This window comes from Toxotes jaculatrix, chromosome 8, assembly GCF_017976425.1.
Source record: "Toxotes jaculatrix isolate fToxJac2 chromosome 8, fToxJac2.pri, whole genome shotgun sequence".
Taxonomy (NCBI): Eukaryota; Metazoa; Chordata; class Actinopteri; family Toxotidae; genus Toxotes; species Toxotes jaculatrix.
Window position 1 is genome coordinate 28,212,993 of NC_054401.1, and position 215,126 is coordinate 28,428,118.

General features: G+C 40.0%; 5 protein-coding genes across 6 annotated transcripts; 2 read left to right on the forward strand and 3 right to left on the reverse strand.

Moving 5' to 3' along the window:
- The first annotated feature begins 1,831 nt into the window (after window positions 1-1,831).
- Window positions 1,832-32,523, forward strand: znrf2b (zinc and ring finger 2b). Of its 2 annotated transcripts, XR_005894358.1 has the most exons (6): window positions 1,832-2,724; window positions 21,454-21,549; window positions 27,486-27,591; window positions 28,143-28,215; window positions 28,321-29,821; window positions 29,855-32,523. XR_005894358.1 is itself a non-coding variant. In XM_041043380.1 (5 exons), exons 1-4 carry the CDS (start codon window positions 2,304-2,306, stop codon window positions 28,198-28,200), a joined length of 681 nt encoding a protein of 226 aa, XP_040899314.1. In that variant the 5' UTR covers window positions 1,832-2,303; the 3' UTR covers window positions 28,201-28,215; window positions 28,321-32,523. The 2 variants fall into 2 exon arrangements, 1 of the variants encoding a protein (XP_040899314.1); XM_041043380.1 differs by having other exon boundaries at window positions 28,321-32,523.
- Window positions 32,524-32,864: 341 nt separating this feature from the next.
- nod1 (nucleotide-binding oligomerization domain containing 1) lies at window positions 32,865-85,842 on the reverse strand. The gene is made up of 12 exons (XM_041043378.1): window positions 85,702-85,842; window positions 84,936-85,161; window positions 84,554-84,728; window positions 81,033-82,845; window positions 80,834-80,917; window positions 36,319-36,402; window positions 36,115-36,198; window positions 35,850-35,933; window positions 35,675-35,758; window positions 35,510-35,593; window positions 35,302-35,385; window positions 32,865-34,202 (listed from the first exon to the last, which is right to left on the reverse strand). The coding sequence occupies exons 2-12, from the start codon at window positions 85,104-85,106 to the stop codon at window positions 34,130-34,132; spliced, it is 2,820 nt and encodes a 939-aa protein (XP_040899312.1). The 5' UTR covers window positions 85,107-85,161; window positions 85,702-85,842; the 3' UTR covers window positions 32,865-34,129.
- Window positions 85,843-86,499: 657 nt separating this feature from the next.
- enpp2 (ectonucleotide pyrophosphatase/phosphodiesterase 2) lies at window positions 86,500-107,214 on the reverse strand. Its single transcript, XM_041043379.1, has 25 exons — window positions 107,098-107,214; window positions 106,351-106,456; window positions 102,768-102,923; window positions 101,845-101,970; window positions 101,497-101,557; window positions 101,098-101,195; window positions 100,833-100,912; window positions 100,544-100,663; window positions 99,974-100,029; window positions 98,169-98,234; window positions 97,843-97,915; window positions 97,526-97,634; window positions 97,291-97,416; window positions 96,752-96,783; window positions 96,495-96,622; window positions 93,789-93,864; window positions 93,533-93,620; window positions 93,204-93,373; window positions 90,758-90,803; window positions 90,367-90,506; window positions 89,490-89,625; window positions 89,034-89,111; window positions 88,768-88,900; window positions 88,508-88,661; window positions 86,500-88,260 (listed from the first exon to the last, which is right to left on the reverse strand). The coding sequence occupies exons 1-25, from the start codon at window positions 107,113-107,115 to the stop codon at window positions 88,090-88,092; spliced, it is 2,547 nt and encodes an 848-aa protein (XP_040899313.1). The 5' UTR covers window positions 107,116-107,214; the 3' UTR covers window positions 86,500-88,089.
- Window positions 107,215-107,867: 653 nt separating this feature from the next.
- On the reverse strand, window positions 107,868-127,920 carry taf2 (TAF2 RNA polymerase II, TATA box binding protein (TBP)-associated factor). Its single transcript, XM_041045045.1, has 27 exons — window positions 127,395-127,920; window positions 127,081-127,135; window positions 126,440-126,600; window positions 126,100-126,218; window positions 125,658-125,799; window positions 125,137-125,368; window positions 124,447-124,631; window positions 124,142-124,255; window positions 121,634-121,733; window positions 121,175-121,260; window positions 120,934-121,069; window positions 120,662-120,816; window positions 120,300-120,414; window positions 119,876-119,985; window positions 119,525-119,590; window positions 119,203-119,329; window positions 118,604-118,729; window positions 116,232-116,372; window positions 115,947-116,057; window positions 115,504-115,697; window positions 115,197-115,336; window positions 114,610-114,679; window positions 113,890-113,999; window positions 110,269-110,498; window positions 109,708-109,872; window positions 109,413-109,515; window positions 107,868-109,309 (listed from the first exon to the last, which is right to left on the reverse strand). The coding sequence occupies exons 1-27, from the start codon at window positions 127,442-127,444 to the stop codon at window positions 109,011-109,013; spliced, it is 3,642 nt and encodes a 1,213-aa protein (XP_040900979.1). The 5' UTR covers window positions 127,445-127,920; the 3' UTR covers window positions 107,868-109,010.
- Window positions 127,921-131,803: 3,883 nt separating this feature from the next.
- Window positions 131,804-139,182, forward strand: zgc:114181 (uncharacterized protein LOC619255 homolog). The gene is made up of 12 exons (XM_041044804.1): window positions 131,804-131,822; window positions 132,485-132,595; window positions 133,809-133,952; window positions 134,679-134,841; window positions 135,712-135,800; window positions 136,500-136,697; window positions 136,843-136,927; window positions 137,173-137,333; window positions 137,426-137,590; window positions 137,713-137,854; window positions 138,199-138,346; window positions 138,966-139,182. Exons 2-12 carry the CDS (start codon window positions 132,485-132,487, stop codon window positions 139,042-139,044), a joined length of 1,485 nt encoding a protein of 494 aa, XP_040900738.1. The 5' UTR covers window positions 131,804-131,822; the 3' UTR covers window positions 139,045-139,182.
- Window positions 139,183-215,126: the final 75,944 nt, after the last annotated feature.

The following is a 215,126-nucleotide window of genomic DNA, read 5'->3' on the forward strand; positions in this document are numbered from 1 at the left end:
TTAGTCATTAACTTGACTTTAATATTTAGAACAAAAACGATCAATAAAATAGGTGCCAGCAACATGAATGTAGATTTTGTAGATTTTTTCCAAACACTGACATGTTTATCTTTAAAATGTAAAAAAAAAAAAGAAAAAAGAAAAAAAAAAGAACATAATTCAAATCAAGTTGAAATGGCACAGTTTTAAATTGGCTTCTGGAAATTTAATAATTCAGATAAAAGGTTTTCAAAGTAAAAATACACACGTCCTGGACTGAATGAACTACTCCACTGTATGACTCCTAAACACAGCTTGTAGCCTGCATGTTGTTTATTACTTGGAAACATCTGAATGAGGAGTTCACCGGGAACACCGTGTGGCGTGAGACTCTCTGGTTGTTGTTGACGCTGTTGTTGACGTTGATGCGCCGCAGCTAACGTCACCCGACGCGGTAGTTCAAAATTTGTCAAGTTTCCGTGTGTATACACCATCAGACCAGGAATGCTTCCTGTGGATTTCAAAATAATAACTTCCGTTCTGGAACATTATTTTACAGCTTGGTATGAACAAAACAAACATTGTGTGGATTTTTCAATGGATTTTTCCCCCCATAAAACAGGCAGTGACATGACTTGTGACACACATTACAAAAAGTTCTTTTGGAGCACAGACCTTATTCAACTGTACAACATGGAAGATGAGTGTTTAGAAACTTCAGGGGTTGAACAGTGTGCATGAACAAAAAGTAAGTTCATGCAAAAAAAAAAAAAGTAAGTAACAATAAATAAATGTGGAGTTCAGTCTCAAGCAAAGTGGGTCATTAGATTGCTGTGTGGTTGAAATGAATCTTGTGCAAACACTGTAAACACTGATATCAGCAGATTCAACTTCAGCCAGTTTGACCTTTCTGTGACAGCTGTGTAGGTCGTCTACCTGTTCTGAAGGTGTTTTTCTAGGTGAAGCATGTTCTGAAGTTCCTCCAGTGCAACAGAAACCTTTACAGTCAACTGCACTCAATTTCATATTCAACACACCAGATAACAAAGAGATGGTGTAGAATAGTATCTGTGGCCAGTATCCAAGTTCTGAAGGGTCTGATATCTTTTCTGATATAGTGCATGTGAACAAATACTTGAAAAAAGCAGCTCAGCACAAACCATGTCGTCATTTAATATAACCATAGAGATGTGTCAGCTGTCTGTCCAGGGTGCAACCTCACCTCTGGCCCAAAGTCGGCTGGGATTGGCTCCACCACCCCCAATGACCTTTAAGAGCATGAGTGGTATAGCTAATGGATGGATGGACAGACACAGTGTTGCTGTTATATAGTTTGTCCCCCTGGGGAGCATTCATAAGTGCACTAACAAGCTTAAGCATTTAGCCACATTAGCAGTGCGGCCTGAGAGATGTTTGGTTTGCTGGTCTAACCCAGACTGAAATGTCTCAGAGTACTGAACACTGTACTTTGTGTTAAGTGGTGATTAGCCATGCTAACACACTGGACCTGTGACAGTAACCGTGGTAATTACCTGATTAACATGAGCATGTTAACTTAGTGTGAGTGTTAGCATGCTGACATTTACACAGAGACCTACTCGAAGAACTGTGGTACCGCCACAGGAGTACAGTCTCACAGAGTCACCAGTGAAGTCTTGTTAAACGACAATGTCCTGCTCAATAAATTGTAATAAAAATTGTATCAGCCTATCAGTAACTCAAATTATCACTTTAAAAAAAAGCCTTTATTGTGAAACTTCTGGGCGGAAATCCTTGTGGGCTGAGGTAGCTTCGCAGCTAGCCTGCGCAGCGAGTCTCCTTGCGGCCGCTGATTAAACGGTTTTATGCAGGACATTCTCCTCCATCACTTCCTCCTCATAAGCAATGTGTTGGCAGGCAGGGAGGTGTGAGGAGCTCGGCTCTCCGCTCCTTCACGCTGCTCAGGAGCCATGGCGGAACGGACACTGAGGAGGAACCAGCGGCCGGAGCACAGCGGGTCCACGGCGGCGGCTCAGACGAGGAACGGTCCACGTTACCTGCAAGCACGATCACAACTGTTACTGACGGATTACAATGGTGACGGCGAGTAAAGTTTTACAGGCGTATTTAGCTGCTGTCACAGATGTCCGGTTCAACTTTTCACTGACTGGCATTTTGCTAATCTCGATGGGATCGTAGCGACGCAGAGTTTGTTTTGCTTTTCTTTTCTTCCTGGACGTGTGTCCCGTAAAGCCATCTGCCTCAGGCGGAAATCTGGCGCACTGTCCCGCAGCGGCTCATAGAGCGCCTCTTTAATATTTCAGAGCCGAGCAGCGGAGGTTAACATGGGGGCAAAGCAGAGCAGCACGACTGCTAATCCAGCTGCCAACGGTCGGACCAGAGCTTACTCCGGCTCGGACCTGCCCTCCAGCACGTCCAGCAGCAACGGCAGTAACGTTAGCAGGACTGCCGCCGGGGGTGTGAGGTACCATGCGTACGGCGCGTCCGGAGCCTCCGGAGCCGCGTCCAGCACTAGCCAGCACCTCGGAGCGAGAGCCAGGTCGGTGGGGGGCTCCGGAGGGTCTGGGACTAGACCCCAGTCCAGCATCAACATTCCAAACAGCAGCGGAGCCTACAGCTCCCCGGAGTCCGGGGGCAGCAGCCCGGAGGAGGCGGCGGACCAGGAACGCTCAGGCAGAGGGCACGAAGGTCCCCGGCTGCTGATAGGATCGCTACCAGCACACCTCTCTCCTAACCTGTTCGGAGGTAAGAGGGTCAGGGACTCACTGAACTGTACTGACACCGACAGATGATGGTCCAGGATGGGGGCCAGTGTCACCAACACCTTAATGTAAACACATGACACCAAATAATGTGGGACCGAGTTTTTAATGAGTCTGTAAAACCTTTACAGCGTTTATTCAACTTTATCCAGCATTTAAATTCACTGCAGGACAGCTGGTTTCAGATACTTATAATGATGCTTTTAACAAACCAAACTTGACCTCAGCTGAATAAAGTGTTACTCTGATTAGTGTACATATGAAGTTAACAAAAAACTGCCCCAATATCCAATAAAGAAACAAATAACAACTTTAAAGGAACAGTCAGGAAAAGAGTTGAATTCTGGCCTGGAGATACTTTATTTATTTATTTTTTCTCTTAAAAGTAGTCCTAGTCTGATTTAAATATCAACTGAAAATAATGGATTTAACCAGTAAGATATCTACTTTTACAAAACTGTCAAATCTAACCTCCTCTCATGTTAAAAAACCCCCCGCCAAAACAGTCAGAGTGAACACTGAGGACATGTCCTCAGTGTCCTCTGTCGTACAGCTCTGGAGCCAAGTTGTGGGGATAAGTAATGGTGAAACTATTAGTAGATTAATTCATTAGGCACTAGACAGAAACTTAATCAAACCCAGTTTTGATAATGCGTTTGATTAAGCTTTTGATAATTGATGATCTGTTCGTCATTTATAAGGCAAACATGTTGGACTGTTGAGCATAACTTTGGTTTTGATAGTTTATTCACTGAACAGTATAACCAATGCTCATACCATTATCGTAGAGTTATAAAAATCCAATAATGGCATGTTGACTGATGCTACTTGTTTTTAACATAACCTGAACAAACAATCTTAATTTGGATCCTTTAGATCAGTTCCGTATAAAAACTGTGATCGAGATACTGAGCAGAACATTTTATAGTGTAAACATCAGTTTGTCAGAGCTCTGTGGAGACTCTGACCTCAGACTTAGTTTGGTTTCTCTGTAGTGTCATTTCTTGCTACTTATCACCAGCAGCATATACACTGATAGTGACAGAGTCAACATATCTGCAGCAAGCTCGTCCTGGCTGATGTGTCGTCTGTAGAAGCTCAGCTGTCTTTTGAAATGTGAGTTTGGGGAGTATAATCATGTTTCGACCCTTTTTTCATTTAATCTTCAAGTTTCAGGGTTTAAAAAATAAATTCTGCTTAGTTAAAATACACTAAGATCCGAAAGTTAAAGCTTCAGTCCAAAACCAGAGCCACGAGAAAGCACAGTTGTGTTGCCATAACGTTCCCAGGCAGTGATGGAGGTAGTGTCCAGTGAGAGAGTGGAGCCTGCTGGGTTGTAATGACATTCATGTGTGAGGATGATGACTCATGTGTGTGAGTGGAGCCAAACTTTGTTAAGATAAACATCGTGAGCCTCCGTGTGAGCGTCTTCTCTCCGTTTTCATTGATGCACCAATGACAGCTGCACTGACTGTTTGAAGTCACCTGATCGCAGAGCGTCAGTCAGTTCAGGTCCTGAGATTGATCAGGTGACTCGGTCAGCTGCTCTGATGTCATCAACAAACTCCACAGCAGCAGTGGCAGCAGCAGCATCAACAGGTGGGACGCAGCTCTCCTCACGCCACGCCCAGCTAATCCGAGTCAGCATCTCCGCTCAGGGTTGTGGGAGAGCAGTGGATAGAGTTTGTGAGGCTGTGCAGGGAAGTGGAGGTTTTTAGATGCAGAGATTTTTTTTTTCTGTGCCTGATAGTTCCTGGTTAAACGGACTCAAATGGGGGGAACATGTTTGCTCGTGGACGAAACTCAAAAACTCAATAAATCCTTAGAAACATTTGAAGAAGACCGCAGACTCCTCTGACAGGAATTTACATCCATGTTGGACAGTTCACAGCAGAATAAAGAATATACAGGAAGTCACCTGAACATTTAGTCAGGAATAATTAACACAAGGAATGATCAACAAAATAAATATATAAACAGGAATGAAATCATAGGAAAGTGGCTGAAATGGAAACTGTGAGACATTTGGTTCAGGATGAGGTATGTCAGAGAAACCAGATGAGGAGATGCCTTTGTAATCTAAATGTTATAGTTGTTGTTATTTTTCTTATTACAGTCATTATCAGCCATGCTCGGTTCTGTTTCTGTGCTGATATCATTAAGGATCTACTGTGATCCAGTTTAGGGGCCATCTGCAGCTGTGGGCCCCTGTGCCTGTGCTGCCCACTGATGTTCCTGGACGTTCCAGTTCATTTCTCTCTACCTTCAGAGCTAATGCTGTGTATAGTCTCAGTTAGCAGTATCACTGCGGCTAGCTGCTGTTTCTCATTAGAGTTCCACGTGTCATGTTTAGCTAATGGAGCTAACAGAGCTAAGACACGGCGTGTTTTGGGGAAAAAAAAATCCTGCATGGTCTGTGACTGTGAAACCTGTCTGTGTCCACTCACTTCAGTGATGAGTCCATGTGAGATGTTGATCACTCCACAGTCCCTTTAGTCTTACTGTTCATTTTAGATTGTATTGGTTTTAGCACTTAAAAGAACAGTGGGAGGTGATTGTGCATACAAGACGGTGTGTTTACTAAAACCAATGCACAGTACACATACGTGGCAGGTTATGTACACAGGTCGTTAATGTGAGTGTGAGTCAGCAGACAGGCGCCTAATAATTAACTCAACTCGTTAAGTTTCCTTTGTCTATAATGGCTGCATGCATGAATCAATTGCACACACAGACACTGTGCGTGTGCTGGCTGTGTTAGTGGGTTGTGTGGTCAGTTAATGGTGTTGGATCTCAATTTAAAGACGCCTTTAGATTTGACAGCGTGGTGAAAATACAGCAGAGCAGCTTTGGAACGTTTAACTGACTGTTCAGTTTGTTCACTGAAGTGTGCTGACCGCTGATGGAGCATTAACAACAAGACAAATACACTTTTATGTTAACTGATCCTGATTAATTCTACACAACATCCTAATGAGTGGCATTACGAGGCCTGTATTTCAATGTGTGTGTGTGTGTGTGTGTGTGTGTGTGTGTGTGTGTGTGTGTGTGTGTGTGTGTGTGTGTGTGAAGCTGAAAACATCAGCTATGGTCTCAACTCAGAACAGTCATGGACATCGAAAACTCAGCAGAGCTGAAGACAAAGATAAGGGAGCATTGTGGATTTTTGCACACACCAGGAAGTCAGGCGTCGGACATGAGTCATTTATGCAAAATAAAACTCTGCAGCAACACGACCAACCTGTCATCACATGACAGGACACTATGCTGATCAGCCACTGACAACAGGTACTAGACAGAGCCAGCGTGTGCCATATCAGCTGACCTTGAATTAACTCAGACTTTCCCTCAACATCTCAGTGAGCTCAGATCACTAATGCATTTATATACTTTACCTCTAACGACTTGCTCCCATACAACATTATTGTTAACAAAGGCTTCAGACAACTGCTTAGCTAGCTGCTTCGTGTGAGTGATGCTACCACCCACCTTGTCAGTTGGTCAAGTACACCAGGTCAAATATTGCAGATGTGCTACAGGATGTGGTGGATGAACGGGAGCTTGTTGACATGTGTGTTGGTGACAGAGAAGTCTTCAGATGTGACTATCACAGCACAGCTGGTGAAGTTGTTGCATCTGAAATGCTTTGTGCTCAGTTTGAGTCTGTTAGACTTTTTTTTTTTTTTAACAAAAAGCAGAATTGTGAGCGATGTCCTGAATCAAAAGCAGAAGCTATTTCATCTCCCTGAGCACAAGCTCATGATAGACATAGCTTCGGGATGGATCAGTGCCATGTTGGAGCGTTATGTTGGATCACTTCTTAGAGCAGCAGCCCACAGTTTGTGCAGCATTACTCTCCAGTGAGGTGTGGAAGACCTGTGCCGAACATGTGGCCAAAGCCCAAAGAGGCAGTGCAGGTATCTGAGGTGAGGATTAATTAAACTTAAAGATAAAACATATTTACATTTAGCTGACGACATGTGTTTTTGACCTTGGTACGGCAGGCCGTGCAGTAAAACTTAATGATATAACTGTACAGCTGTGACTCAGCTTGTATATTGACAAATGTTATGCAGGCTTGGGTATGATTTCAGAAGAACCAGAAGATAGAAAAAGAATAGAGAAACTGGATGACACTGGATGAAATCAAGAAATACAAAGAGGCAGAGCCACTGGCTCCTACAGCGATCTGCTCAGCTGGTGGAGTCAACACAAGGCTGCTTTCCCCTCATTGTCTGACTTAGTTAGAAAAACCCTCTGTGTCCCAGGTACAAGTGTAGCTGCAGGGACGTAGTTACAGCTCAGAGAGGTTCTCTGAAACCTGAGCATACAGGATGGACCAGCTGTTGTTTCTGCACAAAAATCTTATCTGAGAGTACAAGGACACTTTTAAGTTTGTTAAAACTGTTTTATTTATTGTTTTTTATTATTTTTTTTAATGTAAGAACTGAAATGTCAGGCTGCGTCACATAACTAAAAGCATAAGAAATAACAGAAAAGGCCAAGTATAAAAGTGAAAGAATATTTTATTTGCATTTATTAATAACTCTGAGATTAGAAACAGAATATTTGATTTGACTTTTAAGATCTATGTGGGCCTGAATTTGAAGTGTTTTAAGTTGCTTGATCCTTAAGGCTTTGCCTTCAATCTTATACAGAATGATAAAGATCAAGTGTAAAGATCAGGACACAAATTTTAAAGTGGTAGCATTAAATTTTGTTATATCGCTTGTTAGTAAACCAAAGTTGAAAATTGTACACCCAGCTCACTGTTTAAGTTTGAATTGAAGCACTATTCACAGTAAGTTAGTTTCAAGACATCAACAGTGATCTGGGCTTTCATTTTGGGATCACATGGTGCTGATAAGCATCAAAATAAGGGAATGCATGTATGGTCAATGGGCCAAACTGAGGATGCAGTTGAAAACTGTTGTGGAACTGGTGCTGGAGAAGTCAGCCCGAGAAATCACTAAATATCGCTAGATGACATAATACACTGATTAGCATATTCCTTGACATCATCAGGTTGTATTTGCATTCAGCCTAAGCAGCCCTTTATCTGTTTGCTTCTCTCCTCTATATTTGCTCACTTCCAAGCTATTTCCAAGCTGCTGATGACTGAACGTCTGACGAAATCATCACACACATAAGTTCAAGAAAATGGCCGCGCTTTGGTTTCAGCTATATTCACTTGTAAAATGATCAGTCAGAGAGAAATTTAGAAGCAATGTCAGCTACTGGGCGATTAACTGAATATGACTCATAGAGAGGTGTGTCTGCAGCCACTGACCACGGTCTCCTGTGGAAAGTAGCTAAGGTTTGTTCAGAAAGTTGCCAGATTTGTCGCTTTGTGATTTGCTGATTTGATAAAGGTCGCTAAAGGGTCTGAAAGGTCAGTAAATCTAGCAACAAAGGCCCTAAAATGGCGACATTTCCTGTAAAGGCACCATGATGTCCTAATAGAAACTGTGCCAATTCATTTTGAAAGTGTCATACACCACGTCACTGATATTAGCTGTGTCACAGCGAAACTGAAAACACTTTGAATTCATCAGTCTGTTGTGCGTAACAGTTTCGCGTTATAGATAGAAGAAGATAGAAGATAGAAGATAACCGAAAAGACACAGACATCACAAGTCTTAACCGGGAGTTTCAAGATGACACCAACAACATGCACCATCATGTACACACACAAAAAACATTTTCCTGGGAAGATAGACCATGGCTTCAGGCTGCCACAAAAGGATCCAGGCTTAACTCTGAATGTATTCAAGTCCTGGAATCAAACCTAATCATAGAATTTAAAAACCCTGGGAAAGGTTACACACTGGCTGAATACTTCATTTCCTGCACAAGAAGTCTGTGTGCACAGGAAGATAAATGTCGTAGTCCAAAGTCTGCCATTATGTGAGAGGTGTCTTTAGAATGTGTGTTTGTCAGATTGTAAGCTGTAAAGTCATAATGGAAATGCTTTGTTGTTGTCAGCGTGATTTGAATGAATGCAGCTCCCAGTCACAGAGCCTGATAACATCTAGGCAGCCTGGTTTGAACCAGTTTGAACCAGTTTGAACCAGCTTCAAGTTCTAGCGAACTTTTAATTCCTTGGATGTGCTCGTAGTGGACTGGGTTCAGCCTCAGAAACTGGGTTTAGGGACCTTTCAGAGACTTTTTATGAGATTAGATTTAGATTTTCTCAGGTGTATTCTGTACATGTCCCTCTACAACAACAGCAACACCAGCTATAAAATTTAATTTGCAATAAACTGTTATCTGTTGCTGCTGTACATTTGTACGACCACAAAATTCCATGGAGTGAAACACAATGTGTCTGTCAGACCTCTGAATCAGACAACAGCAGTTAGTGAGCTTTCCAGACATAACACTGCATTGTCCAACGGGCAGATATTCATTCACTTACTGAGCACATTCGTGCTCCCAAGATGATACACCATTGGTATGCTTCTACTGATCTACTAGCAAATGGCTGACCATTTCTGTTACTTAAAAAACCGGTAGTTTCAACATTCATGCCCACTTTACGGCATGATTCGTTAGCTGTGTGGAGCTAACAAGCTCTCTTTTTATGTCTCTGCACCAGAGACAGCCGTGGCCAGAGGTGTTATGATTTCAGGTTGTTCGTCCATTCGTTCTGTGCGTCCGTATGCACATCCATCCATCCATCCATCCATGGGACGTGAACTGTGAGTCAAGCCATAGAAAAATGAGGCAGTAATTCTAGTTTCGTTCTTGACACAACTATTTCTGTCACCTTTCATGTGACCACCTGAATGCAGGACTATGAATGTCTTCCTGGACAGAATGAAAATGTGCAGTTATTGTTTTGAATAACGTCTCCCTCTGTTAAACAATGACTGGCTTTTCATCCTGCCTTCAAATGTGGCCACTGGGGTTTGAGCCCATTGGATTTTAGATGTGATCGGCTCTTATCGAGTATACCCTGGTTCCTGGCCAGAGCCTGCCTTTCCTGCCTTCTCCTTGCTGCCTTCCATTGCCTCCCTTTAAAGACAGTGAAATAAAAATCAGTTTGCTAGCCATGGGGCAGCTGTGGCGCAGCAAGTTAAGAGTGCGGCTTTGGACGGGCCTGAGATCGGAGGGTCGTGGGTTTGGTCCCTCAACCAAGCGCAAAAAATGGATGCGGTGGTGGTGAAGGAGACACGCCTCCCCTGCCCCTGCAACCATGGCCAATCCACCACAGCTCCCTGGCCTCACTAGGCAGCCCCCTGCCCCAGCATCTCTAGTGCATGTGCAAGTGCATGCTTGTGTGTATTTCGTTCACTTGGTGGGGGTAAAATGCAGAGAGTAATTTCCCCAGGAGGGATCAATAAAATAATTAAAAAAAAACAAAACAACATAAGCTAGTGACATTCAACTCGTTGCATGATACATTGGTTGCATTTATATGACATGTTGGCGTTAGCTAGCTAGCCAGCTATACCGATAGCTGTTTGTATAGCTTTCATTGAGAGGCTCAGGACTGTCAGCATAGCTAGATTTGCTGGGTTTTAACACTGAACTAGACAATATTAAAAATAAGATGTGTTGCCACGCTTCATTACTGACATTTTTCATTTTTGAAGTTACGTTACAGTGCGTTCACACATTGGCAATTAAAGGAGTTGAGTGATAAACACGTACATTTCTTTGCATTTTTACGTATGGTACCTTTAATTGAGAACTGTTTCTTTTGTTTCATAATACAAAATGAAGGCTGAGAAGTATGTGTCTTTTAAGACACGTAATACAGTATTTTTTTTAGGAATGAGTCACTTTAATTACAAAACAGAAATAGGTGGGCCATGACAGACAGGCCAACCTGCAAATAGCATATGCAGCATCTTTCCCTGTTTGACCTGTGGTTAAACAGTACCAGGTGTCTGCTCGTGTAGAGTACTGTAACTCACCTGCGACAAGGTCTGATGGGTAAGTTGCCACACCAGACAGTATCACTGAACACTACAGTTAAATTAGAGGTTAACCATTTGTGAAATGATCTACAGAATGTTATTTTTGATTAGGTTGTAGTAAGGTAATTAAGAGTCAATCAGACAAAACACTCCAGAAGCGGTAAGAGGCTGAATCTACCACAGTGAGAAGGGCTCAGCCCCTTTCAGCAAATTCAAGGTTTAGTATCATTTGTGTAAATCATGTTCTGATGATTCCTAATCAAAAATATATACAGCAGGTCAGTTACTGCACTGTTTCTTTATGTGTGCCATATTATAAATCATCTGTATCAACGGTAGTGATACTATCAATTTGCTGTTGTGAAGATTTTATGAAGATTTAGCTCCATTTATTTATGATCTGGCTTACGTATAGTCTTATGTACTGACTATACTGTTGAGCTTTTTTATTTTACAGTGGGTTCCTGCAGAAAACCTTTTAAAAGGAGCAGCTTAGTTACAGTTTCTACTCAGTTTATGAGCAGATGAGATCAACATTTAAATGGAAAATCCCCACTAAACTTTCATTCACATACAGTATTACACCCCTATGCTGTTGTAGAGCTCAGTTGTAATTTATGACCTTGAACAAGTCCATAAATCACAACAGACTGAGACTGACTGTAGTCATAACGTCATCTGGAAACAAACCCTGGAGCTGCTCCACAGACAGTGAATAGTGAGATAACGCACTCAGAGCACGGTGATTTTACTGCCATTCACAGCTTTAGGTTTCAGAGCAAAATCAGATACACACTGCACAATCAGTAGACTCACTGCAGTTTGCATATTCGCAGGGGCCAAGGTCAGCTTTGGTGAACTCTGGCAACTTTGACTGATAGAAAATTGTCTTTTCAGTGCTGACTTTAAGGGAATGGACTAGCTTATCATGCAATATTAGCTCTGTTTCATTATCCACATTTACATAATTCTGCTAGAGTTCACACTGCTTCAGAAAAGAGACAGGAGTGGATGGTATAGATACAGTGTGTCTCTTGAATAAGCTGTTAGGTAAACTAGTTAGCTAGGAGCTAACTAGTTTTGAAAGTTACTGTGACTGACTAATGCTAGCATGTTCCCATCTGGCTGGTGTGTTACCTTACTAGCTACGGTACTTTGCCAGCAAATCCTGTGTGTAATCACTGTGCCACCAAGATTATATCACTCTGCACAGTATTTCATAGGGAAACAGGAATGACCTTAGCTGTTTCACATGACCTGCAAACAAACAAATGTTAGCTAAGTGTGCACGCTACAAAAAGGAACAAAGGTCAAACCAAACCTAATAAACAAACTACAGGGGTGATAAAAACAACAAAAGTATTGTGTCATTATTTTAGTTTACTGATGAGCAGTGTGCACGTGATGTGCATGAGTTCAAGTCAATTCAGTTTTATTTGGATTTAGCACCAAATCATAACAGAAGTTATCCCTCGGGGCTTTTTTCATATAGAGCAGGTGTAGACCGTACTCTGTACAAAAAGGTCAACAGAATCTAAATGAGAAAGTGAACCATTGAATATAAATCATAAAGAAAACTAATGTGTGTGAGTGCTGGAGAGTTACCATCTGTGTGGCTGCAGGTGTGACCATCAAGAGGTTTGAGCTCGGTGGAAGCATAACACATTTCACATTTTCGTATTTACTCTGACAAAAAAGGTGGCATTTATTTTTTGTATAAATGAGTTTGAATTTGTCTTGAGATCACACTGTGACAGTTACATCCTGTGGCTGATGAAGGTTATTGTACAAAGAAAAAAAAAAACATTTGGTAATTTTGTCTTTGTGCATTTCTCTCGACAGTGGCATTGTTATTTCACTCCTTTTGATGAAAATGAGCAGGAGGCAGTTTTTTACGCTGAGCTTGTTCAGAGAAGCTGGCTGATGGAGTCCATCTGCAAAGCCAGCATTTGCTGTTCATCTGTTTTCTGCAAAGAGCCAAAGCCGGACTGGAGCTGGCCAAGAGGCTTCTGAGGAGACAGAGCACTGTCTGACAGTTTTCACTGTTGCTAACAGTATTCTCGAACAAGGACGCAGTGATCTGCGGCCTGCACACTCTCTTCTACTGAGAATTATATTATTGTCTTATTGGAGGACTGTCCACAGGTCAGTGTGAGGTTTCAAGAGATCATTTACTGCAGAGCTGAGCATAGTGGGTGTTAGTGGCTGAGTCAGTCCAGGTTAGCTGAAATCTACCTTGATGAGATAAGCCAGTGGCTACCTAACCTGCTCTCCTAATCTCCACCCTTCATTGGAATAGCGCAGCAGATGTTTGCTGCTGTCTGACTGCGTGAATGTAGCAGCTGCGACAGCACACAGGTTTTTGAAGAGATGTTGTGAGGCTTGGCTTTAGGTTTACTGCTTTGTAAAGGCCGGTTTGATGTGCTGATGTGACTGACACTAGCAACTGCTCAGTCCACTTGCTATAGTGGATCATTTTCAAAACTTCAGGAAGGAAATACAAATGACACCAAGAGGCGGAGGTGACAGGGGCTTTGTGCAGTTTCCACGAACAAACGTCTAAAATAAAGTGACTCTACTAGTTTAACCACATTTCACAGTAGTGTGTGGATAATGTAGCCATTTCCTGTATCATGTAAATTTTCAGGGAGCAGGCTGTTACCTACCACTAAGTAGTAGCAGTTGGTGTGACCATTCACTACATATTCAAGCTCGGAAACAAGGTCTGTGGCTCCAATTCCCACACACATTCTGAACATCCCTTGTTATCTTATTCAAACAAGCAGGCAGAGAGGAGGATATCTGTGTGAGAGCTGGTCAGGTGCCAGTCTCACTCTCTCTTCCCCATTCTGTCAGCCTCCTACTGCCAAGGTGGGCCAACCAGTCAGACACTGACAGCCGAAAAACAGCTACATCATCCACATACACTTTTTAATTAATTACATTTGATTAATAGTTATATTGATGGTTGAAAGTGGGAACATGCATACAGAGGACAAAATGAAACTGCTTTATTTGGTAACTGTGTAATATAATTTGATTCAGTAATCAGTTATTAGTGATGTGTGTGAAACTGCATTGCACAGTAAAGTGCTTCTATGACAACTAGAATATTTTTTTTACCTGTAAAAAGTGAAAGCACAATGAGTGAATGAGTAGTAATGAGTGCATTAAATACTATACTGTACTTTTTCACCATAGCAACAGAACAAGTAGTGAACACAAAGTTGACATATTATATTATCATGAATCATGTTGATAGGGCTAATGTGTTAGCAAAAGGTTGCCTGTTTACACATCCAGTAGGCAGACAGGTCTGAAAACCAAAACAGTGAGCTGAAAGATGCTAAACTGCAGTGTCAGGTGATAATTCTCTTCGAGTTCAGCACAAGCACATTACATTACAAAGCAGCTTGATCCATTGTCAGTGTTGCTTTAAACCAACTTTTTTCTTAGTGACTTGCTTTAAACTAAATGTATTGTTGTTGTAGTGAACTCCTTCCAGTGAGTCGTGGTTTGTAGCTCCTTCATCAGATGCATTTTCAAAGTAGCTGTATGATTTATGACCCTTATGGCTTTTCATAGTATGTGATTATCACACAGCCACTTTCCGCTGTAGGAGAAAAACTAGACAGATACCCCCACCCACCCCCACCAAGCACACACACACATACACACACAGGACAGGACAGGTAGTGTGCTGCCAGTCAGCAGGGACTTAAAGTCTTTGTTGTGTTTACAATTTTTTTTAATTCCCTTCCCCCTCACTGTTTTTCTGGTGTTGTCCCATCTGCTGAGTCTCAGATGGCAGATGATTAACGGAACACACCACCCGGTGGAACCTTTACTGTCACTGTTACTGACCGCAACGGTGGAAGTGAAAACAGTGGAAATCCCCCTGAAGCCCATTCCTTTTTTTTTTTTTTAGGTGGTTGTAATATCTTTCTCATTACTGACTAAAAAAAGTGTGCAAGGTTTGAATGGTTGAAACAATCCTGGTACAAGTTGGTGCAGTCTATGTATTGGGTAATACAAATGTGGGCGCCAAGTCACAATTTAAAAAAACTGTACACGTGTTGGCCTTAAAATAATCAAGTTGTACTCAACAATTTGAGGAAAAAGTCTTATGTACTTGCAATCACAAAATATCAGCAGAACAGGGAAGAAGGGGAAACCCTCTTGTTATCCCAAGTTTGGTTCGATCATGCTCATTCCAAGATGGCTACGCCCACTTTGAACCTTCTAGTCACACCAGATGAAAATTCTTTGCAGCCATGTTGGCAGCGGTTTTCTGACATTGAAATAGTTCTTTCTGCCAACTGTGAGTTATTGTCATCGTCAGAAATTCCTGATACTACCAACTCTGAACTACAGGTTGGAGGCGTGAACGGTTTTTCCCCCTTAGCTGCTTGTAGTCATGGTCTGAACTAAGGAGGTATCGTTAGAGCGCTAGGAACAGGAAGTGCCTGTTCTAGCTTTGCATAAAGAAACAGCTGGCTCCAAAGCCTGGCTCCACACTGTAAAACATCTTAAAGGAATTCTGTGGAAATGTTAACAGACTTCCCAGCATGCATTGTTCCAGAGTTAAAAGACTCCCCCCCGTACACTTAGACTTTAACAAAGTCACTGGGAGCAGCCTCGGGTCGTCTTTGTACTGATACAAATTAAGAACAACAAATCTGTGGTTTTAGGGGGAGCTCTGAGCTGTATCACTTCTCTGAATTGTTTCCAACCACAGCTCAGGATGCTGTATATGGTTCGTTTAATTATAGGTCTTCATACAGGCCACTACCATCACAATGGTGCCAAACCTATTAACTTCAATGACAGCACTATGTGAACCTGCACACACGCTCCAACCAAATATTCTTTACCAGAAACATAGTGACAGCTTATAAAACCTTCGAAAACAAGTTGTTGTGTTACATGTGTGTTTGTGTACAGGTCATATAAATGAGATGCAGCAATGCAGATTGGAATTGGTTGTTTCTGAAACTGAAATCTTGTACAGTCTCGTGTTGGACTGTGATCACCTTAGATCACCTTGGACCAGAGTAGGATATTTTGGTCTTTTCGCCGTTGCCTCCTGGTGCTCTCTGTTTGTGTGTGATGCTAATATTTACTGATGGAGAGATGGAGACACACAGACTGACGCAGGTAGAAGGCAGAGTTATATTAGCCTGACAGGAGGAAGGCCTCTCATCATTTTCCATACTTAAACCTATTTTCCCAGCAGCTGAAAAGCACATTTATTTACAGTCCTCCTGCCACTGGCCTCTCCAGTCCCCCTCCTTCCTATTCCTTTCTCACTCAGATGCCAGTAATATGAATTTCACAAGCACCAACAGGATAACTGTTTCTCTGCTCAGCTATCAATAGGATGACCTTCAGTCGCCTCCAGCATTGACGTAGCTCTGCTGCTTCCCAGCTTTTTGCTAGCTCTTTGTAACACAGACCTCAGGATGGGGTTTCATAGCATTTTGTCAAATCTGAATCCAGTTTGGAATCGACTTATTGAATCAGAATCGTTTAGATTTCCTTATCGAAACTCTTTAGACTGTATCTGTTTAACTTTTTACATTTCAAAGTAATTAAAGTTATAAATAAATAACAAATGAGAATGACATTAGGGCTGCAACTGGTGAATATTTAGATTTTTAATTTATCTGCCAGTTTAATTTCTCAGTTAATATAAAATGTCAGGCAGTGTCCATCAAAAATGATTAAAGCCTAAGTTAAGTTAAACTTTTTGTTGCTGTCCAGAAGCCAAAGATATTTGGTTTCTTATCATATAGAATAGAATAGAATAGAATGCCTTTTATTGTCATAATACATCTTTTACGTGTACAACGAGATGGAAAATGTAAGACAAAGGAAATCACACTCTGTCCTTGCAGTTGAGAAGCTGAAGCTGCAGAATGTTTGGCATTTTTGCTTTAATTAACAATCAATTTTCAGAATAGTGGCAGATGGATTTTTATCAGATTTTTTTTTTTTATTAACCATTTTACCACTGGTTCTCCTGATACCTCAAAAACAACCTGCCCAACCACAGACAGTGGCTTACAGAGAACAAGAAACTAGACATAGCCAAGTTTTATTTTACGTAAATTACTTGCAGAATTAATGTTAATTACCTTACCTTACTTATAGTCACAAAGGACACCAAAATAAGAATTCAGTGGGACGACCGAAAAATATTCATGGTGTTGACATTTTTGATCTTGTCTTGAGACTGCGATCTTCCTGGAATCTCAGTTTCCTCTTTGGCAAAGAGCCTGAATGTTGCCCATCAGATAAAATGACAAACTGTCGGCACAGACGTGGTAGAGATGAGCACTGCAGGGAGAGAGAGAGAGCGGGAGCAGGTGATTTGGTCAGTCATGACTGATGCCTGTCCTCTGAAACACATACCTTTTCCTCATCCCAGCCAGTTTTCCACTTAAGAATTTTCCCACATTTGTAAAAAAAAAAAAAAAAAAAAAAAGCAAAGATTAAAGTCACTCCAGGTGCATGTGCTGGTATGTGTGTGTGTGTGTGTGTGTGATATAGTGAGTCTGAGGGGGTGGTGTGCAGCCAAGCCGGTCAGTGATCAGTGAGCTAATCGATAAAATGATGATTCATAAATCCCATTATATAGCATGGAGTCCAGGATGTGCTGATTCAGGGGTTGCAGCAGAGCTGAGTTAAGTACAATAATGAACAAAATACCGTGGGATGCTCTCCAAGCAGCAGAGCTGATGGGGAGCAGTGATATGGTGCATACACAGGGAATTCTGGTTAATAGTGTGTAAAGATTTTAGGCTTTGGCCAAGTAACTGCTGCTGAGGTTTCAGCTCTTCAAGGAGAACTTTAACTTTATGTGCCACATTGGTCTTTGTCAGCACGATCCATACAATGAAGGAGAAAAGAACTGATTGGAGCTTTGAGTTTTGTCCACATGGTTTTGCTTTAACCTGCTCTCTTGGCTAAATATAAAAAGGTATTGAATATGAACAAGATTACCAAAATGAATAGCATAATGAAAGTATGTGAGTTGATAGCCTGTGTGTTGTGGCCCCAGCAAGACAAAATGGCATTCTGGGGATTTAGCTTAAAAATGCTGAGCAAGCCTTGGTTCAGTTTGTAATTCCCTGAGTCCAGCTGGTAAATAAGTGTCCATCTATCACACAGCATACTGTATATGTTCGAGCTGCTTGTCCTATTTGGGGTGGGCCATCATCCAAATGTCCTGTTAACCAACTACTTACTCCAGCTCCTGCGTCCTCTGTGTGGGAATTCCCAAGCACTCCCAGGCCGCCTGAGTGATGTAATCCCTCTGGTGTATCCTGGGTTGATACCTGGAATTTGCTCCAGCGTCAGATTAATAAATTTGCTTTTGGCATCCAATATCCCATCCGCCCTGGCAGTTGGACTTCAGTAGATGGACCTTTTCTGCCTCCAACTGTCTCCTCCTGTCCATACCTCACCGATAAAAGCTGTTCATTATCAGGAACCAGCAGCTGATGTCCCCTAAATCTTTGTGCCACTCTCTCTGTCACACTGTGACTCTGTGACACCAGCCACCATGTGGAGAAACCCATTTCATCCATTTTTGATCTGCAGTCTTAATGTTTTGGACATTAAGTCGGTGTCCGTCCAGTCTTTTAGAAGAATGAAATGGAATTATTTCATTTATTTCGTCATTATTTGTCCATAGCACATGACATTTGATATCGGTGACAACTACCCTGACAGGCCCGGGGCCTCCACATTTAAAAGTCAGAACTAAGGTTTTAGTAACCAGTCCCATCTCCCACAGTGCAGCTTATAATGATCAGGACATTTAATAAAATCTGCAGCTTTAATCACAGTTTCACCTTGGGGGACCATTAATGTGTTGGAATTTCCACAAGTTTAAGTCTTGTGGAAACGAGACACATCTTCCGAAAATATTTTTACTGCCTTTACCAAATGAATGAAGAGATTCATACACCTCGTCACCACGGAGCACCACAAGTTATTACAGAGCACATCAGTAGACAATTATATAATTAAAATAATTACGTGGCCTAATGTTGACACTTAACTTAGTCACTTAATTCTTCATTCCCTGTGACAGATATACTCACAGTGAGCTTCCTCCATTCATCCTTATCCTTGGCAACATGTTGAGTGTCATCCCAGGTCAAGTTCGTCTTGGCTGCTTCATCCATCACAGTTCAGTGTCAGGTCATCTTTGGTCTTCCAGGTTTTTTTTTTTTTTACCTCAAGGACAGCAGGTCCATCACTCACTACCCGGGGTCCTGAGCCAGTCCACTCACTTTCTCTTATTCTCTGGATGTCAAGTCGGTATTTCATTATCTTGCTGAGACCCTGTGATGCCTCACATATCTCATACATGTGGTTACACACTCATACGTTGGGTTCCAGGTTTGAACCCCGGTCTGGGCTCTTCTGAGAGGAGTTTGCATGTTCTCCCAGTGTCTTTGTGGGTTTTCATTGTCCCTAGGTGTGAGTGTGTGAGTGGTTGTCTGTCTTTGTATGTCAGCCCCTGTGATTGACAGGCGGCCAGTCCAGGGTGTACCCTGTCTCTCACCCATAGTCAGCTGGGATAGGCTCCAGCTCCCCCGCAACCCTGACGGATCAAGCAGTATAGAAAATGGATGGATAGATGGATGGATTCTCATTTCCACCCCTGGCCTCCAGCAGGCTTTCACCACAGGGGGTCATTCAGTTACTTGAGAGTTATCTCGAGGGGTGTCTGTGCTTGTTAGGGAGCTGTTTTTAGTCTCTGTAACAGAATGTCTTTTTTACTGAAGTGTATACATACGCTAGTAAGTGGTTTTATTAATTGTTGTGAACACTACATATGTAGCCACAGAGCAGACGATGCACGGTTTTAGCGCAGGGTCCATTTTAAGTCCTTAATCTGGAGGGCTATTTCACTGTCTTTCATCTTAGAACAATACTAGCTCTCATCGGCCGAGCTGTCAGGGTCTTTGAGAACCGTAATGCTTCTCCACCACTACAAGGTAACTGCAGAAGGAGAACAATGTCCATGTGATGTACTGAGATGTGGCAGCAGACGTTTCATGCTGCTGTGTTGTCTTCATTCATAATTCTGTGGGTATAAATCCCTCCACAGCAGCAGTTTGCTGCTGGGCAGTACAAATAGAAGGAAACTGAAGGGAATTCATTCCCCCAAGGTTATAAATAACACATACGTCATATTGTTTACATAGTCCAGCTTGTGTGAGTGATGATGGGAGAAATATGCTATGGAGGGCTGTGCTTTTATGCTACCGAGAGCAGGTACGACCTCAGACACGCATGAGGACACACACACACACACAGCAGTTTAATTTCCTGGAGAGAGCATCCCATACAGCTGACGGGATGAGTCATCACAGCCTCACAGGGAGTGCTCAGCTTTGGGTTTCAGCATTTTTCAGAATGACTTGTGGAGTCGTGCAGAGCTGGAATTCATCCTCTTCTCTCTTTCAAACAAATACACCTAGACTACATGCTCCTAATTGTCAACAGATGGTCAGGAGATCTTGAGAGATGGCATCCTGTGTGTGTGCATGTGTGTGGTGTGATTCTCTAAAAGAGGTCAGACAAGGATTGGAAAGCCTGCTTCTGGCTGCGCTAATCTATTTATTCCATCAGTATCACGGCATATGGACATATTTTCCCATATTAGGAAGCTCCACACACACACGTTTACAGTCCTCCTCTAATGTCACCTGCCAATGATATGTGACATCCTCTCCCCCCTGCCCCGCTGCACAACTGATGTGCGAACAGATGATGGATGAGGGTTGCTATGAAGGTAATCTGTCAGAAAGGGCACTGTGATGTCAGGGGAAGCTGCAGGATTTGCTCTCATGTCTGAGACTGTGTCAACACTGGTGTCATTCCTGTCCATTGCACAGGCTCCCTCTGGTATTTCATGTCATGTCTGTTTAGTTTTAGTGGTCAATGTGGCTTTAAATCATTTTAGTTGCCTTCTAATTTTGAGAAATTTAGTAGCTAAACAATTCAATTAAACTGTTTGCTAAAGGTGATAATATATAATTGTTAATAAATGTTAATGCCCCCAATAATGCTTTGATTAACACTGTTAAACAAGTAGTAATTTAACTACAACGTTTATTATTGATATACTTTGCAGAGGCCATAGTCTGGCAGAGCTGTTGAATTGGATTGCATCAGATTGTACAGGTGTACCTACAGTAATAACATGTCCAGGGATTATATGTCCCAGGAGGGACTGAAGGACAGATGATCTGTGGTGAGAGATGAGGAGAGAGCTGATTGAACGCTGGCAGCAGGTGACAGCTGCAGGTGGTGAGGGAAGGGTTGCTGACAGGAAGAAGTTGGTAGAGTGATTTCATGAAGTTTCTCAATAGATAACGCCACATAAGCAGAAATCACAGAGCAGTGATTGACTTGATGAACTGACAGGTAGGACCAGGAGGGACTGCCTTAAATACTGTGGCCAACAAGTTGCAGCCAGAAATGGAACGATCTGAGGCAGGTGGAGCTGAGAGTGTGCGCAGGATTTGGCGGTGCAGATCAGCCATGACAGTATGTGTGAAGTCCTTGAGGTCTGGTTATAAAGACACTGTTGTGAATACCATGTGTCAGTCCTCCACTGGCAGTGACTGGTTTGCTGGGACTAAATCAATGTTTTACATTATTGGATACAGTGATTGCACATGTGTTTTCCACATATTCAACTCCTCCACAGATGATCTTATTCACTTATTGATTATATTATGTGTTACGTGTCTTTCTTCCAGGCTTCAAGTGCCCTGTGTGCTCCAAGTTTGTGTCCTCGGACGAGATGGATCTTCACCTGGTCTTGTGTTTAACCAAACCCAGAGTGACATACAATGGTAGGACTGACTGTTCCTTTTCAACTCTCTTTACCAATAGCAATATAAAGAAGGCAAGATCATGCTGGTTATTACTATTGTATGAGTGTATTATGAGCGTGTGTTAAACAAAAACGGTGCTGTCATATCTGTGAATATCTCACCAAAACCAATACATAGAGGATGACATCTTAACAATGACAACCTTCCTCTACCATCATATTACAAAAGTGACTAACTTTCTGATGGAACTGCACGATCACACCTCTCTAGGTTATGTAAGCTGATCCTCTGTTTGCAGTCTGCTTCCCTGTGAAATCTTGTGTAATCATCTGTAATTTTTCCAAAACACTGTGGCCCGCCGCTTCTTTTATTTATCAATGATCTGCTTTACTCTTATGTATTTAATGACATCACATCCACGGTTAACGTGACTGTGGGAAAAATTTTCATCTCTGTGTTGTTTGTTGTTTTTGTTGTTGTTTCATCCACTAAAGTCTTGGAGACCAAATGTAAATGTATCCATTTTGCAGAGATGATTTTTAAAGAATCCTGTCCCTGAAGCTACACGCAGCCTGATACCATCAGGTTTTTATTGCAAATTCTTACAGACTGCTGAGTCAGCTCTTCCCACAGCTGCAGAATGATTCCTGCAGTGTACAGTCTCTTGGTTTGGTCCCCTTTTTTTGTTGCATGTTGGTGGCATGTCGGTTTCTATCATTGATAGCATTCAAATATTACATTTGTTATTAAAGAATTGTGACCTTGTCACATACAGAGAAACTTGTCACTGCTCTCTGGAGGACAAACTGTGTTATGGAATCACAAGCTTCCCAAATTAGCATACCTCATATCTGATCACCTGATATATTCCAATATCACTCTGTCTGTGATAAGCTCAAATCTGCAGATAATATTGGCCGTGCTGATGTAGCAGATGTGTAGGTCGAGCTCCAGCTGTCTCACAGCAGTAATCAGCAGTGTACAGTTTAATCTTTGGTCATCTCATGGATTTATTGAAAGATGGCATCGTATTTTTTAATTCGGATAGGTAATAATAATATGTTTGTTTGGTTTGATATTTAGGCTTAGAAACATTTATATATACATATTTGAATAACAAACATGTGGAGGTAGTAAATCAGGACTCGAAAACAACAATAACAGTTGCATAAAGTTGTGAAGAGGAAGTGAAAATGTATCTGTGCTTCTGCTTTATAATATATTTACAATCAGATGTTTTCACTGTTTCCTGTAAAAAAAAAAAAAACAAAAAAAAAAAACAGGAGACTTTTGTTTCCTGTTTCAAATTAGTAGTCACTATTCTTTCCTTTGTCCATGACCTTTCCACAAGCTTAACTGTGAGTTTGTGAGTTACTGTAACCCTCAATGAACTACTTATTTTAGTTAGGTTTTCCTAAACTTAACCAAACCTTGACAGTCCCATGACCTTATCTTCACATTTATTGTGCATGTTTATTATGGTAAGCAAAGTCCAGCGAGCTTGCTGCTGGTACACTCCTATAGGTTTTATTCTTGTTACCGTGACAACAAAGGTCTGGTAAGCTTGCCACTGGTGCACCCCTATGGGCTGTACCTGAGGGTGGGGGACAAATAACGTACTGTACGTTCTCTGACGGGGGATGACTCAGTCCTGATCTGACTTCTGGTGGAGTTTCTTTGTCCAGGTGCACACAAAGCACAGTTGCGTGTCTGTGCATACGTGTCTAACTCCTTCAATCTGAATGGACTTGTGGGGATTGTATCTGTTTTAAGATCATTCATTACAAATGACCTCATCCTGTATTTCTTTCTCAGCATGGATGACCTACTTTTCCTCCCTGTGTCTGTATAGATGTTTCACAATCTTTTTTCTTGACTGGAAACCATGGAGGAAATGAACACAGAGTACAGCAGACACCTGCATCTCTGCTGTGTTCATCTCATGTCTTTGAGTGAATGAAAAATGAATTGGATTTATTATCCTTCATCTCCAAAACGAGACTCAAGACATTACAACTTGAACACAAAACAAACGAACACCCGTTCCTCCACATTTCCCTTTCAGCTGAATGTTTCTGGGGGAAGTTTAGTTCCTCTTTGAGTTAGGTGACTTCCTGTTCAGCTGGGGCAGATTCCTCTCTGTCTTCCTGTCCATTGCTCATGTGATGATCATGGTCTGAACGGTTCCCTACAGTGTGGAGACTGACTGATCTCTCAACTGGACAGAGTGCCATTAGGTTTTGGGTCAGACATTTTTGGACTTCAAAGGAAGAATTCTAATCTATTTGCTGAGCCTCTGACCTTTTGTCTTGTGCTAACAAACTCCAAAGCGAATAGCTGGTTGGATGGCTATTAACACACACCATGACATGTCTTGAGGACACACAAATCCCCAGGTGAAAGTGAGAGGAGGTGCATGTTAGCAGTGGTTCTGTTCGCAAACAAACCTGAACATGTGGCGCATAGAATGTGGATCCAGGAGGACAGCGATGGGAAGGAGTGGTGCACACATTCATGGTGCAGAGAGGATGAACCCTGTGACTTTGGTGATGTCCTGAGGTTTAATGTAGGGCCACCTGGAGGCCAAAGTTTTCACTTCGCTAGTGAAATATCGCCACATGTCCTTGAAGGGTTGGGCACTAAAATTTAGTGCAGACATTCATGGTTCTCAGAGGATGGATTGTCTAGTACAGACATTCATTTGCCCCTTGGGAAGAAGAGCGTCAAAGCAACAGCTTTAGTCCAGTTTATGACCAAATCTCTGGTCATTCTAACTGGATAATCAGCCTCAGGCCTTCCCAGTGAAGGTCTACAGTCAGCATATTTATGTTCCTCTCAGTTGTTTGCTTGTAGCCTTCCAAGGACAGTCCTCCACCATAACACACACTCACTCACCAGCATGTGCAGTATATCAATAGTCTAATCAGTTGCAAACAACAACACACTGAGCAGTGTTTCTTCTTGATAAGTCTGATTTCATGTTAGTCAGGTATTAACTGTGTCATTGTACTTTATCAGAAGAGATACAGCAGACAAAGACGTTTGGTTTTCACTCTTGACTTCATACGAGGGGCCATCTGTCACTGATAATTCAATGACTGGCACAACCAATCAGAATGACACTGCACAGCAGAAAGAGGAAATGCTATAAGGTGAAAATTCTCCCTGTGGAACCACACACACACACACACACAAAAAAAAAACCTGTGTTCTCAATATTTATCCAGCACTGGTTCATGATACAGACACACACAAACAGCACAGTTGTGTACAGAACATCACAGCTCCTCCTGTGTGTGTGTGTGTGTGTGTGTGTTTCAACAGAAGTGAATTATAGAGCCTGAGATTCTTCACGGCCTTGTTTCTGATTTCTAACCTGCTGTGAAACAGACCGATGACACTGTCAGTCTGTTTCAAGTTGTTCATTTTAGTAAACAGGCAGAGAACATAGAGGTCAGCCTGCTGCAGTAAAAGCCTGATCTCGATTCTTCCCGCTGCAGTGTTTACAGAGGTCAAAGGTCAGGAAAGCGTTTTTTTTTTTTTTTTTTTTTTAATGTTGACTTTTTTTCATCAGGGCTGCCAGAATGTTTTCTTTTTTTTTTTTTTGTAAGGAACCAGTGTCAGTGTTTTTAGACTGAATGCATAAGAACACAACACAAGAAGCAAAAATCTATTAGGAAAGCAAAGTGTCTACTAGATTGTATCTAATACTTGATCCCTTCTTCCCTCTGCTGTCTGTGCTGTGTTTCCTGAGTCAGTAGCGGCCTCAGAATATTTCCACCCCCATGCTGAACAACTGAAAAGGTGTTCTGCTGCTTTTTTTTTTTTTCTCCAAACACACCTCACTTTGAGCTTCATCTGTCCACAGCACCTGTTTCCAAAACAACTCTGGCTTTTCAGATGTTGCTTTGTAGACGTGAGACACTGACTTTTGTAATGAGGTCACGGCCGAGGTTTCCTCCGATCACTCTTCCACGTTAGCTCGGCTAACCACCTCCTGACCCCTGCTCTGTGCTTACCATACACATGATAGAAATACAAATCCTCTAAACTCTAACATCTCTGAAAGAAAGCAAATAAACATATGAACCGTTCCTTTAAAGTAGAGGTTTCAACCCCTGGGTCTTAGAGCCGTCTCATTATAGGGTGATTTATATGAGGAAAACAATATGATGCAAAATATGCAAAAAAAAAAAAGTGAATAATAATTACAACTTCATATGTGGATACTTCTTCTTTATATTATTGCTTATTATTTGAACTTGGCTCAGTCTTTGTGTGTTTCCTCATCATTAGTTCACAGCTACCTCTTTGTGATGATTTGTGTTGCAGAGAGCTCTTTTGTTCTTTAATAAGTAACAAGGATCAAGTGCAGATAATTAAAGTTAAGTTTTGGTTTCTCCAGCTTTGTTTCTCTGCTCATTCACCCTCTCTCTCTCTCTCTCTCTCTCTCTCTCTCTCTCTCTCTCTCTCTCCCTCCCTTTCTCTCCCTGGTGCTGGGAGGATAAAGAGAGTGATCACAGCTGAACCAGACTTACATGAGCTGTGAACATCCATGTGAACCCACAGACAAATGAGAGCTCCTTTCTCTCTGCATTGTCTCGTGTGCATACTGATAGAGAACAGTGATCTTTGGCCACCAAAACAAACAGGCAAATATCTGCACCACAGTTTTTATCCTCTGTCCTTTTTGACTGTGTGTTTGACTGTGTGAATGACTGGCCAGCACTGTCAGTGCAGAAGAGATGTTTCCCCTCTGCTGAGCTGGATGCCATGTGCTGCAGCCCATAATAACTGGCTTTTCCAGGCCTATGTGGGTTAATCCACGGTTACATAAGGCCAGTCCTAATGACTCTGTGTGTTTTGCTGCAGGTGATGGGTTTAATGGTGCACAAGCTGACTTCCACTTCCCAGTCCAATGCTATGCATAGCACAGCAAGATGAACACACACACACACACACACACACACACACACACACACACACACACACACACACACACACACACACACACACACTTTTTCTTCACTTATAACCATCTACCTGCAGCTTCTTTACATATACTACTTTTACTATTACTGTGGAAGTAGTAGCATAAATTGCAGTGACATATCTAACTCATACATGCTGCTTTATATGGTTTATACCATAAACAATACTATAATACTTACATTTATTATGATATTTTTATATTATTTGATATTACATTATATGCTAGATAATGTATCATAGTAATCACTTTCTAGTATCTGTTTCATAATACTGCATTATTATTAATATATGTATAGTATATATAATATACATTATGCACTTTTAAATAACATATACTGCTTCATTCATTTATTCATGTATTCATTTCTCAGTATATAGTACATGCTTCACAGCTGGTGGAGTTGCACTAGTGGATTTCGGGGGTTTATTTTGCACAATTATTTGTTTATTTGTTATCTGTTTTCTTACCTCAGCTTGTCTCCCTGCTGCTGTAACATGAATTTCTTATCTTAATTTATCAGGCTGTGTTATTAAAAAATCGGATTTACGGTGTGTGTATCTGCAGTAATGGAAATTCAGCTGTAGATCCCTCAGTTTTATTCAGCTTTGGTGTAGATATTCATGGTCACCAGAGGAAAGAGGGCCTTTCGTGTTTTCTAAACTTTCCTCTTGCGCCACCCTCAGTATAATTGTGAACTTTGACATTCATGTTCTAGTGAGATGGTTACATTGGACTTTACAGCATACATGAATACTTTCAGGTAAACCGCTTTTGTTTGTAGTGACCTTGAGGGCTTTCATCAGGCTCGGCGCTTAAAGCAAATTTTATTTAAGTAGAAAAAAGCAGAGCCCAATCGACATTAGGCGTTACGCATCTTTGTTTTCTCAGAAGCTCTGCGTTGTGAGGGCTCATAGATTCTCACTTTGAGCTGTGCTGTGATTTGTGTGTGTGTGTCTCACAGAGGACGTCCTCACTAAGGATGCAGGAGAATGTACGATCTGCCTGGAGGAGCTGACACAGGGAGACACCATCGCCCGCCTGCCCTGCCTCTGCATCTACCACAAAGGGTAGGAAGCTTCACTTTATTCCTTTTTATGACGAACAACTGCCTGAGCTGAGGTGGTTCTCTGCAGAACCTCCACCACAGTTTTACTATAATATATTTAGAGTTCTTATGTTTGGTTATAAGACTAAAAATGATTATATTATGGTAGAAATTCTTATGTTTGAGGAGGTTGTTTGATGTGTTTAAGTTCCTCTGATTGGCTCATCGTGCTCAGCTCAGACATGGATAAGCTCCATACTGGTTTCTCTGATTGGTGCAGATGAACAGATGATTTCCTCTACAATGCACTGTCATCTAACAACTCACTGTGCAGTGGCAAGCACCAAACACTTAAAATAACATTTAAAAAAAATCTGAACAGCCATAAAAAACCTTACAGAGTTACTTGAGTATATACTTCAAATTAGGTCAAACCTAAAACAGAGGGGTTCACACTTTGTTTCAAATGTAACAGCACACATGATGTGACCAGCAGTCAGTACGAGGCGTCACCAGATGAAACCAAAGCAGATTTAATGAGGATTAACGTCTGATGTTGGTTATCTGTTCCAGCTGTATCGATGAGTGGTTTGAGGTGAACAGATCGTGTCCAGAGCATCCGTCAGATTAAAGCTCTTTTGCACAGGTAAAGTGTTTCCGTACGTCCTCAGATGATGGATTGTTTTGTTGATAGTTGTTGTTATTTATGAATTTTAAAACAATGTATTTTCTGTTGGCTGTTTGGTGGCAGGTACCGAACAGTGAGAGTGATCTGCTAAACTAAAGTGTGGATCCTGGGAGACTGCTGAACACTGTGACCACTGTGATCAGTTCACCACCCCACGCCCCCCCCCCCCCCAGAAAAATAATGTAGTACCATGGTGTGCCAAATCTCATTTAAGCAATCTTCAGGGATATCTTCAGACTTTGTGTTTATGTTTGAGTTGCACATCTACACTCAGTCTCAGACTGGACCCACTGATCCTCCACCTCACATCCTCTGCAGCCCTGACACTCAGAGCCACATGGGGCATAATGACGGACAGGACTCTTGTTCCTGAGTGGCCACTGGACAGCACACGTCAGCTGATTGTACACCAGGACACTGGAGGAGGTGGACGTGGTCCTGGAGGTGGACGGGGGGTTAGTGGTGTCAGGGTGACGGTGGATTATCCCTCCCCCCGTCCTACTCTGTCCCTCCCCTCCTCCTTCAGCATCAGTGTCTACCAGTGCCTTGTTGTACTGATGCAAGGGCAGCAAGAGGAGTCCAGACTGAGCAGAGGCCAGCTGGACCAACTGGACGGACCCGCAGGACCATCTCACCACTACTGCCATTCTACCAGTCCAGGAGAAACAAGCCAGAGACAGGACAGCAGCAGAAATATGTCTGCATCTGCAGCATGGACATTTTCAGAACAGAAGCTGCAGCAAAAATGGTGCCAACACACACACACACACACACACACACGCAATCATCAGTGCTCTTTAATAATATGCCATAGAGTGGAGGTCTTCAGGTACAAAAACTGATCCCCAGCCCTGAAACCGATGCCTGACTTATCATTTTCTTGTTTTCACCTGATCCTTTTCACCTTATGACAACGTATTTTTCATGTTACAGTAACATATAACAGCATATGGACATTTCATGACTTGAAAAATATTTTGTTATAAAATGAACAGGATCTCATAACGAGTTTTCATCACTGATTTTTTTTTTTTTTTTGGGTCAAATTTGTCTATCAAAGGCAGATATAATCTGAACATATCTGTAATATATCTGTTGACTAGTCTCTGTTAATTATAACATTTGATCATTTTTGTAGCGACTGAAGATAAACTGGTTTCCTCTCAGAGGAAAAAAACTTTAGAGGCACCAGTTGTTGCCACCTGCATGTGAACCCACTCTGGCAAAGGGAGAACCCCAGCTGGTGGGATTCAAACCCAGAACCTCGTTGCTATGAGGCGACAGTGCTAACTACTGCACCCCTGCGCCGCACAGAAAACACGATCCTTTTTTAAAATTGTGTTCTGTTCCTATGACAGTGCTCGATATGTTCTAATGCTGAGCACCTGACGCTGCTTACTGAGCCTGATTAAAGGAGGCTGGCCTGTAATCTGAGTCTGCTCACTGAGGAACACATCAGCGTTATTACTGATATTTTTCTGCATTACAGAAAAATAATCATTTAATCATCTTAACCCTTAGACCACCACCGCACCAGTTTACCTTCACTTGGAGCTGTTTCCTGGTCGACTGAACAGCCGCTCTCACGTCCTGGCAGCTGCAATCAGAACTCCAATCAAAGTGCTTGCACTTATTCAGGCCGAGTAACGTCGGCCCGAGAACACAGGACTGAGGCACACTGGAATCACTGGACCTGACTCCAGTGATCCAGTCTGTTTCTGGGGCTGGGTTTGCCTGAAGACCTCTACCATGGAGGAAGAGTAGTGTACAGATTTTAAATCCAATGGAAAACTATCACAGTTGATTTCACTGACAAGCTCATCAGCCTGAGAGGGTGAACTCATCATTGGAATCAGTAGGTGTGGATACCAAAGCTCCAAATGTTTTCCATGACTCAGAATCCAGTGCTTGTCCCACCACCCTGACCCTGGAGATCTTTTTTTTTTATATACTGGAAAAAAAACAAATAAGCTGCTTCATGATTTCCTTAATGGAAAGTTTAAAATCAGTCTTGTGTAATCCCCTCTCTGTGTGGAGGGTTTTTTTTATGATCACAATGAGACGAAGTATCCCACGTGGCCTCCAGCTCCTGTTTCTTGTTTCCCATCACCCCTTTCCTCTCACCGTCGCTTAAACTTCAGTCCAGGTAGTAGAAGCCTGGTTGTTATTAAGCCTGGTTATTTTTTTATCACCACCATTTTTGTGACGCTCCAATCCGGAAAATGTTTGAGGCATCATGTGCTGCATGTGCTGTACACGTGTCGGCGGTGTCTCGCCGCCCAGATGCATGTGTGTGTACAGGTTTTCTTCTAAACCAGTCAACAAAGCAGCTGATTTTCCAGGTCAGTGCCCCTTGAACCAGAGAGGAGGAATTAATCTGCTGCTAAATCCCAAATCCACTTCTCCTCCTCTCCTCCCGTCCCCCTCAACCACACCTCTCCAATCAGACAGTGACCTGGGCTGGATCCAGGTTTCAGACAGTGCTCACACTCTGAAGGCCACCTGGACTTGTTCACTGAGAACTCTGTATGTTTCTGTAGTCTAAGCACTGTCAGACTGTCTCCTGTGGCTCTGGAGGAGCTTTCTAAAGTTTGAATTACTCAACTGACATCACTTGAGAATCACTTGAGAAAAACAAACTTTGGAATGGAGCATTCTTTTACCATCCTAGATGTAATCCCACCTTAAACTCTTTATTTTTAGGGTTGGGATAGCAGTGGTAGGGGATCCCCCGCTGGGTTGCTGGAGAAAACAGTGGAGTACACTGTGAACTTTGGAGTTTTGGGATCCACCACAACACACTCATGACTACTGCTTCATCACACTGTATAAACCTGACAGCCACACAAGAGATTAGCTGAGCCCTGTAATACCCTGTCCCACCACACGGTGGTGCTACAGAGTCATGTAGTTTCTCTGTGTCTGCCTATGGAGGTGGGAGCAGTGTGTGGACTCTCCTCATCGTGTCTTCTCTATTTCTAGCAATAGTCTGAACATTTGGCTGAGTGACTGACGTTTCACAGGGCTCATACTGTACCTCCATCTTCAATCTGACTGAATCCACAACCAATCATTATTTATCATTTTGCTGATTACACACCCGGTTTCTGCGAGCAGAACAGGGTGATGTCTTTTCATTTCTGTCCTGAATTTTAGAGGAAAAGTGCAACAGATCAGGCCTTAATAGATGCGATAACCTTCAATTATCTGTCCTCATGGTTTTATATTGTTTGCTACCTCCAATAGCACAATGACTCATCCACCCAGCCTTTAGCTGATGATGGAAAAGAAGAAGAGGTACACAGGAAAAGGCCAGTGTTGAATTTATACCATTAGCAGAGGTGGAATTTGATAAAAGCTCAAAGAATATTTTGGGTGAGAATTATGAAGCTAACAACCAAAAGATACAAGCTTCTGAAAGAAGTCAAAAAAAAAAATCCCTGTCTGCTTATGTGGAATTTGTGAAGTTTTCTGGGCTTTCACATGCTCTCATCGCCTTCCTTTAGTAGGTGGAACGGCTCAGTTGTTGATCACATGACCTGAATATGGAATTTTATTCACTCAATCTTTCTGTCTGGCCATCAACTGACTCACGGTCGACGACTGTGATCAGCTATGTGTAAACACTGGACCAAAACCACCAAATATTCCATCTCCATGACAACTGGGCCACAACTGGGAGATAAGATGAAGCCCAAAGCTTCAAAAACACCCAGTAACTCAACCTTCTGAACAGTTTTTTTTTTTTTTTTTTTTGTTAATAACCCTTTTTTCAATCAGTTCTGAACTAATGAGACAGACATACTGAAGGTTTACTGCTTAAATAGCCAATTATATTGTCTGCATAAAATGAAAGCAATGGCAATACTGTGTAAAGGATATCATGATGACTTTATGCTGAATATCCTGTGGGAGCAAACAGATTTCACCTCTGGCTTCTACTTGTTTCTTCTACTTGTCTCCCCAGGTTTGGGTGATCCTGTGTTCTACATTGTGGTGACACAATTCTATGTGTCGTATTTTATGTTGCAACTGCCATCACACCCAGCCGGGGGCTTCCCCATTTGCACATGCATTGAGAAATCCCCAGCATGCACTCTGATTGGTGTCTGTCTGAGCCATAGCTCCCTGACTTCAAACCAACACAGTGGAGCATTGGCTCAAGTTTGATAGTTCTGTGTATCGAGTGTGAGGCACTGAAGATACAGCCCCAAACTAAGCCTTATATGAGCTACTATAGAATCAGTCCAGCACTTTTTAGCATTTTTTTTTTTTATAATTTATTTCTTGCCAGTTCTGAGCCCCAACAAGAATTACCTAATGAATTGTAACAGAGAATGTGTGCTGTTTAATATGTAACTGACACAAACAGATAATCACGACAAACAGAAACAGAAAATATATTCAAATATTTGTTTTATGTAAAAATGATGTACAAAATGCAATTAAGAGTGAATCCTTTGGATACCAATCATTCTCTTTTAGTCATTGCATTTTTATGCCATGTTATTTTGTGTTTGATGCTAATCAGAATTTTTAAGTAAAGATCCAGAGTTTGAATCAGCCTGATGAGCGTCACATTCTGTCTCATTTTCCCAAATCTGTCAGACACGGAGCTCCATGATCAGTGAGTCAGGTTTACTTTCTGTAGAGATGAACACTTTATTTTAGTCAAAGACTTGTTGGTTCACACAGACCATGAGTCTGAGGCCTGAGGTCAGTGACTGATGATGATGATTGTGGGGATGGACCACGTATTCAGCCAATAGATATTCATCAGTTTTACATGTCAAAGTCAGTTTATTATTGATGGTTAGTTGCTACCCAACCTGTGAACACATGGACCAGGTATGAGGGTGTAGTGAAAGAGGCTACTGAATTGCATTATGGGAAGTGTGGGATTTACTTATTTTTGGGGCTTGACCTATTTATGGGACTAAAAATCAGGAGTGATTTGCCCCGGTATGAAAGGAGTGGTAGCTCTGGATGATGCAGGCAATGAAGGAGTTGCCTGGTATGTTTTATCAAGGCAGAATAAAACAGCAGACATTTCCAAAAACATTTTTTTTGGAAATCCTTGTCATTTACAACATGACTAACAGCAGCCTTCCATTTGGGTGTATCAGTCTCAGGCCCTGCTGTTGTCCAGGCTGGCTCACTGTCAGGGCTTACAGGAACACTTCAATGGAACGCAGCCATAAAACATTTTTAGTAATTACACCGCTGCTTTTCCTGCTCTGAGTGGTTCAAATGTCTGCTGTGGAGGGAAACACATCACAGTAATGAACAGTATCCTCAGTCACCTGAGGCCATAAGCCTCTCCACCAGCAGGGTGTCTGTACATCTCTGTACACAGATCAGTCACACCAGTAAACAACAGTACAACAGTAAACATTATCACAAGGTTGTCATCTGTCACTCACTGTCTTCACTGAGGTACACCTTAAAGAGGTTCCAATAGCTGAGTGGAAAATGAACATCATCATGTTTAACAGTCAAATAATAAATAAAGTTACTGTTTACAGGATACATTCATACAGAACAAAGCATGGACTTCAAATCTATACATAAGGTTCATGAAGAAGGAAGTCATTAGTTGGTTTCTTCCTGTTCATCAGTGCTTCCACTTCCTTTTTTTCCCCCCAACAGTTGTGAAACTGTCAAATATTTTGTCAGAACTTCAGGTAAACATCCCCTGTTTGAAATATGAAACATGAAACTTCATCAGCACGGGATGAACACAGGGTGTTTCAGTTCCAGTTCCAGTCCAAACATCCGCAACAACAACAACTGTGCACGCATCCAGCGAACACACACTACGTCTTTACTGCCATACAGACGTTACTCAGCAGGTCTTCACGTGAGCGCCCAGTTAGTGGAACCGCAGCCTTTTCTCTTCCAAAAACTCTCTCTCTTCCTCTTCAGAAAGCTGGTTTCCTTTCACACTGCAGGAACATGAACAGAAACCATCAGACTGTCGTTCACATCCGCATTCATCAGCACAGAGGGGCGATACAGGGGAAGGCCCTGATGCTGAGGACGGTTCGTTTCCCTAATTACTTCTACAACTGCTACGGTGAGTAAGTCATTTTCACTAAACAGAGACATTAAAATATGAGGCACTTGAGGCTCACAGAGCTGCACCATAATCACTATAGTATATTAAGTTGAGCATTTATGTTAATTAATTCAAACCTAATTCTTTCACTTTAATTCAGTGCACTAAAGTTAAACACTGACACCTAAACACTGAGGGAAGCTGTGTTTAGGTCCTCCCTCTCTTCCCTTTCACAGTGTAACACTGGTTTTCATTGTCATCCCATACATAGCTGTTATAAAAATATAAAGATTATCACCGCTTAACATCTATCAACCAATAAAATTCAGAGAATTTTGATCATTTGGCGCTCCTATCAAATCTCCACCAAAACCATTTTTCATTGACTTTGACTTTCATTGACAGTTTACAGTGAGACTTTGATGTGTCACGACCCATCTAAAAACTTTTCAATCTTTTTCAACAGGATGTTCATCACATAAGGGAGGAAACAGGACCTACTCTTAATCTTAAAGCCTTCAGAAGTTTTACATGCTGTGACGCCACACCCTGTGGACACCATTGGGAAAAAAAGACAGTGCCTTAAAGGGGACCTATTATGCTCCTTTCCAGTTCTTGTAAGCTCTTATTCAGGGACTCCACTGGATTTACTTTGTGTGATTCACAGTTTAAAAAGTCCTTGTTCATCTCTTACTGTCTGTCATACAGCCCCTCAGTTGAGCCTCTGACTGAAACAGGTAACATTAGCTCCTTTAAGGCCTATGTCCCTAAAAGCCCGCTTCCTTCTGATTGGTCAATTTACAGACATAAACCAATGTTAGGCTTTACATATGGGAAATGTCTTAAATTCCTGACTGAAGAGGGAAACGTCTGCTGTCTAGTAAATCTGCACCTATAGTAGTTAACTGGAGAAAACGAGCTGTGCTTAGAATCACAGGGATTACTTTCACATACAGGATAAGCATAACAGATGAACTGTTCCTCACCATATCTCTTTGAGTGCTGTGTTGTGAGCCAGGGCCTCAGCGAGATGTCTGATCCCATGCACGGTGAAATGGTTGCTGATTAACCTGCAGACAAATGTACCAAGAAGGTGAGCTTCTGACAATCAATAACCTGACCAGGGTATCGCCGCATCACAGGCTTCGTCCCTGGCGACATCGTGTGAGTAAATACAAAGTGCGTTTTCCGTACCAGAGGTGGGTTAAACCTGTGTTCGCTTTAATCAGCTCAGCCAGTTGTGGAGCTGCATCATCAGTCATCTCGTTCTGCACCAACCTACAAAAGCACAGACGTGTACATAGAGGGTTTCATTCAGAACAGCAAAAAATCAGAAGGATAGGTATGTGATGTGCCTACCAGAAGATCCTGAGGACGCTGTTCTCTTTCAACGCTTCTGTCAGGAACTTCCCGCCTTTTGATGTGATGCCATTGGCCGAGAGACTACGACACAGAAACACAGAAATGACTCAGCTTAATCAATGAGTTTAAATCAGTTGTTTTTTTTAATTGTCTTTGTGGGTTACCCTCTGACCTGAGGTTAGTAAGCCTGGGGTGGTGCTTCAAAGCCTCTGCGAATGCTTCTGCTCCTTCATCACCAATGGTGTTGCCCCACATTCTGAAAACAAGAGCATCCAATCCTTCATCTGAGCTGCATCAGTAAGCGTTCAGTACAAACACAAGGGGCCTGGCTTAAGCCAAGTCTCCTCAGGGAGAAAATGAATTTGAAATGTCTTCACACATATCCTGGATAATCCAATCTTAAACTGCAAAGAGCTTTTACAGCGGTGAAGTCTTACCCCACATCAAATATAGAAGAGCTCTTCTGAATGGCACTGGCCAGATACCTCCCACCAACACTGGTGATCTTGTTCTTACCAATCCTAAGGACAAGGTAACGACAATATCATTTTAACAGATATAAGACCACGACATATTAATTTTATAGTTGCTGTAATTAGTATTATATTATAATTTATCTCTGGTATAAGTTAGAAACATACTTGACAACTCGCAACTTTGGGCATTCCTCAATTATCTGAGCCACTAGCTTGGCTCCAACATCTGTGATGTGATTGCTGTAAAGCCTGAGGAAAAAAATATACATTCAAGTTCCAGTTTCACTCTCAGAAAAACATCAGATGGTTTTGTTCTTTACAGAGTATTAACACACTAATCTTTATACCTCTACCATTTAAAAGTGTAACTGTGAACCCTAAATATGTAGCTTTGAACAAAACATGTCATATCAGGTCATATTTACTCTGAGTACATGACCTTTTTCCTCACTGGTTTTTATATCTTCCAACTATTTGCTCCAACTCTCATTCACTTGAAAACTATGTGACTAATATATACAAATGAATAGAAAGAAATTAGATAAAGCAGTGGCCTATTTTGAAGCCTTACTATACTATGACAATTTTTATGACATTTTGAGGCCTTACTATACTATGACTTTTTTTGGCCTATTTCGAAGCCCTACTATACTATGACCATTTCTATGACATTTTGAGGCCATACTATACTATGACATTTTATGGCCTATTTTGAAGCCTTACTATACTATGACCATTTTTATGACATTTTGAGGCCATAGTATACTGTGACCTTTTTAGCCTATTTTGAAGCCTTACTATACTATTACCATTTTTATGACATTTTGAGGCCATACTATACTGTGACCTTTTTTGACCTATTTTGAAGCCTTACTATACTATGACCATTTTTATGACATTTTGAGGCCATACTATACTATGAACTCTTTTACCTATTTTGAAGCCTTACTATACTATGACCTTTTTTGGCCTATTTTGAAGCCTTACTATACTATGATGTTTTTTGGCACATTTTGCGGCCATACTATACTATGAACTTTTTTGGCCTATTTTGAAGCCTTACTATACTATGACCATTTTTATGACATTTTGAGGCCATACTAAAGTATGACTTTTTTTTTGGCCTATTTTGAAGCCTTACTATACTATGATCATTTTTATGACATTTTGAGGACATAGTATACTGTGACCTTTTTTGCCTATTTTGAAGCCTTACTATACTATGACCATTTTTATGACATTTTGAGGCCATACTATACTATGACCTTTTTTGGCCTATTTTGAAGCCTTACTATACTATGATGTTTTTTGGCACATTTTGAGGCCATACTATACTATGATGTTTTTTGGCCTATTTTGAAGCCTTACTATACTATGACCATTTTTATGACATTTTGAGGCCATACTATACTATGACCTTTTTTGGCCCATTGTGAAGCCTTACTATACTATGACCATTTTTATGACATTTTGAGGCCATACTATACTATGACCTTTTTTGGCCTATTTTGAAGCCTTACTATAGTGTGATGTTTTTTGGCACATTTTGAGGCCATACTATACTATGATGTTTTTTGGCCTATTTTGAAGCCTTACTATACTATGACCATTTTTATGACATTTTGAGGCCATACTATACTATGACCTTTTTTGGCCCATTGTGAAGCCTTACTATACTATGACCATTTTTATGACATTTTGAGGCCATACTATACTATGACCTTTTTTGGCCTATTTTGAAGCCTTACTATAGTGTGATGTTTTTTGGCACATTTTGAGGCCATACTATACTATGATGTTTTTTGGCCTATTTTGAAGCCTTACTATACTATGACCATTTTTATGACATTTTGAGGCCATACTATACTATGACCTTTTTTGGCCTATTTCGAAGCCTTACTATACTATGACCATTTTTATGACATTTTGAGGTCATACTATACTATGACCTTTTTGGCCTATTTTGAAGCCTTACTATACTATGATGTTTTTTGGCACATTTTGAGGCCATACTATACTATGATATTTTTTGGCCTATTTTGAAGCCTTACTATACTATGACCATTTTTATGACATTTTGAGGCCATACTATACTATGACCTTTTTTGGCATATTTTGAAGCCTTACTATACTATGACCTTTTTTGGCCTATTTTGAAGCCTTACTATACTATGACCATTTTTATGACATTTTGAGGCCATACTATACTATGACCTTTTTTGGCCTATTTCGAAGCCTTACTATACTATGACCATTTTTATGACATTTTGAGGCCATACTATACTATGACCTTTTTTGGCCTATTTCGAAGCCTTCCTATACTATGACCATTTTTATGATATTTTGAGGCCATACTATACTATGACCTTTTTTGGCCTATTTTGAAGCCTTATTAAACTATGATGTTTTTTGGCACATTTTGAGGCCATACTATACTATGACCATTTTTATGAAATTTTGAGGCCATACTATACTATGACCTTTTTTGGCGTATTTTGAAGCCTTACTATACTATGACCATTTTTATGACATTTTGAGGCCATACTATACTATGACCTTTTTTGGCATATTTTGAAGCCTTACTATACTATGACCATTTTTATGACATTTTGAGGCCATACTATACTATGACCTTTTTTGGCCTATTTTGAAGCCTTACTATACTATGACCATTTTTATGACATTTTGAGGCCATACTATACTATGACCTTTTTTTGGAATATTTTGAAGCCTTACTATAGTGTGATGTTTTTTGGCACATTTTGAGGCCATACTATACTATGACCTTATTTTGCCTATTTTGAAACCTTACTATACTATGACCATTTTTATGACATTTTGAGGCCATACTATACTATGACCTTTTTTGGCCTATTTTGAAGCTTTACTATACTATGATGTTTTTTGGCACATTTTGAGGCCATACTATACTATGATGTTTTTTGGCCTATTTTGAAGCCTTACTATACTATGACCATTTTTATGACATTTTGAGGCCATACTATACTATGACCCTTTTTGGCCTATTTTGAAGCCTTACTATACTATGACCATTTTCATGACATTTTGAGGCCATACTATACTATGACCTTTTTTGGCATATTTTGAAGCCTTACTATACTATGACCATTTTTATGACATTTTGAGGCCATACTATACTATGACCATTTTTATGACATTTTGAGGCCATACTATACTATGACCTTTGTTGGCGTATTTTGAAGCCTTATTATACTATGACCATTTTTATGACATTTTGAGGCCATACTATACTATGACCTTTTTTGGCATATTTTGAAGCCTTACTATACTATGACCATTTTTATGACATTTTGAGGCCATACTATACTATGACCTTTTTTGGCATATTTTGAAGCCTTACTATACTATGACCTTTTTTGGCGTATTTTGAAGCCTTACTATACTATGACCATTTTTATGACATTTTGAGGCCATACTATACTATGACCTTTTTTGGCATATTTTGAAGCCTTACTATACTATGACCATTTTTATGACATTTTGAGGCCATACTATACTATGACCTTTTTTGGCCTATTTTGAAGCCTTACTATACTATGACCATTTTTATGACATTTTGAGGCCATACTATACTATGACCATTTTTATGACATTTTGAGGCCATACTATACTATGACCTTTTTTGGCGTATTTTGAAGCCTTATTATACTATGACCATTTTTATGACATTTTGAGGCCATACTATACTATGACCTTTTTTGGCATATTTTGAAGCCTTACTATACTATGACCATTTTTATGACATTTTGAGGCCATACTATACTATGACCTTTTTTGGCATATTTTGAAGCCTTACTATACTATGACCTTTTTTGGCGTATTTTGAAGCCTTACTATACTATGACCATTTTTATGACATTTTGAGGCCATACTATACTATGACCTTTTTTGGCATATTTTGAAGCCTTACTATACTATGACCATTTTTATGACATTTTGAGGCCATACTATACTATGACCTTTTTTGGCCTATTTTGAAGCCTTACTATACTATGACCATTTTTATGACATTTTGAGGCCATACTATACTATGACCATTTTTATGACATTTTGAGGCCATACTATACTATGACCTTTTTTGGCGTATTTTGAAGCCTTATTATACTATGACCATTTTTATGACATTTTGAGGCCATACTATACTATGACCTTTTTTGGCATATTTTGAAGCCTTACTATACTATGACCATTTTTATGACATTTTGAGGCCATACTATACTATGACCTTTTTTGGCATATTTTGAAGCCTTACTATACTATGACCTTTTTTGGCGTATTTTGAAGCCTTACTATACTATGACCATTTTTATGACATTTTGAGGCCATACTATACTATGACCTTTTTTGGCATATTTTGAAGCCTTACTATACTATGACCATTTTTATGACATTTTGAGGCCATACTATACTATGACCTTTTTTGGCCTATTTTGAAGCCTTACTATACTATGACCATTTTTATGACATTTTGAGGCCATACTATACTATGACCTTTTTTTGGAATATTTTGAAGCCTTACTATAGTGTGATGTTTTTTGGCACATTTTGAGGCCATACTATACTATGACCTTATTTTGGAATATTTTGAAGCCTTACTATACTATGATGTTTTTTGGCACATTTTGAGGCCATACTATACTATAATGTTTTTTGGCCTATTTTGAAGCCTTACTATACTATGACCTTTTTTATGACATTTTGAGGCCATACTATACTATGACCATTTTTATGATATTTTGAGGCCATACTATACTATGACCTTTTTGGCCTATTTCGAAGCCTTCCTATACTATGACCATTTTTATGATATTTTGAGGCCATACTATACTATGACCTTTTTTGGCATATTTTGAAGCCTTATTATACTATGATGATTTTTGGCACATTTTGAGGCCTTACTATACTATGACCATTTTTATGACATTTTGAGGCCATACTATACTATGACCATTTTTATGATATTTTGAGGCCATACTATGCTATGACCTTTTTTGGCCTATTTTGAAGCCTTACTATACTATGACTATTTTTATGACATTTTGAGGCCATACTATACTATGACCTTTTTTGGCATATTTTGAAGCCTTACAATACTATGAACATTTTTATGACAGTTTGAGGCCATACTATACTATGACCTTTTTTGGCATATTTTGAAGCCTTACTATAGTGTGATGTTTTTTGGCACATTTTGAGGCCATACTATACTATGACCTTTTTTGGCATATTTGGAAGCCTTACTATACTATGACCATTTTTATGACATTTTGAGGCCATACAATACTATGACCTTTTTTGGCATATTTGAAGCCTTACTATAGTGTGATGTTTTTTGGCACATTTGAGGCCATACTATACTATGATGTTTTTTGGCCTACTTTGAAGCCTTACTATACTATGACCATTTTTATGACATTTTGAGGCCATACTATACTATGACTATTTTTATGATATTTTGAGGCCATACTATACTATGATGTTTTTTGGCCTACTTTGAAGCCTTACTATACTATGACCATTTTTATGACATTTTGAGGCCATACTATAATATGACCATTTTTATGATATTTTGAGGCCATACTATACTATGACCTTTTTTGGCCTATTTCGAGGCCTTCCTATACTATGACCATTTTTATGATATTTTGAGGCCATACTATACTATGACTTTTTTTGGCATATTTTGAAGCCTTATTATACTATGATGTTTTTTGGCACATTTTGAGGCCTTACTATACTATGACCATTTTTATGACACTTTGAGGCCATACTATACTATGACCATTTTTATGATATTTTGAGGCCATACTATACTATGACCTTTTTTGGCCTATTTTGAAGCCTTACTATACTATGACCATTTTATGACATTTTGAGGCCATACTATACTATGACCTTTTTTGGCATATTTTGAAGCCTTACTATACTATGACCATTTTTATGACATTTTGAGGCCATACTATACTATGATGTTTTTTGGCCTATTTTGAAGCCTTACTATACTATGACCATTTTTATGACATTTTGAGGCCATACTATACTATGACCATTTTTATAATATTTTGAGGCCATACTATACTATGACCTTTTTTTGCCTATTTCGAAGCCTTCCTATACTATGACCATTTTTATGATATTTTGAGGCCATACTATACTATGACCTTTTTTGGCATATTTTGAAGCCTTATTATACTATGATGTTTTTTGGCACATTTTGAGGCCTTACTATACTATGACTATTTTTATGACATTTTGAGGCCATACTATACTATGACCATTTTTATGACATTTTGAGGCCATACTATACTATGACCTTTTTTGGCCTATTTTGAAGCCTTACTATACTATGACCTTTTTTGGCCTACTTTGAAGCCTTACTATACTATGACAATTTTTATGACATTTTGAGGCCATACTATACTATGACCTTTTTTGGCCTATTTTGAAGCCTTACTATACTATGACCTTTTTTGGCCTACTTTGAAGCCTTACTATACTATGACCATTTTTATGACATTTTGAGGCCATACTATACTATGACCTTTTTTGGCCTATTTTGAAGCTTTACTATACTATGATGTTTTTTGGCACATTTTGAGGCCATACTATACTATGATGTTTTTTGGCCTATTTTGAAGCCTTACTATACTATGACCATTTTTATGACATTTTGAGGCCATACTATACTATGACCCTTTTTGGCCTATTTTGAAGCCTTACTATACTATGACCATTTTCATGACATTTTGAGGCCATACTATACTATGACCTTTTTTGGCATATTTTGAAGCCTTACTATACTATGACCATTTTTATGACATTTTGAGGCCATACTATACTATGACCATTTTTATGACATTTTGAGGCCATACTATACTATGACCTTTGTTGGCGTATTTTGAAGCCTTATTATACTATGACCATTTTTATGACATTTTGAGGCCATACTATACTATGACCTTTTTTGGCATATTTTGAAGCCTTACTATACTATGACCATTTTTATGACATTTTGAGGCCATACTATACTATGACCTTTTTTGGCATATTTTGAAGCCTTACTATACTATGACCTTTTTTGGCGTATTTTGAAGCCTTACTATACTATGACCATTTTTATGACATTTTGAGGCCATACTATACTATGACCTTTTTTGGCATATTTTGAAGCCTTACTATACTATGACCATTTTTATGACATTTTGAGGCCATACTATACTATGACCTTTTTTGGCCTATTTTGAAGCCTTACTATACTATGACCATTTTTATGACATTTTGAGGCCATACTATACTATGACCATTTTTATGACATTTTGAGGCCATACTATACTATGACCTTTTTTGGCGTATTTTGAAGCCTTATTATACTATGACCATTTTTATGACATTTTGAGGCCATACTATACTATGACCTTTTTTGGCATATTTTGAAGCCTTACTATACTATGACCATTTTTATGACATTTTGAGGCCATACTATACTATGACCTTTTTTGGCATATTTTGAAGCCTTACTATACTATGACCTTTTTTGGCGTATTTTGAAGCCTTACTATACTATGACCATTTTTATGACATTTTGAGGCCATACTATACTATGACCTTTTTTGGCATATTTTGAAGCCTTACTATACTATGACCATTTTTATGACATTTTGAGGCCATACTATACTATGACCTTTTTTGGCCTATTTTGAAGCCTTACTATACTATGACCATTTTTATGACATTTTGAGGCCATACTATACTATGACCATTTTTATGACATTTTGAGGCCATACTATACTATGACCTTTTTTGGCGTATTTTGAAGCCTTATTATACTATGACCATTTTTATGACATTTTGAGGCCATACTATACTATGACCTTTTTTGGCATATTTTGAAGCCTTACTATACTATGACCATTTTTATGACATTTTGAGGCCATACTATACTATGACCTTTTTTGGCATATTTTGAAGCCTTACTATACTATGACCTTTTTTGGCGTATTTTGAAGCCTTACTATACTATGACCATTTTTATGACATTTTGAGGCCATACTATACTATGACCTTTTTTGGCATATTTTGAAGCCTTACTATACTATGACCATTTTTATGACATTTTGAGGCCATACTATACTATGACCTTTTTTGGCCTATTTTGAAGCCTTACTATACTATGACCATTTTTATGACATTTTGAGGCCATACTATACTATGACCTTTTTTTGGAATATTTTGAAGCCTTACTATAGTGTGATGTTTTTTGGCACATTTTGAGGCCATACTATACTATGACCTTATTTTGGAATATTTTGAAGCCTTACTATACTATGATGTTTTTTGGCACATTTTGAGGCCATACTATACTATAATGTTTTTTGGCCTATTTTGAAGCCTTACTATACTATGACCTTTTTTATGACATTTTGAGGCCATACTATACTATGACCATTTTTATGATATTTTGAGGCCATACTATACTATGACCTTTTTTGGCCTATTTCGAAGCCTTCCTATACTATGACCATTTTTATGATATTTTGAGGCCATACTATACTATGACCTTTTTTGGCATATTTTGAAGCCTTATTATACTATGATGATTTTTGGCACATTTTGAGGCCTTACTATACTATGACCATTTTTATGACATTTTGAGGCCATACTATACTATGACCATTTTTATGATATTTTGAGGCCATACTATGCTATGACCTTTTTTGGCCTATTTTGAAGCCTTACTATACTATGACTATTTTTATGACATTTTGAGGCCATACTATACTATGACCTTTTTTGGCATATTTTGAAGCCTTACAATACTATGAACATTTTTATGACATTTTGAGGCCATACTATACTATGACCTTTTTTGGCATATTTTGAAGCCTTACTATAGTGTGATGTTTTTTGGCACATTTTGAGGCCATACTATACTATGACCTTTTTTGGCATATTTGGAAGCCTTACTATACTATGACCATTTTTATGACATTTTGAGGCCATACAATACTATGACCTTTTTTGGCATATTTTGAAGCCTTACTATAGTGTGATGTTTTTTGGCACATTTTGAGGCCATACTATACTATGATGTTTTTTGGCCTACTTTGAAGCCTTACTATACTATGACCATTTTTATGACATTTTGAGGCCATACTATACTATGACTATTTTTATGATATTTTGAGGCCATACTATACTATGATGTTTTTTGGCCTACTTTGAAGCCTTACTATACTATGACCATTTTTATGACATTTTGAGGCCATACTATAATATGACCATTTTTATGATATTTTGAGGCCATACTATACTATGACCTTTTTTGGCCTATTTCGAGGCCTTCCTATACTATGACCATTTTTATGATATTTTGAGGCCATACTATACTATGACTTTTTTTGGCATATTTTGAAGCCTTATTATACTATGATGTTTTTTGGCACATTTTGAGGCCTTACTATACTATGACCATTTTTATGACACTTTGAGGCCATACTATACTATGACCATTTTTATGATATTTTGAGGCCATACTATACTATGACCTTTTTTGGCCTATTTTGAAGCCTTACTATACTATGACCATTTTTATGACATTTTGAGGCCATACTATACTATGACCTTTTTTGGCATATTTTGAAGCCTTACTATACTATGACCATTTTTATGACATTTTGAGGCCATACTATACTATGATGTTTTTTGGCCTATTTTGAAGCCTTACTATACTATGACCATTTTTATGACATTTTGAGGCCATACTATACTATGACCATTTTTATAATATTTTGAGGCCATACTATACTATGACCTTTTTTTGCCTATTTCGAAGCCTTCCTATACTATGACCATTTTTATGATATTTTGAGGCCATACTATACTATGACCTTTTTTGGCATATTTTGAAGCCTTATTATACTATGATGTTTTTTGGCACATTTTGAGGCCTTACTATACTATGACTATTTTTATGACATTTTGAGGCCATACTATACTATGACCATTTTTATGACATTTTGAGGCCATACTATACTATGACCTTTTTTGGCCTATTTTGAAGCCTTACTATACTATGACCTTTTTTGGCCTACTTTGAAGCCTTACTATACTATGACAATTTTTATGACATTTTGAGGCCATACTATACTATGACCTTTTTTGGCCTATTTTGAAGCCTTACTATACTATGACCTTTTTTGGCCTACTTTGAAGCCTTACTATACTATGACCATTTTTATGACATTTTGAGGCCATACTATACTATGACCTTTTTTGGCCTATTTTGAAGCCTTACTATACTATGACCATTTTTATGACATTTTGAGGCCATACTATACTATGACCTTTTTTGGCCTATTTTGAAGCCTTATTATACTATGATGTTTTTTGGCACATTTTGAGGCCATACTATACTATGACCATTTTTATGAAATTTTGAGGCCATACTATACTATGACCTTTTTTGGCGTATTTTGAAGCCTTACTATACTATGACCATTTTTATGACATTTTGAGGCCATACTATACTATGACCTTTTTTGGCCTATTTTGAAGCCTTACTATACTATGACCATTTTTATGACATTTTGAGGCCATACTATACTATGACCTTTTTTTGGAATATTTTGAAGCCTTACTATAGTGTGATGTTTTTTGGCACATTTTGAGGCCATACTATACTATGACCTTATTTTGCCTATTTTGAAGCCTTACTATACTATGACCATTTTTATGACATTTTGAGGCCATACTATACTATGACCTTTTTTGGCCTATTTTGAAGCTTTACTATACTATGATGTTTTTTGGCACATTTTGAGGCCATACTATACTATGATGTTTTTTGGCCTATTTTGAAGCCTTACTATACTATGACCATTTTTATGACATTTTGAGGCCATACTATACTATGACCTTTTTTGGCCTATTTTGAAGCCTTACTATACTATGACCATTTTTATGACATTTTGAGGCCATACTATACTATGACCTTTTTTGGCATATTTTGAAGCCTTACTATACTATGACCATTTTTATGACATTTTGAGGCCATACTATACTATGACCATTTTTATGACATTTTGAGGCCATACTATACTATGACCTTTGTTGGCGTATTTTGAAGCCTTATTATACTATGACCATTTTTATGACATTTTGAGGCCATACTATACTATGACCTTTTTTGGCATATTTTGAAGCCTTACTATACTATGACCTTTTTTGGCGTATTTTGAAGCCTTACTATACTATGACCATTTTTATGACATTTTGAGGCCATACTATACTATGACCTTTTTTGGCATATTTTGAAGCCTTACTATACTATGACCATTTTTATGACATTTTGAGGCCATACTATACTATGACCTTTTTTGGCCTATTTTGAAGCCTTACTATACTATGACCATTTTTATGACATTTTGAGGCCATACTATACTATGAACTTTTTTTGGAATATTTTGAAGCCTTACTATAGTGTGATGTTTTTTGGCACATTTTGAGGCCATACTATACTATGACCTTATTTTGCCTATTTTGAAACCTTACTATACTATGACCATTTTTATGACATTTTGAGGCCATACTATACTATGACCTTTTTTGGCCTATTTTGAAGCCTTACTATACTATGATGTTTTTTGGCACATTTTGAGGCCATACTATACTATGATGTTTTTTGGCCTATTTTGAAGCCTTACTATACTATGACCATTTTTATGACATTTTGAGGCCATACTATACTATGACCTTTTTTGGCCTATTTTGAAGCCTTACTATACTATGACCATTTTTATGACATTTTGAGGCCATACTATACTATGACCTTTTTTGGCATATTTTGAAGCCTTACTATACTATGACCATTTTTATGACATTTTGAGGCCATACTATACTATGACCATTTTTATGACATTTTGAGGCCATACTATACTATGACCTTTTTTGGCGTATTTTGAAGCCTTATTATACTATGACCATTTTTATGACATTTTGAGGCCATACTATACTATGACCTTTTTTGGCATATTTTGAAGCCTTACTATACTATGACCATTTTTATGACATTTTGAGGCCATACTATACTATGACCTTTTTTGGCCTATTTTGAAGCCTTACTATACTATGACCATTTTTATGACATTTTGAGGCCATACTATACTATGACCTTTTTTGGCATATTTTGAAGCCTTACTATACTATGACCTTTTTTGGCGTATTTTGAAGCCTTACTATACTATGACCATTTTTATGACATTTTGAGGCCATACTATACTATGACCTTTTTTGGCATATTTTGAAGCCTTACTATACTATGACCATTTTTATGACATTTTGAGGCCATACTATACTATGACCTTTTTTGGCCTATTTTGAAGCCTTACTATACTATGACCATTTTTATGACATTTTGAGGCCATACTATACTATGACCTTTTTTTGGAATATTTTGAAGCCTTACTATAGTGTGATGTTTTTTGGCACATTTTGAGGCCATACTATACTATGACCTTATTTTGCCTATTTTGAAACCTTACTATACTATGACCATTTTTATGACATTTTGAGGCCATACTATACTATGACCTTTTTTGGCCTATTTTGAAGCCTTACTATACTATGATGTTTTTTGGCACATTTTGAGGCCATACTATACTATGATGTTTTTTGGCCTATTTTGAAGCCTTACTATACTATGACCATTTTTATGACATTTTGAGGCCATACTATACTATGGCCATTTTTATGACATTTTGAGGCCATACTATACTATGACCTTTTTTGGCCTATTTTGAAGCCTTACTATACTATGACCATTTTTATGACATTTTGAGGCCATACTATACTATGACCTTTTTTGGCATATTTTGAAGCCTTACTATAGTGTGATGTTTTTTGGCACATTTTGAGGCCATACTATACTATGACCTTTTTTGGCCTATTTTGAAGCCTTACTATACTATGACCATTTTTATGACATTTTGAGGCCATACTATACTATGACTTTTTATGGCCTATTTTGAAGCCTTACTATACTATGACCGTTTTTATGACATTTTGAGGCCATGTTATACTATAACCTTTTTGGCCTATTTTGAAGCCGTACTATACTATGACCATTTTTATGACATTTTGAGGCCATACTATACTATGACCTTTTTTGGCATATTTTGAAGCCTTACTATACTGTGACCATTTTTATGACATTTTGAGGCCATACTATACTATGACCTTTTTTGGCATATTTTGAAGCCTTACTATAGTGTGATGTTTTTTGGCACATTTTGAGGCCATACTATACTATGACCTTATTTGGCCTATTTTGAAGCCTTACTATACTATGACCATTTTTATGACATTTTGAGGCCATACTATACTATGACCTTTTTTGGCCTATTTTGAAGCCTTACTATACTATGATGTTTTTTGGCACATTTTGAGGCCATACTATACTATGATGTTTTTTGGCCTATTTTGAAGCCTTACTATACTATGACCATTTTTATGACATTTTGAGGCCATACTATACTATGACCATTTTTATGATATTTTGAGGCCATACTATACTATGACCTTTTTTGGCCTATTTTGAAGCCTTACTATACTATGACCATTTTTATGACATTTTGAGGCCATACTATACTATGACCTTTTTTGGCATATTTTGAAGCCTTACTATACTATGACCATTTTTATGACATTTTGAGGCCATACTATACTATGACCTTTTTTGGCATATTTTGAAGCCTTACTATAGTGTGATGTTTTTTGGCACATTTTGAGGCCATACTATACTATGACCTTTTTTGGCCTATTTTGAAGCCTTACTATACTATGACCATTTTTATGCCATTTTGAGGCCATACTATACTATGACCTTTTTTGGCCTATTTTGAAGCCTTACTATACTATGACCTTTTTTGGCCTACTTTGAAGCCATACTATACTATGACCATTTTTATGACATTTTGAGGCCATACTATACTATGACCTTTTTTGGCATATTTGGAAGCCTTACTATACTATGACCATTTTTATGACATTTTGAGGCCATACTATACTATGACCTTTTTTGGCATATTTTGAAGCCTTACTATACTATGACCATTTTTATGACATTTTGAGGCCATACTATACTATGACCTTTTTGGCCTATTTTGAAGCCTTACTATACTATGATGTTTTTTGGCACATTTTGAGGCCATACTATACTATGACCTTTTTTGGCCTATTTTGAAGCCTTACTATACTATGACCATTTTTATGACATTTTGAGGCCATACTATACTATGACCATTTTTATGATATTTTGAGGCCATACTATACTATGACCATTTTTATGATATTTTGAGGCCATACTATACTATGACCTTTTTTGGCCTATTTTGAAGCCTTACTATACTATGACCATTTTTATGACATTTTGAGGCCATACTATACTATGACCTTTTTTGGCCTATTTTGAAGCCTTATTATACTATGATGTTTTTTGGCACATTTTGAGGCCATACTATACTATGACCATTTTTATGACATTTTGAGGCCATACTATACTATGACCTTTTTTGGCCTATTTTGAAGTCTTACTATACTATGACCATTTTTATGACATTTTGAGGCCATACTATACTATGACCTTTTTTGGCATATTTTGAAGCCTTACTATAGTGTGATGTTTTTTGGCATATTTTGAGGCCATACTATACTATGACCTTTTTTGGCTTATTTGGAAGCCTTACTTTACTATGACCATTTTTATGACATTTTGAGGCCATACTATACTATGACCTTTTTTGGCATATTTTGAAGCCTTACTATACTATGACCATTTTTATGACATTTTGAGGCCATACTATACTATGACCTTTTTTGGCCTATTTTGAAGCCTTACTATACTATGACCATTTTTATGACATTTTGAGGCCATACTATACTATGACCATTTTTATGATATTTTGAGGCCATACTATACTATGACCATTTTTATGATATTTTGAGGCCATACTATACTATGACCTTTTTTGGCCTATTTTGAAGCCTTACTATACTATGACCATTTTTATGACATTTTGAGGCCATACTATACTATGACCTTTTTTGGCCTATTTTGAAGCCTTACTATACTATGATGTTTTTTGGCACATTTTGAGGCCATACTATACTATGATGTTTTTTGGCCTATTTTGAAGCCTTACTATACTATGACCATTTTTATGACATTTTGAAGCCATACTATACTATGACCTTTTTTGGCCTATTTTGAAGCCTTACTATACTATGACCATTTTTATGACATTTTGAGGCCATACTATACTATGACCTTTTTTGGCCTATTTGAAGCCTTATTATACTATTATGTTTTTTGGCACATTTTGAGGCCATACTATACTATGACCATTTTTATGACATTTTGAGGCCATACTATACTATGACCTTTTTTGGCGTATTTTGAAGCCTTACTATACTATGACCATTTTTATGACATTTTGAGGCCATACTATACTATGACCTTTTTTGGCATATTTTGAAGCCTTACTATACTATGACCATTTTTATGACATTTTGAGGCCATACTATACTGTGACCTTTTTTGGCCTATTTTGAAGCCTTATTATACTATGATGTTTTTTGGCACATTTTGAGGCCATACTATACTATGACCATTTTTATAAAATTTTGAGGCCATACTATACTATGACCTTTTTTGGCGTATTTTGAAGCCTTACTATACTATGACCATTTTTATGACATTTTGAGGCCATACTATACTATGACCTTTTTTGGCATATTTTGAAGCCTTACTATACTATGACCATTTTTATGACATTTTGAGGCCATACTATACTATGACCTTTTTTGGCCTATTTTGAAGCCTTACTATACTATGATGTTTTTTGGCACATTTTGAGGCCATACTATACTATGACCTTTTTTGGCCTATTTTGAAGCCTTACTATAGTGTGATGTTTTTTGGCACATTTTGAGGCCATACTATACTATGATGTTTTTTGGCCTACTTTGAAGCCTTACTATACTATGACCATTTTTATGACATTTTGAGGCAATACTATACTATGACTATTTTTATGATATTTTGAGGCCATACTATACTATGACCTTTTTTGGCATATTTTGAAGCCTTACAATACTATGAACATTTTTATGACATTTTGAGGCCATACTATACAATGACCTTTTTTGGCATATTTTGAAGCCTTACTATAGTGTGATGTTTTTTGGCACATTTTGAGGCCATACTATACTATGACCATTTTTGGCATATTTGGAAGCCTTACTATACTATGACCATTTTTATGACATTTTGAGGCCATACTATACTATGACCATTTTTATGATATTTTGAGGCCATACTATACTATGACCTTTTTTGGCCTATTTCGAAGCCTTCCTATACTATGACCATTTTTATGATATTTTGAGGCCATACTATACTATGACCTTTTTTGGCCTATTTTGAAGCCTTACTATACTATGACTATTTTTATGACATTTTGAGGCCATACTATACTATGACCTTTTTTGGCATATTTTGAAGCCTTACAATACTATGAACATTTTTATGACATTTTGAGGCCATACTATACTATGACCTTTTTTGGCATATTTTGAAGCCTTACTATAGTGTGATGTTTTTTGGCACATTTTGAGGCCATACTATACTATGACCTTTTTTGGCATATTTGGAAGCCTTACTATACTATGACCATTTTTATGACATTTTGAGGCCATACTATACTATGACCTTTTTTGGCATATTTTGAAGCCTTACTATACTATGACCATTTTTATGACATTTTGAGGCCATACTATACTATGACCTTTTTTGGCCTATTTTGAAGCCTTACTATACTATGATGTTTTTTTGGCACATTTTGAGGCCATACTATACTATGATGTTTTTTGGCCTATTTTGAAGCCTTACTATACTATGACCATTTTTATGACATTTTGAGGCCATACTATACTATGACCATTTTTATGATATTTTGAGGCCATACTATACTATGACCTTTTTTGGCCTATTTCGAAGCCTTCCTATACTATGACCATTTTTATGACATTTTGAGGCCATACTATACTATGACCTTTTTTGGCATATTTTGAAGCCTTACTATACTATGACCATTTTTATGACATTTTGAGGCCATACTATACTATGACCTTTTTTGGCCTATTTTGAAGCCTTATTATACTATGATGTTTTTTGGCACATTTTGAGGCCATACTATACTATGACCATTTTTATGAAATTTTGAGGCCATACTATACTATGACCTTTTTTGGTGTATTTTGAAGCCTTACTATACTATGACCATTTTTATGACATTTTGAGGCCATACTATACTATGACCTTTTTTGGCATATTTTGAAGCCTTACTATACTATGACCATTTTTATGACATTTTGAGGCCATACTATACTATGACCTTTTTTGGCATATTTTGAAGCCTTACTATAGTATGACCATTTTTATGACATTTTGAGGCCATACTATACTATGACCTTTTTTGGCATATTTTGAAGCCTTACTATACTATGATGTTTTTTGGCACATTTTGAGGCCATACTATACTATGACCATTTTTATGATATTTTGAGGCCATACTATACTATGACCTTTTTTGGCCTATTTTGAAGCCTTACTATACTATGACTATTTTTATGACATTTTGAGGGCATACTATACTATGACCTTTTTTGGCATATTTTGAAGCCTTACAATACTATGAACATTTTTATGACATTTTGAGGCCATACTATACTATGACCTTTTTTGGCATATTTTGAAGCCTTACTATAGTGTGATGTTTTTTGGCACATTTTGAGGCCATACTATACTATGACCTTTTTTGGCATATTTGGAAGCCTTACTATACTATGACCATTTTTATGACATTTTGAGGCCATACTATACTATGACCTTTTTTGGCATATTTTGAAGCCTTACTATACTATGACCATTTTTATGACATTTTGAGGCCATACTATACTATGACCTTTTTTGGCCTATTTTGAAGCCTTACTATACTATGATGTTTTTTGGCACATTTTGAGGCCATACCATACTATGATGTTTTTTGGCCTATTTTGAAGCCTTACTATACTATGACCATTTTGATGACATTTTGAGGCCATACTATACTATGACCATTTTTATGATATTTTGAGGCCTTACTATACTATGACCTTTTTTGGCCTATTTTGAAGCCTTACTATACTATGACCATTTTTATGACATTTTGAGGCCATACTATACTATGACCTTTTTTGGCACATTTTGAAGCCTTACTATACTATGACCATTTTTATGACATTTTGAGGCCATACTATACTATGACCTTTTTTGGCCTATTTTGAAGCCTTACTATAGTATGATGTTTTTTGGCACATTTTGAGGCCATACTATACTATGACCTTTTTTGGCCTATTTTGAAGCCTTACTATACTATGACCATTTTTATGACATTTTGAGGCCATACTATACTATGACCTTTTTTGGCATATTTTGAAGCCTTACTATAGTGTGATGTTTTTTGGCACATTTTGAGGGCATACTATACTATGATGTTTTTTGGCCTACTTTGAAGCCTTACTATACTATGACCATTTTTATGACATTTTGAGGCCATACTATACTATGACTATTTTTATGATATTTTGAGGCCATACTATACTATGACCTTTTTTGGTCTATTTTGAAGCCTTACTATACTATGACCATTTTTATGACATTTTGAGGCCATACTATACTATGACCTTTTTTGGCCTATTTTGAAGCCTTACTATACTATGACCATTTTTATGACATTTTGAAGCCTTACTATACTATGATGTTTTTTGGCACATTTTGAGGCCATACTATACTATGATGTTTTTTGGCCTATTTTGAAGCCTTACTATACTATGACCATTTTTATGACATTTTGAGGCCATACTATACTATGACCATTTTTATGACATTTTGAGGCCATACTATACTATGACCTTTTTTGGCCTATTTCGAAGCCTTACTATACTATGCCCATTTTTATGACGCTTTGAGGCGATACTATACTATGACCTTTTTTGGCCTATTTTGAAGCCTTACTATACTATGATGTTTTTTGGCACATTTTGAGGCCATACTATACTATGACCTTTTTTGGCCTATTTTGAAACCTTACTATACTATGACCATTTTTACGATATTTTGAGGGCATACTAAAGTATGACTTTTTTTGGGCTATTTTGAAGGCTTACTATACTATGACATTTTTTATGACATTTTGAGGCCATACTATACTATGACCTTTTTTGGCCTATTTTGAAGCCTTCCTATACTATGACCATTTTTATGATATTTTGAGGCCATACTATACTATGACCTTTTTTGGCATATTTTGAAGCCTTATTATACTATGATGTTTTTTGGCACATTTTGAGGCCATACTATACTATGACCATTTTTGGCCTATTTTGAAGTCTTACTATACTATGACCATTTTTATGACATTTTGAGGCCATACTATACTATGACCTTTTTTGGCATATTTTGAAGCCTTACTATACTATAACCCTTTTTATGATATTTTGAAGTCTTACTATACTATGACCATTTTTATGACATTTTGAGGCCATACTATACTATGACCTTTTTTGGCATATTTTGAAGCCTTACTATACTATGACCATTTTTATGATATTTTGAGGCCATACTATACTATGACCTTTTTTGGCCTATTTCGAAGCCTTCCTATACTATGACCATTTTTATGATATTTTGAGGCCATACTATACTATGACCTTTTTTGGCATATTTTGAAGCCTTATTATACTATGATGTTTTTTGGCACATTTTGAGGCCTTACTATACTATGACCATTTTTATGACATTTTGAGGCCATACTATACTATGACCATTTTTATGATATTTTGAGGCCATACTATACTATGATCTTTTTTGGCATATTTTGAAGCCTTACTATACTATGACCACTTTTATGACATTTTGAGGCCATACTATACTATGACCTTTTTTGGCCTATTTTGAAGCCTTACTATACTATGATGTTTTTTGGCACATTTTGAGGCCATACTATACTATGACCTTTTTTGGCCTATTTTGAAGTCTTACTATACTATGACCATTTTTATGACATTTTGAGGCCATACTATACTATGACCTTTTTTGGCATATTTTGAAGCCTTACTATACTATAACCCTTTTTATGATATTTTGAGGCCATACTATACTATGACCTTTTTTGGCCTATTTCGAAGCCTTCCTATACTATGACCATTTTTATGATATTTTGAGGCCATACTATACTTTGACCATTTTTATGATATTTTGAGGCCATACTATACTATGACCTTTTTTGGCCTATTTTGAAGCCTTACTATACTATGACCATTTTTATGACATTTTGAGGCCATACTATACAATGACCTTTTTTGGCATATTTTGAAGCCTTACTATACTATGACCATTTTTATGACATTTTGAGGCCATACTATACTATGACCTTTTTTGGCCTATTTTGAAGCCTTATTATACTATGATGTTTTTTGGCACATTTTGAGGCCATACTATACTATGACCATTTTTATGAAATTTTGAGGCCATACTATACTATGACCTTTTTTGGCGTATTTTGAAGCCTTACTATACTATGACCATTTTTATGACATTTTGAGGCCATACTATACTATGACCTTTTTTGGCATATTTTGAAGCCTTACTATACTATGACCATTTTTATGACATTTTGAGGCCATACTATACTATGACCTTTTTTGGCATATTTTGAAGCCTTACTATACTATGACCATTTTTATGACATTTTGAGGCCATACTATACTATGACCTTTTTTGGCATATTTTGAAGCCTTACTATAGTGTGATGTTTTTTGGCACATTTTGAGGCCATACTATACTATGACCTTATTTGGCCTATTTTGAAACCTTACTATACTATGACCATTTTTATGACATTTTGAGGCCATACTATACTATGACCTTTTTTGGCCTATTTTGAAGCCTTACTATACTATGATGTTTTTTGGCACATTTTGAGGCCATACTATACTATGATGTTTTTTGGCCTATTTTGAAGCCTTACTATACTATGACCATTTTGATGACATTTTGAGGCCATACTATACTATGACCATTTTTATGATATTTTGAGGCCATACTATACTATGACCTTTTTTGGCCTATTTTGAAGCCTTACTATACTATGATGTTTTTTGGCACATTTTGAGGCCATACTATACTATGACCTTTTTTGGCCTATTTTGAAGCCTTACTATACTATGACCATTTTTATGACATTTTGAGGCCATACTATACTATGACCTTTTTTGGCATATTTTGAAGCCTTACTATAGTGTGATGTTTTTTGGCACATTTTGAGGGCATACTATACTATGATGTTTTTTGGCCTACTTTGAAGCCTTACTATACTATGACCATTTTTATGACATTTTGAGGCCATACTATACTATGACTATTTTTATGATATTTTGAGGCCATACTATACTATGACCTTTTTTGGTCTATTTTGAAGCCTTACTATACTATGACCATTTTTATGACATTTTGAGGCCATACTATACTATGACCTTTTTTGGCCTATTTTGAAGCCTTATAATATGATGTTTTTTGGCACATTTTGAGGCCATACTATACTATGACCATTTTTATGACATTTTGAGGCCATACTATACTATGACCTTTTTTGGCATATTTTGAAGCCTTACAATACTATGAACATTTTTATGACATTTTGAGGCCATACTACACTATGACCTTTCTTGGCATATTTTGAAGCCTTACTATAGTGTGATGTTTTTTGGCACATTTTGAGGCCATACTATACTATGACCTTTTTTGGCATATTTGGAAGCCTTACTATACTATGACCATTTTTATGACATTTTGAGGCCATACTATACTATGACCTTTTTTGGCATATTTTGAAGCCTTACTATACTATGATGTTTTTTGGCACATTTTGAGGCCATACTATACTATGACCTTTTTTGGCCTATTTTGAAGCCTTACTATACTATGACTATTTTTATGACATTTTGAGGCTATACGATACTATGACCTTTTTTGGCCTATTTTGAAGCCTTACTATACTATGACCTTTTTTGGCCTGTTTTGAAGCCTTACTATACTATGACCATTTTTATGACATTTTGAGGCCATACTATACTATGACCTTTTTTGGCCCATTGTGAAGCCTTACTATACTATGACTATTTTTATGACATTTTGAGGCTATACTATACTATGACCTTTTTTGGCCTATTTTGAAGCCTTACTATACTATGACCATTTTTATGACATTTTGAGGCCATACTATACTATGACCTTTTTTGGCCTATTTTGAAGCCTTACTATACTATGACCATTTTTATGACATTTTGAGGCCATACTATACTATGACCTTTTTTGGCATATTTTGAAGCCTTACTATAGTATGAGGTTTTTTGGCCTATTTTGAAGCCTTACTATACTATGACTATTTTTATGACATTTTGAAGCCTTATTATACTATGATGTTTTTTGGCACATTTTGAGGCTATACTATACTATGACCATTTTTATGACATTTTGAGGCCATACTATACTATGACCTTTTTTGGCCTACTTTGAAGCCTTACTATACTATTACCATTTTTATGACATTTTGAGGCCATACTATACTATGACCTTTTTTGGCCTATTTTGAAGCCTTACTTTACTATTACCATTTTTATGACATTTTGAGGCCATACTATACTATGACCTTTTTTGGCCTATTTTGAAGCCTTACTATACTATGACCATTTTTATGACATTTTGAAGCCATACTATACTATGACCTTTTTTGGCCTATTTTGAAGCCTTACTATACTGTGACTATTTTTATGACATTTTGAGGCTATACGATACAATGACCTTTTTTGGCCTATTTTGAAGCCTTACTATACTATGACCTTTTTTGGCCTGTTTTGAAGCCTTACTATAGTGTGATGCTTTTTAGCACATTTTGAGGCCATACTATACTATGACCTTTTTTGGCCTATTTGGAAGCCTTACTATACCATGACCATTTTTATGACATTTTGAGGCCATACTATACTATGACCTTTTTTGGCATATTTTGAAGCCTTACTATACTATGACCATTTTTATGACATTTTGAGGCCATACTATACTATGACCTTTTCTGGCATATTTTGAAGCCTTACTATAGTGTGATGTTTTTTGGCACATTTTGAGGCCATACTATACTATGACCTTTTTTTGGCATATTTTGAAGCCTTACTATACTATGACCATTTTTATGACATTTTGAGACATACTATACTATGACCTTTTTTAGCCTATTTTCAAGCCTTACTATACTATGATGTTTTTTGGCACATTTTGAGGCCATACTATACTATGACATTTTTTGGCCTATTTTGAAGCCTTACTATACTATGACCATTTTTATGACATTTTGAGGCCATACTATACTATGACCTTTTTTGGCATATTTTGAAGCCTTACTATAGTGTGATGTTTTTTGGCACATTTTGAGGCCATACTATACTATGACCTTTTTTTGGCATATTTTGAAGCCTTACTATACTATGACCATTTTTATGACATTTTGAGGCCATACTATACTATGACCTTTTTTAGCCTATTTTCAAGACTTACTATACTATGATGTTTTTTGGCACATTTTGAGGCCATACTATACTATGACATTTTTTGGCCTATTTTGAAGCCTTACTATACTATGACCATTTTTATAACATTTTGAGGCTATACTATACTATGACCTTTTTTGGCCTATTTTGAAGCCTTACTATACTATGACCTTTTTTGGCCTATTTTGAAGCCTTACTATACTATGACCATTTTTATAACATTTTGAGGCTATACTATACTATGACCTTTTTTGGCCTATTTTGAAGCCTTACTATACTATGACCTTTTTTGGCCTGTTTTGAAGCCTTACTATACTATGACCATTTTTATGACATTTTGAGGCCATACTATACTATGACCTTTTTTGGCTCATTGTGAAGCCTTACTATACTATGACTATTTTTATGACATTTTGAGGCTATACTATACTATGACCTTTTTTGGCCTATTTTGAAGCCTTACTATACTATGACCATTTTTATGACATTTTGAGGCCATACTATACTATGACCATTTTTATGACATTTTGAGGCCATACTATACTATGACCTTTTTTGGCCTATTTTGAAGCCTTACTATACTATGACCGTTTTTGGCCTATTTCGAAGCCTTACTATACTATGACCATTTTTATGATATTTTGAGGCCATACTATACTATGACCTTTTTTGGCCTATTTTGAAGCCTTACTATACTATGACCATTTTTATGACATCTTGAGGCCATACTATACTATGACCTTTTTTGGCCTATTTCGAAGCCTTACTATACTATGACCATTTTTATGATATTTTGAGGCCATACTATACTATGACCTTTTTTTTGCATATTTTGAAGTCTTACTATACTATGACCATTTTTATGACATTTTGAGGCCATACTATACTATGACCTTTTTTGGCCTATTTTGAAGCCTTACTATACTATGACCATTTTTATGACATTTTGAGGCCATACTATACTATGACCTTTTTTGGCCTATTTTGAAGCCTTACTATACTATGACCATTTTTATGACATTTTGAGGCCATACTATACTATGACCTTTTTTGGCATATTTTGAAGCCTTACTATAGTGTGATGTTTTTTGGCACATTTTGAGGCCATACTATACTATGATGTTTTTTGGCCTATTTTGAAGCCTTACTATACTATGACTATTTTTATGACATTTTGAAGCCTTATTATACTATGATGTTTTTTGGCACATTTTGAGGCCATACTATACTATGACCATTTTTATGACATTTTGAGGCCATACTATACTATGACCTTTTTTGGCATTTTTTGAAGCCTTACTATAGTGTGATGTTTTTTAGCACATTTTGAGGCCATACTATACTATGACCTTCTTTGGCATATTTTGAAGCCTTCCTATAGTGTGATGTTTTTTGGCACATTTTGAGGCCATACTATACTATGACCTTTTTTGGCATATTTTGAAGCCTTACTATACTATGACTATTTTTATGACATTTTGAAGCCTTATTATACTATGATGTTTTTTGGCACATTTTGAGGCCATACTATAATATGACCATTTTTATGACATTTTGAGGCCATACTATACTATGACCTTTTTTGGCCTACTTTGAAGCCTTACTATACTATGACCATTTTTATGACATTTTGAGGCCATACTATACTATGACCTTTTTTTGCCTATTTTGAAGCCTTACTATACTATGACCATTTTTATGACATTTTGAGGCCATACTATACTATGACCTTTTTTGGCATATTTTGAAGCCTTACTATAGTGTGATGTTTTTTAGCACATTTTGAGGCCATACTATACTATGACCTTTTTTGGCCTATTTGGAAGCCTTACTATACCATGACCATTTTTATGACATTTTGAAGCCATACTATACTATGACCTTTTTTGGCATATTTTGAAGCCTTACTATACTACGACCATTTTTATGACATTTTGAGGCCATACTATACTATGACCTTTTTTGGCCTATTTTGAAGCCTTACTATACTATGATGTTTTTTGGCACATTTAGAGGCCATACTATACTATGATGTTTTTTGGCCTATTTTGCAGCCTTACTATACTATGACCATTTTTATGACATTTTGAGGCCATACTATGCTATGACCATTTTTATGATATTTTGAGGCCATACTATACTATGACCTTTTTTGGCCTATTTTGAAGCCTTACTATACTATGACCATTTTTATGCCATTTTGAGGCCATACTATACTATGACATTTTTTGGCCTATTTTGAAGCCTTACTATACTATGACCTTTTTTGGCCTACTTTGAAGCCTTACTATACTATGACCATTTTTATGACATTTTGAGGCCATACTATACTATGACCTTTTTTGGCCTATTTTGAAGCCTTACTATACTATGACCATTTTTATGACATTTTGAGGCCATAAAATACTATGACCTTTTTTGGTCTATTTTGAAGCCTTACTATACTATGATGTTTTTTGGCACATTTTGAGGCCATACTATACTATGATATTTTTTGGCCTATTTTGAAGCCTTACTATACTATGACCATTTTTATGACATTTTGGGGCCATACTATACTGTGACGTTTTTTGGCATATTTTGAAGCCTTACTATACTATGACCTTTTTTGGCCTATTTTGAAGCCTTACTATACTATGACCATTTTTATGACATTTTGAGGCCATACTATACTATGACCTTTTTTGGCCTATTTTGAAGCCTTACTATACTATGACCATTTTTATGACATCTTGAGGCCATACTATACTATGACCTTTTTTGGCCTATTTTGAAGCCTTACTATACTATGACCATTTTTATGACATTTTGAGGCCATACTATACTATGACCTTTTTGGCATATTTTGAAGCCTTATTATACTATGATGTTTTTTGGCACATTTTGAGGCCATACTATACTATGACCATTTTTATGACATTTTGAGGCCATACTATACTATGACCTTTTTTGGCCTACTTTGAAGCCTTACTATACTATGACCATTTTTATGACATTTTGAGGCCATACTATACTATGACCTTTTTTGGCCTATTTTGAAGCCTTACTATACTATGACCATTTTTATGACATTTTGAGGCCATACTATACTATGACCTTTTTTGGCATATTTTCAAGCCTTACTATACTATGACCATTTTTATGACATTTTGAGGCCATACTATACTATGACCTTTTTTGGCATATTTTGAAGCCTTACTATACTATGACCATTTTTATGACATTTTGAGGCCATACTATACTATGACCTTTTTTGGCCTATTTTGAAGCCTTACTATACTATGACGTTTTTTGGCACATTTAGAGGCCATACTATACTATGATGTTTTTTGGCCTATTTTGAAGCCTTACTATACTATGACCATTTTTATGACATTTTGAGGCCATACTATACTATGACCATTTTTATGATATTTTGAGGCCATACTATACTATGACCTTTTTTGGCCTATTTTGAAGCCTTACTGTACTATGACCTTTTTTGGCCTACTTTGAAGCCTTACTATACTATGACCATTTTTATGACATTTTGAGGCCATACTATACTATGACCTTTTTTGGCCTATTTTGAAGCCTTACTATACTATGACCATTTTTATGACATTTTGAGGCCATACTATACTATGACCTTTTTTGGCCTATTTTGAAGCCTTACTATACTATGACCATTTTTATGACATTTTGAGGCCATACTATACTATGACCTTTTTTGGCATATTTTCAAGCCTTACTATACTATGACCATTTTTATGACATTTTGAGGCCATACTATACTATGACCTTTTTTGGCATATTTTGAAGCCTTACTATACTATGACCATTTTTATGACATTTTGAGGCCATACTATACTATGACCTTTTTTGGCCTATTTTGAAGCCTTACTATACTATGACGTTTTTTGGCACATTTAGAGGCCATACTATACTATGATGTTTTTTGGCCTATTTTGAAGCCTTACTATACTATGACCATTTTTATGACATTTTGAGGCCATACTATACTATGACCATTTTTATGATATTTTGAGGCCATACTATACTATGACCTTTTTTGGCCTATTTTGAAGCCTTACTATACTATGACCTTTTTTGGCCTACTTTGAAGCCTTACTATACTATGACCATTTTTATGACATTTTGAGGCCATACTATACTATGACCTTTTTTGGCCTATTTTGAAGCCTTACTATACTATGACCATTTTTTATGACATTTTGAGGCCATACTATACTATGACCTTTTTTGGCATATTTTGAAGCCTTACTATAGTGTGATGTTTTTTGGCACATTTTGAGGCCATACTATACTATGACCTTTTTTTGGCATATTTTGAAGCCTTACTATACTATGACCATTTTTATGACATTTTGAGGCCATACTATACTATGACCTTTTTTAGCCTATTTTCAAGCCTTACTATACTATGATGTTTTTTGGCACATTTTGAGGCCATACTATACTATGACATTTTTTGGCCTATTTTGAAGCCTTACTATACTATGACCATTTTTATGACATTTTGAGGCCATACTATACTATGACCTTTTTTGGCATATTTTGAAGCCTTACTATAGTGTGATGTTTTTTGGCACATTTTGAGGCCATACTATACTATGACCTTTTTTTGGCATATTTTGAAGCCTTACTATACTATGACCATTTTTATGACATTTAGAGGCCATACTATACTATGACCTTTTTTAGCCTATTTTCAAGCCTTACTATACTATGATGTTTTTTGGCACATTTTGAGGCCATACTATACTATGACATTTTTTGGCCTATTTTGAAGCCTTACTATACTATGACCATTTTTATAACATTTTGAGGCTATACTATACTATGACCTTTTTTGGCCTATTTTGAAGCCTTACTATACTATGACCTTTTTTGGCCTATTTTGAAGCCTTACTATACTATGACCATTTTTATAACATTTTGAGGCTATACTATACTATGACCGTTTTTGGCCTATTTTGAAGCCTTACTATACTATGACCTTTTTTGGCCTGTTTTGAGGCCATACTATACTATGACCTTTTTTGGCTCATTGTGAAGCCTTACTATACTATGACTATTTTTATGACATTTTGAGGCTATACTATACTATGACCTTTTTTGGCCTATTTTGAAGCCTTACTATACTATGACCATTTTTATGACATTTTGAGGCCATACTATACTATGACCATTTTTATGACATTTTGAGGCCATACTATACTATGACCTTTTTTGGCCTATTTTGAAGCCTTACTATACTATGACCGTTTTTTGGCACATTTTGAGGCCATACTATACTATGACCTTTTTTGGCCTATTTTGAAGCCTTACTATACTATGACCATTTTTATGACATTTTGAGGCCATACTATACTATGACCTTTTTTGGCATATTTTGAAGCCTTACTATAGTGTGATGTTTTTTGGCACATTTTGAGGGCATACTATACTATGATGTTTTTTGGCCTACTTTGAAGCCTTACTATACTATGACCATTTTTATGACATTTTGAGGCCATACTATACTATGACTATTTTTATGATATTTTGAGGCCATACTATACTATGACCTTTTTTGGTCTATTTTGAAGCCTTACTATACTATGACCATTTTTATGACATTTTGAGGCCATACTATACTATGACCTTTTTTGGCCTATTTTGAAGCCTTATAATATGATGTTTTTTGGCACATTTTGAGGCCATACTATACTATGACCATTTTTATGACATTTTGAGGCCATACTATACTATGACCTTTTTTGGCATATTTTGAAGCCTTACAATACTATGAACATTTTTATGACATTTTGAGGCCATTCTACACTATGACCTTTCTTGGCATATTTTGAAGCCTTACTATAGTGTGATGTTTTTTGGCACATTTTGAGGCCATACTATACTATGACCTTTTTTGGCATATTTGGAAGCCTTACTATACTATGACCATTTTTATGACATTTTGAGGCCATACTATACTATGACCTTTTTTGGCATATTTTGAAGCCTTACTATACTATGATGTTTTTTGGCACATTTTGAGGCCATACTATACTATGATATTTTTTGGCCTATTTTGAAGCCTTACTATACTATGACCATTTTTATGACATTTTGAGGCCATACTATACTATGACCTTTTTTGGCCTATTTTGAAGTCTTACTATACTATGACCATTTTTATGACATTTTGAGGCCTTACTATACTATGACCTTTTTTGGCATATTTTGAAGCCTTACTATACTATGATCATTTTTATGACATTTTGAGGCCATACTATACTATGACCTTTTTTGGCCCATTGTGAAGCCTTACTATACTATGACTATTTTTATGACATTTTGAGGCTATACGATACTATGACCTTTTTTGGCCTATTTTGAAGCCTTACTATACTATGACCTTTTTTGGCCTGTTTTGAAGCCTTACTATACTATGACCATTTTTATGACATTTTGAGGCCATACTATACTATGACCTTTTTTGGCCCATTGTGAAGCCTTACTATACTATGACTATTTTTATGACATTTTGAGGCTATACTATACTATGACCTTTTTTGGCCTATTTTGAAGCCTTACTATACTATGACCATTTTTATGACATTTTGAGGCCATACTATTATATATACTATATACTACTATTTTTGATCAGGATCTGTCCTTTAACTCACATATAAAACAAGTCTCTAGGACCGCCTTCTTTCACCTGCGCAATATCAGTAAGATTAGGAACATTCTGTCGCAGAGTGATGCTGAAAAATTAGTCCATGCTTTTGTTACTTCTAGGCTGGACTACTGTAATTCCCTATTATCAGGATGTCCAGTTAACTCTCTAAAAAGCATCCAGCTGATCCAAAATGCTGCAGCGAGAGTACTGACTGGAATTAGCAAGAGAGATCACATTACTCCTGTACTAACTTCTCTTCATTGGCTTCCTGTAAAATCCAGAATTGATTTTAAAATCCTTCTCCTTACATATAAGGCCCTCAATGGCCAGGCTCCTTCATATCTCAAAGAGCTGATAGTACCATATCATCCTAACAGATTGCTTCGTTCCCAGAATGCAGGTTTGCTTATGGTTCCCAAAATCTCTAAAAGTAGAATGGGAGGCCGAGCCTTTAGCTATCAGGCCCCTCTCCTATGGAACCAACTGCCAGTTTGGGTTCGGGAAGCAGACACCCTCTCTAATTTTAAAACGAAGCTTAAAACCTTCTTGTTTGATAAAGCTTATAATTAGTTGTAGTTACAGTCCTAGTTATTTATTAAACTTATAGTTAGTCACAATTATCTCTATAGACACTGTTACAGTTAAGGATATAGCCCTTAGTAGGGCTGGCTCAGGCAACTGAATCATCCCCTAGTTATGCTGCTATAGGCCTAGGCTGCTGGGGGACATCCCATGATTTACTGCGCACTTCTTCTTCTTTCTCTTTCTCTCCTCAGACCCACTCTCAAATTTATTAGCCTTTATTACATGTCATTAACTCTGTGTCCTCTCTGTCCCGTAGTCCTGTGCTTGTTTCTCTCTGGTCTCTCTTTCTCTGTACCTTTCTGCAGGTACCTCTGGCTCCGGAGCTGCTTGTCCTATGGTCCTGGCTCCACCCACCTGCTGCTGTTTATTGTTTACAATGATCTATTTCTAACATGTTTAATGTTCCGTTCTGCTACAGATAAATATTTGATTAATATTCTTTGCAAACTGTAATGTAAATAATTACCAGTCATGACAGCTTTTTGCCTCCGTGCTCTGTTTCATAATTCTAATCTGCTGAGCACACATTATCCAATAACTGTTCACTAACTGTAATGTAAATACTGACCCACATTGTCTGTATTATGCTGCATGTCTTTCTCCCCCTCTCCTCCATTCCTAGCTGTCCTATCTTCCTCCTTTTCCTCCTTTCACCCAGCCCGGCCATCGGCAGGAGGGTCCCCCATCTGAGCCAGGTTCTGCTCAAGGTTTCTTCCTGTTAAAAGGGAGTTTTCCTTGCCACTGTCGCCTTAAGTGCTTGCTCTGGGGTCAGGCTCTGGGTCTCTGTAAAGCGCTTTGAGACAATTTTGATTGTGGAAGGCGCTATATAAATAAAATTGAATTGAATTGAATTGAATTGACCTTTTTTGGCCTATTTTGAAGCCTTACTATACTATGACCATTTATATGACATTTTGAGGCCATACTATACTATGACCTTTTTTGGCCTACTTTGAAGCCTTACTATACTATTACCATTTTTATGACATTTTGAGGCCATACTATACTATGACCTTTTTTGGCCTATTTTGAAGCCTTACTTTACTATTACCATTTTTATGACATTTTGAGGCCATACTATACTATGACCTTTTTTGGCCTATTTTGAAGCCTTACTATACTATGACCATTTTTATGACATTTTGAAGCCATACTATACTATGACCTTTTTTGGCCTATTTTGAAGCCTTACTATACTGTGACTATTTTTATGACATTTTGAGGCTATACGATACAATGACCTTTTTTGGCCTATTTTGAAGCCTTACTATACTATGACCTTTTTTGGCCTGTTTTGAAGCCTTACTATAGTGTGATGCTTTTTAGCACATTTTGAGGCCATACTATACTATGACCTTTTTTGGCCTATTTGGAAGCCTTACTACACCATGACCATTTTTATGACATTTTGAGGCCATACTATACTATGACCTTTTTTGGCATATTTTGAAGCCTTACTATACTATGACCATTTTTATGACATTTTGAGGCCATACTATACTATGACCTTTTTTGGCATATTTTGAAGCCTTACTATAGTGTGATGTTTTTTGGCACATTTTGAGGCCATACTATACTATGACCTTTTTTTGGCATATTTTGAAGCCTTACTATACTATGACCATTTTTATGACATTTTGAGACATACTATACTATGACCTTTTTTAGCCTATTTTCAAGCCTTACTATACTATGATGTTTTTTGGCACATTTTGAGGCCATACTATACTATGACATTTTTTGGCCTATTTTGAAGCCTTACTATACTATGACCATTTTTATGACATTTTGAGGCCATACTATACTATGACCTTTTTTGGCCTACTTTGAAGCCTTACTATACTATGACCATTTTTATGACATTTTGAGGCCATACTATACTATGACCTTTTTTGGCCTATTTTGAAGCCTTACTATACTATGACCATTTTTATGACATTTTGAGGCCATACTATACTATGACCTTTTTTGGCATATTTTCAAGCCTTACTATACTATGACCATTTTTATGACATTTTGAGGCCATACTATACTATGACCTTTTTTGGCATATTTTGAAGCCTTACTATACTATGACCATTTTTATGACATTTTGAGGCCATACTATACTATGACCTTTTTTGGCCTATTTTGAAGCCTTACTATACTATGATGTTTTTTGGCCTATTTTGAAGCCTTACTATACTATGACCATTTTTATGACATTTTGAGGCCATACTATACTATGACCATTTTTATGATATTTTGAGGCCATACTATACTATGACCTTTTTTGGCCTATTTTGAAGCCTTACTATACTATGACCATTTTTATGCCATTTTGAGGCCATACTATACTATGACCTTTTTTGGCCTATTTTGAAGCCTTACTATACTATGACCTTTTTTGGCCTACTTTGAAGCCTTACTATACTATGACCATTTTTATGACATTTTGAGGCCATACTATACTATGACCTTTTTTGGCCTATTTTGAAGCCTTACTATACTATGACCATTTTTATGACATTTTGAGGCCATAAAATACTATGACCTTTTTTGGTCTATTTTGAAGCCTTACTATACTATGATGTTTTTTGGCACATTTTGAGGCCATACTATACTATGATATTTTTTGGCCTATTTTGAAGCCTTACTATACTATGACCATTTTTATGACATTTTGGGGCCATACTATACTGTGACGTTTTTTGGCATATTTTGAAGCCTTACTATACTATGACCTTTTTTGGCCTATTTTGAAGCCTTACTATACTATGACCATTTTTATGACATTTTGAGGCCATACTATACTATGACCATTTTTATGACATTTTGAGGCAATACTATACTATGACCTTTTTTGGCCTATTTTGAAGCCTTACTATACTATGACCGTTTTTGGCCTATTTCGAAGCCTTACTATACTATGACCATTTTTATGATATTTTGAGGCCATACTATACTATGACCTTTTTTGGCCTATTTTGAAGCCTTACTATACTATGACCATTTTTATGACATCTTGAGGCCATACTATACTATGACCTTTTTTGGCCTATTTCGAAGCCTTACTATACTATGACCATTTTTATGATATTTTGAGGCCATACTATACTATGACCTTTTTTGGCCTATTTTGAAGCCTTACTATACTATGACCATTTTTATGACATTTTGAGGCCATACTATACTATGACCTTTTTGGCATATTTTGAAGCCTTATTATACTATGATGTTTTTTGGCACATTTTGAGGCCATACTATACTATGACCATTTTTATGACATTTTGAGGCCATACTATACTATGACCTTTTTTGGCCTACTTTGAAGCCTTACTATACTATGACCATTTTTATGACATTTTGAGGCCATACTATACTATGACCTTTTTTGGCCTATTTTGAAGCCTTACTATACTATGACCATTTTTATGACATTTTGAGGCCATACTATACTATGACCTTTTTTGGCATATTTTCAAGCCTTACTATACTATGACCATTTTTATGACATTTTGAGGCCATACTATACTATGACCTTTTTTGGCATATTTGGAAGCCTTACTATACTATGACCATTTTTATGACATTTTGAGGCCATACTATACTATGACCTTTTTTGGCCTATTTGGAAGCCTTACTATAATATTATGTTTTTTGCCACATTTTGAGGCCATACTATACTATGACCTTTTTTGGCCTATTTTGAAGCCTTACTATACTATGATGTTTTTTGGCACATTTTGAGGCCATACTATACTATGACCATTTTTATGACATTTTGAGGCCATACTATACTATGACCTTTTTTGGCCTACTTTGAAGCCTTACTATACTATGACCATTTTTATGACATTTTGAGGCCATACTATACTATGACCTTTTTTGGCCTATTTTGAAGCCTTACTATACTATGATCATTTTTATGACATTTTGAGGCCATACTATACTATGACCTTTTTTGGCATATTTTGAAGCCTTACTATACTATGACCATTTTTATGACATTTTGAGGCCATACTATACTATGACCTTTTTTGGCCTATTTTGAAGCCTTACTATACTATGATGTTTTTTGGCACATTTTGAGGCCATACTATACTATGATATTTTTTGGCCTATTTTGAAGCCTTACTATACTATGACCATTTTTATGACATTTTGAGGCCATACTATACTATGACCTTTTTTGGCCTATTTTGAAGCCTTACTATACTACAATGTTTTTTGGCACATTTTGAGGCCATACTATACTATGATATTTTTTGGCCTATTTTGAAGCCTTACTATACTATGACCATTTTTATGACATTTTGAGGCCATATTATACTATGACCTTTTTTGGCCTATTTTGAAGCCTTACTATACTATGACCATTTTTATGACATTTTGAGGCCATATTATACTATGACCTTTTTTGGCCTATTTTGAAGCCTTACTATACTATGACCATTTTTATGACATTTTGAGGCCATATTATACTATGACCTTTTTTGGCCTATTTTGAAGCCTTACTATACTATGATGTTTATTGGCACATTTTGAGGCCATACTATACTATGACCTTTTTTGGCCTATTTTGAAGCCTTACTATACTATGATCATTTTTATGACATTTTGAGGCCTTACTATACTATGACCATTTTTATGACATTTTGAGGCCATACTATACTATGACCTTTTTTGGCCTATTTTGAAGCCTTACTATACTATGATGTTTTTTGGCACATTTTGAGGCCATACTATACTATGACCTTTTTTGGCCTATTTTGAAGCCTTACTATACTATGACCATTTTTATGACATTTTGAGGCCATACTATACTATGACCATTTTTATGACATTTTGAGGCCATACTATACTATGACCTTTTTTGGCCTATTTTGAAGCCTTACTATACTATGACCGTTTTTTGGCACATTTTGAGGCCATACTATACTATGACCTTTTTTGGCCTATTTTGAAGCCTTACTATACTATGACCATTTTTATGACATTTTGAGGCCATACTATACTATGACCTTTTTTGGCATATTTTGAAGCCTTACTATAGTGTGATGTTTTTTGGCACATTTTGAGGGCATACTATACTATGATGTTTTTTGGCCTACTTTGAAGCCTTACTATACTATGACCATTTTTATGACATTTTGAGGCCATACTATACTATGACTATTTTTATGATATTTTGAGGCCATACTATACTATGACCTTTTTTGGTCTATTTTGAAGCCTTACTATACTATGACCATTTTTATGACATTTTGAGGCCATACTATACTATGACCTTTTTTGGCCTATTTTGAAGCCTTATAATATGATGTTTTTTGGCACATTTTGAGGCCATACTATACTATGACCATTTTTATGACATTTTGAGGCCATACTATACTATGACCTTTTTTGGCATATTTTGAAGCCTTACAATACTATGAACATTTTTATGACATTTTGAGGCCATTCTACACTATGACCTTTCTTGGCATATTTTGAAGCCTTACTATAGTGTGATGTTTTTTGGCACATTTTGAGGCCATACTATACTATGACCTTTTTTGGCATATTTGGAAGCCTTACTATACTATGACCATTTTTATGACATTTTGAGGCCATACTATACTATGACCTTTTTTGGCATATTTTGAAGCCTTACTATACTATGATGTTTTTTGGCACATTTTGAGGCCATACTATACTATGATATTTTTTGGCCTATTTTGAAGCCTTACTATACTATGACCATTTTTATGACATTTTGAGGCCATACTATACTATGACCTTTTTTGGCCTATTTTGAAGTCTTACTATACTATGACCATTTTTATGACATTTTGAGGCCTTACTATACTATGACCTTTTTTGGCATATTTTGAAGCCTTACTATACTATGATCATTTTTATGACATTTTGAGGCCATACTATACTATGACCTTTTTTGGCCCATTGTGAAGCCTTACTATACTATGACTATTTTTATGACATTTTGAGGCTATACGATACTATGACCTTTTTTGGCCTATTTTGAAGCCTTACTATACTATGACCTTTTTTGGCCTGTTTTGAAGCCTTACTATACTATGACCATTTTTATGACATTTTGAGGCCATACTATACTATGACCTTTTTTGGCCCATTGTGAAGCCTTACTATACTATGACTATTTTTATGACATTTTGAGGCTATACTATACTATGACCTTTTTTGGCCTATTTTGAAGCCTTACTATACTATGACCATTTTTATGACATTTTGAGGCCATACTATTATATATACTATATACTACTATTTTTGATCAGGATCTGTCCTTTAACTCACATATAAAACAAGTCTCTAGGACCGCCTTCTTTCACCTGCGCAATATCAGTAAGATTAGGAACATTCTGTCGCAGAGTGATGCTGAAAAATTAGTCCATGCTTTTGTTACTTCTAGGCTGGACTACTGTAATTCCCTATTATCAGGATGTCCAGTTAACTCTCTAAAAAGCATCCAGCTGATCCAAAATGCTGCAGCGAGAGTACTGACTGGAATTAGCAAGAGAGATCACATTACTCCTGTACTAACTTCTCTTCATTGGCTTCCTGTAAAATCCAGAATTGATTTTAAAATCCTTCTCCTTACATATAAGGCCCTCAATGGCCAGGCTCCTTCATATCTCAAAGAGCTGATAGTACCATATCATCCTAACAGATTGCTTCGTTCCCAGAATGCAGGTTTGCTTATGGTTCCCAAAATCTCTAAAAGTAGAATGGGAGGCCGAGCCTTTAGCTATCAGGCCCCTCTCCTATGGAACCAACTGCCAGTTTGGGTTCGGGAAGCAGACACCCTCTCTAATTTTAAAACGAAGCTTAAAACCTTCTTGTTTGATAAAGCTTATAATTAGTTGTAGTTACAGTCCTAGTTATTTATTAAACTTATAGTTAGTCACAATTATCTCTATAGACACTGTTACAGTTAAGGATATAGCCCTTAGTAGGGCTGGCTCAGGCAACTGAATCATCCCCTAGTTATGCTGCTATAGGCCTAGGCTGCTGGGGGACATCCCATGATTTACTGCGCACTTCTTCTTCTTTCTCTTTCTCTCCTCAGACCCACTCTCAAATTTATTAGCCTTTATTACATGTCATTAACTCTGTGTCCTCTCTGTCCCGTAGTCCTGTGCTTGTTTCTCTCTGGTCTCTCTTTCTCTGTACCTTTCTGCAGGTACCTCTGGCTCCGGAGCTGCTTGTCCTATGGTCCTGGCTCCACCCACCTGCTGCTGTTTATTGTTTACAATGATCTATTTCTAACATGTTTAATGTTCCGTTCTGCTACAGATAAATATTTGATTAATATTCTTTGCAAACTGTAATGTAAATAATTACCAGTCATGACAGCTTTTTGCCTCCGTGCTCTGTTTCATAATTCTAATCTGCTGAGCACACATTATCCAATAACTGTTCACTAACTGTAATGTAAATACTGACCCACATTGTCTGTATTATGCTGCATGTCTTTCTCCCCCTCTCCTCCATTCCTAGCTGTCCTATCTTCCTCCTTTTCCTCCTTTCACCCAGCCCGGCCATCGGCAGGAGGGTCCCCCATCTGAGCCAGGTTCTGCTCAAGGTTTCTTCCTGTTAAAAGGGAGTTTTCCTTGCCACTGTCGCCTTAAGTGCTTGCTCTGGGGTCAGGCTCTGGGTCTCTGTAAAGCGCTTTGAGACAATTTTGATTGTGGAAGGCGCTATATAAATAAAATTGAATTGAATTGAATTGAATTGACCTTTTTTGGCCTATTTTGAAGCCTTACTATACTATGACCATTTTTATGACATTTTGAGGCCATACTATACTATGACCTTTTTTGGCCTACTTTGAAGCCTTACTATACTATTACCATTTTTATGACATTTTGAGGCCATACTATACTATGACCTTTTTTGGCCTATTTTGAAGCCTTACTTTACTATTACCATTTTTATGACATTTTGAGGCCATACTATACTATGACCTTTTTTGGCCTATTTTGAAGCCTTACTATACTATGACCATTTTTATGACATTTTGAAGCCATACTATACTATGACCTTTTTTGGCCTATTTTGAAGCCTTACTATACTGTGACTATTTTTATGACATTTTGAGGCTATACGATACAATGACCTTTTTTGGCCTATTTTGAAGCCTTACTATACTATGACCTTTTTTGGCCTGTTTTGAAGCCTTACTATAGTGTGATGCTTTTTAGCACATTTTGAGGCCATACTATACTATGACCTTTTTTGGCCTATTTGGAAGCCTTACTACACCATGACCATTTTTATGACATTTTGAGGCCATACTATACTATGACCTTTTTTGGCATATTTTGAAGCCTTACTATACTATGACCATTTTTATGACATTTTGAGGCCATACTATACTATGACCTTTTTTGGCATATTTTGAAGCCTTACTATAGTGTGATGTTTTTTGGCACATTTTGAGGCCATACTATACTATGACCTTTTTTTGGCATATTTTGAAGCCTTACTATACTATGACCATTTTTATGACATTTTGAGACATACTATACTATGACCTTTTTTAGCCTATTTTCAAGCCTTACTATACTATGATGTTTTTTGGCACATTTTGAGGCCATACTATACTATGACATTTTTTGGCCTATTTTGAAGCCTTACTATACTATGACCATTTTTATGACATTTTGAGGCCATACTATACTATGACCTTTTTTGGCCTACTTTGAAGCCTTACTATACTATGACCATTTTTATGACATTTTGAGGCCATACTATACTATGACCTTTTTTGGCCTATTTTGAAGCCTTACTATACTATGACCATTTTTATGACATTTTGAGGCCATACTATACTATGACCTTTTTTGGCATATTTTCAAGCCTTACTATACTATGACCATTTTTATGACATTTTGAGGCCATACTATACTATGACCTTTTTTGGCATATTTTGAAGCCTTACTATACTATGACCATTTTTATGACATTTTGAGGCCATACTATACTATGACCTTTTTTGGCCTATTTTGAAGCCTTACTATACTATGATGTTTTTTGGCCTATTTTGAAGCCTTACTATACTATGACCATTTTTATGACATTTTGAGGCCATACTATACTATGACCATTTTTATGATATTTTGAGGCCATACTATACTATGACCTTTTTTGGCCTATTTTGAAGCCTTACTATACTATGACCATTTTTATGCCATTTTGAGGCCATACTATACTATGACCTTTTTTGGCCTATTTTGAAGCCTTACTATACTATGACCTTTTTTGGCCTACTTTGAAGCCTTACTATACTATGACCATTTTTATGACATTTTGAGGCCATACTATACTATGACCTTTTTTGGCCTATTTTGAAGCCTTACTATACTATGACCATTTTTATGACATTTTGAGGCCATAAAATACTATGACCTTTTTTGGTCTATTTTGAAGCCTTACTATACTATGATGTTTTTTGGCACATTTTGAGGCCATACTATACTATGATATTTTTTGGCCTATTTTGAAGCCTTACTATACTATGACCATTTTTATGACATTTTGGGGCCATACTATACTGTGACGTTTTTTGGCATATTTTGAAGCCTTACTATACTATGACCTTTTTTGGCCTATTTTGAAGCCTTACTATACTATGACCATTTTTATGACATTTTGAGGCCATACTATACTATGACCATTTTTATGACATTTTGAGGCAATACTATACTATGACCTTTTTTGGCCTATTTTGAAGCCTTACTATACTATGACCGTTTTTGGCCTATTTCGAAGCCTTACTATACTATGACCATTTTTATGATATTTTGAGGCCATACTATACTATGACCTTTTTTGGCCTATTTTGAAGCCTTACTATACTATGACCATTTTTATGACATCTTGAGGCCATACTATACTATGACCTTTTTTGGCCTATTTCGAAGCCTTACTATACTATGACCATTTTTATGATATTTTGAGGCCATACTATACTATGACCTTTTTTGGCCTATTTTGAAGCCTTACTATACTATGACCATTTTTATGACATTTTGAGGCCATACTATACTATGACCTTTTTGGCATATTTTGAAGCCTTATTATACTATGATGTTTTTTGGCACATTTTGAGGCCATACTATACTATGACCATTTTTATGACATTTTGAGGCCATACTATACTATGACCTTTTTTGGCCTACTTTGAAGCCTTACTATACTATGACCATTTTTATGACATTTTGAGGCCATACTATACTATGACCTTTTTTGGCCTATTTTGAAGCCTTACTATACTATGACCATTTTTATGACATTTTGAGGCCATACTATACTATGACCTTTTTTGGCATATTTTCAAGCCTTACTATACTATGACCATTTTTATGACATTTTGAGGCCATACTATACTATGACCTTTTTTGGCATATTTGGAAGCCTTACTATACTATGACCATTTTTATGACATTTTGAGGCCATACTATACTATGACCTTTTTTGGCCTATTTGGAAGCCTTACTATAATATTATGTTTTTTGCCACATTTTGAGGCCATACTATACTATGACCTTTTTTGGCCTATTTTGAAGCCTTACTATACTATGATGTTTTTTGGCACATTTTGAGGCCATACTATACTATGACCATTTTTATGACATTTTGAGGCCATACTATACTATGACCTTTTTTGGCCTACTTTGAAGCCTTACTATACTATGACCATTTTTATGACATTTTGAGGCCATACTATACTATGACCTTTTTTGGCCTATTTTGAAGCCTTACTATACTATGATCATTTTTATGACATTTTGAGGCCATACTATACTATGACCTTTTTTGGCATATTTTGAAGCCTTACTATACTATGACCATTTTTATGACATTTTGAGGCCATACTATACTATGACCTTTTTTGGCCTATTTTGAAGCCTTACTATACTATGATGTTTTTTGGCACATTTTGAGGCCATACTATACTATGATATTTTTTGGCCTATTTTGAAGCCTTACTATACTATGACCATTTTTATGACATTTTGAGGCCATACTATACTATGACCTTTTTTGGCCTATTTTGAAGCCTTACTATACTACAATGTTTTTTGGCACATTTTGAGGCCATACTATACTATGATATTTTTTGGCCTATTTTGAAGCCTTACTATACTATGACCATTTTTATGACATTTTGAGGCCATATTATACTATGACCTTTTTTGGCCTATTTTGAAGCCTTACTATACTATGACCATTTTTATGACATTTTGAGGCCATATTATACTATGACCTTTTTTGGCCTATTTTGAAGCCTTACTATACTATGACCATTTTTATGACATTTTGAGGCCATATTATACTATGACCTTTTTTGGCCTATTTTGAAGCCTTACTATACTATGATGTTTATTGGCACATTTTGAGGCCATACTATACTATGACCTTTTTTGGCCTATTTTGAAGCCTTACTATACTATGATCATTTTTATGACATTTTGAGGCCTTACTATACTATGACCATTTTTATGACATTTTGAGGCCATACTATACTATGACCTTTTTTGGCCTATTTTGAAGCCTTACTATACTATGATGTTTTTTGGCACATTTTGAGGCCATGCTATACTATGACCTTTTTTGGCCTACTTTGAAGCCTTACTATACTATGACCATTTTTATGACATTTTGAGGCCATATTATACTATGACCTTTTTTGGCCTATTTTGAAGCCTTACTATAATATTATGTTTTTTGGCACATTTTGAGGCCATACTATACTATGACCTTTTTTGGCCTATTTTGAAGCCTTACTATACTATGATGTTTATTGGCACATTTTGAGGCCATACTATACTATGACCTTTTTTGGCCTATTTTGAAGCCTTACTATACTATTATCATTTTTATGACATTTTGAGGCCATACTATACTATGACCATTTTTATGACATTTTGAGGCCATACTATACTATGACCTTTTTTGGCCTATTTTGAAGCCTTACTATAGTGTGATGTTTTTTGGCACATTTTGAGGCCTTACTATACTATGACCTTTTTTGGCCTATTTTGAAGCCTTACTATACTATGATGTTTTTTGGCACATTTTGAGGCCATACTATACTATGACCTTTTATGGCCTATTTTGACGCCTTACTATACTATGACCATTTTTATGACATTTTGAGGCCATACTATACTATGACCTTTTTTGGCCTATTTTGAAGCCTTACTATACTATGGCCATTTTTATGACATTTTGAGGCCTTACTATACTATGACCTTTTTTGGCCTATTTTGAAGCCTTACTATACTATGACCATTTTTATGACATTTTGAGGCCATACTATACTATGACCTTTTTTTGGCCTATTTTGAAGCCTTACTATACTATGATGTTTTTTGGCACATTTTGAGGCCATACTATACTATGACCTTTTTTGGCCTATTTTGAAGCCTTACTATAGTGTGATGTTTTTTGGCACATTTTGAGGCCTTACTATACTATGACCTTTTTTGGCCTATTTTGAAGCCTTACTATACTATGATGTTTTTTGGCACATTTTGAGGCCATACTATACTATGACCTTTTATGGCCTATTTTGAAGCCTTACTATACTATGACCATTTTTACAACATTTTGAGGCCATACTATACTATGATGTTTTTTGGCCTATTTTGAAGCCTTTCTATACTAAGACCATTTTTATAACATTTTGAGGCCATACTATACTATGACCTTTTTTGGCCTATTTTGAAGCCTTACTATACTATGACCATTTTTATGACATTTTGAGGCCCTACTATATAATGAACTTTTTGGCCTATTTTGAAGCCTTACTATACTATGACCAAATTTTTCAGTTGAAGTTTCTAATTACAAGATTTAAATAAAAAACACATGCTTACAGATGATTAAATTTATGGTTCCAAACGTTATTGGTTTGTGAGCCTTAAAAAAAACTCATCTGTGTGTTTGTAGCATCAAAGAGGCATTTCCCAAACATTAGAAAAATATCCCAAAGAAAAAAAGTCCTGCTAAGCTGCAAAGCTTAGTGTTTTCTTTTCTTAATTATCTCAAAACCCACAAGATTTGCTGTATCTTGTTACAACTATACTGGATCCTGTAGAGGTAAACCCCACAGAATCTCTTATGATCATACACATATACCTTGTTTCGTATTACCCCACATATATCCCAAAAAACTGTCAACAAAACCCTGTTCCTACGTTTCTCTTATGCATAATTTCACTTCTATATTTTCTGTGCAGTTTGGCTCAATTTTTTTTTCGGTATTCTCTCCTCTCCCGTGCAGATGCCCCTTGGAATCCCCTTGGGCTTCCAGCTTCACAGCAGCTAACGTTATTTAGCTCCTCTAAGTTTAATAGTGTCTCCATACCATTAGCTGATTTAGACTTCTAGATTGGAAAGGTGATACACATTTAAATTTATATTTATATTTTAAAGCCTATTTATTCTTTTCTTTGGTTGTTGTTGGTGGTTACACAAATAACCCTAGCTCCCAGTTATTTAGCTGAGGCTCATCTGTTGATGTCTTATGAAAATGCCAAACAAACACCTACATCACTAGTGTCTGGTGAAACTATTCGCTAACTAAATATTAACCCACACCTTCCAACCAATCAGAATCCAGAACTTTCAGGGGCCATTAGGTACAATGGAACAACTGATACGTTTACTCACCCCAAGACCTCCACAATTTTGTGCTTACACAGCTCCTCTGCAAGAATCTCAATGCTGCTGTCTGATAGGTGATTGACACACAATCTGAAGACAAGAAGTTCAATTAGTGGTACAAGTAACACACGTACATTATAGATTCAGTCTAAATCTCCCTCACTGGAGATCAAAAGGTAGTTCACAACATGTTTATACATCTTACCTGACTACTGTCATCTTACAGAACGAAGGCTTCAGCTGCTTCACCCCATAGTCACTGATGTTGTTGTTATCCATGTCGAGCCCCAGGAGTTTCTGACGGTGTTGGAGTACAAAGTTCAGGGCCGTGCAGTCGCCTGAGTACACGTTACAGTAACCCATCTTGATGAAGTTTGCTGTGATTCCTTTCGCCGTCATCTTAGCGATGTCGTTGCTCCCTGTCTCAAAGATGCACCTCAGCATCCACAGGAAGTTGGGCAAAACATGGACTTTCTTGCCTTCTTCGACACTGCAGTGGGGTAAGCCATGGAGGTGGGACTTTACACTCGTGGACAGGTAAGATTTTAGCAAGGCCCGTTTTTTTTTCACTAACACAGGAGACACCAGATGCTCCATCAGGCCAGTGTGAGCCTTGGACAGCAGTCCACACAAGAAGAGATTAGTGAACTGAAGGTGCTCATTTGGTTCAAATGGTTTCTTTTCACTGGGCTTTGAAGAGCCACTGATACAGACGTCAAAAAGCAGACAGGACGGTTCCCTGGTCCTACTGCACTCTGTGAAGAACTTGAGGATGGAGTCTGCAGCAGCCTGCTCATCCAACACAAGGGCAAACGCAGCCAAGAAAGACTGGAGGGTCATGTGGAGGAATTCAAAGTTAGCAGGGCTTCCATTGGCATCATACTCACTGACAGGTCTAAGAAAGCCCAGGGGCAGGTCCTCCTCTCTCAGGCCGCACGCAGTGATTTCCTCTTGGCTACAAATGAAGCTTCCTCTTTCCATACCCTGAAGTGCCAGCTTGGAAAATGCAGCAAGGGGCCTAAGCCCTGCTTTGAATGTCTCTGAGGCACACCGGGTGCTTTTCTTCAGCAGGGACGGAGCAGGTGAGGTTGAGCGGCTGAGGCACACCTCCGACAGCAGGAGGAAGATGTCAGTGAGCGTGATGCAGGTGTCAGGCAGATGAAAACTATCGTGCATGGTGTGAAGGTGCCTAAAGCTTTTGAATACGATCCAGCAGAAGAGCGGGGTGGAGCACAGGCCACAGAGATGGGGACTAGCATCCAGCTGAACTGACACCAGCTCTCTGTGTTCCTGCTCCTTAAAGTGCAAGTCAGTGTAGGTCTTCAGGTGATTCGGGGAGAACCCCCGCAGAGCCACCTTCTTTCTGATCACCCTACTCTGGATCTCAATCCCCGTCCGGGCCGTCAGCACCTTCTGGGAGTGCTTGAGTAGTTTCCCACTGAGCAAGCTGACAAGTAGCTGGATGGGATGTGCCTTGTCTTCTGGTGATGCCATTTCAGGGACATTCATCAGGTCTAGGTCCTCCTGAATCTCATCATAACCATCAAAAGTAAAAAGAATCTTCTCAGGGAAGCGCAGGATGTAATCAAACACCTCATTATCTGGATCATGATCTGGGTGACAGTTGTATTTGAACAAAAGGTCTTTGAGGGAGATCTGTTCTGTTTCCTTAAAGATACTGAACATCCTACAGCGGAACTTGAAGAAGAAGATGGCGTCCGTCTGCAGCTCCTTCTTGGACCAGAGGTTCTGGAGTTTCTGCAGGAGGATGGATTTTCCCATACCGGCATCCCCCATCACATAGATGAGTTCACCTTCAGGATTGAAGACCGCGTGGTCTCCTAGGAGCTGGTCCATACTCTCCAGGAAGCCCAGACTTTCATTGGCATCATTCAACAGTTCCATCAGAGTGTCAGTGTAGAGGTCCTCCAGACGGGTGTCCTCTTGCTGGCCGTATGACATGATGAAGGAGGTGTCCCGGCTCATTTCATGCCTTAACTTCTCACAATACCTGCTGACTTAGAGGAAATAAACATGTGAATTAGCACAATAAAGAAACTGGTCTGGTATAACCAGTGTTAGGTCCAGAGGAGGCAGAGTGCCAGACGATCAATAGTTTGATCCTCTGCTCCTCCAGTCTGCATGTCAAAATGTTCTTGGGCTGATACTGAACACATCCAAAAACTGGTCTTAAAATGGCTGTTTGAGGGTTAAGACTTAGTTTTATGGTTCAGGTTAGAATTGGGTCTTGGTTAGGGTTAGAGCAAGGGTTAGGGCTAGGCATTCAGTTTTGATGGTTAAGTTTAGGGTATGGGGCTAGGGGAATACATACATGTTAATGTGTGTCCTCACAAAGACAGATGTACAAACGTGTGTGTGTGTTCCTTTTCTCTTTGCTGCAAATAAAATTTCTCTCAGGACAACAGTTGAAATTCTGTATTATGGCATGCCGTTTAGGAAATTATTACACATATATATGGAATGAAACTCGAATATATGGAATGAAAGTTTCACGTCACTACCGCCATGTTGTGTTTAAACACAATGAACACACTGTATGTAGGCCTATGGGTCAAAATACAGGTGACCGAATCCAGTGCCGTTCTCCCGGTGCTTTGTGTTATTGTGTGACTTTGATGGTTAAAATATTACTTCGGACAAAAGTCTCGCAACAATCTTAAAGATATCAGAGTCGCACAATAACCTAGAGCGGTAACGTTAAAATTGCTGTTTTTGTTAATGGAGTCTGGTGGCTTTGAAGAGAGTAAGATTATGACTACTGCTGGAAGGGATATTACTCTTTAAATTGAAATGCATTCTGTTCTGTTATTACCTCCCGGCCTTTCCGGGTGGACGGGCGCAGACTGTAGGTAGGAGCTGTGGGGGGTACCTGTGAGGTTGAAGGGACGGGAACAGCCTGACCGGGGACGTTCCCTGCACTCGGTCTTCCACGATGAAAAAGAGAATGAATTTCTTCATCGGGAGAACAGTACTGGATTCGGTTACCTGTATTTTGACCCGGACATACAGTCGCCAGTGTGTTTATTATCTCATCATTGCTTAAAAATGTCGACACTAAATTTTTAGCTGATTCGTTCATGATTTGAGACAATTTTGATTGTGGAAGGCGCTATATAAATAAAATTGAATTGAATTGAATTGAATTTGTCACCTTCATCCATAGCCTGTAATCCCAGGGAAAACAACATGGCGGTAGTGACGTGAAATTTTCATTCCATATATTCAAACTTTCATTCCATATATTCAGACTTTCATTCCATATATTCAAGTTTCATTCCATATATATATAATTTCCTAAACGGCATGCCATAATATAGATATATAGATATAGATGTCAATTGTATATATATATATTCAATTATAATTAGAAGTCCTACATATATATATATATATATATATATAGATATAGATATAGATATAGATATAGATAGATACAGATATATAGATAGATAGATAGAATGTAGGACTTCTGTAGGACTTCTAATTATAATTGTATATTTTTCCACTTGTATCCAATTCTAACCTTACTCTAAATGGGGGGGTCAGAATAGTAGAAATGAAATGAAATGAAATAACTCTGGCTAAACTAGTCCAGTCTGTCTAACATGTGGGCATCAGACAAATGGGGTTTTTGTGACTCAAACAGAAAGCATGAAAAAGGACATCTTCGTGGCACAGAGCTGCATTAGTGGTTGTTATACTTACTGGGATCTGTGTTAACCACCTTCATCACCTTTATATCACTGCTTGGGTTGAAGTTGATCTCTTTCAGCCATGGCTGGAGGTCTATGTATGCATCGTGTACTTTATATATGATGAACATTAAGTATTCACAAGCCTCCTCCCCTTTGCACTGCACAAGCTCCAAAATTTTGCGCACCTAGAAAATAGATAATCCGTGTTGGGTAGAAGTTCACAGACTAACATACAGAGTAATTTAATAAGTATATTATCTGGGATTTTTAGCCAGCAGATATTTTACAGAGAGATATGGCAATATATTTTTAGACTAAAAAAAAAACAGAAAATGTGAAAATTAAACAGTGGGAAATTGCCTGATTTTACAGATGTCTTTGATTTTTCCTACCTGATCTGTCTTGGTGACAGTTCGCTGCACAATCTCAACATCTTCTTCGCAGAGGAAGCCACAAGCCAGCAGGTTGTCCAGGATGCACTGAATGCTTTTCAACCTGGACACCAGCAGCTCTCTGTGGTACTTCAGGATCTTATGGCATTTAGCTTCTTCTATCTGATCCATGTTTACTACAGAACACCGTCACCTCGAACAGATGGAGACTCACACCCGATCACCACTGTAGAAATGAATAGGTGCTGTCTATAGACACTGCTGATGGACACTGGTTAAAGCACTGGCTGTAACAGTTTTGCCATAAAACAGTACAGAAACAGTAAACACACACACATACATACACTGAGAAGAACTTTTATTTTATTTACAGCTGCTTACCACTTATCACAAGTCAGTTAGTAAATCTCAAGCTACTTTAGCTGTAAAGTAACTGTCAATATTCATACCCAGCTCCCCCTCTGTCATACCACAGCTGTTTCCTGAATCTTTCCATGGTTCTGCCTAAGACAGTGAAGAACCGCCCTTAGAAATTATACTCCATCACCAAACTAATCAATTCCCTCTAAACTTGCCAGTGGAGAGTTGAACGAACAGCTGACAGAGTTAAAAAGTTAAAAGAACATTGAAATAATGCGGATACATCCGCTGTGTTTGATCGTCATCTTATTTAGCCCAGAAAATAAACCACCAAGTGTACGACAAAGAAGTAAAACCAAAATACTACATAACATAATAAGAATTTTAGTAAAGAAATGAAGCCTACCGCTGCGTTGCTTCAACACCAAAGCGCGGTAAACACTGCACTTTCAAATAAAAGCAGAGCATTTAAAAGGAACTAACGGGGATTAATGTGACAAATGCCCATTTGGTGTGTACAGGAGAGCTACTGACAGCTCAGGAGGAAAAAAACAGCCCTCTGAAACTCTCCAGCTGGAGGAAGTGAAAGTATCGAGCAGCGCTGCGTCATTCTGCCCGCAATTTAACGACCTGTCTGTGCTGCGTTCAAGCGCCCGCGGAAATCCTGAAACACTCCAGGTTGTTTCCAGTTTACTTTTAATGACCAATCACATGATGCAGAGCGAGGTACACGCTTGTCCTAAGGTACACTGGATATATGATAACTAAGACACAGTCTGCTCCCAACTGTAGTGAAAAGTTGCAAGTTCCTTTGTCCTGTCATCCATACAAGTGTATTCATTGGACATGGTCCTGCATTTATGGGTCACCGGACCTGCAGCAAGCAGGCATTCAGCCTCCAGACTTGTTTTGTGCCCGCATTCAACACTGGATCACCAGGCTGACCCTGCAACCACACAACTGATTCTAATGACCTGACAGGATACAGGTCCTGGCTCAGGTACAAGAGAACCCTGACACAGATGGACTACAACAGCAGAAACCATGTCAGGTTCCAGTCCTGTCAGCCAAGAACAGAGATCTAAGGCTGCAGTGGACACAGGCTGCTGAGTACTACATCATCAAGTGTCTGTTGTGTGTGCAGAATGGGGACTTTCTGAATAAACAGCACATGTGATTTAATAAAAACGTGTTTATTGTGATGAATTTACATAAAGCATAAATAGGACAGTCACAGGTGGTAGATGTTTTAGGGAAAACATGATAATAGATCATCATCATTGACATTATTGTTATTGTGCACAGAACAAAATGTCACCACAACACACACACACACACACACACACACACACACACACACACACACACACACACACACACAAACAAACAAACAAATGTCTTGACTTCACCTTACACACACAAACACATTGCATTATTATTCCATGTCAAACATGCCTTCTTGATCTCTGAGTGTAGCATGAAACTCAAAGCAGACGTAGTATAATGAGTCAACGTAAAGTCAAACAGAGTGGGTCCACATCATATAGGAGAATATGGGCTCATTGCACTAGTTCAACAATCCTGCCTTAATACTGATGTGATTGTTGTGTCTGGAACTGATTCTGTTGATTCTTTGTAGTGCAGTTAAATATTTTTTAAGTCTTTAGCATGTAATATTTTTCACACATGAAATACTGTACTGTAGAAAATATTATCAGGGTACATTTGCGACATGTGTAAATAACTATGGAAGTTGTGTAAAACTGCTTACAGATGAAACATTAAATGTGTATTCAGGGCAACTGTCCTGTTGGCTCTTGGCCCTCGGGGAGGGGGGGTCAAAAGACCCAAGTTCACTGTGTGTCAGTTACTTCTTGGTAAATTGATTGTGAACTTGTTAGGAAATGTGCAACTCTAAAATACATTATTATTATATGATCTTGGACCATTTCCAGAGTAATTATTTTAGTTTATATTGTGCTACCATGATGATTTTTCACATATAAAGCTGTGTTTAATCAAACTGCCTCAAAATAATATTAGATAATATTCCAGTATATTACTGAGCAGTGAAACCTGCAGATGTGTGTGTGTGGTCTGCACTGTACTGGATGAGAACTTTGGGGGCAGCAGCATACAGGTAGGTGGTTCAGTAGGGACCTGTCAGTAAATACTCTGCCCCTGGGCCCCCTGACACGTTATCTGTTCGCTCTGCTGGAGATAAAACTTTTCACTAAGTCATGAGAGGGATTAAGGGAAACAGTAGAAATTCTACAGGGCAGATTAGAATGAACCTCGATGACCTCTCTGATAAAAATGTGGCACAAAATGACTGCTACAGATTTAATCTGAACCCTTGATATAACCCTTTTATTTTGCTTGAAGCTGTACATTAAAATAAGATAAACCAAGCACTGTGTTTTAGGAACTGTGGAGGTTCCTTTTATTAATAGAATCTGAGCTGTAATTCATTTGAATTCGATTGTGAAACAATAACCCAGAGAGCAGAGGAACTGTTCTGCTTTGCTACTGCTACAGTGAGCAGCTCACCTCAGCTAATAGCTCAGTCATGTTAAAGCTGTATCTTAACAAATGGATGAAGTGAATGAGATTAAACCAAATGCTCAGTGAAAAGGCCACAAGATGGATGCTGCAGAACAGTTGCAGATGGCAGCCATAGCATCCAGTGAGAGCTAAAGCTAGTGTAGGTCAGTGTAACAGAGATGATCACATCTCCTCCTTGTACCACATACATGCACCACGGTTGAAAAAGATCAGTACGTCAATGTTAAGATCAGATCTCGCTCTCGTACGTGTGCATGTAGGTTTTGAGTGAGAGGATCTCAGCGTAGCTCCGGGTGGTTCTGCGGTACAGATCCAGGCCCGTCAAGATCTCCACATCTCTGACCCGAGCTGTGTGCATCTTCATCAAGTCCTCCACCCAGCGAGACTCCTCCTCGGAGCTCTGCATAGGGGGCAGGGAGGAGGACACATAGCATTAGCATGGACTTTATTTCACTTTAATGGCGACATCACCAGGGTCCGTGGACGAAAAAATAAACTCTCAGTACGCAGTGTCAGCAGTACAACATGTAGGTAGACGTAATACTTCACACATTAAATATAATCACAGTATACTAACAGTAGAATTAGAAATTGGTGTTGATGATACAGAAACGTGATGATGCATTTAAAGGGGCGATGTTCCTTACGTTGCAGGTCTCATCGTTGCTGGGTCTGTGCGGCAGGATGAAGGCAGCGCTGCTGAGCGGGCCGCTGCACGAGTCTGCAGCCTGTGTGAAGTCTAAGCAGCTGGTGAGGACCACAAAGTAGTGTGTGGGGATGGGTATTGTCCCACTGACATACCTGCAATAAGGATCAAGAATAAGACTCGATCTCAGCTTCTGTTATTTCTAACAGATGGACAAACCATTAATGCTTTTCTCTCTTTCAATACCCAAAATGTTCTTACTCTTTAATCTTCTCTGCTGAGTCCCTGACACCATCATAGTTGTAGTCAAATATGGGTCCGATGAGTACATTAACTCCGTTTCTCTCAGTGGCATATTTCTTCACCAGCGCTCTCTGAAAGTAGCCCCATATTCCTGAGAGAGGTGGAAAAGAGCAGGAGCAAAGAGACAAAGAGAGAGAAGGATGAGGGGATAACACAGAGAGGATGTGGAGGGATTCTTCTCACATGGATCAAGAAGGAAAAGTTCTAGACAATGACTGACTTACTCTTGAATGCAGGATACATGGGAACGGTGTTGGTGATAAGGACAGCATCATATTTTTTGTCTATGGTTGAGGATAATTCTGTCAATAAAGGAAAAAGACAGATTATTATAAACTGTACCAGGTGTAGTCATGTCCTCAGATCCCAGCAGTGAAGTCTGTGAGTAAAATATTATAATAATTGAACAGATTAATTCAACCCAGGCTGTAACAAACTGAATTTAATATCACAGGACACTAATTATACCAGTGTGGAGTCAAATCAAAGACGTGGGTAGAGGCAGAAACTAATGATAATTTCTATCAATAATTTTAATGAATTATTTCAAATCAATTAATGTTTATTTTTCTCAGTGCATTGAATAATATTTTTATATTTACATTTTTGTATGAGAAGACAAAAGTCCATCACAGTTATCTTCCTGTATTTCAATGTTTAAGTGGTGCTGGCAAACTCACGTGGCGGGTACAGAAAGGCGTAGGTGATCTGTTTGTCTGCTCTGTAGTTGGTGCAAGACTGGCTGTAGGCTGGAGGGACTCTGGTATCAGGTCTCACACAGTTGGACAGAGCTTCAGGCAGAGGAGACACTTCAACCTGGAGGACCACAAACACACACGCACACACACAGGACAAACATCTACTCACATCTAGTTTCAACTATTGATTGTCTGATAAATGAGAGAGAAGCTTCCAGGTTCAACTCTGCTTTGACCAGCAGATGGTGCTTGAAGCACAGACTGCGAAATCAATAACCCACAACTTGATCTGTGATAAACTACATCATTTACTGAGCTCGTTGTGTACAAAAAGCAGAAAACAAATACACAACAGTTTTATCTGGATTTGACAAACTGGTGGATCTTTACACGTTTTCATATTTTAAAGCTACTCCTACAGGGACATGAATAATGTTGCTTTGAATCATTTGACAAGTGACACACAAACCCTTAAAGTTATAATTGACATGAGTCATGAAGTTCCTCCTAGTTAGTTTGGATGGATTTCTTTGTAAACCTCATATAATCTGTTAGAACTAAACATTTCTGTAGACACCTGAATCCTTTCTGCTGCTTCCGTCATGACTTCCATCATCAATAAAAACTAGTGAGCCTGTTCCAGATAAGCAGCCATACAAGTCCAAACCATGATGCCACCCCCCACTGTGCTTCACAGATGATCTTGCATGTTTTAAATCATGAGCAGATCCTTTCTGTGATGAAAATACCAGGAAATAAGAGCTGAAACTTGGAAAGGACAAAGGACAAACTTTATACTCTAATGAACTGCAGCGTATTTAACCCCCGGTAATTCAATAGAGCACAGGATGTGCAGTACCTGTCTGCTGACAGTGTACGATGTCCAGAGGGGCATAGAGAGAGCCTCGCTGTAGCCGCTGATGTAGTCGCTGTGGTGGAGGATGGAGTATTTGGTACGGAAGAGTACAGCAGGTCGACCGTATGGCAGGTTCCTGCTGTCTGAGAGAGGAGGAGCACAGAGGGACAGAGCAGAGGAGAGGCAGCAATGTAACAGGACACCTTTACCCAGCAATGACCTTCACAACTGAGGTGAACGACTCAGCATTTAAATGATGCATCTTGATGATATTTGTGATATTGATGCAGTTTTGCTTTACACATAGCAGATGGCTGCCACAGGATAATTTACTGTCTTTCATATCGACACGTTAGTGACATATTTTCAGTAGCACCATGAATGAAACACTGACCATCCATAGCTTGCCTCAGTCGCTGGTTTAGCTCCTCCACTTTGTTCTGTAAGAGACAGAGCCAGAGTGACTCCAGGTTATAGCCTCGTACAAGGGTCACTTTCAAACCTCTCTGGCCCCTACTTTTTACACGCAACTGCAAAAAGATCGGAGATTGAAACAATCTCTTGCCAGAGATCTTCATGGGAATCACAAACACAGAACAGATCAGGTGAGACAGTGTGCAGCAGGGCTGGGTCTAATTCACTCCAATCCAAGCAATTCATCTGGACTGAGAAGGCTGTCAAATGTACACGGCTAATCTTGGTTCAATGAAAGGAGAGAAGCAAAATGAACTACACGCTCTGTTTAAAGATGAATTAATGGGACTGGAGGTGAATTGAGTCCAGCTCTGCAGCAGAAAGCAAAGAAGCAACAAGCTTATTTCAGCTTTAGAGAAAGCTGAACAGAAGACAACAACAACAACAAAGCAGTCAGGTACATTTTCACAATTCAAGCAGGCAAAAAAAAAAAAAATAAAAAATCACTGATGACAGGCCAATGCAGATGATTCTTTTTACAAGTATGCTGTGTAAAAAGACAAGTTTAACTGCACTGCAAAGAAAAACAGAGACGTTAATAAAAAAAAAAACAAAGAAAACATCTGTATATGAAACTCTTGCCGTGCTCTGTTTGATGGATGTATTCGTGCTATAAGTAATCTCACAGGAACACACACAAACAAGAGCCACCAAAGACACGCACTGTTCTACAGAGAGAGGGGAGACCAGCTAACCTCAGTGTTTCTGTTTGATCGTAACTGACTGCTGCTGGGATTTAAAGGAAGCTGCCAGTTGGCGATAATCTGAGGTGAAATCATAGATTTCCATAGTTCCTGTTCTCCATGGCTCTCAGCTGTTCGGTTTTTTGCATTACGACTGAGGTGTTTACAGTAACACAGTTATTGTTGTGGTGAGGAGAACAAAGATGTTTGGTATGCATTAATAAAATTCATCAATGAGTTTTACCAATGTACAACAGACAAACATAACTACTACATGAGGAGCATTTGAATCCGGTTCCTTTCTCATTTGAGCTAAAGATTTTAATTTCCAGCTCACACCTCACAGAGGTTCAGCTACAGCACTTAGGATTATCTGTTCCTGACATAATTCCTAGTCCTTTAAAATTGCTTTTAACAGCCAAACAGAGCACAGGTCACATGAGTTACTGTTAGAGAAAAAGATTCTCGTGTTACATCTTAATCATCTTCATGTCGATCCAAAGGCTGACTCCACTGTGAGCCAGTCTGGACTGAATGGAGAGGATTTTTGGTGGGCTGGTCCTTATAACTCCCTCATATCTGGTATTATAAAAGTATTACAAAATAGGAACCACATACAGGAATTATTATGCATACAAAAAAACAACAGTGTTACTGACACCGCAGGAAGGAGACTGAGTCTGAGCAGTGCTTCTCCTCAGGAAACGTTAAGTAGTCTCCTGGTGAAACAGTGGAGGGAGTGTGAATGATTGGCCCCTGGCCAGCAGCACAGTCAGGTTAATCATACTTTGCTGAACTTTGTAAGGGTCTAATTTGGCCTGAGGGAATCAATTAAGTGGCAAATAATTCTTCGTTGACTGTAATTAGAGATGAAGGAGCTGTAACATATGGTGCAACCCAGGAGGTCATGATACATAAGAAGCTGTCTGAGAACATGCTGACTGGCTGTTTTACCAACATGTATGCACAGTATGTTATCACTGTAAGAGAACCACTAAAACAGAATTACTGCAGCAACCAAAGCTTTTCACAGCAGAACTGCCAGACTGCACTGACTCAGAGAGTTGTCCATGCATCATCATCATCATCATCATCACTGTAAAGGATTTCATTATCATTTTGGGGGGATTGGCTTGTTGATCAGCTTACCTACAAGTGATGTAAACATACAAGAGACACCAAAAGAATCCATGCATCTCCATTAGATAGAGAGTCATGCCAACAGTCCATACTACACTAAGTTTAGACACTAAGACAGCTCTGGAGGTCTAAGGTGGTGCTGCACTGTGAAGCCTACAGAGGATTAAACACCAGAAGAATCTAATGCTAACATTCTACTAACATCCTAATACTTCTGTAACCCTCAATTTTTTCTCAAGCACTACCTTCTCCAGAAGGTACCATCTTTTTTCTTTCTTTCTTTCTTTTTTTTTTTTTAAATAAATCTCACCAATGTCAATTCTGATAACATTTTACTCAGCAAAGCAAATGGCTGAGATCTAGGAACACAGAGACATTTCTGAAGAAAGGCTGTTAGCATGGAGTGAAGATGAGGATGATTTTGGTTTCACTGTTGTTATCACTAATATGAGTGAGCTGACTGACAGGCCAATCTCCTAAAAACTAGGATCCCTTTCAGGGGTCTACAGGAAGCTGGGCCCAGGATCTGTCATCACGGCTGACCTTGTCATCACAGCTGCAGCCCAGGTCATCTGTTCCCATGGGAACCAGACCTGAAGCTGTTGGTCTGGAAACCTCTTCCGGCATGGTGGGTCTATAGACTGGGCTTCTCAGCAGGTGGTTCAGACTGCCGTGGGTTCCATTATTAGGGGCTGGCTTCAGACCCAGAAGATCTGAGAGGGAGAGCAATCGGTTTAACGTCAGCTAAAAGAGTTACTGAGGTAAGTGGTAAATGTCCCACAGAAAACATCGCTCACGTAGGTCATACAGAGGCATAAAAACACTGTTTGACTCACAAGCTTCAATAAAATCTTTTATAAAACATGTCTTACCACACATGACATTATAAAGCTCAATGTTTTCAAAGGCTGGAACTTTAGTCTTGAATTTAAACATCGGTCCATAGCCCAAGAAAATGGTCTGAAAATAAAGGTTGATGACACGTGAGGTCACATGGTTTGTTACAACGAGTAACAGTTAAATAAAACTGAGGTATAATCCATGGAAATGGAACAATCTGACATTAAATACAGTATATAACACAGACATAGGTGATTTCTCTGTGCCACTGTAGATTATCAAGAGTACCTGCATGCTGGTGATCTTATTGTCATAACCATGGTCCCCAGAGAAGCCACAGGGCCTCCTCCCTTCAGGAACTTTCCTGTAATGAACAGTATGAATCACAGATCAGTACATTGTCTTGGTCTAAACACCTGGTGTCAAGTGGCTTTTCCCTATTTCCTGCAAAAAACAATGGACAGATCTAGCAGCATCAGCAGTGACTTTATTTAGTACATTCAGAACCAAAACTTCAGTGACCACCTGCTGAGGCTGTTTTTATGTCCATGGAAAAAAAAACATCAGTCTTACATTGATCCGTTTTGCATCACAAAGATTTTTTTTTCCATAAATGGTAAGAAACAGTGCAAGACTGACCTACTGACTGACAGTCCTGAGGTCATGTGCCCTTGAATTACTACATAGGTGTCAAAAAATCTAGATGGTTTAGAAAGACCTGATAGAGTATTCCATCAGGTCCACACAGGGTTTAATGGGTTACACTGTGGTAGAGAATACAGCTGAACCGCAGGGTGTTGTCAGCATTCATTCCTCAGCCTGGGACAGTCACTCCTTCACACAACTCAAGCCTCTAATTGAAAAACAGCCACTTTTTATTAAGTGTCCAATAAAACACTACTTCTAGTTATACACCATAATATATGTGAGTGAGTGAGTGAGTGAGTGAGTGTGTTTGTGTGTGTGTGTGTGTGTGTGTGTGTGTGTGTGTGTGTGTGTGTGTGTGTGTAGGTGTGTGTGTGTGTGTGTGTGTGTGTGTGTGCTTGAGTGAAGCCACAAGCATGTTGAAAATGTAAATGACTAGCTGACGGGGAAATGAGACAAACTCAGTGTTTCATTTGGTGCGAACAGTTAGTTGGTTTAGGATTTACACAGACACTGACTAATGTATATGTGCCTGCAAGTGTGTGTGTGTGTGTGTGAGAGTGTGGGTCAGTGAGAGTGTGTGTGTGTGTGTGTGTGTGTGCGTCTGTGAGAGTGTGGGTCTGTGAGAGTGTGTGTCTGTGAGAGTGTGTGTGTGTGTGTATGTGTCTGTGAGAGTGTGTGTGTGTGTGTGTGTGTGTAAACGCTCCAACACTCTGCTCACAGCTCCGGTGCCAGCGATTAGCCTGTCTGTCTATCTGAGCTGCACAGGAGCCTCAAAGATCTCTTTCATTTAGCAGAGCTGCATGTGGAGGTGTAGCTGTGAGACAGAGTGCAGCTCTCCCACAGCTCACCAACCAAAACAGCTCCATGCAAGGAGGATGTACTAACACACACACACACACACACTCACACAGCTAGCAGTTAGCTGCAGTGGTTTGTTTTCACTTTCAGTCGGGATGACTTCATGGTTTACTCTGTCACTGAATCACTGCGCTAAGACTTTTCACTGCTTTACGTCAAAGTGCTGTTCAGAGTTCATTTTAGCAAATCATCAGCGTTTCAGCAGCTGCACTCCCGACAAAGCTGTGGGTTTTCTCCATGAGTATGTGTCGGGCTGCCGCTCGTCTTAAAACCTTTCAGCGCCACACGTGTTAATGATGCGTTGATAGCAGCCCGTGTTGACATAAAATGTGCTTTTAAGTAATGCAAGATGTGAAGTGAAAAGCTTCACTGATGACCGAGCTGAAAATGCCACATCTACACTGAGTTAGAGCAGTTTGTTGTTGGTACATGCAGCCGCGAATTAAAACTGAATTACTTACAACTTCTTCTCTGTCAGCTTGGATGAAGTTTTGGAAGTTTTATTCTGTAACACAAACTTTTGCAGGAGTCACTGCTATCAAACACTTTTGTCATGTGTTTTGTTGTAATTAGATTTCTACACCTCTCTCGGTTGGTGGTTGTGTCCACTCTTTGTCTCTCAGCTTTGCTGTGATGTTGAGTTGGATAAAGATCAGGACTCACTGCAGCATCTTCAGAACAGTCCAGTGTTTCCTTCCCGTCCATTCTTGGCTGCTTTTGGATGAATGTTCTGGGTCATTAACCTGTTGGAGGAGCCATGACCTGTGACTGAGACAGAGCTCTGACACTGGGCAGTATGTGTCTCCACAACCTTCTGATTTCATTGTGCCCTGAAAAGATTCAAGGAATCAAAGCCTCCTCTATGTTTCACAGTGGGGACGCTTCTTTTCTTTCAAAGCTTCATTTTTTTTCTTCATGAACATTCTTCAGTAAGAGCTGATGACAGTTACTAAAAAGCTCTGATTGTGTTTCATCTGTCCAGTGGACACTGTCCAACAAACATTGTGATGCATTTTATCAAACTCCAGTCGGGTTCCTGTTGTTTCTCTTTCAAAATGGAGTTTTCTTGAGTCTTCGTCCATGGAGTCCACTTTCATTCAGCTTGTATTTGTTTTGATGTCTCCTTGATTCTGTTTCCACCATTCAAACTGTCCTTCTGTTCAGTTTGGAGTCAATTTTCCTCTTGTAGACACGTCCAGAGAGGTTGACTATGGTCCCACTGACCTTAAACATCCTCATAATATTAGCCATAATATTATCTGGTTTGGAAATCATGAAAAGGCTGTGTGATATCTTCAGTCAGAAACCTAACATCTCAGATTTAACTCAACACTACAATGTATGTCTTTTGTATATTCAGAGAACTTCCCATGTGCCTGTAAATGATATATTCGGGACACTGAAAGGTGTGTGAGTTTTTACAGTTGTCCAGTTTAGCTTCCAAACACTCTTGTGTTTGCATTTCCTGTTGTAGTGGTGGTACTTTACCTGGCAACGTGCCACTTCCTCTCCACCAGCAGATGAATGTCTTCAATGCGTCGGTTGTTAGCGTAGTGCAGTCTCTTAGGCAGGTGCTGCTTCAAGTACGGCTTAAAATGCTGGTCTGTTTTCTTACACTAAAAAAAAAAAAAAAAGATTCAGTATTGCATGTTTAACCTTTACAAAATTCTTCCTCAGTTTTTTTTTTTTTTTTTTTTACAAAACTCTCCATCAGTTCTTTTAAAATTCACAAAGTTCATACTTACTGTTAGATTTGCAACAACAGCTTTGGGGTCATCTGAAAAAAAGGACAATGGTCACAGCAGTGAAAACTGGTGCATTTAACATAAAAGTACAACAACACAACAAACTGTACTATGTATGTTAACATACAGAAAAACTTCAGCTGCTGCGTTAGGAGGACAAATGAACTAAATTTTACAAGACGTTTATGTTGTACCATCCCTTTGGTCTGACACTGACACACACAGTGTTTCCAGTGGCAGTCGCTGTGCCACATGTACTGTGCACACTGCCAAGGCTGAGATCAGAGGCTTTTTGTTCTGGCCTATAAATTATTTGTTGCTGATGAGAGTCTGACAGTATAAAGTGAAGCTGTCTGCACGAATGAGAGCGCAGAAATCCTACATAATGTTGAGGGAACATTCATGAAAATTGACAAGAAGAAAAGAAGAAGCAATACAAACAAATGAAAAACACGCAACTGTGCAAATGTGCAAAAAAGGACAGAAGACCTAAACAAAAACGAAACATTATAAACGTGTCCCCTCCACCTCCCTCTCACATTTAGGGTTGTTGGGGTATCTGGAGCGTATTCTGCCGAGGGACCCGGGGATGAGGATGATGTCATCAACACTGGTCATGTAGTTGCTGAGGAACTCAGTGCGATCACAGTGGGCCTCTTCCATACCTGAGAACACACACACAGGAGGACTACCATAGTAGTCTCTCAGCATACTAATTTGATACCACAGTGTGTGTCTGTGCTGGTGTGTGTGTGTGTGTGTGTGTGTCTGTACCGTGATCCCCCACCAGGATGATGTTGACACAGCGGTGCAGTTTCATCTGCTTCAGTCCATCCATCAGCTGACCAACAATTCTGTCAATAACTCTTAGAGGGTTGTTCAGCTGGAACACACAGAGGGAGTCACAATCCAGTGAGTGTGTGTTTTGATGATACATGATACACACACAAAGAAACTAAAACGGTTAAACACAGAGTCAGTCTGGGATCACAGACTAAATCCACAGAAGAACTGTAGCAGGAGAACTGATGCTGATGTAGTTATTTTCACTTCGTTGTGTACAAACACACATGCAGACACACTGTACTCACTTCCGTGCTCATGGGCCCCATTTTGTGTCCGTATGTGTCAGGTTGTTCAGAGTGCATGGCGTAAACATAGGGCCTGAAACCAGACACAGGTCATATTAAAGATGTGACTGTTCCAGCTGAAGTGACATTAATGGCTAATAATAACTGTGGAGGGACTGTGTGTTGATGTGACATGATCAGAAAATATGACATGATATGATATTTTTAAATACCAGTCAAATGTCATTTAATACATGTTAAGTCTTTAAACTTAAGCTAAGTAACTAAGAAAACAGGAAGATGAAAGATGAGTGCGAAGCAGAAAAACAACGTAAAACTAAACTCACCTCTCTCCTTCAGGGAGGTGCAGCCACTGCAGCATGGTCAGTATCCTCCTCTCTAATGGGATGGCACTGGAAAACACACAAACAACACACCATGTAGGGTAACACTGGTCTACCATTTGAAAGAAAACCATCGCTGCTCATGACAAATGAGCCAAAGACATAAATGCAGAGTTCACAGTAACAGAGTGATTGTGGTGCCCTCTTCAACCATTAAACCATTAAACTCCAAACTGTTCCTCCGACTCTCAAACAGCCTCATAAAGCTGAGGACTGTGGAATATAACACATTTAAAGCCTCCTCACCGTTTAAAGTGCCTGAAAGTCAAAGGCTGCCTGTATGCTGCCTGTGTAGTGATGAGGCCACCAACCAAGCTGCTGGCTGTCATACAGTCCACAGCTGTCAACCATCAAGCCCAGGACTGAGGCCCTGAATGGGGCCTGATGTATGAGCTGGGGGTGGCATGGAAGAACACAGATGTGTGGTTACACTGTGTTTACACTTGACAACAGGCTCTCTCCACCTCTACTTTTTCTGTACTTTTGTCTATGTTCATACTTTCAACTTCATTTTTCCTCCTCCCACTGTCCGTTTGATAGACTCTTCCATTCTTCTTCTCTCCTCTGTCTATCCTCTGCTTGCGGTTATGGGGGTCGGGGGTGGGGGGGTGGCCTCCCAGAAAGCTGAACCTAACACAGACCTTCCACCAAAGCAACAATCCCTGTTCCCCCATTACCATACCATATCCCTGCAGCGGTGCTATAACACTAAGCTATGTAATGTGCTGTATAAGAAGCTTTCTTAGCCACACAGAAGCATCAGCACAGACCTCCAATCTCTCCGCCTGCCTGTCATTTCCACACTCCTGCCTCTTTCTCCTTATTCTCTCTTTATCTCTCACACACCTCTGTCAGTGCAAAGTGCTAGCAAAGCTCTGAAAACCACACTCTGGCCCCCGTGGTTCTATGCAGTGGCATGTCTGTAACCTCCCCCGGTTCACAGAGGAATCCTGCGTAGTTTAAACAGGCCCATTTGCACAAATTGCTGTAAAAACAGCCCAACGGCATCCCCGCTGAGATCTGACTCCCGCTTCATCAAAGCCTCCTCTGTGCTGATAAATGTGGCTTCTTTAGTGTTCCACAGGCTGTAGGTGTTAGTGTGGCGGACCTGAGCGAGCAGCTGGAACATGAAGGGGTCGATGCATCTGACAACGATACATTGACCGATCTAGAAATTCTTTCTGTTTTGGATTAGAGGACCTCGCCATATATAGAAATAACTTCCATAGAAATTAAACACAAATTCAATTCTGATTTAGTTTTTTCAAGTATCGGGTCAGAATTGAATTTACATTGTCTTTCCACATTGTTACAAATAACAACAGCTTGGAAAGGCTTTAGGTTTTCATTGGCTTTGGCTTTAATTTCTGCATATATTAAAGGCTTTTGAATTTTCACTACGCAATTTATTGTGGTATTGTAGGTCATGGCTTATTGATCACATAGCACAGTGTCCATGGATCCAAAGAGCACCTGTTTTCTGATATGTGGATTTGTGAAGCAGCGCTCCTCAGCCAATCGAAGGGCATCTACTCTCTCTAACAACAAGATACCAATTTTTAGTTGTTCTAATAGTTTTTAACTTTTAACTGTTTTAAATAGATCTCACCCATAGAGTATTAATGTTAGTGAAAATTAAGATTTAAAGGCCCTGCACACCTGCACAGATGTGAAGGACCCAGTCAGACTGACACAGAATTTAGTTGATGCATGAATGAGTGTGTGTGTGTGTTTGTGTGTAGACTTACATGGGCCAGAAGAAGGTGGCAGCCTTAAGTCCCTGTTTGAGTGCTGTGATCCAGACCTAGGAAACAAACAGAGCATGAAGATCACTACAGGACAGTACAGTCTGATAAGAAGGACAGAGGATCCCACGCTGTTACTGAATTTATCCATACATATTGAAACATACTGGTAAAGCCTTGTTAGTTAACAACCCAGCCTGAGTCATTAGTCTGTTTGCTAAATTTGGCACCAAACACCAAAGGAAATCCTAGAACAGGTTCAGAACTAAGGGTGATCCTGACCCAGCCTGTTTATTAACCACATATTCTAATCTGTCATTAATCAATCAATCAATCAATCATCTTAGTGTAGCTGGCTTCAAAGAAAAAGCCTTTTTCTTGCTTTTGTTGGCCTCTGATTGGCATTCAGGACGAAACACAAAACTACCTATCAACATAGCATAAAGAATAATAAGAGAAAATGCTCGTCAGCTCAACAATAAATCTAGAATCACAGTGTTGATGAACTACGGATGTTCAAAAAAGAAGAGAGAAGAGAAAGGAGGAGGAGAGGAGAGAGGAGACGGTGCTTACTGGCTGTCCTCCCCACCAGCGATGATTGAGTTTCTCTCGGCTTCTCAGGGTGAAGGTGGCCTCAAACACAGGGTCGTACATGGAGTTACCAACGATACCATGAGACTCTGGATAGAGACCCTGAGGTTGAAAAATGAGTATATATATATATAAAAAGAGCCAATAATATTTGTCCTATTTTCTCTGTATGGCAAAAAAACATTTATGGATCATACTGTATGTGAGAGTGCTCACTGCATCCATAATGTGATACTGTGAGCATGACAGCATCAGTAGCCCTGTGCCGTACCGTAGCCAGTGAGTAGAGGTTGGGAAACGTCTTGGAGGGATAAACAGGTCTCATGTATGGAGCATGTGTTCCACACGTTCCTGAAAAAGAACAACAACAACTTGACTCAGCACAGTCACCCACGAGTGACACCACATTGTCTGTTCACACTGACTGCTGCATTTCATAATAATCTCACTCCCCACCCCCAAGTAAATCCCCTCGACACTCCCCCACCACCACCACCACTGAAATAACCAACTCAGAATCCCCATCGAGGCCTTACTGAGTTTGTCGATGTTGGGTATGACAGTGTTTCCTCTCTTCACATAAGAGGCTCGAAATCCATCCACTGACAGAATGATGAGCGGTGGACGCACAAACCTGCACACACACACACACACACACAAAATCAGAAGAGAAAAACAAATGATCTTACATGAAATTAAAATGGGACAAACTCGTTCAATCCTCTGCGAATAATTCAGCGACGTTTCCCCTCCTAAGAGAGGAAACAACCTGTCCACGACCAGGGTGGAGATTTAGGAAGAAGGACAAAAGTTTGGAGGGAAAGTGAAAGTGAAAGCTTGTGACTTTGGGAACATACATGAGAAACAATTAAAAAAAACGACGTGGTAATTTCATTATCACTTTATTCTGCTTTGCTCCTCAGTTGGAAACATACCCAGCTGGACATTCAGGGGTCTTGATCTCCTCACACTCATCCTGCAGCCATGAACTGTCACCTGAAAGAATACAGTCAGACAGAGATGATATATATTTTTTAGCTGTGCTAACAGGGTGGCTCTAAGGATGGAAATGTTGGTTTATCAGTCAGTTGCTGCACCACTCATCCTGTTCCTTCTTCTGTGGCGCCACCCATGGGTCACCCAGTTTGCTTTTCTTTACAGTGACACACAGACCAGCATCACAGAGCTGCCTAGCATGGCTGTAGACTCTCGGGCTTGTTGTTTGTAAGCTTGTTTATTTTATATATTGAAATATTTGTATTGGACATATTAATATGACAAACCTTTACAGAGTGTCCTGTAGTTGGTACAACAGTCTCCTCTGGCCAGACAGTCATCAGAGCAGTGGCAGGCATGCTGTTCATTCCGAGTCTCCCCACATCGGTCCTTACTGCACTCATAGCCCCCCTCTGTGCAGGGGAGGAACGAAGGGGGAGGATAAGTTCAAAGAATAAAAGATCTTTAAATAAGATTCAATGAGGGAATTAAAGCTGAAACCACCAGCACTGAGAAATGAAAGCTGATATTTAAATGTAATGAGCCTGGCTGAAGACTCTGTGGCTGTGTAGGCAGCAGCACGTTCTGCAGATGAGAACACCAGATGATATTCTGCATCCCAAAACAGAATGTGACACTGTCAGGGTAAAGAGAACGACCAGAAAAACAAGTATATCATCACTGTCTCGCACAGGCAAGATTACAGCGGCCAGGAAGCGGTACGCCGAAGACCACCAGGCTGAAGAGGGAGAACATAAAATCAGACCACCAATACTGAGAAGCAGCAGAGGGGAATTGCTGACAGACTCCACAGAGTCACAGCAATACATGACGCGGGCAGTAACAGCTAGAAAGAGCTGCAATGTCTCATTCCCAACTCCTACAACTGAACTGTACAGCTCAACAATCAGGCTCAGAAACCACATCTAGAATATTTATCTATATATTATATATATATATTAATATCTATGTATCTGTGAGCTAAGCTACCTGCCCCTAAAGTGTCAGAAGTAACAGTGGCCAAATGGTTTTAGCATTATATCACTGATTATTGAGTAGATGTGCTCCTGTATGTGCCATCACTGACAGACATGCATCAGTAATTAGAATAAGGAGCATGTCTACATTTTTGCTCTTGAAGATAAACGTAAGAGGACAGAAAGAGAAAAGCGCATCAAAGGACATGCAAGAGGAGGACATGATCGAGTACCTGTCCTGAGGCAGAGCTGGTCAAAGTCCGAGCAGCAGCTGTGGTAGGTCTTACACAGGTTGTCACAGCGACAGTTTGGTGGCTCCAACTCAACCAGTTCGAAACACCTGTTCCTGCAGGAGCCGGAGGTCGGTACGTACTGAGACGCAGAGCGAGCTGACGACCAAAGAAGAAGAAGACATTCAGGGTTTTTTTTTTTATTGTACTTTTGTGTCTCGACACACTCCAAACACATCTGAAAAGTGTTTGCTCTTGGTTTTGCAGAAATGATTCCCAGTGTCAGTCAACTCGTAGCAGACCACCCAGCCCTAAAGCAGAAGCTCGTCCAGGTTTCACTCAGATGGTGATTTAGTTTAATCCAGCTGTGCGTTTCACTTTTGTTTCATCACTCTCTGTGAGTGTCTATGATAAAAGCACAACAGTTTTAGTTTGCTGTAAAAAGTGAAAGAACATGGTCTGAATTAAGGACTCCTTCTATTATTTTACAGTGTTATATAAACATGTGAGTGAGACAGTGCTGATGAAGCTGCTGTTTGTGTTGTGAGTTGTGTTGTTGAACTGCTCTCCGGTCTCCGGGTTTGTATCATTTATGCGTCAAAAATATTTGTGAGTATTTTAGTATAAGAATCCCTCGATTTTCTCTTTCTGTTTCTGCACATTGTTAAAATACATTTAATGGCTCATCAGTGTATAAATACATGTACCAGTCAAATGTACCAGTGTAATGCACAACAGACAGAAAGCAAAGAGTGGAGCTAAAATGCAGTGAGCGCACGCGACATTAACAGTGAAGTGAGGGGGAATTCTGGCATCTGGCCACGAAATCAGAGATTTACTGTAACTTTACTGTTTATGACAACAAAACCCAATGAAAAGCTGCACTGTTCACGTCTTTACAGGAAATGAACAGCATCAGCCTATAACTGACATTCAGTCGTAAATACAGCACGTTGGTAACATACACCACTCTGTCCGAACTAAAAATTTCAGCAATTTAATTTATGACTTAACAAAGTCATTTGATCTGAACTAATAACTGTTGTGAAACATCTGTAAACCATGTCCCAAACTCAGCAGTTACTGCGCTTTAAATTTTCTCATGGGACTCAAACTGTGCTCATTCTGTCTCACTGTGGGGACATTCGAGTTCCCTAAAACACAATATCGCTCTTGTTCCCTTAGGACCCAAAGGACAGCGGCCCATTTTAGCTCCTGACCCCCCCAGTTCTTTGTTTTCTATGTTTGTTTGTTTGTTTTGATCATATTAATTGTGTTTATTTCTCTTAAAATTTTGACCTGTAGAGGAAAAAGCTCAGGTTTAATTAATAACATTAACAATGGCTTCATTCTATTCAAGTCCCAAACAATGCCAGGACTGTAAAACTGAAGCAGCTAAATGGAATTCAGTGGAATTTTGAACTGGCTCAACATAAATGTTTCCCTCCTTACAAGAAGCTAAGACTGACTGAAGAAGATGAAGACTGCTTGCTTTCTAGTGAGTTTGTGTTTTGAACATTCTTCATGTAACGTATTTCCTGAGCACAGTGACTCTAATGTCCAGGTTATGACAATGACCAGGACTGGGATTTCACAGAAAAAGATGATTGAAATCTTGTTTTTGATTTATGGTGATTTGTTTTTTAAGTCTCATGACAGATTTCTGGGCCGTTCAGAAACCACAAAACCACTTCAGATTCCACCTTAATGAAGGCGTAAAGCATGGAGTGTGTTGTGTGATGTGCTTTCATTTTGCAGTGTCTGTCACAGAAGCCGATACAGGAGAAAGTCTGCAGCGGTGAAAGCAAACCTCTGCCTTCTAGTGCCGACAGGGTTTAGAGAACGCGGAGCAGAAAATGAGCTCCAATCCTCTCTTAATATTGACTCAAGGTAGAGCAACACAAACACACTCTCTCTCCTCAAAAAAAAAAAAAAAAAAAAAAAAACACACACGGGCCGTCCAATCACGACCTCGTAGGGTCACAGTGATCCATTGTCCACATTGCTTTCTGCTCGCTCATTTCACATGCGCTGGCAGACGCTTCATATAGAAAATAAACCAGCAAATAAACAGAACTGGAGAAATTCCTCTGCAGCAGCAGTTGCTGGTGAGGTAACTTTGTTCTCACATTGATGCTCACGTTCAGAGGAGCGACCCTGGAGACAGTCGGGAGGTGGATGTATGTGTCACTCTGTTTGATGTCGGTGTGGCTGACTGTGCTTGAAGCTCACATCGGGTTCAAGATTTACTCTCGCTTTAAAAAGAAAAAAGAAATTCTCAAAAGTTGTTTTTTTTTTTTTTTTTGCGTGTGTCTTGGAGCGTAGACATGTCCTACCTACATTTTGGCCAAGATATATGAGTGTCTGTCCAAAACACACTTCACACTGCCTGTGCTGAGCCACTTTGGCAGCTAAATAGCTGAATTAAAGTGTGTGTGTGTGTTTTTTTTTTTTTTTTTTTGAGCCTTGCTTTATTGAACACGTGTGTTTTTAATGCATGTTGGACACAAGTGTGAAAAGCTTTCACATGATCATAAAAAAAACACACACACATTTACATGGCAGACAACCACACGATACTTGTGGTGCAGTGATGTAGGACTGTGACATTATTTTAATTATGGATAAATGAATTATCAATGGACTGCTTTTAATTAATCAATTACTTTTTTTCTCAGAAGTCATGTGACTCAAAAGACTGATTATCAAAACCACTGATGATTCACTTTCTGCTCTTTGACTTATTGATTGATCGAGTCAGAACTAGGGTGATGTATTGTGATGACTGATCTGCTGTGAATACACTTCAGCTGTAGCACAAACCCCTGCATCACGTGGACACACTGTATTTTCACATTTCATAAAGATCAATATTCTGTAATGTAAATAGATGACTTATCAATTTGTCAGTGGTTAGAATCAATCACCTCTGTTCCAGCTGCTGTGTTTTGTTATGTGATAATAAACTGAATCTTTGGGTTCTGGGCTGTTGGACATCTTGGTCTCTGGGAACCTGGGAAAGGCTTCTCTCAACTGTTTGTTGACGTTTCATAGATCAACGGAAAATAATCTGCCCAACAATCAATAATGAAACTGATGTTTAGTTGGAGTCCTGCTCTAACAGACCCAAAGGGTCAGAAATTGGACTCATGTGTTAGACTTTTCTTTAATCTTTGCTTTTCTTGTGTGAAACGCTGGATGTTTCCACCCCTTCAGAGACCAGGGAATTATTACAGTGTTACAATCTATCAGTCACAGCTCATAGACAGACACAGACAGTGAAGTTACAACTACACAGTCCTTTGTGTTAAAGGAGTATGAACCACATAATGTTATATTCCTGAATACAGCAGTTTGTGAAAGAAACTGACACAAAACCCTGCCAGTTTGTTACTTCACTGATTCTTGTGGGAAACTTTACTCTTGTTTACTATCTACAATGAGGTCAGAGGTCAAGGTCAGAGTAGCCACCCCTGGTTTTAGGTGTCATTTTCAAGGCCTCTCTGTTGTGTGAACGTTTGCCGGCTCAGGGTCAAGCAGTTCAAAGATGTTCTCTCTCTCTCAGTAACAAGAACTGTGTACTCACACTCTGTCCTGGCTGAAGTCCCGTCCTCTCCTGAGCGTCTGGGCCGGTCGTAGACAAATCCAAAACACACATCGGTGCCACACAGGACTGACAGGGTCCAAACAAACTGAGACAACAACAACAACAACAACACATCTGACATTAGAAAGGCTGTTTCTGTAACTGCTGCGCAGGCAAATCAAAGCTCATATGGTTTATTCTGCATAATAACAACAGCCGCATGTTTTCAGTTGGCTATATTAATGAAAATAAAGGGTCACAGTTTTTTTCAAAGTTTTGTGAAGCACTGAAACTATAAATTTGGACAATTCAACAAAGTCCGGATTCCTTTACTGGAGCTGTTCCTGTGGTGGAACTGGTCTCACACCGGTCATGCTGACTGCATTTTCTCTGTGACCTGTCAAGACCGGTGCGGCGCTTGGTTCAAAGTAGAGTGAGGACCACCCGCATCCGCATAACAAACGCCTCTGACAGTTTGACGAATCGTTTGCCGCTTTGCATTGACAGACGAATGTAACATTGTTCTGCAAATGCTTAGCAGCGGGAAGGCAAGAAACACGAGGGGAGGGGGGTTCAGAGAAGAAAGCTGAGAATAACAGGGGAAAATGTCCTGACAGCACAATGATTAACACAAACCGCCAGACTACGCGCTTAAAAGCGTAATTACGCACAGATTTACGCACGGAGGTGTGTATTTTCTGAAATGACCTGCAGCTAAAACGTGTGGACCACGGACTCTTACCGTACCAGTTTCTGCAGCAACATGTTCCTCTGTCGGGCTGAGCGTAGTCCTGTGCTGTAGGTGGGAGAGTGACTGATGCTGACTCCGAAAACCGCAGGACCACCGGAGAGGAGGACCGTTGAAGAGAACAGGGGAGAGAGAGAGAGAGAGAGAGAGGGGAGGGAGAGGGGGGGACGTGGCTGAAAGGAGCGGACCGGATTCTCACTGGAGTCGCGTTGGAGGAGGGTTTTTATCTTAGCCCGGGATTTAGATGACACAGGCAGAACAGAACACAACAGAGAGGTGGGAGGGGACAGATTCAGCAGCTTCACAGGTTCCCACTTTTCATTTTACAGCCTGCATCACTCACTTTGCACCAGTCTGATAAATAAGATGTGACTACTATGATAACTGCAGAACAAACTTTACAAACAAACAAACATAAGGACAGTGTGGAGGCACAGACCCGAGGAAGGCTGCAAAAAATGTGACTGCATCGGCGGGGGGGGGGGGGGGGGGGTGGGGGGCAGGGAGACTGGTCAGGGTTGAGGCAAAGGTGAACACAGGAAAACACTGCTAATGGTCAGGCACAGGTCAGCCACACTGCTGCCACATCAGGCCATCCTCCAGCAGGTCACCCCTTGAACATCCTGCTACTGTACGAGGTGTTACGGAGACACTGTTCTGTTAAGTTTACTTGCTGAATAAGGTTATACTGATGCTGGTGATCCTTTTTAATCTGTTAAAAAAAAAAAAAACAATGCAAGAAAAGAATTAAAGCCAATGTAACTAAGGGATGATTTTAATCAATTTATTTAAAAAAGAAACAAATCTGAAACAGAAATCACAACATAGAAAATACGAGTTACATCCTTAATTACCCATAAAGCCTTGGGATTCTACTTTAACCTGTTCTCGCTCTTTCCTCTGCATTTCTGTCATTTTCTGTTTGTGTCTTACTGTAAGAAGCACAGTCTGAGAGAACTAACCAGTGGACCTTGCATTTTAACAGTTTACAATCCCAACAAGGGATTTTACATCCACTTTCACAAGTGCTGAACAGGAAAGTCACATGTACTAAATGGGAATAAACGCTGGTAAGGACTACTTAACCTGTGTCAAGAATCTTTAATTGAATGTTTTGTCTTATTTGCTTCATAACCATTTGAACCACAGCTCTGATGCTGGCACGGCTACCTAAATGGTGAACATTGAATTCTGCATGTTCAGTTCATTGTTTTTAAAACCACCTAATCAATCCTAAGAAACAGTGCCAGAGTAAACCTACTCAGAAATGCCTTTGTGGAGCTGGAATCAATCTAGAAAAAAAAACATCCATCCATGAATGTAAAAGTATCTTTAATCAATGATGGCAGTTTGGGAAACAAAAAGTATTTAAAAAAAAACACAACCCTAGTATTATTTGAGTTTTAATGGTACAGTACAGTACGTGGGCAGACGGGGGAAAAGTCCTCTCTGCAGGATGTTATAGACACTGGACGCCCAGTCCGGATAGCAGGGTTAAATCCACACTACAATCCATCTTGTTTCCCCCTCAGAAGCCACTCACTGAGTGTAGAGACTGAGCTGTGGGGATGAGGCACACCAGAGAGGGGGAGGTGGGCGGGTGGATGAGGTCAGCTGAAGACTGTAATTGACTTGTTTGTGGGGAAAGGTGTACGTGGTTGCACGCCTCAGATGGCCTGGAAGCGGACTTACAAGTCCACAAAGTCCTGCAGGCTGTGTGAGTGTGGTGTGGAGGACACGAGGACGCCTCTGGAGGGTTAATGACACTACACTGTGTGTTTCCTCTGGAGAGTCAGCGTGTGCTGCTCTATTTCCACGTATCTGAGCATTACAGCACGTGAACACCATACTTATCTTTTTTTCTTTCTCGTTTCCATTTTTGTGGATGTGTCCCGTTAACCCTGACAGATGTTTAGTCAGACAGAGACGGCGAGCGCAGGGACCTGCCACTGGCTGGGCTGTTGCTGTAGGCGTGCGAGGTGTCCCTCTCTCTCTCCTTCTCCTTGTCCTTGCTTTCGTGCTTGTGCTTGTGCTTGTGTTTGTGCTTGTGCTTCTTCTTCTTCTTCTTGTGCTCGTGGTGGTGGTGGTGATGGTGGTGGCCGTGCTCGCTGCCGTGTTTGGAGGACGAAGAGGTGGTCTCTTTAGAGAAGGACGGCACCGGCGTGGCGGGCATGGAGAGCATGGACTGTTCGACCGACGGTGGCTCTTTGCCTTAAAAGAAAAAGAATGTGAATGTGTCTTCTCTGGTTATCGGTTTATTTGTTTTTAGAAATGTGATGAGTGAAATACTCTGTGTGTGTGTGTGTGTACTTACCTGGTGTAGAGGGTCTCTCTAACAGATTGAGGTGGTGGTGGATGAAGGCCTGACTATCATGAACAGTCTCCATATCAATATCTTCATCTTCCATGGTGTTAAACTACAACACACACCAGAACTGCTTATTAACACCACATAAAAATCACTTGTATATCTCTTGTATAACACAGAACAAGCACAACAAAAGACTGTTACAGTAAAAGTCATCAATAATTAGCCTGAGGAAAAAATTCAAACCGAGAACAAAAGCCTTTAGAAGAGCAGGGGTGCAGAAACAGTAAAGTCCCTTTACCCTGATCTTGAAGCGCCCTCCTCTCCCATCATCGTCCTGCTGCTGCAGTACCTGCCCTGGCTCTGGAGGCGAGCCCAGCGGGGTCTCAGCTTTCCTCTTCAGGCCCTGAGGTGGCTGGCCCACCCCACACACCCCTAACGAAATAGGATCTGGCTCTTCATCCACCTGGAAGACACAAACAAGAGAGAAACTTGAAATGTGTGGTAGTATCATCACTTCCGTCTGCACAGTCTGACCTGGGCCCCAGGTTCATCTGTGATACAAGGAGGATGATGAGGTACAGCGTAACAGTGTTGGATGCACTGTGCTGCGGTAGCCCGAATTACACAGATCTAGACCTAAGAAAATTAATGTTGCAAGAAAATTTCCATGTTGTATGACTCAGTCAAAGATGTTCAAACAGAGGGAGATACAGACCACCAAGCAGCTCACTGACTACATCACCACTGGCACAGAAACCAATGAAACTCCAGCTGTTGTGTGATGTAGTGTGTCTTTAGCTGAAACCACACAATTTATGGTCAAAATACAAATACAGCCTGGTGACCGCACACCACTTACAGCTACGTAGCTCATGCCGACACCGTGGATCCCTATACTGGCAGGTGTGTCCATAACGGCGCTGACCCCCAGCTCAGGCTTGATGGTTGGGTTGAGCACAGCTTTCTTCTCCTTCAGATTAAGCACGAGGCCCAGCTCTGGCAGCGGCAGGCAGGAAGGTCGGGTCAGACCAAACAACGTGTAGTAGAGGTTCACAGTGTCGCAGCGTAGCCGCCAATCGTGTGAGGTACCTGGGTAAAAAGGTGAGATGGAGACAACAAATGAAGTGGTGGGTTGTCCTGAGGACCTAAGGGTCTTTGATGCTGGCCATGTTATTGCAACATCCATGGTTCAAAAATCCCTTAGTCTCCTGTCACTACTGTCTGCTATCAAACATAAGACGAGCATGTCCAAAGAAAACACTGAAGAAAACCTGTCAGACGATCAAACGCATCAAGACTGCATGAACTGCAGGGCAGCCACCATCCGTGGAGGCGCTAAAAGAAATGCCAGGACAATGAGGGACATAGGGATGAAAGGTCAAAGGACGAGAGAGAGGCAAGGAGGTAGAGAGAGGAAAAGAAAGAAAAAGGAAGGAAACAGGAAGAAAGAAAGAAAGAAGAAAGCTACACTGAGGGTTGCAGGAAACAAATCCAGAGTTAACACCAATCTTGAGCTGAGGAAGGCACTGCATGTACATTTTTAACTGCACATTGTACTCCACAGAGACAACATGAGCACAACTGAGTAAAGGATAATGAGCTCTCAGTGTCATCAGCGCTGAACGCATCATTATATGGATCATTTGAGCAGCAGTGCTCTGAGAGATGCAGTGAATTAAACACCAGATACTGCTGAAGCTGATGATCCAGAGGCCAGGCACCTAACATGTGGGGAGGAGGACAGCTGAAATGAACGAGTCTAACAGCAGCAGAACGTTACTCTGAGGTTTGTGCTCGTACAGCACTGACCTTCAGCTGGTGAAACATCATCCTGTGTGAGTGTGGTGTTTAACACACGGGGCCTGTGGGTTATGGGGGGGGAATAAAACAACCAACACATTTTCATAACATAGTATTTAAGGTTCCCACTCTCTGGTCACTGTGTATTTAAACTGGCAGCGCAGTCGGGCTGAACTACAGGAGCCACCACACCGACCGACCGACCGACCGACAAACAAAAAGTGAGCTGGAAATAATGATGATCAACGTTTTTTGTTCATCCTTCATGCTTGTAAGTCAATAAATAAAATAGCATGCTGCAGTAAGAGCCCTATGGTCTCGAGGAATATGGAATTATGTACATATACTTGTATTTGGGTTTTGAGGCCGTGTGTATTTGGATTGGAAGACTGAACCTTTATGGCCTGGCTAGTGAGCTGAAAGACACATAGGACCCCCTGGAAGAGAAAGAAATAATGAAACCTGAGGACACAATAGAACCGTGTGTGTGTGTGTGTGTGTGTGTGTGTGTGTGTGTGTGTACAGGCACGGCACCAAAGCAGACCTTAACCTTTTTCATTTCAGGACTGGAAGAAACAACTATACAATAATGAAAGACAAAAAAAAAAAAAAAGAGAGGGAGTAAAATATTTCATCTGAGGCGCCCTTTCAGCCTGAATCCACTGCAACTGCTTCCATGAAGAGCGTGATGCTTTTAGCTGTTGCTGATACAAATGTTGGTTAGTTCTTACTGTACCTAACATGTCTGAGACAACAATGACTATCGTTAGATGGACAGAAAAGTTCTTCATTTATTTAGCTCTTCAGCTTCTCAAATGTGAGGATCAACATGTTTTATGTTCATTTAAAAAAATCACAGATTAATCCATAATAAAAATGACCTGCTGTACAATACTGTACATGGCTGAACATTTCACAGGTAACAAATGTGTAGCCACATATGTGCAAGTAAGCAAGTGGACCCATACATCATCCAGGATTATGCACCTATTCTGAACAATTCCACTAAGAACAGATTAGAAGAAGAAAGGCAGAGAAGATATACTTGTCTCCATATACTTGGAGACACGTTTATGGATCTGCAGTCAAATCCTAGAGCCTGTCATTCTTCTTCTGTTGGAAGAGAGAAGCAAAGTCTGGAAAGCAGCTGATTGAGACACACAAGTGTTGCATTACCCATCTGAAAACACAAAAAACACAAGAACTGCCTTTTTCACTCTGATTCCTTTAAAGTTAATTCAAAGCCCCCTGGGAAATACTGTAAAAGGATTACAGAGAACTTTCAAACAGTGTCAGTGAACTGAGCCGCAGCAGACTGGTTTAGCAGACTGACAGAAGTCTGTCCAGTCAAACACATGTGTAAAGGGAACTTAATACATCTCTGCCTTTGTAAATCTGAAAGAGAAAGAAAGCGATCTGTTATCACCTCATTTGATCCATGAGATGGTTCCAGACCACAGATGCAATTAATGATAGAAAGAAATATGTGAATTGATGGACGCCTTTTTCTAAGAGACTTGAGAACTATGTCTCATTTTATAAGGAGCTTTAGTTGGACTGGACAGAGCAGCAGTGTATGTGATTCTCTCCACCAACTGAACAACACAGAGAAGAAAAATCAAGTCTGTGAAAACAAGAACCCTGCTGGGCTGGGAGGAGCTCTGGTGGTGACAAACGTCCACATCACAGTGATGGATGGAACCAACTGGTGCTACTAGGACCTTTCAATGCTTATAAGTTCTTAAAAGAACAACTTTTAAATCAAATCCACCTCAGGGTAAACAAGAAGAGAACTGGTCAAAAGAGTCTGGGTCCCGTTGTGAAAGATATTGTGCTTTTCAGTACAATGGTGAATATTCACTGCTGACACTTTAATTGAAAAAAACAAAAACAAATGCTTTGTCTACAGGGACAAAGAATTTTAGCTCAAATAGATTGACTTGAACTTAGTGTCAGATGAAAGCATAGAAAATGTTAGTGAATAACGTGTTTTCTTGGTTCTGTGACGTGCACTGTGCTGTACTGTCAGAGCACTTTCTGCAAGAACAACTGAACATGTATTAACCACACTCTCATCAGTGTAATTTCCCTCTTCTGCTTGTGGTTAGATCCTACATCATAACAGTAGTAGGAAAAGTTGAGCTGTAATTTGTTCTTGAGTGAAAAAGCCAAAGAGCAAACTGTCCAAAACCTATTGATCATTTAAGACATATTGAATGCAGTACTGAATATCCCAAAAGCCTAATGAGACAGATGTGCATCCACAGAGCTGAACAACTCTAACACATCATAAACTTATTGATGACAGTAATGTGAGAATGTCTCCAGAAAGAAGCAGACACAGCTCAGTATGTACTAACACATCAGGAAGTGACACACTGTCCCTTTTCTTTATGAATTGCTTGTTGCCAAAGACAACTGAATTTGTAATGTCCATGCCTAAAATTGGCAACAGTTTTGTTCACCACGTTCTTAACGCACTGCCAACTAACATCTGATCAACAGTGATGTAAAGGATTTAGAAAAGGTTGGGTTATAGCTTAGTCATAAGCTGATTGATAGAACACACTTTCAATGTGTACAGTGACAATCTGCTGAATTTCAGTTAGTCAGATAAAAAGTTTGGAAATCATTTTATATCTCGCCTTTCATAAAGAGTGCAGCCGTGTATTTGTCTAACCTGAGTTCATGAGCTTCCAGAGTTGGTCGACCAGTGCTTCATTACACAGTGTGGAGTCTGTCGTCTTGGTGAAAGGTGGATTCTTGCACAGCAGACCCAGGATCTTATGTCTGATTGGACAACAAAACAGGAAGCACAGACAAGCAAAAATCATACACAAGAAGATGAAAATACATACACTGGATGTTTGTGTGTCAATGGAACAGGTATTTAACATTAACTATAGCCTCCTTTGAACAGCACCCATGCATGATCCCTGATCCAAATGGTAAAATACACCACAGAGATTTAGTAACACAAAGCTTCTTTCTAACTCCGGATCAAACCCACTTGATTTGTCTAAACTGAGAAACTGTACATTTTCTTAGCCTTTATTTTCAATGAAATCATTTTAGGAAGCCAGTGTGAACAGGAGGAAAAATTACAGCAACAAAAACTGTTTTTAAGTAGATATGTATATGCAGTTATTGCATTAAGTAACACTTGAAAAAACCTATCTGAAGGCGTAAAGGCCCTAATTCAAAGAAACGCCCTGGACCAGAGGTGAAATGTGATCATCCCAGTGACATTCACTTACTTTTAAACTCAAAGATTTGAATATTTTTGATGACAGAGCCTGTTTTCTTTTTAAAATCTCAAAACATTTCACTACAGCATGAATGCGTGTTCAAAGAGTACATGTGTGTGCTGGCTGCAAGCATGTGATAGGTGTTAGCTGACCTGACATAATGAACTGGGTCATTCTGGACCATGACGAGCAGCCACTGCAGCTCTGCTGCACTTCTTTCAACTGGAGGACAAAAAACAAAACAAACAAAATTTTATATATATATATATATATTATTTTTTTTTTAAATATATTTTTATATTCATATGTATTTTATATAAATAGAAGAGCTTCAGCTAATAGTCAAACATCATGAGCTAATTACACACTTATGATCATTTTAATAGGGGACCTGGTCCCATGTCAGTGAACAGACACTTCCACCTTTCACTGCCACATATAAATTGAACATAATCTGTGATGATTCAAAATCTGAGATAAAATCTGTTTTTTTTTTTTAATCACCTTATTTTACAGGAAAACCCTGAGCAGTAAGTGTTGAATGTACAGCTAGTTAAGATAGATATATCCAGCTTAACTGGTGTCGCTAAACTTAGGACGCAGACACCAACTGATTTAAGACTAATATAAGAGCCACTTATGCTCATCTGCAGAGGCCTGTAAGCCTGATCAATGAGCTTCATAAGAATACTATAGCTAGTTATAGTACCAGCTAGCACACTTGTGTTAAACGTCATACCTCTTGTATAGTCCACCAGAGCGTCCAGTGCAGCGATGCGGACATCTACAAAGTGTCCATACTGAGCGTAGGACTTGAAGAGTGATGGGTCGCTGGGAATATGACCGTTCTTCTGAAGCTGACGAATCGCTCTCAGACAACTGGAGTGAAGGGGAGGACAGTAAAAAAGGCAGCACATTATTCCAGCTGTGTCACAATACAATCCTCATTTCCACTGACTTAATTCACCTGGTGCTTCCTACATATGAGAGAGCTGCCAGGAGAAACACATCCATGAACATATACAGGAACAGGTTTTACCCAGTACCTGACAGTGATGGTGTTTCTGAAGCTAGGCAGCAGTTTCTCCATGTTGAGGAACCGGGTGATCTCCTCCAGGATGAGACGGACATCAGCGTTTAAATTGTCCACTGTCCGCACCTCATTGTTGATGCTAATGGCTGGGGTCAGGGAGTTGGTCAGTGCTGCAATCAGATCCGCACGGTAGTAGTTATCTGAAAACTGAACACAGGCAACGGAGGAGGAGAAATCAAAATCCCTTTGTGAATTCTGATCAATGGGGCCAAAGATTTACAGCTGGCATCTGTTCTTATTTGGTTTTAAATAAGTCAAAAGAAGTATTTTAACCATTAGTGTTCATGATTCTAATTAATGACTTCATGATAAATAGAGTATGTGTATTTGTTTATAGCTGTTTCAAGTCTTAAAGTGTTACTCTGTGAGAGTAAAAGTGAGCAAATGTGTCTTTACTTTGTTTTTCCTGTTGTCATTATACTTGATGAGATCCAGTATAAAGTTGAGGACATCTTTGGGACAGAGGTTCTGGACATCCCTGAGTAACGCCATGGCAACCGGCATCGTCTGACATGGAAAACAAAGATGAAACGGCAAATCATGGTGTGATATGTGCAATGGAAAGGAGGAAAGGAACAATATTTGAAAGTTTGAATTTTTGTACAGAAAATTCTGGTGTCTTATCAGGGTTGTGTGTGTGTGTCTGCCTGTGCATTTTCCATCATTGTTTGTTTGATGTACCTTTTGTAGGAAGTAGCTCTGGAAGTTGATGAAGTTGTTGGTCTTGACGATGTTGGGACAGCTCTTACAGCAGAACATTCTGGTGAACAGGGACTTCATGGCTGGTGGGCCCTGCCATGTGCTCACCATGGCATTGGCTATCTGCAACAGGGTTACACACACCCACGACAACAGATGAACACAATTTTATAGTGAAACAGTCAGTCAGTTCCTTAGTAAAACATTAAGACTGGATTCAAGATTTCGGCTAAGCATAGGAAATGTAAAATGTACACAGAAGTTACAATAACTATACGAGAAACACTGTTTGGCACACAAATGACAAGTCAAGAATGTTGTAACTTGTATAACAATGTCCTTTCTGTCCGTTATAATTGTGTGGTGAGAAATAAACTCCAATGTTGAAGGCAAATGCACACGAGCAGCACATGCGGTTTCCACAGCTATGAAGACGAGTGGCTCCAGTGGTCTTTGAGTTCTAACGAAGGATATTGGGGAATTTATGTTAATGTGGTAATAAAGGGCTAAGGGTCACTGGCACAGGATGTTGTCATTTGGTTAGATAAATATAGGGGGGGGGGTATGCACATCGGAATGTTCCTGTATATGTGCATGCACGCATTCACAAAACACCTCTGTGTTTTCAGAGTGTCAGCTTTTTTTTTTTTTTAACATGTTCATGCATTTGATGTGTTTTTCCCCTCTGATTTTCAGCCCCGGGCTGTTCCTTCTTCCTTCCCACATTTTCTACCAAAAACAAGCGAGTAAATGCCCTCGCAACCAATTAGAATGCAACCAAGTCCTTCTGAGGGTTAAAGTCTTACTGCACTCTGTGGTCAGTGTTGGTATGTAGGTCTGTAAATGCATGAGTTCACGTGCATGTTAAGAGAGAGTTTGTGTAGGAGTAGTACTAGTAGTAGTAGTAAAAGTAGTAGTAGTCGTAGTAGTATGTACCAAAGGCCAACACAGCAACTCAGTGAAAGAAGTAAAGTGCCTCCACTCAGTATATCATGCTGTGAAAATATTGGTTCAGGTGGAACTCGAATGGCGGAAATCCAGTGGGGTTAAAGTTGGAACAGACCAAATGCAGAGAATGGAGAATTTCCTGTAGCTACAGAATAGGATTATTCAGTCGGCTGAGCTTATTAAGTGCAGCAAGGGTTAAAACTGGTGGGTGGCCTTTCGAGCTGGGAAGTTATATGTTGTTCTCATACTGTAGCCCCTTTTCACAATTTTGTTTAGACTACAGATTTTTGTGAAAATTCAGTTTAGAAAGTGACTAGAGGGGCACGAGTTATACGTAGACTGTCACCTACCATTAGAAATGAAAACAAGTTGCCTCCGATTTTTGACACAAATTCAAAACAGAGCTGAGTCACGCTAGTTTCACTGCCTCAGTATAAACTGAACAACTTTGTCTCTTTTCAGTCCCTCTCACCATGAATCATAGCCTTGTTGTTGCTCCTCTTTATTTTCTTTCATGTACTAATCCATCCACATTACTTCCTTTATCCTTCCCTCCAGTCTAACTCCACCTTTGCAAGCTAACTTCTACATACATTCTCCAGCCGTTCTTATTTTATGTCTTTCTGTATGTTTCTTTCAATCATTTTTATTGCCATTTGAAGTTAATTCCAGACCCATTAAAAACACACACTCAATAATTCACACACGATATAGCTAAAGTGGTTTCCATCACATAAACCATTTTTTTTTTTTTTTTTTTTTACCTCTGACACATTTGATGAGTCTAAGCAAAGAACCAAAACAAAACCAGACCTTGGCCATCTGGTACCACAGGCTTTGAACGGACCAAGTTGAAGACCTGACATTGCTAATGGATGAGATCATTTGTTTTTGTGGAAATTAGGCTCATTTATACTTCAGTGAAAAGGTGCCATGTGACATGTATAAACAGCAAAACAGAAGAGCTCTGTTAATAGCTCAGTGTCATGACATACACTCATTATCACTGCAAACAGAGGCCAAGAGGAGCCGAGAGAATTTCACATTCCAACACAAAAAAAAAAAAGCAGGGCGTGATTAAATGCTGGACCGGAAGTGAAGGTGGCTGGAATAAATCTGGAAAAAAATCTGACATCCAATCACAGCTGTGCCTTACACATTAAGAAACAGCAAGTACATGACATCAGTTGTTGACACATGAGGATTTGTCAGCCTGAAGTCAAAAGCTGTCATCTCTGCATCATGTGAGAAGCCTTGTGCTATTGTATAAATAAAGCTTTAGTGACAACTGTGGTGACTGGTGTTCATATTAAGCGTGTATCCATGATGCAGACTCAAGAGTCCCCCCTCAAAAAAAAAAAAAATGCTCCAATGCTGATAAAATACAAACACACACACATACATACCCTGGCCAAACAGAAGCAGGCCTGCATGCGGACTTTGTAGAAACACTGTTCTTGCTCTAGGATGTCGGTCAGAGCCAGTCTGGAGGCAGGAGTCGGGAACTTCTCCAGCGCTGAGATAGCCTCCTCCTATCACAGAGATAAGAGCACATTCAATATTTGCAAGTAACTAAGGGCTGAAAGAACTTCATCTAAAAGATGTTTGATCAGCTTTTGCAGGCAGAGAAGGCAAACGCACACATATATACAGATTATAGTAACCTAACTAAATAATTAATAAGCCTACAATTAAATGTAACTTTACCCAGTTACACTAACACTCGGATAAAAATGAGAAGCTGCTCCATACACGTCCTCTATTGCTCTTGGCTAATCAAAAAGAGCAAGGAGAGATAAGACGTTTGTTAGCACTGGAACCCAGAGCTTCGGGGTATTTTGACAAGCAGGAACTGGAACCGGCTACTGGAACCTATGCCTACTGGAAGTACTCACAATGAATACAGTGATCTGCCTTAGCTGAATGTACAAAAGATTGATTTACAAATGTTGAAAAACAGAAGACGTCCACACTGTTGAAAAGTGTACTATTGTTATTAGCCCACCTGTGCAACTACATCCCTCTCATAGCGCAGCTGATACTGCCACATGAAGTCGGCCTGTTCAAACTCCACCTTCCTCAGAATGGACATGTCCGGATCAATCCGGATCCAGAGGAGAGGAGAGTCAGCACTGCAGAGAAAAGAAGAGACAGGGACACATAAGCTGAAAGAAATGTGAAGTACTTCAACTCACACAGGTACCTGTAGGCGTCTGTGGAGACTGGTTCCCACAGATCGATCAGTGTTTCACACAGCATTTGATCATTTAATCTCATTAAATCTAATTTATAACAGACAGCAAACAGTGACAGCAGTAATGTCTTACTCCATGGCTGACAAATCCATGTCAACCTCCTCTCCATTCATCAGAGGGATCTTCTTTTTCTTGTTTCTGGGAAAAGAAAACAACAGAACAATCAGTGAACACTCGGCTGTGAGCATTCCACGCAATACAATAAAAAAAAAAATCTGTCAGTCTTAAAACTTCAACTGCTCCAGTTTTTCTCAACTTGTGTTGTTACGTTATGTGCCAAATTTTGTACGCAGAATAAGTAAAGGAATATGAACTATTGCGAATAGGCCTGCTGTGTGAAGCACAGAACATAATAAAATATTAAGTGTGCAAAATTCATTAATCATGATAGAATGAACTAGCGTGTTTTGCTGTACTATGTACCGTCTGCTCTTGGAGTGGCATGGGATGTCGTGTTTGAGGCTGTTCTCCTCTATCTGCAGTGTGTGGTTGAAGGACCCATCCAGCTCCTGCACTGTCACCTTGATGGGACCCTGCAGGGAAACAGTACATGTATGGGGTGGGTAAGGTATTTTGATTATACACGTAATGGTTCTGAGGGCGGTGGTGGTACGGTGGTTAGATCTGTACGGATTTCCTCCCACAGGTCAGATTAACTGACAACTCTAAGTCCACCTCCTTCAAAAGTATAAGCAGTATAGCTAATGAATGGATGCAATGGCTCTTTTAGCCTCCTTCAGACACGAAATCTGCCACATTGCTGGCTTCCTTTATCTGTTAAAGTCATGGCTTTTACTCTAAAGACAGACAGACAGACTCACTGCACATACTATATCCCAAGACCCACCACATATTTCTGAGTTCCAGATGATGTGTAGTCCTGACGTATCTCCAGCTCTAGCACGTTCCTCTTCCTGTTAAAGGCAAAACTTCCAAAAAATTTCACCACAGCACTCTGGTCTCTGGATACCAAAAGTTAAGACATACACAGATGATTGAGAATAGCTGGAGGGGTGGGGGGGGCATAACTAGTCGAGAGAATGAGGGCTATTTATATATATATGTATGTATGATGCAAGGGCATAAATCTATTTTAGGGCTTTGAGGGTAACTGGGCAGGAAGGGCCTTTCTCAGGGAGGTGACTGAGGACCCAACGGTCCCTTTAACTGCCTGTTTTCAAACAGAGACTCATTACAGGTGAAGGATACACCCATTGTTTGATGAGCGGGCCGATGTCTTTGCCAGAGACGTTGGAGATGGATTTGAGGAAAGCGTGAGTAGACAGAAGCATCTGGCTCCACATGTGACTCTGGTACTTCTGGGATGAGGCCGTACTAGCCAGACTGAGGAGCTTGTTGAAAACCTAAACGAGGGAAGCACAGAGGAGGACAGCAGAGGATGTACAGTAGACATGTTAAACTAATTTGACAGTCTCAGTTACAGAGACAAAGAAGACAAGACAAAGCCGGTCGTAGCTGACCTGCAGCATGAACTCCATGCTGATCCTGTTTTCTATCAACCTCATCACCAGGTGGGCCTTACACTGGAACATCTTGTAGTACTCCCAGGACAACGTGTGGGGGTGTTTGATGGAGAAGTGAAGGTGGGGAGTTGGACTGAAAAGAAAAAAGTTCAGTGTTTATCCAGAAAATGACTCATTTACCTACTCTCAAACATTAAACTCGACGTGTGAAGATTCAAACTGAAATGAAATGTATTACTTGTCTTTCTCTTTGCCTCCACTGAAGGTTGGGTGCAACAGAACCCCTCCCATCTTGAGCTCATAGTCCACAATCTTATCCAGCTCCTGTTTACAAGAGAATACAATTTATTAACATTTATAGAAGCTCAGTAAAAAAATAAAATAACTTAAATACAATCCTAAATACGAAATATGTAAACAAACAAAGACAAACTGATAATCAAAACAGTTTACCATTAATTTTCTGGCAAACAAATATTTGACTGATTAATGAATCGACTACTCATTCCTGCTCTAATGAAAAGTCTAAAAATAGTGGGGGGGGAAAAAATCATCACAACCTCCCTCCCCGTTAACAAAGATGAAATGATGATGGAGGGGATAAAAAAAAAAATCACTATCTCACTGCAGCAGTTAGGCAGTTATCATCACTATGACAGGAAAACAGAGAATAAACATGTGAAAATAAAACTGTTACCTCTTTTATCCAGTGCCGATACTCATTGACTCCAAAGGTTTTCTTCAGGTAGAGGCCATAGATGTAGCCTGAGATTCCCTTCAACACCCACTCATCAGCCCTTCGGAAGAAACAACATATCATGTCACTGCAATGTAAGCTTAGAAAATACAGAACATTACAAAATAACAATGGATGCATTATGGGTGACTTAAAGTGCCTTCACAGTTTATGGCAAATGTCAAACCTTTCCAGGAATGAACAGTAGCAAATGAACTGCAGTTTAACACCATAGTTTCTGAAGTGCATTCATTTATGCTGAAGTGAATAAACCGCAGACTTGGACTCATTCAGACTCCATTATCATGAGAGCATGAAGCTATTTAAAAAAAAAAAAAAATCAGGCCAAGATAAATTACACTGAGTTACAAACAGAGCTTAATGATAAAACCCCTTTTATTTTGACCTTTCCAGTCTTTTTGTCCTCATTGTCTTAGGTTCTTTCAAAGTGGAAAACCTTTGTAAAGTATTTAAGGCCACACTGGAGTTGGTTCATCACTTTTTAATAGTGAATTTTATCCTCGGGGTATTTCTTGAAAGGCACTTGGCATGGCAATCACAACTCTCATAAATTAACCAACCTGGATTTATTAGCTTGTTAAAAAAAAAAAACCACACAACTGAGACACAACCGATTCAACCTCGGTGGTTTCACCGCTTGACGCTGAACTGAATCCAGACTGGCTTATGTAATAACGATGATTTCATCTATGTATGCACTTTAATCAACATTATGAAGAGAAGTATTTTCCTTTAAAGATTTGATTCATTCTTTGTATTTGTATTCTAATACGCTATATTACAGCTGATAATGAAGAACGGTGGAACACTGCATCTCTGAATCCCCCCTCTTCCTTGATCTCAACCTCACAGACCAACAGAACCTTCTTCTTGAAAAAAAAAAAAAAAAGCCCCATGTTCAAGCTTGGAAAATTGCAAAATGCCCTAAAACACAGCAACACAAGTAGAAAACAGTTTCTTCTTCTGTTAGACACATGAGACAGAGAGAGAACAGCAAGGAAAAACGGTCTTGTTTTTCCAAAGCTCATAACCAGCTTCACTATTTGTCAATACAGTTTCACAGACTTGGGAAAACAGCAGTTTCTCTCTTTCTTGTGCCCTCTCTTTTATATGTCTGACAGGCTACTGAGCACAGCCTGTTTTCAATTACAGGCCCCTGTAAACTGCCACTCTGATTAATTGCTAGCAGGCAGCGCCATGCTTTGCTAAAATCAAAGAGATCTGACTGACTTTCCTGAGGTCTTTCTTATGCACCAGCCAGCTCAACAACATAAGCAAACCAAGGTCCCACATCTGATGTGTGTTTAAGAGGTCACAGAGGATAAAAGAGGAGAGGAGCAGAAAGGACGACGAGAGGAGGTGAAGGAAGGACATGTAAGAATTCATTTTCAACAGTACAACAGAGCCACTTGTGTGTTAAAAGTCCTATTGATGGGCCTCATAACACGAGCAGGCCTCCCTGAATTATTCCCTCAGTCTCTCACACAGATGAGCCACACTGGCTGAGCTGACAGGCAGTAACACAGCGATCCATCATACCGGCGAATGCAGTCATTCAGGCCAGTGCTGGCACATCTTGTGACTCCGAGTACTGACAAAACAGCTGAGTTCTGTTGTAAATCTCTCATCACCAGCCTTATATGAAAAGGTCTGAGGTTTAAATGATACCGCACTTCTCAAAGAGACATGAATACAACGGAGAGAATGGCCCACCGCCTGGACTCCAGTGAAAATGGTTTGTACATTATGTGAATATGCTTCCAAACAACAATGACAGCACTTTTCCATTACATACAAATCTGGCCTCCGAAGATCACTGTGGTCTGTCCAAGGCTAAACACACAGCAACCTCTTCCCAGGATACTCAAAGTCACAGAACGCTTCAAATGACCTACAACACATTGTGGTAAAAATGAAAGTATTTAATACCTGAATTACTCAAAGGTGGCCTGCTGTCATAGAGAGGGGGAGACATGATGAATCGAGCTAATGGGGTTAAAAGCCCACACTTTGGGACAGTCTCATCTTGAAAGCATTCATAGTGTTGAACTCAGTCAGTCACATGAAAACTGAGAGAGACAGACACAGATGTCTGTAGTGATGGATTTTAATCCATCCAGGAAAAAAAACAAGTGCTTGTTTCAAGGACATTAGCTCTTCAGCTAATGCGAATCCCATTGGTAAGATATCTTTGATAAAAATCTTTCCATCTCAAACCCAGTGAATAACTATTGGCCACAACTTTCTGCTCTAAAAAGCTCTATGATTGGGTTGTTGCTTTGTTTTTGTTTTTATTTTGGCTTGTTTCCTGGCAGATGCAGAAAAAATGCTACTCACATACTGTAACACACAGACTGTCTTTTGACTGACACTGAGAATAGCCAATGATAATGGAGCCTTTAATAGGTGGAGGCTCTAAACAGCAAACTAAGTAAACGTAAGTCTCACCATGACATCCTAGAGATGAAACAGCCGAAGAACTGCTGAGCCAAAGCCTGGGCCAGACAGCGGCGAGTCTGTGGGGTCTGGTCTATGATCATAGCACTGTGAAGCAGGTTGGTACTGAAAGACAGAGACAGTCGCTGAAGTTTGACAGTGAATGGGAATGTGAATACAGTATGACCATAACCTGCTTACATGACCATGTTCTGTGAATTATCTTTATGGTTTATGCTCCAAGTTGCTATTGCTGGTAAACGGTTGCACTTAAAAGCACAGGTTTACACAAACAACACACACTATTTCATGATTACCTAAAAATGCTCATGGATGCATAGGAGGACACTTGTACATAGGCCTCGTCCACAAACACAGTCTTAAAGCAGGAATACGGGTAGCGGCATGTCAGGATCTCTTCATAAAACTCAAAAATCTCATGCAGGTAAGACATGGAGTGTTTGAGCAGCGGCAGCAGCTGTGGCAGGCAGAAATGAGTCACCTGAGAGGGGACAGGACCAAGGACAAGGTTAGTTATTAATTAGGACTTTTTATATTTTATATAAATACATTTGTGATATGTGACAGTACACTACAGTCTACCTCAGTGAATTCATCAACTAAATGTCACATGATTACAATGTGCAGCCTCATCCTCTTGAAAGGAACTTAGGACTGAAGGAAACTTAAACATCAAAACTGCCACCTTGTGTTTAGGGACATCTAGTGGTCATTAGCAGAAAATGAAAAGACTGACAAGATATTACTACATAACAACAGACCTGTGGTAAGCAACAGCTTAGTCCACAGTGTTTTACAGATGGCTGTAATTTCTAATGTTGTTAAGCAATTATCCTCACATCTGAGATGCTGGAACCAGAAATTGTGTTTGTTTGTTTGTTTGTGTGTGTCTGTTGATCATTCAGCTCACTGAGAGGGACTCTGGAGTTCTTTGCATGATGCGAGATACAGACTTTCTTTTCCCACATTGGCCACTACCAACCCACCTCATGCATGTAGGGGTCTACGAGGATTTCAAAGGGCCCAACAGCCAGGGAGATGTTGGGAGCTGCTGTGGGAATGGGGAGGACATAATGGAAAGTTTTCTTCCTCATGTCATGGGTGTAGATGGTCTCCACCAGATCGCCACAGGACACTGCCACCATGGAAGCATCCACGGTGAACTCCAGCTTCCATGTACAGAGCTCAGAGTAGGAATCCACGCAGGGGAACCAAAATCTGGGGCAGAAGTCAATCTTATCAGCTTTAAGCACAGGCTAAAACTTCAAATAAATACAATGACTAATGCTATTGTGGGTTTTATTACATTTAGTCAGCTTTAAGTGAGAGTCTGCACAGCCAGCCCTTACTTAGAATTTCTTTGGAAACTAATTTTTTCTTAAATTACCCCAACAAAAGAGTCTAATCAATGGATCTGTACAGGTGTATTACATGTTCCTAAGCATGTCGCTTTTCAGCAATATTTCAACTCCTATTAAACAGGGTGACTATAAACATTTCTTGATACCTGGTAGAGTTCTGGTAACCAAAGGAAAACACATGAGCTCCCCTCTCCGCCATGCTGCCCTCCACATCAGGAACAACAAAGTGGAGACCCCCTTTTGGCTGGTCCAGGGAAAATTCTATGTACACCTTTAAAACTTTCAAATCTGAAGACACAAAACACAGGAACATTAGTGTGATTAGCCACGACCTTATGGTCCAGTTTCTGTAGACCCCAACCCTAACCCTAACAAACCTTGGCAGTTCATCTCATGTGATCTTATCAACCCATACCATAAGGAACTGAAAATTTGGACTTCTGTATTTTTGCAACAATTTTGTGATAATGATGATGTGGGGACTTTTCTTGTCAAAATGCTAACTTGTTTTGTACTCCAAATCCTCTACACTTTACATTATCAATGAGCCTCTTTAACTGATAGAGGCCTTTACGCTTTGCCTCTTACCATCTCCTTGTTTCCAGAGTTCAGAGGGAACTTTGATGACCAGCTCCCCATGTCCTGCATCAGGGTCCACAGCACTCACTGCTGCTGTATAGGCACTAGAGAAATAGTTGAGGTTCCTCCTACAAAGACACACATAAAACAGTGACATCACCACCATACATACCTCTTAGAGTAGACAGACAATAATATTGATGAAAATATTCCCAGCATGTGAGGACATAAATAAAAATATTTTCTCTCCTATACTTTATCTGCTTACTAAATAACAGATATGAGTGTCTTACTCCAAATCTCAGTAAGCAGAGGACGCACACATACAGCACACTGATCATATACTCACTGCTTGGACTCGTGGTGGCACACCTCCAGTGTGGGGTCATTGTAAATGAATGGGGCTTCAAGTTCATTGACTCGAACCCTGTAAATGCGGCACTGTTTACTGTTGAGCTTGATCCTGTTCAGGTTGACCACTGTGGGGAAAATGGTCAGCTCAACAAAGCCCTGAGGGAAGAGAAGACAGAAGATGGTGAAAATGGACCGCAGCTGTTATCAGTAGCTGAGGTGATTTTTGTTGTCTGGATTAGAACCACAACATTGAGCTTTCTTAAAAATCAAAAACTGAAATCTGTGGTGGCTTTATCACAGCAGCAAAGTGTTTTTACATCCTTATAACTTAATAATGCAAAACATAATTCTGCAGGGCTGCAACACAATGACAAGCCTTAGTCTGACATGTAATATTTTCATTATATTTAGCAGGTACAAATAATGAATCATAAAACTGTTCAATACACCTGAGTTGCCAGTGTACAAAGTTTTTAACAGTAATTCTCCTTAATGCAGTAATTCCTTGAGTGAATGAGTCTGATGTGTAAATAGACAGACAAGAGGGAACACTGCTGTCCTGCAGTCACTTCTAACCATGAGAGTTTATATATAACATTACAAAGGGTGCTGGTGTATCGTAACTGCTGTACTCACGATGACAGACTTCCTCTGGAAGTTGATGTTGTTGATGCACACCGCCTGGTGGGTCGTAAAACAGTGACAGAAACACTTCGTCATTATCTGATATGAATCTGAACAATAAGTGTAACGATATCACTCCCTGTCATACAATAAGCAGAGGCATTTTAAACTGTATTTGTAACGTTGCTGTCTGTAAGAGTAGCTGATTTTAAACTGAAGCTATGTTAGCTAGGTTAACGTTTACTTTGCTTTATTATCAAACATGAATGCAAACCATTTTACTCCATTTAAGGCTAAGAGGAAAAAAATATACAGAAAGAACTTATAATTTGAAGGGGCGTGGGCTCTCAAATCCTTTATCCTTCTTCCTGTTCATCTTCGTTTGTTGTTGTCTTGACTGAAGTTTCAAGAAGCCGTACCGCTGCCCCGTGACGGTTCCCTCTTACCAGCCGTGCTCGGCTCCTTCGCTAGCTTCACACACAGCGGGCTCATACATTTGCCAAAGTGCAAAGAGTAAAGAAAAAGCGGTGCCCTCTAATGTACAACGACACCAACAAAACCGTTATATGTAACAGAATATCGAGGGTCGGAGTCAATTGCAGCATTCAACACTGCCCCTGTCTCTCTGTAAAGAGTGCTTTAGCTTCGGTTTGTGTCCCCCGGAGACGGCTGTGCAGTGTTTTTATTGCAACCACAGTGGACGTATCCATAAATATAGGTCGGCCATGACTAGCAGTCGGTATTGTCTGGAAGAGAACAGGTCCACATTCTGACTGCAAGAGTCACCGCGCATCAAAACATCCAAATATTCCCCGTCCGGCTGCTCATAGCATTGTGCTTGCGGCTCCAGTGTGTTCCGCCATTTTTGTTAGTAACCTCTGACCTGCCGCGTAAAAATGACAACAAACAAAAATTGCTTCAATATCAAAAGGACAATCACCAAAATGTATAACTCATATATTACAGGTAACGTACAATTGTTTATAAAATAAACGCAAATCAATCTAAATAATTTATATAAAAAAAGAGGATATACACGTTCGCTGCGTCAGAGAGGGGCGGAAACTGTTTGTCTACCAGGAAGTGCGGGAGCAAAGGAATGAACGATCTGCCATGACTGAAAGATATCAACTAAAACAGTATACTCTATATACAATATACTTTTTTTTTTTTTTACATCCTTTACACAACCAGTACACTGAACTCGTGTTTGTTCATTTATTGCACACACACACACACACACACACACACACACACACACACACACACACAAGACATCTACATTTTCTTTAATAGAAATATTTTTACAATGAATTAAAAAAAATATATATTGTTTTTATTTTATATTATTGTTATTCTCTGTTGTTGTTATGTATGATTGTGGTTTTTTTTTGTTTTTTGTTTTTTTGCATCTTTTATGCATGTAGGGTATATTTATTTAATTTCTGATAACTTTAATTTCTAAATTAAACCTCTGAGGGATTTTCTTGTGGAATCAATGCCACAAAAGACTGAGAGTAGCTTGAGAGGAAAAATAGGCCCTCTGCGGTATTAGTACAGCGTTCCTAATGAAGTGCTTAAGGAGAAGAAGAAGAGCTGCAGTGCTACTTACAATCAGGTCTTTCAATCTCTGGAATTCGACTGGAAGGATGAACAACATTCTTCCAAACGATGTTCCCTCATTTAATGTTTTGATGGTGGCGGTGGGGAGCTCTGTCTACACAGACCGAGGATCTGATGACTGTGAGGGCCATAGCATATGATTCATGTCTAAAGGCAGCATTGTACAACACATACTTTTTTCTTCATTTACATTTCAGTATATTTTCATTCTTGAAATACTAAGGTTTATCTTTAGTAATGTGGAATTTCAGTCCTATGCTTTGCAGTCTCATCAAAGCACAGATGGTAAGATGTGTGACTGTTGTGATGGTGCTCATTTTGCCAGGAAATGAAAGATCCCATAGCACTACAAATTCAGCTACTCTTGACTGGAGACACCAAATCCTCTGGGGTTTAAAACAGCTACACATAAAATGGGAGCTGTGTATTTTTTAAATGAAGATACTAAACCTGAGCTTGGCATCTACATCTTCATCTTCTATTTACTTCTGTTGCAAGACAAAAATATGGCTTTGCAAAACATTTTCAGCTTCTCTTCAGTGACATGAAGATCATTGAGAGTCAAGGCACTTGTGTTAATGTAAGAGGAGAAATACACATGGCACTTTTGACTGCTGATAATCTTGCGTGACAAAGAATTGTATTTAATTGTAGGTTTGTTTCCTTCACTTAGTTCATTTATTTATCAGGGATAACACACATCAATTCATATTTCCATCATATGATATAAACGTGTCAGATTTTGCCAGAAGGTTCATTTTCATCTGCACCCCCTGGGCAGATTGATGACCAGGAACCCAGTGGACACTCTAACAGAGCTTCTGTAATCCTCTGGAGAGATCGTCTCAGCAACCCTACATCAGCCAGGGCTGCAACAGAAATCTGTTCCTCTTTGCAGTACTGCCCCCATGTGGACACAGAAGGAAAAGTTTGCCAAACTACAGAAGTAGGCCCTGTAGCTGTTCTGATTGGATTGCCCTTCCCTTCCCTAAACCCACTGTGACTGCCATCCATTTCTGTCCTTTTGTCAGTCTAAATGGTATGACAGGTCAAACTGAAGGCAGTGTTTAATCATGGAAGGAGAACAACCAAAGTTGAGACATTTAGCTTCTACGCTGTAACTTACATGTGTGGTGATCTTGTAAAACCTGGCAACAGGCAAAACAGGCAATTGGCTCCTTCCCCAGTAGGAAGCCAGTACACAAGTTTCTTTTTCTGTTTTTTTTTTTTCACAGCAGTTACTTACTCTCACCTCGCTGTCCTGCCAAAGTTGCATCTTGCAGGAGCCCATAGATTCCTGTGAGTACTGCAGAGTAATTTGACCCAGGAATGAGTGCTGATTGTATCCTTTCCCACTGAAGACAAAAGTCAGATGTCGGTGGACGTTAGTTGGGGCGGGGGGGGGGGGGGGGGGGGGGTTGTCCAGTAAGGGGCTTATGTGAGAACAGAGTCTGAGAGAAGCAACCAGATGTAAAGGCCAATTAGCTCTTTCCCACTAAGAGAGACCTTGTAAAACTAACTGACCGTGACACACAGACACACTGGCTGGTCGTTATGGCTATGACCTTCTCCACTGGAGGCTCTGACTATCCTGGCCAGCTGAATTCTGCCACACAGCTATCCTAGATGCAGACAGGCGCAGAAACAACTATTGTTTGTAGGGTCTACTAAGATTTATAAGCCTAATTCTAACTTAAGAAAATTCCTTCACACGAGCGAAAGTTAGAGACTTTTTGAGCAGGTTTTAGCTTCTTTCCATTGAAAGTATTTGGCAACACTGATACACATTACTAAAGTCTTTACCATCCAGGACACTGCTGAAGTTCCCAGTCGGGAACTCATTTTTCTGATTATTCTGTCACCACATGCATACTCTAATACAGTGCATGAGAAGCACAGAGTACGGCCAAGGCTTCGGCTGTTGGTGTTAAATGCTCCACGGTGTTCACCAGCCAGTTGCTAACTTTGTCCATCTACTGCTGCTGCTGGGAATGTAGTGAGCAGTGAGACTTAGCCAAACAGTGAAGGTGAGAGCTGTAATTCATTAACAGTGTGATGAAAGACGCTATAAAAGGCTACACAGACCCGAGGGATAACAGTGATAATGTAGAGTTAAGTCATAATTTCTGTGAGTTTGTCATTACTGCCCTATCACACACCTTTTCATTTGGTCCACTGGACCAAATGAACCAATGGATTGATTAGTGCAGTAATAAGGCACTGCAACAAAATCTTTTATTCAGTGTGAAGCTGAGCTGTTTTCTAGGCTTTACTTTCCAACAAGTCACTGTTCCAGTTGTTTTTTATTCCATTGTCATTTTAGGGAACATTTCAGCCAGGTAAGTTTTTTTTTTTTTGGTCACTTCTTTTCTGTCCAATCAGAGATATCTGCTTCATCATGATTAATTCAAATCTGTATGGAAAATGAAAAGGTTTGCCTGAAGGCACACATAAGCTCAAAAAACACATGCACACAGGTAAAAAGTTTGAGTTGCCATCTAAAGGCTTCTGTTTTTTTTTTTGTTTTTTTTTGACCCCCTGTAAGTTTTATTTTCATGTGAATGTGACAAATCCCCAGGCTCTTGTCCTGTCTCACACTGGGACACATATAAAGAGACAGGAAGTTTTTACCAAGGACAATTTATCCAATGAACATGAAGAGGTGATGGGATTAAATATTTTCAGACAAACCGTCTTAGGGTAATTATCTAATATAGCTGCATGTCAACTAGGAATGCTTACAAGTAGCTCAATGTTAAGTTCAGCACAATGGGACATCCACCTAATACGGAACAAGAAAAGCTGTTCTACTTTTGTGCAGGGGTTTGCTTGGAGATTCCAAAACAGGAATTTGCTCATTTCACCATGCTGCTTTTGTTCCTGCTGAACCCCTGTGTACATTCTTGGACCAGGGTCAATAGATTGAGTGTAATTCTTGTGCCTGTCAGCAAAAAAAAAAATTTAATTTGTCAGCTGTCTTGGCACTGTGTCAGGAAATGTTTGACTGTGTGACCCCTGGGCTCAGTAGGAGTGTGATATGAAGGGAGGGTATATAAATGTCCAAGCAACAACAAGGGGCCATGGTCTGCCTGCCTGAGGAGACTGTCACACACACCTCCAGCAGAGAAAAGGTAAGACAAAAGGTCATTCACTGAGTGTAGTTTTACTTTAAAAAGATTCAATTATAAGTGAGTGGTATATACTGGACTGTAAGTGTTTTTCTGGGAAATTGGAGATTTTAGAGACATGAGGAGGATTTAACATTAAGTTATTACACATGAATTACAAATAGTGAGCTTTGAAGGTTTAAACAAAAATATATTTTTTCGGCCACCAGATTTACAGCTCTGCCTGTGAATGGAAGGTGCTGAAACGGCAGTTCTACTGGAGCTGAAACAATTAGTTGAGGAAAAATAATTGGCAACCTTTTTGTTAATTAGTCATTTTTTTTCATTGATTTGTTTGGTAGTGAAAATGAGAGGATTTGCTGCTTTTCTTTGTCATTAGTTAGTTGCAGCCCTAATTTAGACCTTTATGTGGGGAAATCGAATTTACAGAAAATATATGTGAACAGGTAAACAAGACAAAAAAAATGTAAATAATCATAAAATAACACAGGTTTCCTTTTGTTGACTAATGATTTCTTACTTGGTTTATGTTGCACTGGGGAATCTGGACTCCTGACATTGGTATTTTTAAAACCTGGTCTACAGTGTTTAGTGTACCGGTCAGAGTTTTCTTTACAGTCAGACATACTATGATGAAGTAATGACCTTTTACACTCTGCCAACAGATGAATCCTCCAGTTCTGCTCTCCGTCCTGCTGCTCATTTCTGCCGTCCATGCTTTCCAGTACACGGAGCTGGTGCAGTACATTGACAGCCATCAAGAAGAATATGTAGAGGTATATTCTTCTTCTTGTTTTAGAAACACACAATGTTATTTACCTCTCAGAGTTCAGTGCTTGAACTCTGAGAGGTAAGACTTCATTTAACTCTGAAATCTTGGTGGTTAATATACTTATAGAGAGTAAGTATAATATACTTACCAATGAACACTTATGTTAACAAATGTTATGCAGATACTACAATCACCAGTAATCACAAATATAGTACATCATAGAGAAAAAGCTGTAACTGAGTACATAAGTATCTGAGTAATAATCTTTCCCTACTGTCTAAAAATAATGAGGAATTATTCCAGTATTATAAACTGCTGTATTTAATCCAATTATGTATTGAAGCTTAATTAAGCACTGTAGGTAAAGTAAACTTGGGGAATTTATATACATAAAATGATTTAAAATGATTTTCCTTTGCAACGTGATAACTTTTCAGTCACATGTGTTTTCAGTCGAAACCTATTTTTGCTTTTGGCCATACAAATAAAAAATAATAATGAGAAAAAGCTGGGAGGACGCTATTGTGTATTAAACAGAAGCAGGTCATCTTTACAGTGTTTCATAAATACGGATCAAAATGTGATTTATTGAACAAAAAGCCGATATCAGCAAGATATAATCACCCCACACACTCATGTTCTTACAAGATATTGCAAGACAGGTGTCTAAGATTTTTCCTATGAGGTCTGACAATTCAAAATTCAGTGTACAACGGACATTAATTCATGTAACCACGTTTTGAATCCAGGTGGTGCTGTTGCTTTGCAGTCTCACTCTCCTACAAAGCTGACAAGACCCATGAGAGAGAGGATGTGTGAATTATTTTTCTGAAAAGCATGTTTTTCATGACTGTTAGATCTCATTTTGAAAATCCAAAGATATACATATGGAAATGCTGATTAAATCAAAGTGCATCAGATCAGGGTTTTTAATCATTTGTGACTGTAAGTTGATCACAATGATTTGTCAGCAGGGAATGGTATAATTCCAAAACGCTTCATGTCTGTGCTGCTCAGAGGAACAAAGCCGGTCCCAGGTGTCAGTTTGGCAGTGTGACAAGCAGCATTTCATCAAGCGCAAACATAGTGTTGCTTCCTGTTTTTCACCTTGCTTTTCACTGGACACTAGTAGTGTGCAGCACTCGTGCTATATGATATTACAGGATGGCAGAAGGATAAAAGAGAGATGGTGTTTCGAATCTGTTTGTGTGCTTTAGGCTCTGCGGGACTGGGTTGCGATCGAAAGTGACTCCAGTAACGTTCTGAAGAGACCAGACCTGCATCGCATGATGGAGATGGCGGCTCAGAAGCTGAGGCTGATGGGGGGGGCTGTCGAGCTGGTGGACATCGGAGAGCAAGAAGTCAGTGACAGAGCTGTCCCTCTCTGTGCAAACCAGCCTTTCATTAATGCTGTCTAAGACATTAGAGCTTTGTACATATTCATCACCGTGATAGGTTAGTAAATGTTTGGGATTTCAGACAGAGAGGTTGGCTCATCAGGGAGGGCGGGCAAACAAGCTGCTAACTTCAAAAAAAAAAAAGCAAAGGAGCAGTCAGGACTGAATCTACCTCCTCATTACTGAGTGAGACACTTCAAAGCTGCTTCCCAAACTCATTAAACATATAGTGTGTTTCAGGTCAAACTAGAGGTCAGCTTTTCACCAGTAATTAGGACCAACATAGCACGAGCTGTTATATTGTCTCAGTGAATGGGACAAACAATAGCAGATGACCTTCTGGCATAAAACTACAGTGTAGCAATGTGTTTATTTCACCAAAGCAGAGCTGAAACACTTTTCTGTACCTCTACCTTCCTCTGAGATTATCCGTCTCATACTGTTACACACTGTGGATCACTGAACTTCCTTTGATATGTGAGAAATTGAGATTGTACAGGATGTGTGGATAATTCAGCACTGTTTACATACCAGGCTTTACTGTTGCAGCCTGTATAAACAAAGCTCTCGCTGTACTGTATGGTTCCACAGAAGCTGAGAAACTTGAAAATCAAAATGATTGAGGGCTGGAGAGTGTACTGTATGTAACAGCAGTTCAGGCTGATCTTAACTATCCTTTAATGTCTGCAGCTTCCTGACGGGACGACGTTAGCGCTGCCTAAAGTGGTGACAGCTCACTTTGGCAACGACCCCAACAAACACACAGTGTGTGTCTACGGTCATGTGGACGTCCAGCCGGCGAAGCTAGAGGATGGCTGGGCAACGGATCCCTACAACCTGACCGACATCAATGGTAACAGCCTTTAAACTCCTCAGTTTAAAAAAATGTGTAACATTTTGCACAAGATGGCTGGAATATTTCAATCTGAGGGAATGGTGCAGCCACAACAACAACAAAAAAAAAAACCTCATCGTCAATAGCTTCACTTAGGTCTAAAGTACAGACAAACACAAGGTGTTTAAGCTACACACAAATAATTCTAATCTTTCATGTCTTTATTGAACACACCCACTAAACAGCCACAGTGCTGGTGGAAAAAGTTAGTGAACCCTTAGATTTAATAACTGGTGGATCCTCCTTTGGAAGCAATAACCTGAGACAAGCTCTGCCAGTAGCTGTGGATCAGACCTGCACTGCATTCAGGAGGAGTTCTGGACCAGTCTTCCTACAGAGCTACACTGTTAATGTTTGAATGATGGAACAAGAACAGTACAATTATTTGTGTGTTATTAGTTAAAATAGATTGTGTTTGTTCATAATAGATACTTAGATTTACAGGAGGGCCAGCTCCTCGGGTCAGGATGTAGCATTCCACCTACATCTGAGGAACAATGGACGCTGATATGAGGACAGCAATGCACACATTTGGGCCAGAGATGACTGATGGCTTGAAAGAGGAGTGTTTATACTACTGTCTGCTTGGTGTGGACCATGTGCAGCTCATGCCCTTGTAGTGTTGTGGCCATGCAGACAACAAATTGGTGGGGACATGGAGGCCTGCACAGAGCCACGTGTACCCCCTCTGATGATGAAATTCAATGCAAAGACAATGCAGTCTTACAATGCAGATCCCTCCCCAGACACCTTAACAATTCATGTTGTACGTTGTACATTGTATGTGTACAAATAAATAAGATGGCTTTTGTGTGATTGTGCCTTTAGGTAACCTGTACGGAAGAGGAGCATCAGATAACAAGGCCCCAGTTTTAGCCTGGATTCATGCTGTGGAGGCTTACCAGGCCCTCAACATGGTGAGAGGAAATTCACAACAATTCACAATGTTATATTGGATGGTTTTTCATGCCACAGATCAACAAAATCAAATGTGTGAGGGAGTGGGAGACGCAGAGGTACTATGACCCCAAGTGAGGCCAAAGGACAGATTAGAGCACATATTTGCTAATCATCTTTATCTTGAAAACACTTGCAATAGGGAGAGGGGAAACACAGAGAGATGCCTCAGGCAAGATAGACCCAAAAGATAACTCCCATTTATTTAAGCAGACTGCTTTAGTCAAGTAAAATATGCTACAGTGGGAACAAACAGAGTACCCTCAGGCTAGTGAGAGAGGAGAGAGGAGCTTCAGCCAAACAAACTTGCAAGTCACTGCTGTTTCTGCAGAGTCACTGCAGCAGTCTGTTCCCGCCATCTCAACACAGCTAAATATGCACATCAAAAGGCATCAGCCACATGATGGATGCATTAAGGGGAGAGAACTTGTGTAGGTGTTGATAAGACACAAAGCTAATGGCTCGTGATTCTATAGTCTGCAAAGCCTGTTGAAACACCATTACAGTTTGAAAAAAGGCACGCGTGTCATCCAAAAATACACTGTTTTCAGGTGAGATTCTTCTCTAATACCACGTCCTCCATCTGAACTCGCTCTCAGTGTCACTTACTGCCAAAACACATCTAATGGAATAGCACTGCTTTCATTTTTGTCCACCAGGAGCTGCCAGTGAATGTGAAGTTCGTCATCGAGGGCATGGAGGAGACAGGCTCTAACGGCCTGGACGCCATGATCCTGGCCCAGAGAGACACCTTCTTCTCTGACGTGGATTACATAATCATCTCAGACTGCGGCTGGCTCAGCAGGCGACCCGCCCTCACCTACGGCACCAGAGGCAACTGTTACTTCTTTGCTGAGGTTGTGTAAACTTAATACTCAGATTTAAAAAGACTGTGCTGAATTCTTAACTCATACACACACACACTGCACCTGTGTGCACTTGTGTATACCCGTGTGCTGCTGTGCTACTTCATGGTAAAGGTTTCCCCTGGTGTATTTGCAGGTTGAAGGACCTAAACAGGATTTACATTCTGGAGTGTATGGCGGCTCTGTGATTGAACCAATGACTGACCTCGTTGGCATTCTTGGTAAGTGTATTTTGTAAGTGCGTAGCATCTAGTACACATTCATTCATTTATTCTCATTAAAACACTGGGTGCTTGCAGAGCAAACATTGTATTCTTCTTTTATTTAGTCTTTATTTAACAAGGAAGCTTATTAAGACCTAGTATGTCTGTCCCAGTAATCACACTGGGACAGACACAATCACACATATCACAATAGTGTGAGTGTGAGTTGCTATCGGCTATTCTGGTGTTCTTCCACTCCTCAGACACACTGATCAGCCCTATTGGTAAGATCCTGATTCCTGGGATCAGGGAGGCTGTGGCTCCCCTCTCTGATGAGGAATGGAAGATGTACCAGGACATTGAGTTTGACATCGAAAACTACAAGAAGAAGATCAGTGTCAACCAGCTCATGTACAGCAACAAAGTGAGAAAATCATCTTGAAAAGGGACATGATTTATGATAAGTTCAGGAGAACGCAACAAGAGAGCTGATTTTCTGTGCTGCGTTTCCTGTAGGTGGACTTGTTGGCCCACATGTGGCGCTACCCCACCGTCTCCATCCATGGTATCGAGGGGGCCTTCTCTGACCCTGGCACAAAGACTGTCATCCCTGCTAAGGTTACTGCCAAGTTCTCCATTAGACAGGTTCCCAACATGGACCCTGCAATGGTCAAGAAACAGGTAAAACAGGATGTGAATGCTCTGCTTTGGAAAAAAAAACACCCAAATCATGGTTTTTCTTTGTTTCATCTGATAAACTTCCCCTGCTGTTGTTTTTTTTTTTTCTTATTTTGATGCTCTAGGTAACAGACTACCTTCACTCAGTGTTTGCCAAGAGGAGGAGTCCGAACACACTGAAAGTCACTATGGTGATTGGAGCGAAGCCTTGGCTGGCTGACACTCAGCACCCTCTGTATGAGGCTGGGAAGGCTGCTGTCAAGAGAGGTATAGAAAACATCAAGCACCCATCACTGCATCAGAATACATTTATACACACAGTAAAGCTTAAAGAAACCATATCTATAAAACTATAAACAAAGTATAAAAAAATGATGCCATATTGTGTCTCGTCTTGTGAACTAATCTCAAAGTTTTGATCTTTGGGTTTCTCTCTGAAACGTAGCACAGGCTTTGGCAGTTTAATTAGTTGTTGTTTTAAAAGTGTGTTTAGCTTTAGGAAATCTTGCTAAGTATATAATTCATACAAATGTCCAGTTATTTTATTGTGGCAAGACACCTGAGAGTTCATGTCCCTCACTCTCAGATATAAAATGTCCTCCCTTCTACAGTTTTTGACATGGATCCTGATCTGATCCGTGAGGGCGGGACCATCCCTATTGCCAGAACCTTCCAGGATGTGACGGGAAAAAGCATCATCATGATGCCCATCGGAGGCTTTGATGATGGGCTGCACTCCCAGAATGAGAAGATGAGCAGGTGAGAATCCACGAGTTCTCTCTTCCTGTTTCATTTTACAGGAGGTTTTAAAGAAAACCTTTATTAGTGGTGAATCTGAACCTCCAGCGCTAACGTCGTCTCATCCTCTCTTAACCTTCCACAGCCTTATGCCGAACTAATCCTTTAACCTGATATTCACCATGTGTAAAACACATCTAAGACGCATGTTTGATTTTCCACAGCTTACAGCTAAATGATAACCACTAGGACAAATGGACAGTATCAGGGTAAAGAACAGCAGGGGCTAAAAAGCTACACAAGGTCACAGGAGACTTCTCTGATGATGTGGTGAATGCTGTGAGGCCTTAAAAGCAGAAATAAAAATATGTTGGTGTGATTCCAGAGGGCTTTGTAAGTCTCACTAGCTGCTGGTAGCAGCAAAGTGGAACAGGGACTAGATTATTTTTTATGCCTCGGGGACATCTAAGAAGGTGTAATGTGCCCCAGCTGTTGTGAGTGATGGTGTTAGTAGATTGTTTGCACATATAAAGGAGTGCCTCTGTTACTGTCCAGTCTTGGCTGTGACAGTTCTGCAACATTTTTAAACCGGCAAGTTTAGTTTTGGTAACCGCCCATTCTGCTTCTCTTCCTCTACCAGGTACAACTACATCGAGGGAACCAAGTTATTCATCGCCTTCCTTAATGAAGTGTCCCAGATTAAGAAGACTACTGTGTGATGCTTTATAGCATTATAAAGTGACCCCCTGTCTGTCTGTCTGTCTGTCTGTCTATCTATCTATCTATCTATCTGTCTGTCTGTCTATCTATCTATCTATCTATCTATCTATCCATCTATCTATCTATCTGTCTGACTATCTATCTATCTATCTATCTATCTATCTATCTAATAATGCCATATGTGGCATTTGTTAATGCCCCATATAATGTCAGCAGTACTGTGTGTAAGTGTGTGTGTGTCATGTAGTAAAAGCTGTACAATGCAACACTGTATGTTGTGAGGTAAAATGAGTGTTGTGTGTTAATAATGAGACAAACACACACATATATTGTTCTTTCAGTCACGAGACATTTATTTACCAGTCAGACATTCACTGAGGATTCATACCGTAACTCGTTTCAGAGCTAAGACTCAAACTCTGTATAGAAGCTGGACATAGAAATACTGCTGCTCGCTGCAGCTGATGTATGTATGGACAGGATCCAGCCATTGTCTGAGCTCTCATATACAAATGAATATGCTTTACTGTGCATCTGCCAGTGAACACTGCTCAAGGATAACGTCGCAAAACATCTCAACAAGTCATACAGTTTCAAATCTGGCATTAAAGCAACAAATGACAACATCTCATAATAAAACAGAACATTTAGGACAGATTAGGACAAGGACTTTTTTAAATATGTACTTGTGGCTGTCAGTTATTATTACTCCACTTATGAAACATCCTTGACTGGCGTACATTATAGCTGCAGTTACATACATGATTACACACATGAACACTTATAAAGAATCTGTATAAATTGTTCATAGGCTGGTTCATAAATGTGTAAAAAACTCTTCAAGAGAAATGATTACATCTATATTGTTATTGTGTTATCAGTAGTTGTTGACAAAAACATGAATAAATGCTTAAAAAGTGATATATTTGCTTGCAACTATATCATTGATGTTTTGAAATTATAATCAAATGTTTAATTAAACTGCTTCTAAATGCTAAACGGGGTTAAACTGAAGTGTCAACCAAATCTGAATTTCTTGAAAATGAAATAAACCGACCCACCGAGGTGAGATGATTTCACCTGCTTCTCATATGAATCCATCTGTAGGCTTAGACTACTAGATAGACCCATTTTAAAATATTCTGAAGTAAAAGTACATTGAGTATCTGTGGCCTCACATAATTATTATTATTTTTTTTTTTTCTGTATTTAAACAGCTTCGGACATAACTAATGTAAAAAAAAAATGTAGTATTCAGTTCCAAACATTTCAGTAGTTTGGAGCTAACAGTTATGGACGAGGTGTCAGGCATCATCTCAGTCTCGTTCTACCGCAGCATTTATTGAACGCAGACATATTTGCTATATGCGAGACTCCAGCAGTCTTGTCGAAGTGCCATACATCCCAGCAGAAAGTGGTGGGGAGGAACCCTGGTGTTGTGAAGAAGCCGTGTCTGACACTTCAGCGGCCTGATTCACAACACCAGCTGACCCTCCCCACCCCCTCCACACACACACACAGCACTGTAGTACAGTGCAGAGACAGTGTGAAGGCTGCAGTTTAGGAGTTCATCTTCAGTGAGTCAGGGACAGAAACAAGCCACTGAGGAGACAGCAGCCAGCATTACTGCTGCTTTACTGTCCTCAGAGGGCAGCAGACACAGTGGAACTCAGAAGCAAATGGACTCTACCCACCTTTTATCTGAACCACTCAGATAGAGGCCATCAGTCTGCCTTATTAGCATCAAAAGCAGTGGACTGAGAGCACTCACCTTTCCTCTGCAGTACACTTATCTCCTCAGACTCCTGTGACTACACAGCTGACTGCAGTGGCAGCGAAACTTAGTGGAATAAGAAACACTGGAGGAGGAGGACTGGGATAAACTGGGACACAGTAGCCTGGCTGCAGTACACACTGTGTCCACTGGAGGGCAGTTTGCATACAGCGGCTTCTTTCTCTTTCCACTCACTTTGAGCCTGACGATCTGATGCCGAGCCGGGCACACACCATGACGTAACCTGCAGCAAAGAAGACAGAAACAGGAAAATTTATTTAATATTGGAAAATTAGCTTTCAAGTAAATATAGTGTTTGAGAATCAAGGTTTAAAGACAGATACACTGACTCATGGAAAACCTGAAAAATCACATGGCACTCAGTAACACAACTGTAAAGTGTTTGTGTTATAACCAAACACAGTAAGTGATTATCTTTAGCAAATCTCTTTCAAAATCTCAGTGTGACTGCACAGTGAAACACAAGGCAGCACTCAAATGTAACAGTGCTCTATTTGGTTGCCTATTTATAAAGTGCTTTAGTATTGAGGACAGGGCCATGATGGAGCTGAGAATAACTTTGGTTTCACAGCGGCAAGCCTTAATCCACCTTGAAGCAGCCCACTGTGTGTGAAAGCTGAAATCATGTCATGGTAAAGTGGCTTTACAGTAATATGAGATTCAGATCTCCAGGAAATGTTTCAGTATGACATGAAGTTTTAAGAAATAAAATCCCTAATGAGCCCGTTCCTGAAAGAATCAATAGAATTATTGTGGAAATAAAGTCATGTTAAAATAACAGAATTCACCTTTTTGAGTTCTTCTATGAAATTTAAGGGACCAGTGGGGAGGATTTAGGGGGCTCTATTGCAGAAATGGACTTTAACATTCATGATTATGTTTTCATTAGTATATAATCACCTGAAACTAGGAATAGTTATGTTTTCATTAGCTTAGAATGAGCCCTTCAGACGTAGAAGTGGAATGGGTCCCACTCCAACCTTCCTCTGACTGGCTTCATGTATGGGCACCTGTGGAAAGCCCTCTCTGAGCAAAGCAGCTGCTTGTGCCTCATCCTTCAATGGTTTGGATTTTTGTAAATGATAATTGAGTTTGCTGTGTTCAATAGGCCGTGTGAATGTGTGTGACACCTTTTACAATATGCCAAGTCACCTGATCTAACTTGCCACCACAGCTTTGAATGCATAACCTTAATAAATGTACAATTTCACTCCTCCTCTGGTAATTTCCTAGCATTCCCCATTTAAACCCAATTCAGAAAGCACTGTAAAATCAGTCCTCTCCTCCATCATGATGACTTTGGATAATGCCACTGTGCAGCTGAGGGATATTTGTTTGAAGCAAACCTGGAAATCTGGAAAGAATAGAAGAAGACTTGAAAATTTGTTGGATAAACTCTGCTCCTTCACATAATGAAGGTCCACCCAGCTGTTTCTGTGATGGTCTGAGACTGAGTGAGGTTTTGTACTGTACCTCTTGTGCTCCTGAGTTGTTTCCTCTTGTGAAATTGGGTTTTAACTGTAGCCTTTGACCATTCCATTAATCATTGGTTTGTCTTTCTGCCTGACCAAATCCAGTACAGGTCAGACCTTTACTAATTCCTCCACAAGCTGCCGTGTCACACTCAATATAATATCCCAGCAATACATTTCTCCTAATCCCTTTTTATCAGGTTTGCTGGCCTTTCTGGTCAATCTAATTGCAACAAAGCCCACATAAGGGCTTTTGTGCCAAAAGAAAGTTCTTTTACGGTTTCAATTAAACGGCTGGGCTGAACCAGCGGAAGCTCTTGGCTGAACGCCAGTGTCCTTCAGACAAAGAATGTCACTGTGCATAATGGATAGAAACACTTCAGTGAGGAAAAAGGAAAAGAAGTACTGTGTGTGGGGGGAAAAAAGAAAACCCACCCAGATGCTCGCCTCACAATTTAGCTCATTTCAGAGCCAAAGGTTTACACGTTTTTTTTCTGGAGGGAAGGAGCACAAAGATTTAAGTAACAATCAAATCTAGCCTGAGGGATTATGAGCTGGAGTAGACGGTGTGTATGTGTGTGCTTTGGGGGAATAGAAACAGAGATAGAGGCTCAGTTAAAAATGAGTTGTTTGAAGAAGTGCATCACAGTTTCAGGAAATGTTAATGCAGTCAAGGATTTGAGCTCGCAGCTGCTGGGCAGTGGCGTATTTAAAGGCTTTCATTGATTTCCATTGTGTTTGCTGCTTCTTTTTTATTTTTGGTCAGCAAAGGTTGAACCTCTGCACCTTCTGGTGATGCGGGGGCCTTCAGAAAGTTGGCGACAGCTGAATTTGTTCGAAAAAGCTTGTGTTCCCTTAATTGTGTTGGCCAGTAAAGACAGGTGATTACAATGCCAACAGCAAGAGTGAAATACACGACAACATAAAAGTTCCCACTGGAACATCAGAGTTATGAATCGACCTGGCAGTTACCAGTTAAACCATTCTGCACATCCTAAGTTTACAGTACATCCAGCACCATCATTCAGCACTAGTACAGGAAGAAGTGAGTAGGGCTTTGGAGATCAGGGTGATGATGATGATGATGATGGCCGTGTAGCATGTAAATGTAGGAGACTGGAGTTTTTCATCCTGTCACAGAACAGACTGGTTCATATTGTTCAACCATGTCTGAAGGCACAAGTGTTCATAGCTGCTGGACTGGCCACATGTGAAGATGGAGAGAAAAGTCAGCTGTCATGGAGAGACGTGATAACGTTCAGAGGCAACGTATTTTCCAAATGAATGAAGCTCTACATTTGTACAGAGCTGCAGACTCAACAGGAAGAGGTTGGGGCGCATGGTGGGTGGTTGGGAGACTAGAGTTAGCAGAGTCCTGTTTGTGGTAAAGCCAACGAAAGCCCTTTGGTTAAGGTTCTGGAAAGATGGTGGTTTTGGTTCAATGCAAATAAACATGTTCAAAGTCACTGTGATTTTTTTTTTGTGTGTGTATTAAACCAGACCAGGATCTTTCCCAAACCTTAACCAAGAACTGTGAGAGTCTGAACAGAACCAGAAAAGCACTGAATAATGCTGAGCACGCTGTAAGTGAATATTGTACTGCAGGATCAGATATTCTCTCAGAAAACACATCAGAAGTTATATCTGAACATTTTACTGATACATTCAGGATCAACCTATGAGCCAAGGTTTGGGGAGGAGGTTTTTAGAGGCCATCCAACAAGCACCTCAGTTGAAACAGTCATGCCTTTACTCTAACCCCCTTAACCGTAGTTCATTTCATCTTTCCCTAATCTTAATCACATAATCACGTAATCTGTGGTACATCAGAATCATCTGGTGTTAATGTTCTCGGAATCTGGAAGCAGCTTGGATGAAGTACTGTATATTCGTTATGAATCATCTGCTTTGGTTTGGAAGCTGAACTGAATTTGTGCAGAAAACTCAAAGCAGCATTGAAACGAGCGAGTTCATTCAGCACATGATGCATTTTTAGAAACGTTCAATTCTACATTATATTCCAAAATTTTTTAAAGTGTAAGAATTTGTTACATTCCATCCCATCCTCATCTTACCCAGGCTCCCAGCTGTCTGTCTGCCTGTGATGGCCCCTGACTGAATCTCATTGAGGGGGGGGAAACCCACTCATTGTCTGGCAGTCCTCCTGCCTCTCTCTGACAGGCCCGGCAGCTCTCCTGCTGGTTTCATCTGCGTTCCATTCATCACAAGATTTTGCTTAGCAGACACCTCTGGAATGATGACTCCCCAAAACAAGACAATATGGGTGAATTCATTTAACTGAGGCACTGAAGAGCAATGTATTCTCAAGGTGAGGATGATGCTTATCTTATAAATTCGTTTGCAAAAGGGTGACATACTGAATACATAAATCCTGGGTGTCTTTTATGGTTAAAAGTATGCATTTACCAGTGCTTTCTGTCTTGTTTTTATTTGGCTGTATTTGTATGTTGTTTTATTTGTGGTTTCATTCTATCAGCTTTGGTTAGGTTTTTTTTTTTTTTAATCTTTTTTCTCTGAAAGTTAACTTTTTCAAAAAGTTACAAACAGATTTGGACAGATCTGGTTTGACTTTTGAAGGTTTGTGTGAAAACATTTGTCTCATTTGCGTCATCTGCAGCGACCTCTGTGTTCAGTACGTTGCGATCGGTTAAATATTCCCTCAACAACCTTGATTTGTCTTTTGCACAGAAATGGAGGCTGTTAGTGTAATTTCATCTTATTTAAAAGCTTTACTGAGGGCAGGTCGTCAGTGCTGATACTATTTTCTCCGTGAAAGGAAAAATGAAAGATTGACACAGTCAAACTGAGTCGAGGCAGTTTTTGACATCTGAAGCATCAATGCTGACAGAGAGATGATTCATTCTAGGTTTATACAACCTGGGTTTTTTTTTTTTTTTTGTTGTAGCTTTGACCATCAGTTCTGCTGGTTATAACTACACTTTATAACTACACTAACAATTTCTTTTTAAAGTTTTTTTTTTTCAGGAATCTTGGTCTCTCATCTGACCTTCTCTTTCTAGGATCATGTGACTGACAGAATATAACCTGATAGGACAACATTCTCAAAAAACAAATAAATAAAATAAAAACATGTGAATTCAGACGGACAGTTTTCAAAAAGTTTCAATTTTAGTGTTAAATAGTGAATATTGAAGTATGAATAGTAAAGTAGGTATTAGGTAACTCTTGCTACCATATTTGCCTTATATATTTGTTGTCCTGTAACGGTGTCCCTATGTTTCAGATTTCTCCTTCACTCACTCTGGTAAGTCACCACCACCATCCACAACTAAGTACATTTCCACAAGTACTATACTTAGTATCATTTTGAGTTACTCGTACTTAACTAAATTACAGTATATTTTGCTGCCAATACTTCTAAACTTTTTCTTGAGTAAGATTTCGAAAGCAGGATTTTAACTTGTGCTGGAGTGGGAATAAACCAGAATGATCTTTTTACCTGTGGAACGTTTTAAGCACCAGGACAGCAGACTGTGTGTATCTGCAGAAAGTGCTCATGGAAAAATCAGTGTAGCTGCTCGTGTTGCTTTTCGACAGTGTTTTGACTTCGTGGCCCTCAGCCAGATGCTCAGTGGCAGCTCTGCAGCTTGGCCACAGCTTCTCTCTGTGCAGCCAAAACAACCTCAGCCCGTGCCACACCCAGTTAACATCGCTCTCCCCCGGGGTCCACATCTCCCCACCTCTCACCCCTCCTGCTGGAGCTGTCCATCCCTCATGCTGCTTTCAGACAGCTGTGCTTACTCTGCACTACACAGACTAGGTGGGAAAGAAAGAGATGGGGAGAGAAATAGAGCCTGCCTGCCTGCTGCTGGATGAAAGCAAGCTTTTTGTTTCCTAATGGAGCTTTGCCCATTTTATTTAGATCAGTCATTCAGACGGCGCCTGACATTGGCATCATTGATTTAACATCATTCATTCTGTAAGGAGAAGGAGGAAAATGAGGAGATGAAGGTGGCTGACACTTCTGAGACACGAGGAGAGCGACAGGGATGCTGCATTCAGTCAGTCACTCATTAAGTCACATTCTTTTTCAGAAACATAGAAAATACATTTAGGATCTGTATAATCATGGTCTTTTGATTTAAGCTTATCATCATTTTAAGTTTCTTTTCATGTCTCGAGCAGATGTTTTCCTATTTCGAGGCTTTTCTCTGAATCAAATTTCCAACATACACAGCTCATTGTGTGACTCCAGCGACTGAAACATGGGGGTAGAATTAAAACCAAAGCTATTAAACGGACACTGAGTTGAAAAATAAATAAATAAAAAAAACACCAAAGAGATCTACAAACAAGCTCTGGCCCTGACTGACTGTGACAGACAGAGGAATATGGGGCTGAGCGATCGGCCGATGGCCAGACTGAGTCCAGCATTTTCATCCCCCAGAATAAACCCGAGCATTATCACAGGAGGAGCAGCTGGCTGCCGAGCAGGACAGGTGACAGAGATGATGCTAACAGCAGCCCTGCCTGCCAATCCAGCATCTCTCTGGATTTCCAGTACAAAGGGAGTGGGTGGCGGGGAGAGTATAAAGTCACCATAAAGTCACAGGCATAAAAACAGGAAATTCAGCTGGTTTACAGATCAGCTATGATTTAGATTGTTGGTCAGGAAGACGTCACCATGATATCCGGGAAATTATACATTAAAATTTTGACATTTAAAGGCTAAACAATTAACTGTTTAATTGAGAAAATAATGTGAATGTAGTTTTCCACTCGTAGATTAAAATCTTGAACAAACAACTGACACTGGCTTGTCAGTGTTCTAGACCGTGTGTCTCCACATTGTGTATCTGTAAATCAGCATGGGAGCAATTCACATTTACTTTCCCAACTGAAGATGACAGTATCTTCAGGTCCATCAGGACAGTGGCAGTAGGGAGAATAATTAATGCCTATAAATAGGAGATTGTTTCTTTCCGGGCTGGTCGACAGTCCAAACTAGAACCAGTTCGAGCCCTTAACACACTCTCTGAATTCAAATAAATGAAAAAAATGCACATTATTTTTTTCCTCTCCTAGTAATTTTCTTTCTTACTTCATAGAAATCTTGACTTTCTAGTGGAAGAAGGTAACTTTTAGTGCTTAATTAGTTCATAAACTCATGTAGGGTGTGCCAGCCCTGAAGCTGGGTCCCCACGGCAGACCAACAACAGTCTGCTCATTAGAAGAAGCCACTGGTCTGTGTCTGGCGCTCTGCATGGGCTGCTATCAAAGTCTCTGTGGCTCAGAGGAAGCTACAGACGCACTGAGGAGCACACATGCAATAAGTACAGGAACATCTATTCCAACACACACACACACATCAACAAATCCACTGAAAAGACCAACAACAAACTGATCTACTAACAAGTACTGTGTGTGTGTGTGTGTGTGTGTGTGTGTGAGAGAAACCTGATATATATCTTATTCCTCTGAGCCATTGAGCTCCATTGTTTCCAGAAGCTATTAAAAACACATGAGTCACACTGTTGCACTGGGTGACATGTTCCTTCATTAACATGAACACACACACACACACACTTTTGTTTTGTCTCAGTCCCACACACACTGACCTGCACTCAGAAATACTCCTATACTGTTTCCTGATTATGTTTGCTAGAACTACAAGACCCAGCTGTTTTACAAATGACTGATCCTGAAACAGTATATTCTTGTCATTAGCCAGCTTCTTAAAAAATTTACATTTACACACTTTCTTTTTTGGCTCAAATTTTTATATATTTACATGCAAACATTAGGCCATGGGCGGTCCATGTCCATCTTCTTTGTTTCCTCCAACAAAGAAGATGGACATGAAAGTTTGGACTGTGCTGTAAATAGTAAAATGTACGCAGATAAATAATTGGGAAATGGAACATTGGATATGAGATATGGAGTGTGGTAACATAGAGATAATATGATAATATAGTGATGTAAAGTAGAGTATCTCTGAGAATTATACAGTACAGTATACATAATAATATTAGAGAAATAATAAGGCTATAATTTACAAGTACATCATAATAACAGTTGATGGTTTTGTACTTTGAGTATTTCCATTTGATGCTACTTTATTTTTCTACTTCACTACATTACAGAGGAAAAAATCTATGTAGACAGGTAGTTAGATATGTTGTGTGTCCGGTTTTACACGCAGTCAATTAAACCACTGAAAATTATGTGAGGAGGTTAAAATGAATGAATTAATGGGCCTACACTCTATACTGTGACCCGTCATTTATTTCTGTCTTCATTTGAAACCTGCGGACTTGAAGGACAAAGGACAAACACAATGTGTTTTTCTATGGAACTGGTTTTACAGTAAATAAAATGAACTAACCTGTTTTTTTTTTTTTGTTTTTTGTTATCAGATTGACGTTGTTCTGATCTACTACCTCTTGCCTCGTGCCCTGTCTTTGTCTATTATAAACAATTTTATCTAGTTCAAATTAGTGCAAGTCAAAGGCGCAATATTATAAAGTGATGTGTCACTTCGTGGCAAGACGAACGCCGTGGAGTCACAGATAATTTCATGATGGGGGAGCTATTGTATTGCAGCTGCAGAGAGGGGGAGAAGAGAGAAAGAGAAGCGGTGATTCTAGACCGGTTTGCCTTTTGAGTGGATGTTTGGCAGGCGTGGCACACTGCAGCAGCACTCAACCAGCTGGCATCCACAGATAGACAGACAGGAAGAGAGAGGGAGAGTAGGAAAGGAAGACAGGGAGGATGTAAGTGGAAAGCCAGCGAAGAGACAGCTGAAGATCTGGAGAAAGACTGAGGCAAGGTTAAAATGGATCTAAGGGGAGAAGAGAGGGGGAAGACATACTGAGACAATCGGTCTTTTCACTCTCACTCATGGAAGGGCTGAGAAATGTAATATCTCGCTCTGACTGACAGTGCAAAAACCTGGCTCTGCAGGGCCACACCATCAGCTCTCCTTCCCTTTGCAGGTGATGCCACCGAGTAATCCATTTCTCTCCTAGTGTGCGAGAACCAAATTGAGTTGTCATCTGCGGAGCCAGTGGTGCCACATTACCAGCACCTATTAAATTGTTGCTTTTTCCTAATTAGCTTCCACGTGAACTCGGAGATTCAGCGTCCCAAAATGTGTGTCACTTTTATAATCCTTCCTGCAGAATAATTTAAATCAGAGGTAACTACTTCTGTGGCTGGAGTCATTTCCAGGCCACATTAAATGATAGGATCTGTAATAAGACTGAAATATAGCTTAGATGATTGAGCCAGGTGAAGGAGAGAGCTCTTGTTATATTAATCCTAATGTGAAAATGATGGGAAGAAAAATGAAGTCAGATAGTGATTAAATGATTAATCCTACGAGGAGCTGGATGTGTGAATTGCGTAACTAAAATGATGTTGATGCATTTATGCAATTATGTAATCTGCTAAATACTTCAAAGGGTGCAAATGCAAATTAAATACAGTGACTCATGGCTACTGAGCAGGTGCAAACAAGTAGAGGCAGGATTATCAGATTGAATCCAACCCAGAACTCAAAACTAATTAAAACATTGTCAGATACAAGAGCTTTATCTCTTAGTCTTTATGAACAAGTTTGTTGTACATTTAGAGGAGATTTCGCCAATAAAGTGAGAACTTTTAGGCATAAGAGTGAAAGCTCAGGATTAGCTGGAGGAAAAAAAAAAGAGGTTGCTATGGTGTCGCTTGAGAGCTGTACAGTGTGGCCGACAGTTTGCTTTATCCCTTTAGTTAACTGAGTAGGCTGTCTGCCAAGCTCCCGAGGGACTTGTGAGTATGTGTGTGTGTGTGTGTGATAGAAAAAAGGAGAAGGGAAGGAGAGCAGTTCCAGCGGGGGCAGGATTTGCTGAATGGACAGACTGACAGCTGGAGACTTTCTCTGGACAGCCTGTCACAGCAGACAGGAGGACACACACACCAGAGGACTGCCCGATACGCTCGGACTTTGCACCTCAGCTGGCCGGCAAGCTTCAGTTTTCATGCTAAAGTATCCGGACGTGGACTGTAAGCTCCAGAGAGAGGCCACTGTGCTATGTAGGCCACCACTGTGGGAAAGAGCAGATCTTCAGAGCGTGTTTAGGACACACGTTAGCACCTAGTATGAGGCAGCTGTTGTTGTTTTGGTTTCATCTTTTCTGCTGTAAAGGAAATGTATTGGAATCCTCTAAAGGTTCACGTAATTCTGTGCTAAGAATGGGGGGAATACTTTATGTTGCTAAGTACGTAATTCATTACGCCGGACTTGCTGGGAAATGAAGGTCACATATAGAGTGATTTTTATTTATTTATTTATTTATTTATTTTAGCATAGAGGCCTGAAAAACTACAGAGGTTCACATGATAACTCATGTCAATGCTCATTTGTAAGTAATAATCAGCTCCCACAGGTCTCTGTGAGTGTCCCTAAGGTGGCTTCTCACTGACTTATTGACAGTAAAGGGACAATTCCAATTGTCAGAGTGACTCTTAAACATCTTCCAGCTAAGTCTCGTTTCAGCTAAGTTCTGTGTGTTTCCAGGATGAGAAGTCACCCCATTGCTACGTCACACTATCAGGCACAGGGATCCTGATCTGCAGTGGAAAAGCTGCTCTGACTGAACACACTGGCAGGTTTACACTGAGAGTTAAGAGGGAGGGCTGTAGAGAGAGACCTTGACCTATTTGGCTACAACAAACAAGGACAACAAGAACGTTTGATGGAAACAGCAAATCTAATTATTTAAATGTGTTTTTTTTTTTGTTGATTTTGTTTTAAAACATATTACATGTTAAGAAAACTGCTTTGGGTTAATCTAAAATGTGTTTAACTGATTGTCATGTCTCTGTGTGTATTTGTCCACAATTTCTTTGAATTTGTGAAATGAACAAAATGTTTTAATGTTTTAATACAGACACTGGTTTAAAACATTCCATGTTTCCTGGAAACACTTTACTCCTGAATGAAATTTGAAAGAGAGAAACTGAAGAACAAACAAATTTCAATCTGAAATCAAATCAGCACAATCAAAGCCAAATGAAGCTGACCTTTCTCTCCACACTGTTGAAGTAAACAGGCAGCAGAATGGCAGTAAACAGTTTGCAGTAATTCCCTACCCCTCAGCTGATTCCTGGGCTGCAGGTAGAAAACCCTGAGCTCTCCAAATAAAGGCTGACAGCCGGCCTGCAGGAAGAAAGCAAATGTCAGAGTAATTAATTTGTTTTCCTTTAACAATAATAAAGGGCCATTGGTGTGTGTTTCACAGGCTGGATGGTGACTCCTCACCAAAACACACTCGCACACATTGTAGCTTTTTTCTTTTTCTTTTTTTTAATTCAGTGTAATAAATTACTGAAGAGTGGTCAGTGACTGCACACAGGCATTAGATGCGTGTGTGTGTGTGTGTGTGTGTGTGTGTTTTGTCTCTGCTACCTCCCTATTGACTGTGTGTCTCCCGGGCGGTGCTGCTGTGATGAGGCCCGTTCTGTGTTGATAATAAGCTCATTAATCATGCAGCCATACGGCCTGCAGCTCCCTGTCTACAGCCCAGCTATGATTATCAACGTTGGGGGGAAAAAAAAAGCCTGGGAAAAAGCAGCCGCTGCCTCTGGACCAATGGAGGCTCAGGTTGTTGGGGTGTAATAGCCGAGCGGAGGACTATTGATTTAAGCATGAAAGAGAACTAAATGGAATCTGAATGTTTTGCCTTTGTGATGAGACAGTTATTAGTGAGAGCCTGCTGGAGGATGTGAATCCTCACATGAAGGATCATAACCAAACCAAAAACAAGATGATAAAACATAATGATTATAAAACGTCCTGCTGTATTAAAAGATCATATTCAGAAACATCATGAGGAAATATATGCAAACTACCACCTGAAACACTCAACATGGACTGTGTTAGAAGAGGTGCGATGTCAGAAAAATTACAAAGTGGTTCATCTCCTGGAAAATAATGTGAATATTAAAAGACAATGAGTGTAACAATTTTAAGAGTCACTTGGGAGAAAAGACTCACACACATATTAACAAAGGCTACAACACACTGAGAATTTGAATGGAAAGTTTGTTATTCTACAACTCCTTTATTTCTAAAGATAATAATTCATCTGACACACACACACACACACACACACACACCCTGAGTCTGCCCAAAAATCCAGGATTAATGTTCCAAAAATGTTTAATCAAACTCCAGCTTGTTTTATTCTACACAGGCTTGCTGAAAACGCATCAGACAATAAGTTGAGTTATTTATTAAGAATTCTGTTAATAGAAAGAGTTAAGGTTTTTATGTGACATAAAAGATTTCAGCAAAACTTCTGAAAATAAACAATAAAATAAATGTTCATAGAGGTTTAACATTCTGTTATTTTTTAAAACTATTTCTGTTCTCTGTTAAACTCATCCCACACACTCACACACACTGTACTTGTTTCATGAAATGTTTCGCTGCTTTTCTTATCTGCACGTTTTTTTCCCCCATCTAATATTGTTTGAATTTTATTTTGTGTCTTGTTTTGTCATGTCGCTGAAAAAAAAAACCCATAAAGCTGTGAGTTGTTGAGTTATGTGTTCAGCAAATACAATGGAAACTAAAAAGCCCTTATTCTGCTATATAACAACATATCCAATATGCTTGTAAAGGCACTGAAATAGTGAACACTGCCACGGTTACACATAGTGATTTGAAACCAGACTATGAGAATTAACAAACTGAATACAACACTGAAATAAGGCCAGGGTTTTTCTGTTAAAATGAACAGACTCCCATTTTTTACTGTCATACTGATCATCTGATCACACACACACACAGTTCACTCAGTGCTAACCACACATACAGAGTTTACCTTTTCATTAAAAAAAAGCTGTGTTTCACTTCCCTCTAACAGAGTCCAGTGATGCAGATGGGTTTGGTTTTTCAGTGAATGAGTGTTCACAGTTTTTTTTTTGTTTTTTTTTTGTTTTAAAGCATTTTAAAAAATGAGCAGTAACCTGTCGTTCAAAGTCAGCGTCCCTGTTAAACATGGATATTTTCAACCTGTGAAATCTGGGCCAACAGAGGTAAGTGAGAAAATCAGTTAGTTTGTAATTTGGGTGAACTGCTCCTTCACACCTACTGAAAATCACTAAGCTATTTTCAATCAGTCAAATATAGCGGGGCCTAATATTTAGCGCTCAGATGACAACAGATCTTTGTTGAAGTCGTGCTGAGTGCTCTACTCGGTGTTACAACAATCCCTCACCTCCTCCCCAAGAAATGAGGATATGGAATTAGGGCAGCCTAAAAAAGATATTGGAATAGAAAGACGAGTGCAGAGACTCCAGGGTCTGGTCAAAATTACCTCAATCTGCTCCTCAAATGAAAGCAAACGTGTCCTCACAGCTCTCCTAAAAGCACCAGGCAGAGGTTGCTCGCTAACACACATACGCACACAAGGCCTTGAATAGCACACAGTGCATTAGCTTTCAACTGCATCACTTTGAAGAGACAGGAACATTTGAGAATTGATTAACAAACTAGTTACCACGCGATCTGTGCATCACACAAGTTCTTCTATGAAGAACGGCTGAAAAGAGCGGTTTATTTCCCCCCCCCCCCCCCCCCCCCCCCACTGATGTGAACTGTGTGAGAATCTCAGAATTTTAACAGAAATTCATTCAGGTCTTTAAAAAAAAAAAAAGTGACAAACAAGGGCTGTTACATCTTATAAAACATCCCCAAGTGGCTTTTCAAAGCCCTCTGCTTTCAAGTTTCTGCTGGGATCAAGAGGCTTTCCAGGCAGCCGTTTATGCTGATGTTCTCAGTGTAATTGTGCACCTGGTTCACCTCACCTCACCCTCCAGCCCACGGCCAATGAGACGCACCGCCTGACCAACAAACCAGCAGAGAGAAAGGCAGAATGAAAAAGACAGAAAGAGGAAGAGGAGGACTGGGGCCACACACAGAAATCCTCTCTCTCTCTCTCTCTCTCTCTCTCTCTCTCTCTCTCTCTCTCTCTCTCTCTTTCTCTCTCTACACACACACTGATAAAACCCACTAAACTCTGTCACTCAATTAATGTCTGGTTTTATCTGGTTTTAACATACCTGCCATCCTCAGCTGGAATTAAAGCCTCACCTCTTTCTCTCTCCCCCTCATCTACACCCTTTTTTTTCCACCCCCCCTCTCTAAGTAGCTAAGCGCAGTGTGTGGGATTAGACGCTGTGGTAATAACTTCCAAAATGCGAGATTGGGCGTCCTCGTGTTCACAAAGACTTCAGCCTTTATAAACAGAATTGCCTTATACTTCATGCATAAGTCCACATTTAAACCACGTCTGTCTTTTTTAGTTTTATTTCCACTTTCATCATGTTAAAGTACCAGCCAGGTGTTTTTATTCTTAATTTCTGCTGCAGAGGTTTTTGTTTTTTTTTCAGGATTTGATGATGCCAAGTGAGGCTAATGCCATGAACTGTCTTGTACAGTGTTTTCCACAGTGTTTTGCAGTTCAAATGGCGGATTGGAAACTGCTGACATTCCGGTGGCGGATATTGCTCTCTTGCCCGCCAGCACCCTAAATCCCCTGTTGCGAGGAGTATGGTGTGAAATCCATTTACCACAGATTCTTGCAGAAAGCTTGTCATCTCATTGAAAAGATCCCACTGAAATATGGAGGAAGCCTTTGCTGTAGGTGTTAAAAAAAAATGCATGATATTCTTCTCTTGCCATATTTCTCCCCCTCTTTGTCTGTCAGTCTGTTTCTTTGTCTGTTGTCCAATTTCCTGTGAGAAAGAAGTGTCTCCTGGCAGTAAACAAAGATGGCTGCTCTGTCACGGTGGGGTTAATCTTTCATAAATGGTGTCAGGAGACTTTCTACAGCCCTGGTCCCTGAGGCATGGGAACACTAACAGGCATAAGTGAGGGTTTATCATTTCTTTTATTTCAGCGTGAGCAGCCTTGGCAGTGCACTCAGCGTAACCTATGACTGATCTGATCAAAAATACACACCGGTGCATCAGTCATATTAGTCCCAGCTTATTTCTCTGGTCTCATTGTGCATGAAATGTTCTCCGTGCCTTGTTCCTGCATTGTTCAGGTTTGCATACTGCACCAAATGCTGCATTTACTCTGAATCTCGGGTTTCTGGATGTAAAACGAAACCAAAAAAAAAAACTGATCACTAAAATCTGCGTCCTCAGCCTTAACGACTCATGTCGTGTTTGTACAAGGATCCCGGTGACAGTCGAGCAGTCACGTGACCTCAGGAAGAGCAGTCTCAAAGCGAGTTGATGTGCTCTCTGGAGTCACTGCCGTCTCTTTTGTCTGAGGAGAAACAAAGGTCTCATACAGCTGCTCTTGAAAGCAACATTATCATTTCGCAATGTCAGTAGAGTGTAGAAATTCTCTTTCTAATCAGACACCTGAATGACAAACGATGAATGCCAAAGTTTAACCAAAAGCATTGATTGACTGATGCAGCATCAGCATGAGGCCCAGTTTAAGCCAATCAGAAGTGGTCCTGATGAGAGAGAGTGTGTGTGTGTGTGTGAATGTGTGCGTACACCACGCCGCTGCTCTCCAGCCCTGTTTCAGGTCCGGATGCCTTTGTGTTCAGCTATATGTCAAACAAAGGGGCCGCTACACTTGCTGCCTGTCTGCCTGCCTGCCGTCCATACGCCCAGGCTGGGGGGAGGGAGGATGGAGATATGGTCTGGTCTGAGTGTGTGTGTGTGTGCGTGTGTGTGTGTGCATGTTTTGATTTGGAGTGTGTGTGTGTGTGTGTGTTTGGGGGGGGGGGTGCAGGAAGCAACCATCCATGTGAAACACTCCACATTGACCCTTTCTTCGTCCTGACTCCTTTGTGCTCTATTTCTTCCTTCTTTCAGTCCACTGTCCTTCTCCTTCATTTTCCCCGTGTTCACCTCATCCCCACGACCCTTTACCTTTCACCCGCTTCTTTCTCCAGTTTCTCCATCGAATCCACCCCCACCCCCCACCCCTCCCCCTCTTCCTGCTCTTCCTTCTCTGTCCCTCAGATGTCATTCAGCACACAGCCAGGAGCTAATATTAGCCAGCAACAAATTATAATAGAAAGTTTACCGCCCATTACAGCTCCTTTGGTGAGAGACTATCTTTGATATGGAAATGCCGCCGCTGCCGCCGCCGCCGCTGTGTAGGGTGCATACATATGCGCTGCATCTGATTTTGCATGTGTGCACCTCTCTCTGGGTTTGTGTGTGTGTGTGTGCATGTGTATGTGTGTACATGTGAACGGAGCGTGGGAAGACAATAAAAAATGGAGGGTGTATCCTCAGGGAACCTTGTCGTAAACCCTTTTGACAAATTGGGACTGAGGGTACGTTATCTCTGGGGCTTCTCTGACGGTTTGTTGCAGCCCACAGCCAATATACACACTCATCAAACTGACACATGACAAATGGTAGGTGTGGATGATGGAGTTACTATGAGCCAATAAGCTCTTTAATGTATTCAAACCTGCTTAGCCACACTAAGTGCCTAAGTACTCAAAGTAGAGAAAGGTCTGTGCGCACTAACAGTAAGTCAGGCGATGGGAACAAAGAACTAACATCCAATGCTCGTACTGTTCGAATTCAAACATTTCTAAGCATAAAGAGACAGGAAAAAAAAGAAATTCAGTTTTTAAAAAAATCATCATAAATCCATGTCACGATCAGGAAATGCAGCCAGTGACTAAAGGAATCCAGCAACACAAAGACAAAGAAAAAGAAAAGGGCTTACCTTTCAGTTCCACAGCCACATGTGAGAGTCCACCGCTTTTCTCTCTCACACACACACACACACACACACACACGTACACACAGTCATCACACATGCGCTCCCACGCGCTCAAACAAACCGTGTGTGCGGAGGGAGAGACGAGAACCTATCATTGTTCTCATAACCCCTCCCACACTGATGCGTAGCTCTGTCTGGATGGAAACATGTAGGAGTAGCACTCTCTCACGCACACACACACACACACACACTCACACACAGACACACACACTCACACACTCACTCACTTTCTCACAGTGTCTGGCTAAAAAACATGCAGCATCAACAGTCTACCTTGTTGCAGCCTCTGTCTATTCCAGGAATTCCAACACACACACACACACACACACACACACACGCATAATCATCCTCCACTCCTATATGCTTACAGCAAACAGCACACAAAGACTCCCACTCACAGATTGTGTGGATCATGTGATGTGTGTGATGCGCGAGACGCATGCATGCATGTGAGAGCATGTGGTGTCTTTCCAGTGCCTGTTCCTCATCAGCTAAGTGTGTACACTGTGTGTTCTTGTGCACCATGCTGTGATAACGTCCATGCATGTGTGTATCTCTGCAGACTGTAATAATGCAGCAGCTCCTTGCCTGTGTGTGTGTGTCTCTTCACACATATGTGTGTGTGTGTGTTTCGCCAGAGGGGTTAGGTGTTAGGATAAACAAACAGGCACCTTTACAACCCCTCGTTCTGCTCAGCCATCGGGGAGGAAACTGCTCTCGCATCAGTTCTATTAGTCCCGAGGGGCAGTACGGCGACGTGTACTTACCCCCTATGCATTATTGATGGCTGGTAATGGTGCCATTACTACAGGATACGAAGCTGTCCACTGGACCGGGCTGGGGCCAATTTCTGCTCTTTAAAAAGAGATGGAGCAGAGGCAGAGGAGGTGTTTTAACACGGGATGAAGGAGCCAAACCACTCTGGACTGTGCTGCTTTCTACTGATCAGGACATTACACAAGAAAGGAAGCTAATAAATGTTGAAGTATATGACAATTTGGAGACACAGAGGGGAAATCACAGTGTTGGATATACTGTGCTGGTCTGGACCAGGCCGGTCTGGGTTACTTTCTGCTGACTGCAGCGTTTGAGTCCAGCCAACTTGGCTGTCTGCATTTTCTGACTAAGCAGACCAAATCTTACAGAGGCACGGACGTAAATCTTAAAAACAGCCAGACTGCTACCTTTTAGCAAGAGTGTGTGATGGTGAAAATGAAAGTGTGTGTGTGTGTATGTGCATGTATGTGTGTGTGTGAGACAGAGAGACAAAAAGCCTTGCTGGCTACTTATTAGTCCGGGGGGGGAGCAGCACTGTTGTGAAAACGGGAAAGGTTGTGAGGTCAGGTCTCTATCAGAGCAACATTTACAGTGTGTCCAATTAATTAAGAATACACACACACACACACACACACACACCTATGCACACACACACACATGTTTAATTTTTATTGTAATTATTTTTTAATTTGCACATTTGTTCCATATAATCATGAATCATATTTTTTTTAAATGCATTGAAAAAAATAGTCACATTTTAACCGTCTCACTGTTTTACTCTATTTAAGACTAAATTAATTAGGTTTTAATCTGATGAGCTTTCACGCCGTCCTTAACGGTTTTTGTTGAACAAGTTTTCAAATGATGTGTAATTAAATAAAATAAAAAGGTGCAAATGGAGTCACATTTACAATCATTAACCACAATGAGACTGAGGTTGAAACACGCTTCAGTTTTTCACTAAAGCAATTTGTTCAACAAAAGTCAGAGAACAGATGAGCGACAACTCTCATTGAAAACGTAATTAAATTTGTTTCTAACTGTCTTTGTTATCGACTCTGTGATGAGAACAAAGGATTTCAGCATCATCTGAGTGACACACACACACACACACACACGTGCGCGCACACACGCATGCCCAAGTGGTCTGATGTGTAAAATTATGTATTTATGGTGCAGGGTAATTATTTGCCATTTGAAAGGTAAATTCATTTTTTTCATTATTTTATTGCCCCTTTTACTGTAGTTTCAGTTGCAGGTATTAAAGGCTGCATTAAATTACGTTACGCTGTCTTTAGCTTTGTCTCCGCCTCCCTTCAGTATGGCTGTTTGTGTTTATCTGGACCATTTAGAAAAACAAAACCATTTTTCCTACTTAAAACTGATTTTTATAAAAAAAATAATAAGTCAGCACATTTTAATCATGTTTAATATTTATACATGAGTTTCTATGTGTTTATTTCATCCTGAACATCTGACACTGCATATTTTACAATTAAATGTTGACATAGTAAAAACCTGAAATAAAAATGACAAGTAAATATATTATGCACCATTTCTGGTAAAATACTGTACATTTATCTTTCCTTGTATTTCCGTATAAAAGTAAATTGTCCCATGGGTTCCACTGTTAAAGTGATCAAGGGTCACTTTATTTTTTATTTATTTATTTTTTACATAATGTGACAAAAGCTAATTTCCACTGCAGTCATTTCCACTTTTTGTGAAACTGAAACGTTAGGATGGAAATGATGATGCCAATCATATGTATATACAGAAATACAGACTGTATTGGTTTTCAGTGTCCTACTATTTAAGTATACTGAGCGTGACATTTTTTTTTTTACCCTGAAAGAAATTTTACACAAAAGCAAAACAAAAAACAAAACTAGTTTTTCAAAAAGACATGAGATGAGTTTGTGTGGATCCTATATGTACAGTGCTGAGATTTTAATTTGAAAATATCTGAAGTTCGGTTGTTGAAATTGTTTTTTTTTTTTTTTTTTTTAAATACACTAGTTATGTATAACTAGTTAGGAGGTGTGGTCTGTAGAGAGCAGTGCAGAAGCAGTGTGACCTCTGATTCACTGGGATTTTCCTCCTCTGTGTAGAAACTGATCAGAATCACAACTGAGTGTGTTTAGCATTGTTCAGCCATGATGGTCATCGCTACAAGGTCCAGTCTGTTTCCACCACAACACACGTTTTTGTCTATAATATATATGCATCATATGTATAATGTCAATATGATTGTTACATGAATGATTTTTTTTTTTTTTTTTTTTTACTGAGAATGTGCACATAATGAAAATGTAATTTTGGCAACTGATAAACTTCACATAAGCTGTGTTCCACCAAAACAATAGAAAAATAACAGAATGACAATAAAATGCCATGGTCCCCTCATGAGCTTTCTGAGACTGAAATTTCAACCACGTTTCCCTCATTTCATATCTGTAGTGCATGTACCACATAACATGTAAATGTATTTTAAATTTGCTGAAATGACTGAGATTTTATAAAACACCTTGAAGCACATTGTTTCTGCTCTGGTTAGAAATGATGATTCCCTTTGTTGGAACAAAATGTACAAACTCCTACACTGTAAGTATATAAGTATTTCAGCACAATGATGACCAGGATAAAATGACTGATTTACTGACTTTAAAAATGATTTCCAGATTGAGGGGAAGTGTAGTTAAATGAATTCCACAAACATTTCAGTGAATGTGACACTTTTCACTATTTACACATGCTATGAAATTTACTAAAGAACTTTTTTTTAAAACTACAATTATTAAAATAAATCGCCATATTTGAAAATATGACATGCTTAATGTATCTCCCCATTGAATATATTTTTTTTCATGTTGTAAGCAATCAAACACACAAAACTACACCAAAATCTACAATCAAGAGGACGATAAAGTAAAAACATGCAAAATTCTGACGCTATATACACAATTAAACATGTCAGTATTTCACCGCACTGACATAAATGCGTTGCTGTGTTGGGATTTCTCGGTGAATGCCACACCCAAGGGCTCAAACGCACTAAATGGATACTCCACTCCTCTCCTTTCAATGGCCAGCTCACACACAGCCTCAGGGTCAGGCACCCAGTGCTGCTATATGAAACACAAGACGCAGCTCAGTGTGTGATGATACTGCTGTATCCTCACATTATCCTCTGCAGAGAGGAACCACAGCCCGGGCTAACGCGGCTGGCGCCTCGCAGGCTCTTCGAGACAGGGAAGGATGACCAAGCATTCAGCAAGAAAACCAGATTGAATTACTGCTGATCAAATTAAAGAAAACAAATTGAACTGGGTGGACGTCTATTTTCTATTTTCTGTGAAACGCCAGCTCCGAAATGAGCCTTTTTTTTTTTTTTTTTTTTATAAAGGGACACTTTCTTCGAGGGGGTTGGATTTTTAAACTGCTTTTCAATCAACTCAGAGCCCAGGTTCACTTCCTGATAGATCAAGCAGAAGAATGAGATGAACTAAGAGACATTCTAATATGTTGACAATGATTCACAGCTTGGGGGGGGTTTGTTGCATTTCACGGTTGCACACAGTAACTGCTTTGTGTGTTTAGATATTCAGATTGTTGCTTGCTTGCTGGCATGTGAGAGCACAGAAGGCCTCTGGGCAGAAAAACTGTCCAAATACATAAACTCAAATGCTATCAGTGTCAACGCTTTGGGCAGTTATTAGCACATAAAAGAAGCTGTTAGATGAAGGAGGGGGGAGTATATACTGATCTGCTCCATGATAAAGGCCGGAAAGAAAACAAGAGATGAGGGAAAATATGTCTGAGTCCAGAAATATCAGCCCAGATAGAGGAGACATGTGGGAGGGGGGGGGGGGGGGGGGGGGGGGTTGGGGGGTCATGCACAGTACCTGCTCTCTCCTGGCCTAGTAATGAGCTACACAACTCTGTGTAATGGCAGCTCACTCACAGACGTACACTCACTTACTCCCATCCATCTAAAGCAAATGCAGGATATTTTAAGCACAGAAAACCCCACGAAATTTGTTAAAACATCTGTGAAATTTCAGTTTTTCACTTTCTCTGATGCTCCATCCACAATCCACACACTCACCTCACAAGAGAACGTGTTCTTATACAGGATCTGCACCTTAAAACTGCTTTCACTTTCAGTGTAGGTGCAGCTGTTAACGAGGCGATGGCAGCGATGCAGCCCTGAATATGCGTAGAACGTAGAGTTTAGTTGTGGATTCATTAATGAAAAACACAGCTGTGTTAATACTTTGTCAGAGACGGTTATCAACATCAGCAGAAAGCTTTTTTTTTTTTTTTTTTTTTTTGGTAGGGCACAGATCTCAGACAACGTGAGAAAAAAAAATTCACACTGACCCCACCTTTTCAGGACCATGCATTCTGAGCAGGGTGGCTTTGTCTTCCTTCTCTTTCTGTGCAGCGGCCACGTGCAAAAAAAGAAAAAAGTGATAAACTCCAGAACATAATTCCACAGAGGATGTAAAAAAAAAAAAAAAAAGCTGCAGGTAGAAAACGAGCTTGATGATCTCCTCAGACCAGGTGAGCCCCATCCACAGGGGTCCCCATCAGCTCAGCTCCATTACTGCCACATCAACAATCTCCATGACAACCACTTAACATGATGACCTGCTCACCATGACGACCTCTGTCACCCAGCTGTCCTCCTGGGGCCTGTAACAGAACTAATATGGCTGCTGTGGAACAGCTTGTGAGACTGAGCCCACTACCCCCTCTTCATCCTCTCCTTTTCTTTCCTATAATTCCTCCACCCTGGGGGGTTAAAGCAACTAAATCTGAGGAAGTGTCTCTCCTCCAGACAATAAAACCCACTCTATCCTAATGGTTCCACTGGGTTAAGAAACCCTTCGCCTTCCAGCACAGGAATCAATTGGATCTACATTGCTGCTAACCAACAACCTAACAACTCCCTGGGACTGTGGCCTCTCTCTCCCTCCCTCTCTCTCTCTCTCGCTCTCTCTCTCTCTCTCTCTCATGGCATGAAGATAATTCATCTCTTCAGGCTTCCTGCTAGAAAGTTCCTCGAGTGGCTGCTGTAACCCAGTTCAGCGCCCAATTGCTTGGTTATTTTGAAATTGAGCTGTTTGTGCCCAGATATGAGAGGACGATTGTGTGCTAAAGGAATGTGTGTGTGTGTGTGTCCTCAAGTGCAAGCAGAAGTACAACCCAAACATTCACATGGACAAACACACACACACACACACATAGCTTCTTAAAGCATGTCTTTGTCTCCTGGGGTTGCATAATGGTTCCATGACAGCCTGTCAGACATCATATGAAACTGATTCCACGAAGCCAAAGCTCCATCTCCCTACGCCATTATCTGTATCCGCTGATGACTCCGCTCTTGATCAGTCTCTCTTATCTCTTGTTATGTTATGTTATAAAATGGTCCACCTCATAACACAGAGAAGGAGTACAGACTCCTATAACATGTAGTGCAGAAGACACAGGCAGGACCAGGGTGAAAGCCTCTAAAGTCCAGCTGTGAAGGTGATACCTTCCAGGTTTTCCTCCTTTAAAAGTGACACAGAGCTTTTAACCTGCACCACAACCCCAGATCAGAGCAGTTCTACATGAAAACCAGTTCATCTGACAGAGACTAGAAATACACATTTCCTCCACTTTCTTCAAAGATTTTAGATTCAAATATCCACCATGTGTAAAATCTAGCCGGTGGGCCTTGCACAAAGGGCTGTATTAGACATACATTAAGATGCCGTAGTGTGTATAAATGCATGAATGAGAGAGAGTGTGTGTGTGTGTGTGTATGTGTGTGAGTGCAGCGGTGAATGCACATGCATGTGTAGCACAGTGGTGTGTGACTTACCCCCGGCTGTCCCTGAGGGTTGAACATGCTCTGACAGCGCTGATGCTTCTCAGTGTCCCGCTCCTCTGAAAGCTTTCATCTTAACACTGTGCTCACTATCACTCAAAACTCCCTCCTCTCCTCCCCAAACACACTCTCTCTTTCTTTCTACTGCTTTTGTCTTTCCATATCATCTCCATCTTTCCGCTCTCTTCCTCTCTACCTCCCTATTCTGTCAGCTTTCTCCTTCTTTGTTTCTTCTTTTCCTTACACTCTGACTTTCCTTGCTCTGCGTTTCCCACTCCTTTTTCACTTTCTCCCCCCGTTCTTTTTTTTCTCCACGTCTTGCTCTCCCTCCCTCCCTCTCTCATCCTTTTTTTTTTTCTTCTCCTCCTCTCTGTCACCCTCAACCAGTGCTCCAGGAGCTTGGTATCGCTGTTTCTCAGCTGGCACAGAGAACAGCCAGGCACATGGGAGGGCTGTTTTGTAATCTAGCAGGTCATACCACCCTGGCACAGGAAAGGGGGGGGTGCTGATGGGATGCAGGGAGGGGAGGGGGAGGGAGGACTGAGCAGGCCTATACTACTACCTTCCAACCTATACCTTTTTTTGCATCCCTCTGTCTGTGAGCTGATGGTCTCTCCCTTTTTTCCCACCGACGATAGGATGTCTAGCCTCGCTGCATACTCCCTGCACATTATTGTTCATTTGTGTATTTTGTACGGGTTGATTTTGTTTGTTTGTTTGTTGATTTGTTTGTTCGTTACATACAGGTAAATATATTGAGGTTATAGGAATGAGCAGAGAAAAGGATGGAGGAGGGAAGCAAGGAAGGGAGGAAAGAAAAGAGAGAGAACGGGAGGAAGCGTGTGAATGAAAGGAGGAAGGAGAGAGGAGAGGAAAGGGGGGGGGGGGGGGGGGGTTGGGGGGTCATGCACAGTACCTGCTCTCTCCTGGCCTAGTAATGAGCTACACAACTCTGTGTAATGGCAGCTCACTCACAGACGTACACTCACTTACTCCCATCCATCTAAAGCAAATGCAGGATATTTTAAGCACAGAAAACCCCACGAAATTTGTTAAAACATCTGTGAAATTTCAGTTTTTCACTTTCTCTGATGCTCCATCCACAATCCACACACTCACCTCACAAGAGAACGTGTTCTTATACAGGATCTGCACCTTAAAACTGCTTTCACTTTCAGTGTAGGTGCAGCTGTTAACGAGGCGATGGCAGCGATGCAGCCCTGAATATGCGTAGAACGTAGAGTTTAGTTGTGGATTCATTAATGAAAAACACAGCTGTGTTAATACTTTGTCAGAGACGGTTATCAACATCAGCAGAAAGCTTTTTTTTTTTTTTTTTTTTTTTGGTAGGGCACAGATCTCAGACAACGTGAGAAAAAAAAATTCACACTGACCCCACCTTTTCAGGACCATGCATTCTGAGCAGGGTGGCTTTGTCTTCCTTCTCTTTCTGTGCAGCGGCCACGTGCAAAAAAAGAAAAAAGTGATAAACTCCAGAACATAATTCCACAGAGGATGTAAAAAAAAAAAAAAAAAGCTGCAGGTAGAAAACGAGCTTGATGATCTCCTCAGACCAGGTGAGCCCCATCCACAGGGGTCCCCATCAGCTCAGCTCCATTACTGCCACATCAACAATCTCCATGACAACCACTTAACATGATGACCTGCTCACCATGACGACCTCTGTCACCCAGCTGTCCTCCTGGGGCCTGTAACAGAACTAATATGGCTGCTGTGGAACAGCTTGTGAGACTGAGCCCACTACCCCCTCTTCATCCTCTCCTTTTCTTTCCTATAATTCCTCCACCCTGGGGGGTTAAAGCAACTAAATCTGAGGAAGTGTCTCTCCTCCAGACAATAAAACCCACTCTATCCTAATGGTTCCACTGGGTTAAGAAACCCTTCGCCTTCCAGCACAGGAATCAATTGGATCTACATTGCTGCTAACCAACAACCTAACAACTCCCTGGGACTGTGGCCTCTCTCTCCCTCCCTCTCTCTCTCTCTCGCTCTCTCTCTCTCTCTCTCTCATGGCATGAAGATAATTCATCTCTTCAGGCTTCCTGCTAGAAAGTTCCTCGAGTGGCTGCTGTAACCCAGTTCAGCGCCCAATTGCTTGGTTATTTTGAAATTGAGCTGTTTGTGCCCAGATATGAGAGGACGATTGTGTGCTAAAGGAATGTGTGTGTGTGTGTGTCCTCAAGTGCAAGCAGAAGTACAACCCAAACATTCACATGGACAAACACACACACACACACACATAGCTTCTTAAAGCATGTCTTTGTCTCCTGGGGTTGCATAATGGTTCCATGACAGCCTGTCAGACATCATATGAAACTGATTCCACGAAGCCAAAGCTCCATCTCCCTACGCCATTATCTGTATCCGCTGATGACTCCGCTCTTGATCAGTCTCTCTTATCTCTTGTTATGTTATGTTATAAAATGGTCCACCTCATAACACAGAGAAGGAGTACAGACTCCTATAACATGTAGTGCAGAAGACACAGGCAGGACCAGGGTGAAAGCCTCTAAAGTCCAGCTGTGAAGGTGATACCTTCCAGGTTTTCCTCCTTTAAAAGTGACACAGAGCTTTTAACCTGCACCACAACCCCAGATCAGAGCAGTTCTACATGAAAACCAGTTCATCTGACAGAGACTAGAAATACACATTTCCTCCACTTTCTTCAAAGATTTTAGATTCAAATATCCACCATGTGTAAAATCTAGCCGGTGGGCCTTGCACAAAGGGCTGTATTAGACATACATTAAGATGCCGTAGTGTGTATAAATGCATGAATGAGAGAGAGTGTGTGTGTGTGTGTGTATGTGTGTGAGTGCAGCGGTGAATGCACATGCATGTGTAGCACAGTGGTGTGTGACTTACCCCCGGCTGTCCCTGAGGGTTGAACATGCTCTGACAGCGCTGATGCTTCTCAGTGTCCCGCTCCTCTGAAAGCTTTCATCTTAACACTGTGCTCACTATCACTCAAAACTCCCTCCTCTCCTCCCCAAACACACTCTCTCTTTCTTTCTACTGCTTTTGTCTTTCCATATCATCTCCATCTTTCCGCTCTCTTCCTCTCTACCTCCCTATTCTGTCAGCTTTCTCCTTCTTTGTTTCTTCTTTTCCTTACACTCTGACTTTCCTTGCTCTGCGTTTCCCACTCCTTTTTCACTTTCTCCCCCCGTTCTTTTTTTTCTCCACGTCTTGCTCTCCCTCCCTCCCTCTCTCATCCTTTTTTTTTTTCTTCTCCTCCTCTCTGTCACCCTCAACCAGTGCTCCAGGAGCTTGGTATCGCTGTTTCTCAGCTGGCACAGAGAACAGCCAGGCACATGGGAGGGCTGTTTTGTAATCTAGCAGGTCATACCACCCTGGCACAGGAAAGGGGGGGGTGCTGATGGGATGCAGGGAGGGGAGGGGGAGGGAGGACTGAGCAGGCCTATACTACTACCTTCCAACCTATACCTTTTTTTGCATCCCTCTGTCTGTGAGCTGATGGTCTCTCCCTTTTTTCCCACCGACGATAGGATGTCTAGCCTCGCTGCATACTCCCTGCACATTATTGTTCATTTGTGTATTTTGTACGGGTTGATTTTGTTTGTTTGTTTGTTGATTTGTTTGTTCGTTACATACAGGTAAATATATTGAGGTTATAGGAATGAGCAGAGAAAAGGATGGAGGAGGGAAGCAAGGAAGGGAGGAAAGAAAAGAGAGAGAACGGGAGGAAGCGTGTGAATGAAAGGAGGAAGGAGAGAGGAGAGGAAAGGGAAAAGGATGGGAATGGAAGGAAAGATGAATCGAGGACTGGTATTGTGGGGGGATTCTGGACTGAATCAATGAAGCCTCTTAACTCAGGAAATATTTTTAAGTAAAGGAATTGAATGTATGATAAATAAATGATCAAAGAGCCCGGTCGTGAATTTGTTATGCTGTATTCTTTAGGTTACAACACAGCCACACACAGCTGGCACCACTGATGGTGTGTGAGAGTGTGTGTAAAACACACAGACGAGCAGAGGCAGAGAGAGAGAGAGAGAAGAGAGCTGGTGAGAGACTGTAAAAGACGGAGGTTAAGTCTCAGGGTGACTGACCGGTCGTCTGCCTCACCGTGAGCTGTCATCTCTCCCACAGCTGGTCAAAGCTCTGTCCACTCGCCCTCACTCTCACCTCACTCACCTCAGGAACACCCTGCTCTTCAACACCCAGGATATATTTACAAACTAGAAACATTTGCATTAAATGAATTTATCGATGATAAATTCTTGTTTGTTCAATCCTAGAAAATCCTGAGGAATTCATTTATGTCAACCCAAAGAGAATGAGGTACCTGAAACAGTGACTCTGTTGTTGTTAGACAGTGATGGTAAGGGTTAGGATATACTGTATGTCTGTGTTCATTTATCTAGTTCAATAGGCTGAGTGATAAATAGTATTAATGAGACACATTTGAGACATGTCTCAGTGGGGGCTAGTTAGTAAAACATGCCCACATGTCTCCCTCATTAATGTTAATGATCTGGTAGTTTGTATTTATTTGTACTCCAGGTATATTACCTCTCCCTCGTTATTTTTTTCTCACGGTCAGAACATTATCCTCAGAAAATTTGCCAACGCTCAGCGCCAGAGCAGAAGGTAGTGTGTTCTTTATGTTTGCGAGGGCGTGGAGGTCCGGACGGTGGATGGACCTGTTGCTGAGTGACGTCGGTTAGGACGTGTTCCAGTTCAGCTCTGACGACATAAGTGAGGCTGTGGAAAGAGTGACAAGGTCCTCAGCTGGCCAGTGATTTCATCCCTGCGATGACTGTGTGGTCGTGAATCAGAAACCACTGGTTATTAGATCATCCTGCTGCTGACATCATTTCATACGTTTTATGCTGTTTGATGGTGCTGTGTTTTGCAGGCACCTTCATCCTTCAGTGTCTCTAATATGAGACAAGTTGATCTTATGGTCTGAGCAGTTTACTTCATTCATCCAGACTGAATAAAATCACTGAGCAGAGTTTCAGTCTTATATGTGTTTTCACACAGTCGAATATTTCTAATGATCCTCTTGAGTTTTCTCGACCTGTTTTCTGGTCTTCATTAATTAAAACAGAGTCCAATTCCGCTTTTTGTACTTCTTTTAAAAGATTTGCTCTGTTATAATTTCATTCATTTTTCTGCACGCTGTCTTACAGCAGGGACAACAGGCTCATAGCTAGCTCAACTACACATAGCAATCCATGTTAATGCATGTGAGCACATTTTAATCTGCTGTAATTGACTGAGCTCTGCCTATATGTTACAGCGGGCTGATTCTAAATGCCGGAGAAGGATATGCTAATGTGGCTATGTCAATGTGTGTGTGAGTGTGTGTGTGTGTGTGTGTGTGTGTGTGTGTGTGTGGGTGTGTAAGTGAATGTGTGTGTTCAAAAGAGTGAAGTCAGTGTGATTGAATGAATAACCACTGAACCATGAAGGAAGGTGAGCTAAAGGTGTGTGTGTGTGCGCGCAGAGGTCCTGCTTCCTTCAGCTGTTTGAACCGTCTGTCTGGTTTGGTGTTCATCTCGTCTCTGAATGAAAAGCAGAAAAAAAGGCTGGACAGGCAGAAACACAACATAACACGCAGATTCATCATGACTTAAAAAAAAAACAAGAAACATGTTTGAACATAATTAAATATTGAACAAAGACACCGGAACAATGACTCTGTGTAGCACAGGTATGCTTTTGACACATTTTGTTCTATTTCTCATCTACTGTTGAAGAGCTGCATTACTACTCAAATGTATCAAATGAAAAATAATTTCATCACAATTCAGATATTTCTCAGAAGCAGAGGTGGTAAATGGCAACACACTGTCACCAGAAATATACAGTAAATAATAAGGCCATGCATTGCTGTTTCAAGCGTGCATAGTGAAAGTCCATATGCAGTAACCATGGATGGATGTAGGGTCCAGTGTGGTATTGAGAGCACACAAGAAAACAGTCTTTGATGTAAAGACGGCTTCTTTTGTGGTGGATGAAAGATTTGAAAAGGAGAAGAAGCTCCCAGCGTCCACGGCTCCATCCTTCCACTCACATCTGAAATAAAAAAGAAGATTTCTAGTTTGAACCGGTTTCAGTAATGAACGTGAAGGAGGTTTGGAGGAGATGATGGAAAGTTTTCTCTTTACGGCTTCTAACATGCTGCATTGGAGTCTATATACCTAACACACATCTCTCATTAAACCTATGTGGCTCATATGGAGAAATTCACAGCTATTGTTGCAGTAGGTGAGCTGTGCCTTTGAAGTATTATCATTCTAGCATAGGCTGTCACAGTGGGCTGTGAAATTAGAGCAGCCTACACCAGATCTGACCCTTACGTACACAGAAACTAATTCATTCCATCATTTTTGTCATAAAGTTAGATTCAAAATGGTGCAAAGTGCAATGTGTTGCAAGTGTATGATACCCACACTAAACAAAATCTTTCAATTCAATTTTATTGCTTGGGTGATCCCTGAACCTTCCCTCAGCTATAGGCCGAGGATGCTGGGTAAACTCCCATGACTCACAGAGCACTTCCTCTTTATTCTTCTCTCTCTCTCCCTCTCACCATCACGCATTTATATCACACTGCTGCATGTCATTAACTTCCTGTCCTCTCTCTCCTTCCACTACTGCTCAACTACTCATCATTATTCATTTTCTAATAACAACATCAACAACAATAATAATAATAAAAATAAAGTTATTATTATTATTATTAATGACTATTGGTGTTGCTATCACCGCTGCTGTTATTCATAACATTATCACACCTATAGGTATCACTGTTATCATTACAGCAACCATTCTATTATGTACTGTGCTTGACTATAACAGTACATAAGGCTGTTCCTGGTCTCTCCCCCTCTCTCCCTTCTTTCTCCTCTCTCCCCCATTTCTCTCCTCTCAACCCAGCCGGGCGAGGCAGACAGCACCCCCACCCCGAGCCCAGTTCTGTCTGAGGTCTCTTCCTGTCAAAGGGTTTTTCCTCTCTACTGTTTCCAAATTACTTGACCATGGTGAAAACTGACCTTACTTTGTAAAGAGCCTCAGGATTAATGTATGTTATGATCTGGCTCTATATAAATAAAACTGAACTGAATACTCACACACTTCCTGTGCTGAGAGAAATTTGTCTCAGAAGTCATGACACGTGTGTGTGACCATTTTTGGTGATTGCAAATGCATCAAATCACACACATAAATATAAATATAAATATAAATATATTGCAAATGCAACACAAGTGTAGTGTTGTCAGACTCTTTTCACATTGTTTGATCTGCTAATGCATGTTTCATTTAGGTGCAGGTGGAAAACTCTGATGTTTCATACCTTTCAGCACATTCATGTCAAATTTCCCTCTGGGAAAAGCTTCTTTCTTCAAAACATGCATTAGCTCATCCAGATCTGCCCAGACTCTATTTAACTCAGACCGTGTTAGTACTGACACTAATTTCTCTCTATATTCTTGTGGTTTACAGCCATACTAAATATCTAAAGGATGTAGACCAGTATTTATACTGTATATATAGCTTTATTATAACATTCATTCATGTTACTTTTTTCATGTCACATTTGAGAAGCTGGAACTGTGGCATTTTGCTTGCTACATAAATGTTTAATGATCAAAACTGTTCTTTAAATTTAACATAATCAACCAACAGATTAATGCTGTCAGCTCTACTGTATATGCCCATGCTAAAATTTAAAAGCACTCGGATACAGAAGATAAACAGATTTATTTCATTTTTCAATGTAAACCAGGACCAGATTAGATACATGTCGGTGCTTTACTCAGCACACAGATGAGGATGCATCCAGCAGATTCCTGCAGCTTCTTGCACCATACGGTGAAGCTAATGGGTACCAGAGCTCATATCGACAGACTGCATGATTGACAGATGCACAAAGAAGCCCTGCAGTCAAGGCTGAGCTAGCTGCAGCCATATTCCATGCGGTGCCATTTGCACGCCGCCATGTGTAGTAGCAGGCAGCTCGGAAACCAATTTTTACCACTGCTCTTGTGTAACCAATTGTATCATTAACCTATTTTAGTTTCATGAGCAGCATGATAAGCTAAGTAGCTCTCCTTGACCGAGGCGACACTGTTGGATGCCATTCAAAGACGTGAAGCGTTTCTTAAAGCCTTAAATTCATTTACACAACATTGCTGTGCCTTTCTGCTGCAAATGGAGCACAGGCAGGCTGTGTGTATTTAGAGTGTGAGAAAATGTGTACATCCTTAGGTGTGTGATCATGTCACCATCCGTATGCATCTGTGTGTAGCTGTGTGAAGAGTGAATATGTGGAGAACGTGTTCCTGCCTCCTCTGCTGTTCCTCAGCTCTTGTCTTGGAGTGAGTGAGTCAGTGTGGGTGAGAGCAACGAGTCCAGGCACTCCCTGATCCCTCACCCTCATATCAGGCCCCTGGACAACTTACTGTACGCACTATATGTTTCACTGTGTGTGTGTGTGTGTGTGTCCATGTGAGTGTGTATCCATCCCGGCGTGGCTGTATGCAAATGTGGTTATGACTGTGCAAAGCTGTGATATGTGCATGAAACAAAACATTTGCACATTAAACACTGTGCTTCTAGTCCTACGTGAACAAATAAAATTCTTTTAAATCAACCACGATAGATCTGATATTAACAAACAATTCACTTAAGAAACCCACATATTCAGTTTTTGCTCAAGATGGGTCAGAAATACTCAAAAGCTCCTGACCAACACCAATCACTGAATAAAACATTTGGTGAGCACAATTTAAAAAATGAACTGCAGCACTTTAAACTAATTAAACTAATTCCTGACTAATCAGTTCTAATCATTTTTGCACAATTTTAAAACAACAAACATGCTCTCTCTAAAATTTTTAGAATGAAACACTTTTCTACTGCTCGGCTCTCCCTGAGTGTTTCCACAGCTCTTACTGTCAGAGATGCAGCTTGGAAAGGAACCAAAACCAGCAATCATCTGACTGATTGGCAAAATTTCAGGCACCAATAGAGTAACTGTCTCAGACTCATTAGAAAAGACAAATCTGACTTCGATTTGTCCTCACTTGTAAATACCTCTGGAAATGCAGCTCAGTTTTGGAAAATAAAGGAATCTTTGAGAAATAATTCCTCTGCATCGTTCCCCAACAAAAATCTGTTTCGAAAATTGAATCATAGCAAATAAAAAAATAACAAATCAAAAATGCGTGACGCTTTCAATCATCATTCCAGTTTCATCTGGAAATATGTTTAACAAACAGTTTACTACGACTACCCTCAGCGCTGGTTCTCCATCTGCAGGCTCTTCACCAAATATTTCCCACTAAGACAATAAAATTTCAAAAAGCCGCGGTGAACTTTACCGTGAACAGGTCTGTTGGAACCCTAACTAATCGAAGGATGAGGATCATTTAAATCTTTTGCTCCTTTACGTCAGTGCTGATTTAATTGCAGCACCTCCTGTAGCTCATTTTTAATTTATCGTACATCGGGTAAAATTTTGAAAATCTTGAAGTCTGCACAGGTTATCCCATTACATGAAGGTGGTGATCCCAGCTACTTCAATAATTGCCGTCCAATCCCAAAATTGTCCTGCTTAGCAAAACTCCTGGAGTACACAAGCAAATTCTCAATATAAATAGAGTCAAACAACGTCTTGAAACCTGAGCAGTCAGGAATCAGATCATGTCTTAGCACAACAACAACCACATTATGTGTACTTGTCAAAACTATTGAAGCCTTGGACAACCATATACAGTACATGGTGCTGCACTTTTCATACACCTATCTAAAGCATTTGACTCAGTTCATCATGATGTTCTGCTTAAAAACTAAGATTGATTCAGTAAATAGTTTTATAACCATGTCAAGACAGTAATCTCTCAACAGCTCCAAGTCAAATCCCCTTAAGGTTGGTATAGGTGTTCATGGGCTTGTCATCTCTGCCACCCCAAACTATAATGTACATTTTTATGCAGATGACACTATTTTATATGCCACTGGCTTTTCTCTTAATCTGGCCATTGCAAATCTACAAGAGTCTATTTTGCTCTACATTTCAGTCCTTTCATCAAAAATAAGTTTCAATCCGGTAAAACTAAATGTAAGCTTAGGTTAACTAAGAGTATCCAGCCTACTCCCCACATCCAAACCCTTTGTGATTATGAAACTGAAACTGATGAATGTTATAAACACATAGGACTCTGGCTGGACACCAGACTCATTTTTGAGACCCATGGGGACGACACTTCTTCTGCTAGTCAAAAGACTGTTGTACAATCTACAATTATGTCTGCTCTGGATTAAGTTGTTATAGTGTAGGCATCTCCTTCCACCTCTTGACTATGTGTATGTCTATTAGTTTTACCTTTTGCTCTGATACGATGCTGCATATAGATGGAAAAATATGAAGTTACATTCTCGTATTCCACTATAAAATTTTAAAATGTTGTACTTATGTATTTGCAATCACAGTTGCACATTTTCTTAAATCTGAAAATGTATAATTTATGTCAGTGAATTATCTGTGTGTCTATGCCAGCTTAAACTCTATATGTTTATTTTTGCTGCACAGGTCTCTCTCAAAAAAGAGATTTCAATCTCAGGGAGACTACCTGTTTAAGTGAAAGATTTAATAATAAGAATCTGCACACACACACACACGCACGCACACACACGCACGCACACACACATTTATTCAAGATTGGTAAAAACATACAAACATACTTTTAACATAATGTTTCAGTGACTCACAAATGTAATGTAATGTAGCAAATTTTTAACTCATTGTTAACAATGATATATTTTCTCTAATATGAAAATAAAAATACTTAAACCCATGTGTGCCATCATAGAAACTGCCCCTTAATAATGTGATGCTGCCATTTAAATGCTACAGTCTAACACACATAGATCGACACATCCACACTGAGGTTGGCTTCGTCTTTGTCAGGCTACGCAGACTGTGCAGCTGCTCCAGCAGTGGGGGTGTCCCATCAGCTGGCTCCATGTTTTCCTTTGCACACAGACTGACCATGCTCTGACAAACACACACATATACACACACTAGCAGATGTGTATCATAGATTAACACGCTTTAAGAGTTCCCTAATGTTCACAGATATGTGGACAGTTGCTGACACATCACATAACCTGCATGAGTTTTCTTATTTTTTTTTGAAAGAAGATAAAACCATTACAAAACATAAAACATCACCTAAGCTTCAAGAATCGATTGCCTGTCGTCAGTCAACTGACAGCTGAGAGCTGCACAGGAAAACAAGCTGATTCGTGTTCACTACTTAATGCTGTAGACTTCTTCGTTAGCTAACATGGAAACATGCGTACTTGTTGCATTCGTGCCACTTTAGTTTAATTTCTATGCCTTGAGGCAATTGAGCGAATTGAGCTAATTGTGTGTTTGTGTCAGTTTATGGTTTAATCATACTATGTCTGCATGTAGCAGAAGAAGAATGACATACTACTTTTCCATTCTTCAGCCTGTCCATATTGTTAATTACATTGCATGTTATCTCTTAGCTGGGCAAGCACTGCAGAAAGAAAGGAGGCTGGTGTTAGCTGTCTTTTATTCATGGGTCCAAATGTGAACTTTTGGACCACGAGGACACACTGGAAGCTAAAAAAAAACAACACAACATCACCTTCACCACTTTCTGCTGAACAAAAAACAATCTGCTCATGCCCCACAGGAAATAAATAGGACTTTACGTCACATCACACCACGCTGCATTCACTGGGTCTTAACTGTAACAGAGAGTTAAAAAAAAAAAAAGTGCAAAATGAACATGATTCAAATGTCTCTTCAAGGGATGGTGGCAAAACCCGAGAAATCCAAATAACCATTTCAAATCAATACCAATCATGGTGTTTTGCACCTTGTAGTATGGCAACTGTGTCATGAAACCTCAAGGAAGAGAGCAATTGAAGTTGAAGAGGCTCTGAGGAGGGGGAGGAGAAGAAAGGTGTTATTTTTACACAAACCACTGATACATCTAAATACAGCACTCACAACACAGCTTCTCTCTGTTTCGTTCCAATGTGTCCATGTGTGCAGTTAGTACACCACCATCAGCTGTAAAGGTTTTCTTTCATTTGTTCTTACTATCTACTCTAAATTTGATGTGAGCATAATTTAAAAAAAACTCAAATTATACAATTAATGATATAATTATCTAATTTTGTATAATGTAATATCAGTATTCAGTACAGCTACAAAGAAATGGAATGTGTAAAATTTGTCTGAAATACATGGGCGTAGCAACATGAAACCTTTAACTGTCATTTTTGGAAAATTAACACCACTGACACCAAGACACAGGAATTATTTACTTATTAATTTTTAGTACCATCAACTCATGTGGTCACGTTAACTAGCCAACTTTAGTCTTAACTAGTCATGGCAACTAGGAAGTCCTAAGGTGTGTGCGTGAATCATTTTGTTTTCAGTGTGAAGCATTAGTTTGTGTATGTGCCCACATGTCATCTCATTATTATCCAGGAGATTTACACTGATGAGGCCATTAGGAGGCTGTAAACCCACTCCTCTGCCTGTGTTATGATTACATAAGCTAGCCGCTATATTAACTTACCCATTAGGAACAATGCTGATCGGACAGAGAAAAGAGCAGCGAGACACGGAAAGATTCCGCTAAAGCTGTAATGATGGACCAACTGATGATGGACTGTTTGTGTCCCTTTCTCTTATTTACCAAATGTGGCTTTTAAGTAAAAAATAAGTGTGTTGTTAAATTGGTTACCTGGGCTTTATTTGTTTACTGGTGTGCAGTCTAAAAGGCTTTCTTTTATTGAAATGAGCTATTTCTTGCTTTGAAGGCAGTCAGCAGGAATACTGAAGCCTTAGTGCAACACAAAATATCTGCCTTTTGGAAGCAAAGAGAGCGTGCTGCACTTTCCCTTTTATTTTGATGCATTTTCATCTAGTTTGCTTTATTTACTCCCTGTCCAGTTTAAGGAATGAGGAAAATGGGCGCTGGAACTGCCTAATAAAATTCTTAATTTGAAACAAAAGTTATGCTAATATGATGATTAATTAGACCACATTATTAAGCAGTGTGTGGCAATTGCTTTGTCATAATTTGTTTGTTTCTAATTTTGTTCAAGAGAATTGAAACATTCACCTCTACAGCACAATTTCAACTAACTTGAGAAGGTAGATCTTGTTTCATTACCCCTGCATTGAAAACAGGCCCTTTGTCAACATTTTAATTTATGACCACCATTATTTCAGCCGATATTGTCCTTATATTGTGCATATTCCTGAATTAGGAATACTGTTCACATTGCACAGGGACAAGGAGAAACTGTCCCCCCCACCCCCCCAGGATGCCTAGCAGGTTAATCCATCTATGACCGCAATGCCAGGAAAAGATCCTGTAAAATGTGTTAATATTCATTTTACAGCAAATCTGCTCTTATATTCATCTGGACATAAAGAGGTTGAGAAGAGAAAAAAAGGCAGGAATAAAACATCATCACTGCTATTCATCCAGGCTCGAGTATGAACCCATAAGAGGCTCTTCACAGAGTGGCTGAGTCATACAGGACACACAGGAGGAGACTTGTAAAAGCTACAGTAGTGGGGGGGGGGGTGGGTTTAGAAAGTTGAGGCCACTGGCATACCAATTAAAGATGAGGGGAGATAAACTGTTGCAGCGTGGATGTCTTCATCTACACGTTCACTGATTGTCTCATATCCTACATGGCTACAGGCAGTGAGCAAACAAAGAATCTCAATTACTCTTTGTGAGTTAGATTAGGTGTTTGTGAATTTTGTTGTGCATTTCCAATCCCAGTCATTTTTGTCATAGTTTATTGTTAAGACACCGACACCAATACCTCGTGGGAATAATGTGATCATATTCAGATCATTTGGTGTTGTCTCGGCACATGTGATAAAATAATAAATGCCAAAATATGTATTGAAATGGCCGAAGTAACATGTATCATGTAAGACTGTCAGCAGAAGCACGCATTTAGCAGCAGCTGTAGTATTGACCAGCACACATGTGAAGGCTGGGTGGTGGGGTGCTGTGTTTTCAGGGGCCTCCTGTGAAAGCAGGTATAGAGGCAGCCTGCAGCTGCTGAAGCAATTACATGCATGGAGATGGATGTTTTGAAAATGTGTGTGTCAGTGTGTGGTTGATAATAAGCCAGTCTGGGTGGTACTAATGACCTCTGGTTCCTACCAGAACCTACACCAGCATCAATCTTTCACCGAATTCACTGTGTAACATTTTAAAATGTGCTAAAATCCATGGCAGTCTGGTGAATGGCTGCTAAATGACTGCTAATGCCAGCATGCTAACGTGCCTACAGGGACAATGCTACAACACTGTGTTAGTCTCGTGTGTTTACATGCTAATATTTGGAAATTTAGTCATTACAGTTACATTATCTGGGAAATTTTATACATATATATTCAGCTGTTGAGCCACAACATTGGAGCCGGTACCTGCTTTTAATGCTGTGGTGAAGGAACAGGTGACTGTTGTGGTTGACAGGCTGATTCTTTGGGGGCGTTCTGTTCAACAAAGGCTTAGTGGAAATGCTGTTGTCCCCACATCAGCACATATGGATCATTGCCCTTTTGGTTTGCATAAATAGTTTTCATTACATTCTGGAAACATGCCCTTTAAATGTGTTTTATGATTGTTCATAACACTATCTCAATAAATAAATGATGACTGCTGTGGAAGCACTGTGTTATATCAGTGGAAGTATAGTGTGATCACAGCAGTGTCATAAAGTTGACAGTGAAACACAAAGAGTTGCATCAGCTGTGCTCATTTCACATGTGTACTTTGGCCAAACTGACCCAGCATTTAACAAGGACTCCTCACTTCCCATCAGTATTACCAGTGTTTGCAACTTTCTGTTGGTGTTGCATGAGTTGTCACTGGAAAAGTGAAACCACCACTTCTGTATACTTGTGTTTTGAACCCACCCTCCAAAAAAAAAAAAAAAAAAGACTGCAGGTGGAACTTTCCTCCTCTATCTCTGAGTCTCCATCGTCATTAATATGACAGCCACCAGACACCAGCCACCAGCTGTCCACTTCTCATCTGCTTTACCTTCTTACCTAGCGGTGAGTCAGCCCCCCCATCCACCCCACCCCTACCCTGTGAACCTTTCATCTCTCTCTCCCTCTCTATGTCTAAGAACACCAGCCTCCGTTCGTGCATATTTTATCATTATCAGTCATACAGTGTGATTCAGCGTGAAGGCGGTGACCAGTGTGACTGTCATAAGATATACCAGCATTGTCACTATCATCATTACCATCATAACCATCATCACCATCACCAGCAACAGAAACAACATCATCTGTGAGTCAGGGGTCACTGTGCCATCAGGATGAAGAACACAGTATGATCAATTTGGCCTTTGTGTAATTAAATCACTGTATGACTTGTCCTGGAGTGACATTTGGAAGTCGTCCAGATGGATCAAAGACAGGCTGAGAGAGACGAACCCTGTGCTTGTGAGAGTTCCAGTCCACTTAAGTTTCATGTCAACATCTGTCTCTCTCCACAGATTGGTGTCCAATAAATCAAACATGATACAAAATACTCCTAGTAGTTACTGTTGCATTCTTCAAACAACATTTCCATGTGCACTGTAGGCCTCTTTCACAGCTGATGTTTTGACATGTAGCACAAGGAGAAGCACAGGTGTAAGTAATTACATGAATGATGGCTAAATTCCCTTTAGCTGCTTCAGTTTCAGTGTTCCTGGTGTCATGCATGCTGGGTCGCTTGTCACTCTGTCGTGGGCTGAGACCTGGTCACAGCGCAAAGTGGCACCACAGCTTGGTGCTGTAGTGACCACACTAACAGGGGAGTGGGTGAACAGCTATAGCTGGCAAGATGACTGCTACAAGCTAGCCAGCCGGGCTTCTGTCAGTCGCAGTATCTCCCATAGTTTCTCCCTGGTTGCTCCCTAATGATCTGTTTTTGCTCTTCTGTTCTGTGGAACAGTTTGTGCGACAACGTAGGGGATTAAATAAAACTGGATATAGCCAAGAAGCTACAATAAGCATCCTCTGAGCGCTTGACTTTCTTGAAAAATAAGAATCCTCAATATTCCAGACAGGATGGAAGGTTGGCACACTGTTAGCTCTCAGGAGCAGCTCATGCCAAAGGTCCTCAGAGCCAGAAACCTTCCGACCGCAGCCACGCTGGAAATGGCTCATTGCACTGGCAGAATCTCTGACAGACCCAAACCTTTCATCACTAAGTTCTTAAACTTCAGCCAGAGAGAGAAAAAGAAAAACAGGAAGACCTCCTTTTACTTGAATTACAGCATGAAAAGGATGAATTCAGTGGTGTGAAAAATAGCCTACAAGAGAAGAACATCGACCACGTCCTGTTCTAACAGGCCAAGCTGTGGATCTCAAAACCAGGGAACCATTAGATTTCGCTCCTCAGCTACCGAATCCCAAAACTACCTCACTGATCTTGAAAAGTGAGTAAAGACACTAATTTGAAACAACATGAGCATCTGATTTTAATCATTGGGTCCAAAGTGTTTAATAACAGAGAAACAAACCCTGGGTTTATGTTTGGGATAACATACTGATATTTTTGTCAGTTTGGGTCCAGATATAACTATCCTGACCAAACCTCTCCAGAGCATAGCTGACGGTGATCATTGACTGGCATCAACTGTCAGGACCTCCTGTTGCAGGAGCTGTAATAATTCAGGCTTCATCATCCCCAAACTCTTCTCTGCTTGATGTACTGAAGTTGCACTGACCTGCTTAGAGCAGGAGTTTTTGGCACCTGGAGGTTCTGGGCCCTTTGGGGTGATATATGGCCAAGCTCCTCATGTGTCTCACAGGAGCAGTACCTGTGTCCTGCAATGCTCTCTCTTGCCTCATACATTTCATTTTGGCCTGGTGGATTTTCAGGCCACATAAAGGTGATGTTTTTCGCTCGGGGATTGGCTTGCTAACACCATACATGTGTATAATTATTGTAATTATTACACATACACAGAGGTTTTTTATCTACATTGCCCACTCCCAGTAAGAGTTTATGGAAAACATTGGTTATATTGGTGGCTGTTTGACTGACAGATGAAGTTAGCAACTAGCTGGTAAGCATACTGCAGCATTTATCAGCTAAAGAGCCAGATATGTTTTTCAAAGGAGTTGGTGGAGACCAACATAGAGCTAAAAGAGCATGAGTACCTGACTTGCATTCATCAGGTGGACTCACAAACACAACAAAATAAATGCCAATGTAGTTCCATAACTGTTGTGTATATAAGCATCTGTTTACTATTAGACTTGTCATAAAGTCACCAACAAAAATGTGTTAATGCATTTTTAAAGTAGAAATCAGAGCAGAAATCACATTTATCTTCAATAAACTGTTGTAGTTTGCTCTGAGTCTGCTGCTGGCTTTACTTCACACCCCACCCCCAACATTCATTTGCTTATCTCCTGAGGAAGCGCACAACCAACACGCTGAAGTAACACAAGATCGTTTGTGATCATCAATTTAAAGTCTAACAGAGGGACAACAACACGATGAGCTACACATGTTCATCTTACATTTATAGCGTATACAAGTGTTGACTGATCTCTAATGTTGTTAGAACTCCATCTACTGTTTATTAAGAAGTTGTTGTTATTACAACTTAACTGGTTATTAATGACTAATAGTTGAGGCTTATGGGATCTTGTTTACGTAGGTTGTAGTCAGTTAAATTATTGTCCTTGTTGCTTTCATATAAAGCTTAATTGTAGTTTAATAGTGGCACAAAACCCTTCTGCAAAAAAAAAACAAATTAAAGAACACTGTCTTTTATCTCAGACAAGTGAATACAGTGTGAACAATTATCCCTTCACCGAGCAGACCTGGAGTGTAAAGCAAAAGCTTTTAGTGATGTACAGCAAACTCTGAATAAATATTTAAGTGCAAGAAGGTACTCATTAATTCAGCCACACACCTCCTGTAATGCACATGTGCATAATCAATAAAATCTAATATTTCTGTATTTAAGTCCTAAACATTAGCATAAAAATGAAATAGAATTTTTTTTGCTGCTCACACATAGTCCTGAGCTGAAACATCATGGGAACCATATGCCTTTAGGACATGTTATATTCTCTTTAACTACAGCATTAAACTGTTGCAACAATCAATGTCATTCCGCAGCTTGAGATGTTTTGCATTTTGCTGTTTCATGCCTGACTGTACATCAAGAAACACCATGGAAACAATCAATCAAGTCTGGCAACACACAGGGCTGCAAATTACCCCACTGTGAAGCTCACTGCATTTGACTGCATCTGTATTTTTCATGATCTAAACTGTCAGTTGGTTTGAGAGAGACAGCGTCTCCTCTTCCATCCCTCAGCTTATTCCTCTGGAGCGTTTGTCTGTACTGGATTAAGTCTTAGCCTTTATGAAAAGGTAACACAACAACTCTTGATGAATAAATCTGCCAGATATTACTCCAGATTTTAATCATTGGCTTTTAACATTAACATTATGGCACTCACACGTGGTCTGTAGAGCTCCACAGAAACCAGACTGTGCAGTGATCTATTCAGCGACTAAAATGATCTGCAGAGTCATTGCAGGCAACATAGATATAAATCTCTATTGTTTTGTTCTGTAATATAAAATACCATATCAAAGGAGCAGCGCATGTACATTTGATTAAGGTATTTCCCTTGGTGTTGGGTTTCATCTGTTTGTAACTGCAAGGCTTCAGAGTGTTTGTGATTTTGAGAGACAGGAACATAGGATCAGAGCAGGTCTGACTGCCTGGCACTGAGAAACGGCTGAATCACTGGAGCGTATCTGTGGGCCAAACACGTGCTGGAAAACACACACACACACACACACACACACACACACACACACACACACACACACACTGTCTCTCTCTCTCTCTCTCTCTCTCTCTCTCTCTCTCTCTCTCACACACACACACACACACACACACACCTAATGCATACCATTCATTGTTACTTTTTATGCCCACGTCCCTGGGAGATTTTTTTGATGATGCATCGGTATCAGGGAGAACAATCTGCTTCTCTGGTTTTATTTCAAAGCAAAATATTAGAATAATATAAAGGATGGTTATATTTAAAATAGATCATTTCATCTGCTTTCACATTATGACAGTTTATTGATGCCACTGTGAAAAAAGAAAAATGCAAGAAAAATCTTAATAATGGTCGTGGTTATAGCAATATATTTTTAATTTAATAATGAAAAACATTCCGGTTATCACATCATATCAAATTGTTCCCTTTTAATAAGAAACCTTTCTCTTTATAGCTACTTATATCACTTTATATTGGAATGTGACATAACAGTCTTCTTATTACACAAAATCAGTGTTGGACTTCTTTTCTCATCATAACAACATAATAAACTGGTTTATTGTTTCAGCAAGAAAGTTCCATATGTTATTATAAGAAGAAGATCCAATGCGTGCCTAAAGAGGGGACCATGGTAGGAAAACAGACTATGATAGGTTATCGTGGTTTGATCAAAGGAATGACTCAACAATTTGGGGAAAAATGCTTATTCACTTTCTTGCTGAGAATTGGATGAGAAGACACACACAGTGTAAGGCTGCAACCAGCAGCTGGTTAACTTAGCTTAGCATAAACACTGGGAACAGGGACAAAAGCCATAGGCTTGAAAACAATAGGTTGTGGTTTTTTAGGGCCTGTGGGCTGGACTAGTTCTCTATTGACTGACTGGCAACACGATTTTAGGCAGTTTGACCTGAAACTGTTCATGTGTTAACAGTGTTAATTCATGAGCTTTACAGGGGCTGATAGGTGGATTTTGTTAATGTCAGTATGTTAATGTCTTTGGACTGAGCTGAGCTAACCAGCTGCTGGCTGTAGCTTCATATTTATATTTCTTTTTTTTTCTTTTTTTTCACGGCACACCGAGTGCTAAACATAGTGCATTAAGTAAGATATTTGGGTCACATCATCACGAGTGATGTATGTGATGATGACGCTGTGCAGCACCAATGCTGTAACTTCCATATGTGTACAGATGATGTTAAAACAGCCTTTATTTAGAGCCCACGGTGCTCCGCTCTACACAGCTAGAGAAAAGCTAAGATGAAGAAGCTTCAGCTGCCGTATAGGATGGACATGTTATGAGCTTGTGACTAGTAATGTCCCCATCATTCAGGCTGTGCTGAGGAATTTAATGTATAAATGTATGTGTGAATTAACAGACTGAAAAATTAAATGTAGTAGTTTTGATAGTCCATCTTCTCATCCAACTCTAAACAAGACAGAAAAAGTGTATTTCCCAAACTAATCCTTTAACTTTTATAGCTGCAATATTTCATCAGCTTTTTATTTTTGAACACAAACCTCTTTCTCACCATAAACCATAGAAATAAACATTGTAGAGTCCGGGATGAGCTGCACTCACCATCATAAATGTGACAAATGTTTATCGTAGCAACATCCTAAATAAGAAACCCTGCAATCATCACGAGTAAAAAGCCAGAGCAAGCGGAGGATTAAAAGAGACGAGGGTAGATTCATTGAGAGAAAATTTCAGGAAAGTGAGGACAGAGGCAAGGGAGAGGTAGAAGACAGAGGAAAAGAAAGAAGGAGACACAAAGAGAGAGGGGGAGGTGCAGCAGACTATAGGCTAAAACCGACTGCTGTGTTTAATTGCTGTAAAATAGGCAGTAAGCTTCTCTTCCCACCTACTCTTAGCGTTGTTAATATGCTGTTAGCCTCTTCTCCTCCTCCTCCTCCTCACCGCCAGTCCCCTGACACACACACACACACACCACTAATGCACACATGCATGCACACACACACACACACACACATACAAAAGTAAAGACACACTCAAATTCAGGCTTAGCTGTATATTTGTGGAAAGTCAGAAGGGTCAAATTCACTTGTTCAGGCTTTTGGCTTTCCATAAACACGCACACATACACATATGTATGTATGTGTGCGTGTGTATGTGGACAAAGCATCAAGCAGCTGGAGGTTGGAGAAGCTCTGACAAGTCTGGGCTGTTTAGTGAGGAAGCTGCTGCCTGCCTGAGAGCAGCTGTTATGCAACAAAGGTGGTTTGCTGCTGCTCCTGTTGTGCATCCACCTAAATTCTCCTTTAGGTGCCCTCTTCGTTCTCCTACCTCTCTACACACACACACACACACACATATACACACAGGTGGATGCACATTTACGCACATGCATTCAGTTCTTTTTCTCTCTGTCTCTTGCCTCCCCCTCAGGTTGCCTCCCCTACCATCCACCCTCCCTCTCCTCTCCTCCCTCACTCCCACTCCCACTGAATGTTAACTGAGCCACAGGATGCTGAAGGCTTTAATCAACGCAGCACAAAGCACATAGGGGCTCTGTGGTGGAGATCGCTTTCCGTTCCATTCGATCCTCTCTGCTCATCTGTCTGGCTACTGTTGCAGCTCCTTGAATTTTGCTGTTGACTCTTTTTTGTCCTCCGTCTCTTGGCTCTCTGAGCAGGATGGATCTGGAACCAAAAATGTTAAAAAGGAATACGATTTTTAGATTAATGGCACATGAACATTGATAAACCAAGGCGAGAAGCTGTAGAGTTTATGTAACTGGTCAGCAACACAAAGTTGTATATCTGTCGGCTAAAACCTGGTCCACATGTCTAAACATTTATCAACAACTCATATTTAGTGTACTGGGTCAATTAAAGACCACAGGATGTTAATCATCAACCTTTAATATGCAAGTTAAAGGACAAAACAATTTCTTTCTTTTTTTTTAACCTTTGTTTGTAATATGCCTGCTGATTTTAAAATAGCCCTTCAGACTATTTATAGATATTCTCACAACTCTTCACTTTCAGGAAGAGCTTAGTACAATCAGTGGTCATTCTTTTTTTTCTACTGTGTCACCTTCACCTGTCATAGTGATATTTATGTTGATATACTTCAGATTAACAACAGCAAATATTTAGAAAAAAGAAATATACAGTCACACAAGAAAGGACATGTTTATAGAAAAGACACCCCAAATGCTGGAGTGAAAATGCTGGGTTTGTAAAATCACCATCCACAAACTGTGTGTAGTACAGGAACACACACTTATGGGACTGGGGAAGAAAAAAGAGGTTTCCATAGAACGCATTCCATGCAGCTATTATGGCTCCTTAAAAGATTTTTTGCAAAACCATTGACAGCTTAGAAATGGGATTTCTGGGAGACACAGTTGGGCACATACTGTAGTTGGCCCTTCACCTCTAATTCTTAAAAGCAAGAAGGGAAAAAAACACACAACTCAAAAGTAGAAATTACAAACAAGGAATACCATCACGAGTTAGTTTTCGTGTATGGAAATCTGTTTCTCTGCGAAAGAGAATTGTAACTATGAGGACATAAAAATAAAATAACATGTATGTAACATTACAAAGTTTCATTCTGCAGCCAGGCTTAGCTTTGTCTAGCATTTGTGATAAACATTTACACCTGTTGTACAGATGATGTGTGTCCACGCTGACACATTCCAAAGCAGTGATAGTTGGAGTCAGGAAGATAACGTGGCCTCTTAAAAATGACTAATACACAAATTGATGAAGTGTGTTTTATTTTAATGAAGCTGCATCTCTGGCAGAGAATCCCAACCAACCTTCAGCACCATGGACAGCTCCCAAAAAAACATGGTAACTGTACATGCGAGAAATCCAGGCTTCTTCCTGTTTTACTGGAGAGGGACGTTATGAGAGTGGAGATGGACGGAGTGGACAGAGAGGACAGAGAACTTACGGGTGGAAAAGCAGAAGCTTGAGGCTCTTATTTCTCAATATACACAATATAATTATAATTACATAATTTATTTACTAGCTGTTCTATTCCCAAAACATCCAACCCCTTAAATATAAAAATCACATTAGAACTTTTGTCTTAGAACAATACATGTTGGGTTACAGAGATAAAATGTATCACATTAAGAATAAAACACTCACAGTTAATCACTGTGGTTGGGCTTTGTGACTACAAATATATGAAATGTTAGTGACAAAATAGTGACAAGATTTCTTTCGCATTAACACAGATATTATTACAATAATGCATATTATTATTCCTTTTATCAGCTGATCATATTCGTCTGATGAGAAGAGCCGTCACGTCCTGCGGCTTGTTCTCTGACAGGTTCCACCTCTGCCTCCACCGGTCCCAGACCCTCCCCTGGCAGAGACACTCTCTTGCCTATGCAAATGTTGTGCAGCACAGCTGCTGCACATGTGATGATGCATGCCCTCTCTGGCTCCATCCTTCACTGTGCAAGCAGTGGAATCTAAAAAAAATAAAGTAAAAGTCATCAGTCTGCCTACATGCAGTAGCTACGCATCATCCCACAATGTTTCTCTCTAATAACCAAGACCAGTTTAAGTGCAGGCTACAATAAACAAGGGCTGGACATTTATTGTATTTAACCTAAACATGAGCCACACTCACCTGTGCTTGAACACTCCCATGCAGCTCTCAGTGATCGACTGTGTGCCTGTGTGAGTGCACATAGTTGTACTGCACTTCTTGCCCCATCCAGGGTACCATGACAGGTGTCTCCACTTCTTTGAAGGGTAGTCACTGTCACCAAGCATTGTGCCAGAGAGCCGCCCCTCCCCCACTCCACCATACACCAGCATGCTCTCCCTGAAGATGCATGCATCATAGACAGACAGATCCATATGACTGCACTGCATTGAAACTGAATTGAAACTGCACTGAAGAGAAATTAGCACCTGCAGTTCTGGGGACAGGGCTCCGTTCCTGCTGTTCCATACTGCAACTGTGGTGATGACTCGTCAGTGAATTCAGTTAATAAGTTCAGCCCTGCTGAAAGTAAGTTCTCATTCTCTGCACAGCTGCAATCCATCCACTCATTAGCCCAGTGGTCTATCTACCTACGTCGTTTCAGCCGGTTTGGTATCTAATGTTCAAGGCTGCTTTGAATTGTGCATTCTGAGTTTTTTTCCTCAGGTTTTATCTGAGCTAATCTTTGTCTCCTTGTCTCAAGGATCCGTGCTTGTCTGTTCATTTCTTCAGCTGCCACGCACACAGCACACCTCCAATATTCCCAACCACCCAAACCAGCTCTGCTGTACCCGTCTCCTGCCCCCTGTTCACTCCCTTGCCTGCCAGTCAGTCATCCAGCCCCACTCACCAACCAGACTTGATTCTTCACTTTAGTTTCGCCTTGCCAACCATCATTTCCCCCTCTGTACTCGCCTGCCAGAAAGCTCCCCATCTCCCTTTAGTCCCTGAGATCAAACTGTAAATCTTCTCTAGTTCAGTCAAGTTCTGAGTCTGTGTCCTGCATTTGGGTTCACCTGTTGATCACAACAGTACAGTGTAGTCAACATGAACCCAGCAGATGCAAAAGCAGACTCACTTCACCAAGCCCTCGCCAAAGTAGTCTCATGGAACAACAAAAGCAAACATGAAGATCATGGAAAATCTTCAGTCTTTGTCAGTCAAGTAACGTTAATAGGACACTAGGCACCCCTCAACCAGCCATCGCTGGAATCCCAGTCTTGCCACCCCATCCCAGAAGCTTCTCCTACTCCTCTAGCTCTACAGCCCAGGGGCCCCACATTGAGTTGTGAATTGAATTCAAGGTAGAAGAGCCCCAGCACACTCAATTGCCTCAGGTAATGGTCCCCCTAATTGTTTCTTTGTGCCTGACACTATAGATGCTGATGCTTATACCTATGTTTCTGCTTATACTCTGTGTCCCGTGGGAAAAGCCTCCTACCAACCGCCAGCTGGCCTACTTTATACTCCTGCCTGTCCCTGGTCGTCCCTGGACAGGCCTCAGCTTCATCACTGGTCTACCCCCCTCCCAAGGTAACAGTGTACTACCTACCATGATGGATTGCTTTTCCAAAGCTGTGCACCTTGTGGCTCTCCCCATACTTCCTACAGCCCATGAGACTGCACACCTCCCACTTCACCATGTTTTTCGTCTCTATGGAATCCCTAAAGATGTCGTCTCTACACAGGGTCCCCAGTTCATTTCACAAGTATGGAAATCCTACTGTCAAACCCTCAGAGCATCTGCAAGTCTCTCTTCTGGACTAATATACTAATAGTGAGACTGAACAAGCTAATCAAAACCTGAAAGCTTCACTCCATTGTATCCATTGGAGCACACAATTTACCTGGATAGAATAAGGTGCTGCCACTGGTGTGCCCACCTTTGAATGTTCCCTGGGGTACCAACACCCTGACTACAACCAGAGCATGGATAACTGTCACTGCACCCCGATTCTAAAAAACTCTTTCCATGTTACACTGGCCGATTCCCATTTGAAAGCACAATCAATCCATCCCAACCCATGAGAACCCATCCCACTTTCCATGTCCCCCAGTTCAAGCCTATTTCTGTCAGCCCTTCTGTGCTCTGTGGATTTCAATACCTCATGGACTAGGACAGATACAGTGCAGGGGAAAGCATCTGGATTCAACACCACCTCATTCTGGTCCCTTCACTCAGCCAGGACTTCCATTGAGACCATCCCAACCAGACTGTCCTTGAAGGGGAAGAGCGGCCACAGCTATAGCCGTAATTCTAGTTTATCCTTGTGCTCCAGGATCCCTGCATGCCTGTCTACCTGTCTGCTCATCTCTCTGCCTCACAACATTACCAACATCCCTTTACCTGTCTCCTTCTTCCCTCCCACCTCCCTGGCCTGCAGGTCAGTCATCCAGCCCCACTCACCAACCAGCCTTCATTCTCCACTTTGCTCCACCCTGCAAGCCACCACTTTTCCTCTGCCTTTCCTGCCAGAACCCTCATTCCTAATGAGAGATCAGAGATCAAACCATAAACCTTCTCTTGTTCATTTGAGCTCTGAGTCTGTGAGTCTGCATTTGGGTGAATTTGGGTTTGTTTGGGTTCATCTGTTGATCGTAACAGAGGTCAAGAATGGTAGATTGCAACATTTTACCATTACATGCAACAGTGATTGATACTGTACATTTCACCCAGCCTTACAAAAATACTATTTTGAAAACAGAACTTCCCCTTTGTATTTCTGGGACAGCTCTCTTTCAGAAATTATTTCCTGCATTTCTGATTTATGAGACAGAAACAAAAACAAACAAAACACAATTAAAATTAAGGGAGAAGGACTGTATCAGACAACAGGCCTATCATGGTCTTAGCCAGATTAACACAGCTGGGGGCCTCCACTGACACCGTTATCTTTCTGTGCATTGTGTATGCTTTGTTTCACCTTCAAATAAACAAATTAAATTGATTTACTAAAGAATAAGCACATTATGAGAACAATACAAACGTAGATAATGACAAAATTGAATATAACTTTTGACAAAGGGCCTCAGTACTGATGCAGATCCCTGTTAAAATTTCAGTTGCAATGAGAGTTTAGTGTCACATACATGTATGCAATCGATATATCTATACAAATCATTTGGTAACCTTAGCAACAACACATATGAGTATAAGCACATGAATGTATAAATTGTACCTGATCAATCAGCAACGGCAGTTATAGCTGAAGCCTGTTGTGTCTGTATGCTGATCTTTGTACTTTGTCAGGCCATTAAAAACATGCATGGCACAATGGTCCCACAGTAACTTCCCCACAATACTGCTGTACAGGATGTCTTTTGTTTGTCCTGTCTCTACCTGGGGGTGGACTGGGACGACGTTCTGCACTTTCAATTAATAATAAATCCGATTGGCAGTTTCATACATGATGGGTTTGGCCATTTCTACCGACCCTGTCTGTTTCTTTACAGGCTGAATGAATAACAAGCAAAACTATGTTGTTACAAGTGTTCTCTGGATTTAGCTAAGCACCCGGCAGCGACAGTCTTTAACCAAAGCAAAAATGCATATACAATATCACACAGTATCTAGGGCCAAACTAATCTAGTTTGAAAATTTGCTCTGCCACTTTCTGTTGTGATGAAACAGAATATGTGCAGTTAGCATAATCAGTTTGAAATTCATATACACTTTATTAAGCACTTGAAATCCAATCATCACTAAATCATATGTCATACAGAAAGCCAATCAAAACAAATGGAATGGTCAAAGCTTTCAGACTGACATTTAAGGTGTACTGATTATCTACTCATGCACTGAATGACATTGCAAGAGAACATTCCACCTTAAAAATTGCCGATAGCCTTTAAATGGCACAGTGAATTCAATTATTTTAAATTTATTATTGTTTTTTTTTTTTTTAAGAATCCTTATATTCATCAGTCATCCTCATTTGTGATGCACTTGCATAGAAATATTAAGAAGCCAGCTGATTAAACTTGGACAGTCTGTGCTGCATGTACAGCTGAGCTGAGATACGTTAGCTTAGCTGAGCTGAGCTACGTTAGCTGAGTTGAGCTACGTTAGCTGAGCTGAGCTACGTTAGCTGAGCTGAGCTTGACTCTGCCTGCACTGAAACTTTTCCTCTCAATGGACGTTTCCAGTGAGGCAACTCATGTTCATCTGCCAATGTCGCTTAATGCCACTCAAATTACAACATACTACATCCGTGGTATCATCTAATACTACTTAGCCTAAAGTCTGACATTTGATCGTATGGTCAGTTATAGTTGACTAATGTATGAAAACTTCCCACTGCAGGAACAGTGGTTACATCATCTTTTATCTACAAACAAGCCACAACTTATCCATATAGACGCAGGCATGTGTGTGCGTCATAGATCCAGTACTACACCTCTGCATACACAGAAAGACAACTATTCAAACTCATTTTCTCCATCTCTTAAACCAATACCCACATTTTACTGTTCTAACATTAAAGCCAGCAAGTATGTTATAACAGTTCTTAATCTTTAATACTCCACGTGTGCCTGGATAGTTAATCTATGGTCACCCCCCACAGTCTGCTGTACGGATGTGATGGTAAGTGATAACCACAGACATCCCACAGTTTATATGGTTTCATAATACCTCATAATATGTCTTAAACTGTGACGTCTGCCGTTAGCTGGTTCACTTCAGATTAATTGTCCATCTGGTTTCACGACACCTCTTTTCAATTTTCTCACGTGTTGTAACCAGTTCTTTAGTTCATATTTTATTGTGACATTAGAATGAAGCTGTTTTAACTGATTAAAGTTTGACTGGTTAGTGTGTTTAGCCTAAAATGTAATGCTAATCTCAGAATGTTGTCAGTGTTATACACTGTAACAATGCTACACTACGCTGCACACAGATCATACATGTATTACATTGCCTCTTATATTTAGAACTCTGTTAGTGCAGAGAAAAATCATTGTAAGTTATCAGCTCTCAAACCAACTCCACTGCTGTTTTACATTAACTGTGGCATAAAAGATAAGAACTGGAAAATGACCAAGATTGATGCCTTAAAATTCATTTGCTGACGCTGCACAGTGTATCCTGGAAAGAAGAAATAATCATGTGCATATTTGTCATTTCACTGTAACTTAAACCACAGCGCCTTTGTTAAATTCATCATCCTCCAACCTCACGCCCCTCCTCTCCCAACCTCCCCCTCTCTGCTCCTCCTTTCTGCTGCCTTCAATCACTTTCTCCTCATCTGCCGCTCTAACGAAAACAAGCCGTGCTCCCTAACAGGGAAGCCATTTCAGATTTAACTTCCAGTCTTTAGTAGACCTCTCCAGGGAGAAGCCTCTTATTGTGTAACAGGCTGTCTGCCCGTCACAGTGTTGTGTGTAGGTGTAAAACGCTGCAGCGCAAGCCCACTTACATATATGAATATTTCACTGCAGACAAAAAAAAAAAAAAAAAAAAGAGCCCTGCATACATTGCCTTTTGAAATCCACAACGTCAGAGGAGATGAATGGAGGTTACAGAGGTGGAAGGAGCAGGAACATTCTCCCAAAGTACATGCAGATAGTTTGAGCTGTATTTGTCAGTATTTTAGGATATCTCTGTCTCTGAGGTCTCTGCTTCATTCTCTGTACAGTGAAATATCTTTGTGGCACACAGCACTGAAAACTAGACTAAAAAATGTACATTTACGTCTCGTTAGAGGCCAAGTCATAGCTGCATGTAGACCAGCAAAAATCTGCACCCAGAACTATTTATTTCAATGAAACCTCTGAAAGAGCTCATGAGCTTTTGCTCACAGGTCTTTCACATGAAAATTCATAACACTGGTAAGCACTATGACTAATTTTGCTAACCAGCACTTAGCAAGCTAAATAGCTAGAATGGCGAGCTATAGAGTTCAGAGATGTCACTGGTATTTTAAGCATTGTTCCTCCTCCTCGCTGATATTGAAACAATCAATATACATTAGACTTACATGTTACATGTTATGGCAACAAGCTTTAATTATTTCACCTTCAGTGATGAAAAATCTTGTCTTCCCTGTAACAAGCTGTTGACAGCCCTGTGCAACAAAAACAAATAAAAACCTCATAATCTTTATCTTTTTATGAAGCATAACCACAGCTGCTATTTTCATTTCACCTTTACTGCTGTCTTACACGTAATCTGGTATTCCAACCTGCCCAGCTGGATGCATGTCAAGCTGATGTTACGGTCCTCAGCACAAACACTAATTTTCTCAGCTCTTTTCCAACTCCGTAATGGTCAACTAGTTTGATATGAAAGATCGTAATCATCACTGTAATGTCTGGGGACAGGCAGAGAATGTGCAGAGCAGGGCTCACTGCTGCAAATGACAAAGCTCATTTCAGAGAATAGGCAGTCTGGCAGCCACAGGGAATCCTATAAGCTCATCAGGCTCTCAGAGGTATGGATGCTTTACATTATCTTTCATCCATCAAATCCTTACCTTTGTATGTTACATGTACTGGTACTTACACGTCTACAGTTATATTTGTGTGTACCATTTTATGCATAATCCTCGTCGAACAGCTATATCAGCATTTCCTCTCACCAACCCTTATTGTGGACATATCGGCCCATTTCCTGCTGCATGCTATGGTCACTGTAACTGCTCTAAATGTGATCTGGATGCTGTTAAGATGGGGTAAGTATTCCCAGGGGTCGAGGCAAAAAACTTGACATTACAGGCCCCACTTAAGAGAAAAAATGTCCACGCATTGATTCTTCTTTGGTGCCATTAAGGCCTAAAACTAGCTGTCTATGGCCAACATTCTCAGAGTAGAAGAAGAGAAATCCTCTCCTTTCTTTCTCTTTGTTCATTGTCATTGTGACGCACCATGTGCACGGTTTGACTGAAGTGCTGCGAAACTCAATTGAAGCACGTGTGACTCACAACGGAAGAAATATTCCACCCAGGCTTTTTTTCAAAGGCACAAAATAGGCTGCGACAACGTCGCTCCTCGCTGAAGAGATGTGCCTGGACCTAAAACAAAGCCCTAACAATGCAATCAAAACACCATTGCTAGCTTCAAAGCCAGCTGGTAGAAAATGCCTCATTGCCTCTACGCCTGTAAGTCCTGTCTAAATATGTGCCGCCGCACTCGCTCTTTTTTTTTTTTTTTTTTTTTTTTTTCCTCTGCATCTCATGGATCTCCTGTCTTTCTCACAAATCTTATTCACAGTTTGCATTCAGTGATCTGAAGGAAGATAAATAGAATATCTGGCTCCTCGTCAAAGCTTGTGGGGCCGAGCGAGCTGCGGTGGTGCTTGCTGCTGCCACCGCCGCTGCTGCGCCCGTGATTTGTCGCCATTTCACAGCAGCAAGGGCAGCTATTTGGGTGAAATTATGGGGCTATTGATTGCAGAAAGAGAGCAGTTTTACTGAGAGCAGCAGAGCAGGACCAGAGGCAGGCTGGAAGAACAGAGTACTCCCACTTTATTAGCTTATAGTGCGTTAGCTATACCGCCTCCTCATACTCTCTTCTTTCCTATCCTTTTTACTTGTCATCCATCTCTCCCTTTCTTCACCTTACCCGCCATCTCTTGTTGTTTTTTTTTTCCTGACCTCTTAAAGTTTTACAGTAGCATTATTCCTGCCTTCATTTGCTAAAACACCTTTTTCTTTTATCCTTGAAAAGCCATTATGATTCATCTGAGCCTGGGGACATCAGCTGTGTCTGTCTCATTTCTCTCTCTGTTGCTCTCACCTCTCCCTTCTTTTCTTTATCTCTCTTTTACTTGAAACTTTAAAGCTGTAATTTGTGCATCATTCCAAAAAAAAAGGGTTCTCTTATTAAATTCAGCCTCTTTTCAATTGCTCTTTCCTTCTTTTGTCAAGGAACACAATTTTGCGTCACGCCTCAAGGTAGGCTAAATCGCAGAGACACACGCTGATGAAGACCCGCACACTGAGCCAAACAGTGGAGTTTATTGCTCCCATATTTTTTTTAGAAAGTGCTCCAACCCAATCACAGTATGTGGTGTTTTCTGTGATGAGCTGGAGGACTGCTTAGGGCAGCAGGGAAGCAGTCAGACAGACATTCTCCGTCAGTGTCAGATGCTGAAACCCAATTGTCTGTATCCTCCCAGATATTGCATAACATGCAGCGAGAGAGCTGGAGCAGCCGCAGTAATTAGCCCATTAACCCTAATGTGTCTAAATCATCTGGACAGGGAAATGGCTTGATGTAGAGCACAAGCAGACATTCCACTTTACAGGCCTGCTTCAACCTGAAAACACATATTATAGCAGACATAAACCAATCTTTGCTTTATGTGAACTCCAGCAGAGACTGTCCCTCTGCATTCACCAGAGCTGAATAATTTGTTGAGAAGTTGATTCATTTACAAAAAAAAAAAAAAAAAAGTTTTCCAGTAAAATCTGAGAACTGACTCACCAATTAAATTATGAGGCTGGAATAATTCTGTATTTTTCTAGTTGACAATAAAACACTGAAAGACCAAAACCAACCATGTGTTAGTGTGTCTCTGTTGCCATTGGTTTCCACTAGAGCATCAATCTTGGCTCACATATGTAGTTTAATGCTTTATAATTTCTTAAAACATCTGGCTACTGAATTTTTAAACAAACTTTATTCAAACAGGAAGAAACAGCATTTTAGGGGGGGATTATGTTCAGCTGCAGAACAACAGACATTTGGTGCTCTGGTGACTATTTCCAGCAGCAGGACACTGTATATACACAAACTACAGTGTGTTCATGTGACTCAGTGTGTGGATCACCGATGATGATGATGATGATATAAGATACTTTTCTAAACCAGTAATACTCATTAGTTTGACCAGTTAACTGCTGGTTTTGGTCTTTTGATATCATGTTGATAAAAATATAGAAACTTGTGGAATAGTGTGAAACTTGCACCATGAATGTGTGTCTAGACAACATTTTCCAGTACTGTTTGTCTGGAACCTCATGGTGACAAGACTCCAGAGAGTCACTGGCCAAGAAATAGTCCTGCACATAACCCCTCTTAAAACTGTTCCTTGTCATTTTTTCCCCTCTTTGGTTTGCTTGAACAGATTAAACAAATAAAATATAACAGTAATGAGCTTTTATCAAAGCTGAAACAACCACAGGGGAGAGAGAAATGCAGACACTGAGGCAAAGCTAATGCAGTTCAGTGCTTTACTTAAAAACAAAAGACAAAAAGACTTATGGGATCATGAGGCTGGCAAAGGTCAAAACCAGTAGTAGTCCAAAAAAAAGCAAACCAGTCCAGAGAAGTGAAGCCAGGAATCCAAAATCCAGTAAACAGTCAACAGTTCTTTTTGAACAAAGTGAATCTTTACTATCTGTTGTAACTCGCCCTCACATTTTACCATCAGTCCAAACAACAAACAACTTTAATGAACCTTGCTTACTAAACTGGGGGGGAATGTTACGTTTTCTTTTAACATCATATTTAAAAGGTTATAACTCTTTCAATTCAGGACCCAAATCCAAACAGACCAGGAGACAGATAAGCAGTTAAACATTGTTTGTTGTAAACTTGAATAGTAAGGTCAGGCTGGGATGAGCTGAGGTGTTCCATTCTCCATATTCCATTTTCCAGACAAACAGGTAACACTCAGCGAGCACAGAGCTGGACATGGCAGAGGTAACAGAAAACACAAGGCAGGGGGACCCGAACCACAGGTAAACAAAGTTAAAGTGAGCAAAAGTCTGCCATGGAGTCACAGGAGTGCCTGAACAAACTTTGTTGATGAGCAAATTGGGAGCAGGTGTGCAGGTGGAATGATGGGAGAAGGTACCGGAAGGCCACGCCCAGTACACACACACACACAAACACAGAGAGAGACAAACTGGGGACAAACAGGTAGGAGACACAGTGAGACAGCACAAGGGTGAGGGAGCGGTATAACTGACACCCAAACAGTTTCAGATAGCTCTAAATATCCACAACAGCAACAAATAAATAGAGTCAGTACAAACTGTCATTCTCGGCCTGGGAACAGGTAATTTACCAAGATAAAACATCACTTTGCTGGTTCTAGTGTCCAGATTTGCAGATTTTAAATCAATCTTTTTGGCTTTTGTCTTTTAGTTTGGTTATAATTGCAATTGTAAAGTTGTCAGCTGGGTTCTAGAAAATTCTGATGGAGATATTTGACCTGTTTTCATTTATTCAAGTACTCGAATGGTCCAAATAATAACAGGTCGAGGCACAGCCTAAGCCTTTTTGCTCAGATGCTTCTGCAGCAGAATCCCTTGTGCTGCTATCAAAGGTTGGTTATTGGCTAAAAAGAGCAATGAAGCTATTTCCCTACAGAGAGAAGACAAATTGACAAAGCTTTGGCCTGAAACAGATGGAATATGACATCCGATGGAGTTATCTAACCCAATAAACCCTATTAGTTGAATGATGTAATCAACTTTGAATTGCATATTGATCAGCACATCAACAATGATCAAGGTGTAGCAGGAAAAGGATGATAGTAAAACCTATTTTCCTTTAAGTATTATTGCACTACAAGACTCCCCGCCCCCAGCTTATATTACACACACACACACCCTCTAGAAATATATCCATTTCCTCTCCCTCTTTTGCTCTCCTCTTAGCTGGGGTGTGTCCATCCATCTCAGCGTCTGGCCAGACTCTTGGCGGGTAAGGGGGCTTCCCATCGCACTCAGCAGCAGAGCTGTCCAGCCAGCACTCTCCCTCATTACCCCCATGCTTCTTCTTCCTGAAAATGCACTTTTAAAGCACCTTAATTGCATTGGGGAGATAACCCCGTGGGCGCGAGACAGGAAGCCTTGGCCATATAGAGCTTTAAGGGGCTGGATGGGTGGAGTGTGTGTGCTGTGAGTGTGTGTGTGTGTTGGGATGGGTGGAGAGATGAGGCTCTTTGCGTCAAATCAATGGCCCATCCAGAGGCTAATGCAGCTCTGGGCAACTCCTCAGGAAGCATTAAGACTATTAGTGCAGGCCTGGCAGGAACACACACACACACACACACTTTGCCTATCTGTGATGGGCACACACTGATGCATTCGCATTATCTGAAGATGCAGAGGAGCTGAAGCAATTTGGATGTTGGTCATAAATGCACTTGCAATATGTGTTCATGCTTGTTCTTGTGTTGTATCAGTGTGTGTATGTTTTTGTTACCTCTGTGGGACCTTTTGGTATACAGACCTTGTCAGGGCCAGTAGTCCTCATGGGGACCATAGACAACTCCTAACGAGGCAAAACATCATTCCTGAGCTCCTGGATAAGGTTAGGGGTAAGGTGCAGTGAGGTGGGAATTTAGGTTAGGTTAAGGTTAGGGTTAGGTATGGACTGGTTATGGTTAAGATTAGGGTTAGGGTTAGGCTGTCAGAGAATGGAAGTCAAGTCAATGCAATATCCTAACAAGGATAGCTGTGCAAAATTGTGTGTGTGTGTGTGTGTGCAGATTTGTTTGCATGGCTAGTAACACATAGACTAGAGGATGAGGCCAAAGCTCAGTCCAGACCAGAAAAGACCAGACCAACATCTGCTGGGTCAACAGTCAAAGCAGGGACTTAGCTGTGGTTGTGTGTGTGTGTGTGTGTGTATACTGTCTAATTGAGTGTATTTACTTTTGTACAGTGTGCACATACAGTATGTCATTCATCAAGTTATTTCAGTAACACTTATCCATCTGCATCCATCTGCACATGAAGTGTAGAATCTTAAAGCTGCACTGATGAATGTTTCCACATTAACTGGATCAAATGACTATGTAAGGATGAAAGCCTCACTCATAGGAACATATCTACAGGGAATTATCATGCAAGACTGCAGGCCCCCTCAGCTCTGTGGAGCATGTTTAATGTCTTTCAGCTCTTTGTTTTGGTTTTAGGGCCACTCTCACTGTTCTGGTAAGCATCATTTCCGGATGGAGCAGCATCAGGCAGCTTTTCCACACAAAAAAACTCTGACAAACCCAGTGTACCTACCTACTAACAATAAATCTGATGAATATGATGGTATGTGATTGTTCCAGGTATATTTATCTGAAATAGAGTTCACAAATACATTAACCGTGAATCTTCCTTAACGCTAATGGTTGTTTATTGTTTTTTTAATCCCACATTTGTAGTTACCATGGCAACAACTACTTTTCCTGGGGTCCACATTATAAGCACATTTAGTGTGTGTGTGTGTGTGTGTGTGTGTGCGTGCGTGCTTGTGTGCGTGCTGTGTTCTGACAGCCAGACTGGGGTCAAACTGCTAAGTGTCGAGCAGCATCATCATGTCTCATTGTTTGTTTAGACTGGAAATTCTCACAGTCCAGTAAGCATCTCCCCAGATACCAGGCTACAGTTTAAGGAATGAATCATGTGGGTCTGTTTGGTGTGGCTTAGCCAGTGCATGTGCAAGTGTCTGAACGTGTGTGTGTTGGTGTGGGTGGGTTTTCTCTCTGTCTCTGTCTGTTGGTGGATTACCCCCCTCCCAAATCTGAATCACAGCCCAATACTTTCAGTGTCGGGGGTTGTGACACAGAAAACCACACAGCTATTAAATATGGACACTGACTCACTGGCACAGCAAATTAATAAAGTCTGGAGCACACACACTCAGACGCTGATGTCTAGAGCAGCTATTTTACTGCCAATGGATGAAACATCTCTCAGCTGACTGTATTTCCAGGTTTTAGCTTTAAAGAAACTCTGTCCCTCACCGGGAAGGTTAATCGTGCATGCACACTTTTTCCAACAATGCCTTGATGCACATTTGAACATGGGGGAATAACCTCACAACAAGCTGAAGAATCATGTTTTCCACATCTGTAGCCTGTGGTTTTACACATCTAGCACACACAGAGCAACATTAGCATTACCTAAAAGTTTTCTGGCCCCTTGATGAATTTAATGTCAATTCCACTGTCACTTGGCTTGCTATTGATAAAATCTTCTTTATTAGGGATTTATTGTTTTGTGCCAATCCAATAGTGCACAAACATTTTAGTGATGATATTGTTTTGTTTGCCACCTTTCTCAGCCGGCAATTCTCTCTGATTTTGATAGTCGTGCCAGGAATGCAGCAGAAAAGTTAAAGTCTGATTCTTTCCAGGATGCTGCATCCATAGAGGAAAGCGTCTCCCTTCCAACCGATTAGCTCTCTGGGTGTCCATCAGAAGGAGGTGTTCCATGTGCAGCCTCTAATGAGTGACATGCATTGTCAAATCTTATGTTAAGACAAGCCAGATTCCCTGCTGTCCTTGATTTCAATCTTGTTTGGCAGTATAAGGCTGTTGGAAAATAACCTTGCAAACTTCTGTGCTCTCATACACATTGTCTGCACCCTGATACTCTACACAGCTTGCTAGTTCATGTAAAGTAGGTTACAGCCCACATAAACTAAATGCATTGCATCGCAGCCAATTGTAAGTCAAGACACTGCTAAATATGTTTGGAACATTTATCTCCTCTGTAGTTGTTAGTGTGTGGGGTGAAGTGTAGTTGGACATGGTTTGTAGTAGAACATTGTGCATAAAGATGTTAGCAAAAAGCTAGAGTATCAGTGGCTGGGGCTTGTGTATTTCTTGGGTATCTGATGAAAAAGCATCATAGTAAACACAAACAGTTCTTTGCATTGATTTCCCATCAACACAGCTGTGACTCTCTGCTGGACACAGATAAAACAGCATTTAAACAATATGACAGTTGTTTTGTATGTGAAGACTATTTCATCACCTGTTGCACTTGGCAACCAAGTGATGTGAGTCTGAAACAAAAAGCCGATCCTGCGTTCAAGCAGAAAGTTCAGTGTTTTTATGACTTTAAACCTGCTCCGTTGTTTTATTACTGTCCGTTCTAATATAAAAACAAAAGACAAAACTTGTTTTCCTTGTTAAACTTCAAAAAAAAAGTTACAGAGGCAACCAGCTCACCTGCTGTGGAGTCAGCAGGTGTCGTAGAGGGCTGGAAGGTCTGCTCTATAGTCAGGGGTTGCAGTGGATGTCGTCAGCCCAGACCCCTCTGCTTCCATCAAGAGAATGATGAGAAAGTCTTATCCTGACATCAAAGATCACTCTGACCCCTGGCAGCAGTAAGCTTTGTACTTCAGACATTCTTTTCAGTCTGTCTAAATCTGTGCTTTGCATATGTGTACCTTAACATCCTCAGTCCATTTTGTTGACCTAATTTATACATCTGGGTTGTAGCTCCCAAAATATACATTAGTCTAAAATGTAAAAAGTGTACATTTTGATCTGAGAGTCAAAATCCTCAAAGAATTTTTGGACCAAAACAAGCACTTTCAGTAAATGTGTGAAATGTTTGGAGCTGTGGAGACAATTCACACACTAGAGCCAAAAACGTAGGGTGTAAATTGTAATTGGCACACTGGCATCCCTCTGCAGGCCTGGTCATCCTCATGTCACAACTGTTTTTGATCTGGAGCAGCAGCAAATGAAGGGAGGTTGACTACGGTTTTTCATTATTACCTCATCTAGCGACATTTAGCAACTTTTCGAGTTTTACCTACTTTACATTGAAAGAAGTTGTTTACCACAGCTGCACAAGTTTCCAACTATGTCCTCAATTTACATTATTACATACATAACTCTGACAATATGCTGTCCAGCCATAGGTTACAGTTGAAAATGATCCCTCACTGTGTTACATCCTGGTCAGCAGCCTGTCTAATGACACAGTCAGACATAAATTCCCTTCCCATTCATGTATGTGAAACAGAGCAAGATCCATTCTCTTCCAGTCACAAACTGGCCCACCTCCAACTCTTTGTTCAGAGTTCAATCTGATCAAACTAGCGCTGAAATGTCCAGGCATTTTGGGAGAGGCAGTGGGACTGACCTCTCATTTAGGAAACTGTAATGATTCCTACGTCATTTCTCGTCTGCATTTGGGTTCTTCTTCCTGTTGCCTTGTACAAACCGTAATATTACGATCTGGCCAGAAACCGGCCCCAGCAGACATTCCCTGAGGGGGAACAAGAAGGTGACATTTGTGATAGAATGTCTTCTATCTTTCTGCCAAAAAACTTTTACTATCTAATGAAAAGACGCAGCCTTCTTTCTGGCTAGGAAACTTCAAAGCCTTGGATGATGAAGATTCCTGCTGTCATCAAGTCTGTGGCCTCTGCACCCACAGAGCTTGCTTGTTCCCATTCCTGTTTATCAAGTTTGCCTGCATCCCAGCAGGTTAGCTTTGGTCCCACTAGAGTGCAGCCTGCCTCCAAGTCAGCTAGGCTCAAGCCTGCTCCTTCTACCCAGCCGCCTAGCACCCAGCCTCCTTGTCCTTTTAGGTCTGTGGATCATTTTAGCCTCTTTCAGCTCATCGTTTTGGTTTTGCAGATGTCTGCATGTCTGCATGATTTTTTTTTTTTTTTTTCAGGAATTGGCAAAGACCAAAATAGAGCTACAAGAGGAATGAATCCAGGGCTTACACTTGTTAGGTGGACAGAAGCATGACTCCAAATGAACGCTGACATAGTTACAAAAGTGCTGGACATGAAAATAGGTAAATGAGTCACACAAAGTTCACCAAATTCATAAGATCCTAATTTGTAAATGTTGTGGTTCTATGCTTGTTGCAATGACACCCAGGTGGCAAAAATGGTTACCAAGACAGCACAACTCCCTGTACAAACCCAGATTCTTTTTATATTTATATTTAATGCTAAAAAAAAAACAAGGTACAATGATTTCTCTTTGTACAAAGCCAGGCCAGCTGGTCCTCCCAGCTTAGCTAAACCGATCTCCTCTCAGCTCCAGTTCCATACTTAATGCACGGACATGGGATTGGTATCCATCCTCTCATTTAAGTGTCCAGCCTCTTAGGAATATGCAATTTCTAATTGGGAAAATAAACTAAAATGTGCCCCCAGTGGTAGCTGCATCCCTGTCTGGTTGCCAGGCACAACTGTATTTACTGCTTTAGGCAAAGTTGTTGAGAGGAAACGGTTTCTAATGCATTTCTCTCACAGTTAAACCACCTCTCTGATGTCTTCCTTTCTCCTCGGCTGCTACCTGTCTGCCTTTTCCTCTACCTGCAAATCTGTCTCCATGCCTGCCTTTCTTCCTGTCTGTCTGTCACCAGCCAACATCCTTGCTTTCAGCTGGGACTCCCTTGGTTGCTATGGAAACCCCACTCAGGGGCTCTTAGTGCACCTCACCTGAGCGGTTCCAGACAGACAGACAGACAGACAGACATGCTGTGGGCAGGTGTGTATCATCAGCAGCATTATCGCTGCTATGGCGATATCACCATGGAGACCTGAGAGTACGGGGGTGTGTCGCTGTGGGTGCCGCCTCGTCTGGCAGACGCTGGAATAGGTGACTACACAGCTCCCTACCTATACAATATCATCACCATCATGCATTATGGATTCCCCCCACCCCCTTTGTTCGCCGCTCCCCTGCTGTCGATCATAGCCGCAGAGTATTTTTAGGTGTGTATTTCTGTTTTCTCTCTCTGCTTGCACATAACTCGACACAGCCAGCTTCACATTGATTTTGGCATGCCACATCTCTGCCGCTCTCTCTCTCTGTCTTCCTCACACCTCCCTCTGCTCTTTTCAGTGTTCCCTCTCCTTTTTTTCTCCTTAGATTTCCCATCCATCTGTTTTCCTCAGCCACCATTCCCCATCCTTTCTATTCATTCTCTCCGCTGCTGGCACTTTGCAGTCTTTCCAGCACTCCTCCTTTTCGTCTATTCATCTCTCTCTTTCCTCCGCTTTCATATTCCTCGTGCCATGTCACAGCAGCTGAGGCCTGCCATGAGCAGAATATGTGGGTACCTGGATGTGTGTATGTCTGTGTGTGCGTGTGTGAGTGTGTGTACAATAAGACCAGCAGTCCTGTGGGATGGGAGGCATAAACAACGTCCACCAGGCTACAAACAGTATTTTTCCACTGACGCTAAAACACATTGCCGTTCGGTGAAGAAGAATGGATGGAGAGGGGTGGCGAAGGTGAGGAAAGGAAAGAAAATGAAAAGAAGATAAACAGAGAGAGAGAGAGAGAGAGAGAGAGAAGAAGAGGGACACACAGAGAGAGGGACCCTTGGATGGTGTTAGAAATACTTTTCTGTTCCGGATACTTTTTATACATCTCTTAATTCTTGTGTTTCCTGTTTGTGTTCAGGTGTTTGCAGGCATCTGTGGAGCTTTTCACACAGTGAAATCCCACCCAGCATGGTCTCTGGATAATTTCATCTCTTTTCATGCTGCAAAAGTCAGCACAGGACTAGACTACAGCTGTACTGAAATCCATGCATGTCGGGGTTAAAGGAAAATTCCATTCAGCAACGCTTAAGCATTGAAGAAAGCACCTTTGGGGGTGTACCTTGCATTTTTGTTCATGTTTGTCACATGGTGTTATAATTTGTCACAAAACAAAGTTCAGCAACAATAGAGATTTCCAGCTATGACAAAACAGTTTTTTTTAGTTTCTCTCTTTCTAATTACAGACCAAAGGTCTCTGTCTAGATTCCCCACTTTGCTGGAACAATGAGGACATATTCAATGATAAATCAATGAAAGAAGAGACATAGATTCTCCAACAGCAACCTCATCACACTAGAATGCAATGCAGCTGAGAGAGATGCTGCATTTAGGTTCATCTCACGTGGACACATCTCTGGCTCAAACCACTGAAAAACCAAGTAAAGAACAAAAACAACCAAGTAAATTTGAGCTATTCCTCCATGTCTGAGTTGTACACTACTTCTCACTTTAAGTATGGATTATATTCACATTAGACAAGATCAAGTACATACATTAAAATGGTTGTATACTTCTTCAAAGACAGGTTTTAACTACAACTACAAATTTAACAGTGCTGAACCATATTGTTGGGATCCCTCCCTCCCTCCCTCAATGTTTCCATTGAAAATTGAAAATTTTGCATAAGAACAGTAGGACGATGAACCTTTAAGTGTGATTACAGTCAGTAGAATTCATCATCTGGAGACCATGAATGTCCGTGTAAAATATTGTGCCAATCCATCTTGTAGATGTTGAGATAATTCATCCTCTGCGGATCACTGATAACTCAACAGCTGCTGACACATTTCAGTCCAACAGACAAACTGACCAGCCTCTGATTATTTGAGGGACGTCTCAAAATCAAAATGGCCTTAACCATGCAGGACATTTAGATTCTACAATGCTGTGTATATATATAGTGTACTGTGGTATTTTACTGTCCATAATCTGACTACTGTCACAGTTTATTTTGCACTTCATTAACATAAGGCCACACAGCTGTAGGTGCTACCAGAACTGACCAGTACTGCTAAAAAAATACCTCTAGTTGTATCCTAACATCACAACTCTGTAAAACAAGTGTCAAAGGGAGAAGGACAAATGCACTGAATGCAATGACTAAACTAAAAGTGAAAATCTTTTAATCCACATGCCTTCTCTGGAAATGTTCAGTTGTCATTCTGGGAAATGGAAAGAACAATAAGGTAGAAGTAGACAAGGCTTACTGAAGAAAAGTACTCAAATTCAACACTATAAAACTATATCACAAAAAAAATGACCCATATTGATGATAAAACTGTCCAAGTATGAGTTTTTACTAAAACCAATTAGACATGAAGCTTTGTTAAAGTCTGCCATTTTTCAAAGCTGAAAAAAAAAAAAAAAAAAAAAAAAATCAGTCTGTGACACAACTTTTCTCACATATTCGCTGTCAACTTCCCAGCCTGGCATTTGCTGTCTCTGTTTACATTCAACAAATCATGTCTCACCACACGTTCTGTAAAGCAGCTGCCTGAATTTAAAACTGTAGAGCTACTGTGTGTCGTTTCAGTGGTGCTGTTTGTGTATCCACTGACGCCACAATACCTTCATGTCGCCATAGAAGAGGGGAATTCTGTCAGAGTGGAGAAAAAAAAAAAAAGAGGGAGCTCCATCAGTCACCTTGGCAGGAAGAACACGTCCACCACCAGTGCTTGGACTCCATTGGGACACTTCATCTATGGTGTATTAACGGCTCTAACTGCTAAAACCTTTTCCTGTAGCCTCTCAGTAACTGCAATCATGTCATAAAATCCCAACATCCATCTTTCTCTGAACCTGACTCAGCTACAGTGGTGTGGATTAGTTCAGTAGTTTACCGGATCTTCAAAATCATTTCCCCCTTCCCTTAAACCAAATGAAACCTTAGTTTGGCTAAATCTCATTGAGAATTAAATTTAAAGGACTCCATGATTTACACATGGTGGTGAAGGTTTAAGCCACAGAATTTTGAGCCAAGCCATGATGACGTGTCTCCACTAGAGTCTCAAAGCAGGAGACAGTCATTTCTAGCTGAGCTGCTGTGGTTATGGTACAAAGCAGGGTTGACTGTGGCCAGCCTGTGAAGGTCTCCTTCCTGTCTGTTCACACCATGTGTCTGCAGACTACAGAGAAAGTTGTGTTCTCTGTGTTCAGCTGTCAGCACTTTAGTGGCTCCGACCTGAATCTCTGTATCTTAGTTTCTGAGGCTGATATCAGCTTTATTGTACTGTTTACTGATCACTTTAGCTGTGTCAGAGGTGTGTCCCGCTGTTTCACATTAAAAGATCTCCACCGGTAAACCAGTGTAGTGTAACCGTGTCTTGCAACCAGCAGCCTGGAGTCTTCGCTGGTTACCTGGGAACTTCACAATCATGACTAAATTCCATAAACTCATTTGCGAGCTTTAGGGGTGCTGGTGGGTGTATGTTTTTGATAGTCAGGCTAGCTGTTTCCCCACTGCTTACAGTTTATGCTAAGCTAAGTGTGGCGAGGGCACTAAGGGGAGGATTGAAATCACCGACAACGCCACCTGGGGACTCGCACCCCAGGAAATTCCTGGCATAAACTTTTTAGTAAATGTACAAGACACACAGGTACATTACTGAGGCAGAGACGTGAGTTAAAAGATTTATAAATGTATTTAATAATCACAAAACAAACAAAGACTGGAACTGATGAGAACTGCTGAAAGAAAGAAGGAAAGGTGAAAAGAATACCGGCAACCGAGTGAAATGGTTAAAATGTATTTTATTATATTCTATATACTAAAAAAAGGAGGAAGGCCTCAACAATTGAGTTAAAAGAACAATATATTTAAGATTTTAAAATTCAAGTTAAAAACACTAGGCAGAGGCCAAATGCAGAGAGGCAGACTACACAAAGGAGTGCTACCACTACTCACCCTTGGTGCAGCAAATCAAACTAATGGCAACCTCACAGCAAACGGTGCAGTCTACAGTGTCCCTGTGTATTAACACACATGCAATTCAGAGAAGGGCCCTCACCACAGGTGCCTAGCCTCTCCACAGTAGCACTCCGCCTAGAAAGAAAATAATCTCAAAACAAAATTAAATCACAAGCAAATGAACAATGATGGTAAAGCAAATATAACCCGATAAACAATCAGCCAAGCAAAAATACAAAATAACCCAGTTGGCCAGGAGCAAATTCAAACAAAAGAAATCAATAATAAAATAACTAAAGGAACAGAAACCTAAACTCAAGGCAAAAGTCAAAAACAAAAGGTCAAACTAAATCTACCAGCCAAAACTAAATGTAAAAGATAAATCTAAACAAGTAGACAAAGGTTAAACTAAGGGCCAACAAGGGCAAACAAAGGGGCAAACAAAGGGGCAAACTAGGGACAAAACAGGACCAAACTAAGGGGAAAACAAGCCCAAACTAAGGAGCAACTAAAAGAGCAGAACAAGGGCAAACTAAGAAGCGACTGAAACTAAAGGACAACTAAAGACAACTAAGGGGCAAACAAAGGGGCAAAACAACAATAGTGCAGGTGAACCTAAAAGAAAGGGGAAGAAACACCATTAACCAAGTTCACACTGCTTATTTAAAAAGTATTAAAAAAAAGAACAGTCACAGACCAACTCACCACAGACTATTATCAAACCCCTCACAAGCAATGCAGCACCTGGGCAGCCACAGCAGGAACAGAGCAGGAGGCAAAAAGAGAGACAAAAGATCACAGGTGTCTTATATAACTTGTTCCTGATTAGGAGGAGTTAGGAGGGACTGGCTCAAGGCTGCACTCAGCAGCTCCACCTAGAGTAGGGGAGGATTCCCCAACCACATAAGCTAATCAGTGTCTGGCTCCAGCTGCGTAGTTACTGCACTGGCATGAGAGTGGTGTTAATCTTGTCACTCAAGTCAAGGAAATGAATAAGCTCATTTCCACAAAACAATTTTACCAAAAGGTAAAACAAGCTCATTGTCGGTCCACACCATTCAGTATCTCCAGACTTTCCTGAGTCTGAGGATGTGATGGACAATCAGGGCTCAGTCAGATGCTTAACTAAATGGCTGGATTTTAAGAGAACTGAGTTTCACATTTTTCGACACTGTTCCAAGAAAAGTAACTGAGTCCTTTTGAAGTTCAAGCCCATGAGAAGTTTTATTTTTGTCAGTGTTGTGATTCTAATCAAAGTAGGAATTTAAACAGGATAATCTGTTGGATGTGTCACTGAAATGTGATACACGTGATATTAAAAAGATCAGATTGAAAGATCAGTTTGCATCAGGCAACACTACAATCCAATAATGCAAAATTAGCTTATTGTATTCAGCCTAAAACAGAGGTTTATTTGTCAGAGCAACATTTTTAAACAGGATCCAAAAGGTTGCACTGTATTGCAGAGTTACCGATAAAGGTTGCATACAGTATGAGACACAATACTGTGTGACAATTTGCCACTGACAGGACACACCATAAACAGAATGCGAGCCCATCTGCATGAAATGGATGAAACCTGATACAAAGTGACACTGCAGCTCAGCCGTCCTGCTGTTTCCCTCTGCGGGTCGATGCAGAGACGAGATGAGAAACTCCTAGATGTGAATTTAAATGCTTTTAAACAGAACTGAAAGTAGCATGCCACAAAGTCAGAGCTTAAGACAAGAGACACGTTTGTGTTTTTGTGTGTGTGTGTGTGTGTGTGTGTGTGGCCAGTGAACTAATTCATTAATCTGGTTGACAGTTCTCTGTGAACTCGGCAGTACTGTCGGTGGTGAGGAATTACAATGAGACAAACTAGGCGTTGTTCGGCAGAGCAGTGATGCTCCCCTGACATACCCGGCACCGTTAGAGGCTTTTAAAAAGGGCAAGATTGTGTTTTGGAGGAAACAGGGAAAGGCAAACATGAAGAGAAACTAAAAGAACGGTTAAGAATACAGCAGAGACAAAACACCACAGAAGACTGGACAAATCTTAGCAAATGGAATAATTCATCCATCCATTATTTGTAAAGCTTATCCTTTTCTGAGTCAATCCCAGCTGAAATTTGGCGAGAGGAGGGGTACACCCTGGACAGGTCACCAGTCTATTACAGGACTGACACACAAAGACAAACAACCATTCACGCTCCCATTCACACCTATGAGGCCAAACCCACCACTAAACCACTAAAGTGCTGAAAACCCAGAACCTTCGGGCTGTGAGGGGACAGTGTTAATCACAACCCCACTGTGCTGCGCAAATGAAGGAATACAAAACAGAAAAACATTACATTAGTTGGCCAAAATGTAAGACATGTACTTCCTGAAATACAACCTGACATGATACTTTAAAGCTATATGGACAAATGTTTGGAGGACTATCCTGTGGATTGGTCACTACAAGCTAGCTCTGCAGCTCCCTTTCAGCTCTGTGGACCGTTTTAATGTCTTTCTGCTCATTGTTTTGGTTTCACAGCCTGCAACTTTACCATTCTTCATTCAGTCTCACCACAAGTGTCACCACGCACAGGCAGACAGCCAACCCACAAAACAGCTGATAAAGTTAGCAGCCAGAAGGTGAACATAGGGGAACGTTTTGCAGCTATAAGGAATTAGATGATTCCCTCTGGAGATGGTGGCCAACATAGAGATAAAAGGAGAACACTGGACTTACATTCAGCAGCAAGAAAAGAAGCAGGACTCCAGATTAATGCTGGACGTGTGCAGAGGAAAGTGCTTGTAATCTCATTAGTCTGATTAAACACTGATTTGTCAAAGGTGTGTGAGATGTTTGGCTTGTTGTGCAGTTGTGCCCCCCCATCCATTTCTTTTTTTGACCAGTTGATGTCCCTCGATGAAAAATGTAGAGATCAAAGTTCTTACAATATACTCATATAATAGCAAGTTCAACCAACCGGTGGTGCTAACATGGCTAAAAAAACGTGCCTTCTTTCATGGACCTTCCCTTAAAACTACATCTCTGCTTTCTCATTAATGTCACGCCAACCTTGTATTTCCAAGCCAGCAACTTCCTCCCACTAAATGCAAAAGTAACTTAACAATTTCTGGGTAAATGGCAACACAACATAGACTTTTTCTTTTACTTATAAATGCCAGTTACAGTGGGACTGCAGACAACAGCTGGTCCTCCCTGTTTCAGTGCCATTAAGCAAACTGTCAATCACAAGCCTCATCTACTGCTCATCTGTCATTTTTAGCTCAAAGAGAGGAACAAACACATAAAAAATCATGCCATCTGACTGAGTACACACCAGCAGAAAAGACTTATGGGAGCGTTTGTCTTCCTTTGAACTCATTGTAGTCGCTGTGAGTTGATTGGTACCACCTTTAATTACAGCGGTCAAATGTAACAATTCGCCGTGTGAGTAAGCTCCATCTGTACAAATCCAGATGTGTGAGAGCACATTTTAATGCCAGGAGCTCTGAAAGGTCAAAGAGGTTGGAAAATGAAGAGGAGAAACATAAGGTGGTGGTTTTCAAGACTCTGTAAGATCTGTAAGCATCAGTGATAACGCCTCCACCTTCATTTAGTCAGTGGCAGCTAAGTTCCCACTTTATGGCTTTCACAGCTCCAATCACAAAGACTCACACACATGAAAAAGCATAAGCAAATACACACACACACACACACAGATGGAAGCACACCCACACAAGCTACTACATCTTATTCAAATTTTGTTCAAGCCTCCTGTTCCCTGGGGGCATCGCAACAGTGGGTGGGTATTATTTCCCCCCTTTTTTTTTATCACCCTCTGATTCTGTCATGCATACAGAAGCACCTAAGGGTGGTGATGATTCATAGAGACCCAAGCCAGAGTGGCATAAAACGGGTGAGGGTACAGCTAAAAATGCTGGTTTAACAAGCATTTCAATGGCCTTTCATTTTTATTCCTGGGTGTTTGATACTTTAAGGCTTCACATCTCATCTGGGGCTGTGAGCGGGGTAACAGCACCTCTGAGTAACGTACCAGCTCTCGGTCTGCTGTGTCACTGTGCCTGACAAAATGATGACTTGGAGCTTACACGAATCCAACGGTGCCACTGATCTCATTCAGCTGAGGTCACAATCAGCTACACCTCTGATGATGAGAAGAACCACATTTCCCAGGAGGCAGCTGTCGTCTTTCCTGGCAGCAGGATGCAGAGGGCTGACTACTGTGGCTGATCTTCAGCGATGCCTCGTACAGCTTTTCCCTTTTATTACTGTAAATCTCAATTATGATGCACATTCCAGCCTCTGCATGAGGGACCAGCAGCTTTGTGTGTGTGTGTGTGTGTGTGTGTGTGTGTGTGTGTGTGTGTGTGTGTGTGTGTGTGTGAGACAGATTTTTCCTGAATAGTGAAAATAAAGAGAAAGTAACAGCAATGAGCCACTGTTTTCTGCTCACTGTGTTCTGCTGACTTTGGTTTTACACAATCAATTTCAACACACAGTCATCACACAATCATCAATGTACTTGAAAATAACAGTCAGAGTAATGAGTGTGCCTTGTTTTACCAGTTTGCGTACACAGTCTAGTTATAAATTAAGTGCAGGGCTGCTAACTTTCCATCTGCACTGAATGTGTGATGCAGCTGACACAGATCTCATGATGCCATTCCCCACATGCCAACCTTTTTGTCTAAAATTTGTGATTTCTAAATGAAGGAACAGCAGTGTGTGCAACAACAAATCACTGCAATGCATGTTCTGGTGGAGCAGCCAATCACAATGAGTTTGTGGTCAAGTGCCTAATCCATTATATCCCATTATGTCGAATGACCGCATGCTGTGGGTGGCGCTAATATTCCAAATGGTTCCCAATCTGCTATTAAAGCTAAAGAAGAAGAAGAAGTAGTAGAAGAAGAAGAAGAAGAAGTTTGTGCAGTAGTTTCTCGGCTACGTAGAGCAAGGTTAGCTACGTTACTACAGCATTGCTGCACTTATTTACATTGTTTTATGCTATAAATAAATGAATAAACAAACAATAAAACAAACAAAAAAACATCAGGACATGCCTCATAGTTAATGTTCATAGTTAATGTTAAGATATCAGTCAAAAACAAAAATGAGAGTCTGATGTTTCTGATATGTCCTGGCTGCACTGTTAATTGCTTTTGATATGATATGATGTCACACATCATTTCATTAAGGTCTAACTGGACAATAAACAGAAAACATAAACAGAAATGAAGAAATTATTTTATAATTGAATAAATAAATAAAATAAAATCAGTACATATTCTATCAATTCATTTTTTAATAGGCATTAAAAAGAGAAATTAGAAAAAAAAATTACCAATGAGATATTAATCCATCAATAAATAGTTTTTATTTATTTGATTTATTTCTTTTATGAATAATTGATTTATACAATGTTTTGACATGTATTTTATTTGTCAAGTTCTGGTGTTTTCTTTGTGTTCAAATGTATATATTACCTATATTGTATGTGTGTGAATGCAGACTACACAACCTAAAGAAATGTTTTACTTAATCAAATAAATGTCCCTGTTTGATAGATTTAGATCCTCCAGCCCAGCTTCACTGTCATCTTCAACAGCATGGATAACTGAGGCTACCCACCTCAAAGCAAAGGTGCTGAAGCACAGAGCAATCACAGCTATACAAACAAAAAAGAGTAACTAGAACACAGTACTTCTGTCTGCTCCAGTTTTGTTAAAGTGAGACTGAAACACTGGTTTCTCCTGCAGAGCCTAGCATGCATACTGTCTGCGACATACTCCCATATCTTTCCATCTGGAAAGATAATACAACCTTATACCCATTATCGATATTCTGCAACATGAATGATCATTGATCGGGGTGGAAGATAGCGATAGCGATGTTGAATAATTCAGGCAATAAGCAGAGCCATGTGCTTTTGTAGAGAAAGGCTGATGCATCAACGTTTATGTATCTAGACACCAAGAGCAAAGCAAGAAGTCGCATTCTTAATGGTAATGCAGTTTGTGTGTGTGTGTTTACATGTGTGTGTTTTGTGTGCTTGGTAAGTCACAGAAGGTCTGGCCTGCCTGAGGGTGGTACTCACAGCTCAGTGTGAAAGATATGGGGGTGGCACTACTGCACAGCCTTAGAGGATACTCTGTCTGAGGTCTGAGATGGAGGGAGGATGGGAAAGAGAGAGAGGGACAGATGCATATAGGCAGCTGAGGAGTGTCTGATACAGTTGAGGGGGAAAACAGAAAGAGTGAGGAAAGGAGAGGAAGGGAGGGAGATAAGCGCCTTAGAGGGTGGCAAAGATAACGGCAGATAGGGAAAGCAGCATGGAGGCCGAAAGTGAGCGAGTGAGACAGACAGACACAGGAAGAGAAAGAGAGAGATATAGAGGAGGCGAGAGGCTGAATTTAATAAATTAGATCAGGCGCCTTGCCGGTTTCCTAGCAACCCAGACAAGATGAGCCTGGTCTGGCCTGGTCTGTGCTCCAGAGTAAAGGTCTTTCTCCTCCGCCTCTTCTACCATCTCCCTCGGCTTTTTCTTTCTTCTTCCTCCTCCTCCTCCTCCTCCTCTCACTCATATCAGCGCTAGAAACAATCACTGTTCAAGTCATTGTTACAGATGAGTATATTTAGAAACAAACTCATGTACTGAGGTAAAATAGTGCCATTGATTTACAACTCAAAAGAAACAGGCTCGGTTGTTACCTCAAAAAACAAATCACTGTATACTCATTACTCTTTTTCCAATTAAATTTCTCATTTGTCCTTGTGAGACTTCCACACACTGCTTATTTAATTTGTACATTTGTGCATTCAAAAATTCTAGATGTACTTTCTGTTACCCCACAAAAATACCATACTAGAATTGCTACCTTGGTTTGTATGTTGGGGGCAATAGCCCCTGGTAGGATCTCCCAAGGCAAATTGGTCCCTGTGGAGGGGGCCAGACTAAGAGCAAATGATAACTGTAACCCTGATGAAACTTTTTTTTTTTTTTTTTTTTTTTTTGGAAATGTGTCACCTCACCTGGATCAAGGAAACTGTGGCCCCCTCATGAAGTTAGATATGGGAGTGGAGCTGCTGCCAAGTGTCTGGTTGCCTTGATCCATGGTACCTGGTTGGGCACAGCCCAAAAGAATCACATGGGGACACCACCCCGTGGGGCCACCACCTGCAGGGACAGGAATCAACTTCTATGTAAAACTGGTGGCAGGAAAGGTTGGGGAATTGTAGAAGTCAATCCCTGGCATCGCGGACTGGTCCTATGGACATGGAATGTCACCTCTGTGGCAGGGAAGGACTTGGAGTTGGCAAGGAAGGTGGAGTGGTACCAGCTAGATATAGTTGGGCTCACTTCCAAACACAGAACTGGCTTTGGAAGGGGCTGGACTTTACCCTCGGGGTCTAGTTCTCAAGTGAGGGTAAAATGGAGCGTGAGATTGACAAAGGGGATTGGTGGAATGTTTGCAGTAAGGTGGGGGTTGGACACCTTACTGCCGTGAGGAGGGAGCTGAGCCGGAAGGCAAAGCTGTTGGCTGTTAGCAAAGCTGTTGTTTTCTCAGAGAGGGTAAGGAGTTCAGACATCTGGAGGGAGCTACTGCTCCGTTGCATTGAAAGGCAGTTGAGATGGTTTGGACATCTGATCAGGATGCCATCTGGGTGCCTCCCACTGGAGGTTTTCCAGGAATGTCCAGCTGGCAGGAGACTCAGAGGTAGACCCAGAACAAAGAGACTACAATCTCATCTGGCCTGGAAAAACCTTGGGAAAGGCGAGCTTGAATGGTTTTTTTTTC

Bases quoted from the DNA above. Each gene is read 5' to 3' on its own strand.
- znrf2b (XM_041043380.1), top strand. From the start codon at position 2,304: ATGGGGGCAAAGCAGAGCAGCACGACTGCTAATCCAGCTGCCAACGGT. The intron at 2,725-21,453 runs GTAAGAGGGTCA...TCTTTCTTCCAG, and splicing joins CTCTCCTAACCTGTTCGGAG to GCTTCAAGTGCCCTGTGTGC. The intron at 27,592-28,142 runs GTAGGAAGCTTC...TATCTGTTCCAG, and splicing joins CTCTGCATCTACCACAAAGG to CTGTATCGATGAGTGGTTTG.
- taf2 (XM_041045045.1), bottom strand. From the start codon at position 127,444: ATGAACAGGAAGAAGGATAAAGGATTTGAGAGCCCACGCCCCTTCAAA. The intron at 125,800-126,099 runs GTAAGAGGCAAA...TTGTGTCTTCAG, and splicing joins ACTCTGGAAACAAGGAGATG to ATTTGAAAGTTTTAAAGGTG. The intron at 121,070-121,174 runs GTAATACATTTC...TTTTCTTTTCAG, and splicing joins GGAGGCAAAGAGAAAGACAA to TCCAACTCCCCACCTTCACT.
- enpp2 (XM_041043379.1), bottom strand. The intron at 101,971-102,767 runs GTACTCGATCAT...TCCCCTGCACAG, and splicing joins CCAGCTCTGCCTCAGGACAG to AGGGGGGCTATGAGTGCAGT. The intron at 88,261-88,507 runs GTAAGGAACATC...CCCCCTATGCAG, and splicing joins GCAACGATGAGACCTGCAAC to AGCTCCGAGGAGGAGTCTCG.
- nod1 (XM_041043378.1), bottom strand. From the start codon at position 85,106: ATGGATCAGATAGAAGAAGCTAAATGCCATAAGATCCTGAAGTACCAC. The intron at 82,846-84,553 runs GTAAGTATAACA...ATTTCCTCTAAG, and splicing joins GGTGGTTAACACAGATCCCA to TCAGCAGGTATTGTGAGAAG. The intron at 35,594-35,674 runs GTAGGCACATCA...GTGCTTTTGTAG, and splicing joins AGCGTCCTCAGGATCTTCTG to GTTGGTGCAGAACGAGATGA.
- zgc:114181 (XM_041044804.1), top strand. From the start codon at position 132,485: ATGAATCCTCCAGTTCTGCTCTCCGTCCTGCTGCTCATTTCTGCCGTC. The intron at 132,596-133,808 runs GTATATTCTTCT...TGTGTGCTTTAG, and splicing joins ATCAAGAAGAATATGTAGAG to GCTCTGCGGGACTGGGTTGC. The intron at 137,591-137,712 runs GTAAAACAGGAT...TTGATGCTCTAG, and splicing joins CTGCAATGGTCAAGAAACAG to GTAACAGACTACCTTCACTC.